The 242,176-nt window shown below is 32.7% G+C and overlaps 1 protein-coding gene across 7 annotated transcripts; it reads left to right on the top strand.

Annotated features, from left to right (window-relative positions):
• Positions 1-526: 526 nt before the first annotated feature.
• LOC118197659 (uncharacterized) lies at positions 527-127,499 on the top strand. 7 transcript variants are annotated; one of them, XM_085827172.1, is made up of 27 exons: positions 527-654; positions 4,019-4,261; positions 8,250-8,486; positions 24,174-24,275; positions 44,845-44,949; positions 49,789-49,893; positions 52,767-52,865; positions 54,060-54,164; positions 59,631-59,735; positions 62,600-62,704; positions 68,966-69,067; positions 69,167-69,265; positions 69,798-69,896; positions 71,889-71,990; positions 74,765-74,884; positions 79,415-79,516; positions 79,646-79,744; positions 85,698-85,799; positions 85,932-86,033; positions 89,055-89,156; positions 90,674-90,775; positions 95,667-95,768; positions 95,861-95,962; positions 102,410-102,479; positions 108,191-108,246; positions 119,283-119,382; positions 127,331-127,499. In XM_085827172.1, exons 1-27 carry the CDS (start codon positions 585-587, stop codon positions 127,353-127,355), a joined length of 2,862 nt encoding a protein of 953 aa, XP_085683298.1. In that variant the 5' UTR covers positions 527-584; the 3' UTR covers positions 127,356-127,499. The 7 variants fall into 7 exon arrangements, with proteins under 7 accessions (XP_085683298.1, XP_085683299.1, XP_085683302.1 ...); XM_085827173.1 differs by lacking the exon at positions 59,631-59,735 and adding an exon at positions 58,654-58,758; XM_085827176.1 differs by lacking the exon at positions 49,789-49,893.
• The last annotated feature ends 114,677 nt before the right edge of the window (positions 127,500-242,176 follow it).

The raw sequence follows: 242,176 nt of genomic DNA, 5'->3' as shown, positions 1-242,176 counted from the left end.
TTCTGTTTAACTTTTATCTGAGTTAAATAAAAGCGTCTTTTACACACTTCCCATGTTTTTGTCTTAATTTCAGGACATAGTGATAAGTCACTTAAGTCTTAAGTAGAGTTCTCCTAGTTTATGCTATCAAAACAGACGGAACTCTATAAAATATTGCTATTGATCCACGGAATTACAATCACTTTGCTTCCTTTGAACACAATTTGAGTGAAATAAAAACCATAACTATAGGAAGATCCTTTAATGCAAACTATCATTAATAGGAACATAAAAAAATGGAAACATTTTATTTGTTTTTAATTTTTTAATAATGAAACTATACGTTGTATCATTTTTAGTCTGTAATTGCGATAAAGCATTTTAACCGCTATTTTTTTCCGTTAAATGTATGATTTCTTCTAAAAATTTTCCGTATAAAAAAGGCTTGTCGTTGAATTGTACTTAACATAGCTTATCAGCCCTAGCAGAATTATCGAAAGTTCTTATCTAAGCGTCAGATGTGTTTTATCCCAGTAGTACCTGAAAAAAGAAAGGTAAATTACTTCTTCTTAAATCTATTTGGGAATTTTCACAGGGCTAGAAACATGAAGATATTTTTCCTTCCATTTGCAATACTGTCAACTTTAGCACTGTGTGGAGCAAATCCAGATCCAAGTAAATATTTTTCTCTTTCTTCTCCAAGAATTTTGACAGTTGATTATTTATATCTTTAAATTACGCTTATGAAATAAATGTGTTTTCTGCTAGAATATATTTTGTCAGACTGGGAGATTTTAGTTATGCAAAAGTAACACTAATTTATTCTAACAATAACCCTCTAAGAACGGCTATATATATATATATATATATTTAATATAAACTTAATATAATTATAACTAATTATTTAATATAATTTATTTAATATGTAGAATCGGTACTTGCTGTCTAGGAATATGATGTCTGTAAACTTACTTCTTTTATGGCTGTCTAGGGGCTAATAAACTAGTTCAATTTACAAATAACTTGAATATTTAATGGAAACATGAATGGTTGCTACAAACTACAAAATGATTACATGTGTAGAAGGATGAATTTACATAGATGATATTTACAGATGAAGAGAATCGACCGTCTTTTACATGTAAACATCTTTCAGTCGTCTGGCGGAATCGTCTGACTTCTATGATCGGAAAAGTAAAAGATTTATTCTCACAGCTTGTCGCGTCATCCGATTATAATGAACGATGCCATCCCACAAATATAAATAAAACTCCTAGAAATAAAATAAAAAGCAATGCAGTGTATCATAGAATATAAAAATTGTGACATAAATTGTATCGAACGTAATACATAATAATTATGTGCAAAAAATTTTAGTATAACCAAAAGCAAAACTGATAATATGTAAACTGTAAAGTAATACATTATGAAAATGCTATGCAAAGGAATTCGAATGTGATGGAAATAAGGAATATTGTTAGTGTCTATTACGATTTGTGTTGTAAAATATAATAATTTTAAATTAAGTGCTTGTAACTGAATTCAGTGAATGTCAAATGTAATTGTGAAGTGTTCCTTGTAATATGGAAAATATTAGAAAACTCTAACAATACCTAATGTCAGAGCGGCATGCTGGATTGCTGTGGTGTGCAGCATGAAATCAAGACTTCCTTTGTTCTGTATAGTTAATAAGGTGGCGACGATACCTACTCATCACTTTGCAAATTCTAGGTATTCCTCGCATTTTTACCGGTATCTGTACCACATGATATCCATCCATGTGGGGGTACTGTAACACAGGCGAGAAAATGTTTTTCAAAAGATACACGAGCTTACCTGACCACTTAGTGCAACAGAAAGAGCTATTCATCTTACCATGCATCCTTTTCCAGTCATCTAATAATTCAATATCAATTTCAAGCCTTTAAATATTAAAAGTACGCGTTTATGTAAATATTTATTAGAGTCTGTATTGAACTCTGCAATCAAGACGCATCTTTCCAACGACAAGCTTTCCAACGACTACGAAGTGTCATTTGTTTCACCATCCATAACAGGTATTAATCATTTCGTAGAGTATAAAATCTACTCTTGACTCTTTTGGAACTTATTCACTAGTGTCTGAAAGTAATGACCTGATCTTTGTCAAAATTTGATGAAGTCTCTGCTTTTACAAGCTAAGGATAAATGTTACTATTATACTCAGAGTCTATTTATAAAGTACACTTTGAAAAAAAAAAAGACACTTTTATATATCCTGCTCCTGTTGACGAAATTTAGTTTGGGTTTTCCATGTCTTAAAGCGCGACTTTATATATTAGATTTATATATAGCATTGTTCTAACATAGATATTTTGACAGAAAATCGGACTTTTTCTAAAATGACATAATGATTTAGAAGTCAACAACAAAAATCAGCCTTATATTTTCAAATTTGCACAGGACTAGTTTCGATGGTTTTACTGAACCATCATCCACAGCTGCAAAAGCGCAAATGAACGAGATAAGATATAATGACTAGATAAGAAAGCCTGGACAGGAGATAAGCCACTGGCGCCATCTGTTGATGAAACCAGAACTAAAACATAATTTCTTTGAAGGCTCAAGGCAAAGATGGATTGGAATTAGGGTCGTCAACTAGAACAGACAGATTTTTTTGAATGTGGAATGCATCTAGAAAATCCAGTTCACCAATGGAAGATGTTTTTTGAATAATTTAAAAACTTGAAAGTGTGATTTTCGGATCCCAACAATGATGGGCAACAGAAGACTTCTGTGCTTCCTTTTTTCTAACATATGCCTCATGTTCCTTAACGCGAAATTTTAAGGCTCTCTTAGTTTGGCCAATGTAAATTAAGCCACACTGGCAACGAATCCTGAAAATACCCCAGGAATTTATATCCGTTGAAAATATAACGGTGATTTTTGTCGCTGACTTCTAAATTAATATTTGTTCAGCGTGTTATTGTATCTTCATTGACATAATTATGTTTCTCAGTATTTCTATCCTATGACTATAATTATTTTTAAATATTAATTTTTTTAAAATTTGTTGAGAAACTTACCGATAAATTAAAAAAAAATATATTCTGGTATACTTTCTTCACATTACTGCAATATTTATTTATCCTTAGCACTTAACGAAATTCTTAATTTATGATAACGCATTTTCCTTTTCGCTTCGTGTATGAGAGGAAAAAAAGATGCATCTTTTATGCTTTAAAGTAATTTTAGCAAAGTGCATAAAACACATTTGGCGTTGTTATTGCTTATAAAAAATATGATAAACTTCCAAACGCGTTAGTGTATAAATTCAAGTATATCTTGGGAAATGTTGAATAAAAAACAAAACGTTTTGATGGCAAGCCTAGAAATATATCTGCTTTAAGGTGACGGTAAAAATTTTACAGGTTATAATTCAGAAATGTTTTCGGAAAATTTATAAAAATAACTAAAAAATACAAATTTTAGAAAATAAATCATAAAATATCTGTGAATGTTGTTTGCACTGAGTCTAAATTTCGAATAATTAAAGACGGAACCAAGTAAGCTCAATAAAAAAAAGATATTAGTAAATATTTACCAAATTCAATTAATACTGAGGAGGTAAAATCGTGACAGCTGATTTTCTGAAAACTACCCGAGCGATTTTTAGAATACTTAGCAGTTGGGAATAATTTGAATTGTAGAATCGAAATATGAAAAAAATATCGGCATGTCATTTCAGAAAAAGTACTCCTCTTTTAGGATGGACTTCCCTTTTAGATCCATGGAAAATCCATGCGAGGTCTCCTGAGGTTCTTGTAATAAAGCCCTTTCATCTCAACTTTCAGTAAAGGATGTAGGAAATACACAAATATCAGACACCTCTTCATTTGACATTTATCTACAAAAAAAGGTTTCAAAATTTTAGCTTTTATGTTTAAAAAATTAAATGCAATTCCCAGTTAGAACTTAATTACAATGCTTTCAGATTTAAGAAAATATGAAGAGATATCTGATTGTCTCCTAGTTAGGAACTATAATGCATTGATTTCAGATTCAAGGAAATGTGAAAAAATATCTGATTGTCAGAATGGCGGTGAATGCAGATGGAACGTTTGTGTATGCAAGAAGGGCACCAGTGGCTACAAATGTGAGAATATCGAACAATGCGAGAAGTTAGATGAAAAGTGTGATGAAGCTAATGCTGTCTGTAGTTACAACGCCGAAGAAGAAAAAGCGTTCTGCAAATGCAAGGACGAAGAGAAGATATACGATGGAATAACTGGAACTTGCAGAGGTGAGATAACAATATTCTCTTTATATTTATACTTTGTTATACAGATACTTGCACGTAATGTTAAAAATCCTTATGCATATTCCGAAGCAAACTTTTATGTTGTGTACAGTTCCAGTGATAATTAAATAGTTTTAATTATATTCTTCCTCTTGATGTACGTGCATCAAGGTGTTTACTTCATATTAAATGAGTGCAGTTAATAAAGTTGGGAAGTAAAGGTTACTAAAAACCTATTATGATACTCTAAATGTTTATAAATGATATGTTCTGATCTTCTACGGTAAATTGAAACTAATTTGGAAATATTTGAGACTTAATGAATCTCAAATACGTCCAAAAATGTCATGTAAACAGCACGAATAGTTTTGGAAACATTTATGCTTTCATGAGCAAATTATATTCCTTTGTAAATATTTGTTTTGAAATCACGTATATGTCGTGCATATAAGGGTTCAATATTTTAATCCTTGCTTTTGCTCTTGCATTCAAATATTATTGCTCTTTAAAAATCCCATAATATTTGTTTAAAGAGTTATGGAAATGCAAGGATGTTTTGCTAATTTAGGATTTCTATCTGGAAAAAACTTTTATTCTCTAACTAATTTTACTTCATTGTTTTTGCACCAGTATAATTTTAGACTCTCCTTGGATTATATGTCTTAATACAAATTTTCATACAAATTGTTTTCATGTAAGTTTCATTTATAGTTTAAACTTCATTTATCGTAACATTCATTTTTCAAAACGGAAGACTCTTGCAGCTAATGTCTCGCATGGCAAACGCGCGATCAAGTTGAAAAATGTCTTCCATTTTAAACCACATGTAAATAGCATCACACATTCTTAACACAGTAAATTGTGTTCTGAAATTACTTCGTGAAATGGTGTGTAAGCAGAAAAAAAACTGGTGGTGTGGTGTATTTAATTAAGGCAAAGCACACAAGGGCTATCTGCCTAAGAGGAGGGATGCCTTCGTGGAGGACTTTCTAAGTGAAACTGGCTCGTATACACGTTACACATGGGGAAAACCACGAAAATACCCATGCAGCCAGCCCATTCGCGGGATTCGAACCTCGGACCGAACTACCAGTGTTCAGCGACTTTACCGCTCGGCCGCTGGTGGGCGAAAAAAAAAGCTGTCTGTGCCCAAACGTAGGTAACGAGTACAGAAGCTTTCAGTCATCATGATTAACTGGAAGAGCTCCAATGAAAGTCGAGTATATCATGCCTATTAGAAAAATTAAGCATTTTCTTTAAAAGGGAGAAGAGATCAGACGACAACTAAGTAGAAGATACAACTTACGTTGAGGAAAACAAGATGCCAGACTTGTTTAGTATTTTAAGAATTATTTTTGAAGGAGGAAATGCTAGCCGACTTTTTCTAATTTTCTGAACAATTTTGTGAATAGTCTTCTCATGATTTCAAAGCAAATGTGTATGTAGAACAAGAGCAGTTGAATTTCCACCTCCATAGAATGCTGCAAAAACTCGGAATAAATCGAACTGAAAAGTTTACAGATTATACATAAAAAAGAGTATTTTGTAACAAATAATTTTTATTAATTTCTGAGCAAATTTCTTATTTGCAATAATTGTTTCTGAATGTTTTGTGGATATTTAATTTAATCCGTTTTGTCTGCTAATAGATTCTGTCCACAAGAAAATCTGATAATTACACATGGACGGAAAGAGTATTCTTTCATTTCCAGGGTGAGCTCTTTCATGAGATAACCAAGCTGAAATATAAAAAAGTCATCTTTTCATGTGCACAGCTGAGCTTCACTTGGAATTTTAATAGAATAACTTCGAATTCATAGATCTCATTAACTGTGAATAAACCTTGACGACTCCTCAATAAAGCTGTCCTTTTATCTACATTTTGATGTCATATCATTTCATTCCTATTAACTAACTTAAGGATAATCTTCAGTGTAACAGGCGCTTTTAGTCTAATGTTTTTATGTTTCTTTGCTTTGAGGATTTTCCATCCTTCTAACCTTCCATAATTCCTCAACCAAAATTATAGCATTCTTTAAAGATATTTTCAAATCTGAATGATATAAAACAAAGAGTTAAATAATCCTAAATATTTACGGGAAAAACATTTGAGCATTCTCAATTTCATAAATTAACCTACTGAAAGATTATTATTCAGTAAAAGCATGGATTATATAAAGATACAGATTGTATAGAGTAGAAATAATGTTTTCATAAACTCATTTAACTTTCCGTAACTGAAGAAGCATTAAGTGCATTTATAAGATAAGGCGATATTAACTGTTATATGGTGGGTTAGGTTTAGTGGCAAGAGCTTCAGGAAAATAATTTTAGTGTATAGAAAAAATAAAGTTATTTGTTTAGATCTTACTTTAACTCGAATTTATCAGAATAAGGTAGACAAATATATTTTTCAAGTTTCTTTGTTTGGCAGCTTGATTGGTAAGGGATCAGATTATCTGGAATTTACGTAGAAGGTGTAGAATAAACTGGTATGATAAACTGATCAAGCAAATTGTGTCTATTATGCAGTTTGTGTCTATTGTGCATAATGGGAACCAGAAAGGAAATAAAAAACTAAAATCATGACGAGGAAATCTTGAACTTTCAATAACATTGCAACTCGGTATGGTAGCGATTTCTACAAATGAAGGAAAGGAACATGAAATTAAAATTTAGCTAACATAAATGTAAAATTTAGCTTTAATATTAGTGAGAACGAATATTGTAAATTAACTTCCAAGAATATGGTGTTACTAAGCATAACGTTCTAAGACGAAAAAAAAGAGAAAAAAAAAAAAAAAAAACACGCCGACGTGGAAAATAAAACAGGCAAATCGACAACCTTGTATAAAATCCTAATCGATTTCCAGGGGAAAACAGGTTCCCCATCATCAGGAGCGAAAAATTCTGCAAAGAATGTTGATCATATTTCGACCATATTTATAACCTACAGGCGACCAGTGGAAGAGCAGAAAGCGCCATCTGTCGGCAAAGGTTGTCGATTTGCCTGTTTTACAAACGTTCTGAGTTTTCTTGTTTAGTAGAGGAAACTGAATTGTCTTTTATTATTATATTTTATTGAAATTATCTTTGTATTTATTTGAAATTATGTAATCTCTTTTATTATTATATTTATATTTTATTGAAAGCTCCTTTATTAAACAGACTGAAAAATCACTCAGTATATGACTTCAATGAATTTTAATATTCAAATATAACAGCTAAATAAAAAGTAAACTAACTAAAGTAAAGAGCGATAGGGGAAGAAAATGATTTCCACCAGAGTTAGAATAATTATATGAAGTGAGAATGCTGCACTAGTCTGTTATGATGTTTTTGGCTAGCAATGGAGTAGAAGGAAACAGTATCTTAGAATCTTTTAGAAAAAGGAAGGAAGAAAGAAGGAGAAGAAGAGGAAATAGTTCTTGCAAATATTTCAAAAGCACAGTCAAACGTTTTCAAGCTTTTTTGCTTATAATACTTGAACTAATTATTCAATTCTAGCGAATATCTTCACAGACTCACAATACAAAAGAAACAACAATAAAAAACTAAATATGTTTTATAGATAAAAATAAAATTTAAAAATTATGGTAAGATATATACTCAAAATTACAATAAAATGGGCAAATGATAAGTAATAAGTAAAGTAAACAAAAAATAAAATAAGCAAACAAAATTAATGAAGAGGAAAAGAACATAGAATGCTCAATAAAACTACAAACAAAAATATAAATAACTTCACAAAATTACAACAAAACTGATATTCTTCTTTTAATTACATTAAGTTAAACAATTTCTAATTACAGCATTTTTCTTACCAACGAAGGAAATGTTTCCTGTTCGATACTACATCTGTTTCAGATAATGCACTTATTTTTGTAACATCAACGAATTATTCATGTTTGTAGTCAAATTTTCAAACCAATAAATATTATGTTTTTTTGATATTTTGTATGCCATTAATAATTCTGATATTTGCTTGCAGAAAGCTGTGAAATTGATAATGACTGTCAACATGGTGCTAAGTGTTCAGGAAACGTCTGTCGTTGCCGAAGAGGGACCAGTGGTGATAAATGCGAAAATATCGATGAATGTAAGAAATTAGATGAAAAATGTAAAGAGATTAATGCAACATGCATTTATAATATCGAAGAAGAAGAAGCCTTCTGCATATTCCTAGATGAGTGGAAAACATACCATACTGTAGCTGCCGAAAATGCAGGTTGGATTTATAGCTTTTCTATAATTTAGTATTTAGTATATTAAGTTCCCTTTGCCGTATGCTGTGAAAATTTCTAGAAATGAGAATAGTAATGTTAATGCTGCAACTAACTCGGACATGCAAAATACTGTTCCTGTTAGGCCTGTTCAAACCAATATGAATATGACTAATGCAAATGTCGTTGAAAATAAGAAACAAGCTCCTAATGCCAACCTTTCTGAAAATGAACCTGAAATTATGTTAATACCATGTATGAATTTTTAGGTTTTCCAAAGAGCTTGTCAATGTATTTAGTGGCTTTTTGTTAGGAAACTTCCTCCAAAAAATCGTGGTCAAATTGCCTTAGATTCAAGCCAAAAATAATGCCATAGATAAATTATTCATAGTATTTGAAGTCTTTGAAGATATTTTTGGTTCCACTGGTAATAAAAAATAATCTAATAATCTTTGCCTTCGCTGTTCATCTTACCATTCCACTTCTCTTGTTTTGTTGTATGTTCTTAGCACTGTAGGGCTCACACTAATCCTTTTATGTTCATGTATTGTAATTACTCATTATATGTTTTACTGCAGTTCTAAATCATAATTCGAAACCGCCTAATACGTTCCACAAAGGGTAGGGTCTTGGTACCCAGGTATCCTGGTATTTGGACACCATTCCACTGGATCTGTTATTTAGCATATTCAGGAATATTGAATAAAATCCTACAGACCTTTTAGAAATATGAGGGTGAAAATTTCTGCTTGCATAATTTGGAAAATTATATAGATATCACTTGTAAAGGTTCTGCTTTTCTTTGAGCTAAGCATTTTATTAGCACAAATTCTTATTGTTATTATTATTACAGAATCACCAATAACGAAGAATCTGCATGAATGTATGTATATTTCTCGTTTTGAGAAAAAGAGTGGTACCTTGTGGCCGTCAAACTTTGAATAACGTATCTGTCTACTAGAACATAGGCTCCAGGAAGCCCGAATTTTTGAATTTCGGATTTGGTTGGTTAATTAGTTCGTAATTTGTAAAATGTTCACTAGTTTTTGATTCACAAATTTAATGCTTTCATAACGAGAAATAGCAACACCGTACAGAAAAAATCATTTTTATCTCCAGCATGCGAGACTGTCTACCGGAAATTCGTAAGATATGCTGTTTTTAAGTATTTTGTGATTTTTGTGTCGAATCGAATTTTATGTGGCACGAGCTTCAAGAATGTAATACTTAATATATAAAGTAAACACACAACACGTTAATAATAAAAAAACAAAAAAGTTTTGTAAAGTCATTCCCTTAAACGCATAGTGTAGCATATCTGCAACATGTAAAATACCTGTGCTTTGGTGGCATCTGGTGGAATTTCCATTAACTAATCTATATTTCTTTTCTGCTACTATATGTTTTCAGAAGGATCATAGCGCCTTTTCACGAATAGATGGCAGTAGTGCTGTTTTTTTACTAAATATGGAGGGAATTATCATAGTACGTCAGATTTTCAGAATTCACTGTTGTTTTGCTTAGTCTGATTCGTATTTGGAGTTACGTTATTACAAAATAAAAATTCACCTACATAAAATAAAGTATGTAGATCCATGCTTTTTAAAATAATTACTCTTTTCCATTATTTTAGTATTTCCATTATTAGTTTCCATTTATTATTGATAGCAGTTTTTGCATGTGTTGCATATCTGCAACATCATGTGAAACTGCATTATTACAAAATTTTAGGTATGTTACTATATGATTTTGTTGCAGCATTTGAAACTATTAATTTAGAAGTTTAGCATATTTAGGCACTTAGTAATAGTATCATACATGGATTAATTATTTTTAAAAATGAATTTAATAATTACTACACATCAGTTCCATTACTTGTGTACATGCATAAACAGGACATACACTCATTAGGTGCAGCACGCAGGAACAGAATTCCTAATTATAAACTTCCTACAGAGAAGGAACTAAAAACATTACCACGAGGTTCAATTGATGAATTTATAGCAAATGTGGATGGTGTTGATGTATCATCTGTAATATGGAAAGACAATTTCACAAGCAAATTGCCACAAAAGAAAGTAAAGCGTTTCGAGCGATCTACAAAAACTCATAACGAAGTTGACTACCCAGAATTTGTTACAATCTATAATAACTATATGGATGGAGTAGACTTGTTGGACAGTCATTTAGATCGCCATAGGATCGCATTATAAGGCATTTCTCCCACCTTCTTAGCGTGCCTTCGCGGTATGGGGGTCTGTACACTGGGCACGTATTACAGAGGTGCGTGGTTCGATTCCCGGCGAAGGAGTTGCTCATTTTTCAAGTATCCTGCTTCCAAAAAGTACCTAATGTCTCTACAGCACTAAAAGCTAAAAGGTGGTATTTCAGGCTCCGATTGATCTAGCAGTAATAAATGCATGGATCTTATGTAAGGAGGTATAATTAAAAATATATCCCAGAGCTCAAGTTTGGAATCGGTGCTCTAAAAAGAGGAAGACTAAGCAACGAAATACAAGGGTAACTGGGAAACAATAAGGAAAAATTGTCCCAGGGGTTGTGATACCATCAAATAATATGAGCAAGACTCAGTAGATCAGTAGCCAAATTGGAATGTCAAAAGAAACAGATACAAAATGCCTAATTGCAATGGATTCACCTATGTATCATTAATTAGCTTTATTCTTTATTTCGAGTTAGATTTGGAGGCAACTTCCCCTTGATAAGTCTGTCTCCTGTCTGCTCAACAATTATTCAATTATGCATTATTTTGTAATTTTTTAGGATTAAAATTTTTTTGGAATTATATAGTGTTACATTATTTTCTCCCTTCACGTTCGTACGGGGTTCGTGAGAATGTGGAGTGAATAATGACAATACTACTTGATAAAGTATCGAAACACATTTTATTGGCCAGTATTAATCAGGACAGCTCCAAAATTTCGTTTACAGTCGTCGAACTGTTATAAACACGCTGACACGATCAGCGACACAGCTTTCAGGTTATCAAGCTATCACAGTGGAGACAGCTTCACTGCAAAGCACCAGTGGTACAGCTCCCGACTCTGCTCGGTCGTTCTCGGAACTCCACGTACTCTCGAGACTCTTCACGCTACAACTCGCGATGCACTCGACGACACACAGAGCACGGCTCCCGACTCTTCGGTTCAGTCGTTCCCGAGCTCAACACGCTCTCTCGACAATACATTAACCGCGATACACTAAGAGACTCTTTCGGTGCACTCGACGACCCACTCGGCACTCGCTGCCCAGCTGTCAACTCGATCGACTCCGCAGGGATTGACTCGCTAGACGACATATTAACTCGATACTCTATAACGTTGCGCGCCTCTAACTAGCACGCAACCAAGAGGTGACTGTGAAAGCTTGTATAAACCACAGAGTCTTATAAAGGGTTTAAGTCCCTTTTTATTCAACGTACTAATTTACAATTGCGTTCTCTTGACGCTTACAAACGGTGCCAACTCGGCAGTCAAAATAAAAATAAAAACCTGAAAAGAAATTAAAGACAATATTCTAACTACGAGGCTCTCTCAAATAACTAACTCACCGCGTTTTACAATATGGCTGCTAATTCAGCAGACTTGAAGCTCACTGGAACAATTGCAACTACTTCCCGCCAAGCACATATGCCGCAACGCGGGGTTCTTCAATTCTCGCTAACTACCTCCGCGCTCGCTAAGTAAGAATATCTCACCGAACTCGTTTCCTTCTATTTAAATCATACTACTTCCGCTGATAATTTGAATGCTTGCGCGTTCTACTCAAATTTACATATTCTGGCATTGGCAGTTCCAGGGGAAAGTAAGGATTGACAGGAAAGATAGTTTAAACTTAAAATAAATGTTAGTTAAAATAAATATAAACCCTACATTTGCCGCTGCCAGAATTTGGAAAACTTTGAAGCAGGTCCTACAAACGACCTGTTGTAAGTTTATCTAATTCTGAACTAACTGGCGAAAGCCTCGTTTACACAAAAATAATCTTATGTAACAATTAAAATTCTGTTACTCTTTACAAAGGTTTCTTCTTACAGCAACTTTTCCTGGACTTCATCAATCAATCTTGGTCTTTCCTTCCAGCACCTGGAAGGAATAAGTATCAGTATCTTTCTACATACATTATAATTTACACTTTCTTGACACAATAAATTTTTGTTTTTAACGTTTCGTTTTTCTTAGTTATTGCTTACTTCACATTCATTCAATTTTTCAAGCATTAATTTAACTTTACCCTGGCTCTCCACCGTGTGTGGTGTCAAACGGGTATATTCGTGTTTTAGTCTTACAACACTTCCTCTAACCACCATGATTTGTTAGAATTCAACAACCAAATAGACACACCTTACTCGACATTCTACAACTCAATGAGCTACTTTAATATTCTTAAAAATTCAAATGTAGGTGGAGAACCCTACAAAACACATTCATTCTAACTTCCCCCTCATTCATCTTTTAAACATGCAGGCTTTCGCTCTAAAGCATGACTTTACAGTTTAATACTTAAATTTTGACTTCATTGCTTTTAAGCATTCACTTTTAGCATCTACAATTTTATGCTTCTAGACTAAATTCTACTTTTACATAACATGCAAGTATTTACATACATTTACAAAAGTTTAATACATATGCTTTTTACAATTTACCATAAAATGAATAAGAGAAAATAAATTTTTACTTTACTCATCCTTCGCCAAGCTGGCGGCACTGAAACTAAAATTCTTATTAGTACATACAAGAATACGAAGTTATTTTTATCTCCGGCCAAATTTTGGCTTTAACATAACAGAATTAGTCTTTCGACCAACAGAAAATGCTTGTTTTTAGCTTTTACACTTAAAGAAAATAATACTTTTGCCTTAGCTAAATAAAGTAAAACAAAACTAAGTCTCAACCGAGACATATTAACTTTCGTCAAAACATAGAACTTCGTACTTATGCATAACATTTCGGAACAAAAGAGAAAAATATTTATAGAAGGTTTTAACTTATCTTTGAGTTTTCGATGCTTGAAACTCCGTCATCCGTTTTTGACAAAATTGATCCCAAGTTAGAGGTGTCATGGATGTCAATCTTCTCCTTGTTGATCTCCAATTGTCGTCCCCGTTGATCTTTCTTTTGCGTCCTCTACATGCTGGCCTCTTGACGGAGTAATCGTCTGGTTGTTGGCTTTTGCGTTTCTGCCTGGGACGGCTGGTCTTGACGTCCTCCGGTCTGGAGTCCTTGAATTTCTTCTGTTCCTCGTACTTCTGTGCTTCCTGTTGGCGTTTCAGTTTCCGGAATGGCGGCCTTGCTGGCACCTGACTCTGTGGCCGTGTGCGCGTTCTTCTTGATGTGTAATTCCTCCTGCCATCCTTTGTAGGTGGTGTTTTTCTTTTTACCACGGTTTCTTTACCCGGTTCATCTGTACTTTTGTTTTTCTTAAACGCCGGAGTTTGATAATCATTTTTTCTTTTTGATACCGACGTCCGGGTTGTAGAAGTGCTAGGTCTCTCTTCAGTTCTCCGTTTCTTGGGTGGTGGAATAGTTGTTGCAGTCTCTGGCCCTTCTATTTCGTTTAGACTTGAGTCCTGCAAGAAACTTTTAAGGATTTCAAAATCATTGGGATTATAGTATTTTTTCACCTGGTCGGGACTTGCTTTACAGATTTCCCCTCTCTCGTTTTTAAAATATAAAACTACTCCTTTGATTTCCTGAATTACATAGGGGCCTTCAAACTTTGGAGCTAGCTTTGCCATAAAATTGTCTGGGGCACTTGATAAAGAAAATTTCCGTTTCAATACTTTATCACCAACTTTAAAATCTGCTTCACGGCGTTTTTTATCGTAATAAATTTTCTGCCTATTTCTTGCCGTATCCGAGGTTTTAAGCGCCTGATCAATTAGTTTTTGCACGTCCTTTTGTTTGAATTCCTGCTCTCTTTGTTGCACAAAGAATAATTTGTCTAAAGGCGTAATTAACTTTCTGCCTAAAAATAATTCTGCTGGAGTTTTTCCCGTAGTATCATGATGTGCCGTTCTTAAAGCATAAGCTAATTCATTTATGTAGCCATCCCAGCGCTTGTGATGTGTGCTAACGTAACTGCGAATTATTTTTACAATGTTTTTATTAACTCTTTCTGCTATGTTAGCCTGTGGTCTATACGGAACCATATTTTGATATGGCGTATATCAAGTCCATTGCATATGTTTTCAAATATTTGACTAATGAATTGTTTTCCGTTATCGCTAATGACTTTTATCGGTGCACCGTATTTTAAAATGTATCTGTGTAAGAATGCATCTGCGACTGTTTTGGCTGACGCGCGTTTAAGTGGAACAATTTCTATCCATTTTGAAAAATGATCTACTATTACTAAAAGAAAACGATTTCTATTTAACTCGCTCTGGGGGAAGGGACCAAGGAGATCTATGCCTAAAATTTCATTCGGAAATGTAGCGCGAATGCTATTTAAGTACCCGGCCGGGCTGTAATTAATATCATTTATTAACTGACATTGATTGCAGGACCTGACATACGCCGTTACTATTTTGTATAATTGCGGGAAATATACCGCCTCGCGTACCCTTTTTAAAGTCTTTCTGACCCCGAGGTGGCCCGCTGTTTTTTTTTCGTGCAACTCCCTCAAAATGCTTAATCGAAGCGAGGCTGGGATGACTGGCTTATACTCAAGATTTTCGTTCGTTGTTTTCGTATAGAATAAAAAATTATCTATTATTTCATAGTTTTTTGCTCTATTTCTTATCGCATCGATATCTGTATGCTCAAAGCCTTCGGGGTCTTTCAAATAAGCATAGATATTTCCAAATTCAGGATCAGCTTTCAGTTCAGTAATAACCGTATCTCTAGAATCTAAAATTTTTGAAGTCAACACAGCGCATTTAAGTTCATTACCTTCCTCGTCCAGTTTTATACGAGCAAGTGCGTCAGCTACATTGTTTTCCTTACCCGGTTTATATTTTATTGTGATATTATATTCTTGGAGTTTTAAAGCCCATCTTATTAACCTGGGCGTTAGGGTTTTTCCCGAGTAAAGTCTACCAACAGCCGCATGATCCGAAAAGACAGTTACTGGCGATTTGCCGAAATAAACTCGAAATTTGTGTGCAGCCATTAATACGGCTAATGTTTCTCTTTCTGTAGCTGTATAATTCCTTTGTGTTTGATTCAATGTTTTACTAAAAAATGCCAGCGGATGGTTATTTTGCATAAGAACCGCCCCACCGCATAGTCTGATGCATCTGCCGCAATTTCCAGGTTTTCGTCCCCCTCAGGGAATTTTAAAACAGGGGCATTAATAAGCGCTTCTTTTAATCTTTCAAAAGCCGTGTTAGCTTCCGCTGTCCACGTAAATTTACTCTTTTTTCTTTTGATTACTAAGAGTGGTTCAACAATATTAGCGAAATCTTTTATGAAAGATCGATAGTAAGAACATAGTCCAAGGAAAGACGAAAGTTTCTTGGCGGTGTTGGGCGGTGGGAAATTCTTAATAGCTTTTATTTTTGAATCTTGCGTTTCTATACCCTTTTGCGAAATTTTATAACCGAGATATTTAAGTTCTTTAGTTGCGAACTTGCATTTTGAGGCGTTAATTGTAAGACCGGCCTCTTTTAATAATTAAAAAACTTGTTCGAGGTCATTATTGTGTTGTTCCAACGTACTTCTCGTTATAATTATATCATCTAGATAAATTAAAGTTGATTTTCCTAGGACAGGCTTTAGAACAATGTCCATAGCTCTCTGGAATGTTGATGGGGCCCCACACAACCCAAAGGGCATGCGTAAAAATGCATAAGTGCCCGATTTTGTTATAAACGCGGTTTTATGTATATCTTCGGGTCTCATAGCTATTTGATAGTAGCCAGACGTTAAGTCCAAAGTAGACATATATCTTGTCGATTTGATCTGTCTAATGATCTCGTCTATAACCGGCAAAGGGTAAATTGGAAATTTGGTAATACTATTTAGTTTTCTGTAATCAATAGCAAACCTCCAAGCCCTTTTATCCGAAGGAGGAAACTCGTTCTTTTTCCTACATAGTACGACTGGACTCGCGTACTCACTATTTATGGGCGTTATTATTTTATTCTTTAACATCTCCTGAATATGTTCTTCGATGATTAGGTCTTTTTGTTTGTCATAACGGTATGGCTTAGTCCTACAAGGTTTTTCGGCATTTAATTGAATCTTATGTGTTATTATTTGGCAGTTTCCGGGTTTTTCTGAAAACAAATGAGAAAAATTACTCACCACTTGCTGTATTGCTTTACTTTCATGGTCATTCAGATGGCTAAGGTCCACTTCAGGTGTCTCCACAGGTTCCACCACCCTCTGGTCCATCTCCAACACCACAGAACTATCTTGAAAATTTAATTTGGCCCTCGCGGCCCTTAAAAAGTCCATACCTAAAATAAGAGAGTGTTGGAGGTGTTTCACCACAAAAATTAATACTTTGAGATTTTCCTCTTTTACCTGTACGTTTAATGCTACTTTCCCGATGCAGTGACATGTTTTTCCTTGCGCCGCTATAATTTCCGTATTTCTGGTTTTAAAGAGTCGTATCCTATAAAAATTCTTTTTGAAGAACTTTTCACTCATGAAATTGCCTTCTGCCCCTGTATCGATGAGGGCTTCTACTGGTACATCGCCAACCAGGACTTGTATAATTGGTAGCTGTGAGTTTTTTACGATGACTGTATTTAGATGTCTATTTGAGGGTTTTTCTAAAACTTCCGGGGTCTGGACCCTCCCTTTCACAGGCCCCTCTAGTCGTTTAAAGCTTTCCTTTCAATCTGTGTCTTCTGGGTACGCGGATGCTTATTTTCAAATTTTCTTTTTGGGCCTTGCCCTTCAAGTTTCGATGCGTTAGCTTGATAGTTCTTTCCCCCATACGAGCGATTTCCATTTCTTGTTTCCTTCTTCCTTCTGGTACTTTGAGAATATGTTTCCCCTCTCGCTCTTTCCGCGATTCTGGGATTTTGAAACTTCACCGCCAATTCGAAAAGTTCCTGCAATGTGGTTGGGTTTCTAACTTCAAAGTAGTCTTGGACAGCGGGTAACAATCTTGGTAATATTATTTCAATAATCTCCGCATCGGGTTTTTTCCCATACAACATATCCGTTAGCTTGATTTTTCGTAAAATAAAGTCCGTCAATTGTGCTGTATCCCGTTGATAGAAACTATATAGCTCGGCTTCCAGCCGTGCGCGATCTTTCACTATGGGGAAGGCCTTTACTAACGATTTTTTGAAATTTTCAAAAGTATACGTCGGGCTTCCAAATTCACCTAGAAGAAATTTGCCTATATTTTTCCACCATAGCGCGGCCTGTCCTCTTAGTGCTGATGTGGCGATAGCAACTTTTTGTCTTTCGGGCACAGGATAGAGCTGAAAGTGGTTTTCTATACCTTCTAAAAATACGGACACCGAATTTTTTCCGTCGAAATAGACGTTTGGCTTGATTGATGCTCTCAAAGTCTGGACCAGGTATCCAAATCCTTCGAACTGCGTTGTCATTTCTTGGTGTTGTCCAGCGGCTTCCATCCAGTTTTCAGCCATTTCAGTTCGATAAGTGTTCGGGCGCCAATATAACGTTGCGCGCCTCTAACTAGCACGCAACCAAGAGGTGACTGTGAAAGCTTGTATAAACCACAGAGTCTTATAAAGGGTTTAAGTCCCTTTTTATTCAACGTACTAATTTACAATTGCGTGCTCTTGACGCTTACAAACGGTGCCAACTCGGCAGTCAAAATAAAAATAAAAACCTGAAAAGAAATTAAAGACAATATTCTAACTACGAGGCTCTCTCAAATAACTAACTCACCGCGTTTTACAATACGGCTGCTAATTCAGCAGACTTGAAGCTCACTGGAACAATTGCAACTACTTCCCGCCAAGCACATAGGCCGCAACGCGGGGTTTTTCAAATCTCTATAACTACCTCCGCGCTCGTTAAGTAAGAATAACTCTCTCTCACCGAACTTGTTTCCTTTTATTTAAATCATACTACTTCCGCTGATAATTTGAATGCTTGCGCGTTCTACTCAAATTTACATATTCTGGCATTGGCAGTTCCAGGGGAAAGTAAGGATTGACAGGAAAGATAGTTTAAACTTAAAATAAATGTTAGTTAAAATAAATATAAACCCTACAACTCTACAAGGCACACACACGATACTAACTGACTGCGGACCAGCTGGGTTTATATAGCTTTCGGCTTGTGTTCGAGAACATTCTGGGCTAAACCTGTAAGAATTCGTTTCAGAAGGTTCTCAATCAGCCCATATCGCGAATTGGGGCCATATGGCGTCCAAATTGGCGATTTCTCGCCAAATGGGGCTACCTGGGCTTCCCTTGCCATTTTATGGCAACCCCAAAACTGCTTTGCGGGGAAGCTATCTTACCGCGCCTGTACATTTCGTAACAATATTTATTCATGGATTTTGATACTTACACTTGATTTGCATATGCTCTCAAAATTTAAATGATATTGTAGATTAGTTCGCAGCAATATTAATCATTTATTTGTTTGCAATTAAATTTCATTATTTGAATTTATTGACTTTAAATTTGTTTTGTTAAATTCAAAATTCATTCCTTGCAGCAATGGCGCAAGGAAATTATTTAAATTTAATTTAACTTTACTATTTTCTTTTGAAACAATTATATATATATATATATATATATAATTTGATGCTAATAATACATGCTGAAAATGTCATATACAGCGGCAATTTCCTTATACAATATGGCTGAAACCTTCCAACCAATTCAACAGAGATAGTAAAATGACAAAAATACTGATAATAAAATAATAAATCCTGCAGTTTTAATTTACCTGTGAAAGGTTACAGCTCCTTCTTTTACAAAATTTTCTCTACACCGATAGGCACTGCAGTGGATAACCTTTTCTTCTTAAATTTTATGTAACAAAGCAGAGCAATCGTCTTTCGTCCCATAGAAATGAATGTAAAATATATCAGGACTCGGAATTCGGCCATAAGTCACGTGTCATTAATGCTGGAACTGGTTGGAGGTTGCAGATACGTTCTGTACCAGTATATATCTCATTGGTTCAAACATACTGGGAGTTGCTTTGATTGTAACAGCTGCGCAGGGAGACTTAACCACAAGATCCATTTCAGACATAATAGGATCGTGATAGACGACACTTTTGATGGCTTCCCACAAGAAGAAGTTAAGCTCGATAAATCCGGTGAGCATGGGGGACAGGTGACAGGTGAATGCAGGGCCCGGACACCCGGACGGCTTAATATGACAAATCGGGTGTCATCTAATTAGAACAACACAACCCTGGCGACTTCTTGAGAGGGCTGCATCGGGAATATATTAATGGAGAATATGTGGTATTTACGTGGCCAATCAAGGGCGTGTGCATATATATGCTTCAGTATACAATTAATAAAAAGTTTCATACACAGGTACATTGGTGGTATAGGTACATTGGATACATATGTATATTGGTCTAAGGGGTTAATGAGATAGGCAAACAATAAACACTTATACATTAAAAGAAATGAAACACTGACGCAACTGGCGCAATAATGCAGAAGATGACAATTAATGAATACACGTAATCGTGTGTCATCCTATATGACTATACATAAACTACTAGAAATGATATGCATAAACACATACGAATGATGGCGATAAATGAAAACACATATTCATACATTATTCTACTGGACTATACACACATCAATAAAAATGATACATACACACCTATACGTTGACAGAAATGATACACTGAGAATGAAAATTGTGTATCAGTGTGAACGATGACAATTAAAGGTTACACATATTCGTGTATTACCTTACTTGGCTATACATATATATTAGTACAAATGATACACTTAAACACTTATACATTAATGGAAATGAAATACTGAAACTTATACATTATACGATAGATGAAGAATAATGGTAACACGTAATCGTGTATCTAAGTGGCTATACATACAGTAACAGAAATGATACACTTATACATTAATATACATTTATAACATGGTAAATGATGCATTTATACATTAATAGAAATGGTACACTGACAATGATATTTTCACATTAATACGAAAGATGACAAGTAATGATAACACATAATCATGTATTACTGCTCATTATCTACTGCGCTATGCGTACATGAATAGAAATAAGACATTTTAAGCACCTATAAGTTGACAGAAATGTTGCACTGAGTCTAATGCTTGTGCATCATTGCGAGAGATGACAATTAATATTTACACATGATGGCGTATCGTCCTACGTGGCTATACATACATTAGTAGAAGTGCTACACTTTAACATTAATACTAGAAACGACACACTGAAGATGGTACTTGTGGATAAATATGAAAGATGACGATTAATAAAAATACATGAACATAAATTATCCTACATGGCTATGTATATATTATTAGAAATGAAACCTTTAACACGTATACATTAATAAAACTGATACACTGAATTGTGTATTAATGCGAAAAATGACAAATAATGATTATACATACTCGTGTGTTATCCTACATGGCAATATAGACATTAGTAGAAATGATACGCTTAAACACTGATACATTACTACAGAAGATGCACTGAAAATGGTACTTGTACGGTAAAACGATATATGACGATTAGTCATAACACAAAATCCTGTGTTATTCTACATGGCTTTACATACATAGACAGGGATGGTACACTTAAACGAATGATGTGCGTTGGATACAAAAGTGCGTTGATCTAGATAGTTAAAACTAAAGTAATGGTATGCAACAATTATTGGAGATGCACTGGTGATTAATGAGATAATGAATGACAATTAATAACATAGGTAAGAATGAGTGACAATTAATGAAGGCACGATACATAAGCACATTGCCATAGGTACATTGGATATAAAGGTTGGTTATGTGGAAAGGATAGAGTTGTGGTTAAGCCGAATCACACAAGTCCTAGCCAAATGCTTGCGGTCTGTCCATAATACTTTTGAGTATTTTAAGTACAGCTGGTTGGCGAATAAAGCATCTTTTATAGGCTGGATCTGTGTTGTAAAACGGCATGTGCCACTCTCCTGTTAGTGGGCAGAAGGTGACATAATGGTCCGGGCTACCTGGCTGGCCACACACACAGATGTTGGTGTTTGTTATTCTTCGCTCTAGAAAATATTCGGGGAATGGACCATGACCCGTTATAAATCTGGTGATGTGTGGCTGAGATATCTGTTTGTTAAGGCTGACTTTGTGAGCGAATTCGTAGCTCCTTCTTCCTTGCGGAATAGAATTCCACTCTTCCTGCCATTGCTTGAGTGCGGCGTTTAGAACAGCCTTCTTTACATAAGATTTTGGCAATTTTATTGCCAGTTGTTCCGAATCGAGATTGCTCGCGGTTTCTTTGGCTAGTAAATCTGCCTTCTCATTCCTCTGGTGTCCAGCGTGTGCTTTAATCCAGAAGATGAGGATGCGTCCTTCGTGCTGATGCAGGGTTTGCTGAATGCGCCCTATGATGGGCGACCTGTGAAAAGGATTCCGAATTGCATGAATTGCTAACAGGCTGTCGGTGTATATTTGCGCGGTGGAGTAGCTAAATTGACTCGCTGCTAGGATTGCCTGACGTATGGCTTCGGCTTCCGCCTGAAAGACTGAGTTGCCTGCGCCCAGAAAGCCTTTCCAAGACCTTAAGGTGCTTCCATTTCGTTTGAGCGTGGGGGACAGAGAACTGGTCCACTACGTCCAATCCATCGATACAGAAATGTTCTGCTCAAATGGCTACGAACATCCACTACAAAATGAGCAGGGGCCCCATCATGTTGGAATCACATGTTTCGCCTTAGATTTGGGGGAACATAGTTTTCAAGCAAATTGGCAAGAACCTGCTCCAGAAAGATCAAATATTCTGAATTCGCGACATTAAAATGGTCCGTCGGTGTCAGGCATGTTTGGCGTCTGATGGTGCAAACTTCAAGCATCTGTTGTAACATTAAAGCTGTCGGACACCATTTGTAATTCATGTCCAATAAATGTTTTAAATTAATCACCCTTGTTTCTTTTCCCATCTTCTACCTCTGCTATCACTTACCCCTGACATTTCCGGGTATAGGTTCCTATGCAATTCTTAATCCTTATGATGTGGCCTACCTTCCCTAGAAGTTTGTCGCAAACTTTACGGTACACCCTGTATATATATACACACACACACACACACACACACATATATATATATATAGATTTTGTACTACCGATTGCAATTAAAAAGGTAGATACACACCTAGATGTTATAGCAGTGTTATATGCAAAATATTAACGTTCTAAGTTTAATTGTATCTGAATTATGCGAGATACATATATACAGGTAAGTACGTACATACGTGACGAAAGAATCCTTTCCGAGTCCATTTTCAATTCATTTTGCAATTCGCTTTCGAGCCCCTTATTCTGTCCGTACGTACAGATGTCACGCAAAAAAAAAAAAAAAAAAAAAAAAAAAAAAAAAAAAAAAAAAATCTTCCGAATTAATTAGGGAATTGTCAAAAAGGATATTTTTGTTGAAATATTATGTACGAAAATTTTTCTGGATTACAATACTTCCTTTACTTCAAAAGCCTAGCATCTGGAAGAAATTCCTTTATACTTCCTTGTACGAAGTAAAAAGGAAGTATTGTAATCACGAAAAGTTTCAGGCAGCATATTTCAACGAAAATATCCCATTTTGACCTCTTTCAAATGCAATTTTTTGATGTATTTCCGTGATATATGTACGTAAGGACAGAATAAAACATTCTTTTCCTCCAAAAAAATTATAAAACTGCTTTAAAAGGAATTCTGAAGAGAATTTTTCGTGGCGTCTGTACGAACGTATGTACGTACGTATCTCAAAACGTATAACTCAAAAACGAGTAGCCTCAGAACGTTGATATTTTGTATGTAGGACTGGTATAACATGTAGATGTGCACCTCGTATTTTGGTTGCAATCGGCCGCACCAAACGTATGTAAATATATTTATATATATATATCCACTCTGTTATCCAGTTCAGTGATCTCAATTTCTTTACTCTTATATGTTTGTAAATTGTACATTTTTTGCTTTAAAAATGATTGAATTATGTTGTTCTTATCTTCCGGTTATGGTTTTTATGCCTTTAGTAAATCTGTATGCAATATTTTTAGAATTATCAACAATTTTAAAATTGTTTAAGTGCCGCTAAGCCTAATAATGTTTTTGATGGCGGCCATTGCTCTTGTTTACATTTGAAACAGCAGGATAGCGGATTTGTTGCCAATCTAGAGAAACTGAGCTTAGCTTTATTATAGTATTTGAATAGAACATGTGGCAACGATTAGATAATTCTTTAAATGATATAAATTTTGTGCATTCTGAGTTATAATATGAACGAAATATAATACTGTTAAGTGAACCTAGTCGCCAGTGTCGCTATGGTAAACAAAGTGAATTTTAAAGAATGCATTTATTCTATTGTGGTTTATGCGGTGCCGGCGAAGTAGGTTTAATTCAATCTAATAAGTTTAAATGAAATGCAAGAAAAAATGCGTATAATTTAATATTTCGTACAAGGAAGTCATGTGGTGTACACATCAGATTTTTTTAGTTAAGTGAACATCTGCAGATAATTTTATCTTAATGATTTTAAATTTAATTTATAGATTGTCAGTGCAAGAATGGAAAGTGTATTGTAAATGACAAAGGACGACAAGTCTGCCAGTGTCCTCCGGAATTTGGTCTCTATACTGATAAAGTATGCAAAGGTATGTATAAAAAGGCTTGTTACTTTTTCAGAGGAGTTATTCTACTGAAAATGTTTAGTTAACCCTTTGACGCGCGGTTGTAACGCCCTGAAACCACAAATTTTCGAATTTTGTTCTGCTTTTCTTTCCAAACGTTTAGAGTGAAAATCAATTGATTACTGATCTTTCACCTCTAAATAACAGAAAATAACTGCAGAATCATACATGTTTTAGGTCTTAGTACTTCAAATCGGATGCTTTTTAAAATTCGTTTTCAATGAGACAAAATAACTTCCTTTTATTAATATAAACAACTTTAAATTTCAAAAGTTATTCATCGCACATCATGATTTTTATCATAAAAAATAAAAAATTGCAATAATTAAACTGCATATAACCTCTATATGTATGGCATTTGCTTTGTGGTCAGGAATGTCAGAAACTGTAATTTCATTAGTTAGCAATTATATTTCACGGCTTTCAAGAAAACAAATGAGAATCCCTTTATCCTCAGCATAATCTGAAAATGTTGTACTTTTACAAGATACGCAAGATGTATTCCGTGGCTTTTAAAACTAAAAGAAGATTTTAATATGCCTCAAACTCTACAGATAAAGATATTCAAAGACAATTAGTCAACAATGAAACTTTTTTAATATGAAAACTACAGGTCTGCACAAAACACAAACTGACACGAAATTTCATCACACACGCAAATCACATAATAAGGACATTATAAATCTGTCTGTTTCAACAGAGCAAATGGTTGCTGCCATTCTGACTAGCAAGGAACTTATAGAAGAATTTAGTATTTTTTGCGTAATAAAACGCGCAAACTCGAGACAAATCCTCCAAAAAGGTATCAGATTGGTGCGATAAAGTTAAATGTGATCTTTTCAGCCATTCAGCACTTCTGCCATTCTACCATCCGGTCTTTTCGAAAATGCTCCCATTGTAAGCTCTCTCCCTAAAACGTATGTTATGTTTGAAAGGACTGAATAAGTTTATATAAATGCTTTTTGAACATTTAGCTTATTCATTTATTGTACCTATTTCTGAAGTTTTTCGACCTGTTTTGTTCTGCTCAAACTGAGTAATGCTTCTTTCTATTTAGATAAAGAATTCTGGTTTATCGTAAATTGTGATTCTTTTGTAACTGCGATAGAAGATAGCTTATTAAACACTTTGTTTGGTTTACTTAACTACAGCAAAGAAGTCGAGTGCTGTCTGTCTTAGGTGAGAGAAGTCTTTGTGGTCTTGTTTTTAACGGAAACTAGCTTGTATATATGTTACACATGAGGAAAACATGGAAACACCTATGCAGCCAGCCCATTCGTTGGAATTAGAACCCCAGACAGAACTACCAGCGCTCAGCGATTTTACTGCTGGGCCGCTGGTAGGCCCAACTAAACGCCTGAGCAAAGTGTTTAAAGCCCCGTTCACAAGAGCAGATTCTACCGGTAGCGAAAACCGGTTCTTCCAATGTGTCCCGTTCACATGGCACAAGCATTAACTGCCTCGCCGAATTGGAGGTAGAACTTGGTTGAATGTTCCTTACCTCTCGGGAGCAGGGCAAGTGGGGAGATTTCCCGTACTATACTGCGCGGTTCACTTAATTTTAGTTACTGTTCGCTGGACTGTCAGCGAAACAATCGCGCTGATAGATGTCTGGGGATGCGACAGCATACCCCAAAAAATTAGATAGAACTGTACAAGATACGAAAATTATAGACAAATGCAGACAATATTATCTGATGCTAGGTATTCCAGAAATATCGTTCAAATTAAAACTAAAGTTAAGACAAGTGCATATCAGCTTCAACGCGACAAGGAACTCGGTACCTTTTGAATGATTTTTTTAAAAAAAAATTAAGCATTTTCATCTACTTTTTATGAATATTATTAAATGGTTTGGCGAGACAAAAAAGTTTTTGCTAGTAATTTTTTTAATTTAAATTTTTGAAAAAAATTTTTACAATTAAAATGTTTTTCTTCTCCTACAATTTTCAATGTCTCCCCCCAGGTTTTTTTTGTTGTATTTATTACAGTGTTTTTAATAACTTCAAGGAATGATTTTGCAATTAATGAACTAGTTTCTGAGAAAAAAAATACACTTTTATCTAAAGTCTTTAAAACAACTATGATCTCAGTCACATTTTCATTTCAAATAATTTTTCCTTTCAGTATTTTGCAAAATCCATCCTTGTTTCTATAAAGCATATGATTTTAAATAAGCAGTAAAAATAATAAAAAATTAGTCCATACCTGTATATGTTTTAGGACTTTAAGTAAAAGGTTTTATTGAAAAAAATGCAAAAGTATTCTCAGTTTGCATTTGGAGTTTAAAGAATACAAACTGTCTAAATAGACATTTAATCATTTCAAATCTTTAAAATTTTATTACTGAATTTCAATACACACACACACACACACACACACACACACACACACACACACACACACACACATATATATATATATAAATCAAACCTAGTGCTATTTATTCAATCGGTAAATATAAACATAAATTAGAACCCCTTTTTTTAAAACCTTATGTTGCCAGAAAAATTGCAAGAACTCATAAAACGCAAGCAGAATTTTTCTTTACCTGTTTTTGTTTTGTAAAACACGTTCAAAACAATTTTAATACATTAATTAATTATAATGTTGCGTGCGTACGGGATCGTAATAAATTGATAATAGTTCGTAAATAATTATCATTGCACTCAAATCCGATGATAGCTTAATTAAATTTATTTTATCAACATAAACACTTCAAAGTTCTGGAATTTTCTACAGAAATACTCGTACAAGTGTTTAGAATATCACTAAGTATAATAAGTAGTTATGCTTCAATCTACGAGTAATAAGAACGTTAAACACAACGGAATGCAAAGCGCATCTTAAGAGAAAGTTAATATAAATATTCAGAAATATCTCCAATCTCACGCTGAACTAACAACTGGCAACAATAACAACTTATATAGTATAAATAATGTCATAAAAATAGTGTGGTATAATGAGATTATTACTTTGAAACCGATGTTTCGAATTGGTGCCCAAGAAGAACCAATATTTCCCATTCTGCTTCATTGCATATATTTCAAAAAAGTAAAAAAATCGTCCAATTAATTTCCTTTATCATTTTTTTTAAATGCGAAAAGTTTGTCTTATAAGCTGTGGAAATGTCGGAAGTTTGTAACCGATTTATTTTTAGATATGAAATTTTATAATTAATGGGCGTCAAAAAGTCTAAAAATATGAACGATTTTTAAAAATTCTCCCAAAATATTTTTAAAAAAAATTACGCTAAAAATTTCAGTTAATTTTTATTCTCCACAGTGCGTTATGGTGCAAACTATAAAATTCTGAGATTCTCAGTTTATTTGTTAATATTTGCAAAAAGTCGTTTCAACTTTAAATTTGAAAAAAAAAAAAAAAAATCTAATCCTCTAAAACTCAAAAGCGTGACACCACATCCACAAGCAGGGTATATACAAAGTTTGAGTTCTATATCTTATTGGGAAGCAGTTTAAAAATCCATGACCATCTTTTAACCATAGCGACAATCACCAAGATAACAGCTTATAAAATAATAATAATTAAAAAGCATATATTTTTCAGGAACCATTACGAAAGTTCAGGTACCAGTTGCGAAAGTATAGATTACAAAATTAACAACAATAAACAGCGTTAAAAAATGTGTAAACAGTATTAGAAATCTGCCAATTCGGAGACGTGATTGTTCACAGAGGCTTAGGTGTAAAGGGGAAGGCAGAGGGTGGTCTTCTGGACGGGTCCTAAAGACGAAACTCCTTCATATCTCCTTTTTTTCCTCCTGCTAACGGCAGCTGTGCGAAGGAGCGTTGCATGTGAACGGAGCTTAAGATTTAAGTACACGCTCATCAATTTCAAAACACCAGCGCTTATGTTTCAACCTCAAGTAACGCTGTTAATTATAACTAATGCTTCATATAAATTTTGCTGTTGATTTGATTTGACTCTCCGAAAGCACGCAGCAGGCAAGCGTTTAATAATTTGCCTCATTTTTATCCCTCCTATATATTAAGTGTTTGTTTTAATGTTTATTTTTGGGCTGGGTGTGCTTTTCATATATTCTTAATGCAACTTCATCGCTTTCATCTTCCGTTTTACTAAATTTTGCTTTCTTATGCTTACTTCTTAGAGTTATTGCAACCGTATTTTGGAATAATCTGAAGCTGCTTTGAAACGGGCTCATCAGTTCATTACTTATTTGTCTGCCATTTACCTTATAAAAATTTTTCAAAATTTCTAATTTTTTTTGGAGTGACTGCTGAGTTTGGAATAGCAGACAACAAAATTATTTTTTGTCTCCTCCCGATGGCATACGTATAGTTTTATTATCCACTATTTCATTTTAGCGTTATTTCTTCTTTTTTTTTGTTTTTCAAAATAAAGGAAATTCACGGCATTTTGATATACTGCTATGCGTTAACGGTATTTACTTCAGTATTAACACTCTGGTATATCATTGTACGTATTCCGTGGAACTTGGATTTTAAATTTAAAAATTTATGTGTCTACAGATAAAAATAAAATAAATTAATGTGTTTAAAACCCATTCTACATTCATATCGGAACAAACCATATTCAATAATAAAAAAAATAAAATAAAGCGTTTAAAACCTACATTCTACATTCATCTCGGAAAAAAAATTAAAATAAATTAATGCGTTAAAACCCATTCTACATTCATCTCGGAACAAGCCATATTCAATAAGAAAAAATGCACAGTGGTAAATAGCATAAAAGGTGCAAAGAATGATGAAAAAGGGGAAAAAAAAAGTATATTTTTCTCTTTCTCTGCTTTGTCATCATAGGGCTGAAATTCCGAACTAACAATGACACAATTTAAAAATTAGAGTTTAATACTTAAAATAATCTCAGAAAATTAATCAAAGTAATTTATTCATTTACTAATCCAACTCTTACAGGCTGCAGTAAGTATGGAAAAATTTGCAAAATTACATAAATATACTTAAAAATCTATACTATATTGAGCAGACTGAGTCTGAAAAACCAATCATGTAAACACATGCAATCCAACTTACTAATAATAAAACCCTGCGAATTTGATACGCTAACGCCTCCCCCCAAAAAACAATAAAAATTAAAAATACTAAAAGAGTTCTTAAACCTGTAATATTAGAGCAATAATTATTTAGAAATTAAATTACACACACACACACACACACACACACACACATATATATATAGGTTGCAAAGAAGACTACAGATTAAGATGTGCTAAAGCTTAAAGCACATTTGTTATTGCAATTCCAAAGCTTACACGTAACACCAAGTTAAAGCAATTACTAAACTAAAGCAGTTAAATAATGTGCGAAAATCCTAATAGAAATACTACAAAATAAACTACAAAAATAAAATTGGAAATTAGAATTTTTGTTAAAAAACCTAAACTACTACATTAAATTTTGTATTTTAAAAATCAAAGACACTTTAAAGAAAAAGAAATTACATACAAAAAATTGTAAACTAAGGTCAATGAGCTCAATTTGAGGTTTCAGACAGACTTATCAAGGGAAAAGTGCTTGAAATCTCTAGTTTAGCTAATGATAAAGGCACGTTTCGTCGACCGAGACAATTGAGACTGAAAGCGATAATACATAATTAAAATTATTAAATTAATATAATTTATTCTAGCTAAGTCTTAATAGCTTCATCCCTATATATATATAGGGACGAAGGACACATACGGACGACTTCAGTATGTACATACGCAATCTTAAAATACCAAACTCAAGTCAGGCTCCATTTAGATCGACGAGTGACTTATCACTCCTTCTTCTGAAGCAAAACTCATTTGAAGTTTCTGAAGAAAACTTTTTTTATTATAACTTACCACAAATACACAACTCGTACTTTACATCTAAGGTCAACAAACAAATATTCGATTAAACTTTAAAAAAAAGTAACGTTTGGAATTTCGAAAGCAACGCCCTAATCTAAACTGACTCAGGATTCTAAACAAGCGAGCTAACATGACTAGGCAATAGGCTAAAACATATCTAGTTAATTCCAAGAGCTAAGTAGGAAAACACGAATCTCAGCGTCCCTGCCGTAATTCCATTAACTAATTTCAGGAGCTTTATTCATTAACTCTATCCTATATGTACGCTAACTAATTTGCGTTCCGGTGGGGGACGACGAAATTCGAAAGGATAGTAAAGATAAAAATAATAAGATAGTGAATTAATTAGTAGGAAAATTTACATGTGTTTTACAAAACCATCGGTAATGGTTACCGATTATATATTGGTAACCATTATACCGATATACGAGTATAATCATATATCGGTAAGCATTACACCGATATATAATCATATATCGGTAAAATGGTTATTACCATATACCGACGCACGTATGTTGCGTGCGCAGGGGTTTGTAATAGATTGAATGAACACCAAACCGAAGTTAGCTTGATAAATTTATTTTATCCAAACAAACACTTCCCAGTTCTGGAACGTTCCACAAAATTGCTCGTAAAGTTCTTCACAGTATCACAGAGCACAATCAGTAGTCACACTACAAACTATTAGGAACGTTAAACACAACAGCATGCGAAGCCCATCTAAAAGGCGAAGCTCTCACGAATATATGAATACTCCGAAGTCGTTCTGAACTAACAACTAAGAAACTGATACGCTCTCTGGTCTTATATAGCTTTCCTCCGGCTTACCTTCTGCTTCCCGAATTTACTGTAACACATATGAGGGACTTATACGATTATAGCTAATATAGGAATCATTTACATTTATTCATTTACAATATCCATTACCGTTACACAGGGACCAGACAAAAATGTCACCGAATGGTTGCCAAGATTGGCGACTTTTGGCAATTCCTTGCCAAATTTAGCGAGAAAATTAATCACCAAAACCTTTGCAAGTTTGGCGATAACCGTTTACTCAATGTTAAACGTACGCTTATAATGTTACAATGTTAATTTACGTAATGCTTATAATTAGCAAGATAACCATTTACTCAATGTTAAACAGACTTTATTAAATAGACTTCTAGGTTGATCTTTACATTATGGTAACTTGGCGTTTTTTTTTGCGAAAATTTGGCGACCAATTCTCCTACAGCAACCCTCTATTTTTTTTTCCCGCCGCCATTTTGTCTTCACGAAGTAAAGACATGTTTCTTTTCTTTTTATCTACTGAACACTTCTTCCAACAATCTACTAGCCGAATTACACTTATGCTAGAAATTTTATCTAACAAAACTGCTTAATCATCACAAATATTCACTGCAAAATTGGGAAAAAGTGCACAATACCATACTCCTTAGAGTTTTTCAAAATAACACATACAAATAAACCATGTACACGCCGATTTATTTTTACTTAAAAAAACATCCCAGAATTGCACAAAAATGGCATTGCGCACACTCTTCACTATATCCATGTACACTGCTTTTTTCTCATAAATTAGAAAAATTTCACGAAAATACATGACAATTTTCTCAATCTTTAAACCCGGTAAAAAGAACATATATGAAATTACCTGATCGCGAAAAAGTATTTACCCTTTCCAAATATGAACATTTCCACATATAAAATAAATAAAATATCCAAAAACTTTTACCTCTAAATCATCTATTACATTATACACGTCACCAACGAATTCATACCGCAACCATTACAAATACTTATTGTCAGATATTTAAATTATTTCCATGCACGTTTACTTCAACTAAAACGTATACCAAATTCCTACAAACATAAAATTCACAAAATAACTATCATTTAATTAAAATATAATTAAATTCAAAAATACTACTTAAAATATAAATGAGCACATACATTAAGTTAATACATACATAAATACCCATTTCGAATTCACTTTAGTTACGGCCATGGGATCCAAAAATTCACGAACACTGTTTCACACAACACAGAATAAAGCCAAATACAAAATTTCCAGATTTTTTCCCGATTTCCCCCCTTTTCCGATTAAAGAACCGTAATTCGTCCATTAATATCACATGACATATCCCATGATCTCTCATTTCCCTCACACAAAATAAGGCGTAATCGGAACTGAGTACTGCTCACATTATTACCAAAGTGCCAGGTAGTAACCTTTATCGCCTCCAAAATGTCGCCAAACTACCAGTTACCATATTGTAAAGATCAACCGACTTCTATTCTTAATTTTTCTACAGAGCGTTGTTTCTCCCAAGATTTTCCTGTTACATTATACAGAAAAATACAACAATTTCACAAAGTAGTTTACTAATATTATCTATCTATGTTCAAAATTCGTGCAATCTTACAAATAATTCACCTTGCCTCATTTATACTCTTTATTCATCCGGAAGGCGTAATGGAAACCGCACATGAGTTGATAAGTGTTAACGAAGTTCAACTAATAGTTTACACTATTAAATTAACGAAATACACGAAATAACGAAATTCGTTAATTTAATACACTATTAAATTAACGAAGTTTGTTGGTTGTGCATTAGCACCGAAGGCGTAATGAGTACGTTTCCTCAAGCACAGAATTAAAGAATCATAAGTCAGAAGATTAACTACGAAATCTTTATTTTATAAAATAGGATAATTTTGCTTAACTTAAGCATAACAAAAAGTAATAATGTTCAAGGACATTAAAATACTGAAGTATTGAAAAGAATAACTTACATAGAATCATCATCAGTACTAAATATCATCAGGCTTACCTATTTTAGGCAATAAGAAAAATAAACAGGACTATACTTTGCCATCGTACCTGAAAGAGAAGAAAGTACTACTGGATTAGACCTTTGGCCAGGTACAAGTAGCTGGGGTGAAAATCAAATATACTGCATTGCACACGAGCTTTACTTTCTCTCGCCAATATATACCTTGCGCACGTTCGTTTCGTATGCCTTTCGAGTTTCATTATGCAAAATACCTAAATTTATGCTAACATCGCCCCTGTTTTGCTAATGAAACTCATACCAATTGTAATTCATTCCTGCAAAACTGAAATTTAGCTTTAGGAATTGGTTTAGTCATAATATCAGCAACCATTTACTCTGTTGAAAGATAAGCAAGTTTTACTATTCCTTTGTTATTCAAGTCGCGTATATGATGAACTTTTGTATCAATATGTTTAGTGCGTGAACTGAATTTTTCAGATTCTACAAGTCTTACAGTAGACTGATTATCTTCAAATACCTTTATCGGTAGAGTTTGGGGTAGATTGAAATCTTCTGTTAATTTTAATAGCCATAATAGTTCTTGCGTAGCTTGCGATAGTGCAACATATTCAGCTTCTGCTGAGGATAAAGAAACACAAGTTTGTTTTCTTGAAAACCATGAAATACAGTTCCTTCCTAATAAAATAACACTTCCTGATGTAGATTTTCTATCTTCAATATCTTGTCCCCAATCAGCATCTGAATAAACTGTAATATTAGGTTCTTCACCCGACGAAATTTGTAAGGATAGGTTCTTTGTCGTGTTTAAGTATCTAATGATTCTTTTAACAGCATTCCAGTCCTTTTGACGTGGATTATTACACCTTCTGCTGAGTATGGGAGGTGAAGCTGTGATATCTGGTCTTGTGATAGACGATATATACAAAAGACTTCCAATAGCTTGGCGAAATTTATCATTTGAAGTTAGGAGATTTTCATCCTTGTTTAGGTTATAATAGTTCGTTTCCATTGGTGTGCTAGCGTGTTTCGCTTCTTCAAGTTGAAATTGCTTGACAAGTTGATTTATTTTATTTTTCTGCGATAAGAGATAACTTCCATCTTCCTTGCGATTTATTTCCATGCCTAAGAAATATTTAGCTTCACCAAGATGCGTTATTTGGTAACGTTTCTTTAAATCATTAATTGTTTGAAGAATTAGTCCTTCTTCTGTAGAACTTATTAGGATGTCATCAACATACACTATTAAATTAATTCTTTTATCACGAACCACTTTTGTGAAAAGACACGGATCTGCTTTGCTTTGACTGAACCCCAGATTCTTCAGTGTATTTTCAATTTCGGCATTCCAGCACCTAGCTGCTTGTTTGAGACCATAAATCGACTTCTGTAATTTACAAACTTTATGTCTTTCTTCCGGAACCACGAATCCTTCTGGTTGTTCCATATATATTTCGTCATTTAAGTTGCCGTACAAAAAAGCTGTTTTAACATCTAGTTGATGTACCTTGGCATTATTATACGCTTCTCATGCTAAGAAAACTCTTATCGTAGTGTGTTTCACTACTGGTGAAAAAGTTTCATCATAATCACTGCCGTATTTTAGAGTAAATCCTTTGGCTACTAAGCGTGCTTTGTATTTTATATTTTTACCAGTTTCATCATATTTTGTCTTAAACACCCATTTGCTGCGTACTGCATGTTTTCCTGGTGGTAATTCTGTAAGTTTATAGGTTTCATTTTCTTTTAGAGAATGTATTTCCTCTTGCATAGCCTTGATCCAAGCTTCTTGTTCACGTTTTGGTAAGTTTAGAATTTCTTCAAAGCTTTCTGGATCTTTAATTTTAAGTAAGATTGATTCTTCGTCTTCTGCTTTATAAGAGAATCTTTCCGGTATGACCCCTTTGGTTGATCTGCTAGAAACCCTTCCTTCTACACTTTCTTCACATTTAATTAACTCTTCGGAACCTTTTGAATCTTCTGTAAAATCATCGCCAAGAGATGTTTCTTCATTATTTTCTTCATCATCTTGCGAGTTATTGAAGTGAATTAATTCTAAATCTTCAGCATTATTTTCTGCAAGTTTGTCAGGTAAAGACGCGTTTTCTGAAAATTTAACAGTTCTACTTACTATTATTTTTCTTCCACCTACATAAATCCTGTATCCCTTACTTCGTAAATCGTATCCTACGAATATTCCTTCTTCGGCTCTGTTGTCGAATTTACGCCGTTTTTGTTTGTTCACATAATAAAATGCTGTACAGCCAAATACTCGTAAGTGACTTAAGTTTGGTGTTCTACCATTCCACAATTCATATGGTGTTCTATCTGTGGCTTTAGTTGGTAACCTATTTTGAAGATATGCAGCAGTAGCTGCTGCTTCAGCCCAGAATCCTTTCGGTAATTTAGAGTTTATTAGCATAGTTTTTGTCATTTCTATTAAAGAGCGATTTTTCATTTCTGCGACGCCGTTCTGTGCCGGACAAAAAGGAACCGAAGTTTTGTGAAAAATGCCGAGTTTCTTTAAATAATTTTCAGTACTTTCGTTACAGTATTCTGTACCGTTGTCGGATCTGAGAACCTTTATTTTCTTTCTAAATTTATTTGTTGTCGATGCAACATACTGTTTAAGTTTGTCGAATACTTCATCTTTTGAAGTAATAAAATAAATTTGAGTATAACGCGAATAGTCAACAATGAAAGTTACGAAATATCTTTTCCCTCCTAAGCTGTTGACTTCAATTGGCACAAAAACATCTGCGTGCACTAAATCCAGTGGATTTTTAGATCTAAAACTAGTTTTGGGATAAGGTGTTTCAGTTAGTTTCGCTTTTACACAAGTAGAACATTCCACACTATGAGTACATTTGCCAAGTTTAATGCCGTCTGCCAAATCATTTTTCTCAAGTGTTTTTATGGCATCTATATTTCTGTGGCCTAATCTTTGATGCCATTTTAGTATACAGTTCGTATTTGAACATGAAACATTATTAGCTAAGTATGCTTTCTCATCAATTGGGTTTACGATCAATTTATATAAACCTTGCTGAGCGTTGCCGTCGGCTACGAGTATATTGTTACGCTTTATGTAACACTTATTACTATCAAATGTAACAATGCAACCTTTATTGGTAACAGATTGAACAGAAAGTAAATTACTATCTAAACCTGGTACATACAATACATTTTCCAATTTTATTTGTGTAACCTGACCCTTTAAGTTTTTAACTTTAAAATAGCCTTCACCAATACCTTAAGAATTTAATTTAGCACCATTGGCTACAGTTACTATTTGTTTATTAGAGTAATTTAACTGAGAGAAAAATTTCTTATCACTCGTCATATGAGTGGAGGCTCCTGAGTCGATAACCCATTCTTGCGTTTGCGTGTTATCATGTTTATTTTCCACTTTTAGAACTTGATTAAACTGAATTTGCGAATTTTCAGTTTCAATACTTTTAAGATACTTATTTTCTTTAAGTTTTGTTATGTTTTCTACACTTTGTGTATTTGCTATTTGGCATGTATTACTTTTATAATTTTGAGAATAATTTCTATTTTAATATTATTTACATCTGTTTTCGGGGAAGTTCTAGCGTTGCGTTTTAAATGAAAACAGTCATTTATCGTATGGTTATTTCTCTTACAATAAGTACAAAATTGTGTAACATACTTTGGTTTATTTTCGCTTTTACTTTTTAAAGCAACTGAATCGTACTTTTGAACTTTCTTAGTTTCCACACGTCTACAATACTCATCTATTAGTTTATTTTAAACATATTCTAGCGACAATTCAGCTTCCGATTTACTTTCTATTGCAGTTATTAAGGAGTTGTATGAATTTTGTAAAGAACATAGTAGTATTGCTATTAAGTTATTTTCTTTAATTTCTTCACCTATATTACGCAGCTTTTCAGCCAACTCTAGTACTCCTTTGATATATTCCTGCATTTTAGAACTTTCATTATATCTAATGGAATATAGTTTTCTAAGAAGAAATAACTTATTTGTTAAATTTACACGTTCATGGACACATTTTAACTTCTGCCAAACTTCTTTTGCAGATTTACTATGTAAAACATGGATAATTTGCAAATCCGAAATGTTTAGACATATTAAAGCTTTAACTTTACGATCATTCTTTAACCAAATATCAGTATCAGTTTCCGGTTTTTCTTCGAATACAACATCATCTAAACCTTCTTTTATTAGAAGTTGTTTTATTTTAAATTTCCACACTGAATAATTTTCATCTGTTAATTTTTCTATACAAATTGATTCTTTTAGAATAGACATTACTACTTGTTACAATTATTCTTATAAACTTTGTAACTAGTTTTTTTTTCAACAAAGAGTTTTAACACTTTATGTCCCTGGAATCGTAAACATTACAAAATTTCAATTTCTCAGTCTCATAATCTTTTGTTGGTTGTGCATTAGCACGGAAGGCGTAATGAGTGCATTTCCTCAAGCACAGAATTAAAGAATCATAAGTCAGAAGATTAACTATGAAATCTTTATTTTATAAAATAGGATAATTTTGCTTAACTTAAGCATAACAAAAAGTAATAATGTTCAAGGACATTAAAATACTGAAGTATTGAAAAGAATAACTTACATAGAATCATCATTAGTACTAAATATCATCAGGCTTACCTATTTTAGGCAATAAGAAAAATAAACAGGAATATACTTTGCCATCGTACGTGAAAGAGAAGAAAGTACTACTGGATTAGACCTTTGGCCAGGTACAAGTAGCTAGGGTAAAAATCAAATATACTGCATTGCACACGAGCTTTACTTTCTCTCGCCAATATATACCTTGGCGCACGTTCGTTTCGTATGCCTTTCGAGTTTCATTATGCAAAATACCTAAATTTATGCTAACAGCTTACTACACATGCTGAGTGGTGTACCGTTGGATTGGAAATAATGGTGAAGAAGGATAAGCAACCCTACACAACTCTGTTCGTCATGTTATCGACTGTTTACAATTGCAATACTACCGAAACTTGTTTGTGCTTAATGCATTTGCTTCTGTTTCATTTAATTTCGGTTTATTTTGTCCATAAATGTTATATTTAATATCAGTTATTTATAATAATTTCCTTGCCTTTAATTCATGAATTTAAACTGGATTTATTCTTTAATTTGTTAAAATATATACAAATGGATCTTATGCTAAATATGCAGTTCCGTTTATTCCTCACAAATATAATCAATAAAGATTCAGCTGATGTATTTTGTAATGTTTCCTGTTTTGTAATCATTCTTAAACGAAAATTGGCGTCGTTTAGTTGGTATTTATACTTTTATAAGTAATGAAGCAACTTACAACCTAACAAGTTTTAAAACTCTGAACTATTTACACCCAGATAACAGAATATCACAGTCGTAATGGTGCCAGATTCTCCTCTGGGCATGCGCAGTATGTGAAATTCGTTTACGATTGATCAACTGAATGCGCAGTTTGCCATTACGCATCCGGAAGGTGATGCACATTACTGACGAATGCCGCATAGTGCAAATAATCTGCATAACATGACATTGCATGAACACTTCCCGGGTTCATCTTTGATACTTTGGGTATGAAACATTCAATATTTATCAGCGCAGTGTAGGGAAATCTTGCTGACTATGAAACGCAACATAGCGGGAGAAAACGTAATCCGCTAATAATAGTCGTGTTATGTTAAAAAATCATGGTAGGATTAATTGTTATAGAAAAATCATATGGTTTCCTCCTCTGTTGACATAACACTTAAAATTTTTTAACAGTAATATACTAATATCTATAAGCCCTGTACATTTTGCGTTGTGTTTTCGGATTAACCCTGAAATCAACTTGAGAATGAGACGGGTGAAAATCATGAGCACACACACAAAAATTTAACCCTTGAATGATCTAGAAAAACTTATTTATTTAACTATTAATGCCAATTATAAATATATATATATCCATTAGTTGAAAAAAAAAATTATCAAAATATATTCAACAAAATTTGAACTATTGTTTTACACATTTTACATCCTTGTAATTACTATTAAATTTAATATTGCAAATCTGGTAAAACATACCAAAATAAACTATAAATTTAAGAACACTACCCTCCCCGGGGAGAAAATAATAAAAAAAAATTAACAAGCTACACTTTCTACTTCACACAGAATTCATCTATACAACAAAAATTATTGCTTAATATTGCACTCAATATAATCATTTAAATACTATTATTGCACATAATAATTTTTATTATTCAATTTTTTTTCTTAGATTAATTAAATATGGTTTTAACCGGATAAAGATAAGTAATGACACATTTACTATTCTACAAACAAGTTCGTCCTGAGAAACAAGAATGCTCTAATACAAGCACTATTTCAAATCATCCTCACCAATGAGTAATTAAAAAAAAAAACATTCAAGTAAATAATTTCCTGAAGAACTTAATTTTCTTAACCATTAAGTTAAGTTACAATAATTTTAATAAGGTTATAAATCTTTATTCCATTTAATGCTTTTACTTGATTGATACACCAAAGAAAAATGATTTCTATAGAGTTAGGATAAAGTTATCAACTACAAAAAAAATTTAGGGTTCAACAAATTAACAAATTAAGTTAATTCAATCATTTTAACTGCAGAAATCTATAATATTTAACTAACCAAGAATTAACCAAAAAGAAACAGGAACTTATCTGTTAAGGAGCATCAAACAAAAGAAATCCATCGAAGCTCGTGAGGAATGCTGGCAGCCTGTTGAATGAAAAAAAAATGTTCGTCGAACAGTTTGGATTCAATTACTGTAGCCTAGAAGTTCTAGTAGATTTTAGGATGAACAATTGAGGTTCCAATACGGCAAGATAAGTGAAATACAGTGCTGGCGGCCTGTTGAATGGAAAAAAAATGCTCGTAGAACAGTATGGATTCATTACGGTAGCCTTGAAGTTCTAATAGATTTTAGGATGAGCGAATGAGGTTCCAAAAGCAACGGTTTTAAATTATTCATTATGGTAGCCTTGAAGTTCTAGTAGAATTTAGGATGAGCAAATGAGGTTCCAAAAACAACGGTTTTAAATTAACGCTCTGGTCTCGAGTGAAGCGACGAATCAATGGTGCGCATCATTTTTCTAGAAATTTACTTCTGTATATTTTCCTTGTGATACACAAACACACACAACAAAAACTGATGAAAGAATTTCGATTTTTTTTTTGAAGACATAGATGCCCATACCTACGGCCCGCGCTCACAGCGCTTAGCCAAGAGGCCCGTAGGCCTATCGGGGAGAAGCTCCATTTTCTTCGTCGGAGTCAGCTGTCGCCTCCGGCCAATTCAAAGGGCAACAGAAGTAAAGTGCAAAAAGTGTCAAAAAGTCAGCTCGTCCCCTAAAACAACCCGTTAAAAGGGAGAGCGCCGGACTGCCAAGATGGCGCAACCCATTTTTCGCCGAAAGTTGAAATAGTTGCAACCACAGCATACCCTCATGTTATCAAACTCGCCAAAACCACTATTTTGAAACCTCAACGGAAAATCCAAGTCGCCAAACCCTCGCCAAATAACTGCCACCTGCGATCGGGGGAGATTAGGAATTTCAACAACCCTGCAAGGGTCCCAACGAAAGAACGCTGAAAACTCTCAAAAAGTGACTTTTTCAACCGGAAAGAAGGCATTTCATCCCCCTTTAACTAAATCACAAGCGAAACGAAGAAAATCTACTAATTAAAGCTCATAACTGAAATGCAATTAAAGTTAGAAAAATGAAAGTTATGCCAAATTAAAGAGCTAATTTTTCTGCAACTAATGATATTAAATACTAAGAAATCAAATTAATTTTTGACATGAAAAACTGAGTTTATTACGCAGAAACAAAAATACTTATCCATTGTTTGCGTGTACAAGATTGAAGACGCAGTTCGCGTAAACTCGGAAAGCCAAAATATATTACACTAGAATTAATAGGCCCAAAAAGAATATAACCAAACTTGTGTAGCTCAAATTTTGAATAATTACAACTTAAAATTTTGATTTTTATGAATCACTTAATTAAATTAAATTCGCTACACAACAGTCGTAACATGTCATGCGAATACACAGTTCTCTATTTACGCGATGTCGCTTAACATTGCGCTGCTGCAATGGTAAAGTGATTTAGCTCTCCAGTATTATTGCTAGCATGTCCAAGTCACAAACCCATCCTTAAACTTTGGGAAACTAAGTCTTCAAAGAAGTAGGGATGAAAAGGTCACTGCTTATAATTTCAAACATTGCAGTTAATTTAGTTTCTTGTTAGCATTATGGAGAAATTTTTTTTGTCTAATGCATTCACAAATTCCTCTGCTATGAATAAGGCTGACAAATTTCACATCTATGAGTTTACTATTTTGACCAGTGTTCTGGTTAGTAATTTTAGCAGTTTCTTTTGTTGTTTGTCGTTTCTGTTTCTCTGGTTTCCGAATCACCAGCATTTCACGAACGGTGTGGACCATGCCAAACCACTTATAATTTTCAATGTGCAAATGGAATTTCAGTGCTCAATTATAATTTTTGCTAATGCAAATTTATTTCCTATAACCAAAATTACGAGAAATGGATTGTCGTTAGTCGCTGCACCATCGAACATGTATTTTGTACTTCCCATAATGCGAGTTTCACTACTGTTCTTTGAATCGTACATCCTTTTTTAGGACTCGTATAATAAGATATTTTCCATGCCTTCACGATATAAGTGCACAGCCCGCTAGCAATCGGAAGATTCGGAATTCGAATTCCGGCAAGGGCAAAGCTGATTTCGCATGTTTTCCTGCTTAAAAAAACTTAAACGTGGCTATAAGTGTCCTGGTGGAGACGATAATTCACCACTACCAGGATGTGGGTTGTGTCTTCTCCTTTCCAGTCATCCTTTCAGTGGTTGAGAATGTAAAGGTTTTCTCCCTTATCGCGTGATTTTCGGTTTGGAAAGAGCGTCTGGTTAGCAACTGGAACTTTCTGATGTTCCGGGAAGGGCACTGACGCTGGCTAAGTAGTATGTAGCAAAACGAGAATAACGCGGTGATCTTTGAAATATGCACATAACAACATATAACAACTAAACTCTCCTGTAGCGCTGCTTTTCTGTAACACCATTGATAATGTTTCTTAATATTTTTTTACAATGTATTCTGTGAAAATCAAGCTTAACGGTGTCAAACACCAGGTTGCCTGGGTGCAAGATCTATACTCATATTCAAATTAAATTAAAAGTTACGAATTAAATTCTTCCAATATCTTATATTAAATATATATATATATATATATATATATATATATATTAAAGAATGGTTACATATTAATCACTTTTAAAAAAATTAATTTAGAACATTGTTTCGTTCTGCGGGTTCGTGCATTTGGAATAACTGATGATATTACTTGATTAAGAATCTAAACGCAATTCATTCGCCAGTATTACTCAGAACAGTTCCAAAAATACGTGTACAGTCGTCGAAATAATTACGGTAAACACGCTGAAACAATCAGCATCACGGCCTTCGGGCTATAACGGGGAAGATAGCTTCACGTCAAAGCAATAAAGCACAGCTCCCGACTCAGTCGATCTCTCACAAGCTACTCACTGAATTCACGGCGCTACTACTGCTGTTACACTCGACAGGGTATATATATATAACTTTCACCTTGAAGGAATTTGTATTTATTTTAAATAACCAAGTTATTTAATTTTATATTCTTTTTTATAAGCCTTCGTTTCTATAAGCCTGAGGAGAAAAAGGAGAAAAGTTTAAATACTGAGTTTTAGAAGGAAAGTTAGAGAGTTTAGTCTATTGCCGTCATCTCTGTTGCGTGAGCTTCTATTTTCACAGTTATTGCTGGTTTACGTGGCGTAACAACATTTACTTTGCTGCCACTAGATTTCGACGCGTTGTAAGAAACGGGAGTATCTGAGACCTGTGATTTCTAGTACTTGTTAATGTCTTCGAATTTTTATTTTAGTTCTTGTGATTTGAGTTATTGCTTGAGTGAGGCGTAGTGTGTTAGCGTCAAATCAACGGAGTGTGAATTTTAAAGAGTTTAATAAAGGGTACTTTTTAACCCTTATCTTGTGTAGTTCCTACACTCATTTATTACACGTACAGTTGTCACTTAGAAGATAAGCAAGTGGTTCTTACAGCTGAATTTATTTTTTAACTTTGATACTATCAGTCCTAGTTTAAGATTACAGTTACAGATTATTTTGGTTTATTCCGGACATCATATAATGGCATAAAGGTAACATTCAAAAATTGGACTTTCTTATGTTGTCATAAATCAGTTTAATTTTTAGAGACTATCTGCTTAGGAAAATTGTCTTATTTTCTTAGCATATAGTCTATTCTGAAAGTTCTAATGGATACAAAAGTTGCATTGGTCGTTTTACTATACGAGATTTAAGTTTTACACTGCACGATCGTATCTTACCGTCGCGTCCAATGTACGTTTCCACAATTTTGCCGAAATTCCACATATTTCTAGGCAACTTGTTGTCTCCGATGAAGACTGCATCATTCACCTTAAAGTCTCCTTTGAATTTTATTGGTGTTATACTGTTTGTAGGTTTTAAGTTTAGCAAATATTCGCTTTTCCATCTTTTCCAGTAATGATCTAACAAATTTTGTCGGTAGTTGTATCGCTTTATAATATTATTTCTATCTGCATTAACATTTGCATCATATTTTACCGGTGGTAAAGAAATCAAAAGTTAACCTACAAGAAAATGCGAAGGACTTAAAGGAGATAACTCCTGTGAATTTCTGTAAACATAGGTAATCGGTCTTGAATTTATCACGGTTTCTATTTCTGTTAAGACAGTTCTCAGTTCTTCGGTTGATATGCCATGAGAGAGTTTACTGGAAGTATATAATTTTGCATAGTAGTTATATACTTCTAAATTATAGATATGTTTATTTTCTACTCGTTGAGGAACATACGCAGAGCCGTCGAGAAATATGACTCGATGAAATGTTTCGTACAGCTTATTTAATGCACAATTAATTCTGAAGTGAAAAGAAGGGTTAACAATCAGACCTTTCATCTTTGATAAAAAACATTCAAAGTTCACACAAAACTCTGATATTAATTAACACAAAACGGGTATAAAACCGCTAAGAATGCGCTCTAGAATGTTCTCGCTCTTGCTGCTGCATATCGCCAATTTTGTCGCAAAATATAACCAAATGGAGTGATTTCGCGCCAAATCTGGCAACCCTAACTCCGCTTTGCAGGGTAGCTGTCTCACCGCAGCTGGGCATTTCGTAACAGTGCTAAAATTGAGAGAAGGATATAGAGTCAATAGATATTTTAAGTCGGCGTACTTGAAAAATGAGCAATGATATCGCCGGGGCTCGAACCTGGACTCTCGAATACGAGCCGAGTGTGCTACAGCCACACTACGAGGGCCTGCAAAGAAAGGAGGGAAAAATATCTTATATACTCCTCCCTTTTAAAGGGCGAATGAGGATTTGGGGACCTATTCGTCAAATACTGGTTGTAAGGAAGCATAAACCACAATCATCCCTGTTGGTGCGACACTGTAGTCATTAGGTACTTTTGAAGCAGAAGTATCTGAAAAAGGAGCATTGCCCTCACTGAGACTCAAATCTGGACTTATGCGCCGAGTGTGCTGCAGTTACGACATGGAGGCATGCAGAAAGGAGGGCGAAAATACCTTATAAGCGGAAAACGAAAGCTGCTGAGTTGGTGCATAATTCGTAAGGTAAATGCTAATCACCCAGTGACAGTAAGTAATGATATATTTACACAAAAGATATAATAAGTGCAAATAGAAATAGTAAGAATACATTAATGCAAATGTATCGAAATGTGTAAAACTTTGTTTTATGTTTTAGAGTGTATTTGTGGCGATAACTCTGATAGCTGTGTTTTCGGAGATGATGGAAAAAAGAAATGTGCTTGTAAGCCTGGGTACGTCCTAAAAGAAGGCATTTGCGAAAGTAAGTTCGCCCTTTTAAGTGGTTATAGGTAGACAGTATCAAGATTAGGTCTATTCTGAAATAAAGCATAACATCTCCATCCCTTTCTAGGAACAATTAGTTTCACATTTGTTAATCTCGAAGGCCTTTTTCTAAAATGTTTTCTTGCATGCATTCGTATGTAACGAAGATTTTACGAACTAATATTATTGCTTATATTAAAGCTTGGGAAATTAATGTTTTAACCGGCTGTTTTTATGTTTTTAATTGTAAATGTTTAAACATTCTCTTGTAGGAACCACACCTTAGTTAACTTTTTTTGCTTCCTTGGGGGATATCAGGGAACCTATTGTCGAGACAATTAAAACAGTTACAGACTCAGAAAAAGTTATTTAAACTTTGAAGGGCAAAATATTTAAACGTAGATAAGATTCCTGCGTTTTCTTAAACTACGATTGCAAAAGCTGCAATTTAAAACGAACAGCCTTGTCGTTAGTATTTCATTAGGTACACATCTCATATAGAAAAATGAAAACCTCTTACGCATTGGCAATTAAATGACACAGCAAAAGAGATTGAAACATGGTAGTTTTTATGTAAATAATAAATCAAGGCTACTCATTATTTACATGGTTTACTATTAGGAAACTACACCTATTCCCATTGCAAACAGTGCTGAATTGATCTTAAGATATTTTTTAAATAAATTCAGCACTGTTTGCGATGGGTGTCTTTAAGATATTTTTCCAACAGTTCAATATCAGAACCACTACTGTTTATCGGAAATGAATCTCAAACCCGTTTCATTTTCTGACATTAAAGCTATCTGATAGAGAAAAATAATAGCGTTCATTATCGTACGTATGTTCCTGAAATTCACCGACAGCGAACAGCAATCGCGGCGGCGAGTTATCGGATATGGGTAACTGATCAATGGGTTTGAATGATCGCATGATTTCTGTATCATGATCCTTAACCAAAACCAGTTTTGAGCCTAAGGATTCAGTTTCAGCAAAGATACCGGCCTATCATTTATTAAGATTTTCACAAAGCGGCTTTGGGATAAACTTGGATACCTCTTTCTCTGGAGATCAAGTAACAAAAAATTTTTAATGTAAAACTAGTTTTCATTAAATAGGAGTTACATTGAAATAATTTTTGTATCATAAGTAATTACAGGAAACAGATCCATTGCATTACTGGCAGAAAGTCTACAGACATATATTTAAAGAATGTTTTTTTTTTTTGGTAATAAAGAGCTGCTCTCCCTGTGTGCTGCTCAGACATCAACGTTTAACAATTTCCTGCATATGATAGTTGCAATGTAATATACGAGTTGTGCTGCAATCGTCCCGGTAATAATTGTCCTCATGGTTAACCCAGCCAACCCAATACAGATTAGAGAAAAAATACAGTTAAAAACATAAAACAAAAATTCCTAATATTGTTCCATTTCCATTTATTAAGTTTATCAAATCCTTTGAAAATTTGAACCCTGCGGCGATTGAATTCCTTTATGTTGCCATGTTTTTCCCTAACATGTCGAAATAATACGCATTCTTCGACGAAATGTTGTGAATTGCATTTAGCGCGCCGAAAATTACGAAGACTATTATTTTGCAAATTAAATCTTTTCAGGTATGCCGGGAAGCGCTTGTGTCCAGTAATTATTTGATTGTAATAAAAATTACATATTATTTTCATATTTTTAGAAATTTCAAAGTTCAACAAATTATATTTCCTTTTTCCCGAAATATTCCATTTCTCTTTCCAGCAATCACAATAGAAATCCTTGATTTTACCAACATCTTTTGATGGCTGAATATCGAATACACCCCCGGTGAGCTGCGTTAACCACGAGGCCGATTATTATAGGCCAGGAGGACTGCAGCACATTCGTATATTACATTACATTACATCCCCGGCGTTACCCATAGCAGCCGCTTTGGCCAGCATATCGGCCCTCTCATTGCTTATAACATCAGTATGGGCTTTCACTCAGTTCATTTTTACTTCATATATTTTCTGAACTTTTACAAGAAGATGTTTTATATATTAGACCAAAATATTAGTGTTATTAGCATCGGCTAGTGCTTCCAAACCAGGTGATGGGTGCGTACGGGCTCGTGACAGATTCAATGCCTAAGTCCGATAATAGGTTAATAAAATTTACTCTTATCAAAAGAAATATATAAGGGAATTTTCCTCAGAAATATTCGTATAACTGTTCACAGTATCACACAGTATAATCAGTAGTTATACTTCGAACTACATTAAATATAACGTTAAATAAAAATGCAATTAAATGTTACGTAACTAAACGTTTAAGGTACATTCTTTAAACGTTACAAAACGTTAAATACAACGCAATGCAAAGAGTATCTGAAGAGAAGTCTAACTCGAATATCTCTGTTAACGTGGAACTAAACAACTCGCAACAGAAATAACTCAAACCTAAACAACTGAAATCCGATGCTCTCTCTCTTCGCTCTTAAATAGTTTTCGACTAGCCACGAGATATTTCTAGTACTTTCTGCTTCTCGAAATTACAGGAAAGCAATATAAGGTTGAAATAACATTAATAGCTAACACTATAGTCAATTACATTTGTTCAATTTCTATACAAATTACTGAGATACCCATTTACTCAATGTTAAATGTACGTGACCCTGTATTCTTACTCTTCTGGCATTCTCTTAAAATTTGTCTCGCGTTACATTACACAGAAAAATGCAACAATATTGACAATAATTCGACTATAACTAACTATCTAAATATAAAATTCATAACACAGGTAATGAGTCTGTATACATATATTTTTACGGTCAGGTTTTATCATCAATCCATTTAAGAGCAAATACGATAGCAGCCAATGCAGCTTGAAAAAACTGAATTTGTAAGGTTCAAGTTTAATTTTGCCATAGTCTATTTCTGTTCCAAACAAATAAACCACATATGCTGCACAAACTACATTGCCACAACCTCAACAATCAGTAAATACTCGTATATCCAATTCCCCTACTCAATCAGTTGGTCTCTGATATTCCACGGCTTTTCTTAATCCAGGATGTATACTGTTATTCTTAGAGACAGGAAAACATGTACTTTGTGCAATAAAACCTCCGTAAGTAATATAATTAACATTTTGTTCATGTAATTTTAATTTATCATAATAAAAAGAAAAAAAAATCGAGAGGGACGGCATACAGGCTAGTAGGTATGCTTATAATAGTTACAAGCGAAGCATTATCGAAGCTGTATTTTACACAGAATATCTGTAAAATATGGACTCTTTATGTTCAGGTTCAGGTGGAAGTGTAGTGGAAAACCCAATGTTTATTATAATTAATGTAGGTATAGTCCTACTACGGTATATTTTTAAAGTTAGTATTTAAAATAGTACATAATAGTATATTGACATTATGATTAATATCATATCTATTAGATATAATTATAGTAGTTATACTACTATAATTACAGGTATAATAATAGTAGGCCAACAGTCATAATTTATAATAGTTCCTTGAGATAAAGTTTATTATATGATTCCGTTCTTCTTCCTCTTCTTTTCCCTTTTATACTATATCATTATTATTGCATGGATTTGTTTTAAAGATAATTATTTAATTTTAGATGAATTGCAGCTTCAAAAATGAATTTTGAAATTAATTACTTAGTGTTCACATACACTTTTGCCTATTGAAGATAGATATTTGATTGCATTTTATATTTTATTTTTTAAATGTTGTTAATTGCAAAAGGAAGGAAGGCATTGACATTTGAATTAGGCAATTTAATATGAGTTAACTTTGTTATTGGACTTTGAGTAATATAATGGATTGGATCATCTTTACTCCCACATACACATTGCTCAGAGTTTGACATGTTTATTCTGAAGAAGTATGTAGGAAATGGCCCATGTCCAATTAGAAAGCTATATAACGATTGACGATTGTACATGTATCATTTACATGAGGTGCTATTTGATGTAATTGTCTTCCTCCCTACCTCACGCGATATATAACAGGCCACGGCCCCTTTCCGACGTACTTTGCAGAAAGGGGTCTAGCAACAACTGATATGTGTGTTTGTGGCAACGTGGGCTCACCAGACCATTATGTCACGGAGTGCCCCTTAACAGCAGAATGGCACATAAAATTCCCAACTACCAATGTTCTGCCTTTCAAACGCCTTCTCATAAAACATCGAGGCACGCGGCAAAAGCTTAAATGCATAATGGCCAAACTAGAAAAAATGGGCATAGACCTCTGCTGGCCGGAATAGGGCACCTGCAATAAACATAAAAGCATCTTACAACTGTGAAGACTCAAGATGGTTGCAGGGCCAGGGTAATACCCGAGTAGTCATAGAAAGCCGTCCGGGTGCCCTGTCCTGCTGTCACCTGTCACCTGTATTTATTGTTGTCCATTCTTCTTCCCACATTTGGAGGCTGATTTTATGAAGATATTTCTTGAAGAACTCTTTATGTTCTTTGAAAATGTAACTGCAACGGTAAATCGAATGATTGTGCTTTCGGACTTCAACAAAAAAGCAGTGTGAATGTGAACCTGGTTTTGCGCAAAGAGGATATAGCTGCGAAAGTGAGTTTCGAATTAATTTAAATAATTAATGAAAACCTGTCCAATAGATCACTAGGAGGAAAAGTAGGTCCTTTCAGATTTATGTATCAATTGTGCTCTTCCATTTTCTTAATTATAGCATTAGACTTGAATGAAGTTTACTGCCTTCAAATTGCGTTAACAAAAGTAACCAGAATTAGTTACTATGATGATGTAGTTTTGAAATGTGTGTGTGCTTACGTTTGCGATGTAGTTTTGATAGTTGTGTTTTATATCTTAGAGTGTTTCTGTGGCGATAATTTTGATAGCTGTGTTTTCGGAGATGATGGAAAAAAGAAATGTATTTGTAAACCCGGATACGTCCAAAAAGGAAGCGTTTGCGAAAGTGAGTTCGCTTTTTAAAAAATTAAATAATAATAAAATGTATCCGTAGACACTATCAGAAGTAGTTCTATTATGTATACGGCATAACACCTTCGTTCCTTCCTGGGAACAAATACTTTTACATTTGCGTATATTGAAGAAGCTCATTGAAATATTTTCTTGCACGCATTAATACGTGTTTGAAAATGTTAAAAACTATTTTTATTGCTTATAATAATGTTTGGGAAAAGCAAACTTTAATCGGCTTTTTTTATTTTTTAAATGTAAATGTTTAGAAACTAATATGAAAGGTATGTTAAAAATGATAATAATTTAATTTTTGAGATTCATAAAAAGCGAAAGTGGCATGTAAAGAATGTGCTCTTATTCAAAAAATCAACACTGCTATGAGGGTTTTACTTTGTTTTTTCTAATAGTTAGTTTTATTTCAACACAAGCCTTCCCTGTACGCTTTCATTTTCCTACCTACGTTTCCTTGCCAGAATGAGTTTTCAGTATGAGGCTTGAAGAAAATAATACTCTTTCTAGTATTTAAGCTGAGGTCTGAATTACTTCAATAGCAGAGAGTGCTCTGCCTTTCTGTCACGTTGTTGCGGCCAGTTAAAGCTTGCTATTTTACTGCCGTACTTAAAACATGATTGCTGGTATATGCCGCTGATTCTTGGTTAAGGAACAACTACGGAGTTTTGTTTTATACAGTTATAGCCCCAAGTGGAGGCTACTTGTACGCCCGAGCGGGGCCATTTGTAAATCTATTTTGAGTGTCAATTAAAGAGTACCTTAACCTTTCTAGAGTTATTACTTATTCATAAAAACTCAACGAATAGTCGCTACTTAGTTCTTCAGTATTCTAGTTTTTAAGGAATTCTATTTTAGCTAGGCTATTATAGCTGTATTGGGCGTTGTATATCTTGACAGTCTGACATAAGTTTATCCCATTTTCACATAAATAATAGCAAACATTTAATGGAAAGATTACTATTCTTACTAAAATAAAATACTATAGCCGAGTTATGGCCAGATTTTACTTCTTTTGAATTAATATGTAATTTTTGTTATTTGTAACTTTTACTGTGTAATGTGATCTCATTTAAAATATTCTTTATTGGAAAACATTAGTAAAGATACATTTTTTAAATATAACTTTTCCGAGATACGGCGGAAAGTCGATTTTCGAGAGAAGTTCGCCCACCTTTCGTATTCCAAAAATTCGTGGGCAAACATTTCGACCATTCTCATTTTCGTACAAATTTAATCACTCGAGATATCAATTATAAACTCTGAAAACGCTCATTTTTGCCCTTCCTCAGTTTTTCGAATGGCAACTGTTGTTAATTTTTCATCTCTCCGGCCTCCAAAAAAATATCCTAATGTCTCTACAAGTTAAGTATGCAACATTATTAATCTAAAAAGGAAAAGCCATCAAAGCCATTTTTATATGAAAAGAGGTGTCCAAACGGATACTCTAGAAACGTGCGTTCTTACTGTTTCTAAAGTTAAATCGTTAGTAACAAGAGAAATTCCGGAAACACAGGAATCAGTTATCTTCAAATACATCTGTAACAACAATAAATAAAGTAATAAATGAAGATTTACAGCGTGGAAAAGCTATAAAATATAATGTTTCAATTGGAAATTGACGGAAATACTTGTGACCATTTTAAAGCATGGATTTATCTAAATAACCATTATAAAAACGGTCTAGTTATTATCGAAATGGAAGCGCAAATTAACAAGCCTGGTTCCATCAATGCAAAGAACATTTCAAGGAGGGTTTTAAGATTGTCGCACTCTTACAACGGGAAATTAATAATAAGAAGAGTGGAAAAATATATTAAAAATCAGCACAACGGTACTCTCAAGAGAAAGTTTTCGACGTACAATATTCGCAGAAGAGAATCCATTTCTTTATCCCTTTGACTTTCAAAGAGTGAAACTTCTACAAAACAAGCAACAGGTCATACTGTAAGAAGTACCTCTGCGTTTCTTGAAAACATTTAGACTGATACATGTATTGCATATAAAACTCATCAACGAATTTCTGCAGAGTCTCCTGATGTTTTCTTTACGGACTGTTGTTCCTTTGGGGTCTTGAAATAGCTCTTTTTAAGCACAAAGTCACCGCAATTAACAAACTTTGGAATGAAATGGGAAACTTTACCCCTGGAAATTTTATGAAAAGCCTTTATATCACGGAAATAAAAATGCAGACGTACAGTTTTCCAGAAAATAGAACGGTATCAGATCGAGTATTTAAAAAGGTACACTTTATATTTTAAAAATTACTTAAACGGACTCAAATAGTTCTGAAATGAAAACAACCTCTGCACAGCAAAAAGTTTACCATTATTTATCATTACTCAGCAGAAAGTTCATCATTGTGATTAGCACATTTCCCGTTTTTTAAATTAAAACAGCTGAAACGGCGAAAATGAATTTCTGGGTTATCCATTCTTAGCACTGCACTGAAAAATATTATGTGAAAACAGCACAAGAATTACGGAACGGAAACAGAAAATACTATATTTACACATCCGCTTCAAGTAACGTCAAATCTTATCAGCCAGTACCAAATAATTCGAAAAAAAAAAAAAAAAAAAAAAAAAAAAACTTTGTGATCTGAAAAAATCCAAACAACTTTCTGATGATCACATGAAACTTTAAATAAAGGATACAGAAAGGATATAACATTTGGAAAAGACCTAATAAAAGGGTTCAGTTTATTATCAGAGCATGTGTCTTTATACAGGATACTAAATTCTTCCATTCCATGAGTTATTTGCTGAGTTAAAATAATGTAAGCTAATTTTATTGAGAATTAAGTTCTTTTGTTAGGTACATTTAAAATGTGAACGAACTTATTTTATCTTCTAGAATGTGACTGGGGAGAAAATTGCTGTGTTTTCGAAGTAGATGGAGAGAAGAAATGCAATTGTGAATCTGGCTACGTACAAAAAGGAGATGTTTGTGAAAGTGAGTTGCTCTTTTAATAATTCATTATTAGTCCAAAGGGTCAATTTGCACATAAGGGCTATTGATTTCGTTTCGGCATTCTTAGTTATACGCAAAACGCGTAATTTTACAGACATTAAAATAATTTTCTGTTTATTTTAAATTTATTTATCCTTAAGAAAAAAAAATAATAAAAAAAAACTGAAAAAAGAACACCATTTTTGAATGCACTTCGCCGCCTGTAAGTAGGGCTGACGTATAGGATTTCGTAAAAAGTCTAAATGGAAAGTGTTTCCAATGGATATGGAACTAAAAGGAAAAAAGACATTCATTGTCGATTAAACCTGAGAATAATTAGTCATGAAACTTTTTCCTTAATACTTCTAACTAAGGGAAGGTAATTTAAATTCACTGCAACTGATTATAAAGATGCTGGTTTTTAAGACTAAATTTTATATACTGGCGGACAGCAATCTCCTGGTAACGCATTAATGCTTTTTCAGGAGGCTGTTCATTTTGAAACATAAGCGTACCCCAATCCCAATATAGAAATTGAAAAAATTATTCTTTCCAATAACAATTCAAAATCGAATGAATATTATGAGGCACATTTTAGGCTACAATCTCAATCGCCCGGCATATTGCAAATCTCTGTCTCTCTTCAGATTTATTACTTTTCAGATATAGTCTTTTTTCTGAGACTGACGTTGACTGACATGCTGTTATAGTTTCGCCATCCACACTGGAAAGCAGTTAGTTACTCTGACTGCCTTACTGAAAGGCCCGGGTTCAAATCCCGAAGAAGGCATGGATGTAAATTGCCTGTCCCTTCATAGAAAGCAACAGTGGCACACCTGTTAGGTGCCTCAATAATAAAGGGACCATCTCGTCCAATCTTAGTAGTGACCAACAGGTATATATTGCTTACTGTCCGCCATTGGGAGAAAACAATTCTGGTTTCACATGCATTAGTCTAATTTAATTTTGTTTTTGTTTGTTGTTTCCGGAAGAGATAGAGAATAACTTAAGTACTATATCTAGAATTTTATTTTAGCATATTTGATTACACCCAAATTGAAGTTCCTTTATAAATCCACTATAATATAAAAACTAAATGTAAGTATATCTAATGATTCCTGATTACCAATTGAATGAATGCTCATTGGTTATAATGTTTTTGCCATCCGAATGCATTTTAAACTTTTAATCTTCTAGAATGTGACTGTGGAGAAAATTCCCAAAGCTGTGTTTTCGAAGTAGATGGAGAGAAGAAATGCAATTGTGAACCTGGCTACGCACAAAAAGGAGATGTTTGTGAAAGTGAGTTGCTCTTTTAATAATTCATTATTATTCCAAAGGGTCAATTTGCCCATATGGACTATTGATTTCGTTTCGGCATTTTGAGTTAAAAACGTCGGTTCACTTTTCGAATTGTTGCCACCAAATATTAGAGCATCGTATTACATTTAAAGAAATTCAATAATGAAGAATCTGCATAATAGTATGTATGTTTCTCGTTTTGTGATAAAACGACGGTACCTAGAGACATCCAATTTTGAATTACATACATTTCCATTCGAATATGGGCACCCCGAAGCCCAAATTTGAAATTTGTGTTATTATCTATTTCCTATTTTGTAAAACGTTAACGAATTTTTGATTACCGTGTACGTTCACGTAATGTTCGCACTTCTTTTACTAAAATTCCATCACTAAATTCCAGGTGCGGACATTACACGGGTGGTTCAAATTTCGTGCTTTTTCACGTGATTAAATATGTGTATAAATTTCATTTCAAACAGCCAAGTTGTTCTGATTGGAAGAAAATGGCATAAGTAATAAAAGTATCAAATTTTAAACTGTTAAATTTACGAATTTAAATTTACAAACTCATTTTCTCCCATCCACATATATAATATAAATTACCCCTTTTACGTTATCAACGCTCTTCGCATATTAGTTCGAATAGGAGCGCAATGTAGAGGCACAAATTAGCCAACACTTGCAATTTTAATATTTACTTTTTACACAAATTAAATAAACGTTGGCCCTTTTAATATCTTGCACACATTATTTTTTTTTAAAAAATCTATTTTAACGCACTGTATGACAATCCAATTCGCTTCATCATTCACCACAACCAGCCTTCACTCGCCTTGAATTCCGATGTAGGGATGTCTTTTTGTGCCACAGCAAGCGCTCTTATTTGGCACATTTCCCCTGTTACCTTAAGCACGAATATCACGAATATACACAACTACTATTTTTCTAAGTTCGGAAACTTACATTTCGAACGACGAAACGTACGTTTTGTTTTGTTCGTTGCTATCAGCTGATTACGCTGATCGCTCCAGTTGCGCACACACTTTTCTCCAACTTATATACTCTTCCTGCTGCTCTTTTTCCATTTTCCTGCACACATTCTACGACATTCAGTTTAAAAGCCGATGTATAGCTGCTGTATTTTTGCATTTCAAACACACTACTTGCTAACTACCACAATTCCAAATGATACTATAAAAGAAAAGAGAAAGCTTGAAATATGCGAATGCTCCAAGGAGGATGGAGGGGAAAGTAATTTCATCACAAAACAGTATTTCCTGGAAGCCAGTGTGATGAAAACCTGTTTGGACTGCCTTCATTTATTATCGGGTCTACAGAATGGATTGCTGTCGCCGACTGCACCAAAATGCAAGGACAGTCTCTACTTTCCATCCTGGCTCCAGCCAAAGACAAAACAAATGCATATTCGTTCTTTAAAGATGTTTATTGACTAATGTTATTGACTAAAGAGACAAAGGCGATGTTAAAAATTTATATTTTGAAGTAAGAAATTCTTTAGTTTTGGGGGTGCGAACATTGTGCGGGTAATTTTTTTACGTAAATGTTATCTGTAAAGTTGGCGTGCGAACATTATAGGAGCGTATACGGTAACATGCTGAACGATTTAAAAGCGAGCGATGGCAACACTGTACGGGAAACAAAAACATTTTTATCTTCAGCGCGCGAGACTCTGTATTAGAAATTATAAAGATATGTTCATTTTAAAATTCTTATGCAATATTGCTGTTGAACCTAGTTTTATGGCTTAAGTGCGAAGAATATAATATTTAATAAATAAAAGTAAAGCACAAAATGTTAAAAAACATCCTTTGGTTCTTAATGTAAAAATCTGTAGGCTTTCAGATTTTTTTAAGGAATTTTTAACAACAATTAGTCAGCTTTCAGTCTATTTACGCTTGAGGAGATGTCCTTCACAGCGGACATCCGCGATTCTAGAGAAGAACATGGAAAAGTTGACAGATTGAAAGACCTCCGTCGGTGATTTTACAGCTATTGCTTAGTCAGTACCTACTGGACGAAGAGTCGGCCCGACTTTGTAGCCGGTTAAACGAGATATTTCACACATATTTATTACAACGTTAAACAGTTTCAGATTTCATCCACAATTACACATTAATTATGTAACTACATTTTATGCAAAAGTTACAATGATCTGATGGATACGTTATTTAAACATAATTACATTCAAACCTTAGATCTATACGTAAATAATAATATTACGCTGCTTCTGTCACCTATATGGTGCTCAACTCTCTTGCAAGCGAAAGGCGCTATCTTGCACTCCATGCCACGAAAAATGTCGTGGGCTTGCTTTGATGTTATTGGCAGCCAAGAGAGGTAAGTCACAACAACAACAACAAATATTACAACATATTACGCTGTACCATACACATATTTATGACTAGCCTTTAAGTTTTTTCCTAATTGCTACCATTAACAGTGGTGTAATGAGCATATTGGTCAACATCACAACATATAAGTTTTTTTTAATGTTTTCAAATACTTATCTCTTTACAATACATTTTTATAACTTTTACTTATACTCTGCTCATTATGCAACGATTTAACATTACGTTTAAGCATATCACTGTCAACATGCTAGAAATATCACTCGACATTCATTATTTTGAATTAATTCATATGGAGTTTTTGACTTGTTGACATTCGGCCGAAAAGAGGCTCCAAAAAAATACTGTTTAGTTGCTTTATACATTTGGAGATTTTTATTATAGTTGTGTTTGCTGGTTACGGGAAAAAAAAAAACCTTAAATAAAATAATAATAATAAACTTAAAGTCTACCTTATTGGCCTTCTGACCACTCTGACCACATCCAAATTTTAATTCCTTTAAAACCCACAGTTTCAGAAATATTTCATTTCAAAATTTTTAAGGAGTACCGAAAACCAATAAGCTGCACTGTTCCTGATTACAATGATTTGCCGTTCAGTAACATTTTAAAGATGAATGAGAATAGAAAATGAGCTAAAATCACAATCTACTATTATTAGCGAAAATTAATTTATCACTATGCAAGTTACATTGGGGCATCCATGCTATATGTAACTGTTAGGCCTTTATAAAAATAAAAAAACCTTACGATTTAAATTAATTTCTGACAGAATGTAAAGGTATAAAGATTTCAAAAAAGGGCTTGCTTATGACGAAAGACATTGTGCATGAGAAATATTTCTGAAAACGGTTATTGGTGAAAATGAACTTTACAGAATTTTCTGAAAATGGTTATTGGTGAAAACAATTATAACTAATGTTGCAATTGATATAAACGCTGAAATGAATTTGCAAAGAGAAATGTTTCTCTGCTGATTATGTACGCAACTAATATGTAAAAGTGCAAAATCATCATATAGGGACAACCTTCTCTGACGTATGCAAAGAGATAGAAATGTTATGATTATTATGCAAGATAGAAGAGGGTCTGATTATTGAGAGTGTTCCCTGGTAGAATTCGACAGTCATCCCTATTCGAAAATTTTCCTAGATGCTGCTTTTTAAATTATATATATTATTGTATATTGTAACTCGAAGTCCAATTTCGCAATGGTTAGCGAGTGGCACGGAAGCCATGGAGGTAGGAAGTACCATGGGGATAGAAAGTTTGAACCTCCATTGCGCAAACCCAGCACATTGAGAGCTCGATCTTCGGCTGGGCAAGGTTGACTCAACCTTTCATCCCTTAAATGGGTCGATAAATTGAGTACCAATTTTGCTTGAGGATTAAACACGGGGGTCCCGTGACAAGCTGAGAACCTGTCCAGTGTATATACACACGAACTCTCAAGCCCGCGATTCAGAGAGCAGATATCAGGACATTGCAGGACATGGCTCACTAAATGCTGTTTCGCCACTGAATTTAGTTCATATAAAAAGTATGGATATGACATCTGATCCGAAACGAATTTAAATTTTAACCATTTATCCCCTCTAACACTATTTCTTACTGAAATATAATAGTGCCGTTTATGGCAAGAATTTTGAGTGTATTTGAACGTTCGCATAGAGTAAAGCAATAACAAACTTATTTCGACGAAACTCACTCTTTTATGGTTTTTTTTACGAAAACGAAAACAGTAGCGATCGTGAAATAAAGTATTCAATACAACCCTAACTAACAGCCGATTGTTTACCAGATTATTTCTTAACGGGACTGTGGCATATAATTGGATGAATGTTTTTCTGAAGATCTAGAAAAGCAGTGTATTTTTTTAAGCTGTTTTATTTCCAAGAACACGACACTTTTAAAAGTTAGTTTACTTTAATTTAATCTTGTGTTACCAAAAGTAAATTATCCAGCAGAGCATTGGGAGAAATGTCTAAAGAAACTCTTAAAACACGTTTTTTATATTTGACTGTTAAGGCCAGGTTTTTATGTGCATTGCTTTAATTATTAAACTTGTAGTTTCTATAGCATAGCTCTCGAATTCCTACCGTTTTTACATGTTTCAGGCTGTATTTGTGGCGATAAAGCATATGGTTGCGTTTTCGGAGAACAAGGAGAGAAACAATGTGCATGTTATTCTGAGTTTGCCCTAAATGGAGACAATTGTGAAAGTGAGTTCCGTAATTTTAGCTTAAATACAGATTATAAACGTTTTCTGTTGATGACATGTAAGACAAATTCGGTTTATTATCAGATCAGGTTTCCTTTTTGAGGTTAGCACTGCTTTGCCTGTTTCCTAATTTTTGCGTTTCCATTACAAGCTATTGGCTGCTATGTTATCAGGACTTGTATTTCTCTTAATTTGCTTTGGAAACATGAATGGTCCTGAATAGGAACAGGGAGCTTACTCAAGCTATGTTCAAGAATATGTGAAATATACAACACAAGCAGGAAGGGTATACGAAACCCTTTATTTTCAATACTTTACAGGTATTTCTGAAACTTCGGAATACAGAGACCAACCACTTGTGGTCTGAACGTAAGAATATAAAAACTACTAACGAAAACTCTAACTAAAACTAACTTTGAATTAGTATACAAATGCCTAGCACTAAGATTGGCCTTTATTTGAAGAGAGGTACGTATGTAGTACGCCGAGCTGCTTAAACTACAATACGTCTGCAATTATCAAGAGGACTAAACCTCTGGCCTTAAAGGCAACTAGCAACACAGTGAAAACTCGTAAAACTACAGTGGCAAGCGGCTCTCTTGCAACTCCTTCCTCTCTCTCTCTCTTGGCAAAAAGCCACAACTTAAGTACTTGGCGTTAGCAAGACAATTTGCATAAACAAGTTAAAGTACTTAATTCTGGCCGGAAGTAGGAAATAAGAAGTGATAGTACGGCTTGAAAATAAAATAAACGTTAGTAAAACTTAGTATCCTTACAATGTAACTATGTAAAACTGTGTAAGTGAAATTTATTCGGAATTAGGTTTTCCTGTTAGCTCTATATAAATGTGTTCTAACTTATTTTACCATTTAGAATGTGACTGTGGCGAAAATTCTCAAAGCTGTGATTTCGATATCGACGGAGAGAAGAAATGTAATTGTGAACTTGGATATGCACAAAAAGATGGTGTTTGTGAAAGTAAATTACTATTTTAATGTTTTATCATTATTAATAAGTTTTTGAACAACAGTGCATCAGCTTTCGTTTTAAGCTTTCAGTCTACTTACGCCCGAGGAGCTGTCCTTCACAGCGGACATCCGCGATTCTAGACAAGAACAGAGAAAAGTTGACGGAGTGCCAGACCTCCGTCTGTGATTTTACAGGTATTGCTGCGCCACGCTACTGTACCTACTGGACGAAGAGTCGGCCCGACCTTGAAGCCGGCCCAACGAGATATTTAACAGATATTCATTACAAGAATGTTAAACATTTTCATATTGAATATGCAATAATACTGTATGGATTTATAACTATTTTTGACTATCCAGTTAAGTTTATGATTTCTTTCCTATAAGCCTTCATTCCCATAATTGTCAATGCCAGGATATGTAAATTTGGTATCACGCGTGAAAGATTATAATTTCTATCAGTAGGAGAAAAGGTTTTAATTCTGAGCTGTAGAAGACAAAGTTACAATGTTTATTTATTTATTATTATTTTTTTTTGGCTGCGCAAATGTTGAAGGATTATAAGATTTACTATGCTCATAGCATGTTTTTTGTAAAGATATTGCGACTCTAGCCAACGTCTGTGCAAGCCAACGTCTGTGCAACTCAGAAAACATTATCACATTATCTCTCTGTATCGAACATATACAGGATTCGTAATCGTAGTAAGAATGTTTAGATTTATTGGCGCCTGCATCTACCGCTAGAAATATCAATTAACAATTATTATTTTGAATTAATACATATGTAGTAATATTATATATGAATTAATACATTTATATACATGTTGTCACTCCTCTGAAAAAAGGCTACAAGAAAATATTGTTTAGTTGTTTTATATATTTGGTGATTTTTATTACATTTGCATTTGTTTGGTTACGGCGAAAACAAGAAAACGTTAATACTGTGTCTATCCCATTGCCTTTTGTATACTCTGACCACACATAAATTTAAATTCCTTTAAAACTCCACTGCAGTACAAATGTTTCATTTCAAAATTTTTAATAACTTCCGACAACCAATAAACTGTTTGGCTATTGATTATAATAATTTGCCACCCAACAACATTTTAAAGATTTACGAGAATAGAAAAGAAGATGAAATCGAAATCTACTATTATTAGCGAAACTCAGTTTGCCACTATGCAACTCACATTGAGACATTCATGATATATATAACTGTAAGGCTGTACAAAAATAAAAAATCGTACGATTTAAATTAATGTCTGACAGAATGTAAAGATTTCAAACAAGAGCTTGCTCATGACGAAATATATTGCGCATGAGAAATGGTTCAGGAAATGGCTACTAATTTGTGAAAATAATCTCTTAATTCTTTAAACAATTTCGGCGTTGATATAAACACCGAAATTCATTTGTAGAAAGTAAATGGATATGCACACAGTTAATGTGGGAAATTTCAAAATTGCGACATGGATCTGACAACCTCTTCTGACGAATGAAAAGAGCTATAAATGCTATGGTTTTTATATTAATCCCAAATATAGTCGAACGTTTGATTACTGATATGGTTCCCTGGTAGAAATGCACAATTATCCCCATTACAGAATTTTCCGAAATTGTGACTCTTAGATGATTCTTTTTAAGTTATTGTACATTATAACTGTAAAGCCCTGTGGCGCAGTGGCTAAAGCGTCGCGCGGCAACACAACAGGTTCGGGGCTGAATCCCCCGGCTGAGCAAGTTTCACTCAGCCTATTATCTATTGAGTGGGTTGATAAATTGAGCACCAAGTTGCCTTGGGGAGTAAGCTTCGGGGGCCTGAGAGAAGCGAACAAGCTGTCCAAGGTATATGCTCTGCGCCCCGCGGACAACGATCCAGTTAACAAATGTCAGGGCAATGTAGACCATGGCTTACTAAAGGCTGTTGCGCCATTGAGTTTAGTTTATATTATAACTATCGATATGGAGCTGATCAGAAGCGAATATAATTTAAACCATTTTTTTATCAATAACGCTATTTGGAACTGAAATATAACAGTGCCGTGTATAGCAAGAATATGGAATACATTTGAACATCGCCAATAGCGTAAAGCCGAAATTATTTCGACGGAACCCATGCTTTTATGGTTTTTCACTAAAACATTTGACCAGTAATGATATTGAAATAAAGTATTCAATATGCCCAAACTACCCGCCAGTTGTTTACCAGATTATTCCCAGCGGCACTCTGGTATGCATTTCAAATTACTATTTTTCTGGAGATCTAGAAAAGCTGTAAAGTTGTAAATCTCTTTGTTTTCCAAAACCAGATACTTGTAAAAGTATGTCAACTTTCATTTAATACTGTGTTATTGAAAGAAAATTATCCGACATAGCATTAGGATAAATGCCTAAAGAAACTCCCAAAACACGTTTTTTATATTTGACTGTGAAGGCCAGCTCTTTATAGGCCTTGGTTTAATTATTAAACTTGTAATTTCGGTAGCCGTATGTGTCGAATTCGTCCTTTTTTTACATACTTCAGTTTGAGAATATGGCAATAATATAGATGGTTGAGTTTTAAGGAAAGAAAAAATATGCATGTAATTCTGGCTTTGCCAAAAATTGAGGCAATTGGGAAACTGAGTTATATAATTTTAATTTAAATACGGAGTGAAATTTTTATCTGTAGATAACTTGTAAGAAAAACACGGTTATTTTATAAGATCAGATTTATTTATTCAGGGTAAGCACTGCTCTGCCTGTTTCCTAATTTTTCCATTTCTATTACAGGCTATATGGTGTGCTAAATTAGTGCAAGCGAAATTTATTCAGAAATAACTTCTCCTGTTACGTATATTTAAAATATGTACGAAATTACTTTATCTTTTAGAATGTGACTGTGGTGAAAGATCGCAAAGCTGTGTTTTTAAAATAGATGGAGAGAAGAAATGTTATTGTGAACTTGGATATTTACAAAAAGAAGATTTTTGCCAAAGTAAGTTGGTCTTTTTATATACCTTTATTAATGAATTTTTAATAACAATTAGCCAGCTTTCAGGTTTAAGCTTTCAGTTTATTTAAGTGTCATTCAGTCTATTCAATCTATTATATCCTTCACAGCGTACGTCCTCCACTCTAGAGAGAAATACGGAAAAGTAGACGAAGCGCCAGAACTTCGTCGGTGACTTTATAAGTATTTCTCCGCCACCATACAGCACCTACGGGACGCAGAATTCTCCCCGCACTTAAAATAGACCTTCACCAAACTAAAAATACAAATAATTGGGTTGCAAATATTTCCTAGGATTCTTGTGATTGTTTTACCTTGTCAAGTGTCTTCACAGTATTCAACTCGTGTTCTTTCCGTCCTTATATTTCACCTGCCCGTTGTCTTCATTGTCAGATTCTTGGACACAATATTCGTAGTTATAAATATCCTCCGGTGCTGTTCCATTTGTGCAAAACAACACTTCCATAGAAAGTGTTTCTCAAACATGAAAATGTGTAAATTTTATTTGCAGTAACCACGAAACTACTTCGTAATTGTCTACTGATCACATTGCTCATGAACGAATATGCGAGACTTACTTTGTAAGTCTCGCATATTCGTTCATGAGTCAACTCAACAAATTATAATATCCGATCTAATCCACAACCCCACATGATGCCAACATCAACAACTGATAATTCTTCAGTTGCAATTAACAAGCAAGAAAACAATTTAAAGAAAGCACTTCAACTCAAAATTTTAGCATGGACAATAATGTACAAAGTATACTTCCTTCACTCGATAAAAGACTCGATAAAATAAACAAGCTCCAGGTTTGCTAAAAACCTCGATACCATTTTTTCAACTCAGTTTCTCCAAATCATCTTACACAAAACAAAAATGGCTTCTGACCATGTTGCACATTTCTAACTCAAAACCATAAAGACTTTGTTCGAATCCAAGAACCCTATTGTATCGAAGGGAGAGTAAGCAGCATTCCATTCAATATTCTGCTCAGTCCACTAATCAACATCCCAGAGCAGCTATTATTAATTGCAATCATAAGTCGCACCCAATTATAATAATAGCCAAAAGAGACCTAATTAAAAACCTGGCTTAATAGTTCCAAACCTCAACTACTTATTTCAAGCGTTTATGAGTCCCTCTGAGAATATTTCTCCATTGCTTCAGGGTTTAGAAACCATATCATCATCTTTTCAAGTTCCACTCATTATTTCTGGAAATTTCAATTCACATAATAAGCTTTGGGGTTGCAACTCCACAGGTCCAAGAGAAAGGTCGATTAAAGAAGTCTCAATTCACGTAATCTTTTTCATTCTTGATTAAGCCCATCAGCGGCCGAGCGGTAAAGTCGCTGAACACTGGTAGTTCGGTCCGAGGTTCGAATCCCGCGAACGGGCTGGCTGCATGGGCGTTTTCGTGTTTTTCCCCATGTGTAACGTGTATACGAGCCAGTTTCCCTTAGAAAGTCCTCCACGAAAGCATCCCTTCCCTTAGGCAGATAGCCCTAATGTGCTTTGCCATAATTAAATACACCAATACACCACCATTCTTGATTAATTCACCATTGATACAACCACCATTCTTGATTAAGTCTCGGATTTACCTTCTTTCGGAATGATGTACGGGAGAGGGTGGCCAGATGTCGTAGTTACTTCCCATCACTCTATAAGGTATTTCACCCGCCTTCTTAGCATGCATTCGTAGTGTAGTAGTCAGGACGCTCGACGCGTATTCGAGACGTCCGGGGTTCGAGCCCCAGCGTGGGCGTTGCTCATTTTTCATCTCTCCTGTTTCTAAATAACCTAATGTCTCTACAACTTAATTATTTTAATTTCAAATCGCAAGACTGAAGAAAACAACTCCCACTCAGATCATAAGTATACTACTTTTAAAATAAAAGAGAACTCAGAATAGGTTTTTAATGAAGCGTTTCAAAATTACTAAAAGAAAAAAAAAAGAACTTTATTAAGCAAATTCAACAATCTGCACTTCGAATAACTTCCCCCTTCCAAATGTCTTTAACAAAAGTAAATCTAAATAAAGCAACAGAAGTTACAACAAAAAACCAAGTAATCTGTGAAAATGCCTTCCTAATACAATCTGCGAAACCCTATTTACACGTAGATTGGTGGACTAAAGAAATACGCACTGAGAAGCATAAGACGAGAGCATTGAAAAGGAAAATTAAACTGATTACTGACGATGAATTAAGACACCAAGTCTAAATTAAATTGAAGAAAGCAAATGCATAAGTACAAAAAGATAATTTGCGAAGCCAAATTAAAAGGTCAGAACAGATATTGTTCAAACAATAAAGAAATTTATGGCACCTTATATAATATCGCCAGTAGTAATATAATTAAACCGTCTCAAATCCAACTTTCCTCAAATTTGCTTTCAAGGTCTGCTAACATGTCAATCTCTCAGCGCTAAATGAAATCCTTGACTCTGCCTTTCTAAAGGATGATCCAGCCGAAGATTCACCTATTCAAACTATAATCTGTAATTGCAATGCCATTTCGCAAACAGACAATAATATCCCATTCTCAAAACAAGAAATCAAGCTAATAATTAAAAATCGAGCTTTAAAAAAGCACCAGGCTCAGATCGCATCGATAATTGCATTATAAAATTAATCAATCAAGCACGCCCTGACATAATCTGTAGTATTTGCAATCGATGTATAGAGCTCTTGACCTTTCCTAATTGCCTGACAATTGGTAATATTACACTCTTCAAAAAGAAGAAATAAAAGCGCCGAAGAACCTAAATCTTATAGTCCGATAAATCTTCTCCCAGCCCTGGCAAAAGGTTTGGAGGGGTGTTTCATTAACTGCCTAAGATTTCATATTTACAACAAAAAATTAATAAGTAATAACCAGTTTGGATTTCGAAATCTACTTTCAGAACTTCATGCAATTAATTCAGTTCTTCAACAAGTCAGAAACAATAAAATCAAACACTTTTTACTGCAATAATATGTATTGACTTAAAATCAGGTTTTTATTCAGCCAACAGTTTTACAGCCTCTGCGTTTAAATGCCCTCAAACTTTACTTCTAATTATTCAAGATTATTTCAGAAACAGAAAAAGTAAGATTCCTTACAACAACACTGAAATTAATCAAATCATAGGATGTCCCCAGCGGTTTTGCATAGCTGCTGATTCCTAGAATATCAGTTTCAACTCCATCATTGCCTAACTATGACACTAAAATTTATTATAGGACACTAAAATTTTGCTTTTATTACAAGTGGTTGTACCAGAGACATTTTACAAGCTAAGTGTAATGACCCACTTCAGATTTTTATTCAACTCCTGGAAAACTGAAAAACTACAAATCTGACATACTAAGTTTCAAGTCTTAGTAATCCATAAACCAGAGCAAAAAACAACTAAAGCCTTGGCTCTAAAAACTGATAATCAAAAGATAAAATCTGTGAAAACTGTCAAGTACCTTCGGTTAATAATCGACAAGAAATTCTCCTGGATTTTTCATTGACAAAATGTTAAACTTCGTACAACAAAAGTAGCTAACTGCCTACGACGTATGCTACGATATAACTGAGGCGTAAATCTCCATATAACATCTATTCTTCTAAACACAGTAAAATCAAAAATGGTAAATAATTACGGGATCGGAATTTGGACACAACCAATGACAGAAAGATTAAATGTTTAAATTCAGTTCAAAGGCCTATTACTCTTTTCATAGTTCATTCGTCTCGCACAAATTCAAATATAGCTTTTGACAATTTAGCTGGTACTCTTCCTCTATCAGTCAGTGCAGAAATGGAAAGCCCTTACATGAAAGTCATTCAGATTAAACAAGCTGCAGGATTTAACAACAAAACATAAAATTAACCCAAGCAAAACATAAAACATGAAAAGAAAATTAACCCAAGCTTATTTATCCAACGCTTCGCTTTAGCAAAATAATGTCTCCTGTCTGAAGAAAATTTAAGTAGTTCATTTCCAGTTGCATATACTTATGGATAAAAAATTGAAGAAAAATTTGATTCAGCAGCCTGTTTTCAAATTTCCTCTTCAAATATCATTAAATGAAAAGGTCGTCTCAATAATAATAATAATAATAATAATATTTTCAAAGTGGAATTGTCAGCCATAAAAGCAGCGATTCCGAAAAAAAGCAGCATTCCGATTAAAAGCAGCATTCCGAAAAGTCTCTACGAATTTACCTTAAAATCTGACTACAAAAATACTTTCAAACTACAAAATTAAAATTTCATGGATCAAAGGACATAGCGGTCATTTTGGTAATGATCAGGCAGATGATGCAGCTCTTAATCAAGATGGTATTTAATTCGCCTTTTCCATGGCCTCACTCAAATTTCAACTGAAACAACTTGCTTTAAATCTGAGCAAGAATTGTGGAATAATACATCACAGGATGATGCACATGTAACTTGATCTCCAACGTGCGATTCGAATCTCTATATTTGAATTCTTCATTAAATTACTATATAACAGGACACGGACTTTATCTCATATATTTCTGCTCAAGAAATATGACCAGCTCTGATATCTGCACATGTGCGGAAAAAGAAGCTTCTGATCATTATACTTTCTCATGTCCCTTAACTGAGGATAGTAATACAATATCCCCACAGACTGATTTTATGGCATTCCAAGGGTAATACCAGTATCCGAAGATAAATCCCAGTATCCGAAGTTTTTTAAAAATTTGCAACGACGTTCTTCCTATAGCCTAGACCTTTGTAAAGTGTAAGTTCTCATACTGCATAAATTTAGTGAACTTTTATATCCTGTGAATTTGTACAAAATGACTTGTAAAATTCTGTGAATATAACAAAATGACTTGTGAACTTTATAAACTTTAATAATCTTTTATAACTTGAATAACCCCATGGAGGCATACCTCTTTAGTACTCTTATTATTAGAGCCATTATAACATTGTATTCCCAGTACTTATTATAGATATCTCATTATGTTTATCTGTATACTAATTATATTTATCTGGTACTTTTGTTACACCAAAACAGATGTTCAATTTAGTGTGAATTTCAAATTGTATTGAGACTACATTGTAATCTCTTTATGTTCTAAACCAATATTTTTCATAAATACTGTATACGGAGCGTACGGGTGGGATTGCATGATTTACCATAGTAAGGTAAACTTTAGATCATTTGGAAAAGTTCAGTTGCACATTTCCCGAAACTTTCTTTCTAAATTGTTATAAAACTTGCATTTTTCTTCTAAGTTTTTTTCTTTTTCTTTTTTTAAAGAGTTATTTAGTATGTACCAGTTTACCCATGGTACATAGCTAGTGTTTCTCATACTTTTACTTGTACCTATACTTGATTATATTATTACAACTTATACAAAAGTTGCAAAGTTCTTAATCGATGGATATAGTATTTACACATTATTAAAATAAAACCTCAGATCTCAGAGTTATTTATAGAGCAGCGACGGATCATGTTCATGTTGACAAAGATGTTCTACCAGAAACACTATAAGAACAAGCTTTGGAAATTAAAAATGATTCTGTAGCCAAATATGACTTTGAGAAAATGGATAAAGCCATTATTTTGGATGAAATATCTCAAAGTTTATCCCTGCATAGGAAGGCGAGCACTACAACTGTACTTACTGGTTTCAAGCACTTATTTGTGCGATAGAGCCTTTTCAGCAGTTGTAGCAACGAAAACGAAGTGTAGAAGCAAAATCAGTATTCCTGGTGATTTACTTTGTATACTTTCTTCTATTCAACCAAGAAATGAATATCTTGTCAAAAATGTGCAAGCACATCCATCTCATTAATTTATCTTTTTTCATACCAATATGTGTCTGAAATACCGTACCATATCTCTCTGTCTAGCATAAAAGCTTTATAAATTTTGTTCTCCTTCTTCCTACATTTATAGGTAGATATTATTATAATTTTTATTGAAATTTGCGAGGAAGTTCATTTTTGGCAGCGGAGAGACTTGATAAAAAAAGTTTGAGAACCCATATTCTAAAGTATATGCTGCAATTCTTTATAGTTAAGGATTGAAAACATGCCTTTTATAGTCGGGGACTTGTATAATATGAAAGGCAGCGTCAGAATTAGAATATTAATCAGGTTTTTGTTTTTCGTTTACATTTTCTACGAAGTATTTCGAATGCTTTACTAAACACTTTTAAGATTTCTTTGTAGTTTTTAGTTGCATTTTATTCACAAAATGTGAATATATATTTTCTGTAATAAATAGAATGTGACTGCGGACTTCATGGAGTTTGCTTCTTTGATTCCGACGGAAGAAAGAACTGCAAATGCGATAAAGGATATAAAGAAAATTATGGAATGTGTGAAGGTAAGAAAGAAAATTTCCTTCTTCATTAGTTGCTTGTAAAAATTTATTCGATAGAATGCAATTCAAAATTTGATGTTTACATTTTATATACAACCACAGAATGCAATTGCGGTAACGGTTCATGTTCCTTCGATTCAAGGGGAGAACGGCGATGCATGTGCTATGAAGGTTTCAGAGAACTTAATGGAACATGCAAAAGTAAGCGTCCTTAGACTTGATTTTAATCAAATACTGTTCGCTATTTCCTTTTCACAAATTTTCTCAAGTATCTTTCTTTCTTACATTATCAAAAGCTCCATGTCCCAGTAGAATCTTTTTTAGAGTTCTAAAACTTCAGTAGTTACTTAAAAAAATTAGACTAACTTTCCAGCCATGACTTTTACACTTATACTTAGTATGTATGCTTCAATTCAATTAATCTAAATTTTGTGTTTGGGGAACATTTTGCTACATACAACAGTTAAACAAAACATACAAAATGCAAAAAGCAGAGCTTTATTATAATTTTTGATATGGGATATCTCAGATCCCTTTCTTCAATAATTTGTATTTTTGAAAATTGAAAATTGTGTATTTTTCACTAGTTATAACTGAAGCTAAATTTTGGAGATTAATTGCTTTTATCATTGAATAAGTTTTCTGATTACTTCAAACTCTATTGTTACATAATAAAACGTATGGTAGTACAATATTTTGTTTCGGTAATCTGATTTTTTATATGTATACATAGAATGCAATTGCGGTAATGGTACATGTTCCTTCGGTCCAAGTGGAGAACGACGATGCATGTGCTATGAAGGTTTCAGAGAATTTAATGGAACGTGCAAAAGTAAGACTTTTGAGACTTGATTTCAACCAAATGCATTTCGTTATCACTTTTTTTACAAGTTTTATCAAGCATTTTTCTTCATTTCAAACATCAAAGTTCCAGTGACATTTTTCAGTAAGAGACTTCAATAGGAGACCAAATGCATTTCGTTATCTCTTTTTTGTACAACGTTTTTCTTACTTACAAGTATCTTTCTTACTTTAAGTAGGTCTCAGTAGCAATTTTTCTTAAGTTCGAAAGTTTCTATACTTACTTTTAAAAAATTAGAATAATTTTCCACAGATGTCTTTTATACCTCAGTTTAGTATATTCAATTCAAGTAATTTAAATTTTATTTTTTGATAGTATTTTATTGCATGCAAACGCTAAAAAAAGTTTTAAACAAGTTTTGAGCATGAGATATCTCACATCCCTTTACTTAAATAGATTTGTATTTTCTAAAGTTGCAAATTGTTTTTTTTTTAATATTTACTTGAATTCAATTTTTCTAAAGTAATTGCTTTTATTATTCAATACCTTTTATGATTACCTTAAACTATATGATTACATGGTAAAATAATTTTCTATCATGTCGAGGTTTATAGAAAATTTAGACTCAAACTTCCGTTTTCCAAGAAATGAAAGTACAATATTTTGTTTCAAATAATTCTGATATCTTTACTTTTTTCCATTTTGAAGGTCATTTATACTTTTATCTCCTTTAAAGAATTTACCTAAGTTCTTTGCAACTGAGATAGAAATCCAAATTTTAGAAAAAATGGTCTGTGTGAAAATAATTTTTGTTGCCATAAGCAGAATCTAAATAATTAAAATTATTCCAGTCAGGCTAAATAATTTAAATTATTCCTGTTTTATTTAAAAATAGTAAACATTATCATCACTGATATTTACGTAATTCAGTCAACGACTGCTTTTATATGTAAGTTGAGTTACTTTAGTTATTTTATCTTGATATATGCAATTGTTTCTATTGCTTGTATTCATTTGTAGAGTTGCGCGCCTCCAACTTGCACGCAACCAAGAGGTGACTGTTGAAACTGGATAAATGACAGAGTCTTGCTAAGGGTTTAAGTCCCTTTTTATTCAACGTAATAAATTACAAGTGCGTGCTCTTGATGCTCACAAACTACGCCAACTCGACGGTAAAATAAAAATAAGAACCTGAAAAGAAACTAATAACAAGACTCTAATTACGAGGCTCTCTAAAAGTAACTAACCTGACCGCGTTTTACAATACCGCTGCTAATTCAGCAAACTTTGAATATCACGTTGAACGAATAACAATTCTCCGAGGCAAGCACACAGGCCGAAACGCGGGGTTCTTCAATTTCTGGCTAACTACCTCCGCGCTCGTGAAGTACGAACAGCACACCTCGAACTCGTTTCCTTTCTATTTAACTCAGAATACTTCCGCTGATAATTTGAATCCTTGCGCGTTCTACTAAAATTTACATACTCTGGCATTGGCAGTTCCAGGGGAAAGTAAGGCTTGACAGGAAAGATAGTTTAAACTTAAAATAAATGTTAGTTAAAATAAACATAAACCCTACACATTCTTAGGCCTACTGGAAGACGAAACATATGATCTCATTTTTTTTGTAAGTGGTATTTATTTAAATCGTTTACTTTACGGGAGCGAAAGAAAGTTTCGAGAAGAGAATAACTCTCGCAATGATAAGAGAAAACAAATCTATAGTCGATTAGAAACAGTATGGAACCAATCAGATTCAGGCTCTCAAATGAAATGCAGGCCAGTGATGAATTCATACGAAATGTTGAATGTTCTGTGAAATGTTACATTCGTTTTTACATCACAATCATACTTTATCAAATTTAGCTCCAGACTGCATTTGATAAAATATGAAATTATTAAAAGGTTTGCAGTTAAAGTGTGTAGTATTAAAAAGTTTGTACTTATTTTGTAGTTAAAGTTTGCAGTTATTTGTAAAGTTTGTAGCTATTTTGTAGTTGATATTATTTTCGGACTTACAGAATGTGATTGTGGATTGCACGGAGTATGCTCTTTTGATGTGACTGGAAAGAAGTACTGCTTTTGCCTGAACGGATTTACAGAACACATGGGAACCTGCAGAGGTATTTGCGATTTTCATACTTTTGTTGATTGTTTATAACAAAATTAATGCTGCCATTTATAATTTTGTAAATGTTGTAGTAAACCATCGTAATTATTATGTTATTTATACAGCTTCGTATAAAAGGTATTTTTGAATTCATGAAAATCACCTACGTTCTGTAATGACATTTGAGAGCTTTTATGATAAATTGGTCACTCTTATGGTAAAAAATGTACACGGTAAAAAATGTAAGCGATTTAATGTATTGCAAAACAAAAATCATACAACATTCCACTACTTTTCTTAATGCAATGACGCACAGTATTTCCGCGCTGTTTCTGTACTCGTACGAGTACTGTATGCTTTTTAATAGCATCTGAGTGTAGGTGACTGTCCATAACAAACATAGCCACATCCGTGATGAAAACAATCTTTTATAATTTTTCAGATTTTAACTGAACCGCATGTTATTTTAAATAACAACATTGGGAAAAAATTACAGCTGTATAGTATATATGTCGTGAATAATAACATACAACTGAAAATATTAAATTAAATTTGTAAAATACTTCGTTAAACATTGATCTGTTAATCTGACGCTAAACTTTTCTATTATGCCAGCGGTTCTCAACCTTTTGACTAACGCATATCATCTAAAGAAAAACTGAAAACCTTAGTACCACCACTACATTATACAATCATTATTTTAAAATTTTTGAATAGAAATATTAAAAATAAATCTGAAAGCTTTTAGACTTTACATTACGCCCAAAGGGACTTTTTTTTAACGTTTTGTGTGCTATCTTTATTTATTAAATATCATGTTCTTCGCACTTAAACCATAAAATTCAATTCAACAGCAATATCGCAAAATATTTAAAAGTACATATCTTTAGAATTTCCTATACAGAGTCTTCCGCCCTGGAGATTTTTTGTTTCTTTCCGTACAGAGTTTTGCTCGCTTTGAAATCGTTGAATACGTTAATCAAAAATTCGTTAAAGGTGTTACAAAATATGAAATCGATAATAAAACAAATTCCAATTAAGGTTTCCATATGCCCATATTTGGTGGAGGATTACGTTATTCAAAATTTGATGGCTGTAGATACTGTTGTTTTATCACAATCCTCGAAACATACGTACATTTATGCAGATTCTTCATTATTTAATTTCTTTAAATATAACACAGGACAATAATATTTGGTGGAAACAATTTGAAAACTGAAACGGACATTTAAGGTTTAAACGCAAAATGCCAAAACGACGTTAATAGCCCTTCTGGGCTAACGCCCTTTAGGCTAAAAAGAAAGAAAGAGAATCTGAATGCTTTGAGAAATTATATTATCTCCCCCCAAAGGGCGTTTTTTTTAAGTTTGGTGTGTTACCTTTATTTATTAAATATCATGTTCTTCGCACTTAAAATACATAAAATTCAATTCAACAGCAATATCACAAAATATTTAAAAACAGCAAAACAGTATAGTTTAGAATTTCCGATACACAGTCACACTCGCTGGAGATTAGTTTTTCCCGCCGTACAGCGTTGCCATTGTTCGCTTTGAAATCATTGAGTTTGTTAAGCAAAAATTCGGTAAAGTTTTGCAAGATTTGAAACAGACAATAAATTCGAAATTAGGGCTTCCATGTGGCCATGTTCGGTTGAAAGACAACGTTATTTAAGCTAAGGAATGGATATAGGATATTTAATTACGGCAAAGCCTTGGGGGCTATCTGTGTAAGGGGAGGGATGCCTTTGTGGAGCACTTTCTTAGGGAAACTGGCTCGTATACACGTTACACATGGGGAAAACCACGAAAACACCCATGCAGCCAGCCCGTTCGCGGGATTCGAACCTCGGACCGAACTACCAGTGTTCAGCGACTTTACCGCTCGGCCGCTGGTGGGCCTTAAACTAAGTTATGCAAAGCAACAAAAAGACAATATACCTAGTGTTAGAGAAGCAAACCGACGTAAAAAATGCTTCTCATTGAAAATGGAGCAATATGAGGCTGGAAATGGCCATATAAAATGCTGACATCCTAACAAATCCATAAACTCTAAGTAGATTAATGAGATACTATTATCTTTTTTACAGGAACTTACATTTATTTCCTATTAAACACAGCACACATTTTTATCACTCCTTTTAAAAACGCCATTTATGGCAAATTTTCTTATGTCTGTGGCTAAAAGAATATTCGTGAAACGTACAACATGGAAGAACCACTAAAACTGCCATGCGGATGGATCGTTCGCCTCTTGCTGAAGTCTATAACCGGGTACTGACCTTGAACAAAGCTCAAATCGCATATATTTACGAGTGTTAGAGAAGAAAACTCAATCAGGATGTTGAGGTTTTAATTTTTGAATTCAATAGTTAAAAATAATTTGCTCCTTTCGTGCCACTTATTTTTCTCTTGCGTACCACCGGTTGAGAACCCCTGTATTATGCTTTTAACGACTAAATTATAATAAGTGGTACTTTGGTTTGGTTGGTTTATTTGATTATGGTAGAGCACTCGAGGGCTATCGGGCTAAGGGAAGAAATGCCTACGTAAAAGATTTTCGAAGGAGAACTGGCTGTTTGTAAAACATTGCGCATACGGAAAACCACGTAGCAGCCAGCCTATACGCTATGACTGGAAGGAATTGTGAGCTTTCAGCGAATTTACAGCTCAGGCGCTGGTGGGCAAATTGGTATTTTTAATTGTAAAGTTAAAGAAGATTGAGCTTTGAAACATTTACTGCTAAAAATGTTTTTCTTTGGAACTCCTTATATTTGCTTTCTTGCAGAATGCGATTGTGGTAGTGGCAACGTTTCGTGTTCAATTGACGCAAATGGAAAGCAGAATTGCACTTGCAAGACTGGCTACGCTCCGAAACCAGATGTAAGAAAAGGCAAAGTTTGCGGAGGTAAGTTGATGAATATTGTAATTAATGAATTGCTTTAAAATAGTCGATATCAAATACAGAGAAATAGTCATTCTCTATTAATAGCAATTTTATTTTTGTACTGATAATAATTCGTATATTAATTTATACAAGTTATTAAATTTACATTTAGGTTTAGATATTCTTAGCATTATGCATATCATTAAAGGTATGATGCGATACTTTGAAATGAGTGTCAAGGCAACATTCAAAACATGCATTCATTATGTTTTTTGTATTTTATTCTTTGACTAAATCAACTCAATAATTAATATTTCACTATGCTTTGTTTTTAACAATATTTAAGATACTAAAACTAGAAATATATTTATTAGATACAAAATTATTTCCTAAAATCATATTAATTTTTATGTTGTAAGCACGTGTTATAATTAGTGTATAATATCTGAGAACAGTGAAAACTGTTTCTATTTCCTGAAAGAAATATTAAAAGTTTTAATTGCATTAGTGTGAAACTGTAAAATGGGAAATTATTTAAAACGAGATTTAAAGATATCTTCTTTCTATATTAAATACTATAATAGTATAGATTATATCAATGTTTTCCTTTCAGTTTAAAATAATTTTCTTTATCTTTATCCTAAGACAGTTAAGTTTTTATTTTTATACTCTTGGTAAACTAAATAATAGTTTTTGTTTTATATTAAGTAGGAAAGATCACGTGTACTTTTATAGCTTGCGTAAATAAAATTAACTTTTATTAACTGCTTTATTTTACTTCAAATAAGTCTCTGCTCAGATAAAAATAATTCATCAGCAATTCTACAAAATAAATGTAACTTCTCATTTTGATAGCTAGAAATAACAATATTTTATTCTTTTTGACTCAAAATAACTTGAACAAATAATTAAAAATGTTCCTGCATTTCAATATGTATATATATTGCTTAAGCGAAAGAGACCATAGAATTTTCCATTATTAACCAAATTAATAACCAACCAAATTAAGCATTCTACTGCAATTCAAAAACATATGAAATTGACACTTGTTATAAGACTTTAATAATGTTGAGATGAGCTATGTTGAGAAAACATGTTACGACGACACACCTCTACAATGAAAAATCGCTTAGTTATATTCTTTTCAGCACCATGAAAATTAACATGTTTAAAAACATTTTATACTTCAAATATGATAGGAAACTATCATGTAATATAGCAACTTTAAGAAAGTACCTGTGTTTAAAAAGAAATTAAATATTAAAAATGTCTTACTCATTTTTATGAATATTTTAAAAATTTATTTCACATAAAAATAATTAAAAAACATTTTTTAAAATACAGAAAACATTTTGAAGTTTGTTAATATACACTCTTTTGCAAACAAAATCGAAGCACCATGAAGCAAATGGTTGTTTTTTGATGAAACTGAATATGTGTATAGCTCATACACAGGTAATAAAATTATTAATAAGGTTATAGTGCCTTTTCACGGCTCACAATCACCCATTCTGTGTTCAAATTAGTAGTTGGTCGAACCAGTCCTGGCGGCAATGCATACTTGAATTCGTCCAGGAAAGGAGTGGTAGAGGTTCCTAATGCCATCCTGCCAGGCATTCATCAGTTGTCGCTCCAGGTCTGCGATATTTTGTGGTGCCCGCATCTGGCGGCCTACCATGCCCTAGACTTTTCTGGCCAGGGAAGAGTATCAATCGCAGGGAGACAGTTCAGAGTATGCGAGCGATATGTGGCCTGGCACTATCTTCTCGGAAAATGGTAACAGGATGACGTGACATGAAGCGTAATGCAACCGACCGCAGGATAGTATCAACATATCGTTAAAGATGTACGGAGGATGACGAAAGATGACCTGCTGTCATAAGAAATAGCGTCCCACACCATCACACCAGGAGTTATGGCTGTATGCCTTTGTAAAACAAAGGCTGATTGGAACCGCTGGCCCCGTTCTCTCCAGACACGAACACGGTGGTCATCTGCTTCAATAGTGAAGCGGGATTCATCGCTGAACACTATACGATGCCAGTCTGATGGCAGTCATGATGATCGGCTGCGACACCACTCCAGACGACTCCGCCGATGTTGCGGCCCACCAGCGGCCTAGCGGTAAAGTCGCTGAACACTGGTAGTTCGGTCCGAGGTTCGAATCTCGCGAACGGGCTGGCTGCATGGGTGTTTTCGTGGTTTTCCCCATGTATAACGTGTATACGAGCCAGTTTCCCTTAGAAAGTCCACTACGAAGGTATCCCTCCTCTTAGGCAGATAGCCCTCGAGGCTTTGCCATAATCACACACACACACACCGCCGATGTTGCCGCCTCTGTGAGCGTAACCCTGCCTCAGACAAGCGCCGTGAAATGGTGAGGTATGAATAGTATTAACATTAATTTAAGTAATAGTATTGCATCATTGTATATGTATAGTGAATCATTGTTGTAATATTCGCATATAATCATTGTTTTGAGTCATTGCATTTTAGAAATTATATAGAATTAATGTTTTTATAGTGTATTTATAGTCTATGTGCAATTATTCATTTAACTGTATTAATATCCAATTTTAATATAATAACTGTCTTTAGTAGTAAGTTAACAATGACATTCAGAATAATTAGAGACTTATGTGAGATCTAAGCATTTTTATACTTCTCCACTATAAATTTAAGTTGTCAATGTATGAAATGTAAGCATTTGTATGTTCTTCTCTTCTGTCTTTGTATACTGAGTTTAAATGTTGAATTTTGCATTAGTAAATTCATGTTGACAATGTCGTCACTTATCAATCACAACAGTATAATATAATCATTATGTATGATATATCTTCTTTTTGTATTGAACTGTAAACTTTATATGTAACTTGCTAAAATTACTTGCTAGGGTATTGAATTGTAATCTTATGTGTCACTTGCTAAAGTTTTGTTCATAACTCATAAGTACTGTGTTCACACAGATGTAACCATTTTTAATATCTATGTTTTGTAACACTAATCAATGTGCCCTATGAGTGGATCCCGTGTGGCCCTAACATGAGTCAGTTTTAAATAAGGGTGGACGTGGCGCTAAACCAATTAACCTTAATGGTAAAGGGGTGGTGTCCACGTCCCCCGTCACTAAACTAAACTAAACTACCACGTGAGGTATAGACATGGCTGTAGTGTGTTGAATAGTCGACAATGATACCGTTGGGTCGGTTCGGGCCTGGCGAACAATCATCCTATCTTGCCTCGCATTTGTGCTACTTGGTCTTCCAGAGCCTTCATTTCGTCAGCAATTTGCTTGTAGCAACCATTGCTGCCAACATCTTTGCACATAAGTGTTTGTACGCTGCAGGTAGAGGCTTATTGCTTGGTATGCCCACCCAGTTTCACACAACCCTACAATGCGACCACGTTGGCAGCAACAACAACAAAAAAAAAAAGATAAATTTTCCGCCTCTGTTACTGGTTTTATACTTTAGGAATCGCGCATTAGAAATGCGCGCTATGATCGCAATTCCTATTCTTTTGCCTTGAAACTTTGATAATTTGCATGTTCCATCAAGATGTGTTTGCATACCAAATTTCTTCACGATCGCGAAAGTCATTCTGGGTGCTTGGTTTTTGCAAAAGAGTGTATTTTAAAAACCAATTTTTAGTATCAGTACCGCAATTAAAGGTTAATTTTTAAAGTATGAGTTCAACTGCACATTTAAAGTCATATGAAAAAGATAGGAACAAGAATGGAATTTGGACGCTGTCCTGGAATACACAATCTTCTCTAGTTGTTATAGATGATGTAAAAATAACATGAATGGAAAATAACGTTTAAGATTTCTTGCATCAGTAGCTGTAATGTAACACTTTGTAAAATAAGTAGTCATTACAGCAAGCGTCGTCTTTTCTATTAATAGGGAACTCCCTTTCAGTGCCTCTGAATTAATTTCCAAACATATTGCATGTAGAATTAACCTTCTCTAATATGCTCATCCACGGTAACAGATGATTTTCGTTTATTCCAGAGGGGGCTTCATACAAAGCTGACATTCAAAGTGATGCTTATTTATTTTGCCAAAAATGAAAGACATGATATTTTCAGAGACCATGTGCTTGGGAAAATAGTTGCCATGATAGGATTTATTGTGAAGATATAATTTTGCATTGTAGATTTCTTAATATAAATTTCTAAATTACAGATGTGACATCATTTGTGATTATTTTCTACCTGCTGAGGCACATATGTAGAGCCGTCGAGAAGTATGAATCGATGGTAACTGTACAGCTTTCTTAACGCGCAATTAATTTTGAAATGAAAGTACTAGTTTGAGAATCAAATCTTTTATCTTTGACAAAGTACATTCAATGTTCACTTAAAACTAAAATAATAAATACACAGCTGAAAAACCTGCACTACTACATTTGCGTCTTTAAGTGTTTCATTTTGAATCCATTAAATTTGCTAGATTTTCAAAGATTTATTGACTTTCATTTTAAAAAGCTTTTGTAACTTTTGGATGTTTTTACGCAAAAATAAGGATAAATATTTTCTGTACTGAACAGAGTGTTATTGTGGACGGCACGGCATTTGCTTTTTTGATTCCAATGGAGAGAAGAAATGTAAATGCGATAAAGGATACAAAGAAATTTATGGAAAATGTGAAGGTAAGAATGCCATAACTGGCCTTTAAATATATCAAAAGAAATTTCCTCTGAAGGGCTACATTTGAACATGCCGAGAAAAATGTTTCTAAATATTTATATTTATATGATACAATTTTGATACTTTTATAGAATGTGATTGTGGTAATGGTACTTGTTCCTTCGGTTCATACGGAGAACGACGCTGCATGTGCTATGAAGGATTCAGAGAATTTAATGGAACATGCGAAGGTAAGAGTCCTTCCTGGTTTCTTGCTTTTAATTTGTGTTGGTCTCAGCATACCTTTAAATTGCAAATTATTGAATAATTAATTAATATTCCATTTACTGACTAATTTTAGACAAACTTTCAAAAATTACGTAATATGTACTTAGAAGTCAAATAACAAAAATGAATGTTATATCTGCAAACTTTCACAGGATTTGTATTGATAGTTTTACCGAATCATAAACATCAGCTTCCAAACTGCAAATGAACGAGATAAGATAAGATAAGATAAGAATAGCTGGACAGGAGTTAAGCTACTGGCGCCGTCTATTGATGGAAAAAGAAAACAAAACATAATTTTCTTAAAGGCTGAAGGTAAAGATGGATTGGAATTAGGATCGTTAACTAAAGCAGAAAGAATTTTTGGATATGAAACGCCTCTAGAATAACTAATTCACAAACGGAAGATGTTTGTTGTTTGACTTCTGAATTAATAGATGTCGGCGTGTTATTTTACTTTAATTAATACGTGATATGTATCTGAGTGTTTATGATATTTGGTTCAATTAAACGCTTCTTAAAGTAAAAACGTTAAATTCGGAAAATACCATTCCATTTGCCTGCCAAAATGAGTTCATTCTTGCATATTTTCTACCTGCTGCATATTTTCTATTATTTTGAACAATGTAATTTATACACAGGTTATGGAACGAATTTGTTTCATGAGACTTCTCAAGTTGCAGCCTAATTGAATTTAATCTAAATATTATACACTGGTTATCATAAATTAAGGAAAAATCGCAAAAATAGCGATAACTCCCTTAAAAATTAGCCAAACCGTGTAAAATTTGAATATGTTGCCAAGTAAGAGTAGCTGAGTAAAACTCCAATATGCAAATTAGTGCACTCTTAATACATCTGAGAGGAGCATAAAAGTCCATGTTTGAGAGCAAGCCCACATATTTCACTGGGATAGTGACATCAGGAATCTGAGATACCCAATTCGTAACAATGATCTCCAGGCATCATTTACCTGCAGAACTACGATAGAAAGGAATTGGGAGACTAGAGGCAGGACAAAGTCAAACAGAAGTGGCCAGATGGATAAATGTGAGTTCTGTGGTTCATAGACTTTGGAGGCAATTTCAAATCACAGATTCGGCACCTAGGAGGTTCAGCCAAGGACGGCCAACTGCTATGATGAGCGCCGATGACCGATATTTGACATTATGTGCACTCAGGAATAGAACCGCTACTCCGACTCTTCTCAGATCCTCCCTCGCTGCAGCCACCGGAAAGTTGGTGTCAGCGTCAATTGTGCGTAGAATGTTTCACGAAATTGGTCTGTATGCGTGGCGAACAACCATTTGCGTGCCGGTCAAGTCAAGCCACAGGAGGGACCGTTTGCAGTGGGTACGACAACATGTCCACTGGACGCCTGAGCAATGGAGGGCTATTCTCTTTACGGATGATTCCAGGTTTAGACTAGAACGCGAGAGTAGGCGTTATTTGATATGGAGAGAACCTGAATCCGTTATCATCCGTCAAACATTCGTGAAAGAGATGCATACGGAAGAGGCAGTGTTTGTGTTTGGGGTCGCATCTCTTTGTGTGGACGCACAGACCTCCGTGTTTTTCCAAGGGGAACCGTGAATGCTCATGTTTATAGAGATGATATCCTTGATGCTTATGTGAGCCCATATGCCAGGGCAATAGGTGATGCTTTCCTGTTACAGGACGACAATGCAAGACCATACTGGGCTTGCTTCGTATATGATTATCCTCAACAGGAAACAATTATGCGCATGGAGTGGCTAGCTCGATCCCCGGACTAGAATCCTATCGAGCACGTTTGGGATGCTTTAAGGAAGACATCTAGCTGCTCTCAATCCGCCCCTTTAGACCCTCGTCGAGCTTGCAACTGCTTTGCAAGAGCAACGGCTCTCGCTTCCTATGGAACTGATAGACCGCATATTTGAAAGCACCAAACATCGCTGAATGTGCTGTATTGCTTCTGGAAGTGATTATATTCCATAAGAAGGTATTTTTACTATAGCAAACTGACATCTTCGATTTGTTCATTTTAGTCATGTGCTAATTTCTATATTACCATAATTGTCTGGTATTTTCTTTTTATGTTATTTGATACCTTACTATGTGTTGTATATTGTGGGTAAGTTTCATAAAATTCTACATGTAACTTTTTCATTAATCGTGATTTTTGGTGATTTTTCCTTAATTTATGATAACCAGTGTATTAAACTTCATAAAATGCCAAATGAATTTTCATCAGTTATTTAGCTTAGAATCTATTATACAAAATGACTACGGCAAACCTAGAATCAAATAAAACATTCATTTAATAGTTCCGCATGAAGTTAAAAAACTAAACGGGTTAACAGAAACTTCACACCTTCTTTTTGCAGCCTCGTAATGTAATAGTATTCCTTTTAGTTTCAAAAGGAATAACAAATTAGAGATTAAGAAGTTGGCTACAGTGCTTACGCGACTTCTAGAGTAACTACAAGCAAAGTCAAAAATAAAATTCACCGGCCATCAGCTCAATCGGCTGAAATTACCTATGCTGTCTCACATAACTTACATTTCTTAACAAATTCTAACAGATATACACTTATCCCAACAGATGTGCAGTATATCATATAACATTAGTGTAAAAGTTTTAATCTTTAGATAATAGAAAATAGAGTCTTTAGCACATAAAAATTTTCCTTGTCGGTCACAAACACAAATACACGTGATTATAACCACGGCTATGGAGTTCAGAAACAATTTCTCGCTGTTTAGGAAAACAAAAGGTAACGATGACCATTCAATGACTTGCGTGAATTGCGTCGTGTCGCTGGTTGCAGGCACCTGGGAAGTTGTCCCATCCTGTGTTGAACTGAATCCTGTGTTATCGGCAGCAAAACGTAGCATTTCATTATGGCTAACATAAATAGTGAAGAAATGAAGAAAAAGACCTAAGCCATTTCTTTTGCCATGAAGTAATACAAAACCAAAATATACCTCCAAGGAGCAAAAATTTGTAGTAACGTAATAGCATTTCATAAAGTGGTGAGAGAGAGCTGATGATGATTAGTAAGCAGTTAAAATAAGATGTAAAAGGTAGGAGAGGAGAGTTGTACGGAAGAGTATGGTGGCGGTTCAACATCATGGGAAAGGTCTGACGCTTGACTATAGAGCGAAACTTGAAGAAGGTGCAATTAGGAGTCAAGAAGGCGTGGCTATCAATCACGTGCAAGTCACAGAGTACCTGGAATGGCTGGAAAGAGGAGTGTAATAACAAGCAACATAAGGAATTGGGTGGGGAGCGGGTCTTTCTTCAGTAACCATACAGTTTAGAATATAATGGTGAAAAGGTGGGGATTTAGAATTAAAAATAAAATTGCGATGAGATGTAGCAACAAAAGTAATTAAGTAATGAGCTTGTAATTAGAGGGAAATAGGTAATGATACTATCTTAGTGCAGTAGAGCTACACCTGGCTTTTTTCTGTTATTAACATCAGTAAAGTCATAATCCATAGCCACACTGACAAGGATTCCATAGAATCATTGACAATTACTGACTAGGATTTCATAGAATGGAATCCTTGTCAGTGAGACGAAACTTTCTAAAGAATCTTTTTGCTGTTCTTGCAATAAAGGTACTTAATTCAACCCAGAATTCTTCTTGAATAGCAGTGTTTCTGGTAAACCATCTACGCTTAGTGATTTGTCTTAGTGTGAAATTTTGGAAAGTTTGCAGTCTTTTAAATTGAGAGTCGCTAAGGAAACACCAGACAGGGCAGGCGTAAGTGAGTTCGAGACGCACCATGATCTTATACAGACATCAGACGTAACGCATTCTCAAGAGTAAGACAGAGCGTAATTTTAGCAGCCCGGAACTTGTTAGCAGTATATCTTATCTAGGGGATCCATAAAATATCTTTGACCTAATATGACGCCGAGATATTTCACTCTCTTGGAACATGGGATAATAGTATTGTACATGTAGTTTTGGTATAGCGTTCACATAAGGTGAAAAAACGACACGGCTAAAAAATGAACCTTGTGCGATGTACCCAAGGATTTTTCTGCGGGCGGAATATAGCGAAAGACGAAGTGTCTATCGTAAAGATAAGTATTAATGATGTTAATGATATAGTCTGGGACATCCAGAGTAATTAATTTGTAAGTAAGTCCTTGGAAAAATACACGATCAAAGGCTTTTGATACATTGAGAAAGAGAGCTGTTTGACAGTTTCTAAGTCCTTGTGCTATTACTTCAATTACACGGTAGAGTATGTGGGTCCCGGAGTGCTTCATTCTAAACCCGCGTTGGTGTGGAATCGGGATTTTATTGTCTTCGATGAAGTTGTTGACACAATTTAGGTTAACCTCTTCGGAAATTTTGCTGAGCGTGGATAACAATCTTATCGGCAATAGGCAGCTGGGTGACCTGGGTTCCTCTCAGGCTTTAGAATTGGAGTGTTGAAGCTGGATCATGGGACTAATAATTTGGCTGAACATACAAATCATCGTCGCACCCATTTCTTTAATCATTTTGCTGCTAATTTGATTCAATCCCGGGCTCTTGCTTTTTTTTTTCAATTTTAAATATGATATCTAACCACCTCCGAAGACATAATTACAAAGATTTGGTTTGTGTGTGATAATTACAAAGAATTGTGTATTGAGTAATGACACTATTCCGTTTGAGGGTGAGATATGTTTATTTCAAGAACAGCAAAATTAAAGTGTATAGCGTCTTTTATGCTTAGAAACAGGATTCCAGACAGAGCTGTCATTCGCTGAAAGTAATTCTTAGCATCTGGTCCGGTCAAGGTGTGCTTGTTCTTTGATAAGGATCCTGACCTCTTGATTAAGTCTATTCATAATTATTTTGACCTGTTAACATCTTGATTTTTGTTTGGTGTTTCGCACAAGATTTCGTTTTTTAATCAGTTCTCGTATAACAAGATATTTTTATACCGTTTTCCTTCTGCAATTTCTTTGCTATTTTTGATGAGTGCAGAGTGTAGTTCATTTGTAAATTCTTTAGTTAAAACATCTAACTCATTTCTCATATATATCTAGGGGATACTGTACTGAGTGCTGTATAGAGCTTTGGCATAACTGCCCAGTTAGAAATTAGGGCTCCTCTGCATATTGTACGGTAGTTCCACCATAATAGGGCTGTGATTACATGATAGTTCATTCAAATTTCGGGAAATCGATGCAGGTAACAGTGGCGTAACCGTTTTCGTCATGACGGATTAGCTGCTCTGACTGACAGACATCGAGATTTCATCCACAGCGTCGGAACTAGGGCATTTGTACATCATTGACGCATTGAAGAAATGTCGCTTGAGTTGTGAAATAAAGAAACTCACCATGTTCTCGCTTAGATCCACTGCTTGCGTTAGCAGGGCTCGCTCTTTAGTGTAATTAGGCTTAAGATATAATTTTCATCTCCGGCCTAATACATATGAAATACAGATATCTGACAATTATTTTAACTCATTTAATTTGCATTTCTGAGGCAGTTGATTGAAAGCAGAAGTGTAAGAAAGTTATAATAAGCATAATAAAATACAAGAAAAAGTATTTAAATAGGCAGAAAATGGAAAGTAAGCGTAAAAAACTTTAAAATGAGTTAAAAAATTTAATGCGTGTTAGGTCAACAGTATCTTCTACAAAACACTAGGCATAAGGATGTTTTCTCAGTTCTTTAATATCATTAAAGCAAAAATAGGCTTTAAAGTTAAAAGGTTACTCTGATAAAAGGCAAAGAAAAACAGGTTCCTATTATATAAAATGCAATCTTGTGTTTTTCATTTACTCTTTCTCAAATTTAATAATTTAATGCAGTTTATCAATGTTTCATGTTATATCAAACTCAAATCCATGTAGCCTTTAATAGAAAATGATGGAGATATTCAAAACCTGAAATCAGTTAATTTTCGGATTTATAGAATGCGACTGCGGATTTCATGGAACATGCTCGTTTAATGCGAATGGAAAGAAATACTGCATGTGCACGGAGGGATTTGCAGATTTTGAAGGGAACTGCACAGGTAACTATGATTTCCAATGTTTTATAGATCATTCATTACAAGATGTATCCTGTCAAACATAATTATAATATAACAAATATGCATATCTTATCTTTTCAATTTTCCTGAATGACATTTTTTCTGAATTTATAGAATGCAGTTGCGGAACAAATGGAACATGTCATTTCGACGTCTATGGAAGAAAGGAGTGCAGATGCGCCGAGGGATTCAAAGAAACTGCAGGAGAATGCAAAGGTTAGAATCATTAAATTTCCTGAAATCTAAAATGCATAAGCACTTCATTGTTACTCGTATTTATTAGAAGTCATACCAAATAAAGCTTTTCCACACTATGAAATGAGAGAATGCTTTTACGAATGCAACATGCTTGTTTGCTATAAGGCTAACAAGTCTTGTTTCTGCATGGAGCATGGGAAATTTAATACTTTGTTTAAATTTGAGAGTAGTTTAAATATGCATTATGTCCCTAGTTACGAGAAATCTCGTCTTCACATGAAGGCTAAATGGAACTAGTTACAATGATTTTGTAAATCATTGGATGGATTGTAATGTAAATGTAATTAGTACAATGATTCCATTGCAGATTTCTAAACACGAAATTGAAAACCGTTTATGCTTATTCTCAACTGCTCACAAATGTATGCAAAAACTGAAAAGTTTGGAAAGCATTTTTCACAAAGAACTATAAAACTGTAGACTTTAATTCAGGTTTTGATAAATTTCAATCTCAATACACAAAAATCAAATTGTAATCTAATTACGCAATAATATTCATAGTATTTACATATTTTTTTCTGGTGATATGCATTCAGGAGTTGTAGATAATTGTAATCAGAAAAGTCTTAATAGCTGAAAGAATTTCTTCTGAGTTGGCGAAGGAAACGTGGTTAGCGACTCTGGCTACCGTACCGAAGCGCCCGAGCTCGAATTATAGAGAAGGTATAGATGCCTCATAAGAGGCAACAGCAAAATGCAAAATGTTGCCTCATAAGAGGCAACAGCGACTCACCTCATAAGAGGCAACAGCGGCTCACCTCATAAGGTGCCTCCATAATAAAGTGACTATTGCTTCTAGTCTTACTAGTGGCCAACGACTCTAACGGCTAGCGTCCGCCATTACAATAAAATTCAGACTATACGGAGAGTTTTTACTTAAAATAATTAATGAAAATATTTATGTTTTCTATCGAATATTTTACATTTTCTGCATATACATGTGATTAAATTTTTGTAAAACAGCCCTTTTATAATTTTAATTCTAATTTAGATCAGATTTGTATTCATCTTTTAGAAAGGTGGTGTAAAATATCTATCTTCAACTTTGAAAAAAGAGCTAGTTATTTTAAAAGTTATATTCATTCAGTTGTAAAACAATTGCAGTCTAAGACATACTACAGGTCTAAGAGATACATTCCCTTTAAAATTACTTTTCAGCATTTTAATTTTACAATTACAAGACGTAATTTTCGGGTTGTTTATTCTCCCATCAATAAAATTCCGAGTTCCATACTCAAGGACCCCATTCCGGATATGAATACCTGGGGTATTTATAGGATTCCTTGCCAGTGTGGTTTAATTTACATTGGCCAAACTAAGAGAACCTAAAAATTTCGCGCCAAGGAACATGAGGCATAGGTTAGAAAAAAGGAAGCACAGAAGTCTCCTATTGCTCAACAATGTTGATCCGAAAATCACACTTTCAATTTTTCTGCTACCAAAATTATTCAAAAAACATCTTCCAATGGAGAAATGGATTTTCTATAGGCATTATCATTCAAAAAATTCTTTCTGTTCTAGTTAACGATCCTAATTCCAATCCATCTTTGCCTTCGGTCTTTAAAGAAATTATGTTTTAGTTCTGGTTTCATCAACACTTGCTTATTCTTGTCCAGGCTTTCTTATCTTATCATTATTTCCTAATTTGTTCATTTGCGGTTTTATAGCTGAGTTCTGAATTAGCTCATATCTTATTAAAAGCTCGTTATGACCATTTTAAAGGCTAATCAGTATGGAATGCTAGGAAGAAAACAATTAACCCTTTCGGCAGATTATATTCTTCAAGTTTAATCGAAGATTTAGTGCTGCAAAAGCCACGAGGAAAATTTGTGATGTGTACGGGAGTGAATCACTTGTGAAAGAGGACTGCACGGAAATGTCTTTCTCGTTTTTTAAAAGAAAAATTCGACTTGTGTGATGAACCACGTTTTGAAAGACCTTTTCATTTTAATGTAAATAGCTAAATCATTTGGTTTACGACAATCTTCGCCAAACAACGTAAGAATCGGCAGAGATAAAGAATATGATCACACAAACGTTATGTGTGATTTATATTTGCTGCACGGACTTATGCACAGACCTACTTATATTTGATATCTTTATTAACACATGGTAAATTGAAACATATTTAAGAATATCTTAGAATGTGTTTTAAGAACAGTACGTCGCTGAGCACTTTCAGTAAGAATATTGAAGCTCTTAAGTAACAGCAGAAAAACTTAATGAATAATCTCGATAACCTTGCAAATCACTCATTGACAGTATTTCAAAATAAACTCCGAGATTCACACCTCAGGAGTATACAATGGGCCTATTAAACGCTGTCTCGAGAACTGAAACTCATCGATGTACTACTAAATGGTCCTTTCTAAAAGTGACTTAAAACTTCTGCTTTGAATCAAGCTTTTATTTCTAATAAAGCTTAGTGCTATTGCACTTTAAATAAAAAGTCTTCATAAATAGAAAACGAAACTAAGCCAGGAAGACGCTGATTAAAGGCTTTCCAAATGTCCTTAAACAAACGAAATTTTATAAATTGAAAAAATAATTGGAAGAATTAATTTGAAATAATATTAATAATTTACTATAAATATTTACAGTAAAAAATTATTTCTTATTTCTTATGCGGACGCGTTGTCTTTCTCAGACCATGACGAATGGACAGCAAATTAAAATTTTAAATATTCTCTATCATGGAAAAATGTTTAATATTTTTATTATAGTATACATTAAAGCAAAAATATTCATTTTTACATTTCTGTGTCTTTACAAAAAATGGATTACATGTGTCTGCTCATGCCTATACATAAAACTTTGTAAATAAAAAACACATATATAGAATTTGAAAGGTTTAGAATGTAAAATTTATCTTGTCTCTTTCTTTGTAAACTGTTCTTAAATTAATTCTTCGATCATTATTATAGTTCATTTTTCGATCTAAAACTTCTGGTATAAATGACTGTCATTTATCATTTACAGAATGCAGCTGCGGACCCAATTCAGTTTGTTACTTTAGTAAAGACGGCGAAAAACGATGTACATGCAAAGAAGGTTTTGCAAAATTTAAAGGAGTGTGCAAAGGTAAAAATATATTATAGTTTTTAACCAATAAATGTCAATTGTTTAACTCTTTGGCTTTGCATACGGTGATTTCTTCAGTATCAGCAAAATTAACATAATTAACCTTTTCAGTCATTATTCGGACTCAATTCTGACATCTTTCATTTCCATTCATAAATCACATTTCTTCCGCACAATGCTAAAATTTAAACTTTATTTTATTTCTCAAATTATAATCTCTCTGTGTCCAAAAAGTCAAAAATGTTCATGTCACTTGCGTGAAACTTGCAAAATATGAAGATGATTGTGGCTTTGGAATATTCTCTGCAGAAGATATACCTGAAATTACATCATTCAGGACAGTTTAGTTCGTGTTTTAGTGCAAACGGGTTTAAGGCATCTTTAGACAGCTCGTCATAAGGTAGCATTTTAAGCAAAGAGTAAGTAAGGAGTGTTTAAGTAAAGAAGTCACGTTTTCTTCAAAACAGATTATACCATGTTATAGATGCGATCCTTATTTGGCTGATTTCCCAGTTTCTAACCACACTACCCTTAGTCTTTCCATGTGTAACGTGTATACGAGCCAGTTTCCCTTATAAAGTCCTCCACGAAGGCATCCTTCCCCTTAGGCAGATAGCCCTAGTGTGCTTTGCCGTAATCTCAATAAACCAAACCAAACCAAACCCTTAGTCTTTCCAATGGTTGAGTTCAAAGTTATGAAACAATTTAAATTATTCAAACTAATATGAACAGCTAGTCAAGACTGGCATCAAAGGTATATGCTGTTGGTATTTACGTAAATGTCAGAAGCTCTGAAGAAAATATTCGTTTATAAACAAATGCTTCTTAGATGTTGACTAAGCAATATTATTTTAAATTTAAAAAACAAGTGGCCTGTAATAATTTTACGCAAATTCATGAACATAACAGTAGTCCGAAAACTGACAATTATAACTTTTTCTTCGCTTCTGAATATTTGATTGGCGGAAGTTTTCAGCATTTTAATTTTCTGCTGATTCAATTTATTTACTAGCTTTCATTACGTAAGAAATAACCTCGATTCTTATTATTTGTAAATTATACTTTTATAATGATTTTGGTTTAGTTATGGCACAATACACCAGTGCTAATCTGCCTAAGCACAGTGTTGTCTTTCTAAGCGAAAGTGGCTTGCTTCCATTTTGCACATGGGAAAACTACAAAAACGGCTATTCAGTCAGGCCTTTCGCATGCAGTGGCACTCAAGTCGAAATACCGGTGTTCAGCGACTTCACCGCCCGCCCATTGATAGGCATTGCAGTGATTTTAAATCAGTTTAATATAAATGTGCTTATTTTTTAGGCTCTATAAAGTTTTGATTTTTTTAAAAAATTTACTTAGTTTTAAAAATGTAAATACAGTTAAAGTACAATGTAAAACAGTCTTCTTTTTTTTAATGATGTGAATTTTTAAATAAGATGCTTGAGATTCGTTTTATAATAATTTTCGTGCTATTTTTTTAAAACGTTCTTCTGATTTCAATCCTTCTTCATTTGCAGAATGTAACTGTGGATGGAATTCAACCTGCTCCTTCGGATACTATGGAGACAAGCAATGTGACTGTGCAGAGGGTTTTATTGCCTATGAGGGAAAATGTAGAGGTTAGAGTAACAGAAATTTTAACCTAAATTTAATCTATTTTTTATAAAAGCAAGATTCTTAGCCATTGATAGTACACCAGGCTTAAATTTTGACCGCTGAATTTTGTGGCTTTATCGAAACCTAAGATGAATACAATCAGTTATCTTTGAAAACTTCTTAATGAAAAGGAAACTCTCTTCAAAAAGCTAGCTTTTAGCTCATTGTCTTTATCAGGAATATAATCCACGGGTAATAAAAAGCAATGGCTTCAAAGTAAAATTGCATGTGAGCCGAACACACGATCTGAAAACAGCTGAATCCTTTTTTACCAAATAGAAACGTACCGTAACAAAAAATATATAAAAAAAATCTGAAAGGTTTCAAATTTTAAATTAGTCCAAAGGGGCGTTTTTTAACGTTTTTGTGTTACCTTTATTTATTAAATATCACGTGCTAAGTACCTAAACCATAAACTTCAGTTCAACAGCAATATAGCAAAATAATTTTTAAATGAGCGTATCTTTATAATTTCCGATAAAGAGTCTAGCGCGCCGGTGATAAAATTGTTTCCGTACAGTGTTGTCATTGCTCACTTTGAAATCGTTTAGTTTTTTAATCAAAAATTCGTTGAAGTGTTACAAAATATGAAATCGGTAATAAAACAAATTTCAAATTCAAATTAGGGCTTCCATTTGCCTATATTCTATGGAAGATTACGTTATTCAAATTTCGATGGATCTAGGTACCGTTGTTTTATCACAATGCTAGAAACATACATACATTCATGCCATTTTCCCGGCGCAAGCGATAAAGTCCCCAAAAACAATACAACTGATGCCAAACGGTATATCCCGCCTGGTAACCTTTTACTGCCACATTTCGAAAACAAGTCGCGGCAATTTTTTTTGTCACGTCCTTTTCCTAATACGTCAAAAACGGAAGAAAAACCAATGAAAATTTGGGATTTGTCCAGAACAGAGGAAGAATCTGTCAAATGTTTTCAAGTGAAACGTGTTTTGCCTAAGATTGCTACTTGTGATAGTAATCATGAAATGAAATTGTATTTCGGAAACGAAATGCAGTGGCGCTGCAACCTTTCAATTTGTCGCAGTCAAAGTATCCGAAAAGGCAAATGGTTTGAGTCATCGAAATTGGAGTTTCTTGAAGTGTGTTAGATTTATTTATGGTTGGAGAGAAGAATTAAAGGTATTTTTCGATTTCGCCCGTTTCCATAAATATAAATCCATTTTCGTGTCATCTGCTTTCCTTTGGTACGAATAAAAGCCGATATATTTAGTCCTTTCACTAGATTAATTGTTGAAACATACTGAAAACGTTGTTCTCATAATAAGGAACATTACAGGAGTTTTCGAATGTGCCCGGCACTCCGTACAACTATATAGTGATGCATATATTACTAATGATTAGCTTGCATTCAAAGAATTTATTGTAATATATCCTTCCTTGCATGTATGTTAGCCTTTCTTATTGCCATCATAGTTTGTTGGTAATTAGATTGACATCATAATCTGTTGGTGTTGTATCCAAAGCTTGGAAATTTATATCATTATCAATGTCAAATTATATTTATTGAAGAAATCCGTACTTCAACGTTTCATCGTTATAACCTACAATCCTAAAAGCTGATATCTGCTACCTGATTCCATTTTCGTGAGCGGCAAACAGCTAGATTTCTCATCGACTTGTCAAACGTCTTCATAAAATTCCATGAATCGCAGATACTGCTTTCCTATTGTGCATAGGACTTTGTTTGTCTACGGCAATTAAATAATTTTATGATGATTGCTTAATATGGCTTAATGTATGATGCGTTCCTTATAATACAACCTTCCAATAATACTACAGTCGTTGTTTGCTGAAAGAGGTAATTCATTCGATAATGTGGCAATATCATCATAAGTGTTAATAAATTGGTACTAGCACATTAATTAAAGAATTTGCTTAAAAATGAATGAGATTTGTAAAGGCTGCTATAAACATTTTAAAATTTTAAATCTAAGATGTAATACCCATTTAATTTAGCAGTTTTCAAAAGTACTAATCATATGCGTATTAAATGTTGTCCGAAACATATTTTTGATTTTACGAAAGGATGGATCTCTAGTTAAAAAAACAGTAAATGCTTTATGAAAAATGTATTACAGTAAAACAGATTAATTTAAATATGGGGAATATGAAAAAAATTACCAGAAAACAATTGCCTCCTTGAAAGCATACTATAGATGCCACCTGTGAGTGATTGATAGAGAAGTACAAGGTTTCTATTTTCGCAGGTTGTGGAAACAGATCCTGCAGGAGAAAAAGGTGTATGCTAAGAAGGGATTTGCTATAAAATTCAAAAAAAGAAACTAATACATGAAGAAAGCAACATAACACTTTAACATTTATTATAGCACATATTTAACATTTATAAACATCATCAAGTACGCAACAGAGCGAAATATCAGGTCGATTGCTACAAGTGAAGAAAACTTAAAATAATTCGTATAATTACATGGATTAATACATATCGTGCTTAATTTACAATATGGGATAGCAGTTACATTCCTTGCAGAATATTAAGAAATTTCTCAACGTATTTTTCACCGATGCTTCGCATAGCCAGTGAGAGATAGCACTCCATTTCTACTAAACATGTAATTCTGTAAATATGCAAGATATCTAGGGTACATAAATACAAATATGCAAGATAGCTGCAATAAATGATGCTTGATGAAGTTGCCTGTAACCATAAATCACAAGTCGACATGTTTGGTGGCTAGGCAACAGCAATAGAAATGCAAGCATTAATTAATCTTCGGATTATGGTAACTTGGCGATTTTTTGGCGAAAACTTGGCGACCAACCCTGCTACAGCAATCTGCTAGTTTTTTTTGGGTGGGGGGACGCCATTTTGTTTTAAGGAAGTAAAGGCATTTTTTTTTTTTACTCAACATTTTTTCCCAACAATCTGCTAGCCGAATTACGCTTATGCTAGAACTTTTATGGAACAAAAGTGCTTAATCAAGTGCAGAACCGCCCACTGCTTGCCGCGTTTTTAAGATTGCACATACACGGTATTCATGCACCCGTCGACCTATTTTCACTCAAAAAAACGTCCCAGAATTACAGAAAATTGGCATTGCGCACACTCTTGACTTTATCCATGTACACTGCTAAAGTCCTAGCTAGTAACCTTTATCGCCTTACCAAAATGTCGCCAAACTACCTGTTACCATATTCCAAAGATTAGCCCGATCGTTCTTGAAATACGTGAGCAAAAACAGCGTTAATTGAACCTGCTGGTTGCAAATGGACGTTAAGCTCTGTCATTGTAAGAATTAGATTAAAATAAATCTTTAGCATTTTGTGATGCAAGTCTTGCATTTCAAAATACGCTGCAAAGGCATTAGTTGTAACTTTCTTAAAGAAACATATCCCGAGGATAAACGTCGAAGGGAATCCGCAGCAAATTGTAACATTTCGGGACAAATGTAGAGGAGTTTTCTATGAAATACACAGATTTTCTTTAATCCAAACGCGACAATTCTGAGTGTCCACTATTCCGTTCAGATATAGAGGCATATAAGCTCTCTAATGGCTATCTCGTTCTCTGCTATCATTCATAGTGCATGCAACTGATGTAAATAAGTTACATCGCTTATTCAGTAGATTCATTTTATTATATATCTGCATAAAGTGCCTGCAAGGAAGATTTTATTCTTTCTTTTAAAACTTCTTTTCCCCATCTTTTAAATCATATAGGTACAAATTTTAAGGTTTATTCTGTAAAGCTGCGTGTCTGAAGCAAATTTCAAGTGGGGACAGCGTTTACAAATTAGAATGTTTTGCGAGTACTTTATTCTTGTCACTTTCAAAAGCAATTTTTATTCTGTAATATGGCCAGTTATATTTTTAAAATGAAATTTATTTAAAATTCATTTAATTTTATTCCTGTATTAAGTAATTAAATTAAAAGAAGAAAATTCATATTCATTTTTATAAATTAAAAATAATATAGACTTTGGATAATTTTTTTATTAACTTAATATTAAATAAATATTGACATTCACATTAATGAGATAGATGGATGACGAATTTTGATCAATAGTTCTATGTTTGGGTATATTTTAGTAAGAAGCAACACAGTCACAGTGCTTTAAATCCCTTTTCTGTTTCTAAGACTTTAATGTGAAATCCATAAGTAGGGCAATCGGTAATTTATTTCGTAAAATGATAGTGTTGGCAGAAAATGCTATATAGACATTGATAGACTGTTGCCATGTGCTAAGATGATAGACTTGATTCACACTTGATAGACTATTTGCCATGTGCAAGTTTAAAACTCGGAGGTATGAGGTAATTTGAATTTTAGTTTTTGTCTCTTCTCTCTCGGAGGACCACAAGGACAGGCTTCGAGAACCACTTGCGGTTCGAGAAGTGCAGTTTAAGGAACGCTGTATTAAACAGTTACAGATGCAGATACATCTGAATAGATTTATTTTAATTAGCATTACTTTATATTTCCTATAAATTCCGTCGATGTATGCTTATTTTAATTCACTGAATAACATTATGCCTAGGTGGAATATTTTAGCCTAGTTCTTTTTCAGAAATGTTTTTTTTTTAATATATGTCTTACTTTATTGGTGAAGAACTGGAAGAGGTGAATTTTAGAAAGTAATTTTAGTTTTAGCAAGTACGTTGGTTTGGAATTAAATGGTACCGCAATATAATTCAAAAGAATATTTCTAAAATTTATTTATTTTCCTAACATTTCTGTTATAACCTGCTATTTGCTTTCCAAATAGTTAAAATTAATTATTAATGATAGATAAAGTGCTTCGATTTCCTTGAAAGAATTTACATTCAGTAAGAAGTGAAACTTATGGCTTTTCGTTACTATTACAGAATGCAACTGTGGACCACATTCGAAGTGCCAGCTTATTCAGTTTAAAGGTAAAGAGTGCATTTGCGAAGAGGGCTTTGCAGAATTAGATGGAATATGCGAAAGTAAGGCTCTAAAGTGTACTTCTGATGTGAAATACAAGACATTACATCTAAACGTTTCTAGCTAATAGCATTTGGATCTTTTATATTTTAAGAATGCAGCTGTGGACCAAATTCAACATGTCTCTTCGACTGGAGAGGTCGTAAACAATGCAAATGTGAAGACGGCTTTCTAGAAGAGAAAGGAAAGTGTAAAGGTAACATTTTGCTCTGTAGTCCTATTTATTTTCAAAAATGAAAAGGGATAAATAATTAATAGAGTTGTAGTGTAATACACAGTTGACTGAACAATTTTTAAGCATATTCCTTTGTTTTATTTAATTGAAATATATCCGTTTTGTCCAATCGTTTTAGATACTTTGGCATTTTTCACTTCAGCATCTAAAGAGATCCTCTTTCTATATAACTGAGAACTAAGAGTCACGTGGCTATAAATGCAGACTGTACAGCATATAACTGAATGCCGTCCATTGATTTCCCTGTTTCTAAAACAAATCTTGCTTTTTTTCACAGCTGCACTGATCGGTTTTTCAGTATGTTTGCGTAATTAATACTCACAGTTTACATTATGCCCACCAAAAAGCTAGTATTTTGTGATTACTCCATGAGCATCAGAAATACAAGAAGCATCGCTTTACCTATCAAGAGATATGAACAGAGTTTTGGGGGGAAGCATGCGGAATTCCAGTGTTTTCACATACTTAACTGTTAATTTAATTGATGATGAATCTAAGAACAATTCTGGATTAGTTTCAAACGTCCCAAGAGTGCTGCAACACCTCTGATTTCGACGTTGCATCTGCTTTTGTGTGAGGCGTTTGGGTACCCACCTGCCCCTTATGTGAAACATTTGCAAAGGTTTTAATGTGATGTGTTGAGCACGTTCAAAGAAGTTGTTAATTGTAGACGTAAATTCGTCTAAGGCCAATCTCAGATAATTTTCTAGCAACGTCGGAATCTTAGCAGTGTTGAAAACTTTAACCACAGTTTTGCAGCATGTCCTAGCAGTCCCTGCAATTATCTGTTAGGGAGGTTTAGTCAATCACTTCCTGTGTTGCCATTTTTAAAACGCTTTCATATTTAAGTACTAAAGACAGTTATGCGTTTCAGTGTAATTTTTAAGCCATAACATCGTGTTTCAGTGTAATTTGCAAATGCTGTTCTCAAATTTAACCAAGAATTCAATCACATGCAGCTATTGGATTGTATTTGCCACAAACATCATCGTAATTTTCCGCAATGTACTAGATGTTTTTTACTAGATTCCACAGTGAAAAGCATCAGAAACTTAGACTTCCTGCTCAGGGAAATTAGTAGGAGGAAGTAAAAGAGTATTGGCCTTTTCTCTTCATCATCACAGGGACAGCTAAAAGTGAAAAACTGAGAAATATAGGAATCGGATCGGAAAGGCCACATGATAACATGAAAAGATGCCAGACTTAATAAGAATAAGAAAATCCTGTTCACAAAATGCAAATAATTCATAGCGACAATAGAAACTAAATATAATATACATATACTAAAATAATATATGAAAATAATATACACATTGGAGAAATCTAACGAACATATTACATCAGTATGTTCTACAGACAAAACACATAAATATGCAAAATTAAACAAACAAACAAAAAAAAAAAAAAAAAAAAAAAAAAAAAAAAAACACTGAAGAGATAAGTATGTGAAAAAAATTATTACAAAGGCCGTAACAGTTTAATGATGAAATTGTGATCACGAAGAAGATGAGAGCAGAAAGACTTGAATAGTTTATCCTCGGTTTAAAATAATTTAGTTCAGAACGTCTCAAAAGATACTTTCTGCAAACATTATAATGCTTTATGGAAGAATTTCTCGTCGCAGTGATGAATATATTCTATAATCAACTCAATTTTTGAGATCACGGTGCAAAAGTGTCTTTCTTGTTGAAAGGTGTGCATCTGAAGGCACTTTGTACACTTTGAAGCCGGTTGAAATGAATGTCCATGGCTCCAGTGGAAGTCAGATAGAGGCATAACACAAAATATATTTAATAACGGAAGGATGCATTCTACACTTCTGGCTAAGCTTCACGACCAAGCAAGGGTGGGAGATGTTTCAAAAAGCCGATGTCTTTTCCTGTGACGTTAGTTATGTGATGCAACACCCCAGACAGTTAGCTTTGTTAACTATAGGCGCAGTATCTCCGAAAGGATACAGCTGGCTGAAAATAACCATAACAGTTTTCTTCTTTTCGATAAATAGAAGTGCGATTGTGAGGTGATAGTGCTATTTCTCCTTTTCTTAAAAATTATAATTTTACAATTTGGCATACATAGTTAATTTACATATATTTTTTTCTAGTGTGTAGTGCTTTGAAAGCAAAATCCATTTTTTATTATTTAACTATTTATTGCCCAGAAATTCATTTTTGTTTTCTAACACAGTGGACATAAATTGAAAGTGAATTCCTTGACAAGAACACTTATTTTATAAATCATTTATAACATATAAAAGCAAAATACTAAAACGATATAATACCGATATGATTTACAGTTGCAAAGTGGAAAGCATAATTTTTATCACGATCAGCATAAATTTATCACTGGTTATAAATTGAGAAGTAGAAAAGCTTTAACGAGATATAATAATGTTCAATACAATAATACAGTTTTTCAAAGATGAAAATTCATTAAAACGTTTCTAGCATAAGTTTTGCTCTAAATGATTTAACACCAAGAATGGATTCATGCTTGTTTCACATTTTCCTATTGAACGTACCGGTAAATAAGAAAAATCTCATTATAGACGGTGTGACTGAAAAAAAATCTTCACAGGTTAAAAATATTCGTATTGAAATACAATGAAATATCCTTTTACAGAAAGCCAGTTAACAACAAATTTCCCTTTGAGGAGACAATGATAATTTCTGGATTATTCTCATGAAAGTAAATTATGCATATTCCTATTATGTTAAAATAATTTTCTTATTTCTTGTTTCAAATATTTATATTAAATTATTATCCCAAAGGACGTCAGCCGAGAAGCGCTATTAATTTCGTTTTGGCATTTTGCGCTGACAACTTTAATTGTCGGTTCACTTTTTAAATTGATACCTCCAAATATTAGAGCCCTGTATTATATTTAAAGAAATTAAATAATGAAAAATCTGCATAAATGTATGTAGGTTTCTCGCGTTGTGATAAAACAACGGTACCTAGAGCCATCAAATTTTGAGTAATGTATGTTTCCACCCAAATATGGGCAATAGGAAGCCCAAATTTGGAAATTGGAATTTGCTTCATTATCTATTTCATATTTCGTTAAACGTTTACGAATTTTGTACTAAGAAAATCAACGATTTCAAACATTTTTATCTCCAGCGCGCGAGACTGTGTCCCGGAAATTCTAAAGATACGCTCATTTAAAAATTATTTTGAGATATGACTGTTGAATTGAATTTTATGGTTTAAGTGCAAAGAACAAGATATTTAATAAATTTAACACACAAAACGTAATGCCCCCTTCAGGCGTAATGTAAAATCTGAAAGCTTTCAGATTTTTTTATATTTTTAATTTAACCATTGTTGTTTCTAAGAACACAATGCAGTTAATAAATGTAAAATGAGAAAATGATTCATATGGGCCTTCTTGAGAGTTATTTAAATAAATAAATTCATAAATAAGACCAAAATTCTTTACGTTCAGTTAGTTAAGCATAGCGAAACAGAGAATGTAATGGAAACATAAAAATATCTCACATTATATTTCTCAGCCATTAAATTAATATTTTAGTTTAGGTTCAAAACATATTGTGATCTTGCGCCATTCCGGACACGAGCCTGGTTCTTTTTGATTGAATATTGACAGCAGAAAACTATACTTCGTATACACACTTCGTAATTATATCCACACATTTATTATACATCAGGACACAAAACACACATAAAAATGCCACTGTTATACATTAATATATATATATATATATATATATATATAATGCGCGAAAAACAGTTAGTTGCATCTCTCACATGTCCTTGTTTTCTTTTCTCTTTCCCACTTGAATAGTCTCCTTGGACCGGTTTCCTGGGTCGCTAGCTCACCAAATATTTCCGACTTTTAGTCGAAAATTTTGAAATCATCGATACTTCCGCAAGTAAAATCCCTCTTTCTCTGGGCACAGCACAAAAGAAAAAAAAGTAAAACCAGTTGAAAGTTATGTTGAACAAGTCATGTTGAAAGTTACAGAGAAAAGCAAGAAAAAAAATGGGGGGAAAAAAAACAAACATACAAAACATAAACACTGCACATGTCCAAATTTCCATAATAATGCAAACAAAAGTATTACATTACCAATACAACTCTGACACTTCTGCAATGAATACTTCTTTTTCTAGAACAATAAAACGATATAACAGCTATATAGTTCTTTGACATAACAGCACTGAACATTATCTTTTTTAGCATTACAATAACTATCAAATGAACGTATTATGATACCGAGCATTTTTTAATCCAATTTTCTTTTCCTTTAGCGGTCACTTATACATTGATGAGGGATCTTAGACAAGGCGTCTGCATTCGAGTTTTTAGTTCCAGGTTTATGCATTCAAGTCTCCTGGAATCTAGATAGGGCTAATGCCCATCTTTGTAATCTAGCATTACGGGGTATCTCTTCGGTCAAATATTTTAGAGGGTTATGGTCGGCATGTAACACAATTTTGTTGCCATAGGTCCATGTTTCGAATTTATTTAAAACAGAGTCAATAATTGTATAATCCTAACACTGATGTTAATGCCGTTTTGTTTCTGGGTGACTTCAAATTTTTAATGACCTGCAATTTCCCCGGATCCGGACTGTGTCTGCCCAAGTTTAGTATATGATCTAAATACTAAAATAACTTTACTTCCGACTTGGCAAAGGAGAATTTTCCCAAATTAGCTGTAAAGTTTAATGTTCATTAAGTACTCAGTACAGCTTTTAAATGTTTAAGATGTTCTTCCCACGTTGACGAATAAGCAATTATGTCAACTATGAAACTTTTAGCATAATCACTGTTTGGTATAAGAGCCTGGTTCATAGCTCTTTGGAAAATTGCGGCAGCACCTGACAAACGAAACGGTATCTCTTTCTATTGATATTGACCCTTCGGAAAAACAAAACTCGTAAATTGTCCATTTTCCTCTCCATAGGGATTTCCCAATACCCCTTAAGAATATCTAGAGTACACAAATAACGTGTTGCCCCTGCCATATTTCGAAACTCCTCTGCGTTTTGCTTAGGGAATGGAATTATTTGACTTTCTGCGTTAAGCCCCCTGTAATCACAGCACAAACGTAGGCTTCCGTCCTTTTTCGCTACGCACACAATAAGGTAAGCTATCTCTGCTGTGAAAGTTTCAATTAAACAAATCGGCAATTTGTTTTCCCACCTGTGGTTTCAACGCCTCAGGTACCTTATAAAGAGGAGGTTGCTTTCTTTCCACTTTCGCTTTTAACCTGATGCTCTGCTCAACTGATCCTTTTGTGCCCTATCTAAATGTTTCCATTTGTCTGAAATACCGATCTTATCTAACAGCTTTTCTACATTTGGGTTTCTTTGAATAGGCACATGCTGCACCTCTCCGAATTCTTCGTCAATTTCATTGATTATCCCTACTGCATTTGTGGGTTGTATATATTTCCACAAATTATTTTGATGCAAATGTCTAAAAGATTCATCCGGAAAATTTACCAAATACTAATGTGGAGACTAGAGACTTTTCCTCAACTATTTCTCCCAGTCTTGTCCATTTCGACAAAAGTTTATTTGCTGATATTGGTATGAGATGGTTATTTAACCATAATTTTTATTTTGATTCTGCTGCAATGTTTTTCAGTAAATTTAAAAGATTATCTTCTTCCCTTAACGATATTCTAACATGAAATCTTTCCCAAAGCTTTCAAAATTCTAATTTTAGTTGCTCCTTTGCAGATTTCTTCGATGTTATCGTTATGTTCATTTCATCCACCCTTCCTTAGGAGGCCGAAGACAACAAGATATGGGTTCTTGGACCGAAGTCCTGTCAATAATTGCAGGAGGCTGAGTCATGTGGCCACTCGTAACGGAAGTTTATCTATTAAAGCCATTAAGCTTTTGCCTGGGTATTGAATTATGTTTCGTTAACGGTTGTTATCAAGTGGTCTGCTGAACGAAGCAACTTCAGTAAATTAAGTGATGTCGCTTGTTTCATGAGTTTTGGTATCACTAAGTGCAGCGTAAGTACACAATGGTACCTAAAATTGATTACTGAACAGGATTTGTTCCCCCCCCTGTGATTGCCTCATAAACTTGGTTGTAGTTCCTCCCACATTTGCAAACATTTTTTGCTCCTGAAGAAGAATCGATAAAGTTTTATTCAAACTGTATGCCAAATTATTGTTGCTTAAATAATTTTTTTAGTTTAGCAATATTTTGCTTAATTTAAAAATAACTTGAGTATTTTCAGAGATTTTTAAATTCGTCATGGCAGTATCTAACTTCTGCCACTTTAATTCATTTAACATATTTGCTATATAAACGTCTTTATAGAATCAAAATTTTACTCTTTTATGTTCTCATAGTCTTTGAAATTGTTATTATTATTTCCTAACACTTTTTAATTTGCAGTTTTCTTTATTTTTTTCAGATGCGTGTGATAGTTATCCATGTGTACACGGAACATGTGTGAAAGTTTTGGGAAAAGGAGTTGCCTGCGAGTATGAAATTTAATACAGTTTAAGCCAATTATTTTTTCCTTTACACTCAGGATACAGACGTCTACGAATAACTTAATGTTCAGCTTTCTTTAGTAATATATTTTAGTTCTTTTTGAGTTAGCTGATTTTAATTTAGCTCTTTTTAGTACTGTATAAGAGTAGTTCAAAATGACTTGAATATAATTAAAATGCTGATTGCTTTAGCATTTGTTTAAATAAAATAAATCTATATAATAATTGCATATACTTACTTAGGATTTAGAATCTGAAACAATTTAAATTTAACAATCTTGACGTGCTTACCAAATATGTGTCAGTTTTATCAGAGGTATTCATTTATGTAATTATATATATTAGGAAAAGCTCATGACTGTAATTATTTTCCCTTCTCAAAATGTTCAGATTTAATGTGAATTTATTTATGCCACCAAAAATATGAAAACAAATTTTATTGCTCAGAGGTTCGATACCAAATCACATATTATTAATAAATAATGTATGTTTCTATAAGGTGATAGTTTGTAATCAAATGTCTTTTCGTAAAACATTATAAAATAATTTATAAGAAGTTTTATTATTTTTCTGTTATCTTTATAAAGTGATAAAAAATTTGATCGTTTATAAAATGATCCTTTTGGTTGAAAACTGACGTAATGATACTTTTGTAATATAAATTCGGCAGTTTGAAGTCATGGTAGAGCAAACTAATATATTACCATGCAATTAAATTCATAAAGTTGTGGAATAGTTTATTTCAATTGAAATATTTCCATCACTTGAAAAATAAAAAGGTAGTAAACATTTTAAACAAATATGGGAGGGGTTTTTTCCTATTGTTCAACAGTCGCTTACCTGATTCGCTCTTTGAAGCATGCTTTCAAGATTCAAGACAGCCGGAACAAAGCATGCAGCATGCATGCTATTCGAGGCATATTCATCGGAACTTGGAACTTAGAGAAGCTTTTTTTCTGGATACGATGAAATTAACCAACAAAGCCATCGAAAACAACACAAAGAAAAATATCATCTTATTTACTATTAGTTTCAACGTTTGTCTCTGACTGGAGACATTAAATTAATTACATTCTGTCAAGCATGGTTAAAGTTTCTCCCAATGAAGGAAGCATACAGTTATTACTGTACTTGGAAAACCAGGCAAAGAGGGACCAGTTACTGAAAATTATACACAAATCAGCTTGCTTCCCACAATTGCCAAATGATTCAAAAGCATCATCAAGAGAATTCAGAATTTTATGTGGGAAAATTACGTACTCAAAGATCCATTTGGATTTCGTTATGGCTTTTCCAATGCACAATAAATTGCTAGAACTGTTGAATATATCTGAGACAGCTTTAACAAAAAGAAACAGTAGCAGCCATTTTTCTTGACGTAGAAAAAGCCTTTGATAAGGTTTCTTATCACTGTCTCCTTATCAAATTCATTTCACTAAACTTCCCTCCGGCACTTATCATACTTATTGCCAACTACTTAAACTCAAGGATATTTCAAGTGCGTAATATGCATTATGATCTTCGTGACCAGGCTAACCAAGCAGAAATCGGAACCTCACGAACTGACTTCCCTGAATCGTAGATTTCACTTTCTACTCATTCTAGGACTTCATTCAGTACTTCAACACATAGAGAGTCAGGCATCTTCTTTAAAAGAAGTAAGGTGCTTCACACTCTTTGCTCCATCTACTTTTGCCTCTCCTGGAAAACACGTCGCTGATGTTTTTCACCTCTGCCAGGCCTGTTTGGGATTCATTAAGAAACCGGTAAGAGCAGGACGTGATAAGCGATAAGCGACGGAGGACGTGACCACTACCCCTTTACTAATAAGTTAATTAGCATAGTGCCACGCCCACTCTTATCTAGAGTTTGACCAGAGGGCCACATGTGCGGCCCGCACAGGACGCTCAGGACCAGTATGTTACAAAAGTATCAAAGTAGCATTAGAAACAATCTCCCCACCATCAGAAAAGTCCTGGCTGGAGCACCATAAGGGTAAATTATTTCGCCCACGATATTCAATCTATTCATAAATATTCCAACAGTCACTGGTGCTTTAATGGCTTGCTATGCTGCCGGCACTCTTTGTAAATCATTTAATCCTCATTACAGACAAACCACAGGATACCATAAACCAGATTTCTCCTTCCAGGCTTAAAAAGTTCTTATTAATTCTCAGAAGTCATCTGTTATTGTCTTCAACAGAAACGAACTTCGTAAAGATCTTGTAGAGATTACTATGAGAAGCACCATCATTAAAAGGAGCTTCACATAAAATACCTAGGATTATATTCAGATAAAACAATTAAATTTCAAGCATCACGTGACCACCGTACGCAATAAAGCACAGAAAGCATTTATGTCTATCTATGCATTAATCTGGAAAATTTCCAAACTTAACAAACTTAAATTAAATATCAAGAAATTGCTATATCTGTAAGTCCTCCGACCTGTTTTACTATATGCAGCACCGGCCTGGGCTTTTACGTCACGCACGACTGGACTCAAACTCCAACAGCTACAGATTAAATTCCTTCGCATAATAACAGACTCAACACGGTATGTTCGAAACACTGTCATTTATCAAGGCATTAATATAAAGCCCATCATTTGTGAAGTTTTCAAGATGCCCAATAAATTCTACGTGAATTGTGATAATTATCATAGCGATGTTGTTCGAAACATCGGGTGTGTATGACTTTACAGTTGTACAAATAAACAAACTCCCCATAGCCATTCATTACAACCCAAACTGGAAATCACTGAAACCTCTGTAAAATTATTTTAATCTGTACATATTTTTAATTTATTTACTTATATTTATCCTTTTACTTATACACTCATGTCCATAAATTAAGGATAATGCAAAATCAGGCAAAGGAGGAGTTAGAAGCAAAACAAATTTGCATTCCATGTAAAGCTTATTCATTAAACACAATGTAAAGGAAAAAAAAAAAAAAAAGATGCTATATGTTTGATATTAATAAAAAAATTAGCGATTTTTCTCCCTGAAGCAAATTACAAAAAAAAAAAAAAAAAAAAAAAAAAAAAACCTATTTACAAAAAAACAATATTACATGGTTGGTATGATTGTTAATACATTGTATCTCTCCCAGACGATGCAATACAGTCCGTACAACGCCTAGGCATGCTGAGTATCAAATTATCGATCTCATCTTGGGGGATATTACCCCACTCATAAAGCAATGCTCTCTGAAGTTCCGGTAGACATGTAGGAGGAGGTTGACTTGCTGAAACTCGTCGGCCAAGCATGTCCCACACGTGCTCTACTGGATTCAAGTCCGGTGAGAATGCTGGCCAGTCTATACGGGTGATATCCTCCGATTGAAGGCATTCGCTTACGATGTTTGCACGGTGAGGACGGGCGTTGTCCTCCATAAACACAAATTGTGCGCCCATGGCGCCCCGAAACAAACGTGCATGTTGTTCCAGAATGACGTCCCGGTAGATTTGGCTTGTCATGGTTCCAATTTGAACATGCAGGTCAACCCAGAATAATTCCACCCCAAACGAGCACTCCTGCACCACCGTAACTGTGTCGTTCAATAATAATTTCTTGGTGGTAACGGGTACCTGGAGCTCTCCATATGAAAGTCCGGCGAGAATCAGACTGCAAGCTAAACCTGGACACGTCGCAAAACATCACACAAGCCCACTGTTGTGGTGTCCACAATGCATGCTCTCTACTCCAGGCTAACCGCAGTCGACAGTGAGGTGCAGTAAGTGGAATGCATCTGACAGGTCTACGAGCATGTAGAGCAATCAGCCCTAAGCGTCTGTACACGGTCTGCCTTGAAATTGGCGTACCAGTGGCTGAAGAGAGCTGACAAGACAAGTCTGAGGCTGTGCTCCGCCTGTTTCTTTTGGCAGTAACTGCCAAATACCGGTCCTCATTCGGCGTTGTAACTCTGGGGCGACTTGTGCTGTAACGTCTACTCACTTTACCATCATCTTGGAATCGTTGCCAAAGCCTGGAGATGACACTCTCGGCAATTCCAAGTTCGTCTGATTCTTCCAGTTGGGTACGCACACATTCCAGACGGCCGATAATCCTACCACGTAAAAATCATCCAAATGCGTCCTTTGTATCATAACTATTCGGTTATTGCACTGAAATGCTTATAAAGCTCCTGCAAACAATTTTACTTCTTTGCCTGTATTCCTTATATATCACTCTCTCACACTCTCGTCATTGTGACGTACCATCGGTGTGATCTGGTTACTTCCTGAAATTTGCATAGGATTCTTGAAGATGTGTGTAGTGATTTTACAGGTGATATTTTTATTTTAGAGTTCGATTTCCGCGTGACTCCGAATTATTCTTAATTTATGGACATGTGTGTATTTTGCCTGGTAAAGCAGGTTTTAGACTTTACTTTCACCTGATAATGCAGGTATAGACTTTATTATTTTCATATTTGCGTGATACAGAGATGAGCCAACTCGAATTGTCATTTAGTGTACGGTTCCCATCCGGGCAAACTTAAAAATTATTAGGGGCTTGTACATATTTTACTTTACCTTTCTTTTTACTTATCTGCATTGTTACGTGTATTTTTATCACCTCTGTGTGAAAGTTACAATGTTGCTATATAATAGCTTACGAAATACTTCTACTCTGCAATTCTGTATGTACATATTTCTCTTAAAAGACTGCAAACACGCCTTGTGCAGGTCTTTCCAATTAATTTGGATTTAAAGATGTCTTTACATCAGATTGCCTAAGGGGTCAAGATAATAATATAGTAGTAATAAAGGCCGCAATGTCGTCAACTCCCCATAGAATGAAAATCGAAGCGTTGTTTTCGTATCTTAGATCAGAAGTTTTGCAAATTTTGCTGTTTAAATACTCCAAACGCACTGTATACATTTTCTTTTTATTATAACAGGAATGGGAAAAAAATTAGCAATTTCGAAGTTTGCATTTTATTTCTATTTTTTAAAAGGAGTATATTTATGAAATAATATGTAGACTGATCTGTTTAAGCAAACTGTAAACAGAGAAATTTAGTTTATTTAAAATACAATTTATTTCTCTGTTTTTTTAACTGAATTAAATTATATTTAATCTTATGACTCATCTATCGGTTAATTAGATACAGCTAGATTAACAATTCTTCTTTCAATTCATTTTGTTCTTTCCAGAACATTGTATTACAAATTTTGAAGATTTTTGAAAAAATATGCTTTATTAGTTTAGTATAAGTTTTTAAATATGAATTGGATTATGTTATTAAAGCAAAACTTAACTTGAGCAAAAAAAAAAATGAGAATTTCTTTATTTAATTATTAAAAACAATAACAGTTATAATTATGAGAATAATTAGAAAAGAAAAGAATTAAAACGCATAATATTAAATAAATGAATATTATTTGAATTTCTGAAATATTTTTAAAAAAGGAGAATTTAAAGGTTTCTTACATTTTACCAATTCGAAATGTGTTCTGTTCATAATAACTGCATTTTCTTTTAAAGATATTCTAGCTTTATGCATGTTTATAGCTCATTAAATGTTTCATGTGACTAATAGTTTTATGGATACATATTATAACTAATAAAATCATCTCTAGATCATTGATATTACTTTGCGTCTGCTATTATAAATATTCAGCCATTTTGTTCATGATAATTAATTCAGTTTCAGTGCTTGTACCACTAAACCTAATTTCACTTTCAGATGCGAAGATAATTATAAGGGCATCTTTTGCCATATTCTAGATCGAGGAAATCTTGGTATGTACATTAAAATGCTATTATTTATTTACAAGGAATTTGTATTCTCTTTTGTATATATATATATATATATATATATATATAATTTTTAAGCTAGTACAGAGTTTATGCAATTTATTGTTATTATCTTAGTAAGATAATTATGAGATAATAATAATTATGAGACACTAATAATAACATAATTATGAGATAATAGTAATAATTATGAGACATTATTAGTAACATAGTTATGAGATAATAATAACAATTATGAGATAATAATAACAATTATGAGATAACAATAATTATGAGATTGAAGCATCAGGCCACAGAATTTTAAGATATATTTCATAGTCTTTAAGATATATAAAAATATTTAAAGAAAGGATTATTGGAAGAAGGCTTGCTTTTAAGGACTTGTTTCACTAAAAATGAATACCGATATTAATTTTTTTGACATTTAATCTCCAAATTAATCATTACGATTATTAATCAAAATGATATTATTAATATGTTCTAAATTTGGCAATAATTTTATTGCCTAGCACATGTTAGCTTTAACACCATTCTTATCTTGCTTATAATGTTGAATTAATTTATTTTCAAGTTCAAAACAATTATTTCCCTACTGTTACTTTTGACAACTAACTCTCCCTTTTTCTTAGTATTTTGTATCAGTTTTCATGTGTTGCTTTTTAATGTGTAGGATTACTTCTATTTACATTGATTTGTTTACCTGGACTCAATCTACTCCAAATTTTTTAGATTTTTTATTTATCGTTTTAAGGCTATAAGTTCGCAATTTTGGCATTACATTGCTTGTAGGAGTTGAATTGATCAAGTCACGAATAATCTTAATTAATATTCTGTTAATATTAGAGTTTAATACGGAAATTTAAATAATATAATATATATTATATTATTTAAATTTCCGGTATTAAACTCTAAGTCATAATGTGTCTTTATCAGTACAGAAATAGGCTAATGTATTTATTTCCTTCATTGCATTAATCCTCTGACGGCAATGCGGTAAAATATGTAAATTACGTTTTCCTTTGGCTATTAATATTTTCATATTTGGTTTAAATTATTTCTCTACCTTTTCATGCAATTTGTTACTGGGCTTCTAATTCTTTTTTATTGTACATGTTTTGCTCTAAATTGAATATGGAATAGAATTTAAATCTTTTAATTTAATTTATTTTGCATTATTACTATAATTTTTTGTTGCTACCAGCGCGGAGTTCGGTTTTTCCATACTTTATACTTATTCGTTATATACAGACTACTTTATACTTATTCCCATAAGTCTGTAAATATTTTTTAAAATTTAAGAAAAAATTGAAGGAATTTGTAGAATTGAACGCGGTTTTCGAAAATTTATTTAAATTTTAATATTTTTTTAAATTCTTATGAAAGGGGGCTCTTTTTGGTGAATTAAAAAAAGAGTTAAAATTTTCATCAGTAGAGGGCGCTGTATAAATCAAATCACACATTTCAAGGAAAGCCATGTTATAAACTATATTCTCACTTTTTCGAGATGCTCCAGGGAAGTTAGTCCGGCAACAGTGATTTGATCTGAATCTTTCTTCCATCCCTTTTGTGTCCCAAATCTTCGTAAAGCTTCAGTCGGAGATTCTTGGCTGAATTAAAACAATTTCGATAATAACGTATTATTCACTAGTGGCTGCATCACAATGAACATTTTATGTACGAGTAATTAGGAAGAAAAATTAGGCTTAAACTGTTAAAACCTGCAATTTATAGGGCTCGATTTACTTATTTATTGTTACTGCGTCTATGCGGCGCCCTCTACGGGCGAAAATTTTAACGATTTTATTTTCTTTATCCATAAAAAATCCGCTTTCACGAGAATAACATTTCGTTAAACGCATTCAATTTTGCCAATTACTTCAAATTTATGAATTTTAAAAATATTTACGGACTTATGGGACAGCCTATATATATATATGTAATGATATTTTTAAAGCAATTGATTAAATTAAATTCTATTAATATTGCTTAATAATGTGTTGGCGATTCTCTACCTAAATTGCATCCCTGTTCCTAAATTTTGGCGAAATCCTTTCTTTAGTATAAAATATATTAACCTGTTGGCGCCCGCCAAATCGCCAAACTCATAAATCTGTCATATTACATAAAGTACTTAAGAACACTCCTGATGAGAAGATAGCGTCACCTCGTGATTTCAATTAATATCGCTGATTGGAGGAGCTTCGTGACGTACACATATGTATAAGTAGGGCTTCTGCTCGAGGTACGAGGAGAACGCTTACGAGATGGATGCTAAAATAAACCTACCACTTTATATTCCAAAATTTGTCTCATTCCTGTTGCCCCGGCTGCACAAAACAAATAATGTATGAGAAATTACATTTCAGAAAGCCGGTAGGATACCACCTTCAAAGGGATTATCTAAATAAGAAAATACCCCAAGGATTATACGGATAAAATGTTACGCACTTTAGATGAATTTGCCGCTGTGCGACTTCTATGTTTCTACATTTTTCGCTAGGCGTTCTTGCTTCAAGAGAATCATCCTTCTGTTACCTGTATTCTGGTATTCTGCAGATTATTTTACGTCCAGAGAAGCATCCTTCTGCCCCCTGTGATGTGTGATTTGTGTTTCCATCGAAAGTTCATCGTTCGTCAAATGTGCTCTTACCGTTGACCTACTTTTGAGGATGGAAATCTTTCCCTACGTCTGCGCCGTTCTGTGTTGCTCTCGAGAGCTTTGTGCTTGTGTGGTGATTGATCGTGTTTTGCGAAAATCTAATCAAGAGTGCACAAAAATGTGTATTTTCGTATCGATTTCATCACTCGTATTCTCGTCACAATAAGTCAAACAGAAGCAATTAGTAAAAAGATTGGCGATGCAAATGATATTATTATTATTGAGTTATAATTACTGATTTAATAATAGTGTTTTTATTTTGAAAATTTTAAAAAGTATTATTTTGGTATAAATGTATTTTAAATTTGGTATTTAAAGGATGTATTTTGGTTTTAATATTGTTTTGGGAAAATTTAAAGAGTATTATTTTTGAATTAGTTTTATTTATAAAGTATTATTAGTTTTATTTATGAAAGTATTATTAAAAGAATAATGGCTAATGAAAACCTCTCTGATCCTGATGATTCATTTAAGGGCAGCTAGCGCTGAACCTGAAACAAGTATAATTCCCTTTGACGCGCAGAATGATATGGATATAAATTCATGGCTTGAGTACTTTAACAAAACTCATTTAGATAAAGATGAAACGTGGAAGCTTAATAATGTAGCTCGATATCTAAAAGGTAATGCACTTAGCGTATATGTCAAAAATTGCCATAAAATTACTAAATATGTGGAATTAGTCCAAATTTTAAAGGAAAATTTTTTCGACCCCACTTTAACTACGTTTGGTGATTTTGCCAATTACAAGTACAATCATAAAGAGGACATAACGCAATATTTTCGCAAAAAATTAGATATTGGTAAAAAATTAAATCTAACTCATGAAATGATCTTGGAGGGTCTGACGGATGGCCTTCCTACAGAATTAAAATCCTTAATGACGATCAACGCTCCCTCTGACCCCATCTCTTGGCTTACTCATGTCCATAAGCTTATTAAGATTAGAGAAAATCAACAAATCAAAAGTGCACCTCCCAAATTTGTTACTCCGATTGAGAACAGTCCCCAAGATTACAATCGATTTAATAGAAGTAGAATTTCAGCTACTGTGAGACAAGATTCTCCTAGACCCAACAATTTCCAACGTTTTCAGAGACCAAGTAATTTTTATAATCGGTTCAGTGGTCCAGGATTTACAAGCCATCATAATTATAATTCTCAAAATAGATTGCCATTGCCACCTAGTCCCTGTAGACTTTGCACCCGGAACGGAATCCCAAATGCTTTTCACTGGTTTCAGGTTTGTCCTTTCAGAAGGGAGAGATCTGATACACCTAATGTTACGCCCCTTGCAATAGAACCAACCCCAGAAACCCCTCACAGTAGTTGACTATTAAAGGTGTCGGGATATTTGCCCAATAAGAAACGTCTACAGTGTGTTGTAGACAGTGGTGCCACCATATCAATAATTTCTTCCAAAACAGCTAGACAATTACGTTTAAAAGTACAAAGAGTTAGATAATTTTCAGTAACCCAAACTAAAGAAAAAATAATCTTCAACAAAATATGTTGTATACAAATGAAAATTGGACGGATTAGTAAACAAATTACCTTGTTTGTTCTTGATAATAATTTGAATTATGTAATTTTAGGACTTTATGAATGCAAATTATTTGAGTTGAGTATTGATTGTACTAATTTAAAAATTAAACAGAGAGCTATTGTACTTAATGATGACTGCCATTTTGACAGCCGACCCATATCTCTACACCTCCAACTTCAAGGTGGTACAACAAATGTTTATCCATGTGTTAATAATAATGATGATGATGTAAGAAATTTTCCAACCTGTAAATCTCGGACTACAAATCCAAAGGAATTAGTTTCTCAGTCTAACATTTATGTGAAAAATGCTGTTTTTAATACTGTCGATAACAAAGGGTATAACTTGAAAAAATTGTTAAATGATTATTCATCTGTGTTTTCTAAAAATAAGTATGATGTAGGAAAAATTAATATTGAACCTCAACGAATTAATTTAAATTCTGATTTGCCTATATCATTAAGACCTTATAGAACATCCCCTATGGAAGAAGAGGAAATTAAGACCCAAATTGATCAATTATTACAAGCAGGTATAATTAAAGAAAGTTGTAGCCCATATTCGTCCCCCGTGACTTTAGTACTTAAACGTGAGGAAGGAAAAAAAACTAGATTGTGTATAGATTATCGAAAATTGAATTCCCTGGCTAAAACAGATGCAAACCCTCTTCCTCGCATTGACACTTTGTTAGACAAATTAAGTAAAGCAAAAGTATTTTCTACAATTGATTTGAGATCTGGTTTCTGGCATATCCCGATTCACCCTGCAGATACCGAGAAATTAGCTTTTTGCACGAATTTTGGATTATTCGAATGGCTAAGACTCCCTTTTGGTTTCAAAAATGCTCCTGCAATTTTTAACAGAACAATTAGACGAATATTAACAAAAAATAAAATTAATTTCGCTTGCAGTTACTTTGATGATATAATCGTTTACTCTTCCTCTGAGAAAGAACATTTAGAACATTTAAAAATTTTATTTGAGGTGTTTAAAGAGGAGCATATTAAATTGAATCGAAACAAATGTGTGTTCGCCCGAGATCAGATCACATTTCTTGGCTATGAAATAAAAAATGGTAGAATAATTCCCGATAACCATAATATAGAAGTTATTAAGAAACTTAAAAACCCCAGTAACACCAAAGAGTTACAAAGAGTTTTGGGAAGTGTGAATGTGTATCATAGATTCATTCCGAATTATGCAACTATTAGAGCTCCATTAAACAGACTCTTGAAAAAAGATGTCAAGTGGGAATGGGATGACCAATGTCAAAAAGCTTTCGACGAAATGAAAAGAATACTGATTTCCAAACCTGTTTTACAATTGTATGATTCCAGTAGGCCATGTCATATTTTTGTTGACGCTTCTCAAACTGCTGTTGGAGCTGTCTTGAAACAACCAGATGAAAATGATGTCCTTCACCCTGTATCATATCATTCCCGAACTTTAAGAAATTATGAGAAAAATTATACGATTACTGAGTTAGAATGTTTGGCCATAGTAGATGCCCTAGACAAATTCTATTACTATCTGCATGGACAAAAATTTGTTATACATACGGACCATGCGGCCCTCGTTTGGCTCAAAAATGTTAAAAATTTAAAAGGTAGACTCTTCCGTTGGTCACTCAAACTAAGTATGTTCAATTATGAAGTAAAGTATCAGAAGGGCTCTACCAATATTGAAGCTGACATGCTTTCTAGACATCCTGTTTCACAGCACCTCCAACATTATGTACATTTACTTGATAGAAATGAAATAATCCAACAACAAAAAACTGATAATGTCTGCGGAAAAAATTACCAAGAGATAAATGATATGATGGTAATTAAGAAAAAGAATTTTTATAAAATTGTAGTACCTAAATCTTTAAGATTAAAATTGTTGAATAAAACCCATGAAAATTTTGGTCACCCGGGAGTTCAAATTATGCTTAACTTAATCACCTCTCAATATTATTGGCCTCATATTAGCGAAGATATCGGAAATTTTGTTAAACATTGTCATACTTGTCAACTTAATAAAAAGAAAAAACAGAAAAAATTTGGTCTTATGCAAGACGTACCCCCAACCGACAAACCTTTCGAATGTCTCTCCATTGACACTGTGGGAGGATTTAATTATTATAATTCTACAAAAAAATATTTGCATATAGTTATTGACCATGCAACAAGATATGTCTGGGCGTTTCCCTCTAAAAGTGTAACTTCAGAAACCTATGCCAATTGTCTAAAACAAATATTTCAAATACAAGTCCCCGAAAAAATTCTGAGTGACAGGAATGCAGCCTTCACTTCCTCTAGATTCAAAAAATTTCTTAAAAAACATAATGTTAAACAACTTTTAACTTCATCTCACCATCCCCAGACAAATGGTAAAGTAGAAAGAGTAAATCAATCAATAGTAAGTCGACTTAAATGTAAAGTAAATTCTTCTTCTAAAAAAGTACCATGGACTAAAGTGCTAGAGCAAGTTGTTATCGAATATAACAACTCCCCTCATACGGTAACTAAGTTCACCCCAGCATACTTACTATTTGGTAACCTCCCTTTTGAATCTCCAATTGATCAAAATAAATACCCTTCCTTAAATGAAGCAAGGGCTTTAGCAAAGAAAAGAACTATCGAATACCACCGAAAGAATAAAACTAGATATGACATCAGATTTGTAAAATCTAAATTTTAACCTGGAGATTTTGTCCTTTACGAGGAATTTGAATACCCAAATACTAGAAAATTGACTTCACCCTATTCAGGCCCTTATCAGATTATGAATAAATTATCTGAAGTTAATTATGAAATCGACAGGGAAAATTTTCACACGAAGAAACCAACTGAGATTGTACATGCGTCAAAATTAAGGTTCTATTATCCACCCGAGAACTTTAAATTACATCATGAATAAATCAAAATTTATAAATCAATAAACTATCCATAACCCTTCTTTTAGTTTTCATCCTGTTGTCCCCCTTAATAATTGATTTACCTCTCAGTGTCTGAAAAGTTTGTCTGCCTTTTTCTTTTACTGGGCTCCTTCAAACTTGAGTTTCAGGTTCAATGCCCTTTCCGTGTGGGAAACACTCAATTGAGGCTATACTACAAGTAGAGTACTATACCCTCACATTTCCTTGAGCTCATGTTTTCCTATGTTTGTGTTATAAATTGTAGCAACAGTTGAAAAAGTTAAATTTCAGTTGTTGAAATTTCTGAATTTCATTTTATGTTTCTGCAGCATCGTGTACAAAAAACTGGTATGGATGTTGGAAGTTAAATTTTGTTTTGTTATCATTAATAAGAGAAAAATAGAGTGACAAAATATGTTAAAAACCTAGCAAAATGTGTATTTTCAACAAGAGTATAAGAGCTCTAGTATCGTGACATAAAAACTCAAATGTTTTCAGTGCCAATGCTGATCCATAATTCTAGCGCTAATTAAATGCTCCGGAGATCTCCAAAGACCAGCAAAAGACTAAAGATGAGCCTGAATGACAACTCTAATGATTGTACGGACTCATACACAAACTGTGAATGGCATGCTCTAAGATATAAACTTACAAATTCAGTTATTTCCTATATTTCCTATTGCCGCGTAGCTAACCAGCAATATGTTATTAGTGCTTTATTTGTTCTGCACTTAGTTACTATATTATAATTTCATTAATCATTTATTATATTTTATATACTGTATTAATTATATTCAAATATTTTATGTCATATTTTATGTAAACATTTTGTGTCCCTTGAGGTAAATCCAATCAGTTTTCCTACTCACTTAATTTCCTAATAACTAAATTTTCTGCTCTCACTATCTGGACTGTCTTGGGTCGACGGCCGCGACTGCAAGCCTTTTCAGATGGGGGGGGGGGGATAATCTGTAATGATATTTTTAAAGCAATTGATTAAATTAAATTCTATTAATATTGCTTAATAATGTGTTGGCGATTCTCTACCTAAATTGCATCCCTGTTCCTAAATTTTGGCGAAATCCTTTCTTTAGTATAAAATATATTAACCTGTTGGCGCCCGCCAAATCGCCAAACTCATAAATCTGTCATATTACATAAAGTACTTAAGAACACTCCTGATGAGAAGATAGCGTCACCTCGTGATTTCAATTAATATCGCTGATTGGAGGAGCTTCGTGACGTACACATATGTATAAGTAGGGCTTCTGCTCGAGGTACGAGGAGAACGCTTACGAGATGGATGCTAAAATAAACCTACCACTTTATATTCCAAAATTTGTCTCATTCCTGTTGCCCCGGCTGCACAAAACAAATAATGTATGAGAAATTACATTTCATATATATATATATATATATATATATATATAACTGAAAAAGAAAATGTAAAGCTAACTGGTAATTAGACGTAAGACCTATTTGGTCTCAAAAACGTTTGCGCATAATGCTGCAAAAAGATTTGAAATAATAGTAGTAGGTAGAAACATTGCAGCGATCTTGCTAAAAGGTTACCAGGAGCTGTAGCTCCACGAAATATTTTAACGCAGTATTACATAAATAAGAAGAAATTTGTCTGGAAAAACTGGAAAAAACTGTAAACACGCGAAAAAACAGCCAAATTTAATGCTGGAAGACTTGCTAATGCACGAAAAAAATTAATTAATCTGACCGTTGTGAAATGTGAAAAGTTAACTCACATGAAAAATAGATCGACGGAAAAAATATATAAGCAAAGTACAAAAAACATAGATTATAAAATGCCAATACATAAAAATTAAAAACTAAAAATTAAAATGAAGACACAAAATGCAACAATACAATATACAATAATTAAATAGCGGAAAATGGTAAATTAACCCACTCGTACTCTCAATTGGATTTTCAAGGGAAAAAACTGATTGTCGAAGTAGGTTAAATACCATTACGCGTTTCGCCGAAACAGACCATTGAAGCTCTTGTTTAATGCGAAAAAAATTTTTATAAAAGAACATTAGTATTTCCGAATATATCTTTTTTGGAATAAATCCTTTTTGGAGCTTCACTGCTCTGTTCCTTTTTCCTGACGCGTCCGCTGAAATACACATTAAGGTGTCAAAAGCTATTGTAACTCCGAGTAATGTAAAATTAAAATCAAAATCAAAGTAGAATAAAAGAATAAAAGAAAATAATAAAATAAAATAAATAGCGGTCTGCTATTAGTCAAATATTACAACAACGTACGGGCTGGTCCTTTAAACCTTAAAGAATATGGAACTTTTATTAAAAGAATGGTGCTGTAAACAAATAAAAATGTAATTAAATTTGTAAGAAAACAAACATCGCAGGGTCTTATTTGGACCAAAAAAACCATAGACAATAGAAACGAATAAAATGACCTGAGAGGTTCTGTCCTTAGCATTCGAAAAATTTTTTGGAAAAGGGCGCAAAATCCCGCCGTGCCTAAGCCAACCTTCCTTATCGTCTAGTGACGTCGTCGTGCGAAACAATAAAATCTGTAGAGGCCAATGGGCTGAGATTGTAGGTTGGCGGGAATTCTTGTCCCCCCCTTTTTTTACAGAAGGGTGTGACAGACGAGAAAAGACACGGAAAGAACTCAAAATGGCGTCAGTCAAGTTGTTAGAAGAACAAAACTGTTAAAATTAAGTGAAAATGGCTAATTCAGCTAAAATTACTGAATTTTGGCCACAAAAGAAAGAGTAAATTGGAAAAAAGTCATTTGTTAATAAAAGTCGTCAGTCTTCAAGCTAGAGGGCGGTCAAGCTACTATGAAAAATGAAAAGGCCCGATTTTTTAATAAAAGCAGAGTTTGGCCTTCTAAGTACTTTAAAACTATTACATAATAGTATTAAAGTAAAGTGCCAAAATCTTTGGAGGAAAGAAAATGTATGTAGAAGAATAAACTGTACATTTATACAATTTTTACATTAGATAATCTGAATCAGCCATCCATCATGTGCCTTCCCGTAGGCTTTAAGCATAAAATTTCATTATCCAAAACAAATTATCTAAAAATTGGTAAATCTAATGCCAGCTTTTTTTAAGGTATTTTTAATTATTTTCTGAGGAATTTGGTTATTTTTCAAAATTGTGACGAAGTAAAGTATTTCTTCTTGTAAGTGTTCTGTAGTATTACATATTCTTTTTATTCTAAGTAGCTGTGAGAAAATTGTGTTAATGATGAATCTTTTGGAAATATTAGAATTCCAGTTGGTTAACTTTAGTGTAGAAAAAGTGAATTCTCTCCTCTTGTTGTAGACTTTAATAAAATTGTAATCAATAATATTAAGGTCAAGATACACTACATTATTTTGCATCGTATTTGTTTTATTTAGCTTTAAGCTAGTTGGGTAAATATTAGCTGCTTCTATTTTGTTATGGTTGTTAAAGGCTATGATATCATCAATGTAACGATAAATGTGTTGGTAAAATTTATGTTCTACGTTTAGTGATCGGATAAAGGTCAATTCTCTTGTGAAAAGGAATAATTCGCAGACAGGGCTGGTAACCTTTTAGCAAGATCACTGCAATGTTTCTACCTACTACTATTATATATATATATATATATATACATAGTATGGTTACACTAAATTTTTATAAATAAATTTCGTTATTCAGTAAAAAATACAGTTATTATTAAAATGTTAATAATTTTCAAATAAGAGTTTAAATTATTTATTTTCTGCATATAATTAAAAAAACCCCAAAAATTCCTTTTTTGTGTATGTGTTTATGGGTAGTAGATAATTTAAAGTATTATGGCTATTGTTGGTGGATCTACTACCCATAAACACATACACAAAAAAGGAATTTTTTTGGTTTTTTTTTTATTTTTGCATTTTCTTTTTGTGATGCAGAAACAAGAAAGGAAAGACTAGTCCTTCTGGCTGTTTTTGGAGGCTTACTGTGTACGATTTTGATTGTACTTTGTTTGCTCGCTTGCATACTATGCAGAAGGTATGAATTTACATTTTTGTCAGTGTTTTTATTGCTTCTTTTTTTTTTTCTTCTTGGATTTTGAAGTCGTCCTAGCCATAAAAGTTAAAATTTCAAAAATTAGCACACAATAATATCATTAAGCGATGGACATAAAAGAGTTATTTTTGAACTTTTAATCCTATTTATGTAAAATTTGATTCAGATTTAAAAGCTTTTAATTATATCTGCGAAAATGTGTCTTCCATAAAATATTTCTTGTGTGAATATTATGTAACAAAATATGTAGATTATAAACTAATTTTTTAACATAACACAATATTTGACAAATTTTAAAAATATGCGATAAATTTAAAGCTACTCTTAGCAGTAATTTTTTACAATCTTATTTGATAGTTTTACTTTATATTCTATTTCCACTAAATAGTCATTCTCTCTTGTCGTTAGTCTATGGCTGATTTCATGCAATGTAATATATTTTTGCAATTTAATGTGTTTTTTGGCAATTTAATTTTTAGTGCATTTCAATAAATTTTCATGCATTTTAATGTATTTTTGAGCTATTGTTAAAGTATTGCTTGCACGTTCTGAGGTTCACAGATAGACGAAAAGTGATGTATTGACAATAATCTTAGAAATAAAAGCTTGCGGAATTGCATTGGGCACTGTTGTAAAATAAATTTGAAATAGGATACCAAAAAATAAACCAAAAAGTTTCTAATTCACAGAATGATACTAAATTCCCTGTACAAAATTAAAGTAAGTCTGACATACTAACGTAGCGTATTTGTATAGGAACATATGGCAAGAACACCATCCAGAAGCATCGGAAGCCGAAAGTTTTGAAAACCTGGGTGAAATAAAGGAATACAAAGAAGGTACTATAGCATGTTTTCACGATATGATAATAAATTGTTTAGGAGTTAAGTTCTCAGGAGGAGCTCAATAAATTCTACATTTCACAAGCCTAAATTGGTGATAGTGCGCAAACATTCAGGCCTCTTACTGGAGACTGATTCAAATATACTTATGATGAAGCCTAAGTGAGGTTTCACACCAATCTCTTAAACAGATCCTTTGAGGTAGTCAAGAAAACAATGGAAATATTGTCGGTTGACTGTAGTTCCCAGTTCGTGGATCCAGTTATACTCTTGTGGCAGTACTGTTCAGTTTACCTATTCTTACTTAGTGCTGAAATCAAACGCAACAAGTAGTTGTGTGAATATTATGTAACATTTCTGACAAGATGTCCTTCAAAAATATTACATAATTTCACTTGTCAAGCTGGGAATAGAAAACGGGTGAGCAATTATTGCTCAGTATGAAAGCTGTTGAATTGTCATCCGTCTAAATAAGTGCATTGCGAGTAAATATTACTGACATAGTGGCTTCGATGGTGAAGAGAACGTATGTTGAAATATTGGTTTCTTCAGCTAATTATTTACAAAATCAACATATTTATTCCACTCGACAATATAGTCTCCTGCCTACGATGATTAAGTTTTTACATTAAAAAAGAATATTGACACTTCTCGTACTGTGTTCATTACATGTTGGACTGTCATGCGAAGTACCGTATTTGACGGCATATTAGACGCACTTGTTTCCCTAAATTTGGTCTCAAAAAAGTTACCTGAGTCTTATATGTGAAGGACACAGGTTAACTTTCAATACTGAATGCTATTTTTAGCCCGGATTAATTATTTTTCGAATGCGTGAAATATCTGTTGCCAAAAAGCGCCAAAGCTCGAAGTTCGAATAGGTTCGACGGTCACATTACGTCTATGGAGCCTTTCCTTCTTTACATAGACTTTCTTTGACTCAGCCGACACACGGGTCGGTATCGATGCTACTCTGTGACACACAGGGTAAACGTGTCGATATCGGCGCTTAAAACTATTTGTTTTAAAAAAGACCCTGGAAAATATAACTACAGGAAACAAGAGATTAAGCTATACAATTTAGTATAAACTAGGAGTGTTAAACTACGCCAAAGTGCATGCAAACAGAGCAGCAGCAAGGCATTTCGTTCCACCACTTACCCGAAAAAATGATACATACTTGGCGACTGCAGGAAGATCAACTGAAAACTGCTAAAAAACAAAAACATAACCTTCGATGCCCAGCTCGATCTTGGCCTGAACTTGAAAATGCCGTAAAAATGAGGGTGATAGATAAGAGGAAATATGGGATAAGTGTTTCGTCCAAAATGATAATCAGTGAGGCCAAAGTATTTGCAGAAAAACATGGGAATCAAAACTTTTCAGGGTCTGAGGGCTGGTGTTACAGGTTCATGAAAAGGCAAGGTTTATCAATGAGCACAAAAACAACTATTGCACAGAAAATGCCAGCAGATTATGAAGAAAAAATACTAGCATTTCATAGGTTTGTTATAAATGCACGCAAGAAAACTTCTTTTGAGCTCAGTTAAATAGGATATATGTAGTAAATTCCACTCACATTTGATGTACCATCCAACCATTATTCGAAGAAGGTGTGATACTAGCGATGACGGAAAGAGTAGTGATGACGATGTTCTCGTTTTCGATGATGATGATAGTGAAAAGGATTTTTATAGTTTTAAAAGTGATTTCATGAAGTCTAATTTCATGAAAGGCAATGTTTTCCTTGAATCTGTGTTTTTTGTTGTTTCTGCTTTATTTTGTATTATGTTTGATTGCTTGCCGTTCATTAGTTTACTCATTATTGAAATTTACATATTATGTTCAAAATAGCTTGCCGTTTGTTAATTTTCCTTAGTAAAAATATGTTTAGTAATTGCATTCAATGATTGTTTATTTGGCTTTTACGAAACGTGAGAACTAAAAGAAACCACCTTTAAAGTTACTGTGGGCCTTCTAAATAAGGGTGCGTTTTATATGCCGTCAAATACGGTATTTTATTTACTAGCACTTATTCTAAGTTCAGTTTGTTATTAACAACTGCTTCTCCAAAATCAGGTGTATATGACTTTCGTTTCTAAGTAAAGTTCTTAATGACCCACGTTCCCACAGTTAGAGACAAAATATGCAAACATTTCATGTTTCAAGATGTATCAGTTAGAAATCGTTTCCGGTTGTTGCCTCATAGGCGAATTGCGTTACAGCCATTTTTGTATTAATGTAGGTATACTTCTTACTCTAGAAAAGCAAATGATTGGTTTATAAATGATATAAGATGATACTATAGAAGAGCCTATACTTGATAAAATCCGATGAATTGATTGCATTTCCCAGCAAACACGCTGCCAGACAGCGCCCTACAGTAGTTCTACTGGATTTTTTGCACCTACTACTTGTTTAGGTGTACAAACAAGTAGTAGTAGTAGTAGTAGTACTACTACTACTTGTTTGCATACGAATTTGGCTTCTTCGTGCATGAAAGGGATGGCTTTAAATTTTGTACAGAGAATGTTAGGTTTTTCTAAACTAGTAAAAAGTGTTTTTTGCAGATAACATTTAAAAAGAATACTAATCGATCCCTATTTCTAGGCGTCTTTGAAAATATAATTTTACTAATGTTACTCATTAGAAAATTAAGTTCATCATCTGTGTTTCCAATTCTTGGAATTAAAGCAGCATTTCTTAAATGGCAAAACCTGTAAACCTAAAGGTCTCACTAGAACTACGTTTTACTAGTAATGCAGTTAAAAGTTCAAATGACCATACCTAGCTACAGTTGCAAAAACAAGATCGCATTTTTATTAAATAAACGGAAGGGATCATTATGTGTTTAAGTATTTTTAAAGAATTTATGCCTTTAATTAAATATGGAAATTATTTCCTTTCATAAATGTCGCAGCAGAACCATTTTAAAAGTCTTAAAGTACTAAGAATTAATGACAAAGTTTAATATTCTCTTTCATTGTAATAGGAAATATCTGCAGAAAGCATTAGAAAAGCAAACTGAACTTGTTTGGACGAATGCAACAAACCGCAGCGCACATTTGTAATACGATATACATGTAAACATTTGTCTCTGAACCTTAATCACGAGGGGCTTTACTTTTATTTTCCTAAGTTTCATGACCGAAACTCTTCACTTGCTGAAACCTCCCACTGAAACCAGTTAAACTTCATTTTCATAAAGATTATTTGGTTCTCAAATTTATTTGGAAGTAACCCTTGAAAGCCGAATAGCACTTCATATGATTAGTTGCATGTATCTCTCTATACCTCTTTTTTTACATCATTTTTCATTATTAAAGTTTTAAATATTTTTAGGAGCCTTTAAAAGCAGGCATTGTTTAGATTCTTTAAAAGTGAGAATATAATGTTAGAAGGTTCAATTAGGATTTTCATTCTCACCTTTTTGAACAAAAGTTTTCTTCTTTTCTGTTAATGGTTTCAAAAGCCAATCGATTATATTCATTTTTGCGCATCTAGTTCCATATAGTAGCCGCCCAGTCGGTATAGTGGTTAGTGACCCTTTGATGCCTTAGTTGCGTATTCTGATGTTCAGCAGGAATTATCCTGCTCTTACCAGAGCTTATCACGGAAATCCCACAAGAGGCCTCACACATAACGGCTCTTCACAATTGTTTCACCGTAAATAAGTGAACACTTGAGATTAATAAAATGAGACACGTTGTCTTTACAGACTCACTGGCGGTGACAGTGTGATGAGCTGAAGTTAAATCAGGACCGAGAAAATAGTCATTTGAATACTACTACGCAAACGTCAAAAGTAGTTAAGTCTTGAGTATGCTTTTCAATATAATTAATTTGAGTGAAATACTCTTAATATGCCGGCTGGGCCGAACGCTGTCTGGTACTGATATCATGGCTCTGCATTTTCTGACTTTCGCGAAGAAATGCTGCGTAGGGCCCGAGGTTAGTGACACTGACTGGCATAGCTATGTAACTGTCCATCCCTGCATAGAAAGGCTACGATGGCTACCTATTAAATGTTTCCATAATGAAACGGCCACCGCTTCCGGCCCTTGTAGTGGCGAAAGGCTATTAAATAAAGCTACTGACCATTAAAGAAGTTCCATATAGTTCTTTCCCTCATAGTTTACAAAGTGATAAATCAGTAAAAGTTTACAAGAGTCATCTTAAAGTCTAATGAAGATTTGTGCAGAAGACTTATGAGGCAACTCTGTGCCCAATAATTATCCAAAATGGTAAAGGAATAATTCTTTCGAAGATGGTGGTGGCCCATGATGCTGTTGAATTTCAATATAATTGTTTTCCTTTAGAAAATGATTTATTTTAGACACGTAATTGCTTGTAAAAAAATAAATAAAATAAACTGTTTTCCAAATGGGGTATGTTATGTAATAAATGCATTATACGTAGAATGATTATAAAATTTAACTTTGAATCAATGAAAAATGGTTATATAATAGAAAGGATTTGCATAATAGAAATTTTAATTTAATTAAATAAATTCCTCTTCTGTAGCATGACAAAGGAAGCTCCAAGAACAGAATATTTGCATCGTATGCGATATTTTCGTCTCGGTTAGGATTATTTTAGGCAGATAGCCCTCGTGTGCTTTGCCATTAGTGAATAATCCAATCCAATCCGGTTAGGATTAGTCTTTAAATAGTTTCTTTCAACTTTCTGAACTTCACTTTTGCTCTTATATGGTTAATTCAGGATTTATGCACTCACGATTCCTTTTGTTTCAAGGCAACGTCTTATTTGTCTCACTCAGGCATTATGTACACATCGTATAAGTTTTAGAGACAGGAAAAAAGGCCAGCAAAATCAAACGCAAACAAACATAATATAAATCCTTTATCGCCCTTTGCTAACAGTGGTGAAAACCTTTGTAACTAAATTGTCTTATTTGTAGTTTGAATTTTACGTTTTTTACGCCTTCTCGCCTGTTTTTGTTGTATGCATTTATTTATTTATTAACGTTTTTGGGTATTTTGTAGAATACGTTTATGTATTTTTATTGCGTATTTTGGACTATTTATGGCGTTTGTATACATGTACTTCATGCCGAACTTAATTCGCAGGTCTTGGAATTTCGAGTCTACTGATGCTAAAAGTAAGGATAGGCTGAAGTAGAATCGGATGCATAAGGAAACACTCTGCACCAATGGGCCTTGGTTACAATGTTTGTCCCCAAGCTGGTTATAATTTGCGAGTTCTAGCCAATTTATGAACAGCTTGATAATTTTGAGAGAAAGCGTTTTATAAAACCCAAGAGAAATTTTCGGAGGCTTACAGGTATGCTCTCCCTCTTTGTAAAGCAATTTTATAAAAAGGAGATTATGAGAATCTGTGGATCGCTTGAGTCAACACTCTTAGTAGGCTTTAACTGCGCATTGAATGTGATTTAGAATTCGCCCTTCGAGATTTAGATATCTGTTCGATATTCAACATGTTACGGAACATTTCGGCTTATCTTTATCTTTTCTTGAGATATTTATAGCTATTTTACTTCTTTCTAATATCTGTTATTCAACTGAAGTTTGCATATAATTTCATATAGTCCCGGTTCGACTGCCTCATTAATTCTACTGGATCAGTACAAAATCGTAGCTCGCGACAACATATATCTATGATATTATACACTATCTGATCATGAGCTCAATAAGTAAGTTTACACCATTTCTGATATTAGGACTTAAAATGTTGCAGACACCTTTCACTAAAGCTTCTCCTTCGCTCTGTTTTTCCTTGAACGTGCTGAACCGAATGCCATTAGTTTCTTTCTGCAGAGAATAAAGAAAACTATTTTCGATATCTTATATCTATATATACAAAAATATAATCTGAGGAATTCGGTGCACGAAAATAAAACTCAGAGGTTAACTACAGAAGAAAAGAAAATTTACAAACTAAGAGTATGATTATAGCAGTTTCGTATTGATTATGTTATTATGTCTTTTTCTATACTGTTACGATATGCACAGGCGCGGTGAGATAGCTTCCCCGTAAAGCGGTTTTAGGTTTGCCATAAAATGGCAAGAGAAGACCGGGTTGCCACATTTGGCGAGAAATCGCCTATTTGGTGACGTTTGGTGACAAAATTAGCAATGTGCCATGGACGGAGAGAGAACCTTCTGGAACGAATTCTTACCGGTTTAGCCCAGAATGTTCTCGAACACCAGTCAAAAGCTATATAAACCCTGCTGCTAGCGAGCTGATAGTCAGTCATTGAGCGTCTCGAAATCTAGCGTCGAGTTGGTTGTCGAGCGCATCGAGAGAGTCTTTAGTTTATCGCGAGTTAGTGCATCGTCGAGTTTAGTCTTAGAGTGTGCTGAACTCCGGGAACGCCTGATCCGAGTCGACAGCTGTACTCTTGTGTATCATCGAGTGCACAGCGAGTTGTAGCGTGGAGAGTCTCGAGAGTTTGTAGAGATCCGAGAAAAACCGAGGAGAGTCACGAGCTGTACTCTAGTGCTTTGCCGTGCCGTCTTCAGGCTATTAGGCTCCGTGATAGCCTGACAGCTGTGTCGCTGATTGTTCCAGTGTGTTCATAGTAGATCTTCGACGACTGTAAAAAGTGACTTTGGAGCTCTCCTGATTAATATTGGCTAAATAAAGAGTGTTTCGATACTTCATCAAGTGTCGACGTTATTCGCTCCAAATCTACGAATCCCATACGAACGTGAAGGAAGAAAATAACGTAACAATACTATTATTTCATTAGCATATTTTGTAACAGTATCAAAATGTTACAAAATACGCACCGTTATGCTATGCTACTTCATCCATGTTAATTATAAGTACAGAAATAATGTGTCAAATATTTTAGCAGCTTTGATAGCAGCTACAAATATTGACTGGTCTCATCTGTACTAATCTGCATTGCTGTTCACGTTAGGTGACTATGAAAAAAGGATTCATTATTCGACTTTATTACACTATGCATTATGTTAAACATAGATACATTTTATATTGTACGGTACTTGATTTCATGTTACTTTCCATTAAGATAATTTGTTTCATTGTATAAAATTTATAAGCATGATATTTAATTAATCAGTTACATTTTTTAATTGCAGGAGTTCAAGAAATGAACTGGATTAGAAATATGAACGTTCCTCGATAAACACACGAAAGGATCTTGAACTGAAGTGTATTATCTCCATTATAGTTTTAGCATATCAACTCAGGATATTTTGTGGCTTTTGTTATTTTGTGAAAAGATAATAAATTATTGATTAAAATATGTTTTCTAATTTTCAAGAAACTGCTTTGCAAAGCGATGCAGCAAATTGTAATTAAGGTTGTAAATTTCAATATAATACATTAACTAATCAGAGCGAATTGGAATTAATACTGTACAATACCGTTTATCCAAACTGATATTAAAGTAACCATTTCGTCTCCCTTTTTTTGATTAATTGGTTTTAGGTTTATTTATATAAAAGTGCAAGTAGAGCTGAATTTTTTAATATATTTTACTTAAGGTTCAAAATTTCGCTTTTAAATATTCACCCTTAGTTAAATCTTATGAAGTAAATAATATATATCTGCCATCATAAAAAAAAATGTTAAATATTTTCATTGCATCTTTAACGTGCAGACTCATAGGTAAAGAAGAACGGTACTGCTGCACGAATTGCAAGGATACTATTAGAAAGCTTCCAGAGGATTATGTAAATAATTAACATATCCAAAGCATGACCAAAGACGAACAATGATCTTCACTAAAATTATATCTTTTTTACCTGAAACCTCTAAAAGCGTTTGCGTTCCCATTTCATTCATTGTTTCATCAATCTCTGTGCTGACGAACTTCAATGTTCCAATAATCATATGACTGCAAAGAAGCTGCGGATTAGCCACTTAGCCTTAACGCCAATTCCTCGGGTTTCTCACACACCAATAAGACTACAGAGGCAATGGTGCCTCACTCTATTTACTTCTTCTGATCTCACCTGCATTGTGATGCAGTTGTGAAGAGCTAGCAAGAGGGAGGCCCCAAATGGGTTTCCCTAAGTGATCTGGCAAGATATCAGGATAAAAGTCTGCTGTACACCTTAATACGTACCAAAGAATCATCCCCCTTTGTTGTGGAATTTCTTCCATCCTGAAGAAATCACAGTAAAAATGCAATAACCATTTTCTGTCCAAATTTATGTGGTAAAGAAGATAAAAATCATTATTTCATTGCAATTTAACAGAAAAACGAAAGCTGTTTATATATTGTTTTAGGCAGCAGTAACAAGAGACATAAAGAAATGTTATTTATTCAATTAATTTTAGATGGTTAGTTTAATGGATAACTTGGAGTTAAAGAGCTGTTTTGAAAATTAAATTTTGTTTGCGGAAACATGCGAAGCTGCATAGGATCATGAAGTTCCGAGACACACAGTTTGAACATCTGTGTTACAGTTAATCATACATTTAAAACTGTGTTAATTTTTTCCGGATTATTTTGTCCATCAGGGACAGTTCGCTGAAGAGTTTTATACTAGAATCACTTAGGATAAATAGCACATTGTTTTCAATGGCTATTTTACTGAAATCAATAAAATTTTTGCTTCCATAGTTCATTGATTTTGCGTAGATTTTACTGAGATCATTCTTTGTACTTTTAGATATATATTTATGTGCAAAAAATGAAGTAATGAAAGTTGATTTGGAAAAAAGAATATCACAGATGTTTACTTTTAGGATTTGAAAATGGTGGGAAACAACAGGAGTTTTCTTCTGCATGAATTCCGGTTTAGTTGTACCGAATTTCTGTTAGACAAATTTAGGTTAGGCGAGGTACGGATACCAGTACCGAAAGTACCGAGATAACGAATATTGATAATATCCATTTGCAATGTATTTGACTGATTGAATAATCAATGGAATAAAATGAAAATTTTTTAATGAAATGTAGCGAAAAATGCGTATAATTTAATATTACGTACAAGGAAGTCATATGGTGTATACATCAGATTTTTGTATTTTACAAGTGATTTAGAATTACCCTAATTATTTAAGTTATGCATTTGATTCAATTAAAATATTCCGGGCAACAACATTAGAAAAGTTGTTGACACGCTATTAAATCAAACGTTTCATATAAAGTTTAGAGGTTAGACGCAAATGGTGAAATACCCTTGGCTCAATGAAACATTTGTAAAATTTCAAATTTTCTGCTATTATTATTATTACTATTAATTCTACTATTATTATTTCCTATAATTCCTTTTAATTTGTAAAATTTAAAATTATGAACTACTAACTAACATTACACTTTGATTTCTAGAGTCATTCAGAAAAGAATGTATGAAAAGACATCTCTGCGTCTTTTTTCTCCATAATCAAATTGCTTATTTATACACAACGCTGACATTTCACTTGTATTCTGTCGATGCCTTACAAGCAGATAGAGTCGTTACCTGCACCATAAACACCATCTGTGTTGAATTCGGGAACTTAAAAAATGTGCCACTTGTCTTCTTTAACACTCACAAAACTTAAATTCTTCATTTACAATATATTTTCTACAGCTTTCGTAATTACCATCTTGACGAGGAATTAAAACAATTACGAAAGAGGAGATAAAAAGACACATATAATGGGAATCGGTAATGGTAGCAAAAATTATATTCGTCCGAATAAAGAAATTATTTAATATATATTTTTATGTCGAATTCCGCTATGACATAAAGAGTATCTGGTGAGAAAATGACTTCACGCTATTCTTAGGCAGAGAAGTAAAGTATCAGTGGTTACACATTTCTGAGAATTAGATACCTTTTTAGGTTGGATACAGCTACCTTATGGCATTTCGTTTGTAGATTTCTACCCAATATCACCTACCTCCAACGATACCAGAAGTTCTTTTTACTAAGAAAATTTAATCTTCAATTTTCCTAAGCATGAAAAAGAAAGTGCTGTGCCATGGCCCTCCTCGAAATGGAACATTTCTCAGTTCCATGAAAACTGTCCATGGGAACCAATATAATTCGTCGTCGAAGGTTGCTTTTAAGAAACGTAATACCAGAATGACGATTAGCATGCATTTGTTTTATTGAAACGTTTGAATTACCATATGAATATTTCCCCAAACAACACAGTCATTTTATCTAACCCTGAACTTAGTCTAATTTCTGAAACCACTAAAGAGGACATTAACACGTTGAGCGCGGCGCGGTCCCTGGGGACCGGCAGTGAACGTTCCGTGTGGACGGCGTCGGTCTCTTTGCACCGGCACTGAAGTTTCCGTTTGGCTGGCGTCAGTCCACGTGACCGACAGTATTAAAGTTAAAAAATAAATATAGTCTCAATGAAATGTGATCAAATTTAGTTTTAATGAAATTTATTGAAACATTTTAAACAAAAATACGGCTTAGCTCGCTGCTGAACGGAAAAGACAGCAAATTCGGCGCCCCGCTCAACGTGTTAAACAACTCTAAATATCTTATATTTCCAAGTAAAGAAGGATAAAATTTTCCTGCTTTATTTTTCTTGCAGAAGAGGAAAAAAAATTTCGAATTTGATGGCATTTCTTGTGGTGAAGGAATGTAATAACATTCTGACCTTAACTTCGAAATTGAAGTCCTTTTCGTGCAAACAATAATATGTTTTCTGATCCCGTTTGTTACGGAGAGGAATGATGAGAAACAGACTAAAGTCTATTAAATCTTAAAAAAAAAAAAAAAAAAAAAAAAAAAAAAAAAAAAAAAACCGGGGGGGGGACTAGGGGGTTAACTGGATCATGAATCTTAACTCAAAACATAAAAATATATTGCGCCCCCGAATAACTCGAGAAGAGTGTTTCTGATACGTATTTAACTTAAAATAGTACAGTTTTAAACTTTGCTGCATTCTTTTATATAAATCCATTTTCATCGGAAAAAGCAGAGATTTCACTGAGTGGCAAAATTTAGTATCAGAAATGCTATTGAAAATAATGCAAATAAAAAGAAAATGAAATTATAATTCCTTTTCAAACCAAGAAAAATAAATCCAAACGTCGAAGCAATTGCTTTCCACAACATTTCTCGACTTTCGCTTTTTCCCCGACGTCTTTCAAAATACTAATGATGTAAAATTGTCAGTAGACAGAAACGTTAAGAAAAGGCTGTTCCATGGCAACTAGTATAATGCGTTCCTTTTAAGAAAATTAATACCAGAATGGCAATTAACATGCATTTGTTTTATCAAAAAGTTTGAATTAAATTTCCAACATATGAAACATAAATATTTTCCTAAGGGCTTTAATATCGGTGTTCTACTAGCATGGTTTTAATATCGATCCTCCATCCAGTTCAAAGGCTCACTTCCAGTGACTCTGATATTTGTCTCATCTGGAGAATTCTATCTGCGGATTTCAACATGGGTCAGGCCCAATTCGGGACTCCATCCTGAACTGGACAGAGCAGGACCTTTTCCCCCGCTGATGTCCAGTATACTCACTGACGTATCAAAGTACGAGTCGTATCTTCCAATGAACGTGAGTCTAAAGATCAATAGAATGAGACATTTCGCATGTGCTTCATCTTTATATTTTTTGTTTGGATGTACGATTCTTAATGAATCAGGTAGTGCCACTGCTGTTCTTCCTCCTGTGATGTAGGATCTAAATATTTGATTAACTTCATGTTGTCAGTATAATTTAAACTTTCCCTTAATATGTAATGACTATCAACAGACATTATCGCACATTAGAACCGTTTCACTCTTAACACAAAATTCAATTCAAATATAAAATGGGTAAACCGAACTTTTTTTCCAAATTCAGATGTGTGTCACAAAACTAGTTTGGTTTGATTTTTTTAATTATGGAATGCTTAAAATAAAGAAAAGTAATATTTATTTGTTGGGGATGTTGTGAGTGATAATTACGCTGTAGGATTCCGCCCTTGAAGGAAAACACTGTATGCAGTGAAATAATGTCAGATTTTAATTGGTCTCTTTTAGATTTAACAGGATTAATGGACAATGCGCGTCACCCTATGACATATGAAAAAGCAAGACGAATTAACAGCTGATAACTAGACATGAAAATTTCTGTGTATTACACCCGTCAGTAGGCAGTACACTACGTTTTCATGCGTTGCTCCAGTAGATGCTGGATGAGATTTGAATCTCGCAATCTGCTGGATTCCTACTTCCATTTCTATCGTCAACATTTGCACCTAGATCGGCATTCTACATCCTGAAACATCTTTCCACGATGGCGATTACCACGACTTCAGCCACAACGATAACCTCGCAGATAGCTGCCATTATAGCCACGTCGGATAGGACATGAGGATGATACTTAAATTTATTGATACGGACAGATACGGTGTGAGAGCCTATAGTCCATCATTTGCTCAGTTAAGAATTGTCTAAAAGCCATGACCTTAAAGTTCGATGAGGTGAATGCTCCAAATAATAGGATACTTAGCTTCGGCTTATACACCTACTTAAGTATAGCAAAGCATCTCACCCTTTTCAGCTATATGCAGAAACAAAATGGAATGCAAATTTCCAACAATTTTAAAAGAAAATATTCATTCAATATTGAATTGTCATCACAAATGTATATGAGTGCAATATTTCAAAAACAAATAGCTCTGTCGGAAGAAGTCAAAAGTAATTTAAAGGTTTTTATTCAAACAAGCACAGATATCAAACTAAAAAAAAATACCAAAGAAAAGACTTTACAATAACAACGAGGAATGTAGTTTGATACCGGTCACTGAATAGATTCTTTCATGAAACTCATTCAAGTAGAAAATTCTGACGATAATCCTGATTCTGATGTTAATATTGTTATTAAATGAAATTAAAATTTTAATAGTGTTTTAAGAACTAATCAGTGCCTCTGTAATAATTTTTTAATCCTATTTTCATGGCAACTGTATAACTTTATTTTGCATCTTTGATGTTCATTCTGTGTATTACACCACGCAAGAAGTCACGCAAGAACTGTAGAAAAGTCTACCTGAGCGAGCAAGTGAAAGAAGGAAAAACAATGAAGCCGCGCTTGAAGCGATTTAACTGTTAGGGAACATCTGATGGTAACCTGAACAACGGAGAAGTATCCATAGAATACAGTGTCTAAATGGTAATCTGCAAATGAAAGTTTAACCGCGTTACTATCTGCTATGTAAAACTGTATTTCTTGGCAAATTTAACTGAATTGTGAATTCTGCGAGCTTGTAATTCTGCAATAGTCTAGTCAGGAAGACTGCTAGCTTACACATTACTTCAAGTAAGGATCTCAAATAGAGCATTAGTAAATCGAATTTAATTTTATTTAGTGGTGGTTTGTTTGACTGAACATTACGACCTTGACTAAAACTCGTTATTGGAAATTTATTGGCATTTGGTAAAATTTAAGCATACCTGTAAAATGAATTCATTTACATCCAAGTACTTCAAATCTAATGCAGGTGTCATAAGCTAATGAGATATATACATTAAAAAGGCTGAAGGTAATGAGTTCTATACATTAAATCAGATGTAGATTAATTATATATATATATATATATATATATATTAGAAAACTAGAGCTATATACGTTAAATAAGCTACACATTAGTGAGGTATATGAATTAAAAAGGCTAAAATTAATGAGTTACATACTATAGTTAATGAGTTATATACAATAGATGAAGTATAAATTAATGAGATATGTACATTAGAAAGGCTAAAGTTAATGAGTTATATACATTAAATAAGGTAAACTGTAATGAGATATATTTATTATAAAAGCATGCAAAATTTCCTAATTCTTTAAAAAAATTGTTATTTTCGCTTTGATCGTTGATCCGTCTCATATATTAATTAAAATTATTTCATCTTAAAATATTTTACTATCCCATTTTATAATCAAATCGTCTAGAAGATATTGTTATCATTAACAATATTAGGTGACATATTTAGTAATATGTTATTACCTAAAATCCCCGCAATGGTTTTTACTTACGTCATTTATGGCTTCGTTCACACATGCAAGCCTAGCTGGGAAGTGTTAGGTTTACATTGACATTATAAAAGTAATGTAAATGAAACAAATTCTAGAACTTTTAAAGATGATAATTTTATTGACATAAATTTGCGTACTATTTTATTAATAATTAGATTTCTATTACAGTACAACATTTTTAAACAAAAAACGAGAGCATAGTATCAGAAGACTACTCTTATTAAAATCGCATCCAAATCCAAATTCTTCAATCTACGAGTAAAATTAACAAAATCATCAGTAAAACTAGTGCTCACTTTGGAAATATCTGCGATGATTCATATGCAAGAAAACGTTGCAGGACGAATCATCGTATATCGCGATTTAATTATTATCGTACAATCAAATTTATAGGCTGTGTTTTATCTTAGGCTCTGTTTTATCTGTTTTATCCCTGTTTTAGATTCTTTCTGCAAGGCTGTTCTGTCACTTTTTGATTCTTTCTTTTTGTATGTTCTGTTATCTATCGATTCATTTATGAAAGGCAGACCCTGAAAGAAATATGGATGATTAACAGTCCGTTGACTGACATTGGAGTGACCGTCCGTATACAAACCGGGCGTAATAATTAAGGGATTAAGATGCAATGAAGAAGTATTAATGACGTTTGATTCTTCTCTGCGTTTAAATTTACAGTGTCCACGTATAACTGAAATACTCAGATAATCCAAGATGTAAACAAAGCAAAACCAGTAATTTTACTTTGTTTTTGAGTACATTTAAATATTTGTCGAATTTCACTGCTAATTTTTCGAAGTGCTATATTATCACTGTATTCGAATTCTCTTTGGTCTGCGAACTGCAATAGAGTTTCAAAAGAAGTCATTGCTGTCTTGGGACTAATGTAAATGTCAGTATCGTCTTTACTTGTATTTTCAGTATCACTCTGCCTCTTCTGTTTTTGCGATGTTTGAAACATCACTCAAATATCCACATCACTCAAGGATTCAAAGCTCTGCTACTTGAATAGCCATTGAACCATTGCTTGATGTTTTCCGGATCTATACCTTCGAAGATTTTTATATTTCCATTCTTTTTGCATACAGCTTCAGTTATTGCTTCGATTTCTACACAATTAAATAAATATAGAGTTTCTAGCGGATTTCATATTTTAGTTCTAAAATTTTAAATAAAATTTTGAAAGAATAGAAAGAAAATATGCACGAAAATGTGCCCGAAGTAAAAATCATCTCAGTGATCAACCAAAATGATGCCTTCGATTATGCCATGTAGAACGAATTATGGACGATAGGGGTAGAAACGAAATTGCAGACGACTTTTAGAGCGATTTTTAGAGCATACCTAGGCTTGAACATGTTTATTTTTAAGATTCGTACATAGCTTTGAGTGTGTGTGCATGGGCACCAGCAGATAATCCGAAAACCGACTAATCACCACCCGGATAATTAAAAGTACAATTTATATTTTAAAATATTTTAGTAGATAGTTATAATCCGCAACTTTTATTACATCGTTGTACAACTGAAAATGTAACGAAAATAGAAAAAAAACAATAGTAAAAGCTTTCACTAACCAAACTGCTCAGTATAATAAAATTCGTGATTTATTCACTCTTAGCCACAGAAGTGAAAATAAAAATTAAATCAAGAATTAAGGCGCACATTTTTGATAAACTTCTATATATAACTGTGTTTCAACTCTTTCGTTACCATAGTCTAATTTTTTATCATTGAGTTTCAGATTTCTTCGAAGTTAAAATCAGTTTCGAAAGTAAATTATCTTTTGAAAACGATATTCTATTATTTTCTTATCTTTGTGTCCAGCTTCTTCTTACATTATTCGACGGTAAACATAAAAGAATCAACAACCCGGATTTGAATTTTTGAAGTGTTTGAGCAAAGTTGTTATCTCATGAACGGTAATAAAATGCTTATGATCAGTTGTAAAAGTACTTAGGAACAGAAGAAACCATTTTTTCAGTACAGTATTGTTAAATATATAATATTTCTATATAATAATTTAAATTATGAACTGCTTTTTTACTCTAATAATGGTGGCATTACTTTCCGCAGTCTATGCAAAAGGTAAATATGCAATTTTCTTGGAAACTGATTGGAATTTCTTTGGACTTTAATGTTCGGTAGAATAACCTTTAAAGTACATTTCAGTTTACAAAAAATTTAAGCTTTGCATTTTGTTTTATTAACAATAAAAAAGTTTATTAATTTTTAAGATTATAGTAATTATTTGAGTTTATTGAGAAGTAAATAATAAGAAACATCGAATTTTGGCTGTATTGAGAAATTAAATGCAATTCATAGGTAGAGTTAACATTAGATATTTTTATGATTTTACTATTTTCTAAATTATTCGAAATTTTATTTATTTATAATTTTATTTTATGCTTATATTGCTAAAATTCTCACAACATTATAGCTGCTGTTTTACTCATAATTTAAAGTAATAAATTGTGGAAATGATGTTTTACTAGGACTTAATCCTTTAAACCAAATTTTTACTTTTATCTTATTATAAGCATGAAGCAAGTTGGAGAACTTTAAATTCCATAGTATGCAAAAAACATTTTAGAAAGTTTTAAAAATTACAAAATACGTACATATAAAACAGTCTAAAATACTTGAAGCGAGTGAAAATTTTGTTTCAATAAAATCTTGAATGTCTTTTTATTATCTGAATTATAACTTTTGTGTTCAGATTACCTTAATGCAGAAAGCATTCACTAGTACTTCTAGAATTTTTAATGAAACAGTTTATTAAAGTTTGATATTCACAAAGTGCAAGAAATACGAAATTCAGTTATGTTTTCCAATACAGTAAACAATTAATTTATAAAATCAATCAGTTTTGGTTCAATCCTGATGAGATGCAAAAGATCCGAATTCAGCAGGAATTTACCGTATTGGGCTTTTAAAAAAGTGATACTTTGTATTCTTAAGTGAACGCAAATTGAATTAAACTAAAGCATAGAAACAGCATAATTTAGTGATTATACCTAACTTTAAAATGTTTTCTCGTTTCTTGTCTTGAAAATTTTACATGATATGTGTCCACTGAAAATGATTATATTCGTATATACTTTTATTAACCTCCGCACAGGTTTACCATCTAAGCTTCATCTAAAGAGCGACTGTATCGTTCTGATACAATATTTTGAGAGCTGTTGTGTTATAGGCTATCTCCAGTTACGCTTACTTCCCAATCTTAAGAATTTCAAATAAATAGCAAAGTTTGCCTTTCACTTCAAGCAACAGTATAAAGACTATCTTGAGAGACAATTTTTTTTCCGATATTAAAATCAACATCATCTTCAATGGACTCCTTTGGTTAGGTTTGCGTTAGCTTTTCATAAATGTTTTATGGAACTTTACGACAAACGTAATTAAATTTTACCTTATTAGTTTTATTTCTTCATTCTCTTTTTCTTTTCTAAACTCCTTATAATTATGTAAATTTATCTTAAAATATTTTCTAGTTCCCTATTTCTTTCCTTTTTGCGAATTTTCAATGCACTGTATAATTTCTTAGATAGTGGCCTGTCCTGATCTTTAAGTAACAGTAACATTAAATTTATTATTGCATTCCTTGTTAATAAGTTGTGATTCTTCCAGCATAATGTCTTCACAGTGAGTTTTGTTGGAAGGAGAGCTGATACAGTTATCGAAATTAAATCAATTTCACTATCGGAAATATGCCGCCCAACAAATGGTTAGTGACTTTGACTGCCGTACCGAACTGCTTAAGTTCAAATTCCTGAAGAAGGCATGGATGTTTGTAAATGTATAGTGTCTGAGTGACATTGAGAAACTCTAAATAAGCGGTGAGCTGAAATTCCTATCGGGAAGTTGGTGGTAGGGTAAGAAGGGTGGAAGACCCTTGGAACCGTTGCCCAGGTATGCTGCCCATTAAAATTGGGGGCGGAACTGAGCAAAGTCGTACTGTCACCTGTAAACTCAAATCTGTTGCCAACGACAGGCACAATCTTGCACTACTTGCAATGATGAATTTTGTGGGCTTGTTCTGATGTTGCTATCAGACAAGTGAGATAAGTCACAACAACAACAGCACTTTCGGAAAAATTAATTTGTATATTTAAATCCATTAATGTTTTTTAAATTGATTTTTCATTTTCAAAAATTGTTCGATCATTAAGAGCAAAATATTGAAGCGCTTTTTGTAAACATTAGCATAGTTTCTTTCTTCATTTCAGAAAGTTTGTATTTTTGTAAAACGCCATTTTTAACAGGGGAACGTTTAAATATATTACAAACGTTTCGAATTTTCTTAGTTTTAGTAGGCAATATTGGGTAAGTTAATAATATTTCGCCCTCGTTACTATTATCATCGTCATATCCAATAAGGTATTTTCAACAATTGTGTTACTATTTTTTTCATTGTCACTCTCTTCAAAATCAGAATCAGAAATTTCTAAATCCAGAGTAATCTGCTTTTCATTTTGTTGCTGTTACTCCAAATTAAGTTTCATGAGCACAACAGAATTGCTAATTTGCATTAATCAACTTCACAACTTTTTTCATCATTGTTACTCCATCAGAAGTTATGCAGATAATATCTTCTTTCAGAGATAATCCATATTCTTCCAGTTGGCAGTTAACTACTTCTACACATTTTGTAGCTTACTGACACATGTATGGAGTCCTATATTCCAAAATTTCTTTTCTGATTAAATATTTATATTTAAGTGACATCTATTTCGTAAACTCGGGCCGCTCAGCCAGTATAGTGGTTAGTGGCTCTGACTGCTGCAGCAATGGGCACGGATTCGAATCCAGGAGAAGGTACAGGTAATAGTATGGGGGACACCAGCGATGTACCATAGGTCAACTGGTAATGCCTTCCCATACTAACTCTTTAAAAAAAGGGAGGAATTGCAAGTTTTATAAGAATTTACATAGACTGAAGCTTTTCAAAAGGTCTAGAGTTTGCCTATTATGGTACATCGTGCAATCCCACAGTACGCCCCGCATCCAGTATTTATTAAAAATAATGATGTAAGACATAAGTAGATTACAAAATAGTCGGAATACAATTTGAGATTCACAAGATAAACTGAACATCTGATTTGGTGCAACAAAAATAAGAGATAAACATAATTAATAAAACAGATAAACATAATGAGATAATTATAATTAGTACTGGCAACACAATGTTAAAATGAATTGTTATAATAATGCTAAAGAGGTGGGTGTCCATGGGGTATTTCAGATATATTGGTTTATTCCAGTTTATCAAGTTGACGAGGAGTCATTTTGTCCATAATCGCCGAATGTAAAAGTTCACTAAATTTAAGCAGTATGTGGACTTGCACTTGACAGAGATCTAGGCCGTAGAAAGAGAGTCATTGCATAATTTTCTGAAACTTTGGATACTGATGCTTATCTTTAATTAAAAATTTTTGGAATGCCAGGAGATCAGTTCTTGGAGATTTTATGTGAATATCCTCAATTAAGGGGCATGAGAAAGTCTAATGATCAAAAGTTTCCTGTTCCCCACATATACAGATATCAGAATTTGCCATATTTCTTGCTTAGAAATATGTGGGGAAGGTTCCATGTCCTGTTATAAAGTGATTTAGTGAAGGATTCGCGTGTAGAGATGCGAAGCTTATATTGGGGATCACGTTATATGCGCGTCTTCCCTGTGGAGCATTGTTCCACAAATCTTGCCAAGATTTTGAAGCAAGTTGTTTTAGTTGGTACTTGAAATTTGAGCAAAGCCACGGAATGATGTTTTCAGTACCATCTTGATTAGTAGCTGCTTCTTTGGCTAGTTCATCTGCCTGATCATTACCAAAATGGCCGCTATGTTCATGAAATTTTAATTTTGGAATTTGGAATTTTGCCAAGAAGAGAATTTATGTCGGATATCAATGGAGAGGAAGATAAGGGATTCTTAATAGCTCGAATAGCTGCTTGGGAGTGAGATTTTATGCTAAATTCGTTGAGAATTTTGAGAATGGCTATTTCAATCGCTGCTTTCATGGCTGACAATTCCGCTTGGAAAACACTATTATTATTATGGAGATGGCCTTTTCATTTGATGATATTTGAGGGGGTAATTTGAAAAAAAGACTATTTATACTGATGGATCAAAAATTGAAGGAACTAACGTTTCCTTCAATTTTTGATCCATCAGTATAAGCAATTGGAGAAGAACTACTTGAATTTTCTTCAGACGTGGGGAATATTATTTTGCTGAAGCGAAGCGCTGGATGGATAACATTGGAATTAATTTTCCTTTCATAGTAGGATGGCCAAAAGGTTTGGTTGTTGAATTCTGCGGCTTGGTTAAGTTGGAAGACTTTCATATAGGCGCTTTCCATTTCTGCACTGATTGATAATGGAAGAGTACCAGCTAAAATATCAAGTGCTATATTTGAAGTTGCGCGATACGCCCGGGTAATGCAAAGAGTAAATGGCCTTTGAATTGGATTTAAACTTTTGATCTTTCTAACTGTCATTGGTTGTGCCCAAATTCCGGCTCCGTAATTTACCATTTTTGACATTACTGTTTTTAGAAGAATACGTGTTATATGGGGATTTAAGCCCCAGTTATATCCATGCATACGTCGTAGGCAGTTAGCTATTGATGTTGTACGAAGTTTAATATTTTGTAGATGAGGAATCCTAGAGAATTTCTTGTCGATTGTTAAACCGAGGTACTTGATTGTATTCACAGATTTGATCTTTTCATTGTCAATTTTTAGAGCGAAAGCTTTAGTTATATTTTGCCCTGGTTTATGGATCACTGAAACTTGAGACTTACTGTGTGAAATTTGTGTTTTTGAATTTTGCAAAGTTGGTTAAACAACTGGAGTGTTTCGTTGCAATTATTCTGTAAAATGTCTCTGGTACGGCCACTTGTAATAAAAGCTACATCATCTGCGAAAGCTACAATTTATGAGTGATCTGGCCGTGGATAAGCAATGATGTTGTTGAAACTTATATTCCAGAGATCTGCATTCATGCAAGACCCCTGAGGACATCCTCTGACGTGATTACGCACAATTTCAGTGTTGTTGTAAAGAATCATACTTTTCCTGTTTTGAAGTAATCTTGAATAATTAGAAATAAGTTTCGAGAGCACTGAAAGGAATGCAGCGCTTGTATAACTGCTGCCCACCCTAAAGAATCAAAAGTTGATTTTAAGTCAAGACATATTATTGCAGAACGAAGTTGGTTGATTTTATTGTTTCTGACTTGTTCAAGAGCTGAATTAATTGCATGACTTGTTGAAAGTAGGCTTTGAAATCCGAACTGGTTATTGCTTATTATGTTTTTGCTGTAAACATGAAATTTTAGGCGACCAATAAGACATCTTTCCAAACTTTTCCCAGGGTTAGGAGATGATTTATCGGACGATAAGATTTAGGTTCATCGGAGCTTTTATTCTTCTTATTGAAGAGTATTATATTACCAATTTACAGACAATCAGGAAAGGTAGCGAGCTCTATACATCGATTGTAAAAACTACAGATTATGTCAGGATGGGCTTGATTGATTAATTTTATAATATGGTTATCGATGTCATCTGGGCCTGGTGCCTTTTTTAAAGCTAGGTTTTTAATTATTTGTTTTATTTCTTGTTTTGAGAATGGAATATCGTTGTCTGTTTGTGGAATGTCATTGCAGTTATGGATTTTGGTTTGAGTAGGCGAATCTTCAGCTGGATCATCTTTCAGGAAGAGAGTCAAAAATATCATTCAGGGTTGAGAGAGTGGCATCCTAAATTTCAGCAGAACTTGAAAGAAAATTTGAGGGAAGTTGGATTTGCGACGGTTTAAATATTTTACTACTGGCGATCTTGTATGAGGTGCCATAAATTTCTTTATTTTTTGAACAATATTTGTGCCAACTTTTTAATTTAGATTCGAGAATCATTTTTTTTGGTAGTTTGCATTTTCTTTTTTGAATTTGAGCCAGGCGTGGTGTCTTAATTCATCATCAGTAATCGATTTCTTTTTTCGTTTCAATGCTCTCGCCTTATGCTTCTGCGCGAGTAAATCTTTAGTCCACCAATTTATATGAAAGTAAGGTTTTGCATATCGTATTGGAAAGGTATTTTCTCAGATTTCTTGGATATTTGCTATAAAATCTTCTTTTGTTACACTTAGTTGGAAGGAAGAAGTTATTAGAAGTGCGGATTGTTGAATATTCTTAATAGTATATGGGTTTCATTTTAGTTTTTTGAATGCGATATGGTTACGAAATGTACAGGCGCGGTGAGATGGCTTCCCCGCAAAGCAGTTTTATGATTGCCATAAAATAGCAAGGAAAACAGAGTTGTCACATTTGGCGAGAAACCGCCGATTTGGCGGCAAAATTGGCGATATACCATGGACGGTTGGAGAACCTTCTGGAACGAATGTTCCCGGACACAAGCCGAAAGCTATATAAACCCTGCTGGTCCGCAGTCAGGGAGCGTGCGTGTCTCATCGAGTGAGTGTGTTTCGTCTAGCGAGTCAATCCCTGCGGAAGCGATCGTGTTGACAGCCGACCTGCGAGTGCCGAGTGGGTCGTCGAGTGCGCCGAAAGCGTCTCGTAGAGTATCACGGTTAGTGCATCGTCGAGAGAGCGTGTTGAGCTCCGGAAACGACTGAATCGAGAGTCATTAGCCGTGCTCTGTGTGTCGTCGAGTGCATCGCGAGTTGTAGCGTGGAGAGTCTCGAGAGTACGTGGAGTTCCGAGAACGACCAAGCAGAGTCGGGAGCTGTGTTTCCGAAAGCAGAGTCGGGTGCTTTGCAGGAAGCTTGTCTCCACCGTTATTGCCTGACAGTGGGAAGGCTGTGTCGCTGATTGTTCCAGCGTGTTTATAGTAGTTCATAGACGACTGTAAAACGTGTTTTGGAGCTGTCCTGACAATACTGACTAATAAAGTGTGTTTCTATACTTCATAAATTATCTTCGTTGTTCACTCCAAATCTACAAGCCCCGTACGAACGTAAAGGAAGAAAATAACGTAACAACTGGTGTCAGAAGAGGGATTTGAGGGTGAATGCCAGTGAGAAGAGCAATGGAAGAACTAGTAACACAGTTTGTGACTGCGTTTGCTTTATTCCAAGAAAAGATGGAAGCCGGATATGATGAGATAAAAGCTGGATATAAAGAGATGGCAGCTGAGATCAAAGCCGGACTGAAAGAGATGAAAGCGAGACTGGATGATAAGAAAGCCGGGGGAGAAGAAATAAATGTCGGCGGAGAAAAGGTGCGAGAGTAACTCCAACAGCTGAAAGTGGAGCTTGCAGAAGAAACTGGAGCCATAAAAGAAAATGTAAAAATGACAGGAGGGGCATCAAGAGAATCCAAGGATGAAGAAATGAAAGAAGTAGATAAGAACTGCCTGAGAAAGATCCAGAAGTGATCGATGAAATATCTAACGGGGTTAAAGAAAAAGAACGAAAACATGAAATAAAAGACGGGAAAAAGATTTTGATTCTCGCATGCCTGAGGTACAGATAGAAGAAAGTAAAAATGCGACAGTCAAGTTCCTAGAAACTGATAGTGAAGTTATGAATGCGCACTCAGCAAGTCTCGAACCATCTGAAAGGGCATGTGATGCAAAGATGACAGTTAATGTGCAGCTTAAGCAATGCGCTCCAGTATTGAAAGAAAATTCACCCACTTTCCAAAGTATGTATGCGTTTCTTAGTGCAGATGTTGAAGGCAAGGACTTGTTTCTAAACTTGGATTCTTCTGATTGTAAAGGATCGGATTCTATTCATGACCCTGGTGCAAACATCGGAACTGGCTTTCAGGAAATAGAGGTAAATAAGCATGCACCCTCTGCTAAAAATACCGAGGTGAACTATATGGCTGCTGCGAATGAACTACAGAGTGGTGAACGAAATGTTTTAGATTTTCCAGTGGATGAAAAGTCTAAAAGGACTGCATCTTCAGACTGTGATATGCAAAACATAAATGCGTCTGAGAACTAAAGTGGAAAGACCTGGGTATAAATTAATGTAAAGACTGAGACTGAATTTCATTATGAACTTTAATTTGTAAAATTTAAAGTTGTTATGTGCTTAATTTGTGTATATAACTTGAACATAGTGTAAATATTTGTTTCTTTTAAATTTCTGATGTGCTTAATTTGTGTATATAACTTGTACATAGTGTAAATATTTGTTTCTTTAGTTATGTTATCTGTATGTTTTAAAGCGATTTGATTGTAACGAATTTGGCTTCTGACCAAGGGTTGTACTGCCCGGGAAGTGCAGTCCTTGGGAGGGACCAGTGTTATAAAATGTAGAGGCGCGGTTAGATGGCTTCCCTTTAAAACAGTTTTATGGTTGCCATAAAATAACAAGGAAAGCAAAGTTGCCACATTTGGCGAGAAATCTCCCATTTGGCGTTAAAATTGGCGATATACCATGGACGGTTGGAGAACCTTCTGGAACGAATTCTTACTGGTTTAGCACAGAATGTTCCCGAAACAAGCCGAAAGCTGTATAAACCCAGCTGGTCCGAATTCAGTGAGTGTGCGTCTTTCATCTAGAGAGCGTGTCTCGTTTGGCGAGTCAATCCCTGCGGAAGCGATCGCGTTGAACGCCGGCCAGCGAGTGCCAAGTGGGTCGTCGAGCGCACCGAAACAGTCCAGTAGAGAATCGCGGTTAGTGCATTGTCGAGAGAGCGTGTTGAGCTCCGGAAAGGACTGAACCGAGAGTCAAGAGCTGTGCTCTGTGTGTCGTCGAGTGCATCGCGAGTTGTAGCGTGGAGAGTCTCGAGAGTACATGGAGTTCCGAGAACGACCAAGCAGAGTCGGGAACTGTACTCCGGAAAGCAGAGTCGGGTGCTTTGCAGGAAGCTTGTCTCCACTGTTATTGCCTGACAGTGTGAAGGCTGTGTCGCTGATTGTTCCAGCGTGTCTATAGTAGTTCATAGACGACTGTAAAACATGTTTTGGAGCTGTCCTGACAATACTGACTAATAAAGTGTGTTTCTATACTTCATAATGTATCTTCGTTGTTCACGCCAAATCTACAAGCCCCGTACGAACGTAAAAGAAGAAAGTAACGTAACAATATTAAATGTCTTCGTTTATTATTTCCAGCTATTAGGATGACCGATCGTGTTCTTTAACCTGGTGTTTGTCTTAAAAGAGAACAATTAATTATGTTATTATAGAACTATCACCGTTTTATACTTTAAATTTTATTTACACATGAAATGTTCTTCTAAACGAGCACTCAAAATGACCTTGCGAGATAAATTCTGCCAAATATATTTAAGTGTGTATAATTTTTGTGTCTTTATTTAAAATGGATGTGCGGCCAAGATGGCAATAGTTATGAATGCGGAGTTTAAGGAGTAAAACTGTATTCTGTCAAGAGTACTTTTGAAGAAATCGGATTAAATCGTTTAGTCAATAATGTTTTATTTAATGTAAATACAGAAACACGTCCGACGATATCGTTTGAGAAATTCGGATACATTTTGCAAAGCAAATTTCTGTCTTCGCGTAATGAAGTTGCGTTTTGTATGGGCAATCCTTTTTTCCTTAATTTTGCAGTAATCCAGTTTTATACAAACATATTTTGAACTGCGTTTTTCTATGAAAAGTCAATGAAAGCGTACGAATTGTATTAATGCGTAGAAGTCGCTCAATGTCAATTTTTAAGTGTTATTTTTTGGGATATTATAGGGAAAATAATTTACTGTCAAACTGGGTTTTCCTTTAATCGACATAATTGTGACCGATTCACACATAATTTTAACTTATATATGTAGAGATAATTTTTCCCCGAATATTGGATAGAGGTTAGGGAAATTGCGGAACTAGTGAGGAAACACTACGTAAGAAATGTATATTTCACGTTCGCGAATATTTTCGTCAAACTTGCTGAATTGGAAACCATATGTATTTCCTTCCAACAACAGTAATTCATAAAACGTGTAGATTACTATGCTTTTCATTTGCGTATATTTAGCGCAAACATAATATTATCCTTCGTAAAATAATATTATGTGCAATTAGTGATGTCTGCGTATTAAACTTGCATGGAGAACTCACTCAATCTTTTAATTTGTTTCTTGTTGTTATGATAAAAGCACTAAAACGATTTTACATATTTCTAAAAACGAAAAGTTTGCGACAGCTAGATAGCTTTAATTTAAGCTAAATGCAGGATATGGAATTTCTGAAGTGAAGTGTAACAGAATGTCGTCGATTTATTCTTAAATCAGTTTTCTGTCTTCACGTAGAGGAGCTATTTTTTGCGTGGTCGATATTTACTGCTATATTAAAAAGGTTTCAACACGCATTTAGCCAATATCCTCTTTTGAATAAAGAATTTACAGAATAATGCTGGTTGACAATAAATGTGTAATAGTATATGGGCTTAATACTAGTTTTTTGAATACCATAATATTAGCCTTCGTTTATTATTTCCAGCTACTAGGATGACGGATTGTGTTCATTAACCTGGTGTTTGTCTTAAAAGAGAACAATTAATTATGTTATAAACACATTCTAATTTATGTATTCTGAGAAATGCATTAGACAACCGGAAGAGAATATGCATACCCTTAATTTAATCTAGAAGTATGACTTCCCGAAATTGAAATGCTCAGTGTTTTACATTAGTATTATTCAGATGTACATTTGATTCTAAGAACGCCTTAGGAAAAAAGGAATCAAAAATCTTATATTTTTTCTTAACTTGAATAAAAATACATACAACGTTTTCTTTTATATCATAGTATGCAACTGTGGGACAAATGCCGAAAACTGTGCATTTAATCATCAAGGAGGGAAAGTGTGCACATGTAAACCAAACTATCAAGAAAAAGATGGAACTTGTGAAGGTATTGTTCCTATTTTCAATTAAAATAAGTACGTACATAATAATAGAAAATTACGAAATATGTGTATTAGTAAAGTGTCAGAAATTTCTAAGAATAACGTTAACACACTTACATTTCTTCAAGAGAAGAAGTGAATTTCCTTCCTTCCAAATTAGCTCGTATACGTTAACAAAATTTTAAAAGCAAAGGTTTGTTTTAACAGCAATGTTCCATAGAAAATTTGCAGAATAGCGGTAGTCTGTGACAATTATGTATGCAAATTTATAATTTACATAACTATTCCAGTCGCGAATAAAAGGATTATAGTAAATATTTTAGAGTTACATTATTCAATATGTGGACGCCAAATTTAGGAATAATAAAAAAATTCATTTTTACCCAAAAAAATATCTCGAATAGAAAGTTATGTATTCTTAATGTAGGTAGTTCACGATTATGATCCGTAGAGCACCAGAGGAAGCGAAGATACAACAAAAAATATTAGAAATATTTCTTCCCGCCAATCCTTTCCTATCACCGTTTTATGCTTTAAAACGTATTTACACATGAAATGTTCTTCTAAACGACCAACTCGACCTTGCGAGATAAGTTCTGCCAAATGTATCTAAGTGTGTATAATTTTTGTGTCTTTATTTAAAATGGGTGTGCGGCCAAAACGGCAATAGTTGTGAATGCGGAGTTTAAGGAGTAAACGTGTATTCTGGCAAGTGTACTTTTGAACAAATCGGATTAAATCGTTTAGTCAATAATGTTTTATTTAATGTAAATACAGAAACACGTCCGACGATATCGTTTGAGAAATTCGGATACATTTTGCAAAGCAAATTTCTCTCTTCGCGTAATGAAGTTGCGTTTTGTTTGGGCAATTCTTTTTTCTTTAATTTTGCGCTAATCCAGTTTTATATAAACATATTTTGAACTGCGTTCTTTTATGATAAGTCAATGAAAGCGTACGAATTGTATTAATGCGTAGAAGTCGCTCAATGTCAATTTTTAAGTGTTAATTTTTGGGATATTATATGGAAAATAATTTACTGTCAAACTCGCTTATCCTTTAATCGACATAATTGTGACCGATTCACACATAATTTTAATTTATATATGTAGATATAATTTTTCGCCGAATATTGGATAGAGGTCAGGCAAATTGCCTAACTAGTGAGGAAACACAAAGTAAGAAATGTATATTTCACGTTCGCGAATATTTTCGTCAAACTTGCTTAATTGGAAACCATGTATTTCCTTCCAACAACAGCAATTCATAAAACGTGTAGAGAACTATGCTTTTCATTTGCGTATATTTAGCGCAAACATAATATTATCCTTCGTAAAATAATATTATGTGCAATTAGTGATGTCTGCGTATTCAAATTGCATGGAGAACTCACGCAATCTTTTAATTTGTTTCTCGTTGTTATGATAAAAGCACTAAAACGATTTTACATATTTCTAAAAACGAAAAATTTGCGACAGCTAGATAGCTTTAATTTAAGCTAAATGCAGGATATGGAATTTCTGAAGTGAAGTGTAACAGAATGTCGTCGATTTATTCTTAAATCAGTTTTCTGTCTTCACGTAGAGGAGCTATTTTTTGCGTGGTCGATATTTACTGCTATATTAAAAAGGTTTCAACACGCATTTAGCCAATATCAACTGTTTGAATAAAGGATTTACAGAATAATGATGGTTGACAATAAATGTGTAATAGTATATGGGCTTAATACTAGTTTTTTGAATACCATAATATTAGCCTTCGTTTATTATTTCCAGCTACTAGGATGACGTGTTCATTAACCTGGTGTTTGTCTTAAAAGAGAACAATGAATTATGTTATAAACACATTCTAATTTATGTATTCTGAGAAATGCATTAGACAACCGGAAGAGAATATGCATACCCTTAATTTAATGTAGAAGTATGACTTCCCGAAATTGAAATGCTCAGTGTTTTACATTAGTATTATTCAGATGTACATTTGATTCTAAGAACACCTTCGGAAAAAAGGAATCCAAAATCTTATATTTTTTCTTAACTTGAATAAAAATACATATAACATTTTCTTTTATATCATAGTATGCAACTGTGGGACAAATGCCGAAAGCTGTGCTTTTAATCCTCAAGGAGAGAAAGTGTGCACATGTAAACCAAACTATCAAGAAAGAGATGGAACTTGTGAAGGTATTGTTCCTATTTTCAATTAAAATAAGTACGTACATATTAATAGAAAATTACGAAATATGTGTATTAGTAAAGTGTCAGAAATTTCTAAGAATAACGTTAACACACTTACATTTCTTCAAGAGAAGAAGTGAATTTCGTTCCTTCCAAATTAGCCCGTATACGTTAACAAAATTTTAAAAGCAAAGGTTTCTTCTAACAGCAATGTTCCATAGAAAATATGCAGAATAGCGGTAGTCTGTGACAATTATGTATGCAAATTTATAATTTACATAACTATTCCAGTCGCGAATAAAAGGATTATAGTAAATATTTTAGAGTTACATTATTCAATATGGGGACGCCAAATTTAGGAATAATAAAAAAATTCATTTTTACCCAAAAAAATATCTCGAATACAAAGTTATGTATTCTTAATGTAGGTAGTTCACGATTATGATCCGTAGAGCACCAGAGGAAGTGAATATGCAACAAAAAATATTAGAAATATTTCTTCCCGCCAATCCTTTCCTATCACCGTTTTATGCTTTAAAACGTATTTACACATGAAATGTTCTTCTAAACGAGCAACTCAAAATGAACTTGCGAGATAAATTCTGCCAAATATATCTAAGTGTGTATAATTTTTGTGTCTTTATTTAAAATGGGTGTGCGGCCAAAACGGCAATAGTTGTGAATGCGGAGTTTAAGTAGTAAACGTGTATTCTGGCAAGTGTACTTTTGAACAAATCGGATTAAATCGTTTAGTCAATAATATTTTATTTAATGTAAATACAGAAACACGTCCGACGATATCGTTTGAGAAATTCGGATACATTTTGCAAAGCAAATTTCTGTCTTCGCGTAATGAAGTTGCGTTTTGTGTGGGGAATCCTTTTTTCTTTAATTTTGCACTAATCCATTTTTATATAAACATATTTTGAAATGCGTTCTTTTATGACAAGTCAATGAAAGCGTACGAATTGTATTAATGCGGAGAAATCGCTCAATGTCAATTTTTAAGTGTTATTTTTTGGGATATTATAGGGAAAATAATTTACTGTCAAACTCGCTTTTCCTTTAATCGACATAATTGTGACCGATTCACACATAATTTTAATTTATATATGTAGATATAATTTTTCGCCGAATATTGGATAGAGGTTAGGCAAATTGCCGAACTAGTGAGGAAACACTAAGTAAGAAATGTATATTTCACGTTCGCGAATATTTTCGTCAAACTTGCTTAATTCGAAACCATGTATTTCCTTCCAACAACAGCAATTCATAAAACGTGTAGAGAACTATGCTTTTCATTTGCGTATATTTAGCGCAAACATAATATTATCCTTCGTAAAATAATATTATGTGCAATTAGTGATGTCTGCGTATTCAAATTGCATGGAGAACTCACGCAATCGTTTAATTTGTTTCTTGTTGTTATGATAAAAGCACTAAAACGATTTTACATATTTCTAAAAACGAAAAATTTGCGACAGCTAGATAGCTTTAATTTAAGCTAAATGCAGGATATGGAATTTCTGAAGTGAAGTGTAACAGAATGTCGTCGATTTATTCTTAAATCAGTTTTCTGTCTTCACGTAGAGGAGCTATTTTTTGCGTGGTCGATATTTACTGCTATATTAAAAAGGTTTCAACACGCATTTAGCCAATATCAACTGTTTGAATAAAGGATTTACAGAATAATGATGGTTGACAATAAATGTGTAATAGTATATGGGCTTAATACTAGTTTTTTGAATACCATAATATTAGCCTTCGTTTATTATTTCCAGCTACTAGGATGACGTGGTCATTAACCTGGTGTTTGTCTTAAAAGAGAACAATGAATTATGTTATAAACACATTCTAATTTATGTATTCTGAGAAATGCATTAGACAACCGGAAGAGAATATGCATACCCTTAATTTAATCTAGAAGTATGACTTCCCGAAATTGAAATGCTCAGTGTTTTACATTAGTATTATTCAGATGTACATTTGATTCTAAGAACGCCTTAGGAAAAAAGGAATCAAAAATCTTATATTTTTTCTTAACTTGAATAAAAATACATACAACGTTTTCTTTAATATCATAGTATGCAACTGTGGGACAAATGCCGAAAACTGTGCATTTAATCATCAAGGAGAGAAAGTCTGCACATGTAAACCAAACTATCAAGAAAAAGATGGAACTTGTGAAGGTATTGTTCCTATTTTCAATTAAAATAAGTACGTACATAATAATAGAAAATTACGAAATATGTGTATTAGTAAAGTGTCAGAAATTTCTAAGAATAACGTTAACACACTTACATTTCTTCAAGAGAAGAAGTGAATTTCCTTCCTTCCAAATTAGCTCGTATACGTTAACAAAATTTTAAAAGCAAAGGTTTGTTTTAACAGCAATGTTCCATAGAAAATTTGCAGAATAGCGGTAGTCTGTGACAATTATGTATGCAAATTTATAATTTACATAACTATTCCAGTCGCGAATAAAAGGATTATAGTAAATATTTTAGAGTTACACTATTCAATATGTGGACGCCAAATTTAGGAATAATAAAAAAATTCATTTTTACCCAAAAAAATATCTCGAATACAAAGTTATGTATTCTTAATGTAGGTAGTTCACGATTATGATGCGTAGAGCACCAGAGGAAGCGAAGATACAACAAAAAATATTAGAAATATTTCTTCCCGCCAATCCTTTCCTATCACCGTTTTATGCTTTAAAACGTATTTACACATGAAATGTTCTTCTAAACGACCAACTCGACCTTGCGAGATAAGTTCTGCCAAATGTATCTAAGTGTGTATAATTTTTGTGTCTTTATTTAAAATGGGTGTGCGGCCAAAACGGCAATAGTTGTGAATGCGGAGTTTAAGGAGTAAACGTGTATTCTGGCAAGTGTACTTTTGAACAAATCGGATTAAATCGTTTAGTCAATAATGTTTTATTTAATGTAAATACAGAAACACGTCCGACGATATCGTTTGAGAAATTCGGATACATTTTGCAAAGCAAATTTCTCTCTTCGCGTAATGAAGTTGCGTTTTGTTTGGGCAATTCTTTTTTCTTTAATTTTGCGCTAATCCAGTTTTATATAAACATATTTTGAACTGCGTTCTTTTATGATAAGTCAATGAAAGCGTACGAATTGTATTAATGCGTAGAAGTCGCTCAATGTCAATTTTTAAGTGTTAATTTTTGGGATATTATATGGAAAATAATTTACTGTCAAACTCGCTTATCCTTTAATCGACATAATTGTGACCGATTCACACATAATTTTAATTTATATATGTAGATATAATTTTTCGCCGAATATTGGATAGAGGTCAGGCAAATTGCCTAACTAGTGAGGAAACACAAAGTAAGAAATGTATATTTCACGTTCGCGAATATTTTCGTCAAACTTGCTTAATTGGAAACCATGTATTTCCTTCCAACAACAGCAATTCATAAAACGTGTAGAGAACTATGCTTTTCATTTGCGTATATTTAGCGCAAACATAATATTATCCTTCGTAAAATAATATTATGTGCAATTAGTGATGTCTGCGTATTCAAATTGCATGGAGAACTCACGCAATCTTTTAATTTGTTTCTCGTTGTTATGATAAAAGCACTAAAACGATTTTACATATTTCTAAAAACGAAAAATTTGCGACAGCTAGATAGCTTTAATTTAAGCTAAATGCAGGATATGGAATTTCTGAAGTGAAGTGTAACAGAATGTCGTCGATTTATTCTTAAATCAGTTTTCTGTCTTCACGTAGAGGAGCTATTTTTTGCGTGGTCGATATTTACTGCTATATTAAAAAGGTTTCAACACGCATTTAGCCAATATCAACTGTTTGAATAAAGGATTTACAGAATAATGATGGTTGACAATAAATGTGTAATACTATATGGGCTTAATACTAGTTTTTTGAATACCATAATATTAGCCTTCGTTTATTATTTCCAGCTACTAGGATGACGTGTTCATTAACCTGGTGTTTGTCTTAAAAGAGAACAATGAATTATGTTATAAACACATTCTAATTTATGTATTCTGAGAAATGCATTAGACAACCGGAAGAGAATATGCATACCCTTAATTTAATGTAGAAGTATGACTTCCCGAAATTGAAATGCTCAGTGTTTTACATTAGTATTATTCAGATGTACATTTGATTCTAAGAACACCTTCGGAAAAAAGGAATCCAAAATCTTATATTTTTTCTTAACTTGAATAAAAATACATATAACATTTTCTTTTATATCATAGTATGCAACTGTGGGACAAATGCCGAAAGCTGTGCTTTTAATCCTCAAGGAGAGAAAGTGTGCACATGTAAACCAAACTATCAAGAAAGAGATGGAACTTGTGAAGGTATTGTTCCTATTTTCAATTAAAATAAGTACGTACATATTAATAGAAAATTACGAAATATGTGTATTAGTAAAGTGTCAGAAATTTCTAAGAATAACGTTAACACACTTACATTTCTTCAAGAGAAGAAGTGAATTTCCTTCCTTCCAAATTAGCCCGTATACGTTAACAAAATTTTAAAAGCAAAGGTTCCTTCTAACAGCAATGTTCCATAGAAAATATGCAGAATAGCGGTAGTCTGTGACAATTATGTATGCAAATTTATAATTTACATAACTATTCCAGTCGCGAATAAAAGGATTATAGTAAATATTTTAGAGTTACATTATTCAATATGTGGACGCCAAATTTAGGAATAATAAAAAAATTCATTTTTACCCAAAAAAATATCTCGAATAGAAAGTTATGTATTCTTAATGTAGGTAGTTCACGATTATGATCCGTAGAGCACCAGAGGAAGCGAAGATACAACAAAAAATATTAGAAATATTTCTTCCCGCCAATCCTTTCCTATCACCGTTTTATGCTTTAAAACGTATTTACACATGAAATGTTCTTCTAAACGACCAACTCGACCTTGCGAGATAAGTTCTGCCAAATGTATCTAAGTGTGTATAATTTTTGTGTCTTTATTTAAAATGGGTGTGCGGCCAAAACGGCAATAGTTGTGAATGCGGAGTTTAAGGAGTAAACGTGTATTCTGGCAAGTGTACTTTTGAACAAATCGGATTAAATCGTTTAGTCAATAATGTTTTATTTAATGTAAATACAGAAACACGTCCGACGATATCGTTTGAGAAATTCGGATACATTTTGCAAAGCAAATTTCTCTCTTCGCGTAATGAAGTTGCGTTTTGTTTGGGCAATTCTTTTTTCTTTAATTTTGCGCTAATCCAGTTTTATATAAACATATTTTGAACTGCGTTCTTTTATGATAAGTCAATGAAAGCGTACGAATTGTATTAATGCGTAGAAGTCGCTCAATGTCAATTTTTAAGTGTTAATTTTTGGGATATTATATGGAAAATAATTTACTGTCAAACTCGCTTATCCTTTAATCGACATAATTGTGACCGATTCACACATAATTTTAATTTATATATGTAGATATAATTTTTCGCCGAATATTGGATAGAGGTCAGGCAAATTGCCTAACTAGTGAGGAAACACAAAGTAAGAAATGTATATTTCACGTTCGCGAATATTTTCGTCAAACTTGCTTAATTGGAAACCATGTATTTCCTTCCAACAACAGCAATTCATAAAACGTGTAGAGAACTATGCTTTTCATTTGCGTATATTTAGCGCAAACATAATATTATCCTTCGTAAAATAATATTATGTGCAATTAGTGATGTCTGCGTATTCAAATTGCATGGAGAACTCACGCAATCTTTTAATTTGTTTCTCGTTGTTATGATAAAAGCACTAAAACGATTTTACATATTTCTAAAAACGAAAAATTTGCGACAGCTAGATAGCTTTAATTTAAGCTAAATGCAGGATATGGAATTTCTGAAGTGAAGTGTAACAGAATGTCGTCGATTTATTCTTAAATCAGTTTTCTGTCTTCACGTAGAGGAGCTATTTTTTGCGTGGTCGATATTTACTGCTATATTAAAAAGGTTTCAACACGCATTTAGCCAATATCAACTGTTTGAATAAAGGATTTACAGAATAATGATGGTTGACAATAAATGTGTAATACTATATGGGCTTAATACTAGTTTTTTGAATACCATAATATTAGCCTTCGTTTATTATTTCCAGCTACTAGGATGACGTGTTCATTAACCTGGTGTTTGTCTTAAAAGAGAACAATGAATTATGTTATAAACACATTCTAATTTATGTATTCTGAGAAATGCATTAGACAACCGGAAGAGAATATGCATACCCTTAATTTAATGTAGAAGTATGACTTCCCGAAATTGAAATGCTCAGTGTTTTACATTAGTATTATTCAGATGTACATTTGATTCTAAGAACACCTTCGGAAAAAAGGAATCCAAAATCTTATATTTTTTCTTAACTTGAATAAAAATACATATAACATTTTCTTTTATATCATAGTATGCAACTGTGGGACAAATGCCGAAAGCTGTGCTTTTAATCCTCAAGGAGAGAAAGTGTGCACATGTAAACCAAACTATCAAGAAAGAGATGGAACTTGTGAAGGTATTGTTCCTATTTTCAATTAAAATAAGTACGTACATATTAATAGAAAATTACGAAATATGTGTATTAGTAAAGTGTCAGAAATTTCTAAGAATAACGTTAACACACTTACATTTCTTCAAGAGAAGAAGTGAATTTCCTTCCTTCCAAATTAGCCCGTATACGTTAACAAAATTTTAAAAGCAAAGGTTCCTTCTAACAGCAATGTTCCATAGAAAATATGCAGAATAGCGGTAGTCTGTGACAATTATGTATGCAAATTTATAATTTACATAACTATTCCAGTCGCGAATAAAAGGATTATAGTAAATATTTTAGAGTTACATTATTCAATATGTGGACGCCAAATTTAGGAATAATAAAAAAATTCATTTTTACCCAAAAAAATATCTCGAATAGAAAGTTATGTATTCTTAATGTAGGTAGTTCACGATTATGATCCGTAGAGCACCAGAGGAAGCGAAGATACAACAAAAAATATTAGAAATATTTCTTCCCGCCAATCCTTTCCTATCACCGTTTTATGCTTTAAAACGTATTTACACATGAAATGTTCTTCTAAACGACCAACTCGACCTTGCGAGATAAGTTCTGCCAAATGTATCTAAGTGTGTATAATTTTTGTGTCTTTATTTAAAATGGGTGTGCGGCCAAAACGGCAATAGTTGTGAATGCGGAGTTTAAGGAGTAAACGTGTATTCTGGCAAGTGTACTTTTGAACAAATCGGATTAAATCGTTTAGTCAATAATGTTTTATTTAATGTAAATACAGAAACACGTCCGACGATATCGTTTGAGAAATTCGGATACATTTTGCAAAGCAAATTTCTCTCTTCGCGTAATGAAGTTGCGTTTTGTTTGGGCAATTCTTTTTTCTTTAATTTTGCGCTAATCCAGTTTTATATAAACATATTTTGAACTGCGTTCTTTTATGATAAGTCAATGAAAGCGTACGAATTGTATTAATGCGTAGAAGTCGCTCAATGTCAATTTTTAAGTGTTAATTTTTGGGATATTATATGGAAAATAATTTATTGTCAAACTCGCTTATCCTTTAATCGACATAATTGTGACCGATTCACACATAATTTTAATTTATATATGTAGATATAATTTTTCGCCGAATATTGGATAGAGGTCAGGCAAATTGCCTAACTAGTGAGGAAACACAAAGTAAGAAATGTATATTTCACGTTCGCGAATATTTTCGTCAAACTTGCTTAATTGGAAACCATGTATTTCCTTCCAACAACAGCAATTCATAAAACGTGTAGAGAACTATGCTTTTCATTTGCGTATATTTAGCGCAAACATAATATTATCCTTCGTAAAATAATATTATGTGCAATTAGTGATGTCTGCGTATTCAAATTGCATGGAGAACTCACGCAATCTTTTAATTTGTTTCTCGTTGTTATGATAAAAGCACTAAAACGATTTTACATATTTCTAAAAACGAAAAATTTGCGACAGCTAGATAGCTTTAATTTAAGCTAAATGCAGGATATGGAATTTCTGAAGTGAAGTGTAACAGAATGTCGTCGATTTATTCTTAAATCAGTTTTCTGTCTTCACGTAGAGGAGCTATTTTTTGCGTGGTCGATATTTACTGCTATATTAAAAAGGTTTCAACACGCATTTAGCCAATATCAACTGTTTGAATAAAGGATTTACAGAATAATGATGGTTGACAATAAATGTGTAATAGTATATGGGCTTAATACTAGTTTTTTGAATACCATAATATTAGCCTTCGTTTATTATTTCCAGCTACTAGGATGACGTGTTCATTAACCTGGTGTTTGTCTTAAAAGAGAACAATGAATTATGTTATAAACACATTCTAATTTATGTATTCTGAGAAATGCATTAGACAACCGGAAGAGAATATGCATACCCTTAATTTAATGTAGAAGTATGACTTCCCGAAATTGAAATGCTCAGTGTTTTACATTAGTATTATTCAGATGTACATTTGATTCTAAGAACACCTTCGGAAAAAAGGAATCCAAAATCTTATATTTTTTCTTAACTTGAATAAAAATACATATAACATTTTCTTTTATATCATAGTATGCAACTGTGGGACAAATGCCGAAAGCTGTGCTTTTAATCCTCAAGGAGAGAAAGTGTGCACATGTAAACCAAACTATCAAGAAAGAGATGGAACTTGTGAAGGTATTGTTCCTATTTTCAATTAAAATAAGTACGTACATATTAATAGAAAATTACGAAATATGTGTATTAGTAAAGTGTCAGAAATTTCTAAGAATAACGTTAACACACTTACATTTCTTCAAGAGAAGAAGTGAATTTCCTTCCTTCCAAATTAGCCCGTATACGTTAACAAAATTTTAAAAGCAAAGGTTCCTTCTAACAGCAATGTTCCATAGAAAATATGCAGAATAGCGGTAGTCTGTGACAATTATGTATGCAAATTTATAATTTACATAACTATTCCAGTCGCGAATAAAAGGATTATAGTAAATATTTTAGAGTTACATTATTCAATATGTGGACGCCAAATTTAGGAATAATAAAAAAATTCATTTTTACCCAAAAAAATATCTCGAATAGAAAGTTATGTATTCTTAATGTAGGTAGTTCACGATTATGATCCGTAGAGCACCAGAGGAAGCGAAGATACAACAAAAAATATTAGAAATATTTCTTCCCGCCAATCCTTTCCTATCACCGTTTTATGCTTTAAAACGTATTTACACATGAAATGTTCTTCTAAACGACCAACTCGACCTTGCGAGATAAGTTCTGCCAAATGTATCTAAGTGTGTATAATTTTTGTGTCTTTATTTAAAATGGGTGTGCGGCCAAAACGGCAATAGTTGTGAATGCGGAGTTTAAGGAGTAAACGTGTATTCTGGCAAGTGTACTTTTGAACAAATCGGATTAAATCGTTTAGTCAATAATGTTTTATTTAATGTAAATACAGAAACACGTCCGACGATATCGTTTGAGAAATTCGGATACATTTTGCAAAGCAAATTTCTCTCTTCGCGTAATGAAGTTGCGTTTTGTTTGGGCAATTCTTTTTTCTTTAATTTTGCGCTAATCCAGTTTTATATAAACATATTTTGAACTGCGTTCTTTTATGATAAGTCAATGAAAGCGTACGAATTGTATTAATGCGTAGAAGTCGCTCAATGTCAATTTTTAAGTGTTAATTTTTGGGATATTATATGGAAAATAATTTATTGTCAAACTCGCTTATCCTTTAATCGACATAATTGTGACCGATTCACACATAATTTTAATTTATATATGTAGATATAATTTTTCGCCGAATATTGGATAGAGGTCAGGCAAATTGCCTAACTAGTGAGGAAACACAAAGTAAGAAATGTATATTTCACGTTCGCGAATATTTTCGTCAAGCTTGCTTAATTGGAAACCATGTATTTCCTTCCAACAACAGCAATTCATAAAACGTGTAGAGAACTATGCTTTTCATTTGCGTATATTTAGCGCAAACATAATATTATCCTTCGTAAAATAATATTATGTGCAATTAGTGATGTCTGCGTATTCAAATTGCATGGAGAACTCACGCAATCTTTTAATTTGTTTCTCGTTGTTATGATAAAAGCACTAAAACGATTTTACATATTTCTAAAAACGAAAAATTTGCGACAGCTAGATAGCTTTAATTTAAGCTAAATGCAGGATATGGAATTTCTGAAGTGAAGTGTAACAGAATGTCGTCGATTTATTCTTAAATCAGTTTTCTGTCTTCACGTAGAGGAGCTATTTTTTGCGTGGTCGATATTTACTGCTATATTAAAAAGGTTTCAACACGCATTTAGCCAATATCAACTGTTTGAATAAAGGATTTACAGAATAATGATGGTTGACAATAAATGTGTAATAGTATATGGGCTTAATACTAGTTTTTTGAATACCATAATATTAGCCTTCGTTTATTATTTCCAGCTACTAGGATGACGTGTTCATTAACCTGGTGTTTGTCTTAAAAGAGAACAATGAATTATGTTATAAACACATTCTAATTTATGTATTCTGAGAAATGCATTAGACAACCGGAAGAGAATATGCATACCCTTAATTTAATGTAGAAGTATGACTTCCCGAAATTGAAATGCTCAGTGTTTTACATTAGTATTATTCAGATGTACATTTGATTCTAAGAACACCTTCGGAAAAAAGGAATCCAAAATCTTATATTTTTTCTTAACTTGAATAAAAATACATATAACATTTTCTTTTATATCATAGTATGCAACTGTGGGACAAATGCCGAAAGCTGTGCTTTTAATCCTCAAGGAGAGAAAGTGTGCACATGTAAACCAAACTATCAAGAAAGAGATGGAACTTGTGAAGGTATTGTTCCTATTTTCAATTAAAATAAGTACGTACATATTAATAGAAAATTACGAAATATGTGTATTAGTAAAGTGTCAGAAATTTCTAAGAATAACGTTAACACACTTACATTTCTTCAAGAGAAGAAGTGAATTTCCTTCCTTCCAAATTAGCCCGTATACGTTAACAAAATTTTAAAAGCAAAGGTTCCTTCTAACAGCAATGTTCCATAGAAAATATGCAGAATAGCGGTAGTCTGTGACAATTATGTATGCAAATTTATAATTTACATAACTATTCCAGTCGCGAATAAAAGGATTATAGTAAATATTTTAGAGTTACATTATTCAATATGTGGACGCCAAATTTAGGAATAATAAAAAAATTCATTTTTACCCAAAAAAATATCTCGAATAGAAAGTTATGTATTCTTAATGTAGGTAGTTCACGATTATGATCCGTAGAGCACCAGAGGAAGCGAAGATACAACAAAAAATATTAGAAATATTTCTTCCCGCCAATCCTTTCCTATCACCGTTTTATGCTTTAAAACGTATTTACACATGAAATGTTCTTCTAAACGACCAACTCGACCTTGCGAGATAAGTTCTGCCAAATGTATCTAAGTGTGTATAATTTTTGTGTCTTTATTTAAAATGGGTGTGCGGCCAAAACGGCAATAGTTGTGAATGCGGAGTTTAAGGAGTAAACGTGTATTCTGGCAAGTGTACTTTTGAACAAATCGGATTAAATCGTTTAGTCAATAATGTTTTATTTAATGTAAATACAGAAACACGTCCGACGATATCGTTTGAGAAATTCGGATACATTTTGCAAAGCAAATTTCTCTCTTCGCGTAATGAAGTTGCGTTTTGTTTGGGCAATTCTTTTTTCTTTAATTTTGCGCTAATCCAGTTTTATATAAACATATTTTGAACTGCGTTCTTTTATGATAAGTCAATGAAAGCGTACGAATTGTATTAATGCGTAGAAGTCGCTCAATGTCAATTTTTAAGTGTTAATTTTTGGGATATTATATGGAAAATAATTTATTGTCAAACTCGCTTATCCTTTAATCGACATAATTGTGACCGATTCACACATAATTTTAATTTATATATGTAGATATAATTTTTCGCCGAATATTGGATAGAGGTCAGGCAAATTGCCTAACTAGTGAGGAAACACAAAGTAAGAAATGTATATTTCACGTTCGCGAATATTTTCGTCAAGCTTGCTTAATTGGAAACCATGTATTTCCTTCCAACAACAGCAATTCATAAAACGTGTAGAGAACTATGCTTTTCATTTGCGTATATTTAGCGCAAACATAATATTATCCTTCGTAAAATAATATTATGTGCAATTAGTGATGTCTGCGTATTCAAATTGCATGGAGAACTCACGCAATCTTTTAATTTGTTTCTCGTTGTTATGATAAAAGCACTAAAACGATTTTACATATTTCTAAAAACGAAAAATTTGCGACAGCTAGATAGCTTTAATTTAAGCTAAATGCAGGATATGGAATTTCTGAAGTGAAGTGTAACAGAATGTCGTCGATTTATTCTTAAATCAGTTTTCTGTCTTCACGTAGAGGAGCTATTTTTTGCGTGGTCGATATTTACTGCTATATTAAAAAGGTTTCAACACGCATTTAGCCAATATCAACTGTTTGAATAAAGGATTTACAGAATAATGATGGTTGACAATAAATGTGTAATAGTATATGGGCTTAATACTAGTTTTTTGAATACCATAATATTAGCCTTCGTTTATTATTTCCAGCTACTAGGATGACGTGTTCATTAACCTGGTGTTTGTCTTAAAAGAGAACAATGAATTATGTTATAAACACATTCTAATTTATGTATTCTGAGAAATGCATTAGACAACCGGAAGAGAATATGCATACCCTTAATTTAATGTAGAAGTATGACTTCCCGAAATTGAAATGCTCAGTGTTTTACATTAGTATTATTCAGATGTACATTTGATTCTAAGAACACCTTCGGAAAAAAGGAATCCAAAATCTTATATTTTTTCTTAACTTGAATAAAAATACATATAACATTTTCTTTTATATCATAGTATGCAACTGTGGGACAAATGCCGAAAGCTGTGCTTTTAATCCTCAAGGAGAGAAAGTGTGCACATGTAAACCAAACTATCAAGAAAGAGATGGAACTTGTGAAGGTATTGTTCCTATTTTCAATTAAAATAAGTACGTACATATTAATAGAAAATTACGAAATATGTGTATTAGTAAAGTGTCAGAAATTTCTAAGAATAACGTTAACACACTTACATTTCTTCAAGAGAAGAAGTGAATTTCCTTCCTTCCAAATTAGCCCGTATACGTTAACAAAATTTTAAAAGCAAAGGTTCCTTCTAACAGCAATGTTCCATAGAAAATATGCAGAATAGCGGTAGTCTGTGACAATTATGTATGCAAATTTATAATTTACATAACTATTCCAGTCGCGAATAAAAGGATTATAGTAAATATTTTAGAGTTACATTATTCAATATGTGGACGCCAAATTTAGGAATAATAAAAAAATTCATTTTTACCCAAAAAAATATCTCGAATACAAAGTTATGTATTCTTAATGTAGGTAGTTCACGATTATGATCCGTAGAGCACCAGAGGAAGCGAAGATACAACAAAAAATATTAGAAATATTTCTTCCCGCCAATCCTTTCCTATCACCGTTTTATGCTTTAAAACGTATTTACACATGAAATGTTCTTCTAAACGAGCAACTCAAAATGAACTTGCGAGATAAATTCTGCCAAATATATCTAAGTGTGTATAATTTTTGTGTCTTTATTTAAAATGGGTGTGCGGCCAAAACGGCAATAGTTGTGAATGCGGAGTTTAAGTAGTAAACGTGTATTCTGGCAAGTGTACTTTTGAACAAATCGGATTAAATCGTTTAGTCAATAATGTTTTATTTAATGTAAATACAGAAACACGTCCGACGATATCGTTTGAGAAATTCGGATACATTTTGCAAAGCAAATTTCTCTCTTCGCGTAATGAAGTTGCGTTTTGTGTGGGGAATCCTTTTTTCTTTAATTTTGCACTAATCCATTTTTATATAAACATATTTTGAACTGCGTTCTTTTATGACAAGTCAATGAAAGCGTACGAATTGTATTAATGCGTAGAAATCGCTCAATGTCAATTTTTAAGTGTTATTTTTTGGCATATTATAGGGAAAAGAATTTACTGTCAAACTCGCTTTTCCTTTAATCGACATAATTGTGACCGATTCACACATAATTTTAATTTATATATGTAGATATAATTTTTCGCCGAATATTGGATAGAGGTTAGGCAAATTGCCGAACTAGTGAGGAAACACAAAGTAAGAAATGTATATTTCACGTTCGCGAATATTTTCGTCAAAGTTGCTTAATTCGAAACCATGTATTTCCTTCCAACAACAGCAATTCATAAAACGTGTAGAGAACTATGCTTTTCATTTGCGTATATTTAGCGCAAACATAATATTATCCTTCGTAAAATAATATTATGTGCAATTAGTGATGTCTGCGTATTCAAATTGCATGGAGAACTCACGCAATCGTTTAATTTGTTTCTTGTTGTTATGATAAAAGCACTAAAACGATTTTACATATTTCTAAAAACGAAAAATTTGCGACAGCTAGATAGCTTTAATTTAAGCTAAATGCAGGATATGGAATTTCTGAAGTGAAGTGTAACAGAATGTCGTCGATTTATTCTTAAATCAGTTTTCTGTCTTCACGTAGAGGAGCTATTTTTTGCGTGGTCGATATTTACTGCTATATTAAAAAGGTTTCAACACGCATTTAGCCAATATCAACTGTTTGAATAAAGGATTTACAGAATAATGATGGTTGACAATAAATGTGTAATACTATATGGGCTTAATACTAATTTTTTGAATACCATAATATTAGCCTTCGTTTATTATTTCCAGCTACTAGGATGACGTGTTCATTAACCTGGTGTTTGTCTTAAAAGAGAACAATGAATTATGTTATAAACACATTCTAATTTATGTATTCTGAGAAATGCATTAGACAACCGGAAGAGAATATGCATACCCTTAATTTAATCTAGAAGTATGACTTCCCGAAATTGAAATGCTCAGTGTTTTACATTAGTATTATTCAGATGTACATTTGATTCTAAGAACGCCTTAGGAAAAAAGGAATCAAAAATCTTATATTTTTTCTTAACTTGAATAAAAATACATACAACGTTTTCTTTTATATCATAGTATGCAACTGTGGGACAAATGCCGAAAACTGTGCATTTAATCATCAAGGAGAGAAAGTGTGCACATGTAAACCAAACTATCAAGAAAAAGATGGAACTTGTGAAGGTATTGTTCCTATTTTCAATTAAAATAAGTACGTACATAATAATAGAAAATTACGAAATATGTGTATTAGTAAAGTGTCAGAAATTTCTAAGAATAACGTTAACACAGTTACATTTCTTCAAGAGAAGAAGTGAATTTCCTTCCTTCCAAATTAGCTCGTATACGTTAACAAAATTTTAAAAGCAAAGGTTCCTTCTAACAGCAATGTTCCATAGAAAATATGCAGAATAGCGGTAGTCTGTGACAATTATGTATGCAAATTTATAATTTACATAACTATTCCAGTCGCGAATAAAAGGATTATAGTAAATATTTTAGAGTTACATTATTCAATATGTGGACGCCAAATTTAGGAATAATAAAAAAATTCATTTTTACCCAAAAAAATATCTCGAATAGAAAGTTATGTATTCTTAATGTAGGTAGTTCACGATTATGATCCGTAGAGCACCAGAGGAAGCGAAGATACAACAAAAAATATTAGAAATATTTCTTCCCGCCAATCCTTTCCTATCACCGTTTTATGCTTTAAAACGTATTTACACATGAAATGTTCTTCTAAACGACCAACTCGACCTTGCGAGATAAGTTCTGCCAAATGTATCTAAGTGTGTATAATTTTTGTGTCTTTATTTAAAATGGGTGTGCGGCCAAAACGGCAATAGTTGTGAATGCGGAGTTTAAGGAGTAAACGTGTATTCTGGCAAGTGTACTTTTGAACAAATCGGATTAAATCGTTTAGTCAATAATGTTTTATTTAATGTAAATACAGAAACACGTCCGACGATATCGTTTGAGAAATTCGGATACATTTTGCAAAGCAAATTTCTCTCTTCGCGTAATGAAGTTGCGTTTTGTTTGGGCAATTCTTTTTTCTTTAATTTTGCGCTAATCCAGTTTTATATAAACATATTTTGAACTGCGTTCTTTTATGATAAGTCAATGAAAGCGTACGAATTGTATTAATGCGTAGAAGTCGCTCAATGTCAATTTTTAAGTGTTAATTTTTGGGATATTATATGGAAAATAATTTATTGTCAAACTCGCTTATCCTTTAATCGACATAATTGTGACCGATTCACACATAATTTTAATTTATATATGTAGATATAATTTTTCGCCGAATATTGGATAGAGGTCAGGCAAATTGCCTAACTAGTGAGGAAACACAAAGTAAGAAATGTATATTTCACGTTCGCGAATATTTTCGTCAAACTTGCTTAATTGGAAACCATGTATTTCCTTCCAACAACAGCAATTCATAAAACGTGTAGAGAACTATGCTTTTCATTTGCGTATATTTAGCGCAAACATAATCTTATCCTTCGTAAAATAATATTATGTGCAATTAGTGATGTCTGCGTATTCAAATTGCATGGAGAACTCACGCAATCTTTTAATTTGTTTCTCGTTGTTATGATAAAAGCACTAAAACGATTTTACATATTTCTAAAAACGAAAAATTTGCGACAGCTAGATAGCTTTAATTTAAGCTAAATGCAGGATATGGAATTTCTGAAGTGAAGTGTAACAGAATGTCGTCGATTTATTCTTAAATCAGTTTTCTGTCTTCACGTAGAGGAGCTATTTTTTGCGTGGTCGATATTTACTGCTATATTAAAAAGGTTTCAACACGCATTTAGCCAATATCAACTGTTTGAATAAAGGATTTACAGAATAATGATGGTTGACAATAAATGTGTAATAGTATATGGGCTTAATACTAGTTTTTTGAATACCATAATATTAGCCTTCGTTTATTATTTCCAGCTACTAGGATGACGTGTTCATTAACCTGGTGTTTGTCTTAAAAGAGAACAATGAATTATGTTATAAACACATTCTAATTTATGTATTCTGAGAAATGCATTAGACAACCGGAAGAGAATATGCATACCCTTAATTTAATGTAGAAGTATGACTTCCCGAAATTGAAATGCTCAGTGTTTTACATTAGTATTATTCAGATGTACATTTGATTCTAAGAACACCTTCGGAAAAAAGGAATCCAAAATCTTATATTTTTTCTTAACTTGAATAAAAATACATATAACATTTTCTTTTATATCATAGTATGCAACTGTGGGACAAATGCCGAAAGCTGTGCTTTTAATCCTCAAGGAGAGAAAGTGTGCACATGTAAACCAAACTATCAAGAAAGAGATGGAACTTGTGAAGGTATTGTTCCTATTTTCAATTAAAATAAGTACGTACATATTAATAGAAAATTACGAAATATGTGTATTAGTAAAGTGTCAGAAATTTCTAAGAATAACGTTAACACACTTACATTTCTTCAAGAGAAGAAGTGAATTTCCTTCCTTCCAAATTAGCCCGTATACGTTAACAAAATTTTAAAAGCAAAGGTTCCTTCTAACAGCAATGTTCCATAGAAAATATGCAGAATAGCGGTAGTCTGTGACAATTATGTATGCAAATTTATAATTTACATAACTATTCCAGTCGCGAATAAAAGGATTATAGTAAATATTTTAGAGTTACATTATTCAATATGTGGACGCCAAATTTAGGAATAATAAAAAAATTCATTTTTACCCAAAAAAATATCTCGAATAGAAAGTTATGTATTCTTAATGTAGGTAGTTCACGATTATGATCCGTAGAGCACCAGAGGAAGCGAAGATACAACAAAAAATATTAGAAATATTTCTTCCCGCCAATCCTTTCCTATCACCGTTTTATGCTTTAAAACGTATTTACACATGAAATGTTCTTCTAAACGACCAACTCGACCTTGCGAGATAAGTTCTGCCAAATGTATCTAAGTGTGTATAATTTTTGTGTCTTTATTTAAAATGGGTGTGCGGCCAAAACGGCAATAGTTGTGAATGCGGAGTTTAAGGAGTAAACGTGTATTCTGGCAAGTGTACTTTTGAACAAATCGGATTAAATCGTTTAGTCAATAATGTTTTATTTAATGTAAATACAGAAACACGTCCGACGATATCGTTTGAGAAATTCGGATACATTTTGCAAAGCAAATTTCTCTCTTCGCGTAATGAAGTTGCGTTTTGTTTGGGCAATTCTTTTTTCTTTAATTTTGCGCTAATCCAGTTTTATATAAACATATTTTGAACTGCGTTCTTTTATGATAAGTCAATGAAAGCGTACGAATTGTATTAATGCGTAGAAGTCGCTCAATGTCAATTTTTAAGTGTTAATTTTTGGGATATTATATGGAAAATAATTTATTGTCAAACTCGCTTATCCTTTAATCGACATAATTGTGACCGATTCACACATAATTTTAATTTATATATGTAGATATAATTTTTCGCCGAATATTGGATAGAGGTCAGGCAAATTGCCTAACTAGTGAGGAAACACAAAGTAAGAAATGTATATTTCACGTTCGCGAATATTTTCGTCAAACTTGCTTAATTGGAAACCATGTATTTCCTTCCAACAACAGCAATTCATAAAACGTGTAGAGAACTATGCTTTTCATTTGCGTATATTTAGCGCAAACATAATATTATCCTTCGTAAAATAATATTATGTGCAATTAGTGATGTCTGCGTATTCAAATTGCATGGAGAACTCACGCAATCTTTTAATTTGTTTCTCGTTGTTATGATAAAAGCACTAAAACGATTTTACATATTTCTAAAAACGAAAAATTTGCGACAGCTAGATAGCTTTAATTTAAGCTAAATGCAGGATATGGAATTTCTGAAGTGAAGTGTAACAGAATGTCGTCGATTTATTCTTAAATCAGTTTTCTGTCTTCACGTAGAGGAGCTATTTTTTGCGTGGTCGATATTTACTGCTATATTAAAAAGGTTTCAACACGCATTTAGCCAATATCAACTGTTTGAATAAAGGATTTACAGAATAATGATGGTTGACAATAAATGTGTAATAGTATATGGGCTTAATACTAGTTTTTTGAATACCATAATATTAGCCTTCGTTTATTATTTCCAGCTACTAGGATGACGTGTTCATTAACCTGGTGTTTGTCTTAAAAGAGAACAATGAATTATGTTATAAACACATTCTAATTTATGTATTCTGAGAAATGCATTAGACAACCGGAAGAGAATATGCATACCCTTAATTTAATGTAGAAGTATGACTTCCCGAAATTGAAATGCTCAGTGTTTTACATTAGTATTATTCAGATGTACATTTGATTCTAAGAACACCTTCGGAAAAAAGGAATCCAAAATCTTATATTTTTTCTTAACTTGAATAAAAATACATATAACATTTTCTTTTATATCATAGTATGCAACTGTGTGACAAATGCCGAAAGCTGTGCATTTAATCCTCAAGGAGAGAAAGTGTGCACATGTAAACCAAACTATCAAGAAAGAGATGGAACTTGTGAAGGTATTGTTCCTATTTTCAATTAAAATAAGTACGTACATATTAATAGAAAATTACGAAATATGTGTATTAGTAAAGTGTCAGAAATTTCTAAGAATAACGTTAACACACTTACATTTCTTCAAGAGAAGAAGTGAATTTCCTTCCTTCCAAATTAGCCCGTATACGTTAACAAAATTTTAAAAGCAAAGGTTTCTTCTAACAGCAATGTTCCATAGAAAATATGCAGAATAGCGGTAGTCTGTGACAATTATGTATGCAAATTTATAATTTACATAACTATTCCAGTCGCGAATAAAAGGATTATAGTAAATATTTTAGAGTTACATTATTCAATATGTGGACGCCAAATTTAGGAATAATAAAAAAATTCATTTTTACCCAAAAAAATATCTCGAATACAAAGTTATGTATTCTTAATGTAGGTAGTTCACGATTATGATCCGTAGAGCACCAGAGGAAGTGAATATGCAACAAAAAATATTAGAAATATTTCTTCCCGCCAATCCTTTCCTATCACCGTTTTATGCTTTAAAACGTATTTACACATGAAATGTTCTTCTAAACGAGCAACTCAAAATGAACTTGCGAGATAAATTCTGCCAAATATATCTAAGTGTGTATAATTTTTGTGTCTTTATTTAAAATGGGTGTGCGGCCAAAACGGCAATAGTTGTGAATGCGGAGTTTAAGTAGTAAACGTGTATTCTGGCAAGTGTACTTTTGAACAAATCGGATTAAATCGTTTAGTCAATAATGTTTTATTTAATGTAAATACAGAAACACGTCCGACGATATCGTTTGAGAAATTCGGATACATTTTGCAAAGCAAATTTCTCTCTTCGCGTAATGAAGTTGCGTTTTGTGTGGGGAATCCTTTTTTCTTTAATTTTGCACTAATCCATTTTTATATAAACATATTTTGAACTGCGTTCTTTTATGACAAGTCAATGAAAGCGTACGAATTGTATTAATGCGTAGAAATCGCTCAATGTCAATTTTTAAGTGTTATTTTTTGGCATATTATAGGGAAAAGAATTTACTGTCAAACTCGCTTTTCCTTTAATCGACATAATTGTGACCGATTCACACATAATTTTAATTTATATATGTAGATATAATTTTTCGCCGAATATTGGATAGAGGTTAGGCAAATTGCCGAACTAGTGAGGAAACACAAAGTAAGAAATGTATATTTCACGTTCGCGAATATTTTCGTCAAAGTTGCTTAATTCGAAACCATGTATTTCCTTCCAACAACAGCAATTCATAAAACGTGTAGAGAACTATGCTTTTCATTTGCGTATATTTAGCGCAAACATAATATTATCCTTCGTAAAATAATATTATGTGCAATTAGTGATGTCTGCGTATTCAAATTGCATGGAGAACTCACGCAATCGTTTAATTTGTTTCTTGTTGTTATGATAAAAGCACTAAAACGATTTTACATATTTCTAAAAACGAAAAATTTGCGACAGCTAGATAGCTTTAATTTAAGCTAAATGCAGGATATGGAATTTCTGAAGTGAAGTGTAACAGAATGTCGTCGATTTATTCTTAAATCAGTTTTCTGTCTTCACGTAGAGGAGCTATTTTTTGCGTGGTCGATATTTACTGCTATATTAAAAAGGTTTCAACACGCATTTAGCCAATATCAACTGTTTGAATAAAGGATTTACAGAATAATGATGGTTGACAATAAATGTGTAATACTATATGGGCTTAATACTAATTTTTTGAATACCATAATATTAGCCTTCGTTTATTATTTCCAGCTGCTAGGATGACGTGTTCATTAACCTGGTGTTTGTCTTAAAAGAGAACAATGAATTATGTTATAAACACATTCTAATTTATGTATTCTGAGAAATGCATTAGACAACCGGAAGAGAATATGCATACCCTTAATTTAATCTAGAAGTATGACTTCCCGAAATTGAAATGCTCAGTGTTTTACATTAGTATTATTCAGATGTACATTTGATTCTAAGAACGCCTTAGGAAAAAAGGAATCAAAAATCTTATATTTTTTCTTAACTTGAATAAAAATACATACAACGTTTTCTTTTATATCATAGTATGCAACTGTGGGACAAATGCCGAAAACTGTGCATTTAATCATCAAGGAGAGAAAGTGTGCACATGTAAACCAAACTATCAAGAAAAAGATGGAACTTGTGAAGGTATTGTTCCTATTTTCAATTAAAATAAGTACGTACATAATAATAGAAAATTACGAAATATGTGTATTAGTAAAGTGTCAGAAATTTCTAAGAATAACGTTAACACAGTTACATTTCTTCAAGAGAAGAAGTGAATTTCCTTCCTTCCAAATTAGCTCGTATACGTTAACAAAATTTTAAAAGCAAAGGTTTGTTTTAACAGCAATGTTCCATAGAAAATTTGCAGAATAGCGGTAGTCTGTGACAATTATGTATGCAAATTTATAATTTACATAACTATTCCAGTCGCGAATAAAAGGATTATAGTAAATATTTTAGAGTTACATTATTCAATATGTGGACGCCAAAATTAGGAATAATAAAAAAATTCATTTTTACCCAAAAAAATATCTCGAATAGAAAGTTATGTATTCTTAATGTAGGTAGTTCACGATTATGATCCGTAGAGCACCAGAGGAAGCGAAGATACAACAAAAAATATTAGAAATATTTCTTCCCGCCAATCCTTTCCTATCACCGTTTTATGCTTTAAAACGTATTTACACATGAAATGTTCTTCTAAACGAGCAACTCGACCTTGCGAGATAAGTTCTGCCAAATGTATCTAAGTGTGTATAATTTTTGTGTCTTTATTTAAAATGGGTGTGCGGCCAAAACGGCAATAGTTGTGAATGCGGAGTTTAAGGAGTAAACGTGTATTCTGGCAAGTGTACTTTTGAACAAATCGGATTAAATCGTTTAGTCAATAATGTTTTATTTAATGTAAATACAGAAACACGTCCGACGATATCGTTTGAGAAATTCGGATACATTTTGCAAAGCAAATTTCTCTCTTCGCGTAATGAAGTTGCGTTTTGTTTGGGCAATTCTTTTTTCTTTAATTTTGCGCTAATCCAGTTTTATATAAACATATTTTGAACTGCGTTCTTTTATGATAAGTCAATGAAAGCGTACGAATTGTATTAATGCGTAGAAGTCGCTCAATGTCAATTTTTAAGTGTTAATTTTTGGGATATTATATGGAAAATAATTTACTGTCAAACTCGCTTATCCTTTAATCGACATAATTGTGACCGATTCACACATAATTTTAATTTATATATGTAGATATAATTTTTCGCCGAATATTGGATAGAGGTCAGGCAAATTGCCTAACTAGTGAGGAAACACAAAGTAAGAAATGTATATTTCACGTTCGCGAATATTTTCGTCAAACTTGCTTAATTGGAAACCATGTATTTCCTTCCAACAACAGCAATTCATAAAACGTGTAGAGAACTATGCTTTTCATTTGCGTATATTTAGCGCAAACATAATATTATCCTTCGTAAAATAATATTATGTGCAATTAGTGATGTCTGCGTATTCAAATTGCATGGAGAACTCACGCAATCTTTTAATTTGTTTCTCGTTGTTATGATAAAAGCACTAAAACGATTTTACATATTTCTAAAAACGAAAAATTTGCGACAGCTAGATAGCTTTAATTTAAGCTAAATGCAGGATATGGAATTTCTGAAGTGAAGTGTAACAGAATGTCGTCGATTTATTCTTAAATCAGTTTTCTGTCTTCACGTAGAGGAGCTATTTTTTGCGTGGTCGATATTTACTGCTATATTAAAAAGGTTTCAACACGCATTTAGCCAATATCAACTGTTTGAATAAAGGATTTACAGAATAATGATGGTTGACAATAAATGTGTAATAGTATATGGGCTTAATACTAGTTTTTTGAATACCATAATATTAGCCTTCGTTTATTATTTCCAGCTACTAGGATGACGTGTTCATTAACCTGGTGTTTGTCTTAAAAGAGAACAATGAATTATGTTATAAACACATTCTAATTTATGTATTCTGAGAAATGCATTAGACAACCGGAAGAGAATATGCATACCCTTAATTTAATGTATGACTTCCCGAAATTGAAATGCTCAGTGTTTTACATTAGTATTATTCAGATGTACATTTGATTCTAAGAACGCCTTAGGAAAAAAGGAATCAAAAATCTTATATTTTTTCTTAACTTGAATAAAAATACATACAACGATTTCTTTTATACCATAGTATGCAACTGTGGGACAAATGCCGAAAACTGTGCATTTAATCATCAAGGAGAGAAAGTCTGCACATGTAAACCAAACTATCAAGAAAAAGATGGAACTTGTGAAAGTATTGTTCCTATTTTCAATTAAAATAAGTACGTACATAATAATAGAAAATTACGAAATATGTGTATTAGTAAAGTGTCAGAAATTTCTAAGAATAACGTTAACACACTTACATTTCTTCAAGAGAAGAAGTGAATTTCCTTCCTTCCAAATTAGCTCGTATACGTTAACAAAATTTTAAAAGCAAAGGTTTGTTTTAACAGCAATGTTCCATAGAAAATTTGCAGAATAGCGGTAGTCTGTGACAATTATGTATGCAAATTTATAATTTACATAACTATTCCAGTCGCGAATAAAAGGATTATAGTAAATATTTAAAGTTACATTATTCAATATGTGGACGCCAAATTTAGGAATAATAAAAAATTTCATTTTTACCCAAAAAAATATCTCGAATAGAAAGTTATGTATTCTTAATATAGGTAGTTCACGATTATGATCCGTAGAGCACCAGAGGAAGCGAAGATACAACAAAAAATATTAGAAATATTTCTTCCCGCCAATCCTTTCCTATCACCGTTTTATGCTTTAAAACGTATTTACACATGAAATGTTCTTCTAAACGACCAACTCGACCTTGCGAGATAAGTTCTGCCAAATGTATCTAAGTGTGTATAATTTTTGTGTCTTTATTTAAAATGGGTGTGCGGCCAAAACGGCAATAGTTGTGAATGCGGAGTTTAAGTAGTAAACGTGTATTCTGGCAAGTGTACTTTTGAACAAATCGGATTAAATCGTTTAGTCAATAATGTTTTATTTAATGTAAATACAGAAACACGTCCGACGATATCGTTTGAGAAATTCGGATACATTTTGCAAAGCAAATTTCTGTCTTCGCGTAATGAAGTTGCGTTTTGTGTGGGGAATCCTTTTTTCTTTAATTTTGCACTAATCCATTTTTATATAAACATATTTTGAACTGCGTTCTTTTATGACAAGTCAATGAAAGCGTACGAATTGTATTAATGCGTAGAAATCGCTCAATGTCAATTTTTAAGTGTTATTTTTTGGCATATTATAGGGAAAATAATTTACTGTCAAACTCGCTTTTCCTTTAATCGACATAATTGTGACCGATTCACACATAATTTTAATTTATATATGTAGATATAATTTTTCGCCGAATATTGGATAGAGGTTAGGCAAATTGCCGAACTAGTGAGGAAACACTAAGTAAGAAATGTATATTTCACGTTCGCGAATATTTTCGTCAAACTTGCTTAATTCGAAACCATGTATTTCCTTCCAACAACAGCAATTCATAAAACGTGTAGAGAACTATGCTTTTCATTTGCGTATATTTAGCGCAAACATAATATTATCCTTCGTAAAATAATATTATGTGCAATTAGTGATGTCTGCGTATTCAAATTGCATGGAGAACTCACGCAATCGTTTAATTTGTTTCTTGTTGTTATGATAAAAGCACTAAAACGATTTTACATATTTCTAAAAACGAAAAATTTGCGACAGCTAGATAGCTTTAATTTAAGCTAAATGCAGGATATGGAATTTCTGAAGTGAAGTGTAACAGAATGTCGTCGATTTATTCTTAAATCAGTTTTCTGTCTTCACGTAGAGGAGCTATTTTTTGCGTGGTCGATATTTACTGCTATATTAAAAAGGTTTCAACACGCATTTAGCCAATATGAACTGTTTGAATAAAGGATTTACAGAATAATGATGGTTGACAATAAATGTGTAATAGTATATGGGCTTAATACTAGTTTTTTGAATACCATAATATTAGCCTTCGTTTATTATTTCCAGCTACTAGGATGACGTGTTCATTAACCTGGTGTTTGTCTTAAAAGAGAACAATGAATTATGTTATAAACACATTCTAATTTATGTATTCTGAGAAATGCATTAGACAACCGGAAGAGAATATGCATACCCTTAATTTAATCTAGAAGTATGACTTCCCGAAATTGAAATGCTCAGTGTTTTACATTAGTATTATTCAGATGTACATTTGATTCTAAGAACGCCTTAGGAAAAAAGGAATCCAAAATCTTATATTTTTTCTTAACTTGAATAAAAATACATACAACGTTTTCTTTTATATCATAGTATGCAACTGTGGGACAAATGCCGAAAACTGTGCATTTAATCATCAAGGAGAGAAAGTGTGCACATGTAAACCAAACTATCAAGAAAAAGATGGAACTTGTGAAGGTATTGTTCCTATTTTCAATTAAAATAAGTACGTACATAATAATAGAAAATTACGAAATATGTGTATTAGTAAAGTGTCAGAAATTTCTAAGAATAACGTTAACACACTTACATTTCTTCAAGAGAAGAAGTGAATTTCCTTCCTTCCAAATTAGCTCGTATACGTTAACAAAATTTTAAAAGCAAAGGTTTGTTTTAACAGCAATGTTCCATAGAAAATTTGCAGAATAGCGGTAGTCTGTGACAATTATGTATGCAAATTTATAATTTACATAACTATTCCAGTCGCGAATAAAAGGATTATAGTAAATATTTTAGAGTTACATTATTCAATATGTGGACGCCAAATTTAGGAATAATAAAAAAATTCATTTTTACCCAAAAATATATCTCGAATAGAAAGTTATGTATTCTTAATGTAGGTAGTTCACGATTATGATCCGTAGAGCACCAGAGGAAGCGAAGATACAACAAAAAATATTAGAAATATTTCTTCCCGCCAAACCTTTCCTATCACCGTTTTATGCTTTAAAACGTATTTACACATGAAATGTTCTTCTAAACGACCAACTCGACCTTGCGAGATAAGTTCTGCCAAATGTATCTAAGTGTGTATAATTTTTGTGTCTTTATTTAAAATGGGTGTGCGGCCAAAACGGCAATAGTTGTGAATGCGGAGTTTAAGGAGTAAACGTGTATTCTGGCAAGTGTACTTTTGAACAAATCGGATTAAATCGTTTAGTCAATAATGTTTTATTTAATGTAAATACAGAAACACGTCCAACGATATCGTTTGAGAAATTCGGATACATTTTGCAAAGCAAATTTCTCTCTTCGCGTAATGAAGTTGCGTTTTGTTTGGGCAATTCTTTTTTCTTTAATTTTGCGCTAATCCAGTTTTATATAAACATATTTTGAACTGCGTTCTTTTATGATAAGTCAATGAAAGCGTACGAATTGTATTAATGCGTAGAAGTCGCTCAATGTCAATTTTTAAGTGTTAATTTTTGGGATATTATATGGAAAATAATTTACTGTCAAACTCGCTTATCCTTTAATCGACATAATTGTGACCGATTCACACATAATTTTAATTTATATATGTAGATATAATTTTTCGCCGAATATTGGATAGAGGTCAGGCAAATTGCCTAACTAGTGAGGAAACACAAAGTAAGAAATGTATATTTCACGTTCGCGAATATTTTCGTCAAACTTGCTTAATTGGAAACCATGTATTTCCTTCCAACAACAGCAATTCATAAAACGTGTAGAGAACTATGCTTTTCATTTGCGTATATTTAGCGCAAACATAATATTATCCTTCGTAAAATAATATTATGTGCAATTAGTGATGTCTGCGTATTCAAATTGCATGGAGAACTCACGCAATCTTTTAATTTGTTCCTCGTTGTTATGATAAAAGCACTAAAACGATTTTACATATTTCTAAAAACGAAAAATTTGCGACAGCTAGATAGCTTTAATTTAAGCTAAATGCAGGATATGGAATTTCTGAAGTGAAGTGTAACAGAATGTCGTCGATTTATTCTTAAATCAGTTTTCTGTCTTCACGTAGAGGAGCTATTTTTTGCGTGGTCGATATTTACTGCTATATTAAAAAGGTTTCAACACGCATTTAGCCAATATCAACTGTTTGAATAAAGGATTTACAGAATAATGATGGTTGACAATAAATGTGTAATAGTATATGGGCTTAATACTAGTTTTTTGAATACCATAATATTAGCCTTCGTTTATTATTTCCAGCTACTAGGATGACGGATTGTGTTCATTAACCTGGTGTTTGTCTTAAAAGAGAACAATGAATTATGTTATAAACACATTCTAATTTATGTATTCTGAGAAATGCATTAGACAACCGGAAGAGAATATGCATACCCTTAATTTAATCTAGAAGTATGACTTCCCGAAATTGAAATGCTCAGTGTTTTACATTAGTATTATTCAGATGTACATTTGATTCTAAGAACACCTTCGGAAAAAAGGAATCCAAAATCTTATATTTTTTCTTAACTTGAATAAAAATACATATAACATTTTCTTTTATATCATAGTATGCAACTGTGGGACAAATGCCGAAAACTGTGCATTTAATCCTCAAGGAGAGAAAGTGTGCACATGTAAACCAAACTATCAAGAAAGAGATGGAACTTGTGAAGGTATTGTTCCTATTTTCAATTAAAATAAGTACGTACATATTAATAGAAAATTACGAAATATGTGTATTAGTAAAGTGTCAGAAATTTCTAAGAATAACGTTAACACACTTACATTTCTTCAAGAGAAGAAGTGAATTTCGTTCCTTCCAAATTAGCTCGTATACGTTAACAAAATTTTAAAAGCAAAGGTTTGTTTTAACAGCAATGTTCCATAGAAAATTTGCAGAATAGCGGTAGTCTGTGACAATTATGTATGCAAATTTATAATTTACATAACTATTCCAGTCGCGAATAAAAGGATTATAGTAAATATTTTAGAGTTACATTATTCAATATGTGGACGCCAAATTTAGGAATAATAAAAAAATTCATTTTTACCCCAAAAAATATCTCGAATAGAAAGTTATGTATTCTTAATGTAGGTAGTTCACGATTATGATCCGTAGAGCACCAGAGGAAGCGAAGATACAACAAAAAATATTAGAAATATTTCTTCCCGCCAATCCTTTCCTATCACCGTTTTATGCTTTAAAACGTATTTACACATGAAATGTTCTTCTAAACGACCAACTCGACCTTGCGAGATAAGTTCTGCCAAATGTATCTAAGTGTGTATAATTTTTGTGTCTTTATTTAAAATGGGTGTGCGGCCAAAACGGCAATAGTTGTGAATGCGGAGTTTAAGGAGTAAACGTGTATTCTGGCAAGTGTACTTTTGAACAAATCGGATTAAATCGTTTAGTCAATAATGTTTTATTTAATGTAAATACAGAAACACGTCCGACGATATCGTTTTAGAAATTCGGATACATTTTGCAAAGCAAATTTCTCTCTTCGCGTAATGAAGTTGCGTTTTGTGTGGGGAATCCTTTTTTCTTTAATTTTGCACTAATCCATTTTTATATAAACATATTTTGAACTGCGTTCTTTTATGACAAGTCAATGAAAGCGTACGAATTGTATTAATGCGTAGAAATCGCTCAATGTCAATTTTTAAGTGTTATTTTTTGGGATATTATAGGGAAAATAATTTACTGTCAAACTCGCTTTTCCTTTAATCGACATAATTGTGACCGATTCACACATAATTTTAATTTATATATGTAGATATAATTTTTCGCCGAATATTGGATAGAGGTTAGGCAAATTGCCGAACTAGTGAGGAAACACTAAGTAAGAAATGTATATTTCACGTTCGCGAATATTTTCGTCAAACTTGCTTAATTCGAAACCATGTATTTCCTTCCAACAACAGCAATTCATAAAACGTGTAGAGAACTATGCTTTTCATTTGCGTATATTTAGCGCAAACATAATATTATCCTTCGTAAAATAATATTATGTGCAATTAGTGATGTCTGCGTATTCAAATTGCATGGAGAACTCACGCAATCGTTTAATTTGTTTCTTGTTGTTATGATAAAAGCACTAAAACGATTTTACATATTTCTAAAAACGAAAAATTTGCGACAGCTAGATAGCTTTAATTTAAGCTAAATGCAGGATATGGAATTTCTGAAGTGAAGTGTAACAGAATGTCGTCGATTTATTCTTAAATCAGTTTTCTGTCTTCACGTAGAGGAGCTATTTTTTGCGTGGTCGATATTTACTGCTATATTAAAAAGGTTTCAACACGCATTTAGCCAATATCAACTGTTTGAATAAAGGATTTACAGAATAATGATGGTTGACAATAAATGTGTAATAGTATATGGGCTTAATACTAGTTTTTTGAATACCATAATATTAGCCTTCGTTTATTATTTCCAGCTACTAGGATGACGTGTTCATTAACCTGGTGTTTGTCTTAAAAGAGAATAATGAATTATGTTATAAACACATTCTAATTTATGTATTCTGAGAAATGCATTAGACAACCGGAAGAGAATATGCATACCCTTAATTTAATCTAGAAGTATGACTTCCCGAAATCGAAATGCTCAGTGTTTTACATTAGTATTATTCAGATGTACATTTGATTCTAAGAACACCTTCGGAAAAAAGGAATCCAAAATCTTATATTTTTTCTTAACTTGAATAAAAATACATATAACATTTTCTTTTATATCATAGTATGCAACTGTGGGACAAATGCCGAAAGCTGTGCATTTAATCCTCAAGGAGAGAAAGTGTGCACATGTAAACCAAACTATCAAGAAAGAGATGGAACTTGTGAAGGTATTGTTCCTATTTTCAATTAAAATAAGTACGTACATATTAATAGAAAATTACGAAATATGTGTATTAGTAAAGTGTCAGAAATTTCTAAGAATAACGTTAACACACTTACATTTCTTCAAGAGAAGAAGTGAATTTCCTTCCTTCCAAATTAGCCCGTATACGTTAACAAAATTTTAAAAGCAAAGGTTTCTTCTAACAGCAATGTTCCATAGAAAATATGCAGAATAGCGGTAGTCTGTGACAATTATGTATGCAAATTTATAATTTACATAACTATTCCAGTCGCGAATAAAAGGATTATAGTAAATATTTTAGAGTTACATTATTCAATATGTGGACGCCAAATTTAGGAATAATAAAAAAATTCATTTTTACCCAAAAAAATATCTCGAATACAAAGTTATGTATTCTTAATGTAGGTAGTTCACGATTATGATCCGTAGAGCACCAGAGGAAGTGAATATGCAACAAAAAATATTAGAAATATTTCTTCCCGCCAATCCTTTCCTATCACCGTTTTATGCTTTAAAACGTATTTACACATGAAATGTTCTTCTAAACGAGCATCTCAAAATGAACTTGCGAGATAAATTCTGCCAAATATATCTAAGTGTGTATAATTTTTGTGTCTTTATTTAAAATGGGTGTGCGGCCAAAACGGCAATAGTTGTGAATGCGGAGTTTAAGTAGTAAACGTGTATTCTGGCAAGTGTACTTTTGAACAAATCGGATTAAATCGTTTAGTCAATAATGTTTTATTTAATGTAAATACAGAAACACGTCCGACGATATCGTTTGAGAAATTCGGATACATTTTGCAAAGCAAATTTCTGTCTTCGCGTAATGAAGTTGCGTTTTGTGTGGGGAATCCTTTTTTCTTTAATTTTGCACTAATCCATTTTTATATAAACATATTTTGAACTGCGTTCTTTTATGACAAGTCAATGAAAGCGTACGAATTGTATTAATGCGTAGAAATCGCTCAATGTCAATTTTTAAGTGTTATTTTTTGGGATATTATAGGGAAAAGAATTTACTGTCAAACTCGCTTTTCCTTTAATCGACATAATTGTGACCGATTCACACATAATTTTAATTTATATATGTAGATATAATTTTTCGCCGAATATTGGATAGAGGTCAGGCAAATTGCCTAACTAGTGAGGAAACACAAAGTAAGAAATGTATATTTCACGTTCGCGAATATTTTCGTCAAACTTGCTTAATTGGAAACCATGTATTTCCTTCCAACAACAGCAATTCATAAAACGTGTAGAGAACTATGCTTTTCATTTGCGTATATTTAGCGCAAACATAATATTATCCTTCGTAAAATAATATTATGTGCAATTAGTGATGTCTGCGTATTCAAATTGCATGGAGAACTCACGCAATCTTTTAATTGGTTTCTCGTTGTTATGATAAAAGCACTAAAACGATTTTACATATTTCTAAAAACGAAAAATTTGCGACAGCTAGATAGCATTAATTTAAGCTAAATGCAGGATATGGAATTTCTGAAGTGAAGTGTAACAGAATGTCGTCGATTTATTCTTAAATCAGTTTTCTGTCTTCACGTAGAGGAGCTATTTTTTGCGTGGTCGATATTTACTGCTATATTAAAAAGGTTTCAACACGCATTTAGCCAATATCAACTGTTTGAATAAAGGATTTACAGAATAATGATGGTTGACAATAAATGTGTAATACTATATGGGCTTAATACTAGTTTTTTGAATACCATAATATTAGCCTTCGTTTATTATTTCCAGCTACTAGGATGACGTGTTCATTAACCTGGTGTTTGTCTTAAAAGAGAACAATGAATTATGTTATAAACACATTCTAATTTATGTATTCTGAGAAATGCATTAGACAACCGGAAGAGAATATGCATACCCTTAATTTAATCTAGAAGTATGACTTCCCGAAATTGAAATGCTCAGTGTTTTACATTAGTATTATTCAGATGTACATTTGATTCTAAGAACACCTTCGGAAAAAAGGAATCCAAAATCTTATATTTTTTCTTAACTTGAATAAAAATACATATAACATTTTCTTTTATATCATAGTATGCAACTGTGGGACAAATGCCGAAAACTGTGCATTTAATCCTCAAGGAGAGAAAGTGTGCACATGTAAACCAAACTATCAAGAAAGAGATGGAACTTGTGAAGGTATTGTTCCTATTTTCAATTAAAATAAGTACGTACATATTAATAGAAAATTACGAAATATGTGTATTAGTAAAGTGTCAGAAATTTCTAAGAATAACGTTAACACACTTACATTTCTTCAAGAGAAGAAGTGAATTTCGTTCCTTCCAAATTAGCTCGTATACGTTAACAAAATTTTAAAAGCAAAGGTTTGTTTTAACAGCAATGTTCCATAGAAAATTTGCAGAATAGCGGTAGTCTGTGACAATTATGTATGCAAATTTATAATTTACATAACTATTCCAGTCGCGAATAAAAGGATTATAGTAAATATTTTAGAGTTACATTATTCAATATGTGGACGCCAAATTTAGGAATAATAAAAAAATTCATTTTTACCCCAAAAAATATCTCGAATAGAAAGTTATGTATTCTTAATGTAGGTAGTTCACGATTATGATCCGTAGAGCACCAGAGGAAGCGAAGATACAACAAAAAATATTAGAAATATTTCTTCCCGCCAATCCTTTCCTATCACCGTTTTATGCTTTAAAACGTATTTACACATGAAATGTTCTTCTAAACGACCAACTCGACCTTGCGAGATAAGTTCTGCCAAATGTATCTAAGTGTGTATAATTTTTGTGTCTTTATTTAAAATGGGTGTGCGGCCAAAACGGCAATAGTTGTGAATGCGGAGTTTAAGGAGTAAACGTGTATTCTGGCAAGTGTACTTTTGAACAAATCGGATTAAATCGTTTAGTCAATAATGTTTTATTTAATGTAAATACAGAAACACGTCCGACGATATCGTTTTAGAAATTCGGATACATTTTGCAAAGCAAATTTCTCTCTTCGCGTAATGAAGTTGCGTTTTGTGTGGGGAATCCTTTTTTCTTTAATTTTGCACTAATCCATTTTTATATAAACATATTTTGAACTGCGTTCTTTTATGACAAGTCAATGAAAGCGTACGAATTGTATTAATGCGTAGAAATCGCTCAATGTCAATTTTTAAGTGTTATTTTTTGGGATATTATAAGGAAAATAATTTACTGTCAAACTCGCTTTTCCTTTAATCGACATAATTGTGACCGATTCACACATAATTTTAATTTATATATGTAGATATAATTTTTCGCCGAATATTGGATAGAGGTTAGGCAAATTGCCGAACTAGTGAGGAAACACTAAGTAAGAAATGTATATTTCACGTTCGCGAATATTTTCGTCAAACTTGCTTAATTCGAAACCATGTATTTCCTTCCAACAACAGCAATTCATAAAACGTGTAGAGAACTATGCTTTTCATTTGCGTATATTTAGCGCAAACATAATATTATCCTTCGTAAAATAATATTATGTGCAATTAGTGATGTCTGCGTATTCAAATTGCATGGAGAACTCACGCAATCGTTTAATTTGTTTCTTGTTGTTATGATAAAAGCACTAAAACGATTTTACATATTTCTAAAAACGAAAAATTTGCGACAGCTAGATAGCTTTAATTTAAGCTAAATGCAGGATATGGAATTTCTGAAGTGAAGTGTAACAGAATGTCGTCGATTTATTCTTAAATCAGTTTTCTGTCTTCACGTAGAGGAGCTATTTTTTGCGTGGTCGATATTTACTGCTATATTAAAAAGGTTTCAACACGCATTTAGCCAATATCAACTGTTTGAATAAAGGATTTACAGAATAATGATGGTTGACAATAAATGTGTAATAGTATATGGGCTTAATACTAGTTTTTTGAATACCATAATATTAGCCTTCGTTTATTATTTCCAGCTACTAGGATGACGTGTTCATTAACCTGGTGTTTATCTTAAAAGAGAACAATGAATTATGTTATAAACACATTCTAATTTATGTATTCTGAGAAATGCATTAGACAACCGGAAGAGAATATGCATACCCTTAATTTAATCTAGAAGTATGACTTCCCGAAATTGAAATGCTCAGTGTTTTACATTAGTATTATTCAGATGTACATTTGATTCTAAGAACGCCTTAGGAAAAAAGGAATCAAAAATCTTATATTTTTTCTTAACTTGAATAAAAATACATACAACGTTTTCTTTTATATCATAGTATGCAACTGTGGGACAAATGCCGAAAACTGTGCATTTAATCATCAAGGAGAGAAAGTCTGCACATGTAAACCAAACTATCAAGAAAAAGATGGAACTTGTGAAGGTATTGTTCCTATTTTCAATTAAAATAAGTACGTACATAATAATAGAAAATTACGAAATATGTGTATTAGTAAAGTGTCAGAAATTTCTAAGAATAACGTTAACACACTTACATTTCTTCAAGAGAAGAAGTGAATTTCCTTCCTTCCAAATTAGCTCGTATACGTTAACAAAATTTTAAAAGCAAAGGTTTGTTTTAACAGCAATGTTCCATAGAAAATTTGCAGAATAGCGGTAGTCTGTGACAATTATGTATGCAAATTTATAATTTACATAACTATTCCAGTCGCGAATAAAAGGATTATAGTAAATATTTTAGAGTTACTTTATTCAATATGTGGACGCCAAATTTAGGAATAATAAAAAAATTCATTTTTACCCAAAAAAATATCTCGAATACAAAGTTATGTATTCTTAATGTAGGTAGTTCACGATTATGATCCGTAGAGCACCAGAGGAAGTGAATATGCAACAAAAAATATTAGAAATATTTCTTCCCGCCAATCCTTTCCTATCACCGTTTTATGCTTTAAAACGTATTTACACATGAAATGTTCTTCTAAACGAGCATCTCAAAATGAACTTGCGAGATAAATTCTGCCAAATATATCTAAGTGTGTATAATTTTTGTGTCTTTATTTAAAATGGGTGTGCGGCCAAAACGGCAATAGTTGTGAATGCGGAGTTTAAGTAGTAAACGTGTATTCTGGCAAGTGTACTTTTGAACAAATCGGATTAAATCGTTTAGTCAATAATGTTTTATTTAATGTAAATACAGAAACACGTCCGACGATATCGTTTGAGAAATTCGGATACATTTTGCAAAGCAAATTTCTGTCTTCGCGTAATGAAGTTGCGTTTTGTGTGGGGAATCCTTTTTTCTTTAATTTTGCACTAATCCATTTTTATATAAACATATTTTGAACTGCGTTCTTTTATGACAAGTCAATGAAAGCGTACGAATTGTATTAATGCGTAGAAATCGCTCAATGTCAATTTTTAAGTGTTATTTTTTGGGATATTATAGGGAAAAGAATTTACTGTCAAACTCGCTTTTCCTTTAATCGACATAATTGTGACCGATTCACACATAATTTTAATTTATATATGTAGATATAATTTTTCGCCGAATATTGGATAGAGGTCAGGCAAATTGCCTAACTAGTGAGGAAACACAAAGTAAGAAATGTATATTTCACGTTCGCGAATATTTTCGTCAAACTTGCTTAATTGGAAACCATGTATTTCCTTCCAACAACAGCAATTCATAAAACGTGTAGAGAACTATGCTTTTCATTTGCGTATATTTAGCGCAAACATAATATTATCCTTCGTAAAATAATATTATGTGCAATTAGTGATGTCTGCGTATTCAAATTGCATGGAGAACTCACGCAATCTTTTAATTGGTTTCTCGTTGTTATGATAAAAGCACTAAAACGATTTTACATATTTCTAAAAACGAAAAATTTGCGACAGCTAGATAGCATTAATTTAAGCTAAATGCAGGATATGGAATTTCTGAAGTGAAGTGTAACAGAATGTCGTCGATTTATTCTTAAATCAGTTTTCTGTCTTCACGTAGAGGAGCTATTTTTTGCGTGGTCGATATTTACTGCTATATTAAAAAGGTTTCAACACGCATTTAGCCAATATCAACTGTTTGAATAAAGGATTTACAGAATAATGATGGTTGACAATAAATGTGTAATACTATATGGGCTTAATACTAGTTTTTTGAATACCATAATATTAGCCATCGTTTATTATTTCCAGCTACTAGGATGACGTGTTCATTAACCTGGTGTTTGTCTTAAAAGAGAACAATGAATTATGTTATAAACACATTCTAATTTATGTATTCTGAGAAATGCATTAGACAACCGGAAGAGAATATGCATACCCTTAATTTAATCTAGAAGTATGACTTCCCGAAATTGAAATGCTCAGTGTTTTACATTAGTATTATTCAGATGTACATTTGATTCTAAGAACACCTTCGGAAAAAAGGAATCCAAAATCTTATATTTTTTCTTAACTTGAATAAAAATACATATAACATTTTCTTTTATATCATAGTATGCAACTGTGGGACAAATGCCGAAAGCTGTGCATTTAATCCTCAAGGAGAGAAAGTGTGCACATGTAAACCAAACTATCAAGAAAGAGATGGAACTTGTGAAGGTATTGTTCCTATTTTCAATTAAAATAAGTACGTACATATTAATAGAAAATTACGAAATATGTGTATTAGTAAAGTGTCAGAAATTTCTAAGAATAACGTTAACACACTTACATTTCTTCAAGAGAAGAAGTGAATTTCCTTCCTTCCAAATTAGCTCGTATACGTTAACAAAATTTTAAAAGCAAAGGTTTGTTTTAACAGCAATGTTCCATAGAAAATTTGCAGAATAGCGGTAGTCTGTGACAATTATGTATGCAAATTTATAATTTACATAACTATTCCAGTCGCGAATAAAAGGATTATAGTAAATATTTTAGAGTTACATTATTCAATATGTGGACGCCAAATTTAGGAATAATAAAAAAATTCATTTTTACCCAAAAAAATATCTCGAATACAAAGTTATGTATTCTTAATGTAGGTAGTTCACGATTATGATCCGTAGAGCACCAGAGGAAGCGAAGATACAACAAAAAATATTAGAAATATTTCTTCCCGGCAATCCTTTCCTACACCGTTTTATGCTTTAAAACGTATTTACACATGAAATGTTCTTCTAAACGACCAACTCGACCTTGCGAGATAAGTTCTGCCAAATGTATCTAAGTGTGTATAATTTTTGTGTCTTTATTTAAAATGGGTGTGCGGCCAAAACGGCAATAGTTGTGAATGCGGAGTTTAAGTAGTAAACGTGTATTCTGGCAAGTGTACTTTTGAACAAATCGGATTAAATCGTTTAGTCAATAATGTTTTATTTAATGTAAATACAGAAACACGTCCGACGATATCGTTTTAGAAATTCGGATACATTTTGCAAAGCAAATTTCTCTCTTCGCGTAATGAAGTTGCGTTTTGTGTGGGGAATCCTTTTTTCTTTAATTTTGCACTAATCCATTTTTATATAAACATATTTTGAACTGCGTTCTTTTATGACAAGTCAATGAAAGCGTACGAATTGTATTAATGCGTAGAAATCGCTCAATGTCAATTTTTAAGTGTTATTTTTTGGGATATTATAGGGAAAATAATTTACTGTCAAACTCGCTTTTCCTTTAATCGACATAATTGTGACCGATTCACACATAATTTTAATTTATATATGTAGATATAATTTTTCGCCGAATATTGGATAGAGGTTAGGCAAATTGCCGAACTAGTGAGGAAACACTAAGTAAGAAATGTATATTTCACGTTCGCGAATATTTTCGTCAAACTTGCTTAATTCGAAACCATGTATTTCCTTCCAACAACAGCAATTCATAAAACGTGTAGAGAACTATGCTTTTCATTTGCGTATATTTAGCGCAAACATAATATTATCCTTCGTAAAATAATATTATGTGCAATTAGTGATGTCTGCGTATTCAAATTGCATGGAGAACTCACGCAATCGTTTAATTTGTTTCTTGTTGTTATGATAAAAGCACTAAAACGATTTTACATATTTCTAAAAACGAAAAATTTGCGACAGCTAGATAGCTTTAATTTAAGCTAAATGCAGGATATGGAATTTCTGAAGTGAAGTGTAACAGAATGTCGTCGATTTATTCTTAAATCAGTTTTCTGTCTTCACGTAGAGGAGCTATTTTTTGCGTGGTCGATATTTACTGCTATATTAAAAAGGTTTCAACACGCATTTAGCCAATATCAACTGTTTGAATAAAGGATTTACAGAATAATGATGGTTGACAATAAATGTGTAATAGTATATGGGCTTAATACTAGTTTTTTGAATACCATAATATTAGCCTTCGTTTATTATTTCCAGCTACTAGGATGACGTGTTCATTAACCTGGTGTTTGTCTTAAAAGAGAATAATGAATTATGTTATAAACACATTCTAATTTATGTATTCTGAGAAATGCATTAGACAACCGGAAGAGAATATGCATACCCTTAATTTAATCTAGAAGTATGACTTCCCGAAATCGAAATGCTCAGTGTTTTACATTAGTATTATTCAGATGTACATTTGATTCTAAGAACACCTTCGGAAAAAAGGAATCCAAAATCTTATATTTTTTCTTAACTTGAATAAAAATACATATAACATTTTCTTTTATATCATAGTATGCAACTGTGGGACAAATGCCGAAAGCTGTGCATTTAATCCTCAAGGAGAGAAAGTGTGCACATGTAAACCAAACTATCAAGAAAGAGATGGAACTTGTGAAGGTATTGTTCCTATTTTCAATTAAAATAAGTACGTACATATTAATAGAAAATTACGAAATATGTGTATTAGTAAAGTGTCAGAAATTTCTAAGAATAACGTTAACACACTTACATTTCTTCAAGAGAAGAAGTGAATTTCCTTCCTTCCAAATTAGCCCGTATACGTTAACAAAATTTTAAAAGCAAAGGTTTCTTCTAACAGCAATGTTCCATAGAAAATATGCAGAATAGCGGTAGTCTGTGACAATTATGTATGCAAATTTATAATTTACATAACTATTCCAGTCGCGAATAAAAGGATTATAGTAAATATTTTAGAGTTACATTATTCAATATGTGGACGCCAAATTTAGGAATAATAAAAAAATTCATTTTTACCCAAAAAAATATCTCGAATACAAAGTTATGTATTCTTAATGTAGGTAGTTCACGATTATGATCCGTAGAGCACCAGAGGAAGTGAATATGCAACAAAAAATATTAGAAATATTTCTTCCCGCCAATCCTTTCCTATCACCGTTTTATGCTTTAAAACGTATTTACACATGAAATGTTCTTCTAAACGAGCAACTCAAAATGAACTTGCGAGATAAATTCTGCCAAATATATCTAAGTGTGTATAATTTTTGTGTCTTTATTTAAAATGGGTGTGCGGCCAAAACGGCAATAGTTGTGAATGCGGAGTTTAAGTAGTAAACGTGTATTCTGGCAAGTGTACTTTTGAACAAATCGGATTAAATCGTTTAGTCAATAATGTTTTATTTAATGTAAATACAGAAACACGTCCGACGATATCGTTTGAGAAATTCGGATACATTTTGCAAAGCAAATTTCTGTCTTCGCGTAATGAAGTTGCGTTTTGTGTGTAGAATCCTTTTTTCTTTAATTTTGCACTAATCCATTTTTATATAAACATATTTTGAACTGCGTTCTTTTATGACAAGTCAATGAAAGCGTACGAATTGTATTAATGCGTAGAAATCGCTCAATGTCAATTTTTAAGTGTTATTTTTTGGGATATTATAGGGAAAATAATTTACTGTCAAACTCGCTTTTCCTTTAATCGACATAATTGTGACCGATTCACACATAATTTTAATTTATATATGTAGATATAATTTTTCGCCGAATATTGGATAGAGGTTAGGCAAATTGCCGAACTAGTGAGGAAACACTAAGTAAGAAATGTATATTTCACGTTCGCGAATATTTTCGTCAAACTTGCTTAATTCGAAACCATGTATTTCCTTCCAACAACAGCAATTCATAAAACGTGTAGAGAACTATGCTTTTCATTTGCGTATATTTAGCGCAAACATAATATTATCCTTCGTAAAATAATATTATGTGCAATTAGTGATGTCTGCGTATTCAAATTGCATGGAGAACTCACGCAATCGTTTAATTTGTTTCTTGTTGTTATGATAAAAGCACTAAAACGATTTTACATATTTCTAAAAACGAAAAATTTGCGACAGCTAGATAGCTTTAATTTAAGCTAAATGCAGGATATGGAATTTCTGAAGTGAAGTGTAACAGAATGTCGTCGATTTATTCTTAAATCAGTTTTCTGTCTTCACGTAGAGGAGCTATTTTTTGCGTGGTCGATATTTACTGCTATATTAAAAAGGTTTCAACACGCATTTAGCCAATATCAACTGTTTGAATAAAGGATTTACAGAATAATGATGGTTGACAATAAATGTGTAATAGTATATGGGCTTAATACTAGTTTTTTGAATACCATAATATTAGCCTTCGTTTATTATTTCCAGCTACTAGGATGACGTGTTCATTAACCTGGTGTTTGTCTTAAAAGAGAACAATGAATTATGTTATAAACACATTCTAATTTATGTATTCTGAGAAATGCATTAGACAACCGGAAGAGAATATGCATACCCTTAATTTAATCTAGAAGTATGACTTCCCGAAATCGAAATGCTCAGTGTTTTACATTAGTATTATTCAGATGTACATTTGATTCTAAGAACACCTTCGGAAAAAAGGAATCCAAAATCTTATATTTTTTCTTAACTTGAATAAAAATACATATAACATTTTCTTTTATATCATAGTATGCAACTGTGGGACAAATGCCGAAAGCTGTGCATTTAATCCTCAAGGAGAGAAAGTGTGCACATGTAAACCAAACTATCAAGAAAGAGATGGAACTTGTGAAGGTATTGTTCCTATTTTCAATTAAAATAAGTACGTACATATTAATAGAAAATTACGAAATATGTGTATTAGTAAAGTGTCAGAAATTTCTAAGAATAACGTTAACACACTTACATTTCTTCAAGAGAAGAAGTGAATTTCCTTCCTTCCAAATTAGCCCGTATACGTTAACAAAATTTTAAAAGCAAAGGTTTCTTCTAACAGCAATGTTCCATAGAAAATATGCAGAATAGCGGTAGTCTGTGACAATTATGTATGCAAATTTATAATTTACATAACTATTCCAGTCGCGAATAAAAGGATTATAGTAAATATTTTAGAGTTACATTATTCAATATGTGGACGCCAAATTTAGGAATAATAAAAAAATTCATTTTTACCCAAAAAAATATCTCGAATACAAAGTTATGTATTCTTAATGTAGGTAGTTCACGATTATGATCCGTAGAGCACCAGAGGAAGTGAATATGCAACAAAAAATATTAGAAATATTTCTTCCCGCCAATCCTTTCCTATCACCGTTTTATGCTTTAAAACGTATTTACACATGAAATGTTCTTCTAAACGAGCAACTCAAAATGAACTTGCGAGATAAATTCTGCCAAATATATCTAAGTGTGTATAATTTTTGTGTCTTTATTTAAAATGGGTGTGCGGCCAAAACGGCAATAGTTGTGAATGCGGAGTTTAAGTAGTAAACGTGTATTCTGGCAAGTGTACTTTTGAACAAATCGGATTAAATCGTTTAGTCAATAATGTTTTATTTAATGTAAATGCAGAAACACGTCCGACGATATCGTTTGAGAAATTCGGATACATTTTGCAAAGCAAATTTCTGTCTTCGCGTAATGAAGTTGCGTTTTGTGTGTAGAATCCTTTTTTCTTTAATTTTGCACTAATCCATTTTTATATAAACATATTTTGAACTGCGTTCTTTTATGACAAGTCAATGAAAGCGTACGAATTGTATTAATGCGTAGAAATCGCTCAATGTCAATTTTTAAGTGTTATTTTTTGGGATATTATAGGGAAAATAATTTACTGTCAAACTCGCTTTTCCTTTAATCGACATAATTGTGACCGATTCACACATAATTTTAATTTATATATGTAGATATAATTTTTCGCCGAATATTGGATAGAGGTTAGGCAAATTGCCGAACTAGTGAGGAAACACTAAGTAAGAAATGTATATTTCACGTTCGCGAATATTTTCGTCAAACTTGCTTAATTCGAAACCATGTATTTCCTTCCAACAACAGCAATTCATAAAACGTGTAGAGAACTATGCTTTTCATTTGCGTATATTTAGCGCAAACATAATATTATCCTTCGTAAAATAATATTATGTGCAATTAGTGATGTCTGCGTATTCAAATTGCATGGAGAACTCACGCAATCGTTTAATTTGTTTCTTGTTGTTATGATAAAAGCACTAAAACGATTTTACATATTTCTAAAAACGAAAAATTTGCGACAGCTAGATAGCTTTAATTTAAGCTAAATGCAGGATATGGAATTTCTGAAGTGAAGTGTAACAGAATGTCGTCGATTTATTCTTAAATCAGTTTTCTGTCTTCACGTAGAGGAGCTATTTTTTGCGTGGTCGATATTTACTGCTATATTAAAAAGGTTTCAACACGCATTTAGCCAATATCAACTGTTTGAATAAAGGATTTACAGAATAATGATGGTTGACAATAAATGTGTAATAGTATATGGGCTTAATACTAGTTTTTTGAATACCATAATATTAGCCTTCGTTTATTATTTCCAGCTACTAGGATGACGTGTTCATTAACCTGGTGTTTGTCTTAAAAGAGAACAATGAATTATGTTATAAACACATTCTAATTTATGTATTCTGAGAAATGCATTAGACAACCGGAAGAGAATATGCATACCCTTAATTTAATCTAGAAGTATGACTTCCCGAAATTGAAATGCTCAGTGTTTTACATTAGTATTATTCAGATGTACATTTGATTCTAAGAACGCCTTAGGAAAAAAGGAATCAAAAATCTTATATTTTTTCTTAACTTGAATAAAAATACATACAACGTTTTCTTTTATATCATAGTATGCAACTGTGGGACAAATGCCGAAAACTGTGCATTTAATCATCAAGGAGAGAAAGTGTGCACATGTAAACCAAACTATCAAGAAAAAGATGGAACTTGTGAAGGTATTGTTCCTATTTTCAATTAAAATAAGTACGTACATAATAATAGAAAATTACGAAATATGTGTATTAGTAAAGTGTCAGAAATTTCTAAGAATAACGTTAACACACTTACATTTCTTCAAGAGAAGAAGTGAATTTCCTTCCTTCCAAATTAGCTCGTATACGTTAACAAAATTTTAAAAGCAAAGGTTTGTTTTAACAGCAATGTTCCATAGAAAATTTGCAGAATAGCGGTAGTCTGTGACAATTATGTATGCAAATTTATAATTTACATAACTATTCCAGTCGCGAATAAAAGGATTATAGTAAATATTTTAGAGTTACATTATTCAATATGTGGACGCCAAATTTAGGAATAATAAAAAAATTCATTTTTACCCAAAAAAATATCTCGAATAGAAAGTTATGTATTCTTAATGTAGGTAGTTCACGATTATGATCCGTAGAGCACCAGAGGAAGCGAAGATACAACAAAAAATATTAGAAATATTTCTTCCCGCCAATCCTTTCCTATCACCGTTTTATGCTTTAAAACGTATTTACACATGAAATGTTCTTCTAAACGACCAACTCGACCTTGCGAGATAAGTTCTGCCAAATGTATCTAAGTGTGTATAATTTTTGTGTCTTTATTTAAAATGGGTGTGCGGCCAAAACGGCAATAGTTGTGAATGCGGAGTTTAAGGAGTAAACGTGTATTCTGGCAAGTGTACTTTTGAACAAATCGGATTAAATCGTTTAGTCAATAATGTTTTATTTAATGTAAATACAGAAACACGTCCGACGATATCGTTTGAGAAATTCGGATACATTTTGCAAAGCAAATTTCTCTCTTCGCGTAATGAAGTTGCGTTTTGTTTGGGCAATTCTTTTTTCTTTAATTTTGCGCTAATCCAGTTTTATATAAACATATTTTGAACTGCGTTCTTTTATGATAAGTCAATGAAAGCGTACGAATTGTATTAATGCGTAGAAGTCGCTCAATGTCAATTTTTAAGTGTTAATTTTTGGGATATTATATGGAAAATAATTTACTGTCAAACTCGCTTATCCTTTAATCGACATAATTGTGACCGATTCACACATAATTTTAATTTATATATGTAGATATAATTTTTCGCCGAATATTGGATAGAGGTCAGGCAAATTGCCTAACTAGTGAGGAAACACAAAGTAAGAAATGTATATTTCACGTTCGCGAATATTTTCGTCAAACTTGCTTAATTGGAAACCATGTATTTCCTTCCAACAACAGCAATTCATAAAACGTGTAGAGAACTATGCTTTTCATTTGCGTATATTTAGCGCAAACATAATATTATCCTTCGTAAAATAATATTATGTGCAATTAGTGATGTCTGCGTATTCAAATTGCATGGAGAACTCACGCAATCTTTTAATTTGTTTCTCGTTGTTATGATAAAAGCACTAAAACGATTTTACATATTTCTAAAAACGAAAAATTTGCGACAGCTAGATAGCTTTAATTTAAGCTAAATGCAGGATATGGAATTTCTGAAGTGAAGTGTAACAGAATGTCGTCGATTTATTCTTAAATCAGTTTTCTGTCTTCACGTAGAGGAGCTATTTTTTGCGTGGTCGATATTTACTGCTATATTAAAAAGGTTTCAACACGCATTTAGCCAATATCAACTGTTTGAATAAAGGATTTACAGAATAATGATGGTTGACAATAAATGTGTAATACTATATGGGCTTAATACTAGTTTTTTGAATACCATAATATTAGCCTTCGTTTATTATTTCCAGCTACTAGGATGACGTGTTCATTAACCTGGTGTTTGTCTTAAAAGAGAACAATGAATTATGTTATAAACACATTCTAATTTATGTATTCTGAGAAATGCATTAGACAACCGGAAGAGAATATGCATACCCTTAATTTAATCTAGAAGTATGACTTCCCGAAATTGAAATGCTCAGTGTTTTACATTAGTATTATTCAGATGTACATTTGATTCTAAGAACGCCTTAGGAAAAAAGGAATCAAAAATCTTATATTTTTTCTTAACTTGAATAAAAATACATACAACGTTTTCTTTTATATCATAGTATGCAACTGTGGGACAAATGCCGAAAACTGTACATTTAATCATCAAGGAGAGAAAGTGTGCACATGTAAACCAAACTATCAAGAAAAAGATGGAACTTGTGAAGGTATTGTTCCTATTTTCAATTAAAATAAGTACGTACATAATAATAGAAAATTACGAAATATGTGTATTAGTAAAGTGTCAGAAATTAAATAGAAATAATAATAGAAAATTACGAAATATGTGTATTAGTAAAGTGTCAGAAATTTCTAAGAATAACGTTAACACACTTACATTTCTTCAAGAGAAGAAGTGAATTTCCTTCCTTCCAAATTAGCTCGTATACGTTAACAAAATTTTAAAAGCAAAGGTTTGTTTTAACAGCAATGTTCCATAGAAAATTTGCAGAATAGCGGTAGTCTGTGACAATTATGTATGCAAATTTATAATTTACATAACTATTCCAGTCGCGAATAAAAGGATTATAGTAAATATTTTAGAGTTACATTATTCAATATGTGGACGCCAAATTTAGGAATAATAAAAAAATTCATTTTTACCCAAAAAAATATCTCGAATAGAAAGTTATGTATTCTTAATGTAGGTAGTTCACGATTATGATCCGTAGAGCACCAGAGGAAGCGAAGATACAACAAAAAATATTAGAAATATTTCTTCCCGCCAATTCTTTCCTATCACCGTTTTATGCTTTAAAACGTATTTACACATGAAATGTTCTTCTAAACGACCAACTCGACCTTGCGAGATAAGTTCTGCCAAATGTATCTAAGTGTGTATAATTTTTGTGTCTTTATTTAAAATGGGTGTGCGGCCAAAACGGCAATAGTTGTGAATGCGGAGTTTAAGGAGTAAACGTGTATTCTGGCAAGTGTACTTTTGAACAAATCGGATTAAATCGTTTAGTCAATAATGTTTTATTTAATGTAAATACAGAAACACGTCCGACGATATCGTTTGAGAAATTCGGATACATTTTGCAAAGCAAATTTCTCTCTTCGCGTAATGAAGTTGCGTTTTGTTTGGGCAATTCTTTTTTCTTTAATTTTGCGCTAATCCAGTTTTATATAAACATATTTTGAACTGCGTTCTTTTATGATAAGTCAATGAAAGCGTACGAATTGTATTAATGCGTAGAAGTCGCTCAATGTCAATTTTTAAGTGTTAATTTTTGGGATATTATATGGAAAATAATTTACTGTCAAACTCGCTTATCCTTTAATCGACATAATTGTGACCGATTCACACATAATTTTAATTTATATATGTAGATATAATTTTTCGCCGAATATTGGATAGAGGTCAGGCAAATTGCCTAACTAGTGAGGAAACACAAAGTAAGAAATGTATATTTCACGTTCGCGAATATTTTCGTCAAACTTGCTTAATTGGAAACCATGTATTTCCTTCCAACAACAGCAATTCATAAAACGTGTAGAGAACTATGCTTTTCATTTGCGTATATTTAGCGCAAACATAATATTATCCTTCGTAAAATAATATTATGTGCAATTAGTGATGTCTGCGTATTCAAATTGCATGGAGAACTCACGCAATCTTTTAATTTGTTTCTCGTTGTTATGATAAAAGCACTAAAACGATTTTACATATTTCTAAAAACGAAAAATTTGCGACAGCTAGATAGCTTTAATTTAAGCTAAATGCAGGATATGGAATTTCTGAAGTGAAGTGTAACAGAATGTCGTCGATTTATTCTTAAATCAGTTTTCTGTCTTCACGTAGAGGAGCTATTTTTTGCGTGGTCGATATTTACTGCTATATTAAAAAGGTTTCAACACGCATTTAGCCAATATCAACTGTTTGAATAAAGGATTTACAGAATAATGATGGTTGACAATAAATGTGTAATAGTATATGGGCTTAATACTAGTTTTTTGAATACCATAATATTAGCCTTCGTTTATTATTTCCAGCTACTAGGATGACGTGTTCATTAACCTGGTGTTTGTCTTAAAAGAGAACAATGAATTATGTTATAAACACATTCTAATTTATGTATTCTGAGAAATGCATTAGACAACCGGAAGAGAATATGCATACCCTTAATTTAATCTAGAAGTATGACTTCCCGAAATTGAAATGCTCAGTGTTTTACATTAGTATTATTCAGATGTACATTTGATTCTAAGAACGCCTTAGGAAAAAAGTAATCCAAAATCTTATATTTTTTCTTAACTTGAATAAAAATACATACAACGTTTTCTTTTATATCATAGTATGCAACTGTGGGACAAATGCCGAAAACTGTGCATTTAATCATCAAGGAGAGAAAGTGTGCACATGTAAACCAAACTATCAAGAAAAAGATGGAACTTGTGAAGGTATTGTTCCTATTTTCAATTAAAATAAGTACGTACATAATAATAGAAAATTACGAAATATGTGTATTAGTAAAGTGTCAGAAATTTCTAAGAATAACGTTAACACACTTACATTTCTTCAAGAGAAGAAGTGAATTTCCTTCCTTCCAAATTAGCTCGTATACGTTAACAAAATTTTAAAAGCAAAGGTTTGTTTTAACAGCAATGTTCCATAGAAAATTTGCAGAATAGCGGTAGTCTGTGACAATTATGTATGCAAATTTATAATTTACATAACTATTCCAGTCGCGAATAAAAGGATTATAGTAAATATTTTAGAGTTACATTATTCAATATGTGGACGCCAAATTTAGGAATAATAAAAAAATTCATTTTTACCCAAAAAAATATCTCGAATAGAAAGTTATGTATTCTTAATGTAGGTAGTTCACGATTATGATCCGTAGAGCACCAGAGGAAGCGAAGATACAACAAAAAATATTAGAAATATTTCTTCCCGCCAATCCTTTCCTATCACCGTTTTATGCTTTAAAACGTATTTACACATGAAATGTTCTTCTAAACGACCAACTCGACCTTGCGAGATAAGTTCTGCCAAATGTATCTAAGTGTGTATAATTTTTGTGTCTTTATTTAAAATGGGTGTGCGGCCAAAACGGCAATAGTTGTGAATGCGGAGTTTAAGGAGTAAACGTGTATTCTGGCAAGTGTACTTTTGAACAAATCGGATTAAATCGTTTAGTCAATAATGTTTTATTTAATGTAAATACAGAAACACGTAAGACGATATCGTTTGAGAAATTCGGATACATTTTGCAAAGCAAATTTCTCTCTTCGCGTAATGAAGTTGCGTTTTGTTTGGGCAATTCTTTTTTCTTTAATTTTGCGCTAATCCAGTTTTATATAAACATATTTTGAACTGCGTTCTTTTATGATAAGTCAATGAAAGCGTACGAATTGTATTAATGCGTAGAAGTCGCTCAGTGTCAATTTTTAAGTGTTAATTTTTGGGATATTATATGGAAAATAATTTACTGTCAAACTCGCTTATCCTTTAATCGACATAATTGTGACCGATTCACACATAATTTTAATTTATATATGTAGATATAATTTTTCGCCGAATATTGGATAGAGGTCAGGCAAATTGCCTAACTAGTGAGGAAACACAAAGTAAGAAATGTATATTTCACGTTCGCGAATATTTTCGTCAAACTTGCTTAATTGGAAACCATGTATTTCCTTCCAACAACAGCAATTCATAAAACGTGTAGAGAACTATGCTTTTCATTTGCGTATATTTAGCTCAAACATAATATTATCCTTCGTAAAATAATATTATGTGCAATTAGTGATGTCTGCGTATTCAAATTGCATGGAGAACTCACGCAATCTTTTAATTTGTTTCTCGTTGTTATGATAAAAGCACTAAAACGATTTTACATATTTCTAAAAACGAAAAATTTGCGACAGCTAGATAGCTTTAATTTAAGCTAAATGCAGGATATGGAATTTCTGAAGTAAAGTGCAACAGAATGTCGTCGATTTATTCTTAAATCAGTTTTCTGTCTTCACGTAGAGGAGCTATTTTTTGCGTGGTCGATATTTACTGCTATATTAAAAAGGTTTCAACACGCATTTAGCCAATATCAACTGTTTGAATAAAGGATTTACAGAATAATGATGGTTGACAATAAATGTGTAATAGTATATGGGCTTAATACTAGTTTTTTGAATACCATAATATTAGCCTTCGTTTATTATTTCCAGCTACTAGGATGACGTGTTCATTAACCTGGTGTTTGTCTTAAAAGAGAACAATGAATTATGTTATAAACACATTCTAATTTATGTATTCTGAGAAATGCATTAGACAACCGGAAGAGAATATGCATACCCTTAATTTAATCTAGAAGTATGACTTCCCGAAATTGAAATGCTCAGTGTTTTACATTAGTATTATTCAGATGTACATTTGATTCTAAGAACGCCTTAGGAAAAAAGTAATCCAAAATCTTATATTTTTTCTTAACTTGAATAAAAATACATACAACGTTTTCTTTTATATCATAGTATGCAACTGTGGGACAAATGCCGAAAACTGTGCATTTAATCATCAAGGAGAGAAAGTGTGCACATGTAAACCAAACTATCAAGAAAAAGATGGAACTTGTGAAGGTATTGTTCCTATTTTCAATTAAAATAAGTACGTACATAATAATAGAAAATTACGAAATATGTGTATTAGTAAAGTGTCAGAAATTTCTAAGAATAACGTTAACACACTTACATTTCTTCAAGAGAAGAAGTGAATTTCCTTCCTTCCAAATTAGCTCGTATACGTTAACAAAATTTTAAAAGCAAAGGTTTGTTTTAACAGCAATGTTCCATAGAAAATTTGCAGAATAGCGGTAGTCTGTGACAATTATGTATGCAAATTTATAATTTACATAACTATTCCAGTCGCGAATAAAAGGATTATAGTAAATATTTTAGAGTTACATTATTCAATATGTGGACGCCAAATTTAGGAATAATAAAAAAATTCATTTTTACCCAAAAAAATATCTCGAATAGAAAGTTATGTATTCTTAATGTAGGTAGTTCACGATTATGATCCGTAGAGCACCAGAGGAAGCGAAGATACAACAAAAAATATTAGAAATATTTTTTCCCGCCAATCCTTTCCTATCACCGTTTTATGCTTTAAAACGTATTTACACATGAAATGTTCTTCTAAACGACCAACTCGACCTTGCGAGATAAGTTCTGCCAAATGTATCTAAGTGTGTATAATTTTTGTGTCTTTATTTAAAATGGGTGTGCGGCCAAAACGGCAATAGTTGTGAATGCGGAGTTTAAGGAGTAAACGTGTATTCTGGCAAGTGCACTTTTGAACAAATCGGATTAAATCGTTTAGTCAATAATGTTTTATTTAATGTAAATACAGAAGCACGTCCGACGATATCGTTTGAGAAATTCTGATACATTTTGCAAAGCAAATTTCTCTCTTCGCGTAATGAAGTTGCGTTTTGTTTGAGCAATTCTTTTTTCTTTAATTTTGCGCTAATCCAGTTTTATATAAACATATTTTGAACTGCGTTCTTTTATGATAAGTCAATGAAAGCGTACGAATTGTATTAATGCGTAGAAGTCGCTCAGTGTCAATATTTAAGTGTTAATTTTTGGGATATTATATGGAAAATAATTTACTGTCAATCTCGCTTATCCTTTAATCGACATAATTGTGACCGATTCACACATAATTTTAATTTATATATGTAGATATAATTTTTCGCCGAATATTGGATAGAGGTCAGGCAAATTGCCTAACTAGTGAGGAAACACAAAGTAAGAAATGTATATTTCACGTTCGCGAATATTTTCGTCAAACTTGCTTAATTGGAAACCATGTATTTCCTTCCAACAACAGCAATTCATAAAACGTGTAGAGAACTATGCTTTTCATTTGCGTATATTTAGCGCAAACATAATATTATCCTTCGTAAAATAATATTATGTGCAATTAGTGATGTCTGCGTATTCAAATTGCATGGAGAACTCACGCAATCTTTTAATTTGTTTCTCGTTGTTATGATAAAAGCACTAAAACGATTTTACATATTTCTAAAAACGAAAAATTTGCGACAGCTAGATAGCTTTAATTTAAGCTAAATGCAGGATATGGAATTTCTGAAGTGAAGTGTAACAGAATGTCGTCGATTTATTCTTAAATCAGTTTTCTGTCTTCACGTAGAGGAGCTATTTTTTGCGTGGTCGATATTTACTGCTATATTAAAAAGGTTTCAACACGCATTTAGCCAATATCAACTGTTTGAATAAAGGATTTACAGAATAATGATGGTTGACAATAAATGTGTAATAGTATATGGGCTTAATACTAGTTTTTTGAATACCATAATATTAGCCTTCGTTTATTATTTCCAGCTACTAGGATGACGTGTTCATTAACCTGGTGTTTGTCTTAAAAGAGAACAATGAATTATGTTATAAACACATTCTAATTTATGTATTCTGAGAAATGCATTAGACAACCGGAAGAGAATATGCATACCCTTAATTTAATCTAGAAGTATGACTTCCGGAAATTGAAATGCTCAGTGTTTTACATTAGTATTATTCAGATGTACATTTGATTCTAAGAACGCCTTAGGAAAAAAGGAATCAAAAATCTTATATTTTTTCTTAACTTGAATAAAAATACATACAACGTTTTCTTTTATATCATAGTATGCAACTGTGGGACAAATGCCGAAAACTGTGCATTTAATCATCAAGGAGAGAAAGTGTGCACATGTAAACCAAACTATCAAGAAAAAGATGGAACTTGTGAAGGTATTGTTCCTATTTTCAATTAAAATAAGTACGTACATAATAATAGAAAATTACGAAATATGTGTATTAGTAAAGTGTCAGAAATTTCTAAGAATAACGTTAACACACTTACATTTCTTCAAGAGAAGAAGTGAATTTCCTTCCTTCCAAATTAGCTCGTATACGTTAACAAAATTTTAAAAGCAAAGGTTTGTTTTAACAGCAATGTTCCATAGAAAATTTGCAGAATAGCGGTAGTCTGTGACAATTATGTATGCAAATTTATAATTTACATAACTATTCCAGTCGCGAATAAAAGGATTATAGTAAATATTTTAGAGTTACATTATTCAATATGTGGACGCCAAATTTAGGAATAATAAAAAAATTCATTTTTACCCAAAAAAATATCTCGAATAGAAAGTTATGTATTCTTAATGTAGGTAGTTCACGATTATGATCCGTAGAGCACCAGAGGAAGCGAAGATACAACAAAAAATATTAGAAATATTTCTTCCCGCCAATCCTTTCCTATCACCGTTTTATGCTTTAAAACGTATTTACACATGAAATGTTCTTCTAAACGACCAACTCGACCTTGCGAGATAAGTTCTGCCAAATGTATCTAAGTGTGTATAATTTTTGTGTCTTTATTTAAAATGGGTGTGCGGCCAAAACGGCAATAGTTGTGAATGCGGAGTTTAAGGAGTAAACGTGTATTCTGGCAAGTGTACTTTTGAACAAATCGGATTAAATCGTTTAGTCAATAATGTTTTATTTAATGTAAATACAGAAACACGTCCGACGATATCGTTTGAGAAATTCGGATACATTTTGCAAAGCAAATTTCTCTCTTCGCGTAATGAAGTTGCGTTTTGTTTGGGCAATTCTTTTTTCTTTAATTTTGCGCTAATCCAGTTTTATATAAACATATTTTGAACTGCGTTCTTTTATGATAAGTCAATGAAAGCGTACGAATTGTATTAATGCGTAGAAGTCGCTCAATGTCAATTTTTAAGTGTTAATTTTTGGGATATTATATGGAAAATAATTTACTGTCAAACTCGCTTATCCTTTAATCGACATAATTGTGACCGATTCACACATAATTTTAATTTATATATGTAGATATAATTTTTCGCCGAATATTGGATAGAGGTCAGGCAAATTGCCTAACTAGTGAGGAAACACAAAGTAAGAAATGTATATTTCACGTTCGCGAATATTTTCGTCAAACTTGCTTAATTGGAAACCATGTATTTCCTTCCAACAACAGCAATTCATAAAACGTGTAGAGAACTATGCTTTTCATTTGCGTATATTTAGCGCAAACATAATATTATCCTTCGTAAAATAATATTATGTGCAATTAGTGATGTCTGCGTATTCAAATTGCATGGAGAACTCACGCAATCTTTTAATTTGTTTCTCGTTGTTATGATAAAAGCACTAAAACGATTTTACATATTTCTAAAAACGAAAAATTTGCGACAGCTAGATAGCTTTAATTTAAGCTAAATGCAGGATATGGAATTTCTGAAGTGAAGTGTAACAGAATGTCGTCGATTTATTCTTAAATCAGTTTTCTGTCTTCACGTAGAGGAGCTATTTTTTGCGTGGTCGATATTTACTGCTATATTAAAAAGGTTTCAACACGCATTTAGCCAATATCAACTGTTTGAATAAAGGATTTACAGATAATGATGGTTGACAATAAATGTGTAATAGTATATGGGCTTAATACTAGTTTTTTGAATACCATAATATTAGCCTTCGTTTATTATTTCCAGCTACTAGGATGACGTGTTCATTAACCTGGTGTTTGTCTTAAAAGAGAACAATGAATTATGTTATAAACACATTCTAATTTATGTATTCTGAGAAATGCATTAGACAACCGGAAGAGAATATGCATACCCTTAATTTAATCTAGAAGTATGACTTCCCGAAATTGAAATGCTCAGTGTTTTACATTAGTATTATTCAGATGTACATTTGATTCTAAGAACGCCTTAGGAAAAAAGGAATCAAAAATCTTATATTTTTTCTTAACTTGAATAAAAATACATACAACATTTTCTTTTATATCATAGTATGCAACTGTGGGACAAATGCCGAAAACTGTGCATTTAATCATCAAGGAGAGAAAGTGTGCACATGTAAACCAAACTATCAAGAAAAAGATGGAGCTTGTGAAGGTATTGTTCCTATTTTCAATTAAAATAAGTACGTACATAATAATAGAAAATTACGAAATATGTGTATTAGTAAAGTGTCAGAAATTTCTAAGAATAACGTTAACACACTTACATTTCTTCAAGAGAAGAAGTGAATTTCCTTCCTTCCAAATTAGCTCGTATACGTTAACAAAATTTTAAAAGCAAAGGTTTGTTTTAACAGCAATGTTCCATAGAAAATTTGCAGAATAGCGGTAGTCTGTGACAATTATGTATGCAAATTTATAATTTACATAACTATTCCAGTCGCGAATAAAAGGATTATAGTAAATATTTTAGAGTTACATTATTCAATATGTGGACGCCAAATTTAGGAATAATAAAAAAATTCATTTTTACCCAAAAAAATATCTCGAATAGAAAGTTATGTATTCTTAATGTAGGTAGTTCACGATTATGATCCGTAGAGCACCAGAGGAAGCGAAGATACAACAAAAAATATTAGAAATATTTCTTCCCGCCAATCCTTTCCTTTCACCGTTTTATGCTTTAAAACGTATTTACACATGAAATGTTCTTCTAAACGACCAACTCGACCTTGCGAGATAAGTTCTGCCAAATGTATCTAAGTGTGTATAATTTTTGTGTCTTTATTTAAAATGGGTGTGCGGCCAAAACGGCAATAGTTGTGAATGCGGAGTTTAAGGAGTAAACGTGTATTCTGGCAAGTGTACTTTTGAACAAATCGGATTAAATCGTTTAGTCAATAATGTTTTATTTAATGTAAATACAGAAACACGTCCGACGATATCGTTTGAGAAATTCGGATACATTTTGCAAAGCAAATTTCTCTCTTCGCGTAATGAAGTTGCGTTTTGTTTGGGCAATTCTTTTTTCTTTAATTTTGCGCTAATCCAGTTTTATATAAACATATTTTGAACTGCGTTCTTTTATGATAAGTCAATGAAAGCGTACGAATTGTATTAATGCGTAGAAGTCGGTCAATGTCAATTTTTAAGTGTTAATTTTTGGGATATTATATGGAAAATAATTTACTGTCAAACTCGCTTATCCTTTAATCGACATAATTGTGACCGATTCACACATAATTTTAATTTATATATGTAGATATAATTTTTCGCCGAATATTGGATAGAGGTCAGGCAAATTGCCTAACTAGTGAGGAAACACAAAGTAAGAAATGTATATTTCACGTTCGCGAATATTTTCGTCAAACTTGCTTAATTGGAAACCATGTATTTCCTTCCAACAACAGCAATTCATAAAACGTGTAGAGAACTATGCTTTTCATTTGCGTATATTTAGCGCAAACATAATATTATCCTTCGTAAAATAATATTATGTGCAATTAGTGATGTCTGCGTATTCAAATTGCATGGAGAACTCACGCAATCTTTTAATTTGTTTCTCGTTGTTATGATAAAAGCACTAAAACGATTTTACATATTTCTAAAAACGAAAAATTTGCGACAGCTAGATAGCTTTAATTTAAGCTAAATGCAGGATATGGAATTTCTGAAGTAAAGTGCAACAGAATGTCGTCGATTTATTCTTAAATCAGTTTTCTGTCTTCACGTAGAGGAGCTATTTTTTGCGTGGTCGATATTTACTGCTATATTAAAAAGGTTTCAACACGCATTTAGCCAATATCAACTGTTTGAATAAAGGATTTACAGAATAATGATGGTTGACAATAAATGTGTAATAGTATATGGGCTTAATACTAGTTTTTTGAATACCATAATATTAGCCTTCGTTTATTATTTCCAGCTACTAGGATGACGTGTTCATTAACCTGGTGTTTGTCTTAAAAGAGAACAATGAATTATGTTATAAACACATTCTAATTTATGTATTCTGAGAAATGCATTAGACAACCGGAAGAGAATATGCATACCCTTAATTTAATCTAGAAGTATGACTTCCCGAAATTGAAATGCTCAGTGTTTTACATTAGTATTATTCAGATGTACATTTGATTCTAAGAACGCCTTAGGAAAAAAGTAATCCAAAATCTTATATTTTTTCTTAACTTGAATAAAAATACATACAACGTTTTCTTTTATATCATAGTATGCAACTGTGGGACAAATGCCGAAAACTGTGCATTTAATCATCAAGGAGAGAAAGTGTGCACATGTAAACCAAACTATCAAGAAAAAGATGGAACTTGTGAAGGTATTGTTCCTATTTTCAATTAAAATAAGTACGTACATAATAATAGAAAATTACGAAATATGTGTATTAGTAAAGTGTCAGAAATTTCTAAGAATAACGTTAACACACTTACATTTCTTCAAGAGAAGAAGTGAATTTCCTTCCTTCCAAATTAGCTCGTATACGTTAACAAAATTTTAAAAGCAAAGGTTTGTTTTAACAGCAATGTTCCATAGAAAATTTGCAGAATAGCGGTAGTCTGTGACAATTATGTATGCAAATTTATAATTTACATAACTATTCCAGTCGCGAATAAAAGGATTATAGTAAATATTTTAGAGTTACATTATTCAATATGTGGACGCCAAATTTAGGAATAATAAAAAAATTCATTTTTACCCAAAAAAATATCTCGAATAGAAAGTTATGTATTCTTAATGTAGGTAGTTCACGATTATGATCCGTAGAGCACCAGAGGAAGCGAAGATACAACAAAAAATATTAGAAATATTTTTTCCCGCCAATCCTTTCCTATCACCGTTTTATGCTTTAAAACGTATTTACACATGAAATGTTCTTCTAAACGACCAACTCGACCTTGCGAGATAAGTTCTGCCAAATGTATCTAAGTGTGTATAATTTTTGTGTCTTTATTTAAAATGGGTGTGCGGCCAAAACGGCAATAGTTGTGAATGCGGAGTTTAAGGAGTAAACGTGTATTCTGGCAAGTGCACTTTTGAACAAATCGGATTAAATCGTTTAGTCAATAATGTTTTATTTAATGTAAATACAGAAGCACGTCCGACGATATCGTTTGAGAAATTCTGATACATTTTGCAAAGCAAATTTCTCTCTTCGCGTAATGAAGTTGCGTTTTGTTTGAGCAATTCTTTTTTCTTTAATTTTGCGCTAATCCAGTTTTATATAAACATATTTTGAACTGCGTTCTTTTATGATAAGTCAATGAAAGCGTACGAATTGTATTAATGCGTAGAAGTCGCTCAGTGTCAATATTTAAGTGTTAATTTTTGGGATATTATATGGAAAATAATTTACTGTCAATCTCGCTTATCCTTTAATCGACATAATTGTGACCGATTCACACATAATTTTAATTTATATATGTAGATATAATTTTTCGCCGAATATTGGATAGAGGTCAGGCAAATTGCCTAACTAGTGAGGAAACACAAAGTAAGAAATGTATATTTCACGTTCGCGAATATTTTCGTCAAACTTGCTTAATTGGAAACCATGTATTTCCTTCCAACAACAGCAATTCATAAAACGTGTAGAGAACTATGCTTTTCATTTGCGTATATTTAGCGCAAACATAATATTATCCTTCGTAAAATAATATTATGTGCAATTAGTGATGTCTGCGTATTCAAATTGCATGGAGAACTCACGCAATCTTTTAATTTGTTTCTCGTTGTTATGATAAAAGCACTAAAACGATTTTACATATTTCTAAAAACGAAAAATTTGCGACAGCTAGATAGCTTTAATTTAAGCTAAATGCAGGATATGGAATTTCTGAAGTGAAGTGTAACAGAATGTCGTCGATTTATTCTTAAATCAGTTTTCTGTCTTCACGTAGAGGAGCTATTTTTTGCGTGGTCGATATTTACTGCTATATTAAAAAGGTTTCAACACGCATTTAGCCAATATCAACTGTTTGAATAAAGGATTTACAGAATAATGATGGTTGACAATAAATGTGTAATAGTATATGGGCTTAATACTAGTTTTTTGAATACCATAATATTAGCCTTCGTTTATTATTTCCAGCTACTAGGATGACGTGTTCATTAACCTGGTGTTTGTCTTAAAAGAGAACAATGAATTATGTTATAAACACATTCTAATTTATGTATTCTGAGAAATGCATTAGACAACCGGAAGAGAATATGCATACCCTTAATTTAATCTAGAAGTATGACTTCCGGAAATTGAAATGCTCAGTGTTTTACATTAGTATTATTCAGATGTACATTTGATTCTAAGAACGCCTTAGGAAAAAAGGAATCAAAAATCTTATATTTTTTCTTAACTTGAATAAAAATACATACAACGTTTTCTTTTATATCATAGTATGCAACTGTGGGACAAATGCCGAAAACTGTGCATTTAATCATCAAGGAGAGAAAGTGTGCACATGTAAACCAAACTATCAAGAAAAAGATGGAACTTGTGAAGGTATTGTTCCTATTTTCAATTAAAATAAGTACGTACATAATAATAGAAAATTACGAAATATGTGTATTAGTAAAGTGTCAGAAATTTCTAAGAATAACGTTAACACACTTACATTTCTTCAAGAGAAGAAGTGAATTTCCTTCCTTCCAAATTAGCTCGTATACGTTAACAAAATTTTAAAAGCAAAGGTTTGTTTTAACAGCAATGTTCCATAGAAAATTTGCAGAATAGCGGTAGTCTGTGACAATTATGTATGCAAATTTATAATTTACATAACTATTCCAGTCGCGAATAAAAGGATTATAGTAAATATTTTAGAGTTACATTATTCAATATGTGGACGCCAAATTTAGGAATAATAAAAAAATTCATTTTTACCCAAAAAAATATCTCGAATAGAAAGTTATGTATTCTTAATGTAGGTAGTTCACGATTATGATCCGTAGAGCACCAGAGGAAGCGAAGATACAACAAAAAATATTAGAAATATTTCTTCCCGCCAATCCTTTCCTATCACCGTTTTATGCTTTAAAACGTATTTACACATGAAATGTTCTTCTAAACGACCAACTCGACCTTGCGAGATAAGTTCTGCCAAATGTATCTAAGTGTGTATAATTTTTGTGTCTTTATTTAAAATGGGTGTGCGGCCAAAACGGCAATAGTTGTGAATGCGGAGTTTAAGGAGTAAACGTGTATTCTGGCAAGTGTACTTTTGAACAAATCGGATTAAATCGTTTAGTCAATAATGTTTTATTTAATGTAAATACAGAAACACGTCCGACGATATCGTTTGAGAAATTCGGATACATTTTGCAAAGCAAATTTCTCTCTTCGCGTAATGAAGTTGCGTTTTGTTTGGGCAATTCTTTTTTCTTTAATTTTGCGCTAATCCAGTTTTATATAAACATATTTTGAACTGCGTTCTTTTATGATAAGTCAATGAAAGCGTACGAATTGTATTAATGCGTAGAAGTCGCTCAATGTCAATTTTTAAGTGTTAATTTTTGGGATATTATATGGAAAATAATTTACTGTCAAACTCGCTTATCCTTTAATCGACATAATTGTGACCGATTCACACATAATTTTAATTTATATATGTAGATATAATTTTTCGCCGAATATTGGATAGAGGTCAGGCAAATTGCCTAACTAGTGAGGAAACACAAAGTAAGAAATGTATATTTCACGTTCGCGAATATTTTCGTCAAACTTGCTTAATTGGAAACCATGTATTTCCTTCCAACAACAGCAATTCATAAAACGTGTAGAGAACTATGCTTTTCATTTGCGTATATTTAGCGCAAACATAATATTATCCTTCGTAAAATAATATTATGTGCAATTAGTGATGTCTGCGTATTCAAATTGCATGGAGAACTCACGCAATCTTTTAATTTGTTTCTCGTTGTTATGATAAAAGCACTAAAACGATTTTACATATTTCTAAAAACGAAAAATTTGCGACAGCTAGATAGCTTTAATTTAAGCTAAATGCAGGATATGGAATTTCTGAAGTGAAGTGTAACAGAATGTCGTCGATTTATTCTTAAATCAGTTTTCTGTCTTCACGTAGAGGAGCTATTTTTTGCGTGGTCGATATTTACTGCTATATTAAAAAGGTTTCAACACGCATTTAGCCAATATCAACTGTTTGAATAAAGGATTTACAGATAATGATGGTTGACAATAAATGTGTAATAGTATATGGGCTTAATACTAGTTTTTTGAATACCATAATATTAGCCTTCGTTTATTATTTCCAGCTACTAGGATGACGTGTTCATTAACCTGGTGTTTGTCTTAAAAGAGAACAATGAATTATGTTATAAACACATTCTAATTTATGTATTCTGAGAAATGCATTAGACAACCGGAAGAGAATATGCATACCCTTAATTTAATCTAGAAGTATGACTTCCCGAAATTGAAATGCTCAGTGTTTTACATTAGTATTATTCAGATGTACATTTGATTCTAAGAACGCCTTAGGAAAAAAGGAATCAAAAATCTTATATTTTTTCTTAACTTGAATAAAAATACATACAACATTTTCTTTTATATCATAGTATGCAACTGTGGGACAAATGCCGAAAACTGTGCATTTAATCATCAAGGAGAGAAAGTGTGCACATGTAAACCAAACTATCAAGAAAAAGATGGAGCTTGTGAAGGTATTGTTCCTATTTTCAATTAAAATAAGTACGTACATAATAATAGAAAATTACGAAATATGTGTATTAGTAAAGTGTCAGAAATTTCTAAGAATAACGTTAACACACTTACATTTCTTCAAGAGAAGAAGTGAATTTCCTTCCTTCCAAATTAGCTCGTATACGTTAACAAAATTTTAAAAGCAAAGGTTTGTTTTAACAGCAATGTTCCATAGAAAATTTGCAGAATAGCGGTAGTCTGTGACAATTATGTATGCAAATTTATAATTTACATAACTATTCCAGTCGCGAATAAAAGGATTATAGTAAATATTTTAGAGTTACATTATTCAATATGTGGACGCCAAATTTAGGAATAATAAAAAAATTCATTTTTACCCAAAAAAATATCTCGAATAGAAAGTTATGTATTCTTAATGTAGGTAGTTCACGATTATGATCCGTAGAGCACCAGAGGAAGCGAAGATACAACAAAAAATATTAGAAATATTTCTTCCCGCCAATCCTTTCCTTTCACCGTTTTATGCTTTAAAACGTATTTACACATGAAATGTTCTTCTAAACGACCAACTCGACCTTGCGAGATAAGTTCTGCCAAATGTATCTAAGTGTGTATAATTTTTGTGTCTTTATTTAAAATGGGTGTGCGGCCAAAACGGCAATAGTTGTGAATGCGGAGTTTAAGGAGTAAACGTGTATTCTGGCAAGTGTACTTTTGAACAAATCGGATTAAATCGTTTAGTCAATAATGTTTTATTTAATGTAAATACAGAAACACGTCCGACGATATCGTTTGAGAAATTCGGATACATTTTGCAAAGCAAATTTCTCTCTTCGCGTAATGAAGTTGCGTTTTGTTTGGGCAATTCTTTTTTCTTTAATTTTGCGCTAATCCAGTTTTATATAAACATATTTTGAACTGCGTTCTTTTATGATAAGTCAATGAAAGCGTACGAATTGTATTAATGCGTAGAAGTCGGTCAATGTCAATTTTTAAGTGTTAATTTTTGGGATATTATATGGAAAATAATTTACTGTCAAACTCGCTTATCCTTTAATCGACATAATTGTGACCGATTCACACATAATTTTAATTTATATATGTAGATATAATTTTTCGCCGAATATTGGATAGAGGTCAGGCAAATTGCCTAACTAGTGAGGAAACACAAAGTAAGAAATGTATATTTCACGTTCGCGAATATTTTCGTCAAACTTGCTTAATTGGAAACCATGTATTTCCTTCCAACAACAGCAATTCATAAAACGTGTAGAGAACTATGCTTTTCATTTGCGTATATTTAGCGCAAACATAATATTATCCTTCGTAAAATAATATTATGTGCAATTAGTGATGTCTGCGTATTCAAATTGCATGGAGAACTCACGCAATCTTTTAATTTGTTTCTCGTTGTTATGATAAAAGCACTAAAACGATTTTACATATTTCTAAAAACGAAAAATTTGCGACAGCTAGATAGCTTTAATTTAAGCTAAATGCAGGATATGGAATTTCTGAAGTAAAGTGCAACAGAATGTCGTCGATTTATTCTTAAATCAGTTTTCTGTCTTCACGTAGAGGAGCTATTTTTTGCGTGGTCGATATTTACTGCTATATTAAAAAGGTTTCAACACGCATTTAGCCAATATCAACTGTTTGAATAAAGGATTTACAGAATAATGATGGTTGACAATAAATGTGTAATAGTATATGGGCTTAATACTAGTTTTTTGAATACCATAATATTAGCCTTCGTTTATTATTTCCAGCTACTAGGATGACGTGTTCATTAACCTGGTGTTTGTCTTAAAAGAGAACAATGAATTATGTTATAAACACATTCTAATTTATGTATTCTGAGAAATGCATTAGACAACCGGAAGAGAATATGCATACCCTTAATTTAATCTAGAAGTATGACTTCCCGAAATTGAAATGCTCAGTGTTTTACATTAGTATTATTCAGATGTACATTTGATTCTAAGAACGCCTTAGGAAAAAAGTAATCCAAAATCTTATATTTTTTCTTAACTTGAATAAAAATACATACAACGTTTTCTTTTATATCATAGTATGCAACTGTGGGACAAATGCCGAAAACTGTGCATTTAATCATCAAGGAGAGAAAGTGTGCACATGTAAACCAAACTATCAAGAAAAAGATGGAACTTGTGAAGGTATTGTTCCTATTTTCAATTAAAATAAGTACGTACATAATAATAGAAAATTACGAAATATGTGTATTAGTAAAGTGTCAGAAATTTCTAAGAATAACGTTAACACACTTACATTTCTTCAAGAGAAGAAGTGAATTTCCTTCCTTCCAAATTAGCTCGTATACGTTAACAAAATTTTAAAAGCAAAGGTTTGTTTTAACAGCAATGTTCCATAGAAAATTTGCAGAATAGCGGTAGTCTGTGACAATTATGTATGCAAATTTATAATTTACATAACTATTCCAGTCGCGAATAAAAGGATTATAGTAAATAATTTAGAGTTACATTATTCAATATGTGGACGCCAAATTTAGGAATAATAAAAAAATTCATTTTTACCCAAAAAAATATCTCGAATAGAAAGTTATGTATTCTTAATGTAGGTAGTTCACGATTATGATCCGTAGAGCACCAGAGGAAGCGAAGATACAACAAAAAATATTAGAAATATTTTTTCCCGCCAATCCTTTCCTATCACCGTTTTATGCTTTAAAACGTATTTACACATGAAATGTTCTTCTAAACGACCAACTCGACCTTGCGAGATAAGTTCTGCCAAATGTATCTAAGTGTGTATAATTTTTGTGTCTTTATTTAAAATGGGTGTGCGGCCAAAACGGCAATAGTTGTGAATGCGGAGTTTAAGGAGTAAACGTGTATTCTGGCAAGTGCACTTTTGAACAAATCGGATTAAATCGTTTAGTCAATAATGTTTTATTTAATGTAAATACAGAAGCACGTCCGACGATATCGTTTGAGAAATTCTGATACATTTTGCAAAGCAAATTTCTCTCTTCGCGTAATGAAGTTGCGTTTTGTTTGAGCAATTCTTTTTTCTTTAATTTTGCGCTAATCCAGTTTTATATAAACATATTTTGAACTGCGTTCTTTTATGATAAGTCAATGAAAGCGTACGAATTGTATTAATGCGTAGAAGTCGCTCAGTGTCAATATTTAAGTGTTAATTTTTGGGATATTATATGGAAAATAATTTACTGTCAATCTCGCTTATCCTTTAATCGACATAATTGTGACCGATTCACACATAATTTTAATTTATATATGTAGATATAATTTTTCGCCGAATATTGGATAGAGGTCAGGCAAATTGCCTAACTAGTGAGGAAACACAAAGTAAGAAATGTATATTTCACGTTCGCGAATATTTTCGTCAAACTTGCTTAATTGGAAACCATGTATTTCCTTCCAACAACAGCAATTCATAAAACGTGTAGAGAACTATGCTTTTCATTTGCGTATATTTAGCGCAAACATAATATTATCCTTCGTAAAATAATATTATGTGCAATTAGTGATGTCTGCGTATTCAAATTGCATGGAGAACTCACGCAATCTTTTAATTTGTTTCTCGTTGTTATGATAAAAGCACTAAAACGATTTTACATATTTCTAAAAACGAAAAATTTGCGACAGCTAGATAGCTTTAATTTAAGCTAAATGCAGGATATGGAATTTCTGAAGTGAAGTGTAACAGAATGTCGTCGATTTATTCTTAAATCAGTTTTCTGTCTTCACGTAGAGGAGCTATTTTTTGCGTGGTCGATATTTACTGCTATATTAAAAAGGTTTCAACACGCATTTAGCCAATATCAACTGTTTGAATAAAGGATTTACAGAATAATGATGGTTGACAATAAATGTGTAATAGTATATGGGCTTAATACTAGTTTTTTGAATACCATAATATTAGCCTTCGTTTATTATTTCCAGCTACTAGGATGACGTGTTCATTAACCTGGTGTTTGTCTTAAAAGAGAACAATGAATTATGTTATAAACACATTCTAATTTATGTATTCTGAGAAATGCATTAGACAACCGGAAGAGAATATGCATACCCTTAATTTAATCTAGAAGTATGACTTCCCGAAATTGAAATGCTCAGTGTTTTACATTAGTATTATTCAGATGTACATTTGATTCTAAGAACGCCTTAGGAAAAAAGGAATCAAAAATCTTATATTTTTTCTTAACTTGAATAAAAATACATACAACGTTTTCTTTTATATCATAGTATGCAACTGTGGGACAAATGCCGAAAACTGTGCATTTAATCATCAAGGAGAGAAAGTGTGCACATGTAAACCAAACTATCAAGAAAAAGATGGAACTTGTGAAGGTATTGTTCCTATTTTCAATTAAAATAAGTACGTACATAATAATAGAAAATTACGAAATATGTGTATTAGTAAAGTGTCAGAAATTTCTAAGAATAACGTTAACACACTTACATTTCTTCAAGAGAAGAAGTGAATTTCCTTCCTTCCAAATTAGCTCGTATACGTTAACAAAATTTTAAAAGCAAAGGTTTGTTTTAACAGCAATGTTCCATAGAAAATTTGCAGAATAGCGGTAGTCTGTGACAATTATGTATGCAAATTTATAATTTACATAACTATTCCAGTCGCGAATAAAAGGATTATAGTAAATATTTTAGAGTTACATTATTCAATATGTGGACGCCAAATTTAGGAATAATAAAAAAATTCATTTTTACCCAAAAAAATATCTCGAATAGAAAGTTATGTATTCTTAATGTAGGTAGTTCACGATTATGATCCGTAGAGCACCAGAGGAAGCGAAGATACAACAAAAAATATTAGAAATATTTCTTCCCGCCAATCCTTTCCTATCACCGTTTTATGCTTTAAAACGTATTTACACATGAAATGTTCTTCTAAACGACCAACTCGACCTTGCGAGATAAGTTCTGCCAAATGTATCTAAGTGTGTATAATTTTTGTGTCTTTATTTAAAATGGGTGTGCGGCCAAAACGGCAATAGTTGTGAATGCGGAGTTTAAGGAGTAAACGTGTATTCTGGCAAGTGTACTTTTGAACAAATCGGATTAAATCGTTTAGTCAATAATGTTTTATTTAATGTAAATACAGAAACACGTCCGACGATATCGTTTGAGAAATTCGGATACATTTTGCAAAGCAAATTTCTCTCTTCGCGTAATGAAGTTGCGTTTTGTTTGGGCAATTCTTTTTTCTTTAATTTTGCGCTAATCCAGTTTTATATAAACATATTTTGAACTGCGTTCTTTTATGATAAGTCAATGAAAGCGTACGAATTCTATTAATGCGTAGAAGTCGCTCAATGTCAATTTTTAAGTGTTAATTTTTGGGATATTATATGGAAAATAATTTACTGTCAAACTCGCTTATCCTTTAATCGACATAATTGTGACCGATTCACACATAATTTTAATTTATATATGTAGATATAATTTTTCGCCGAATATTGGATAGAGGTCAGGCAAATTGCCTAACTAGTGAGGAAACACAAAGTAAGAAATGTATATTTCACGTTCGCGAATATTTTCGTCAAACTTGCTTAATTGGAAACCATGTATTTCCTTCCAACAACAGCAATTCATAAAACGTGTAGAGAACTATGCTTTTCATTTGCGTATATTTAGCGCAAACATAATATTATCCTTCGTAAAATAATATTATGTGCAATTAGTGATGTCTGCGTATTCAAATTGCATGGAGAACTCACGCAATCTTTTAATTTGTTTCTCGTTGTTATGATAAAAGCACTAAAACGATTTTACATATTTCTAAAAACGAAAAATTTGCGACAGCTAGATAGCTTTAATTTAAGCTAAATGCAGGATATGGAATTTCTGAAGTGAAGTGTAACAGAATGTCGTCGATTTATTCTTAAATCAGTTTTCTGTCTTCACGTAGAGGAGCTATTTTTTGCGTGGTCGATATTTACTGCTATATTAAAAAGGTTTCAACACGCATTTAGCCAATATCAACTGTTTGAATAAAGGATTTACAGATAATGATGGTTGACAATAAATGTGTAATAGTATATGGGCTTAATACTAGTTTTTTGAATACCATAATATTAGCCTTCGTTTATTATTTCCAGCTACTAGGATGACGTGTTCATTAACCTGGTGTTTGTCTTAAAAGAGAACAATGAATTATGTTATAAACACATTCTAATTTATGTATTCTGAGAAATGCATTAGACAACCGGAAGAGAATATGCATACCCTTAATTTAATCTAGAAGTATGACTTCCCGAAATTGAAATGCTCAGTGTTTTACATTAGTATTATTCAGATGTACATTTGATTCTAAGAACACCTTCGGAAAAAAGGAATCAAAAATCTTATATTTTTTCTTAACTTGAATAAAAATACATACAACATTTTCTTTTATATCATAGTATGCAACTGTGGGACAAATGCCGAAAACTGTGCATTTAATCATCAAGGAGAGAAAGTGTGCACATGTAAACCAAACTATCAAGAAAAAGATGGAGCTTGTGAAGGTATTGTTCCTATTTTCAATTAAAATAAGTACGTACATAATAATAGAAAATTACGAAATATGTGTATTAGTAAAGTGTCAGAAATTTCTAAGAATAACGTTAACACACTTACATTTCTTCAAGAGAAGAAGTGAATTTCCTTCCTTTCAAATTAGCTCGTATACGTTAACAAAATTTTAAAAGCAAAGGTTTGTTTTAACAGCAATGTTCCATAGAAAATTTGCAGAATAGCGGTAGTCTGTGACAATTATGTATGCAAATTTATAATTTACATAACTATTCCAGTCGCGAATAAAAGGATTATAGTAAATATTTTAGAGTTACATTATTCAATATGTGGACGCCAAATTTAGGAATAATAAAAAAATTCATTTTTACCCAAAAAAATATCTCGAATAGAAAGTTATGTATTCTTAATGTAGGTAGTTCACGATTATGATCCGTAGAGCACCAGAGGAAGCGAAGATACAACAAAAAATATTAGAAATATTTCTTCCCGCCAATCCTTTCCTTTCACCGTTTTATGCTTTAAAACGTATTTACACATGAAATGTTCTTCTAAACGACCAACTCGACCTTGCGAGATAAGTTCTGCCAAATGTATCTAAGTGTGTATAATTTTTGTGTCTTTATTTAAAATGGGTGTGCGGCCAAAACGGCAATAGTTGTGAATGCGGAGTTTAAGGAGTAAACGTGTATTCTGGCAAGTGTACTTTTGAACAAATCGGATTAAATCGTTTAGTCAATAATGTTTTATTTAATGTAAATACAGAAACACGTCCGACGATATCGTTTGAGAAATTCGGATACATTTTGCAAAGCAAATTTCTCTCTTCGCGTAATGAAGTTGCGTTTTGTTTGGGCAATTCTTTTTTCTTTAATTTTGCGCTAATCCAGTTTTATATAAACATATTTTGAACTGCGTTCTTTTATGATAAGTCAATGAAAGCGTACGAATTGTATTAATGCGTAGAAGTCGGTCAATGTCAATTTTTAAGTGTTAATTTTTGGGATATTATATGGAAAATAATTTACTGTCAAACTCGCTTATCCTTTAATCGACATAATTGTGACCGATTCACACATAATTTTAATTTATATATGTAGATATAATTTTTCGCCGAATATTGGATAGAGGTCAGGCAAATTGCCTAACTAGTGAGGAAACACAACGTAAGAAATGTATATTTCACGTTCGCGAATATTTTCGTCAAACTTGCTTAATTGGAAACCATGTATTTCCTTCCAACAACAGCAATTCATAAAACGTGTAGAGAACTATGCTTTTCATTTGCGTATATTTAGCGCAAACATAATATTATCCTTCGTAAAATAATATTATGTGCAATTAGTGATGTCTGCGTATTCAAATTGCATGGAGAACTCACGCAATCTTTTAATTTGTTTCTCGTTGTTATGATAAAAGCACTAAAACGATTTTACATATTTCTAAAAACGAAAAATTTGCGACAGCTAGATAGCTTTAATTTAAGCTAAATGCAGGATATGGAATTTCTGAAGTGAAGTGTAACAGAATGTCGTCGATTTATTCTTAAATCAGTTTTCTGTCTTCACGTAGAGGAGCTATTTTTTGCGTGGTCGATATTTACTGCTATATTAAAAAGGTTTCAACACGCATTTAGCCAATATCAACTGTTTGAATAAAGGATTTACAGAATAATGATGGTTGACAATAAATGTGTAATAGTATATGGGCTTAATACTAGTTTTTTGAATACCATAATATTAGCCTTCGTTTATTATTTCCAGCTACTAGGATGACGTGTTCATTAACCTGGTGTTTGTCTTAAAAGAGAACAATGAATTATGTTATAAACACATTCTAATTTATGTATTCTGAGAAATGCATTAGACAACCGGAAGAGAATATGCATACCCTTAATTTAATGTAGAAGTATGACTTCCCGAAATTGAAATGCTCAGTGTTTTACATTAGTATTATTCAGATGTACATTTGATTCTAAGAACACCTTCGGAAAAAAGGAATCCAAAATCTTATATTTTTTCTTAACTTGAATAAAAATACATATAACATTTTCTTTTATATCATAGTATGCAACTGTGGGACAAATGCCGAAAGCTGTGCATTTAATCCTCAAGGAGAGAAAGTGTGCACATGTAAACCAAACTATCAAGAAAGAGATGGAACTTGTGAAGGTATTGTTCCTATTTTCAATTAAAATAAGTACGTACATATTAATAGAAAATTACGAAATATGTGTATTAGTAAAGTGTCAGAAATTTCTAAGAATAACGTTAACACACTTACATTTCTTCAAGAGAAGAAGTGAATTTCCTTCCTTCCAAATTAGCCCGTATACGTTAACAAAATTTTAAAAGCAAAGGTTTCTTCTAACAGCAATGTTCCATAGAAAATATGCAGAATAGCGGTAGTCTGTGACAATTATGTATGCAAATTTATAATTTACATAACTATTCCAGTAGCGAATAAAAGGATTATAGTAAATATTTTAGACTTACATTATTCAATATGTGGACGCCAAATTTAGGAATAATAAAAAAATTCATTTTTACCCAAAAAAATATCTCGAATACAAAGTTATGTATTCTTAATGTAGGTAGTTCACGATTATGATCCGTAGAGCACCAGAGGAAGTGAATATGCAACAAAAAATATTAGAAATATTTCTTCCCGCCAATCCTTTCCTATCACCGTTTTATGCTTTAAAACGTATTTACACATGAAATGTTCTTCTAAACGAGCAACTCAAAATGAACTTGCGAGATAAATTCTGCCAAATATATCTAAGTGTGTATAATTTTTGTGTCTTTATTTAAAATGGGTGTGCGGCCAAAACGGGAATAGTTGTGAATGCGGAGTTTAAGTAGTAAACGTGTATTCTGGCAAGTGTACTTTTGAACAAATCGGATTAAATCGTTTAGTCAATAATGTTTTATTTAATGTAAATACAGAAACACGTCCGACGATATCGTTTGAGAAATTCGGATACATTTTGCAAAGCAAATTTCTCTCTTCGCGTAATGAAGTTGCGTTTTGTTTGGGCAATTCTTTTTTCTTTAATTTTGCGCTAATCCAGTTTTATATAAACATATTTTGAACTGCGTTCTTTTATGATAAGTCAATGAAAGCGTACGAATTGTATTAATGCGTAGAAGTCGCTCAATGTCAATTTTTAAGTGTTAATTTTTGTGATATTATATGGAAAATAATTTACTGTCAAACTCGCTTATCCTTTAATCGACATAATTGTGACCGATTCACACATAATTTTAATTTATATATGTAGATATAATTTTTCGCCGAATATTGGATAGAGGTCAGGCAAATTGCCTAACTAGTGAGGAAACACAAAGTAAGAAATGTATATTTCACGTTCGCGAATATTTTCGTCAAACTTGCTTAATTGGAAACCATGTATTTCCTTCCAACAACAGCAATTCATAAAACGTGTAGAGAACTATGCTTTTCATTTGCGTATATTTAGCGCAAACATAATATTATCCTTCGTAAAATAATATTATGTGCAATTAGTGATGTCTGCGTATTCAAATTGCATGGAGAACTCACGCAATCTTTTAATTTGTTCCTCGTTGTTATGATAAAAGCGCTAAAACGATTTTACATATTTCTAAAAACGAAAAATTTGCGACAGCTAGATAGCTTTAATTTAAGCTAAATGCAGGATATGGAATTTCTGAAGTGAAGTGTAACAGAATGTCGTCGATTTATTCTTAAATCAGTTTTCTGTCTTCACGTAGAGGAGCTATTTTTTGCGTGGTCGATATTTACTGCTATATTAAAAAGGTTTCAACACGCATTTAGCCAACATCAACTGTTTGAATAAAGGATTTACAGAATAATGATGGTTGACAATAAATGTGTAATAGTATATGGGCTTAATACTAGTTTTTTGAATACCATAATATTAGCCTTCGTTTATTATTTCCAGCTACTAGGATGACGTGTTCATTAACCTGGTGTTTGTCTTAAAAGAGAACAATGAATTATGTTATAAACACATTCTAATTTATGTATTCTGAGAAATGCATTAGACAACCGGAAGAGAATATGCATACCCTTAATTTAATCTAGAAGTATGACTTCCCGAAATTGAAATGCTCAGTGTTTTACATTAGTATTATTCAGATGTACATTTGATTCTAAGAACGCCTTAGGAAAAAAGGAATCAAAAATCTTATATTTTTTCTTAACTTGAATAAAAATACATACAACATTTTCTTTTATATCATAGTATGCAACTGTGGGACAAATGCCGAAAACTGTGCATTTAATCATCAAGGAGAGAAAGTGTGCACATGTAAACCAAACTATCAAGAAAAAGATGGAACTTGTGAAGGTATTGTTCCTATTTTCAATTAAAATAAGTACGTACATAATAATAGAAAATTACGAAATATGTGTATTAGTAAAGTGTCAGAAATTTCTAAGAATAACGTTAACACACTTACATTTCTTCAAGAGAAGAAGTGAATTTCCTTCCTTCCAAATTAGCTCGTATACGTTAACAAAATTTTAAAAGCAAAGGTTTGTTTTAACAGCAATGTTCCATAGAAAATTTGCAGAATAGCGGTAGTCTGTGACAATTATGTATGCAAATTTATAATTTACATAACTATTCCAGTCGCGAATAAAAGGATTATAGTAAATATTTTAGAGTTACATTATTCAATATGTGGACGCCAAATTTAGGAATAATAAAAAAATTCATTTTTACCCAAAAAAATATCTCGAATAGAAAGTTATGTATTCTTAATGTAGGTAGTTCACGATTATGATCCGTAGAGCACCAGAGGAAGCGAAGATACAACAAAAAATATTAGAAATATTTCTTCCCGCCAATCCTTTCCTATCACCGTTTTATGCTTTAAAACGTATTTACACATGAAATGTTCTTCTAAACGACCAACTCGACCTTGCGAGATAAGTTCTGCCAAATGTATCTAAGTGTGTATAATTTTTGTGTCTTTATTTAAAATGGGTGTGCGGCCAAAACGGCAATAGTTGTGAATGCGGAGTTTAAGGAGTAAACGTGTATTCAGGCAAGTGTACTTTTGAACAAATCGGATTAAATCGTTTAGTCAATAATGGTTTATTTAATGTAAATACAGAAACACGTCCGACGATATCGTTTGAGAAATTCGGATACATTTTGCAAAGCAAATTTCTCTCTTCGCGTAATGAAGTTGCGTTTTGTTTGGGCAATTCTTTTTTCTTTAATTTTGCGCTAATCCAGTTTTATATAAACATATTTTGAACTGCGTTCTTTTATGATAAGTCAATGAAAGCGTACGAATTGTATTAATGCGTAGAAGTCGCTCAATGTCAATTTTTAAGTGTTAATTTTTGGGATATTATATGGAAAATAATTTACTGTCAAACTCGCTTATCCTTTAATCGACATAATTGTGACCGATTCACACATAATTTTAATTTATATATGTAGATATAATTTTTCGCCGAATATTGGATAGAGGTCAGGCAAATTGCCTAACTAGTGAGGAAACACAAAGTAAGAAATGTATATTTCACGTTCGCGAATATTTTCGTCAAACTTGCTTAATTGGAAACCATGTATTTCCTTCCAACAACAGCAATTCATAAAACGTGTAGAGAACTATGCTTTTCATTTGCGTATATTTAGCGCAAACATAATATTATCCTTCGTAAAATAATATTATGTGCAATTAGTGATGTCTGCGTATTCAAATTGCATGGAGAACTCACGCAATCTTTTAATTTGTTTCTCGTTGTTATGATAAAAGGACTAAAACGATTTTACATATTTCTAAAAACGAAAAATTTGCGACAGCTAGATAGCTTTAATTTAAGCTAAATGCAGGATATGGAATTTCTGAAGTGAAGTGTAACAGAATGTCGTCGATTTATTCTTAAATCAGTTTTCTGTCTTCACGTAGAGGAGCTATTTTTTGCGTGGTCGATATTTACTGCTATATTAAAAAGGTTTCAACACGCATTTAGCCAATATCAACTGTTTGAATAAAGGATTTACAGAATAATGATGGTTGACAATAAATGTGTAATAGTATATGGGCTTAATACTAGTTTTTTGAATACCATAATATTAGCCTTCGTTTATTATTTCCAGCTACTAGGATGACGTGTTCATTAACCTGGTGTTTGTCTTAAAAGAGAACAATGAATTATGTTATAAACACATTCTAATTTATGTATTCTGAGAAATGCATTAGACAACCGGAAGAGAATATGCATACCCTTAATTTAATCTAGAAGTATGACTTCCCGAAATTGAAATGCTCAGTGTTTTACATTAGTATTATTCAGATGTACATTTGATTCTAAGAACGCCTTAGGAAAAAAGGAATCAAAAATCTTATATTTTTTCTTAACTTGAATAAAAATACATACAACATTTTCTTTTATATCATAGTATGCAACTGTGGGACAAATGCCGAAAACTGTGCATTTAATCATCAAGGAGAGAAAGTGTGCACATGTAAACCAAACTATCAAGAAAAAGATGGAGCTTGTGAAGGTATTGTTCCTATTTTCAATTAAAATAAGTACGTACATAATAATAGAAAATTACGAAATATGTGTATTAGTAAAGTGTCAGAAATTTCTAAGAATAACGTTAACACACTTACATTTCTTCAAGAGAAGAAGTGAATTTCCTTCCTTCCAAATTAGCTCGTATACGTTAACAAAATTTTAAAAGCAAAGGTTTGTTTTAACAGCAATGTTCCATAGAAAATTTGCAGAATAGCGGTAGTCTGTGACAATTATGTATGCAAATTTATAATTTACATAACTATTCCAGTCGCGAATAAAAGGATTATAGTAAATATTTTAGAGTTACATTATTCAATATGTGGACGCCAAATTTAGGAATAATAAAAAAATTCATTTTTACCCAAAAAAATATCTCGAATAGAAAGTTATGTATTCTTAATGTAGGTAGTTCACGATTATGATCCGTAGAGCACCAGAGGAAGCGAAGATACAACAAAAAATATTAGAAATATTTCTTCCCGCCAATCCTTTCCTTTCACCGTTTTATGCTTTAAAACGTATTTACACATGAAATGTTCTTCTAAACGACCAACTCGACCTTGCGAGATAAGTTCTGCCAAATGTATCTAAGTGTGTATAATTTTTGTGTCTTTATTTAAAATGGGTGTGCGGCCAAAACGGCAATAGTTGTGAATGCGGAGTTTAAGGAGTAAACGTGTATTCTGGCAAGTGTACTTTTGAACAAATCGGATTAAATCGTTTAGTCAATAATGTTTTATTTAATGTAAATACAGAAACACGTCCGACGATATCGTTTGAGAAATTCGGATACATTTTGCAAAGCAAATTTCTCTCTTCGCGTAATGAAGTTGCGTTTTGTTTGGGCAATTCTTTTTTCTTTAATTTTGCGCTAATCCAGTTTTATATAAACATATTTTGAACTGCGTTCTTTTATGATAAGTCAATGAAAGCGTACGAATTGTATTAATGCGTAGAAGTCGGTCAATGTCAATTTTTAAGTGTTAATTTTTGGGATATTATATGGAAAATAATTTACTGTCAAACTCGCTTATCCTTTAATCGACATAATTGTGACCGATTCACACATAATTTTAATTTATATATGTAGATATAATTTTTCGCCGAATATTGGATAGAGGTCAGGCAAATTGCCTAACTAGTGAGGAAACACAAAGTAAGAAATGTATATTTCACGTTCGCGAATATTTTCGTCAAACTTGCTTAATTGGAAACCATGTATTTCCTTCCAACAACAGCAATTCATAAAACGTGTAGAGAACTATGCTTTTCATTTGCGTATATTTAGCGCAAACATAATATTATCCTTCGTAAAATAATATTATGTGCAATTAGTGATGTCTGCGTATTCAAATTGCATGGAGAACTCACGCAATCTTTTAATTTGTTTCTCGTTGTTATGATAAAAGCACTAAAACGATTTTACATATTTCTAAAAACGAAAAATTTGCGACAGCTAGATAGCTTTAATTTAAGCTAAATGCAGGATATGGAATTTCTGAAGTGAAGTGTAACAGAATGTCGTCGATTTATTCTTAAATCAGTTTTCTGTCTTCACGTAGAGGAGCTATTTTTTGCGTGGTCGATATTTACTGCTATATTAAAAAGGTTTCAACACGCATTTAGCCAACATCAACTGTTTGAATAAAGGATTTACAGAATAATGATGGTTGACAATAAATGTGTAATAGTATATGGGCTTAATACTAGTTTTTTGAATACCATAATATTAGCCTTCGTTTATTATTTCCAGCTACTAGGATGACGTGTTCATTAACCTGGTGTTTGTCTTAAAAGAGAACAATGAATTATGTTATAAACACATTCTAATTTATGTATTCTGAGAAATGCATTAGACAACCGGAAGAGAATATGCATAACCTTAATTTAATGTATGACTTCCCGAAATTGAAATGCTCAGTGTTTTACATTAGTATTATTCAGATGTACATTTGATTCTAAGAACACCTTCGGAAAAAAGGAATCCAAAATCTTATATTTTTTCTTAACTGGAATAAAAATACATATAACATTTTCTTTTATATCAAAGTATGCAACTGTGGGACAAATCCCGAAAGCTGTGCATTTAATCCTCAAGGAGAGAAAGTGTGCACATGTAAACCAAACTATCAAGAAAGAGATGAAACTTGTGAAGGTATTGTTCCTATTTTCAATTAAAATAAGTACGTACATATTAATAGAAAATTACGAAATATGTGTATTAGTAAAGTGTCAGAAATTTCTAAGAATAACGTTAACACACTTACATTTCTTCAAGAGAAGAAGTGAATTTCCTTCCTTCCAAATTAGCTCGTATACGTTAACAAAATTTTAAAAGCAAAGGTTTCTTCTAACAGCAATGTTCCATAGAAAATATGCAGAATAGCGGTAGTCTGTGACAATTATGTATGCAAATTTATAATTTACATAACTATTCCAGTCGCGAATAAAAGGATTATAGTAAATATTTTAGAGTTACATTATTCAATATGTGGACGCCAAATTTAGGAATAATAAAAAAATTCATTTTTACCCCAAAAAATATCTCGAATACAAAGTTATGTATTCTTAATATAGGTAGTTCACGATTATGATCCGTAGAGCACCAGAGGAAGCGAAGATACAACAAAAAATATTAGAAATATTTCTTCCCGCCAATCCTTTCCTATCACCGTTTTATGCTTTAAAACGTATTTACACATGAAATGTTCTTCTAAACGAGCAACTCAAAATGACCTTGCGAGATAAGTTCTGCCAAATATATCTAAGTGTGTATAATTTTTGTGTCTTTATTTAAAATGGGTGTGCGGCCAAAACGGCAATAGTTGTGAATGCGGAGTTTAAGGAGTAAACGTGTATTCTGGCAAGTGTACTTTTGAACAAATCGGATTAAATCGTTTAGTCAATAATGTTTTATTTAATGTAAATACAGAAACACGTCCGACGATATCGTTTGAGAAATTCGGATACATTTTGCAAAGCAAATTTCTGTCTTCGCGTAATGAAGTTGCGTTTTGTGTGGGGAATCCTTTTTTCTTTAATTTTGCACTAATCCATTTTTATATAAACATATTTTGAACTGCGTTCTTTTATGACAAGTCAATGAAAGCGTACGAATTGTATTACTGCGTAGAAATCGCTCAATGTCAATTTTTAAGTGTTATTTTTTGGGATATTATAGGGAAAATAATTTACTGTCAAACTCGCTTTTCCTTTAATCGACATAATTGTGACCGATTCACACATAATTTTAATTTATATATGTAGATATAATTTTTCGCCGAATATTGGATAGAGGTTAGGCAAATTGCCGAACTAGTGAGGAAACACTAAGTAAGAAATGTATATTTCACGTTCGCGAATATTTTCGTCAAACTTGCTTAATTGGAAACCATGTATTTCCTTCCAACAACAGCAATTCATAAAACGTGTAGAGAACTATGCTTTTCATTTGCGTATATTTAGCGCAAACATAATATTATCCTTCGTAAAATAATATTATGTGCAATTAGTGATGTCTGCGTATTCAAATTGCATGGAGAACTCACGCAATCTTTTAATTTGTTTCTCGTTGTTATGATAAAAGCACTAAAACGATTTTACATATTTCTAAAAACGAAAAATTTGCGACAGCTAGATAGCTTTAATTTAAGCTAAATGCAGGATATGGAATTTCTGAAGTGAAGTGTAACAGAATGTCGTCGATTTATTCTTAAATCAGTTTTCTGTCTTCACGTAGAGGAGCTATTTTTTGCGTGGTCGATATTTACTGCTATATTAAAATGTTTCAACACGCATTTAGCCAATATCAACTGTTTGAATAAAGGATTTACAGAATAATGATGGTTGACAATAAATGTGTAATAGTATATGGGCTTAATACTAGTTTTTTGAATACCATAATATTAGCCTTCGTTTATTATTTCCAGCTACTAGGATGACGTGTTCATTAACCTGGTGTTTGTCTTAAAAGAGAACAATGAATTATGTTATAAACACATTCTAATTTATGTATTCTGAGAAATGCATTAGACAACCGGAAGAGAATATGCATACCCTTAATTTAATGTATGACTTCCCGAAATTGAAATGCTCAGTGTTTTACATTAGTATTATTCAGATGTACATTTGATTCTAAGAACACCTTCGGAAAAAAGGAATCCAAAATCTTATATTTTTTCTTCACTTGAATAAAAATACATATAACATTTTCTTTTATATCAAAGTATGCAACTGTGAGACAAATGCCGAAAGCTGTGCATTTAATCCTCAAGGAGAGAAAGTGTGCACATGTAAACCAAACTATCAAGAAAGAGATGAAACTTGTGAAGGTATTGTTCCTATTTTCAATTAAAATAAGTACGTACATATTAATAGAAAATTACGAAATATGTGTATTAGTAAAGTGTCAGAAATTTCTAAGAATAACGTTAACACACTTACATTTCTTCAAGAGAAGAAGTGAATTTCCTTCCTTCCAAATTAGCCCGTATACGTTAACAAAATTTTAAAAGCAAAGGTTTCTTCTAACAGCAATGTTCCATAGAAAATATGCAGAATAGCGGTAGTCTGTGACAATTATGTATGCAAATTTATAATTTACATAACTATTCCAGTCGCGAATAAAAGGATTATAGTAAATATTTTAGAGTTACATTATTCAATATGTGGACGCCAAATTTAGGAATAATAAAAAAATTCATTTTTACCCAAAAAAATATCTCGAATACAAAGTTATGTATTCTTAATGTAGGTAGTTCACGATTATGATCCGTAGAGCACCAGAGGAAGTGAATATGCAACAAAAAATATTAGAAATATTTCTTCCCGCCAATCCTTTCCTATCACCGTTTTATGCTTTAAAACGTATTTACACATGAAATGTTCTTCTAAACGAGCAACTCAAAATGAACTTGCGAGATAAATTCTGCCAAATATATCTAAGTGTGTATAATTTTTGTGTCTTTATTTAAAATGGGTGTGCGGCCAAAACGGCAATAGTTGTGAATGCGGAGTTTAAGGAGTAAACGTGTATTCTGGCAAGTGTACTTTTGAACAAATCGGATTAAATCGTTTAGTCAATAATGGTTTATTTAATGTAAATACAGAAACACGTCCGACGATATCGTTTGAGAAATTCGGATACATTTTGCAAAGCAAATTTCTGTCTTCGCGTAATGAAGTTGCGTTTTGTGTGGGGAATCCTTTTTTCTTTAATTTTGCACTAATCCATTTTTATATAAACATATTTTGAACTGCGTTCTTTTATGACAAGTCAATGAAAGCGTACGAATTGTATTACTGCGTAGAAATCGCTCAATGTCAATTTTTAAGTGTTATTTTTTGGGATATTATAGGGAAAATAATTTACTGTCAAACTCGCTTTTCCTTTAATCGACATAATTGTGACCGATTCACACATAATTTTAATTTATATATGTAGATATAATTTTTCGCCGAATATTGGATAGAGGTTAGGCAAATTGCCGAACTAGTGAGGAAACACTAAGTAAGAAATGTATATTTCACGTTCGCGAATATTTTCGTCAAACTTGCTTAATTGGAAACCATGTATTTCCTTCCAACAACAGCAATTCATAAAACGTGTAGAGAACTATGCTTTTCATTTGCGTATATTTAGCGCAAACATAATATTATCCTTCGTAAAATAATATTATGTGCAATTAGTGATGTCTGCGTATTCAAATTGCATGGAGAACTCACGCAATCTTTTAATTTGTTTCTCGTTGTTATGATAAAAGCACTAAAACGATTTTACATATTTCTAAAAACGAAAAATTTGCGACAGCTAGATAGCTTTAATTTAAGCTAAATGCAGGATATGGAATTTCTGAAGTGAAGTGTAACAGAATGTCGTCGATTTATTCTTAAATCAGTTTTCTGTCTTCACGTAGAGGAGCTATTTTTTGCGTGGTCGATATTTACTGCTATATTAAAAAGGTTTCAACACGCATTTAGCCAATATCAACTGTTTGAATAAAGGATTTACAGAATAATGATGGTTGACAATAAATGTGTAATAGTATATGGGCTTAATACTAGTTTTTTGAATACCATAATATTAGCCTTCGTTTATTATTTCCAGCTACTAGGATGACGTGTTCATTAACCTGGTGTTTGTCTTAAAAGAGAACAATGAATTATGTTATAAACACATTCTAATTTATGTATTCTGAGAAATGCATTAGACAACCGGAAGAGAATATGCATACCCTTAATTTAATGTATGACTTCCCGAAATTGAAATGCTCAGTGTTTTACATTAGTATTATTCAGATGTACATTTGATTCTAAGAACACCTTCGGAAAAAAGGAATCCAAAATCTTATATATTTCTTCACTTGAATAAAAATACATATAACATTTTCTTTTATATCAAAGTATGCAACTGTGGGACAAATGCCGAAAGCTGTGCATTTAATCCTCAAGGAGAGAAAGTGTGCACATGTAAACCAAACTATCAAGAAAGAGATGAAACTTGTGAAGGTATTGTTCCTATTTTCAATTAAAATAAGTACGTACATATTAATAGAAAATTACGAAATATGTGTATTAGTAAAGTGTCAGAAATTTCTAAGAATAACGTTAACACACTTACATTTCTTCAAGAGAAGAAGTGAATTTCCTTCCTTCCAAATTAGCCCGTATACGTTAACAAAATTTTAAAAGCAAAGGTTTCTTCTAACAGCAATGTTCCATAGAAAATATGCAGAATAGCGGTAGTCTGTGACAATTATGTATGCAAATTTATAATTTACATAACTATTCCAGTCGCGAATAAAAGGATTATAGTAAATATTTTAGAGTTACATTATTCAATATGTGGACGCCAAATTTAGGAATAATAAAAAAATTCATTTTTACCCAAAAAAATATCTCGAATACAAAGTTATGTATTCTTAATGTAGGTAGTTCACGATTATGATCCGTAGAGCACCAGAGGAAGTGAATATGCAACAAAAAATATTAGAAATATTTCTTCCCGCCAATCCTTTCCTATCACCGTTTTATGCTTTAAAACGTATTTACACATGAAATGTTCTTCTAAACGAGCAACTCAAAATGAACTTGCGAGATAAATTCTGCCAAATATATCTAAGTGTGTATAATTTTTGTGTCTTTATTTAAAATGGGTGTGCGGCCAAAACGGCAATAGTTGTGAATGCGGAGTTTAAGGAGTAAACGTGTATTCTGGCAAGTGTACTTTTGAACAAATCGGATTAAATCGTTTAGTCAATAATGGTTTATTTAATGTAAATACAGAAACACGTCCGACGATATCGTTTGAGAAATTCGGATACATTTTGCAAAGCAAATTTCTGTCTTCGCGTAATGAAGTTGCGTTTTGTGTGGGGAATCCTTTTTTCTTTAATTTTGCACTAATCCATTTTTATATAAACATATTTTGAACTGCGTTCTTTTATGACAAGTCAATGAAAGCGTACGAATTGTATTACTGCGTAGAAATCGCTCAATGTCAATTTTTAAGTGTTATTTTTTGGGATATTATAGGGAAAATAATTTACTGTCAAACTCGCTTTTCCTTTAATCGACATAATTGTGACCGATTCACACATAATTTTAATTTATATATGTAGATATAATTTTTCGCCGAATATTGGATAGAGGTTAGGCAAATTGCCGAACTAGTGAGGAAACACTAAGTAAGAAATGTATATTTCACGTTCGCGAATATTTTCGTCAAACTTGCTTAATTCGAAACCATGTATTTCCTTCCAACAACAGCAATTCATAAAACGTGTAGAGAACTATGCTTTTCATTTGCGTATATTTAGCGCAAACATAATATTATCCTTCGTAAAATAATATTATGTGCAATTAGTGATGTCTGCGTATTCAAATTGCATGGAGAACTCACGCAATCTTTTAATTTGTTTCTCGTTGTTATGATAAAAGCACTAAAACGATTTTACATATTTCTAAAAACGAAAAATTTGCGACAGCTAGATAGCTTTAATTTAAGCTAAATGCAGGATATGGAATTTCTGAAGTGAAGTGTAACAGAATGTCGTCGATTTATTCTTAAATCAGTTTTCTGTCTTCACGTAGAGGAGCTATTTTTTGCGTGGTCGATATTTACTGCTATATTAAAAAGGTTTCAACACGCATTTAGCCAATATCAACTGTTTGAATAAAGGATTTACAGAATAATGATGGTTGACAATAAATGTGTAATAGTATATGGGCTTAATACTAGTTTTTTAAATACCATAATATTAGCCTTCGTTTATTATTTCCAGCTACTAGGATGACGTGTTCATTAACCTGGTGTTTGTCTTAAAAGAGAACAATGAATTATGTTATAAACACATTCTAATTTATGTATTCTGAGAAATGCATTAGACAACCGGAAGAGAATATGCATACCCTTAATTTAATCTAGAAGTATGACTTCCCGAAATTGAAATGCTCAGTGTTTTACATTAGTATTATTCAGATGTACATTTGATTCTAAGAACACCTTCGGAAAAAAGGAATCCAAAATCTTATATTTTTTCTTAACTTGAATAAAAATACATATAACATTTTCTTTTATATCATAGTATGCAACTGTGGGACAAATGCCGAAAGCTGTGCATTTAATCCTCAAGGAGAGAAAGTGTGCACATGTAAACCAAACTATCAAGAAAGAGATGGAACTTGTGAAGGAATTGTTCCTATTTTCAATTAAAATAAGTACGTACATATTAATAGAAAATTACGAAATATGTGTATTAGTAAAGTGTCAGAAATTTCTAAGAATAACGTTAACACACTTACATTTCTTCAAGAGAAGAAGTGAATTTCCTTCCTTCCAAATTAGCCCGTATACGTTAACAAAATTTTAAAAGCAAAGGTTTCTTCTAACAGCAATGTTCCATAGAAAATATGCAGAATAGCGGTAGTCTGTGACAATTATGTATGCAAATTTATAATTTACATAACTATTCCAGTCGCGAATAAAAGGATTATAGTAAATATTTTAGAGTTACATTATTCAATATGCGGACGCCAAATTTAGGAATAATAAAAAAATTCATTTTTACCCAAAAAAATATCTCGAATACAAAGTTATGTATTCTTAATGTAGGTAGTTCACGATTATGATCCGTCGAGCACCAGAGGAAGTGAATATGCAACAAAAAATATTAGAAATATTTCTTCCCGCCAATCCTTTCCTATCACCGTTTTATGCTTTAAAACGTATTTACACATGAAATGTTCTTCTAAACGAGCAACTCAAAATGAACTTGCGAGATAAATTCTGCCAAATATATCTAAGTGTGTATAATTTTTGTGTCTTTATTTAAAATGGGTGTGCGGCCAAAACGGCAATAGTTGTGAATGCGGAGTTTAAGGAGTAAACGTGTATTCTGGCAAGTGTACTTTTGAACAAATCGGATTAAATCGTTTAGTCAATAATGGTTTATTTAATGTAAATACAGAAACACGTCCGACGATATCGTTTGAGAAATTCGGATACATTTTGCAAAGCAAATTTCTGTCTTCGCGTAATGAAGTTGCGTTTTGTGTGGGGAATACTTTTTTCTTTAATTTTGCACTAATCCATTTTTATATAAACATATTTTGAACTGCGTTCTTTTATGACAAGTCAATGAAAGCGTACGAATTGTATTACTGCGTAGAAATCGCTCAATGTCAATTTTTAAGTGTTATTTTTTGGGATATTATAGGGAAAATAATTTACTGTCAAACTCGCTTTTCCTTTAATCGACATAATTGTGACCGATTCACACATAATTTTAATTTATATATGTAGATATAATTTTTCGCCGAATATTGGATAGAGGTTAGGCAAATTGCCGAACTAGTGAGGAAACACTAAGTAAGAAATGTATATTTCACGTTCGTGAATATTTTCGTCAAACTTGCTTAATTCGACACCATGTATTTCCTTCCAACAACAGCAATTCATAAAACGTGTAGAGAACTATGCTTTTCATTTGCGTATATTTAGCGCAAACATAATATTATCCTTCGTAAAATAATATTATGTGCAATTAGTGATGTCTGCGTATTCAAATTGCATGGAGAACTCACGCAATCGTTTAATTTGTTTCTTGTTGTTATGATAAAAGCACTAAAACGATTTTACATATTTCTAAAAACGAAAAATTTGCGACAGCTAGATAGCTTTAATTTAAGCTAAATGCAGGATATGGAATTTCTGAAGTGAAGTGTAACAGAATGTCGTCGATTTATTCTTAAATCAGTTTTCTGTCTTCACGTAGAGGAGCTATTTTTTGCGTGGTCGATATTTACTGCTATATTAAAAAGGTTTCAACACGCATTTTACCAATATCAACTGTTTTGAATAAAGGATTTACAGAATAATGATGGTTGACAATAAATGTGTAATAGTATATGGGCTTAATACTAGTTTTTTGAATACCATAATATTAGCCTTCGTTTATTATTTCCAGCTACTAGGATGACGTGTTCATTAACCTGGTGTTTGTCTTAAAAGAGAACAATGAATTATGTTATAAACACATTCTAATTTATGTATTCTGAGAAATGCATTAGACAACCGGAAGAGAATATGCATACCCTTAATTTAATCTAGAAGTATGACTTCCCGAAATTGAAATGCTCAGTGTTTTACATTAGTATTATTCAGATGTACATTTGATTCTAAGAACGCCTTAGGAAAAAAGGAATCAAAAATCTTATATTTTTTCTTAACTTGAATAAAAATACATATAACGTTTTCTTTTATATCATAGTATGCAACTGTGGGACAAATGCCGAAAGCTGTGCATTTAATCCTCAAGGAGAGAAAGTGTGCACATGTAAACCAAACTATCAAGAAAAAGATGGAACTTGTGAAGGTATTGTTCCTATTTTCAATTAAAATAAGTACGTACATAATAATAGAAAATTACGAAATATGTGTATTATTAAAGTGTCAGAAATTTCTAAGAATAACGTTAACACACTTACATTTCTTCAAGAGAAGAAGTGAATTTCCTTCCTTCCAAATTAGCTCGTATACGTTAACAAAATTTTAAAAGCAAAGGTGTGTTCTAACAGCAATGTTCCATAGAAAATATGCAGAATAGCGGTAGTCTGTGACAATTATGTATGCAAATTTATAATTTACATAACTATTCCAGTCGCGAATAAAGGGATTATAGTAAAAAATCCTTTAATTAATTAATAAAGTTTAATAAATAAATAATTTAATTAATTAATAAAGTTTAATAAATAAATAATTTAATTAATTAATAAAGTGTAATAAATAATAAATAATTAATTAATAAAGTGTAATTTAATTAGTAAAGTGTCAGAAATTTTTAAGAATAACGTTAACACACTTACATTTCTTCAAGAGAAGAAGTGAATTTCCTTCCTTCCAAATTAGCTCGTATACGTTAACAAAATTTTAAAAGCAAAGGTTTGTTCTAACAGCAATGTTCCATAGAAAATATGCAGAATAGCGGTAGTCTGTGACAATTATGTATGGAAATTTATAATTTACATAACTATTCCAGTCGCGAATAAAAGGATTATAGTAAATATTTTAGAGTTACATTATTCAATATGTGGACGCCAAATTTAGGAATAATAAAAAAATTCATTTTTACCCCAAAAAATATCTCGAATACAAAAGTTATGTATTCTTAATATAGGTAGTTCACGATTATGATCCGTAGAGCACCAGAGGAAGCGAAGATACAACAAAAAATATTAGAAATATTTCTTCCCGCCAATCCTTTCCTATCACCGTTTTATGCTTTAAAACGTATTTACACATGAAATGTTCTTCTAAACGAGCAACTCAAAATGACCTTGCGAGATAAGTTCTGCCAAATATATCTAAGTGTGTATAATTTTTGTGTCTTTATTTAAAATGGGTGTGCGGCCAAAACGGCAATAGTTGTGAATGCGGAGTTTAAGGAGTAAACGTGTATTCTGGCAATTGTACTTTTGAACAAATCGGATTAAATCGTTTAGTCAATAATGTTTTATTTAATGTAAATACAGAAACACGTCCGACGATATCGTTTGAGAAATTCGGATACATTTTGCAAAGCAAATTTCTGTCTTCGCGTAATGAAGTTGCGTTTTGTGTGGGCAATTCTTTTTTCTTTAATTTTGCACTAATCCAGGTTTATATAAACATATTTTGAACTGCGTTCTTTTATGACAAGTCAATGAAAGCGTACGAATTGTATTAATGCGTAGAAGTCGCTCAATGTCAATTTTTAAGTGTTATTTTTTGGGATATTATATGGAAAATAATTTACTGTCAAACTCGCTTTTCCTTTAATCGACATAATTGTGACCGATTCACACATAATTTTAATTTATATATGTAGATATAATTTTTCGCCGAATATTGGATAGAGGTTAGGCAAATTGCCGAACTAGTGAGGAAACACTAAGTAAGAAATGTATATTTCACGTTCCCGAATATTTTCGTCAAACTTGCTTAATTCGAAACCATGTATTTCCTTCCAACAACAGCAATTCATAAAAGGTGTAGAGAACTATGCTTTTCATTTGCGTATATTTAGCGCAAACATAATATTATCCTTCGTAAAATAATATTATGTGCACTTAGTGATGTCTGCGTATTCAAATTGCATGGAGAACTCACGCAATCTTTTAATTTGTTTCTTGTTGTTATGATAAAAGCACTAAAACGATTTTACATATTTCTAAAAACGAAAAATTTGCGACAGCTAGATAGCTTTAATTTAAGCTAAATGCAGGATATGGAATTTCTGAAGTGAAGTGTAACAGAATGTCGTCGATTTTTTCTTAAATCAGTTTTCTGTCTTCACGTAGAGAGCTATTTTTTGCGTGGTCGATATTTACTGCTATATTAAAAAGGTTTCAACACGCATTTAGCCAATATCCTCTTTTGAATAAAGAATTTACAGAATAATGCTGGTTGACAATAAATGTGTAATAGTATATGGGCTTAATACTAGTTTTTTGAATACCATAATATTAGCCTTCGTTTATTATTTCCAGCTACTAGGATGACGGATTGTGTTCATTAACCTGGTGTTTGTCTTAAAAGAGAACAATTAGTTATGTTATAAACACATTCTAATTTATGTATTCTGAGAAATGCATTAGACAACCGAAAGTGAATATGCATACCCTTATTTCAATCTAGTAATATGACTTCCCGAAATTGAAATGCTCAGTGTTTTGCATTAGTATTATTCAGATGTACATTTGATTCTAAGAACACCTTCGGAAAAAAGGAATCAAAAATCTTATATTTTTTCTTAACTTGAATAAAAATACATATAACGTTTTCTTTTATATCATAGTATGCAACTGTGGGACAAATGCCGAAAGCTGTGCATTTAATCCTCAAGGAGAGAAAGTGTGCACATGTAAACCAAACTATCAAGAAAAAGATGGAACTTGTGAAGGTATTGTTCCTATTTTCAATTAAAATAAGTACGTACATAATAATAGAAAATTACGAAATATGTGTATTAGTAAAGTGTCAGAAATTTCTAAGAATAACGTTAACACACTTACATTTCTTCAAGAGAAGAAGTGAATTTCCTTCCTTCCAAATTATCTCGTATACGTTAACAAAATTTTAAAAGCAAAGGTTTGTTCTAACAGCAATGTTCCATAGAAAATATGCAGAATAGCGGTAGTCTGTGACAATTATGTATGCAAATTTATAATTTACATAACTATTCCAGTCGCGAATAAAAGGATTATAGTAAATATTTTAGAGTTACATTATTCAATATGTGGACGCCAAATTTAGGAATAATAAAAAAATTCATTTTTACCCAAAAAAATATCTCGAATACAAAGTTATGTATTCTTAATGTAGGTAGTTCACGATTATGATCCGTAGAGCACCAGAGGAAGCGAATATACAACAAAAAATATTAGAAATATTTCTTCCCGCCAATCCTTTCCTATCACCGTTTTATGCTTTAAAACGTATTTACACATGAAATGTTCTTCTAAACGAGCAACTCAAAATGACCTTGCGAGATAAGTTCTGCCAAATATATCTAAGTGGGTATAATATTTGTGTCTTTATTTAAAATGGGTGTGCGGCCAAAACGGCGATAGTTGTGAATGCGGAGTTTAAGGACCAAAAGCGAGCAACTCTAAATGACCTTGCGAGATAAGTTCTGCCTAATATATCTAAATGTGTATAATTTTTGTGTCTTTAATTAAAATGGGTGTGCGGCCAAAACGGCAATAATTGTGAATGCGGAGTTTAAGGAGTAAACGTGTATTCTGGCAAGTGTACTTTTGAACAAATCGAGCGAGAAATTCGGATACATTTTGCAAAGCAAATTTCTGTCTTCGCGTAATGAAGTTTCGTTTTGTGTGGGCAATCCTTTTTTCCTTAATTTTGCACTAATCCAGTTTTATATAAACATATTTTGAACTGCGTTCTTCTATGACAAGTCAATGAAAGCGTACGAATTGTATTAATGCTTAGAAGTCGCCTAATGTCAATTTTTAAGTGTTATTTTTTGGAATATTATAGGGAAAATAATTTACTGTCAAACTCGCTTTTCCTTTAATCGACATAATTGTGACCGATTCACACATAATTTTAATTTATATATGTAGAGATAATTTTTCGCCGAATATTGGATAGAAGTTGGGCAAATTGCGGAACTAGTGAGGAAACACTACGTAAGAAATGTATATTTCACGTTCGCGAATATTTTCGTCAAACTTGCTTAAAGTTATAAAAGACCTAAGGAAGCCCCCAGTTTCTCAGCTGTTAGTTCAGAGCACCTACGGAATATTGAGATAGATGTGTCGTGTTTAACGTTCTTAATATTCTTAGTTTGGTGTGTAACTACTTATTATGCTCTGTGATACTGAAAAGAGCTGTACGAGTGCTTTTGTGGAAAGTTCCAGAGCTGTAAAGTGTTTCTTTTGCCAAAATAAGTTTCATCAAACTATCATCGGTTCTGTGTACCTTCATTCTGAAACGAACCTCAATCCAAGCAACAATATAATGAAGAGTATCCACTTCCTTGCTTGTGTGTGTGTCACTCATAGAGATCGACACTTTTACTCTGATCTTGATGAGTTTCCTTACTTGACTTTCAAAATAAGACGGAGTTACTGTCTATATAAGATTTCGAAAACCACCCCATAACTCAGAAATTCTTCCTCCCAGGGAGCATATATTAGAACAACTCAGAGTGTTTACAGTAGAATGATCCTTACGCACATATCACCAGTCTTAGATTCATAGCTTCATAGTTGCATTTATGCTACCAGTGGAAATCATGCATGCTAGGCAAGGAATTTATAATTGTATTCTATTAAAAAATATTAATCTTTCCGCGCAGTTTCAATTTTGAAATCTTGTCTCAGGTTCACGTCAATCTTGGGCCCCGAGGAATACCCAAGCAACAAGTTATTATAACCCGCAAGCTCACTTTGAATAAAGGATCTCTTATTATATTATTACTTATCGTTAATCCGCTAAATCTGTGCAATGGACATGACTCAACTTGAAGAATTTCCTGCTGAACGTAATAGAGGCTACCATCAGCACGGGATACAGGTCAACAGGTGACGATGTTTTCATTCCTTGCATTCTGCTGATAATCAGTCAATGAAATATGCCCTTCGATTCCAAGGGATTGGAGCTCCCCATCTGGCTTGCATATGCTATGGTTACCAACAAGAAACAGGACAGTCACTTTGTGTACACGTGCAAGTACAAGTAGGGGGTACACCAGATGTTTATCAACAAGGGATCAAGTGTCGTCCATTCCTACTAACTTTCCCGAATAGCTTATCTTGGAACAGAAAATGAACGGCTCATGCTACACCGGGGACACCACCACTGCCAGCAGTGCATTAGGGGCTCGTCCCGAATGCCCCGAGTGCTTTGTTTGTACATTTATATATATGAAAAGTTACGTTATGCATTGTGTTAACTAAATATTACTTCTACATGGTGATACAACAGATTTTACACGATAGTGTCAAATTTGTTGCATACTGTTAAATCGCATGAATTACGATTCTTTTTACATGTTTATCTGAATTAGTATTTTGTGGGTTGAAGTTCTAGAGTTCTTTCAGTCAGTTCCGTGATGCTTACATTTCTTGCAAGAAATTAGTTTTACATACAGCATATTTTTACATAGAGTACGTATATGCATACATTTTGTTGTAATCATACAATTTGCAAAAGTCCATATTATAAACATTATACCATATCAATTCTGTTTAACATATCAGTGTTATGAACATACATGCTGTAGTGCAGTTACATACATTTGAATTTTTAATTTATTTTAAGATTTTACAGGTACTCAATTATTATATACAAAGTTCTGTGGGCGATTTGTGGTATCGTACGTTTCGCTAGTTGTAGTATAACAAGTTGTGAGAGAAACTGAGAGGGATTATGTTACATGGGTTTGCATAATTCCTGTCCTTTTGCTGCACGGAACTCGTTTACTTTTTGTATTTTTATTCGAAGGTGTTTATTTGCTCTTGTATAACTTAAAAACGGATCCAATTTCTGTGTCGGTTTTTTAAGATGTAGGTCCTCTGTTATGGGTCACTAAAAAACATAGTGCTCTGGATCGCTCCATTCTCCACATACACATGTGTCACTTTCAGAAATATTTCTTTCATAGAAATAGGTGGGGAAGGGGCCATGTCCGGTAATATACCAGTTTATGTAAGTGTTAATGCTATTGTTGTTCTCTTTGATACTTGGGATAAATCTAAAGTCCCTTCTGCCTTGTTGAGCGTTTTGCCACCAGTTTGTCCATCTTTTAATCATTACCTCATTTAGTGATGTTTTAATTTGGGATTTAGGAAATGTGAGGGTAGTTGGAATAGAGTTTTGATTGCTTGCTGCTTCTTTAGCATATTTGTCGGCTTCCACAAGGTCCCTGCATGTGCTTTCAGCCAAATCACTTTGTGTAGCAGATATTAATTTAGAAACACCATATTTATCGTAAGGAAAATTATACGAGGCCTGCTTCAGAGTCGGCACGTCAGATAGTTCATTCATTTACGCTGCGGGCGGAGAAACGGAAAACGTCGTGTACTCTCAAACTTTTCAACAAAAGGTGCGAAAAAAAAAGTTTGTTTTATATCTAAATAAAATCTACAGTTTTATTCACACTTAGTAAAGTTTCGCACAATTCACCTTGAACCAAAATAAGAGGAAAATTAATTAGATTTTCAAAAAAAAAAAAAAAAAAAAAAAAAAAAAAAAAAAAAAACTACACTAAATGAATCTTAAATGTTCTTTACTCTAAATGAAGCCTCACTCTGCTGAAATCAAAAGCAGCGTCGGGTACTTCAGCTTGTGTTTCGAATACCAAAATAACATTTAAAATTAATATCATTTATTTCTTTAGTTTTAACTGAGAATGAGTTATATTAGTTATTAATTATGGGTGAATTTTATTTGGAATGAACCTGAATTTCGAAATGTGAAAAGAAGAATCAAATAAGTTTAATAAAAAAAAGAGAGATAATAAATATATACCAAACTGAATTAACACTGAGGTGCTAAAATTTTGAGAGCTAATTTTTTAAAAACTACTCGTGTGACCTTTTACAAAACTGGGTAGTTTTGCTTAATTAGCGTCGTAGGATTGAAATACCGAAAAAAAATTGGCATGTCATTTCAAAAAAGTCCGGTTTTGTGTCAAAATACCTATATTAGAGCAATGCTTTATATAAATTTAATAAATGTCCTTTAATACATGTTGCGCTTTCGAGTCATGAAAAAGGCAAGTTGAATTTCGTCAATCAACCCACTAGAACGGGGGAAATAGAACTGTCCTTGTTTTTTTTCGGGGGGGGGGCGGCGCAGTGTACTATTGCATGTTAAAATCCTGAGTGAATTAAAATAATTACTAAATTATTAACATCAACTACTACATTTATTAATTTTATATATGAGCAGTACTGATGCTTTGTAGGATGGGAAAACATGAGTTACTTTTCAAGTTTACTATAAAGCTAAGAAAAAAAAAACAATTCAGTTCCGTATGTAACAAGTGCTTGAATCGATAATTCTTTTTTCTTTGACCTCCTCTTTAATGTAAAAGAGCCTTCGATAATGAAGTACGTATGCCTTTTTTGAAGACAATCTCTTGCAACAGTCTTGTTGTAATAATTAAAATATTACACACATGTTTACATGAGAGAAAACTCGCGGCACATATTAAAAATTAACACTTTAATGCGCAAATAATAAAGTCATGTATTGAAAATTTACCCAGGCAAACGAAAATAGTCATGTATTGAAAATTATCTCAGTAAAGTTAAAATAAAGTCATGTAGTGAGAATTAACTCAGTGAAGCGAAAATAATGAAGTCATGAATCAAAATATATGATTTGGTATTGATATCATATAGTCGGTCAAAGCTGTCTGATTGTCCTAAAAAACGAGTGAGTTTTATTCATAATCTAGGTCAATTTCATGTTACTTTACAGCCTAATTTAAAACTTTATATGGCGTATTTCTACTCTCGTTAAGCGTTTTAACTCAAAACTCCGAAAAAGCAGCTTTACTAATCTCCAACAGAGACAATCATTAATACACGAAAACTACTGTTACCGTTTCGGCGACACTACCTGTATATTGTGCCCATGCTCAGTGTTTCTTTAAATTATTTTTCTCGTTAAACGCAGATTTCAAGTTTTGTTTTAGTCAGAAACCATTAATATTAAATAAATTAGCTTTCATTTTTCCTACCTTATATTACCATATGAAAGATTCGAGATGCTTGAGATCCGAAAGTT

This window comes from Stegodyphus dumicola, chromosome 11 (genome assembly GCF_044657685.1).
Source record: "Stegodyphus dumicola isolate Sdum_Otavi_A_Nest chromosome 11, ASM4465768v1".
Taxonomy (NCBI): domain Eukaryota; kingdom Metazoa; phylum Arthropoda; class Arachnida; order Araneae; family Eresidae; genus Stegodyphus; species Stegodyphus dumicola.
The sequence above is the reverse complement of the archived record's forward strand: the minus strand, read 5'-3'. Positions and strand labels throughout refer to the sequence as shown.

Bases quoted from the DNA above. Each gene is read 5' to 3' on its own strand.
- LOC118197659 (XM_085827172.1), top strand. From the start codon at position 585: ATGAAGATATTTTTCCTTCCATTTGCAATACTGTCAACTTTAGCACTG. The intron at 54,165-59,630 runs GTGAGTTGCTCT...TTTACCATTTAG, and splicing joins AAAAGGAGATGTTTGTGAAA to AATGTGACTGTGGCGAAAAT. The intron at 69,068-69,166 runs GTAAGAAAGAAA...ATACAACCACAG, and splicing joins AAATTATGGAATGTGTGAAG to AATGCAATTGCGGTAACGGT.